The sequence below is a fragment of the Vanellus vanellus genome, assembly GCF_965231255.1.
Source record: "Vanellus vanellus genome assembly, chromosome: 6".
Lineage (NCBI taxonomy): Eukaryota > Metazoa > Chordata > Aves > Charadriiformes > Charadriidae > Vanellus > Vanellus vanellus.
The window spans coordinates 22,456,352-22,739,578 of record NC_138911.1 but is presented as its reverse complement, the minus strand read 5'-3'; the positions used below and the strand labels follow the sequence as shown (position 1 = coordinate 22,739,578).

The 283,227-nt window shown below is 42.9% G+C and overlaps 2 protein-coding genes across 3 annotated transcripts; one reads left to right on the top strand and one right to left on the bottom strand.

Annotated features, from left to right (window-relative positions):
• Positions 1-23,006: 23,006 nt before the first annotated feature.
• Positions 23,007-30,150, top strand: COMMD9 (COMM domain containing 9; the record flags this gene model as incomplete). Of its 2 annotated transcripts, XM_082485557.1 has the most annotated exons (6): positions 23,007-23,102; positions 23,204-23,329; positions 23,876-24,015; positions 24,782-24,816; positions 28,195-28,298; positions 29,137-30,150. In XM_082485557.1, 6 exons carry the CDS (start codon positions 23,052-23,054, stop codon positions 29,275-29,277), a joined length of 597 nt encoding a protein of 198 aa, XP_082341683.1. In that variant the 3' UTR covers positions 29,278-30,150. The 2 variants fall into 2 exon arrangements, with proteins under 2 accessions (XP_082341683.1, XP_082341684.1); XM_082485558.1 differs by lacking the exon at positions 23,204-23,329 and having other exon boundaries at positions 23,052-23,102.
• Positions 30,151-59,436: 29,286 nt separating this feature from the next.
• LDLRAD3 (low density lipoprotein receptor class A domain containing 3) lies at positions 59,437-190,763 on the bottom strand (the record flags this gene model as incomplete). The annotated part of the gene is made up of 6 exons (XM_082484970.1): positions 190,723-190,763; positions 146,528-146,674; positions 122,218-122,343; positions 119,315-119,449; positions 61,345-61,690; positions 59,437-59,698 (listed from the first exon to the last, which is right to left on the bottom strand). The coding sequence occupies exons 1-6, from the start codon at positions 190,754-190,756 to the stop codon at positions 59,437-59,439; spliced, it is 1,050 nt and encodes a 349-aa protein (XP_082341096.1). The 5' UTR covers positions 190,757-190,763.
• Positions 190,764-283,227: the final 92,464 nt, after the last annotated feature.

Genomic DNA, 283,227 nt, shown 5'->3' with positions numbered 1-283,227 from the left:
GCAACCTCCTATCTTAGCTCAGACAGAGCAAGAAGTCTGACAGTTCTCAGTGATACTGTGCAAATTATTTAACAATGTGGTTCACCTTTCTCTTGGGGCTGTAGTGAGAAAATTCCACGTATCAATGATGCTATGAAGCTTAAATGACTCCTGCAAAGAGAACAAAAAAAATATTTTCTTCTTTAGTTGTCTTTTAATATTAATTTTTATGGTCTCAAGCTTGGGGAGGGAAGGGGAAAGGAGGGAAATACCTTCAAGCTGTGGGGTTGAGGGTACTCTATTCTGTTAATTTTACAAGTCAAAGCTCTGGCACCAACGATATTCAGGAAACAAAATGTAATTCCACAGAGAAAAATGCAGCTATACTACATCTGGCAAAAAGTAATTCAAATCACAGCTATTCATTGGGAAGAAGGATTTTCAGAAGCTGTAATGCTGAAAGAGACCTAAGACCTAGTGAGAAAGCAAACAGTAAATTAGACATGCCTGTAATTTCAGATGACAGGAGGGGGGGAAACAGAAAGAAAAGAATGGGAAAGTAGAGTTCATAAACAGAAACTGTACCAAAGGTCTTTGTTAGTGGTATTGTAGTGTAAAACCCCTGGAATACTGCATTCAGTCCTGGAATTCTTAGCAAAGAGACATCAGCAAACACAAAGGAATTAATTTTTTAAAAAAGTACAAGTGATGAGGATTGATTTAGAGATGCTGTCATATGAGTTCAAAGAGGTAAATACAGCTGTGTACGGCACGTAGGACACAAAGCAACAAAAAGTAGGCACCATGGGTGAACAACTGTTCAAGTTTGCAGAAGTGAGAGCATTATTATTGTGAGAAAGGAGAAACTGGGATGAAACAAGGCAAAAAGATGAGGATGAGTACTGTTACTATGGTTTGGCTGTAAGATCCACTGCCTGGTGGAACATTGGCTCCGGGAGACTTCTTCTTGTGGTATTTTAAATAAGCATAACACTAGTGTTTATCCCTTGGCCTACCAAGTACAGTGGGCTAGTTGATCTTTTACAGAGTAATTTTCCATCTCTAATTTCTGTGTTTCTGAAGCTTCCTCCTCTGTAGAGCACTGTTCATCACGTCAGTGGCAAACCTCCGAGGAGACGACAAACAAACTAGCCCACAGGGAGAGAAGATCTAAATGAAGAAAAAAACTGAAGCATGTTTGTGTGTGATACTTTACAGTCACAACACAAATCATAGCCAGGCAAAGGCAGTGGCAACCTGTCTTCCTTATATTGACCTCTGCTAGAAATCGTAATATAAATTTCCAAAGGACACAAGCAAGCAGAACAGACCCTTCTTTCCATTCTTGTGCTTTAATTCTCCCCATCCCACTCCTGACTTCATTTGTGTCTCCAGTATCTCCATCCATTCCATCTACCTCTGGCCTTTCATCCCCAAGGTCAGTAAACTGAATATTTATATTCATTACTTGGAATCATATACATCCATCCTAAACCCTCTCCAATCTAGTTTCTATACCTTAGGCACCAGGGTGGTATGTCATATTTCCTAAATACCATGTTTCAGTCGATCCTCATAGCGGTTCCCATCTTCTCTGATGCATCAGGTATTTTTGAAACACATGGTTGTCCTTTTGCCTTTTGTTTTCCTTGCTGGTCCTCTTGTGGTTTCTTCTGCCTCCTTAATTGCTTCATCATTGTATCCTCCTTCAGCTTCCTAAAGTAGGGCTTTTTCTTTTGGTCACTTTTCTTCTCCTTCATCTAATCTCCAGGTAACTTCACATACACAAGAACAGTTTAACTACCAGTGCATGGTTGTACTCTCTACTCCAGTCCTATCTCTTTCTTTCACAGTTTACTATACTATACTATACAATATAATACATGCCCCTTCCCTTCACTCCAGCCTATACACATTTATTTGGGCATTGTTTTTAACTGAGACCTTTCTTTCTCTAGGTCTTCATGTTCAGGCAATGTCTAAATTTTGCAGATACTTTTTGTGTGTCTTCTTTCAAATAATGTCCTTACTTATCCACAGGGCAATATATTTCAGCCTGACTTCAGTCACTTCATATCCAAATTACTGTGATATCTTTTCCTCCAGCTTTCAAAAATATAAACTTCACTCATATCTATGCAGAACAGTGCTACAAATGTCATTGCCCTCGCCTCTCACATTGAAAGCAATGCCTTTTACTTTCCATCCCTCTCTTGGCCCATCCTTCTCTACTTATCACCACAGCTCTCAGCCTGTCTTCGTGTTACTACAGTTTCTCACATCATAGTTTCACCAAAATTAGCAGTGATTGCCACTGAAAAAGGCCATCTCACACTCACACTGTCTGTGGCCTTTAGCTCTGCCCAGCACTGTCCCTCCCTTGTGCCACCAAATATCTATGTGACTGCACAGCAAATTGCATCAAGACGATGAACTGGGTTACAAAAATTACACCACCTTCGCTCCCCATGGGGAGCTTGACCTGACTCTGTTCTATTGATGGCATTAGAAAAAGGCAATTGGACCCATTGTTGTATGAATCACACAGTGATACCAGCGTAAGAACTCCTAAGGAAAGCCCCAAAAAGCAGCACTGACCGCTTTTCTGCTGTGTGTGCTGCCTTGCTGTGAGCCTGCTCCATGGGGCCCACTTTCAGGTCATTCAGGATCTGTAGGCTGTGCCAATAAAGAGGTTACCACAGTAGGTAATTTTGGCAAGGTGACCAACGGCTCAGTTACCAGCTGCGGAGAGGTCTGATATTTCATGTATCAGCTGTCAGCTGGCAACAACTTTGGGTTATATTGTCTTTCAAAGCTGCACACCCAGAAGAGTATGCATGTGGTATAAAACATCTTTCTTATGGAAAAACAAGTGAGTCACTAGGTGTTAGATGACTCTTATTGATGAATGGATGCCAAATCACGCTGTTCTAACTACAGCAGGTTTCTAAGGTGCCTTCCTTTATTCATCCCTGACTCGCTGTGATTCATCTGTTGGTTTTCAGTCTGTCTTTTTTTCACTTCCTACACCTCACTTGCTGACCATGCTATGCTCTGCGGGACAGAAGCACTCTGATACAGTGAGAGCCACTACAGGGGGTAGAGCTCTCTTAGTGAGAAAAAACAGGTTTTCCTCCTTAAAACACCTAAATGCATTTAGCACCGTCACTTTGATGTAACCCTCAGAGCCAGCTGAAGTCAATGAATCTGTGTGGACACAGCAGAAGGACACATTGACCTCCTGACTGGCACAAGAAACAGTTTAGTCAGGGGCCAAGAAGAAATTGTGTCGCACCAGAAGTGATCACAGTGGCTCTGGCTATATTTATATTCAGAAAGAATGCAGGAGGGACTTGAACCCTCCCAGCCACCCACAGCTGGTGGGATGATGAGCAGACTTGCCTTTTCCTCTCAGAGCAGGTTTCTCATTTCTTTTTGTGTAGCATATGCTGGTGATTTGACGCAGTCACTGACAACTTAGCCTCACCTCCCCGGGGTGACCCTGACTTCCTTGATAAAGGGAGGAATGACAGAACCCAGCCCGGTGCCATTGTCTGAATTTATGGGTTTACAGCTTGGTGCTTATTTACTCATGTGCTCTTGATTCCCACTGTAAATGCCAGGTCATTCCTTCCAGATGTAGCAGTGCTGAGGTTGAGCCAAACTGGAAGATGCCTTTAGTAGTTAAAGGATCTTATTTTATCTGTCCAGGAATGGGGTTGTGCTGTGGAGGAGAAAGCTGGGGGGTGTCAGTGGGGAGAAGAAAATCCTCAGCCTTTCAGACTTTACACAGAGAAAGGGACTGGTAGAATTAGTGAGTTATAACTCTGTAACTATATCCTTCTTTATTGACCAGTTAAAACTCCTTGTCTGGCATAGGACTGTCAGTGACTTCTGGCATAGAAGTGATGCATATAGTGAGTCTATACTGTAGGATTAAACCAGAGAGGCTGAGAAGGTTTGGTGGACAAATGGGGGCATTTGAAAGGTGGACTGCATTTGAATATACAGAGTAAGATGCAAATGCCCAGAATATGCACGGCTTGTGGTAGTTATGTAGATGGTAAAGTGAAGGATAGCTTCACAGAGTATTCGTGCACATTATCAGATGCCTCTGATCCCAAATTATCGATTGCTATCAGACAGAGCCTTTGTATCACAAAGGCATCATAAAGCAAGAGGAAGGATATAAGATGCTAGAAGAGCTGCTTAAATGAAGGTGCAGACTGTGCATCAATCTTCTGCATAGGATGAGTCTTTGCAAGACAGTAGTGTCTATGCACTTGTGGAATTCAGCTTGTGATTGCCAGAATAAATGTATTTAACTAGAGAATCCCATATGCACACATTCATATTGCTTACAAGCAATACTGTATGGTGGCCAAATGGCTGCGTGTACAGACATGCTCTCCTCCAGAGAGCTAACATGGGTGCTTGAACATCAGCTGTGGAATCTGTGTCTCAGGCTCTGTGTTTGTGTGGAAGAAAGTCATATCCTAACTGTGCAAGTATGAAACTGGGTGAATTGGTTTGACACGTCTCAAGTTCTCAGAATTTTTCTCAGTCTCTCAGGTTTTTGATTTATTTTCAAAAACTCTGCATGAAGACTGTTCTTTATGTGGAACTTACCCTTCTGCCAGGCAAGACTGGAATTTCAGCCATTCATAAAGGAAATCTGAGATTTTGTGTGTGTGTGTGTAGTGCCAACTCACTAGAACAGACACAGGGCCAACTCTTGGGATTTGCAACCAAAAAAATTCAACAAATAAAACAGTCTGCCTCTTTTCCTTCCCTTCCTTTCTCCCTCCCTCCCTCCCTTCCCTGCCATATCCACACCTGGCTGAAACATGTGAAATCAAAACGGCAAAAACATTCCAAGTAAACAGTAATTTACTCTGGATTATTACTCACCGGATCCACGCGCACCATGCCTTGGGCAGGCGTCCTCTCTCACATCCTCCCTTTGCAACAGAAAGGGCATCTGCTAGGTCATGACTAAGAAAAGGCACCGACCTGAACAGTGGAAAAAAATAGCTTTAATGAGACCTCAGTAAAGCAATGCTTGGGCTAGCACTGCATTGCATCACGGGCCAGGAGGTCTACCACATGAGGCACATATGCAAAGAGCAACAGACTATGGTGTTCACCTGCAGCTGGGGAAGGTGCCTTATGAAGGGACTCAGTATTAGGCTGCACCTGGCACACGGGGTTGCTCAGTGAGAGGTGATGTTCAGGTCTAGGTAGGGGAATTTGGAAGTGAGAGGCAAAAGCAAGTGCAGCTACATGTTGTCTCACAGATCTATTTTCACCACGAATGATCAGCCTGTTTAAAAATGAATAGTTCCACCACTGAGAGACACTTGCTTAGTGTAATTGTACAATTGTTATAAGCAACTGCAAATAGGAAGCCTGTCTGATAGCATAAATCTCAGCTCAGGCAGGCCAACAGGGACCCCAGCCAGCTTGTGTTTGGTTACTAGATAATGTAACATATTAATGGCCAGAATGGACCCTGTTAGCTCAGTTTTCTGTCTCCAAGAGTAGCCAAAAGTAGACACCTTGGATGGACCATAGGAACACAGTGTATAGAAAGATAACTTCTCTCAGTCATCTCCGCCATTATTTTTACCTGTATTAGTTAAGGTAAAGCTAGCAAGAGGTGCTCCCTGCACTTCAATCACTCCTTCTCTACAATTGCAGATGTGTTTGAATCCATTTTCACATCTGTGTTTTCCACAGCCTGCAAAGGGCAGATGTCTTGCTGGGGAAGACTCCATGGCACAAGGATGGCATACATTCCTGGGAGGAGGCAAAGAGGGTTAACATAACAGGGTTAACATGAGTTAAGCTATGTTGCTGCCAAATATGTAGCCACAACCTGAACTGCAAAGTCAATGAAGTCAGTTCTAACTAGCCATAATCTGATTCCATATTGTCTCCTTCCCTATATGCAGTCGTCATGAAATTAACCAAAAAAAAATCTTCTGTTATAAATACTTAAGTTTAAGCAATGAAATCTTCTGTCACCTCCATTACCCTTGAAAAGGACATTTTTGCTGACATAAAGGCATTTTTTTTCATCTGATGAAAGTTGCAGTATGCAGCAGTGCTCAGGGGAATGATGGTCTGTATGCACAGGGTACAGACTGACTGCACCTACCTTCTTGCATGAGCCTGGCAGCAGGGAAAAGAGGGCAGAAAGAACCAAGATTAGCAACTGACCCAGGAAGATGTGGTTTCTTGTAGCTGCAATGCATTATTACCACTACAATGAGCTTCCAGTGTTTACTGTACACATACAGATTGGTATGCAAGGAGATGGTCTGTCTGAATAAATAAACAGAAAAGGCCAGGGTCCAAGTCTGACTGAACAATAGGCTAGGGAGAATGTGAGCCTCCTCTTTAGCTGGACTTCCCTCCAGGAAACCCAACTTGTAATAAAATCCTCCTGTATCCTGTGCCCTAGTCTGGGGGTGTTGACTCCGTTCCAGCTAATCATGTAGATCGTATTTGCAGAAGGAGGTGAGTGCAAGCTGCTGGATGCAACCAAGAAAGTGTTCTGGAAGAAACCTCCTTGCTCTAGATGGGAGGAGAGTTGGTCTCAGTATTTTGAGAGAGGTTCATCTGTTCAAGTCCCCCCAGACGTGACTGCTGCTTTAGTCAAGTCGCTGGCCACACATCAGACCTCAAAAATTCAGAATTCCTCTCCCGTCTCCTTGCCTTGAGAAATGGGAATGGTTGTCCAAACATAGTGATTCGCATGACTCCAGCAGAAGGAGATTTCTAGACTCTAGGCTCCCACTTCAAGATGCCTGGGGGTTTGAACTGTGCAGTATGTGAGGCTTATGTGTTCAGATTAGTGAGTCTTCCTTCTGAACATGAAGCTTTTCTTCAATGTATGAAAAACTAAGGCATCCATTTTTCAAATTGTGGCTTTAAGCTGATCAAGAGAAAGAGAGAGTTGGGAGAGGAAGTTTCTAACTGAGAATCAATATCAAAGCCCAAACCTGGGCCATAAGAAAAGTGGTTCTCAACCTTCTGTAATTAACCAGCCAAATAGTTTTCTGGGGAAAAAAAAGAAAGAAAAAACGGGGAGTCCCTGGAACGTTTTATATACTACTAGTGTTTGTCAGTTAGGAGCTCAATAAATAAAGCACCTAACATCTAGTTAATAAAATGTTGTGATTTTAGAAAAATTAAATTATATGTTATAATCACAGCCATTTTAACTGGAGATTTTAACTGGAATACTGATACTGCTCGCTGCCTCCCAACAGTCAGAAGTCAGCAAGTACTCTTACATTTTATGCCTGTACTCTTACATTTTATGGATTGATAGTGGTTCATAGTTCACAGATTGATTGAATTGACTGACATTGTTTTGGAGCTTATGATAGTGGTTTTGAAAATCAAGGTAGTTAGGATCTCTGCATGCTTTAATGTTTTCAATGTCACTTCAGAAAGAGCTTTTTTAATATGCTGCACATTCATGTCTGAAACTGGTTAGGTCATTAAACCTGCCTTTTCAAAACCAAGGTAGAGCCTTTTTTTGGCAAAGAAATGAGATATTTTCACCTCTTTTAGCAGGATTTCGAAGTAGACTTCCTATTTTTACATTTCCTGCTCCAGGAAGGAAAGAAGGTTTTTTAGCTTATTTTTTTTTTACTACAGACTTTTCTTTCCTAGTAGAATCAAATCCAACTTAGTGGTGATACTGAAAGAGTTATGCTTCCTGTTTGCTTCTGCTTAAGAAAAACACTTCTAGTATGAACTGTTGAAAATGCAGTATATTTTCCTGTAACTAATTAACATCCCACTTTCTTCAAATACTGTTTAACATTTACTTATCAATGTAAATACTTACTTTAACCAGTATCTCAAATGCCTTTCCTTTTCAAAATGCAGACAGGAAAAATATTAAGGATGTTATGAGTACTCTTTTTGCTCTACTGCAGATTTTCAGTAGGTCCTCTCAGCTCCTCTTAAAAATCAGGTAAGGTTACATTTGCGTGGTAAGGTCAAGTAGACCAAGAATCTGTAGAGCAGACGCTCTATATACGCAGTTGATGCTGAGGTTCTAACATGAACACTGCATATTTCATTTTTTTTCAGTTCAAACCATTTTCGTTTGGGTCCCCTGGCCTGAATGCCTGTTAAGGTCTGAGCATGTTAGGTGCGCTTCTGGAGAATATTTTCCGTTTTAATTTCACTACAAAATCAGTCCCTGATGCAAAATTAAATGCCGGCAATTGTGATGATCAGGAGATTTGCATCAAAAATACACTCGTGATCTGAACTAAAACACTAGTGGGGACACATTGTAAGCATTGCTGGCAGGACTGCTGTAATGGTTATACTCTGTCCTACATTTACCTCGCTTCACTACACATTACAACCAGAGTGCAGAGAAAAGTCATAACAGACTGACACATTGTTCTTCTGTTTCCAGATTGGTATATGAGGTCCTACATCTCCTGAGGCACATCTCCTGCACTATAAAGTAATTATACTTGTCTAAACTGTAAGAGTTTGTATCTGAAGATATAAGAATTCATTCTGCTTTATTTCCAGATGCTGGTTCAGAATAGTTGGTGACAAGAAGCCGCCTTACTACCAAAACCTTGTGTTTGTGTTGATTTAAGCATTATTTTTACTGGTGGGAACAAGGTGGGAACATTTTTTCTTGGAAGTAGCGCTTCAGCTCCACGGTATTTGTGTCACTGCATAATGTAGCTGCATAACGTTACATCACTGTAAGATCTCACAACAGGATTCAGGCAGCAATACTCCCATAAAGCATTGGCATGAAGAGTTACAGGCAAAAGCAGAGAATCCATTATGGCATTGTTTACACCACATTGCCTTTTGTAATCACAGGTTTGTACGGTGTGTGGATACACTGAAAATATAAAGTCAGCCACCAATGTCCAGCCTTTCTGTTGCATGCATAAATTCTCTTCCTGAGCTGACACAAATCCTCAGCAAACACGTTGCCTGAGGAACAATCTAACAATAAAACCATATCTGCAGTTGTCTTCCCTGAGCTCCTGTTCCCCAAGTAGTGGCTCTTCTGCTGATGCAATCTGTCACAGTGAGGAGGCACAGTCTGGGTAAAAGCAAACAAATACACCAGTGACAGGGCAACATCAGTAGCTATAGGCCAAGGAATGACTTCCTAGGGTTGATGTTAGACTCGCAGTCATTTGGTTTAGCTTTCAAATAAGGTAATTTTACAACCATGTCAGAAGAAGATGTTTTTAACAGAGAAATACTGGGGACCCTGGTTTAAACAACAGCGATCAAAACAAAACAAAAATTCTAGGTTCAGCCACATCATTTTTTAAGGCTGTGACACTCCCCAGTAGCCCTTCAATTCAGTCTCTGGTACCATGAGGCACCACACATCAGTTGATGCTGGTCTGTGGCATTGTACAATGCTGTCATTGTGCAGACAAGGAATGAAGTCAGATTGTTTGCCGGATGTACCAGTCAGCAGGAAACAAAACAACAAGCACACCAATGCTTAGGTGCTCTTCTCAGCATGGCAAAAGATTCGGATAACACATCAAACTAGATATCTTGGGTGACAGGATTACATACAGCATGTCCTAAGAGGCTGGGGTTTTTTCAAGCTCTGCTCTGCAGTTTACTGAGAGGAAAAGACCATAAATCACCACAGTATAAAATGTTCTGAATTAAAAAAAAAAAAAAAATTAATAAGAACCAATGGGGTACTTAGTATACAAACACAAGAACTTTATGTTTTCAGAAGCAACCTATGCAGAGTACAGTTTCCATCTCTGCCAGCTGCCTCTTCCCCCTTTGCCCAGCGCAGTGGCCCACCACCCCTTGCCCGTGGCACCCACTCCTGTTGTTACCCTGCCCTCCTCCAAACCAGACCTGCCAAACCTCACGTGCTGAGCATGAGAGTCACACCACTGACTCTTCCTGCCACGCCACGTCTTGGTTCATACCTCACATGCTCACAGTGTCACAGATGTTCTGCATCCCTTGCAGAAGCAGAGCTGCCGGGCACACACAGCATGGCTGTGTGGCCCAGGACAGTGCTGCCTGCAGCACCGCAAAAAGGACATAGGGAAAATGATTTTGTTTGTTATCAACTCCAAACAGCACCTCTCCATGGGACCTGATGAGATGCATCCGGAGGTCCTGAGGGAACTGGCAGAGGAGGTTGCTAAGCCACTATCCATCATATTTGAAAAGTCATGTCAGACTGGTGAAATTCCCACTGACTGGAAAAGGAGAAACATAATCCCCATTTTCAAAAAGAGAAAAAAGGAAGACCCAGGGAACTACAGGCCAGTCAGTCTCACCTCTGTGCGCAGCAAGGTCATGGAGCAGATCCTCCTGGAAACTATGCCAAGGCACATGGAAAATAAGGTGGTGATTGGTGACAGCTTCATCAAGGGCAAATTGTTCCTGAGAAATTTGGTGGCCTTCTACAACAGGGTTACAGCATTGGTGGATAGGGGAAGAGCAACTGATGTCATCTACCTGGACTTGTGCAAACCTTTTGATACTGTCCCACACAACATCCTTGTGTCTAAACTGGAAAGACACAGATTTGGCGGGTGGACCACTTGTTGCATAAGGAATTGGCTGGATGATTGCACTCAGATCTGAGGTCAACAGTTCGGTGTCTGGATGGAGACCAGTGATGAGTGGTGTCTCTCAGGGGTCTGTATTTGGACCAGTATCATTTAACATCTTTGCTGGGGACATGGACAGTGGGATTGAATGCACGCTCAGAAAGTTTGCTGATGACACCAAGTTGTGTGGTGCGGTCAACATGCTGGAGGGGAGGGATGCCATCCAGAGGGACCTTGATGGGCTTGAGAGGTGGAGCCCGTGCAAACTTCATGAAGTTCAACAATGCAAAGTGCAAGGTCCTGCACCAGGATCGAGGCAATCCCAAACATGGATACAGGCTGGGTAATGAGTGGATTGAGAGCAGCCCTGAGGAGAAGGACTTGGGAGTATTGGTGGATGAAAAACTGAATATGAGCCAGCAATGGGCATTCGCAGCCCAGAAAGCCAGTTGCATCCTGGGCTGCATCAAAAGAAGCGTGGCCAGCAGACTGAGGGATGCGATTCTGCCCCTCTACTCTGCTCTGGTGAGACCCCACCTGGAGTACTGCATCCAGGTATGGACCCTCCAGCATAAGAGATGCACAGACCTGCTTTACATGACACCGCTTGCTTCCAAATAATTTGAGAAAGGAATTTCCACAACAAAGCAGATCAGTTGCCTCACAGACCTCAGTCACTGATACCGGGTATTTTACAAAACTCTGCAGAAGATAGTAAAGTATAGGCTGCTGGCAGGAAGATTCTTTAAGAGGCTAGCTCATGTCCTGAAATTATAGATGCACAAACACAGCTGCATTTGTGCTATTACTAAAAGGCCAAAGGCAAAGCATCTAATATGCATTTATATAGATATGAAACACCCCGCTGGGGATTTACTACTTAAACCAGAGGAAGTGAACAGTGGTAACAGCAGATAAATAATGAAAAATCAATTATGTTATAAAGAGACCTTTAATTTTAATAGTCAGTGGTGATGTTATTAATACAGGGAAGAACATTTTTTAAGCACTGATCTTGACATTTACCCTTATGATGCATTGGTAATTTAAGCATGTGGTTCTGACGAGGTAGTTTTAGCAGAAGAAAGAGGGATATAATTTATATTCCAGTTTCTTATAATTCTGCTCTTCTGTTTTGAGGTATTACTAGGGGCTTTTCTGAGTGTATACCTCATCTTTTCTGAGTTTTAAGGCACCCAAAACAATCTGAGAAAGAAACTGCTTTTTGATTGTTTTCTGTTGCAATTATATGTGTGATCAAGGCATTATTGAAATAAATTGAGGCTTTATGATTTTATTACTATTTCTTAGCACTTAAACCTGGACGTCTTTGAACTAGCCAGGGTATTAACACAGAATGAAAACACAATCCTAGCTAGTAAGGCAGAAATAAGCCCTTCATAATTGTCATTTCAAACCAATAAAAGGCAGCAACTGTGACAAAAGGGACCTGAATGACTCCAACATTTGCTTGATAATGGAATACGAATCTTTTTGCTTACTGAGATGTAATGGTGGTTGTTCTCTCACCCATTCTCATACAAAATGAGCTGATGGGGTTATTGTTGCAGTTCTATGTCACAGTCGCAACTTTACAGTTGTCCTTACCTCCCAGCTCTGCAGGCAGTGTGAGCTCCAGCACCAGTGACTCGAGGTGAATGTCGACATTCAATTTCTTGAAGTATGTAAGCGCTTGAGGCCAGCTTGATCTGTCAGTGCCCAGGGTGCACTTAACAGCCCAACACATCTGCCCTTATCATGAATGCAAACTGAGCACACGAGCAGCTTGGGAAAGTGGTTGGACACTGGCCTCTTGGTGCATTTTGTGTAGTGCCCTGCAAATCTACAACCGATTCTCATTACAGTAGCCAGCATCTCTGCATGCTCTACACTTATGCTCTATGCCTTGCTTTGTAGAACATCATGCTGGTTTATTCACAAGCCTTTGCTCATCTGCAGGCAGCAGGAGGATGAGCCGGTACACGAGAGGCTTCCTGCTGGGGGGTTCCAGGCACCCAGTGATTAAAGCCAGGCAGGACAGAGGGCAGTCATCAAGTGGAGTTTAGACAGTGGAAAAGTGAAAGGGAAGCAAGAAACTTTGACAGAAAAAAAAATGGTTAAGCAAAGATTATAAGTTGTGTCACAGTGACCTTGGATTGTGCCTGCAGCTGAGTACAATGGGCTGTGGCGTAGCAAGACTTTGTAATGAATACAGACTATTAAACTGATGAAATGTTTCTACAGATGGTTTGTTGATACTGGCATCACTGCACTCTCAGAGTTGGTCCTTGATGTTTCACTCAGTTCTGAAGACTAAACCGGCCAGAGGTCACCAAGATGGCCTGCGTCCCTGTCGACGGGCAGAAACTGCTTTCCTGACAGTAATGGTTCCCAGTAATAGGTCTTACTAACTACTTGCTGCTGAAGGTAAGTTCCTCTGTTGGAAGAAAGAAACCACGCAACTGAAACGTGCATGCTTGAGGATTGCTCTTTTACATACCATGCCTTGAAGGAGCCTTTCCTGGCAGCTGTTGTCAACCACAGCTAACCAATGAACTTCAGCATGTTTGCACTTTCCCTTGCTGATGTTCCCTCCATGTTGTTGCTTGTACAGTGTGGCAGTCATCTTCAATGGCTGAAAGGGAGAGCTGGGAGCCCATGCTGGTGCTGGCCTTCGCTTCGTTGTCTAGCCTCAGCATGGCTAAGTCATGCTGAGAGACACTGACATTCAGAAGGAAAGCGGGGAGGAAGAAATGACCCCTTCGATGAGTTTTAAACTTTGTATTTATCCTTTGCCAACTCTGCGACTTGTTTACTTTTTTTCTTTTATAACAGAGATTAAATGTCTTGCTTTTGTCCCTGGTGGCTTGCTCCTTCTGTCTTGCCAGAACTAACTCTGCTATGGTGTCGGGGTTGCAAATACCTCAAGGAAAATGTTTCAAAGTATGCTTTAATTTGCTTTAAAAAAGTGGATGCAGTTCCATTGATTTGAGATATACTACACACAATTTTCTCCCAGGAGTTTTGTGAGCATCAATAAATGGTTGTTACATCTGGATGAGACCTTGGATGAAGAAAGTTGTAAAAGGTTAGTATTATGCTTAGGCCCAATGTTTTCTGATGGAAAATACTCAGCTTCTTTTTGTCCCGATGACACTGCAGTTTGAACACATTCATAATTTTGTGAACTGGCACAGTCTAACCTGTATATCAAATTTTATAGGGACCATCTTGCAGCAGGGGGGAAGAAAATTACCTTAGATGAACTGTGTCTTCTTCACAGTAGTGTTAGGCTGCTCACTTTCCAGCTTTAATACTGACAAGTGTCCACAAACTTACATAGCACACAGAGAGTATCTGTTAGCACAGAGCCTTACAGATCACATCTGTCAGCAGTGTCTCACCCTCTAATTTGCAGTCCCATTTGAAGAGTCTCAAGTATCAGCAATTCAAACTGAAAAGGCACTAGCTCCTTCAGCCGAGAGGCCAGGGAGGGAGGAATACTGTCATCTGAAAGATGATTGATAATTGACACTGAAGAGTGCAAATCCGAGTATTAATCACATGATTTTGCTCCATTCCTTAAAAAATCATAACAATAAAAACCAGTCAGGATGACAGCTGTTTAGTGAGTAGAGATGGGGCCAAAAGCCACATGAGTGCAAACAGGAAAGGTCTTGATTATACATCGCCTGCACTTTGCTTAGCCACTGCAACAGAAAACAGACTGGCAATGCACAGCGTGCACAACCATGCAGTCAGGCCAGCATTGCTAATCATGCCCATGACGTACCCCAAATGGTCCTCACTCTCATAAAATTAATAGGTTTCACCAACAGAAATAAATGTAGGAAATTTTAAGATTATGAGAGTGTAAAATAGGCAAGTCCTTAAGGACAGGATTACCTCTCAGGTCCAGTGATCAATATAGAAGCTTTCCCCAATCATGCAGACCAATCAGTTTGTCTGAATTGCGGTAAAAAGAAATAAGTGTCAAAATGCTAAATGCAAGAACCTTGTTTTCATGCCTGCAAAGGTGTCTAAATCAATGCACATTCAAAAGTTGCTGTCAAGTAGTTTCATTTGTATAGTTTTTCAATATTTTTAACTGCTTGGTGCTTTATTTCAAAAAGACAAACATACTTAGTGCTTGCCTAATACTTTCTGTCTGTAAAGCTCAAACTTCTTCACAAGAGTAGATAGAGGTAGTCTTGCCCATTTTTTACCTAGGAGAAATCTAAGGGCTTTGACGGGCAAGCTGTGGCCAATCTTCTTGTAGTGTCCAGAGAAATTATAACTCCAGTTCTCTCTCCCTCTACAGGATACAGCTGTCTCTGCAGCAGGATTGCCAGAAGGGAAGGTACGCCTGATGCTCTAACACACCAGTGCCGTGTCTCCTGCCTAACTGGCTGAAGACAAAGATGTTTTGAAGCTAATGCATCAGTCCTCACCGTAGTGGATGCTGCACAAGCAGGCTTTTCTCCTGCTGACTCTCCTGTGGAGTTGGGAAGTGCTGGTAGGCAGATAGGCAACCGTTTGGAAATCCTGTACACTGGAACTCTGCAGGGCTTACCCACAGACTGGCTGGGACACAGAGCTTTTTGATGGGTCATCAAATAGTCTACATCCAGTTGGATCAACATATACTTGATGTCATATCTCTACTACATTAATTTAGGAGCTAAGTCCTGCATCTCCTAGTTTGGAGCAACTTTATTACTAGGAAACTGCTTTTTCCTCTGAGCATTAGGATGCTGTTGACATCAGTTTCTCACCTTGCGACAGAAGTAAAGGAAAAGGTACAAGCAAAGCTCCCTGTTTATTTTTATTTTTTTTTAATGCAAGAAAAGGACAAATTATTATTTCTTTTTTTTGGAAAATGGAAAAAAATCTGCTTTGATATTAAGTATTTTCACTCACAATGCAGAGAAATTTTAGAGTTAATTTTAAAATGATGTTATTATTGTTGCATTATAGGATTTTAGAATTCTTCCTAGTAGCTATTTCAAATAAAGAAAACACATTGCAAAATTGCTGGTACTGAGCAATTACAGTTCTCACACAGTGGAGGCCAGATTTATTTCCGGTCTTTAATGCTATGGTGCATTTAATCACAGTGCAATGAAAATACATAGGAACATCATGGTTATTTTCCAATGAGTTCCTTCTCTAGCCGCATTATAACATCAGTTTTAACTTACATGTTATTTCTTGGCCTTATGGCTATGAATTTCCATTCTGTTTACAAGTCCACAATGTTAATGATTTCCACTGTGAAAGATATCCCTCCATTTTAGAGATATCAATAGGAAAAGGAGACAATAAATACCCCCATGGTAGTAGGATTCCATCTCTAGTAATAGGTATGTGAATAGCTACTTAGAAGTGAAGAATGGGTACTATGTTATGCCATAACAATTCTTAGCAGAAATCTCTGCATGCAAGCTATATTGGTAACAACGCATATCCTAAAGGAGTATAGTTTCATTCCTGTATCTATGTATTTAATACAGCTACTTCCAGAAGTTTTCTGGCAGAAAAAATAAAAAGGAAAAATAAAATAAAATAGAATAGTTTCCTCGCCTTTTTGTTTGCTTGTTTGTTTTCAGAATTGCCAGACATTTTCCATCTCTCTCCTCCCAGTGGTTTAACACCAAACATCATCACGGATGAGCTATTTTGGTATACAGCAGGAGAATTGGCACAGGGATTTCTGGTGCTGGATATGCAACACCATCTTACAAGTTTCGTATACACTTTCCTTACCTTACCTAGTAAGAAACGAGAAGAGAGAGAACACAAAGTTCCTAAATTTTAGCTGGTCATCTTTTATAAGCAAGTCTCAAAGTACACACATACACTACATACCGTTTAGGGGCTACAGACTAATATTTTTTTCCATTCTGTGTATGAACTGTGAAAACCTGGGCTGTACCCCTAACAAACAATGAGAACTGATGTATTATTTTATACTTAGGGTATTTTGGTTGTTTTGCCTTCACTAGCAACCTTAAAAATAATCACTACTACCTGGAAAACATGACAGCAATGTAGTGCGTTTTCCTTCAGTCAAGTTATTATAGCTGGACAAGATTCAGTCCCCACGAGCCCTTCTTCAGGGTCCACCCCTTGTGTCTATTTAGAGACCTGCTGGTTCCTAACCACAGCTACTTCATGTCTGGCACCTGCATTTAAAAAGCAAGAAAGGGCCAAACCAGACATCAGAAGCACCTGAAACAGCAATTTGAGATTGTGTTAGAGCAGCTACATTAGCACAAATGCTTTCTCACAGCATCTAGGGAGTTTTTCAGCTTCCATTAATCACTCAGGTTCCTGAGCATCTTAAGTAGCAAAATACTTTTCTTTTGATGCAGCTGGCTCTACTTCAAGTGTTTTGCCAGTAGAGCTAAACTGGTTAGAGGGCATGGTGTCTGCTTGTACAGCCAACATCTTTATGCTGGCAACGTTTCACATTTCAAGCCAGTTCAATCTTCCTGGTTGAGGAGGATATTACGGGTTCATCGCTATTTTTATGACTAATAAGTTATTAGGAATCTACATTTCTGATTGAAGTCAGAGGCTTTCTGCATCCCAATAAAAGATCAACTGGCAGTTTAAGCAGCCTGTGTTTTATTCATTGCTGTTTTTTTGCTCCATCCATCTTGCAAGCATTTTTCTCCCATTTTCACTTCTCTGAATGGGAAGTGAATCCATCTTATTTGCTGCTTAGTTTCTACATTGGTCATCAACTCAAGGCCAATCAGGACATGCTTGGTTCTCACTTTTTGAGTCAAGGTGCCAAGACACCTGCTATTGTCTTATGCTTCAGGGCAGTTTTTAATCATATTTAAAATAGAAGTCCGTTCCCTTACTAGATATGGGAAGTGTCAAAATTCTCTACGAAATTTTGCCAACACAGCAATGCTAGCTAGAAATATGAATAAAAAAAGAATCATAGCTGTGCTGGCAGCACCTCCAGCATGGATAAGAGTCTGCCCCCAGATAAGTGATGCAGGCAGCCTGCAAGCAGGTAACCCGTGGGCAGAAAAAACATCTCTCCCCTACAGACCTCTGCCAACATACTTAAAAGAACCCATGTTTTGTAGCCTGAGGATTAAAATTCTGGATTTTAGGCTTTTATGCCTGCTCATGAACTGCAGTCTCTCTCTGCCCTCAGGCACAAAAGCTGATGACTGTGGTAACCTCTGGTGACTGATGTTCATATAGTGGGTTAGGTGGAACAGAGAGACTACGTCTGCTGGAAAGCTCATTTTAACTGAAAAAAAAAAAAAGAGAAAAAGGAGTGAGGACAAGAATGCGAAAGTTAGTTGTGTGCTAGTAAATTAAACATGCTCTGAACTATTTTCTGGGCTAGAGACCAATGGGCATAGAATGGTTTGCAAGAGCTGTTTGGCTCTTGGCCTTTTGGACAGGGTGGCCACATGCACACTGCTCATTGGGGTTGCTTCATAGTCCATGCTGACTCCTGATCCATGCCCTGGAGCTGCTTCGAAGAGTGACAGTCAGTATGAGTGGAAACCATGCCAAGAACAGCACTAGCAATTTAACAGTAAAGGCTTCAGGAATGTTCTCTGCTACTGTTTAGTTTACTAGTGTTGATGCGACCAGACATCTAGGGGGAAATTTGCCCTCCTGGTAATATATCTAATCATGATTCCTAGTACCAACTACAAGAAGAAACTTCTGCCCTAGCCCTGGCATGGAAAAACTGATGGACCCATCAATATGTAAGATAGTATAAATGGGATTCAGAAAATTGGAGACATTTCAGGAAAGTCATGGTTGGAGAATATGACTCCAAGTAGGCAACTAGTACTAGTAAACCCAATCTTGCCTGCATGTTCTGTGAAGATTTCTTTCCTATTATTTGTTCTTTGTTGCTAACGTAACACCATCAAAAAACAAATAATGCAAAAGTAACTGAGGAAAATATGTCTCTTGCACTTTATCATGCTCCATCTCTAAACCAGAATCACCTAGTACGGAGCTCTTTTCTTCAGGGCAAGGGAACAGCTTCACTTTTCCTTGCAGAAGGGAAACTGCACACACCCAGCTGGGTGCGGTTAGAGTACAGCCCTGCCTTGCAGCAGAAAGCCCATAAGGAAGAGACCATTGTTCTGCAACAGATGCTCCAGTGAATACAGGCTACACTGCAGGGGAAAACCTAATATTCTTCCCATCAAATCCTTAATATCCCAAGGATTTCTCTCCCAGGGAGCCTTGAATGGCGAAAGTGATCTAGAACTGTGCACTTCTTTCCCTGCACTATAAAAGGTTACAGTTCTCCAGCCAAGAATTGTAGGGAAGCTAAATGTATTCCTTTCCTTTTTTACTTCTCAAGAGGGAAAAAAAAAGGACTGGCTGGAATGGGTTTTGTCAAGTTATTTGCTTGCTTTTTTATGCTTATTTTTTACCTTGAATATATTAGGAACAGCAAGACTGGCTTTTCCTCACAGCACAATCTCTCTCAGATATATTTATTTTGGACTCTCACTTTAGTTGATGGACTACAACAAATATGACGTTTTTGCAAGGTGTTTATCTGTCATTGGAGTTATATAGCTATGTATAAAAACACAGAGTGTATTTTACACTGACTTATTGAGATTCTTCCATTCGGCTTTCCATCACTTGATTTTTGCCTTGCGATATCACAGAATTTATTCTGTCATGATAGCTGACTTCTGTGGAAGATAAATACTTCATCCATGAAATGCAAACAATTCTTTCAATGCCTCATATATGAAATACACACAGTTCTTCCCCTTGCCTCTCTCTCCATTGGCAGTCCCTTTCCATTAAAAAAGGCAAAAGGCAGACAGGCAACTTCCCTCCTGATATTTTCTGGGTAGGGAAAACATTAAATCCCTGAAAGTCCAGCAGAAAGAGCTGTATATATACCTGACAGCAAGGGAATTCCCCCTGGCTATTCTTTGCCAAGTACAATAGATACAGAAAACTAGGACAGCTTGCTATTTTAAGTGAAAAGGCAAATGAAGAACTATTCTCCTACTGCAAGCCCCAGGAGGTCCCCGACTCCCACCAGAAACTTCCCACGTAGACCTCAGAAGTCATCCCTTCTTGCCTCACATCCCTTCTCATTCAAGTGATTCCCAGACAGGGTCCCTGATCCTCTCTGCCCACATGAAATACCAGTTCTGGAGGCTTTTTTACAAGGCTGGGAATAGAGGTCAGACAAGAACAGCAGACACCAGGTAAGTATACATACCCATACACCCACGTCCCCTTGTCCAGGACATCGTGAATTTAGGAAGTTATCAACTGTATTTAAGAGTCTCATAGTCCAAAGACTGTTCACGTACCCAGCCCCCTGCAGTCCTATTGCCCACGTGGTATCTGCACTACTTCAGGAAGGATGATTTGCAGATAGCCCAGGGTGGCTCAACCAAAAGAGAGAGCCAAATCAGTCAGTACTATAGCTGCACCCAGGCCTGGGTGCAGGCAAATTTGTCCAACTTGGAAGCAGAGTTTAATTTTCAGACTCAACAACTGGACTAACTAATAGCAGTTTAGTTCTTGAGATCCAAGCCTGCACACAGTGCTGTGCAGATGCACATGCAGGCTCAGAGCTCACAGCTGAGTCCCACTGGGTGATACAGGCATTTAATCACAGAAAAAAAAAAGGGCGGTGAGAAGACCTAAGCAGGTCACCTAATACATCTCATTCCCCTAAGTGGTTTGTGTTTTTTTTTTTTTTTCCAAACTCAGAGAGAATTACACAGCACGTAATTCAACTGCTGTTTCTCAAAACTTCCTGATAAGGACACTGATCACAGGGCCAGCCTTCCTTACACAATGCAGTCTCACACTTCACCCCTTATAATCTGACTTTGGAGGTCTGGACCTTGAAGGCAGCTACAGACAGTACCAAAGGGAGAAAAGAAAGAGAGAAGGAGAGAAAGAAAGACAAAAGAGAAGAGAAAGAGAAAGAGAAAGAGAAAGAGAAAGAGAAAGAGAAAGAGAAAGAGAAAGAGAAAGAGAAAGAGAAAGAGAAAGAGAAAAAGAAAGAAAGAAAGAAAGAAAGAAAGAAAGAAAGAAAGAAAGAAAGAAAGAAAGAAAGAAAGAAAGAAAGAAAAATAGATTTACTTGCTTTCAGATAAAGCATTTTACTAAGCACTTCTGTTGGCTTCTGACCATGAGCTACAAACATCATTTCAATTTTGATATTAAATTAAACCTGTAGTTATTTCCTCATAATTAGAAGGCTCCCAGAGAGAGGAAATGGCAACAATAGGAGGTGGACTGGACAGCGAATTCAGTAGATGCCAGTTGTGCTTACTGGCAGGTAGCACCTTTGTTCTGAGTATGTGACTCAGGTTCACTCACATTCTCACATACTCCTGTGATAGTTAGCAATGACAGTGATCTATTCCCCCGCCTCCCTTTACCTTCCCCCCACTTTGCATCTCTCCACCTACTTGTCTGACAAAGTTACTCTGTACAATCAAGTGCTTAACCTAGGCATGGATCAATTTGATTTTATGTGTTGTAAAGTCATTGCTTTAGAAAAGACCTGAAAAAAAAACCCAAACCACCAGTGACCCTGATTGGATACAGCATTTCAGAAGTTTTAATGCTTAGAAAAATTTTGCTTACGTCTGATTATAGAAAATGCTAATTTTATTGGTTCGGGAGCAAGACAGGCAGGAAGATTATAGGAGGTCAATGATGCAATTACAGTATTAAGTGATATCCTGTGAACAATCCCTATGTTTCCTTTAGGCTTACTTGCTCAGATTGTAACACTTGTTTTTTCATACTGCCTTCATTCTGTTTATCTTTTCACAACCTCTAAGCTTACTGCTAATGTTAATAAATGCCCACATTTATTAATGCAGGACTTTATGTTATATGGTTAGTTACATTACCTTCCTGTCACTCGTGTGACAAAAGGGACCTACCTTGATTCATCTGAAGACTGAAGCAGGCTCAAGAGAACATGATTCCAGTTTCCTAGCTCTTAAACCCTGACCTCTAATCACTACTCACATTTTTTTCCTTTGGGATGCTATTGTTTAGCCCACTAACTCTGCAAAACTTTAATTTTGGAAACAAAAATTAGAAATCCCACCGTCCTTCCCTTCACCTTCTGGTCTGTTCTAGTGTGGTTTACGGATACTGCCATATTTGTGTAGGTGGAAAATGATTGCTGTGGCATCAGTAGAAGAAAGACCATCACCAAATCTTTCAGATACTTCCTCTCAGTAAGGAATAGACAATGCCGTCTGTTTAGCTCGTTTTCCTTTTCTGATCAGGGTACTGAGTTGTACAGTACAGTCACCTGGGTAAGCAATTGCCATCCACAAGACCCACTACCCACTCGGTCCTGCCATCTAGACTCAGCAGCACACCAGCTCTCTCTCAGGAAAGCCCCTCCATGAAAATGACTCCCCAGGGCAGATTCGCAGCTTTACCTAACATACTGCTTGTACTGCGTGAGATTTGTTTGTGACACAGTGCTAGAAAAAGCAGCACAAATACATGGCAGCTCTCCAAACTGATCAATCATAATAATTAATTTCAAGAAGCCACAGATGGTAAACTCATGCCCCAAAATAGTTCCCCCTGAGCCTCATTTCCTGTTGCTCATGAAAAATGATGGAAAATAAAATCCTTTCCCTTTGGATTATTCTGCCCTTTAAGGCTTCCCAGCATGAGGGAAATCAATTCCTCTGCAAGAGGAAGCCCTTTTCCCTGCCAAGCTTGTGAAGCTCCATGCAAACGGCATTTACATATTTGCATTTCTTACCGTGTACTATTCCGCTTACAGAACAATGCCAGTGGAAATGCGGATGGGGGTGCTGTGACAGAAGTACTGAGCATAGATTACAGATGCCCTGGAACCAGATGTGCTGGGAATTACACAAGACAAAGAGAAGACTATTTCTCTCTCAGAAAGAGGACTTAAATTAGTCCTTTACAGAGTGAAAGACACACACAGTTTGCTGAGATAATGGTCCACATCACTGTAGCAGCGCCACGATAAATCTTTTGCCTTCAGTTCCCACTGGCTGAAAATCGAGCGTTTACAGCTTAATTCTGCATCCGACGAAGAGATTTGCACTGACAGTAAAATAACGAGTAGATCAGAGAGGGCGAGGCCAGATCGGATTTAGGGCTTGCCCTCGTCCCTGCTACCTCACCACCCATACCGGGCTCCTGCTACACCGCCGGGCTCGGGCCGCAGGCCCCGCTCGCACTCCCACAGCGGGCGCGGGCCGCTAAGGGTTCAACGTGGGGTCTGAGACCGCAATAACGCGAAGCGTCCCGGTCACCCCCTCCCTGTAAAGGCGGGACTACACCGCCCGGCCGCCCCGCCCTCGGCCCCGGCCCCCGCCCCGCCCGCCTCAGCTGACAGCGCCAAGATGGTGGCGGCGCGGTAGGGGGAGCTCGGCGCCCGCCTCGGCTGACAGCGCCAAGATGGCGGCGGTGCGGGATGGGGAGTTCGCCGCCCTGCAGAGCCTGCTGAAGGTGAGCGGGCCGCCCAGCTGCTGGGGGACGGGGCGCCCGGCCCGGCGGCGGCTGCCTCTGCCGGGCCGCGGCTGAACGTCCCCCGCTTTATTCTCCGCCAGGCGCCGTCGAGGGACGCCGTGCGGCAGCTGTGCCGGGAGTGCTTCTCCAGCCCGCCCGCCGGCCTCGGCCCGCTGGCGCAGCGCGCCTGCCCCGGCCTCGCCACCAGCCCCGAGGAAGCGGAACAGGTAGGGCCGTCCGGGAGAGCCGCCGGCGCGGCAGCGAGCGGGGTGCCTTCGGGAGTGCCCCCTCCTGCCGAGCGGAAACGGGGCGCGTAGAGAGGAGCGAGGGGACGGGACGTCCCCGTCTGGGCCTCCCCGTGCGGAGGGAGGGAGGGGAGGAGCCGCCCGCAGCGGCCCCCGCGGCGCGGGCACCAGCAGAGGGGTTGGCCCGGGCCCGCGGGAAGGTGTGCGGCGCCGCGGGGCTCTGAAAGGCCGCGGCCGCCTCTGTAAGGAAGGGTGCTCGGTAGAAGCGCTCCTCCCCCGGAGGCGCAGCCCGGCGGAGCCTTAGAGGGAGGCAAAAGGGAAGCGTGTGAGGCGTGCGTGCTGGAGGACAGCGAGAACCTCAGCCCCTTGCCTGTTAAGGCCGTCAGGTAGTACTTGGATGTCCAAGGCCGTCCTGGTGTTGGCCTCACTGCGGAAGCTGTCTCTCTCCTGGCTACTGAAGGCCCATCCCGTGCTGTATGTAATGCTTTTTAAGCCAGCAGAGCCCTTTCTCCTCTTCCTTTCCTACAGCTGGTATCTGCTTTGCACAATCTCACCAGGCACGTCGTGTACCACGGCTTGACGAGGGCAGAAGACATCCTCTCTCTCTTTCCAGAAAACTTCCACCAAAATCTGAAAAACCTTTTGACTAAGATAATCTTGGAGAATATGTGAGTGCTACCCACCTGCCATTTGCTTTCAGCTGGAAAGTTAAAGCCTATGTATCTGGTTTGATATATGGACAGTTGGCAGCATGCAAAGTCTTGTTTCTATTAATTTTGTGCATGGCTTGGGCATAATGACACAGGTTGGGATGAGCAGAGTTGAATGAAGTATGCCATCTGAGTGTACTGGCAAACAAAACACAGCCATGGGCACAGAGGGTTTTCCCAAGACTTTTGGAATGAGCGTGGGCCTCATTCACACACTAAAAGCCCCCTTTATCTTCACAACTCACCTGTGTGGTGGAAAAATGCTACAGATGACTATAAAATGAAGAAGGCTAGATTTCAGCACCACCGAATCTGATTGGGTAGCGCCTAGATGCCCATCCACTTACCACCTTGGCTTAGGTGCGGAGGCACTGCATGCGGTAGAGCATATGTGAGGTGGTGTCAGAGGATAGCAGTTCTGCATGCTTGTACATCTCACTGCTTGGTAGCCCATTGCTTTGATAAAACTGGGGAGAAAGGTACATGCCATAAGTGAATCACACTTACAGAAGAACCAGCTTGCCTACCGTTGCCCACCAGTGACAGCCTTTCCTCAGCTGGCATAGGTATTCTCTCTTCCCTGTTTACTGCTGCAGCCCTGGTGACCCTTATGTCAGGGATAAGTTTCTCTGAATGCTTTCCCTACTTTTTTCTTTTTTCTTTTTTTTTTTTTCTCCCAAAATACTGCTGATACTTTGTTTTTTTCTTCTCCACTTTTTCACAGCTCTGCTTGGAGGAATGAAGCACAAGCAAGTCAGAGTAAGTAGTAGTTCACATCTTGATGCAATTAATGGTTCCTGAGGTCATTGGAGCTTAGAATAGTGCATCACAACATGTTTTTGTAATGTAGCAGAGAGATACCCCCGTTTGCCTTAGATGAAGCTGTATGGTTGTGGCATCACAGAGTTTAGCAGAGGCCTACAAGCTTGTATTCAGGTTGGTGCTGCTGTGGTAAATTGTTTCCTTCCATTTAATGCTCAGTCTGTCGCTACCTTGCAGAGTGCAGTGTATTGCAAGTTTTTGCAAAACTTTTGAAAGGGAGGCATTCTGACCTCCCCATGCAAGTCATTCAGTGATGTCCATATTCAATAATTTTGTACTGTAAAGGATATGTATACGTTGGGGAATACCTTATCTTTGCACGTCTAGTCAATTCTGTGCATTCTTTCTCTTCCACGCATCAGAAAGTACACTGCATGTATTCATAACTCTGCTTTTCCTCACCTTTCTAAACAGTGATGTAATTAAGGAACACAAACTTTAACAATAGCATCATCGGCAATGAGTTACACCCCAGTTAAGTGTTTCATGCAGCTACAACACTTTGTTTTCCCCCCAAGAGTTTCTTTAAAACTGTAGCACTTAGAGGCTTACAAACGGGAGCTGATACATAACAGAGTATTTTGAGGTATGCTAGGATCCCCTTTACCGTTTTCTTTGCCTGCAGAGGAGATAATGTCCAACAGCTAAATAAGATGGCAAGACCTGGAAATACACTGCCCCTCAAAGTTTTAATAGGGAGAGGGGGGAAAAAAGTATTGTGTAATGCTAATACAGTAAATACAGCAGTTGCTTACACTAAACAATGTTCTAGTGTTACCAAGACACATAATACTTTTTCCTTCTTAACACTATCATATGCTAGCTAGGTCTTCACAACCCAGACGTGAGGCTGGGTGTGTAGCTCTTGGAGCACCACCCAGGAGCTCTGCTCTGACACTTAGGTCTTTGTATTCATGAATAATTAACCCTGTTGGAATGAGATTGTTTTCTAGGAAATGATGGATTATTTTAGTATCGTATTCATGAAATATCTGACATATATTACATAGGGACCAAGGCAGTGACTTAAAGAACAGACATTCCAACCAATTGATTTCTATTAACATAAAAGCGTTTCCTGCACCTCCCAAGCCACCAGCAATCAATCTTCGCAAATTAACATACAAGGCTAAACAGATGCATTTTATGTTGTTGCAAATGCTGCCAAGTGCTGGCCCTGGCAGCCTGTGAACTGGAATTTGTTCCAAAAGCAAGAGCAAGGCAGCCAGTTCTGCACTGCTCCCTGGAGTTCTGCTCAGGGGAGCAAGAGGAGAAGGGAGTCTTTTCCCAGACAGAAAGATGTATTTCTGTAAGCACTGTTAGGAAGCAACTTCAGCATCTGGAGTCAGTAGGAAGGCTAGCGATCAACCCTTGGGGAGGAAACTAGGCATCTTATGATAAGCAGGATGCAGACAGGCTGCGATTGCCTATTGAGACAGCTCTTAGCACTCTGAACAGAGGTTTAGTCTTTGCCTCTTCGTCCTCCTCTGGTGCCTTTAAATGGATGTCAAATAACTGCCGACAACCAGGTTTGATAAGGCTTTGCAAAGACAAACCTACCAAGCACCACAGCTGAGATTTTAAATTGATTTTGAGAATTAACGATCACCTCCCTACAGATCTTTTATGGGGTTGGTCCTACGTTTCATTCAGACTTCTTTGAAAATCCCTAGCTGGGATCAATGTTTCCCTAAATGGGAACAATGTTTCTTCAGGCACCCTGTAGCCATTTATTCTGACAGTTACAGCAGTGCTGAGCTGAGCTGCAAATGCCCTTTTCGAACCGAAAGGGCATGTCTTTGTTTCCATGTCTTTAGTGTGGACTTCCTTCTAGTGAGAATTTACTTGTTTTCTGGATGCTGCACTTTCAAACATAGGAAGTATAGTTCAGCTCGTGTCTGAAAATGGAGTAGAACAAGGTGCAAGAGGTGTTCCGAGTCTTGTAAATGTGACAGTACCAAAGCGTGAATGACTTTAAGTATGCTCTGTTAAACTGCACCTTACAACTTGTTTTCGTTACATATATTTTAAACAAGGAGTTTACCTTACGGACATTTTCCAGATTTCTGGATTTTGGTGGTAAATTGCGCTTTGCCACTGGACAGTCAAGGGTTCAAGCCTCATCTTTTAACACTTGCTGTTGTTATCTGATTAGATAAGTAATTATGCTTTCCTCTGGTTTGCAGTTTGTGTGAGAGAACACTTGTAAATCTGAGATGAAAATATCAATACTGTTTCTTTTTCTGGGTTAAAATGTGTGGGTTTTTTTAATGAAAGTAGGAAACTTTGTTTTGTTCAAAGAAGGGGGAAAGATATATGCTTGTCACCAATCTAAATGCCTGCCTCAGTTTCATGTGAATATGTTCTTCAAACGTTCCTTGTATTTATTGCTTCCTGCTGAAAGACACTGTTGATAAACATTAAGCTCCCACGAACTGACAAAAAGCACTTGCAGCCAGCCTGTGGGTGCCAGAGTTTTTCTGGGAGAACCTTAATCTCATTTTTTGTGCAAGTTTGCATGGTGCTTAGGGACTTTTGAGGGTTCATAGTGCAGTGAGCTCCATTAAGTACACACTATCATGAGAGAATATCCCCATCTCCTCTGTGCAGGAGATAGCTGCACAAATTTCTTGAAAGAGCAGCCAAGTCAGACCTATCCTTCTTCCCTCGGAAGGCTCATGGGGTCTCCAGCCCTGAACTGTTGATGTCAGTATTGCAGCAGACTGTTGTATGATTTCTGTTAGGCTACATCTAACTAGAATGATATCTTCAATATTTTTAACAAGTTGGGAGGACATGTGAAGATTGCAGTTTACCAATACATATGCTGTGCTGCAGGATGCTTTGGTTCATGGGTTGGGGAGCTTGAAATAACATATTTTATACTGCTGGATTTTAAGAACATTCCTGTGTGCATTCTTATTGGTTACAGAACAGAGGTATAAGGATGTAGGTATCAGAGCAACTCATGATGAAACACTAGTTGAGTGTTGCAGGCAGCAAGGCAGAGGGTGAAGAGATGAAGGCGACTTACTGTTCCCCTTCTCCCAGCTGCTTTGTGAATTTACCTCTGCTTCTCTTGCACTGTACCATCCTTGCATGTGATGATGGAAGAACCCTGTTTGTCCTTCCAGTGCCTGCAGAGACTGGCTTACTGCAGAGTGAAAATTATGCAAAACCATGTAGTAGCACTAAAGTTGTATGCTTCCCAGGGCCAGAAGTAGAGAAGTATGTACATGGTGGTAGTCACAGGTTCCAGGGTCTGGTATCGCCATGTGCTGCTAGGCCTAACAGACCCATTTTTTAATCCCTCAGTCTCCCTGCCTCGGCTGGTCGACATGGACTGGAGGGTGGACATCAAGACGTCTTCAGACAGCATCAGCAGAATGGCAGTTCCTACTTGCTTGCTTCAGTTAAAGGTAATGTCAGTGGTTGTAAAGGATACAGGATCAGAATAGTCAAGTCCAACACCTGACTGACTGGTGGTAGTCTGAACGGTTGTTCAGACAGGCATCTGGTGCTTGCCTGCTGGGCAATTAACAGACTTTCTCAGAGATGATCTTTGAAATACCACACAGCCTGGGAATGATGTCTCTGATTAAAGCCCTCTTTTTCTTGCAAGGGAGAGTTTTCTTTGCATATGGATGCAAGAAGGCAGCATATTTGTTCCTGGTCACCATTGTTTTCTACAGAAAGAAAGAAGATAAAGATATTAAGTTCTCGCCCTTTAATTCTAAGCCATTCATCAGCATGTTTAGCTGACTGCATTAGTTGGGAAAAGACTTTTGATTACTAATAGCTTCCTTCACTGGCCACATCTATCTTTTGGGGAGTAAAGCTAAACTTACTGCTTATATTCAACAGTGTTATGGATTCCACCAACCAGTAAAAATATCATGGGTGGGTTTCAGAGGAGGAAGAAAAAAAATCTAATTTCTGTGTGTGGGATGGGGTTAAGTATCCTATGTGGTATCTGCTAAGATGCTTTTGATGGGTGTGGCTTCCTTCCACAAGTCTCTTCAGAATTTTCCCATACTCATGGCAGTATATGCTTACTTGCACTCTCCCAATGGCAGCACACTTCGCTAGTGAGGCACGCAGCTTAGAAAATGTGCCGTGGTCCTTCAGGATGGAGCGAGATGCCAAACCTAAAGCATTTGTCTTAATCTGTCTATTAATCACTGACTTTTATAGTGGCACTGGAAAAACACATGAATGAATTTTTCATACAGCTAATGTCTGCATTCCTATTTTCAGATTCAGGAAGATGTCGCCTTATGTGGAAATAGTCCTGTTGTTTCTGCAGTGACTGTGGAACTGAGCAAAGAAACCCTGGACACTATGTTAGAAGGTCTAGGAAGGATCCGGGACCAACTTTCTGCTGTTGCAAACAAATGAATACTCAAGGGCATGGATTCCAGCAGCAAGGAAGGGAAGTATTCTCTACAGCTCTCATAACTTGCAGCCTAGAGTAACATGTTTTCTGTTTTAACAAAAAAAAATTAAAGAGATTTCTTTATTGAGTTAATAAGATAGCTTTTCAAAAGCTAACACTTAAACATCTCTTTGGTCTGATGCCAAAAAGTGTTTTCCTAATATGTTGTTGAACAAAAGCTGGTGTCTATTTCAGAAAAGGATTTGAAGGCTCAGAGCTTGGCTTAATCACAAGGGTCATAACTGGAAGTAGCAAATAGCTGCAGCCAATGAAGCAAGTGCTATCCCTCTGCCCTGAAATTAGGATCTAAAAGATTTAAGCTGGTTAATGGGCTGCCTTCCAGCATTAGCAGACAAGGAGGTGCTCCGCTCTGGAATGTGCCTCTATGTGCATGCTGGATGTGGCACTCTCCCTCTCAATGAAGCACAGCCATTCTGCAGATTGTTATTACAGGATAATGCTTTGAAATAGGGCAATTATGCTACAACACATTCCCTTTTGATGATCTTCATAGCATCATTTGCAAAATTACTAGTCTGAACATCTTTAGCAGCAAGTAATTTCCTCCTTCTGTTTCAAAAGAAAAAAAGGAGTTCAGATAATTCATGTTTGGGTTTATTGGACTCTGGGCATTGCCTCCACTGCACAAAAACCAGACTGAGAATGTAAGGAATCAAGGGCTGTTGTCTGTACTCTAGGAAACTGTTCTGTAGCAGTATGTGCCTCTACTTCCCCAAAGCGTTCTGCTGTTTATTTGTATATATGCTCATTTTAATTAAAAAATGAACTGCTAATTGATTTTTGTGAATCCTTTTCAGTCTAGAAGAGAAGTTGTCCTTGGTTACCTCAGCCTCTTTGTGATGGCATCTAGTTTCTAGGCCGGTTTAATGGTTGTTCATATTCATTGCTGAAGAGGGATCTTTTGTTTCCTGTTCAAATGGATTAATCTTTTAAACTGTCTTCTCTTCGTTATAATACAGTTTCATGGCACCTGTTTCCGTGGGCACCATTGTGTGCAGTATTACAGGTGATGACACTGACCTAAAACTTCATAGATATATGTATGTTGAAAGTGTGGAGGAGTAAGTGCAGGAAATGAACAAAATTCAGACTCTTCTTTCTGATGAAACTCCAAACTTGAAGACTGTATCCAAATACTTTGTTTATGGTAAAGTTGCACCTTTCATAAAACGTTTGGCTCTCCCTCAAGATACAAAACGCTGTCTCTTGCTTTTGGAAACATGAAATCTTTCAAGAAGACTGCATAAACTACAAAGATTTGTTAATTAATTTTATACATCCTCACAGAGTGCAGGCTAGTGTGTAAGTGTAAATGAAGCCTGTGTCTTTAAAAGATATTGGTGTAATACAGCTTATGCATCAAGATGAGATGTATGACAAGTCACTTGTTAAGGTCTACTTTGAGCAAAGATTGTGATGCTTAGTGCAGTATCAAGGTAAACTGGTAAATTTCATATATAATAGGGAAATCTGAAAGGAGAAGATGGATATTCAAGAATCTGTTCCCCAAGACTTAAGCTGTGAAAAACATCTGTAACAGACTTTTTCCATTTGAGGACGTTTTGTTACCTTTGCGGGCTAGCCTTACAAAAATCTCAAATAGTTTATGTTGTACTGTTTATTTTAGGAGGTAAGAATCACTGAGGAGGTAAATAGTGCATGATGAAGTACTTGTAGTGTTACAGGAGCTGAGGAAGTCAATACACAGAGGAAATCCTTGAGGTAAATACTGAAGTTATAGTGAAAATGTTGTGGGTCCTAACGAAATGAAGAATCGATAGCTGCACAGAGTTCTCATACAAAACCATTATATAACTATAGAACAGTTGTAAAGAAAAGAAAGACTTAAAACTGAAAAGGTTTTTCCAGTGTTAGAGAGGTGGTATCTGCAGGTGGGTAAAAGTTGCTCATGGAGATTTAATAAAGGGGGCTGTCCACTGGATCAGAGGCATGACAAATACCTGATGACTTCAAGGGGTATATCTCATGTAATTCTGCAAGAAGATACTGGTATTTTCTAGCCGAAGATTTAGGAGGCTATGAGAGCTTTCCTTCAAATCTTTGTCTAAAGTGTTAGGTATTTTCTTGTTGGCATTTATCACCTTTACCAGAAGAGCTGAGACTGCCCAGAAAAAGGTACAAAAACCAAGAGAGTCTGAGCTGAGTAGGACTGTCATTATCTGACCAGCAAGAGTACTTTACATTAAAGTCCTGCTTATGGAGACTGCTGCGCAGAGAGAGAATAATATGGCTGCTATTTCAGGCAATCATATGCGATCTTTTTCATAAAACGATTGCTCTCTTAAAATCAGTTAGACTTTTATCTCCGTCCACACATTGCTGCTATTTGGTAGGCTAGCCTAGATGTGTTCAGCACTACTTTATTATCAACTTGTTCCTGTTCCGACACTGTCCTCTTTAGCTCACTTTTCTCTTGCCTTTCCATTTTTCCCTCATACTTACGAAGCAGTGAAATCCACCTCCACTTTTGATGGTTAAGCTTGGTAAACTCTATATTCTGTGCCTTTCAGCATCGTAGTGGCCATTCATCACTTACAGTTTGCATCTCCCTTGAGTGGGGTCACCACAGTTGTTCATTTCTGGAGAAGAATAGTCCAAGGACGTTAGTAAAGAGTAGAGTTGTCATAGTATTTGAATCACCTGAATGAACTCCTCCTCCCAGGAACCCACAAGCTTTCACTGTGAAGTGGAGCTCAGAAACTCCATCTTCATTCCGCTATTTGAGGAACGGAAAAGCCACCTCGTACATATACACTGTTTATCAAGTGAAAACTCAATTACACTAAGCAAAACAGTGATAAATTTATTTGTAAAACACAAGTATGCAAGTTAAATTCAAATTGTAATTTCACAATTCAGACATTGTGTTGGATCTGACTGTGTCAAAGTGTTGAAAAAGCATTTAAAACATTAAATCCTAGTTTGTATTATTCAAAACAAAATTTTGCTTCATCTTACTGCAAGAAAATGTGCACTTTAGGATGTTCAGGCTAAAAGTTGTATAGATGATGTGATAGAGAGCAAGAAGAACTTAGGAAGAAAATGCCTTTATGATTCCTAGTGTCCACTTCAATTAATGGTCTTTAAACATTGATTCAAAACAGTAGAAAACTTTACAAGATTCATGATGGTTTGGTAAAGGTATAATAGTTACTCTGTGTTTAGGTTTTGGGTTTAATGTGTGAAATTTACTTATTCAAGCTCTGCCAAAACTATCACCTATACAAAGTTTCTGCTTTTTTTATAAATGAGGTGTTATTATTTCACTTCAAACAAGTTATTTTGTTACTACTAATCTGATTTAGAATTGACATTAGTATTTTTTACTTATTTCAATTTGTTTGGTGTCTAATTTTGACTGGAGATAGTAGAGTTTAAATTTAACAATATATATGGGACCCCCTGCCCAGGTTAGGACTCAAAGGCTTTTTTGGTAACAGATCTGTGATAGATCTCTTGTTCAGTGAACGATATCTCTCTTAAATATCACAGCAGCCCAGCTTAATCTCAGTTCTTGGTGCTAGGAACAACAAATCTAGCAGTGTAATTTCCTCAGCTGCTTTATTGAGTCATAATAACCCCTACAATAGTAACCAGTTTAATGAATTCACCAGTCTTTCTCGCATACCCCTTAAAAGATTAATCTTACTAAGCTTTAGAGAGGTAAAGTAGGTGCTTACATTTCCAATAAATTAGTGACAGCACTTGGATTTGAGGAATCCCATCTTCCCATACCCTTTTCTAACTTCTTGACCCTTTAGAAACTTTGTTCTGTGACACAGCAATTACACTGTCATATGTTTTTATCCCATCTACACAGATGTTGTGCAGGTAGTTGCTGATTTTTCACTCTGATTTAATGTAAGAGGTTAATAATACTTGGAACATTTGGGCCTTGGTTATTAAATAGCTGTTACTTCCAAGGTGTAACTTGATTAATGTTACATAATTTAGTCTCCAGTTGGTTTACTGCTTTCCAATAACTGCATTAGGAATATCACTGCACAAGTATAGCCCTGTAGCGTTACAGTGCAATATCTTGGCTTACCCACCATCAGTATTTGGGAATCTTGCCCAGCATTTTCAAACAACTCGCATGGTTTGCATTCATCTGGCCCCTGCTTGAAAGCACTACAGCTGTTATTACAAACAGTGGTGTATTAAACCTCGCAAACTACAGCAGGGGGACTTTTGTAGCAAGCCTTATGAGAGTTTGCAAAAGGTCCTGAATTTTTTTATTACACTCCAAAATCCATAGGTATCCTTAGAAGCCTCACTGTAGGCATCAGTTTTTAAGTGACATATAACTATCTGTGAAAACTAAGGTGTTATACTGTGACTAGTCAGTGACTAGATCATCTGCTATAGCTTTCATAATGTCCCTGTACTCCACAGGGCATATGTGGCAGTCGTTAAACAGTCCTTTCCATTTTAAGTATATAAGAACCTGACTGTTCCTGCATCTGCTCAACACTATAAATCTCTTTTCTGGGGTTATTAATGTTTACAAGTCTTGCCACTGACATTGCTGCTGCTGAAATACATATGAAATATATAACAAAAATACCAACAGTGTACCTACCCTTTGACATAAATTCACTATCTTATTTTACTGACTCACACAGGAAGAAGAGGGACCACAGTATGGTCAGAGCTGGCATTGCAAGCCGGCAAGCTCTACAACCTTGATCTTTCACAAAGAAAGACAAGTGAGAATGGAAGAAAGAAATGAAACAAAAGAAACTTTCCTGGAAGCCTAGATGCCTTTTCCCCAGGAGATGGCGAGCTTGGTCTCCCGTTTCTATTCTCTCACCAGTTCCTCGGCAGGAAGGAGCAGTCTGGGCTGTCCTTAGAATCACAGAATTAGAGAATTGCTGAGGTTGGAAGGGACCTTTGAGATCATCAAGTTCAACCGTTAACCTACCCTGACAAAATCACTTCTAAACCCTGTCCCCAAGTACCACATCTACCCTTTTTTTTTACCTCCCTGGGCAGTCTATTCCAATGTTTAATAACCCTTTCAGTGAAAAAAATTTCCTAATATCTAATCTAAACCTCGTCTGACATAACTTGAACCCATTTCCTCTCGTCCTGTCACTTGTCAGCAGGGAGAAGAGGTCAGCCCCCACCTCTCTACAACCTCCTTTCAGGTAGTTGTAGAGAGTGATAAGATCTCCCCTCAGCCTCCTCTTCTCCAGGCTAAACAACCCCAGTTCCCTCAGTCGTTCCTCATAAGACTTGTCCTCCAGACGCCTCTCAGAAGCTGGGAGCAATCGAGTGCCAGCAATAGCCCAAACAGAACCGTTCGCTTTAGCAGCACCACAGAAAGGGGGATATTATTCACTGGTTAGCAAAAGGTCTCTCATCTGCTAACACATTTGCGGGTTGAGGCACATTTTAGGGGAAGCTGGCAGAGATGGTAGTAGCAGACGGTTCTCTGCAGCGTGCCCATCATTTTAATCACAAAGAAATAGGAACCCTTCCTTTTTTTGCCAGGTTGGATGCAAATTCCTCTGGGGACACCTTTGGCACCCAAAAGGGAAAGACCAGCATTGTATTTAAAGGTATGCCAACAACTTGGAATGTTTCCAAACTGGCCCATCTGAGACAATGCAAATTTTGCAGAGATTAGCAGTGAGCAGGGCACTGTAAAAATCATCTCTGGAGAAGGAAGTAAGATGGAGGGAGGGAGAGTTCCTTCTCTCCCAAGCATGTTATAAACCAATTTTAAACAGTGCACTAATCACAATGGCATCCTATATATTTGATCTCTGTCCTCCATGTATATACAAATCCTCTTGTTGCTTTTTCGCTCACTTTTGCTGCTGCTGTTAATACAAGGTCTGGGATGAAAGCATCCCCTCTCCTTGCTGACCCTTCTGCACCCCCACCTCCCAGGAGTTATCATCTTGCCAGCGTGAGAGAAGAAGTGCTAATGCACACCACTGACACTGACACACCACAAAGTGCTGTCAAATATGCAAAGTAAACACACTGAACAGAGACAGTTAAATAGCATCCCGTTTGCATCTTTACTGTCTTCTAGTTACGCCTGTTGTAAAAGGCTGGTTTGGAACAATAGTCAGTATGGCTTCTCCTGCCCCTCCTCCCCCCCCCCCCCCCCAAGAAAGACACAATTTTTCAAGTTGACAGCATCCCTTTATGCTGATGAGATAGTGAAAGTTGAGTGCCAACTAGCAGCAGAAATATAATAGCATCCATTAGAGCTGTTAGCTAGAGTCTGCCAATGCTTCTGTTTGTAATTTAGAGGGTTATAACTCAGCCATGCAAACAAGATGCGGGAGAAACTACACTGAAAATCTGGACCTTGCAGTGGGCTTTTTAGTTGCTTACAAAAAAATAAATACCAAGTTTGCTTTGACACTCTGGACCATGCTGTAAGGAAGAGATAAGAAACCTAACTGAGAAGACTGCAGTATACCAATGCCTGGCCTTTGCACTGACGTGGAACTGGGCTAATTGGAAATGCTGACATCTTTACAATTGTATTAGTGCCTGTAGGTCCAGGGGTGTCCAAACCCCTGTTCTGTATCAGTGAGGCTTGAGGCAAACATCATCCCTTCCAAACAAAGCACCGTACAAGTCAGCAAGGCTCCCGGAGCTGTGTCTCTGCTCCATGTAGTGACAGGGCTCAGCTTGCATAAAGTTCACTGGAGGTTTATGACCAGAATCAGTAAGTTATGTGCTGTCTGAAATATTTTGGTTCCTTAGTGCTTTGTGGCATGCCTGTTTCTGCATTTATCTCATTTATATGCCCACATGACCCTTTTGATTATTTCTTTTTTAATCCACTAGTAACAGTCAGTATTATTCCATGCTCTACTAAACCAGAATGGCAGAAAGTAACAGATAATCTAGAAAGCTTGAACTGGATGTCGACAGACAGCTGATATGCTTTTGTAAAGATATGTGGTGACAAACAAATAATCAGGAGATCAGAATGAAATCAAAGAAACACAAAAGCGTGACTGAGTGTACTGCATAACCAAAAGGTCTGAGTGCATTTAGAGACAACTTTTTTTCCTCTCTGAAAAGGAGAGCATGAAAGTGTACTTGGCCATCTGTGTCTCAGGATGTTTTCCTTTTCCTGGGTACAGATGGTAAACTTCAAACATCACTATCACTCTCATCTACCACATAAGCCCTGTAAGCAATCTTATTTACAATATCTGCCCATTGCTTTCCAGTGACCTCATTTCTCCCTTTGGTACTATCTTAGAAGTTCTGGCTAATACTAAAGGCATTAAAATAGACATGTTCAAAGCTACCCTTGTGGGTGTGGTAACATAGTTCTCAATAAAGCAAAGACCCTTTAAATGAAATGAAAGCCAGACACATTTTTGCCTTGTCCTCAGGCAAGAAACAAATTAAAATCCTTTCCTATGTTTTCAAAAAAAAAAAAAAAAGCTAAGCAAGAGATTTAACCAACGTGCACCTGCCATTCCCTTTTCTGTCCTAGTTTTGCACCTCTCTAGACTACACGTTCTCTGAGGCGGAGACTTTGTCTTCATAGCCCCATGTAGGGGGTCTATGCTGCCACTGGTAGTCTCATCAATAACAATGGTCCTATCCCTTGACGGTAATGCATGACCACGATAGTTTAATTATTTCAGGATCAGCTTTTGGGACTTTCAGTTGCTTGACACAGTAGTAGTCGTGTCTTTTCCTAGAAAAGTAAGGCTGATCTATGCAGTTTAATGGGTGGATTGTGTCCCCAGTGACAGCTCACAGAGAAACGGCCCAGTTTTCAGAGGCATGGAGTACTTTCTTTGGAACTTCAGATACTTCTGATGTACTTCTGTTAACCCTCCCTCTGGACCCATCCAATCTGCAGTATCGGAAGGGATCCCAGTATAATTTTCCCCAAGAAAAGTAATTTTTGTGGCATTTTGGTTAAAATTTCTTCTTCCTCTACATTTCCTTTTTCTTAAATCATTCTGTATCATACACACTGTCATTCTCCACTCCAGAGCAGACTGCACTCTGGCAGTGAAAGAACACCATCCTATTTCAAGAATTTAGTAATAACAAATGAAAAGTACCAAAATTAAAAAAAAAATTACACAGACTATCTTAATGCCTCTGTGAAGCAATGAAGAGATCTATGAAATCTGCTACTAGCTGAAAATGAATTTGACTTTTAGGTGATGAAATTTAATTCATTGGTAATTCTCTAGAGAGGGCGAAGAAGCTTTGGGGATGATCACTGCGTACAAAATAAATATTCTGGTCACTACTGATATTTATGCTTAAGTACAGGCAGCTTCTTCTCATTAGCAGGGTACTGGGGAAGGAGTATCATCTCGCATAGGGCTGTTCTAATGGTGAGCACAGGTGCAACTATGGACCACAGCCTGATTTTGCTTAGACCTCTGCACGCCCTACCAGAAATCAAACCTCTCACAGCTCCTTGGATGAAGAAACAGAGGGCCCATGAGAGCAGCTGCAGCTCTCCAGGCTCATTGGCCAAGTCTGACCCTAGGCAGTGGGACTGAGTTTGGCCTTTATAGCAGAACTGTTATAAAGTTATAACTGACAGCAGAACTGTTATAAACTGGAAAAATTTCCCCTTTTCCAGTCAGTGGGAACTTCACCAGACTGCCACGACTTTTCCAATATAATGGAAAGCGGCTTAGCAAATTCATCCGCCTGTTCCCTTAGAAACTGTGGATGGATATCATCAGATCCCATGGACTTGTGTGCCTTCAGGTACCTCAGATGGTCTCGTACTTGATCTTCACCTACGGTGGGTGGTTCTTCATTCTCACAGTCCCTGCCTTTTCCTTCTGCGATTTGGGCGATGTGGTTAGAGCCCTTGCTGGTGAAGACTGAGGCAAAGAAGACACTGGGTACCTCAGCCTTCTCCATATCCCAGGTGACCAGGTCTCCTGTTTGATTTTTTTGACATAGAGGGCAACACCCCCTCCTCGTTTTATTATTTAGGGTAATTAACCGATCCACTTGGTATTAAGGCTCTTGAAGTGTGTAGGCAAAGGAATTTACAAGTATACTGAGCGTATTGGCAAGAAAAAGATGTCAATGCCAGAGTATTTATGTTCCTTATGACTATTGTGTCCCCAATGCCACAGTATTGTGGTCCCAGTGTATTGTGTTCCCTGTTTCAGCACAGGCTGAAATGATTTTCTGCTGCCTACAAAGAAAACCGTGGTTTGCAGAATTTATCACTCTCTCCAGTTCCTCAGGAGCACAGTACCATGTAGCTTTGAAAATACAACATGGTTCAACTCCTGAACTAAAACCTGAATCACTATTACAATGCTCTTCAAAGGAATAGCATCCTGCTGGGGTTTATAGCTGAGAGCAAGTCTTCACCTCTCCCTGACCCACTTTAAAAGTTTGTCCTTCTATCTCATTCATATGAAAGGCTTCAGAAGGAAACTGTGAATGGAGGCCACAATGAAAGAGCAGCTCATCTCTTTGTTTCAGAAGAAGCCCCTTTGCTTTGTCTCAATTTCAGACCTTCCATATGAACTGGCAACTATTAAGAAAATTCCCCTGGATATGGCTCCTTCCCTTCTCCCCCTCTCCAGCAGCATCTTGTCCCTTAGCTTTGCCTCTCCTTTCATATAGCTGTGACTGGGAAGATGAATTTGCTGCACACAGGAAAGAAATGTAATGCATTTAAATGCCCCGCTGTCTGTGTGATGCACATGCCTGTGTAGACCGAACATGGGATTGTGGCACTTCTGAATGAATCAAGCCTCGATAATTCTGATCGACTCACTGACATGAATTTAATTTTCACAGCTAGCCCCCTGTTGCTCAGGGTGTTTTGTTTTTGTCAGATTTGCCTGGTTTCCCGTCATTTGCTGTAGGATTTGCTACTGAATAAATATGTCCTGGAGGGCAGTATAGCCTCAGCAGGCCTTTATGAGGGTCTGCAGAGCTTGCAGATGCCAGTGAAGTCTCACGGGTGGTGTGATGTATCACTCAAATAAACCTGAGATGAAGCAGATGCAGAGGACAGGGAAGGGACCTAATAAGGCTTCAGCTGTCTTAAGTGAAGTATAAATGCAGATTATTTTTTTTCAGCTGAAATCAACCAGGGACTTTATCATTGCCATTTATTGCCTTATTAACCCACTTTTATTACAGCATTTATGATGTTTGGACATTCCACACCCAACAGAGAAATGCCTGCAATGAACTAGTTATGTTCAGGTGTTGTCTTTTATTAGGGCTGGCCCACAAAGAAGTTTATGGGTCCATTACTATCCCCTTGAGTTCTTCTGTACGTCGACTTACCCAGAAAATGTCACAAGCTCTTTTTTAATTATAAAACAGCCCCTCAGCCAGTGTTTCTGCCTCTCTTCCTCCACTCGTGCCCCTCAGGACCCTCCACCAGGAGCCCTCCGAATACCTCACCGAAAAGATCACTTTTCTCTAGAGTCCCTGTCATTACACGCAGCTATCACATTATCATGCAGTCCTACTGTGCTTTGGAAAATAAAAGTAAGCCTAAGCCATCTCCGCAGATTCCCCACTTTACCCCCCAGCTCTTTCTAATGCATTGTTAGCACCTTCATGTCCAGTTTGGAGCAGGGTTTGAAGGGCAGGTCTGCTGCTAGGACCCAGGGCTGGGGCGTTAATCCTCGCTTTGCATGGCTGTGACACAACTGCAGGCAGCACGGGGCTCTGTAACTGGCTGGGCGCTGTTAGGAAGGCAATGACAGCATCGATACTGCTCCAGTGACTACAGCTCGCCTTTTTTATCTGGCGCTAGGAGCATTACAGGAAAAAAAAAAAAAAAAAGAAAAAAAAAAAAGAAAAAGAGAGGGAATGGGGCAGGGAAGGAAAGGATCAGTTTTGCTATGCTCTTTGTGAGCAATAGGACTGAAAATGTCCACCAGCCAGCCTAGGGATGAGAAATGGCAGGCTGAGATTGACCTACACCATGGTCCTAATTTAACACACATTAACGGATTGCTAATTAACCTAACTAAGATTAGATTTAGCAAAACCTTTGATTTAGAAGTTCAATACTTATATTCACCTGAAAAAACCAGCTTATATTACAAATTTTTCTACTTATTCTGGCCTGACCCAGAAAGGCTAGATCCCCCCAGGCTTGCAATGTTTAGGGTACACAGCGGATGCACCTGGTGCTGCGGATTTCAGTGCTGAGTTCAGTCCATTGTTCAGTGAGCCGTGCTGGGTACAGCAGTAGGGAACCAGGTAGCAGGTCAGAGGGGAGATTTGAGAATAGACAGTTCTTTAAACAGACAATTGTCAGTCGGTATTTGCAATTTGGCAGGCAGCAAGCAGGAAGGCCTCCAAATAAAAGAATTAACCACTATGTAAGGGCTTTGTGCTCTAGCTACTAGCTGGCAACAAAATTTGTGCTGATTCTGATGCAACAAGCTTTAATCCTGCTATGTTATCGACACTGTATATTTCCATGTTTAAACACTCCCAGTAGATAAAATGTCCTTGAAAATGCACTGTCTCTTTAATTCCCAACACTTTACTTGAGAACATAATCCTAAATATCACATTAACCAATGGCCACAGCATCCTTCATCCTCTCTGGGACCCTTTTCTATTTGATATCTACCACATTATCACAATTCAGCCTCAGAAGTGCTGTTAAGATATCCAGTGCAACACTGCTGAAGTCAGATGGTGGATTGCCCTAAAACTACATATCCTGATATTCAAGGAGACAACTAAAGAATAAATATCTCAGGAAAGGCAAAGTCTTTCAGATGAGCAGAAAGATGGACAGGGCACAGTGAAGACATTGTCACATGCCTTTATCTGATCACAAATTGAGACTGTTTGTGAATGAATCCTTAGAGAGTAATTTTATTTTATGGTTTTAAGCTCATACAAACCTCAGGTTTCAGTCACACAATCAGCCTACCACCATTTAACAAGTTATCGCATGTCAGCTGAGCCACGCTAACTCATTAGTGCCTTCTGCTCCCAGCACCTAAAAGCAGACACAACTGCACTAACTTAAACTGCAGCAATAGACAGGTTAACACCTTTCACCTTACACTTACCTCTTTCAGACAGGACGTGGTCAGGTAGGAAATGCCAAGTTAAGGCCATACTATACGTCCTTCTGAATGGTTGGGGCTAATCCGTCTTATCATGTGCTAGGTTTAAATGTGTTTTGCTAGAAAAGGATTAACAGGAGATGAATCCACTCAAGCATCCATTCACCCTCTCTGCAGGTTTTCTGAACTCAGCCCCTAAACTAATTTGTGGCTAGTGTCTACTCCAACAGCCAACTTGGCGCAGAGCTATGCAGTGCTGAGAAGAGAAGAGATGGAGTGTAATTTTGCAACGTAAGCCACCTAGCCCCCTGTTGCAACAGAGACTCCTTGTCTTGAACAGACAAGCTCTTTGCTGCTGAGTCAGGGATGCAGCTCTCATGCCAACTTTTCCTCTTGCATGCTCTGAAGATTTGCAGATTTGCAAGTCTCAGCTACAGTTCTTGCCTTGTAGACAGGCAGCAACCTGGAACGATAACTGGGGATCATAACCTCAGTGAGCAGATCCCCATGGCTTTCATCTCTGGCTGTTGCACCTTCAGTGTTATCAGAAGGAGTCAGAGAAAATAAAACGCAATGGCATCAGCATTTAAGCCAGTGGGCAGGAAAGGGCAGGGAGTACAGAAAAGGCTTTAGGATTCTGGGATGGGGACATCGGTGTTTGGTATTTAAATAACGAGGCTACCAATTTCAGAATAAACTACCAATTTCAGAATAAACAAAGGCTACCAATTTCAGAATAAACAAATAATTTAATTCCCACACTCCTTTCTGTCTCATCAGCCTATTTTCTCATCTGCTCCTTGACCCAAACGTGGTACAGTCCCCGTTGCTTAGGAACCCTAGCAGGGAGGCTGGGGGAGGAAAGACTGTTCACCCTCACGCAACTTCTGCTGACAGGGATAGCATCCTACCTGAAGGGGAAGCAGGGCCTAGTTGTAAATAAGCATTCAAAACAAGCACTTCCAGCTTTGTATATAAATTATACATTACTGAACAAAGCTATTTACAGATCTTGAATTCACAGCCCCACAGAAGATGACTGACCACAGCCAACATCAGCAACAAAGCAGAAGAAACACCTGAGCCTATGAAGTGATCAGCAGGAGGGACCGATGCTGGGGTTTTCAGCTCTGCCTGCAGAGTCCCACCAGTCAGATGGACAAATAGGGCCCTGTGATCTGAGAGTCCACACAGCATGTCCTGTCAGGCTGAAAGGGGCCAACGTTTCCCTCCTTGTGCCATCTTGTTCTGAAATGATCGTTTGTATGTGCTTGGCACTGAAAGAGTTAACTTGGAGAGAGTCCCTTGATACCCTCTGCTGAAATGTGATGGAAATGCCAAGTGACCTCTCTAGTCCAGCATGTTCACTCAGACCAGAGGCTGCTTCCTCATTAGCAACAATAAATTCAAAGCAGATGGGAAAACTGCTCCATTCTCTGATCCAGCTTTCAAAGCCCTTTGATTTCAGATTCTGTCGGCTGCTCTTTGACTTTTCTGGCCTGTCAAATTCCCCGGCAAGATTGATAGGGTCTGGACAGGAGGACATCAGTGCAAATTCTGGTACCAGTCCTCTCCCCTGCTGAATTTCCCACATCTGACCATGTTAATTGCAGCTTCTCTCTCTGCCTGTGATGTAAAGACTCTTTAATTTTTTTTCCTATTTTTCCTCCATCACCAGTTTAGTACAACACTTTGCAAGGGTCAATGGCTAATTCCATACCATGTCTGCATTATTTCTCTCGTACACAAACTACTGCCTGCATGTCACCAGGCCAGGCTAGGAACCGCTCAATGCTACAGTAAGTTTCTTTAGAGATCATGCTCTGTTTTTTCCAGACCGCAAGCAGAAAGCCACGAAGTAAGGGGAAGTTTGGAAAGGACAGCAAGATAGCAACCTACATAGTAATGTCTGGAGAAAACTCCACAGCAAATGTAACACCAGGACAGGGTCAGTGAATGAGTGAGATGTCCCCATACCACGGCTTGCAGAAAGTCAGGCGGGCGGGTGCCACAGAGCAACTTGGGCAGGAGACGGGTGCGCCACTGCTTCTGGCAACTCTTTCCCTCAGCTGGCACGAGACACTTCCTGCAGCCCAACCTGTGCCTTGCTGCCTTTTTCACACAGACATTTTTCCCAGTCCCCAACAAGTTTCAGCTGACTGCTTCTCGTCCCACTCAGGCAATGGGAGACAGAGGCACGCTCTCCCCCCCTCCCCACCACCATTGAAGTCTCCTCTCACATCCCCTCTCGCAGCTCCTGAGGCTGCTTGAGAGGGCCCTGTGAAATGAGGAGGCACAGAGACAGGGTGTCACACTGGGGATCATCCCTCACCCTGAGGCCCTGACACCTCAACATCCTCAATGGTTCAGAGCTGCTCCCACAGGCAGAAACTGTGGGGAGCCCCCAAAATAGGTAGCAGTTCCTCCCTCCCTCCCTCAAAGCTCAGCTTGAACAGGGCAACACTGGCTGATGAGGGTCTGCAGATACTTCATCCACCATCCCAGTCCCTTTGCGGACTGAGACCAGTTAAGACAGCTGCTCTACTCCAATACATCAGCTCCACCTTTGGTAAGCAAACTCGTGTTTCCCCCCAGATCTGCGATCTTGGCAGCAGAGGTTTGTGGTCCCTGTTCCCTACTGTCCTCCTGGGCGCTGCAGACGTTGCTCCTTGCCTGCAACCCAGGACAGGGGGTCATATGCCATCAGAGGGCAAGAAGAAATAGTCCTGAAAACTGGGCAGGACTTAGCCATGTGGAGCTGTTCTGTCTGGCCCTGGCTCTGCAGGAAGACCACAGAAAAGTTTACCTAAGCAAGGCGAGCTGAAATGAGGTTAAGAAGCTGTTGCATTGCATACAAACCTCTAGGAAAACCTGAGTAATAAAACCAGCCTCAAATCACATCATCCTGAGGTTTTGACCTCTCCCAGAGCTGCTGACCCAAGTCTTCCAAAGTATGGTAAAACTCACATTTATACATCACTGTGATGACTCCCTACTCCTTGCAAAAATGTAGCAACACATATTTCTATAACTAATGAATGGCAACTGTGGTGCCTCAGCTGTCATGGCACATGGCAGGCTGTAAGAGTAAGATACAGAGACATTTGCTTCCCTAAAAGCAGCTCTTGAGTTACTGTCAGCAGGAGTGAGCTTATGATGAACAGGTCAGCAAAATAACGATTCCACGTAATGAACAAAACCATGTGTTAATCGGCTTTTTGACTAGACATCATTCACTTATGCCCTGTGCTTGATAATCCACCTTTTGGCCTCAAAACTATTGCGGGCAATGTATGTTTTTACACACTCCGTAGTAACGCAGAGCTGTGCCAGTGGCGTATTCAACATGCATGAGATGATGGTACATTTTGGAACGCATATTGCCCTTCCCTTGGATGCCTTCAAAGATATCCCCATCATCATCCCTTTTCGCTGAAGCCAGTGCACACAACTCAGTCGTTGGAAGAGCAAGGCAGGATCCAGGGATCCCATCCCGACTCACACAGCAAGCCTTGTACTTAGGCTGTTTCACCTCTCTCTGCTTGTGAGGTACACCAGGATAAAAGCTGGATCACAATTTATTCCTAGCTTACACACAGAAGCTTAAAAGCTTTAGCTCTCTGTAAGGGACTGCATAATAGCCTGTGTAAGGATTTCAAGCCAGGACTGGGTGATGATTGTTTCAGTTCTCTGCAGAGAGACAGCAGTGGGTGCAGGTACACAAAACTGATGTGTGTCTGCATGACAGGAATCTGCTCTTGCTTAAGTTACATATTTATTGTTCACTAAACCTAGTTAACCTGATTTCAGCTGGGACTAGAGTTAATTTTCTTCCTGGTAGCTGCTGTGTTTTGCATTTAGTATCAGAATAATGTTGATAACACATATTGTTTTAGCTATTGCTGAGTAACGCTTATATTAAGTGAAGGACTTTTCCAGCTTCCCACAGAAGCTGAGAGGGAACATAGACAGGACAAGCTGGCCAAAGGAATATTCCATACCACAGACGTCAACAGGGGTTGGCCAGGGGAAAGGAATCCATGATTGCTGTGTGGGACGGGATGGACAATCGATCATCAGGTGGTGAGCAATTGTATTGCATCACAAAGTTGTATATTTCTTTTACCATTATTGTTATTATTTTCTCTTCCATTACTGTTCAATTAAACTGTCTTTAACTCAATCCATGATTTTTTTTCCCCCTTTTCTCCCTATCCTACTATTGAAAGTAGGGGTGAGGGGGGAGTGAGTGAATGGCCGTGTGGTCCTAGTTGCCAGCTGGGGTTAAACCACAATGCTAGTAAAAGGCACAAAGAGACACCAAAGTTTCTCTCTGAGGCTGAGCAGCTGCCATGGTTGTTTTGGCACAAAACTGAGTAGCAGTGAGCTGGGCCATCAGGGTACCCACTGCTCCTGCTTGTTTCTGCTGTGGGAGATGTGATCGTAACAATTTTAACGATCAGAGAGGGAACCAGATCTTCTTTATGCAGATGCAGGAGGGAACCAGAGAACTTGGCATATAGCAAGGGGAGGTGCAAGATGATGCTCAAAGGCTGCAGAACTGCCATTTGATGATTATGAGAGACTGAAGGCTGCTTTGCCTTCCTCCTCCTTTCAGGGTGCAATTGCAGGCACAGCAGAAACAAGGAAGCATTTTGTTCACAGCAAACAAAAGCCAAGCAAACAAAACTGATTTCTAGTCCATCAAGTCAGAAGAGAGAAACATTTGGCTGTGTGTTAATGAGGCTGCTGTGGAGGCTTCAGCCAACAGAAGAACACAATTAATTTTTACTGGAAGTATCAGAATGTCAGACACTGAAATACTAAAGCTTTCAGAATGTGCATGTCTCGGATATTGATTTATTGTTACCTCCATGTAGTCAAGTGCAGGTGAGGGAGAGGGTTACTCTATAGCTAAGCGTACTTCTAAAACTCATTCCTTTCCTTCCAGCTTTGGTACCTGGGCCTGAAACAAAGGTATCACCTCCACTCTTCCCACCCTGAGGGACTTCATCTTAGTTTAAGTGAATAATTTGTAACTTCCCAAAGTGCTCAGCATCTGGGTAACCACTGGCAGTGTCATGGTAGGGGCCAGGAAAGCAGGCTGCAGCAAACTAGGACAGGGAAAGCAGAGACACCCCATTGCTCCGTCAGCAGAAGCCTTGAGAAGAGCAGCAATAAAATCAGTTCAGGGTTATTCCTCAGCCTGCAGTCTTGGGGCAGATTCCACTACCTATTTTTACTTTGGACTTGAAATAAGTAAATTATTCGGTTTTGTTATTCTCTGTCCTCACAGCAGCTTATAAAACTCGAGTCATAGTGTTTGTAAAGCAGTCTGAGATCCCCAGAGAGAAAGTACTTCTGAAGGGCCAACTAGCAGCATCAGCCAGCCTGCCGTCATGGAGCACAAGGCAGCCCGGAGACAGTGCAGAGGGAACAGAAAGCGAGGAGTGATGAGGCAGCCAGCCCTTGGGCCACCCTTCCCCAGCCCTTTTCCTAACTGAGGGAGAAGATGCTCAGCTTGCCACAATACAGTCTAATATTCAGAGGGTCACAGTTTTGACTTTTGCTTTAGGCCTTCCAGACTCTCTGTGGCACAGCATTTCAAATTGCATTAGTCTGGGTAGGAGGCAAACAAAAAAAGTTACATTTTTTTTTTTCCCAGGCATTGCTTAAAATAGAAAGCAAACAAATGTCATTGCTGACACAGACGGCCCCGGAGACTGCAGTGAGGTGCACAGACACAGACAGATGCATGTAACTGGCCCCTGTGCTTGATCAAGACTACATTTCCCTCTTTTCAGGATAGAATTTTATTTTTTTTTAAATAGCAGATTATGAAAGATAATTAAACACCTTTCCACTCCCATGCTGGGTCATTTGCTGAATAACATGAATACTGTGGTGGTTTGTTCTCAGTTTTCCATCACTTTCTTTTCCCTGGTCTCCTGTATAATTTGCTTTGTGCAGCTATTTCAAAGCACATCTTTATGATGTTCTTTTACTCTATTCAAATCACCATCTGCTTGTTTCATTAGCAGTCTCACTTGGGGGGCAGGGTGTATTTAGGAGGGCATTCGATATTCAAAAATTAGAAGCCTTGGAACTAACATTATTCAATTGGAAAAATGGCATTTTTCAGAAGTTTGTCTAAAAGTGCCAGTTTCTTGATACTTTCCCCTTCTCTTTCACCTTTAACTGAGAATCACTGGTTTACTTGCAGACTGAAAAGGACCAAATGCTTCATGCATTTCAAAGAGAGGTTGTTAAGTAATCAGGCTAATACTGAGTGGGTTCACTTATTTCTCTGAGTGCGTGGTGCTCAGCAAAGAAACGTGATGTTACTGGACACAACCCCAGCCCCCCCCAGAACCACCAGCCCCTTCTACCCTGCCTTCAACAGGGTCAAATCTAACAGAGATAGCTCTCAGCCTGCAGTTCATAGGCCAGCAACACATTTGATTAACAAGAGGGCTGCTACACAGCTTATCTAGAAAAATGCACAATGCCATAAAATAAGCAGGCAAAAAAAGGGGAGTGTTTGTCACCCACAGTGTCAGTGCCACAAAGAAGACAAAGGATCATTTTTCATGTCTCTACCAGGGAGTGCAAGGGTGTTGAGACATGATGGCAACTCATTGATCTAGGAAAAAAATCTGAGTAATTTCTTGTTGAACCAGAGGGGGAGTGATGAATTCAGCTTCATGTCTGCATGCCCTCCTTGTCTTGTAGCTCAGGATGAAAAATAAGACCAGCTGAAGAAGCAAAAGGAGACTATTGCATTGCATTTGATCATATTGCATCGCATATGATTTTTGGGTGATGAGGGTAGCTTGGCTGCAGGGAGAAGATGGAGATCAGGCAGACTAGAAGCATGAAGGGTCACACAGCGATCTCTTTCTTTACTGGGCCGTTAACTCAGCAGTAACCATCCCAGATGTTTTATTGGTTTAGATCCTGGATTTGAAAGTTTCTTCCTTAAGTTGTGACTCCTAGACTCACCAGACTACAGCTGAAGCTATAATTTCCAACTGTAAAAAAACAAGACACTTGAAAAACACAAACATATTGTAACTAATGCACTGCTAATCTGACTGAATCCAGGGTCCTGCTTACAGAGAAGCATGCTACCACTTCTATCTGCATGGGCTGCTGAGTGAAAATACAACTTCATCAGAAAAGGGTAAGCGGTGCTTCAGATGCCAGGGATGTCTGGTGTTACCAAACCATTGCTGGTGTACTGCTAGGGACAGTCTTCTCCAACCTACCGCCTCAGAAGAGGGATGCTTACTCACCCCTTCCTGCTGGCCGCATAAAGACAGTGTGTGGAGATCCAAGCAGTTGGTCAAGCCACCGTAGTGCAGCTGGACCTGCTCCATGCTGGCAAGCTTTGGGGCAAAACTGTCTGTGAAAATATCCCAGAAAAGTTCAGAGACGGCTTTTAATTGCTTGAATTACCTTCCATCAGCAGGGCACTGTAAAGCAGTCATGTAAGCTGAAGAGCAAGCAAGGGCAGAAGGCAGTCCTCAGAGTGAGCACACACAGAAGCACCACACCTTCACCAAAGGGACACATAACATGAAGCTGACAGAAGAGATCTAACCACAGGCACAAATAAAACAAGAAATTCTTCAGGGTATCTTAATAAACTCTCAAACTGAACAGAGATGAGGGCAGACAAACCCAGTGGCGTTTTCCTAGCAGCCGAGAGTGATGGGGGAAAGCCCCCTCCATGGCCTCAAGGATCCTTCATAGGTCCCTGCTTGGCTGACAGCGTGAAGTCAGACACAATCCATAGAGTGCAGCACAAGCTTGTTTCCAGATGACATTTCATGTTCTTATCCCTCCCTCGCCTTCATTTCCCCTGCTTTGCCTTTGGACCTGTCACAGTCCATTTGGTAAAGATGAACTGTGTTGCTTCTGTTTAAGGAGACGCTTGAATCCCACAATGTGGGTTAAGGGCTTTCAGACAGACTTACTCCTGGGGCTGCCGTGCAGGATCAGCTACCATCCTCAGTCACTGAAAGAGGGCTGAAGCCCAAAGCCCTCATCTCGAGCATATCTAGCAATCCAAGATCTCCACTGACATGGATCTAACCTCAGTGACTTGAAAAATAAAAGTCTTAGGACTGATTAATTCCTTAAAGGCTCTCTTACTTCAGAAGTAGGACAGCCACCACCAAAAGTCCACTCAGCACAGCTCAGCAGGACAAGAGATGAACCACTCACTACAGGTGATTGTAGAAGCTTAGACCAGACTCTGCTTCCACTGAAATAAGTGCCCGTTTCTTCAAAAGAATGTGAAACTCTCAGGTGTGCCTGTGCAGGCAAGTTCTGTGGCACTGAGAAATAACGGATAACCCCTGAAGCCGCTGGTGCTACCCAGCACGCCATGCAGCAGGATTAACCTCTGCATGGGGGTTATAAGCCTCATTACCCAGCAGCTTAATGGAGGCCCACCCTGACACAGCAGTATTGATTTCAGCTCTCACACTGGCTGGGATCTCACCACGCACGTGGTGTACGCACACCCCCAGGAAAAAAAAAAAACAACAAAGGTGAAAGCAATTTCTGCCTTGATGTAATTAGCAGGCAGCCATGCTGTTAGCTCTCTGCCTCCCTCCTCCTCCTCAGCCTGGGCCTCATCCTCCTGGGATTTTGCATTGGGTCCTCTGTCTTGGTGTCACATCACACCTTCCCTTTACCGCCCAAAGCACGTGCTCAAAGCCCACCTTGCTGTGCACAGTCAGGGCTTCTCTGCACTGCACCTAGTCTATGCTGGAAGCAGAGCTCCTCTGCTTAGTTGGTCAGATTAATACAAAAAATGCAATCAGCACAGTGGCAGGCTCTTAATAATGATTAATAGTTGCAACTTAGGTGTGATTAATGAAGGGAAGGGTTAATGTCAGTGTTTGTGTGACTGAGGCTGTCAATGGGGACTAGGAGAAATACCCATCACATACATCTCCAAGTTCTTGTCTGCTTCCACTTTCTTTTAAACAGAACATATTTTGGACAGTATTAAAGTAATTGGACTCAATAAATTTTTAATATTTTAATTTTTTTTTTGCAGATCATGGCTTTCTTTTTTTTCTTCCTCTGGTCATCATCACCATGGGAAATTAGCTCCTAAAGTCTTACTAGTTCTTTGCTGGCAGTCTTTAATGGCCTCGGATCTCACAAGGCATTTCATTCATCTGGCGACTGCCAGGCTGCAAGAGCACCAGGGTGCTCTCTCCCCCGCATCCCCTTCCTCAAAGCAGAGATAAGAGCGCAGCTATTTTAAAAGCAGGAGGTGAGATGAAAGCACCCATTTCAGATCAGATGCTGCTGCCATTCCACAATTAACTTCACCTAAATTTTCAAAGGAAGAAAAAAAAAAAAAAAATCATCCAAAAGTAATTTCAAACCACTCTCACCCCCACACGTTAGTCATCTCATTCTTGATACCAATATCAAGAAAAGAAAGTGGAGACAGGACTTTTTTTTTTTTTTTTTTTTTAATAATATTACCTTCAAAGCACTATCTTGAGCTCATTTTTCAAATGCCAGCATAAAAGGCAGCCAGGTCGCTCTCTTCTTTCTGTAGTTCCCTGTATCACTTTGGGCTACCTATACACTCAGGGTCAAAATGACATTTCTCCCTCCCACCTCCTCCCCCTCCTTTCCCAATTGCTTAAAGCAGAAAATGATGGTGCCAGCCATCTGACAAAGTGTTCCTACTGCTCCTGCAGGAACCTGTGCCCCTACCCTCCGCACACTGCAATTGCAGTTTGCATCTTTAAACCAGCATTACTTACAGCAAGCCACTTCCAATACACCTTAACTCCCCTTCTGGGAGACATTCACAGTCCACATATTTGTTAGCCTGTGGAAACCTACCGAAATATGTTGTCTAGGTTAAGCCCCAGCCCGGAAACTTATTCTAGAGCAGAATCCTTCTCCACGCAATGAGGTATACAGGATGTTTCAATAAGTCTGCAAATATAAATAAGGCAAACAAGTACCTAGAGTTTAGAAGGAAACACAGAATTCAAATATTTGTTTCTGGCTTTTGATCGCTGCCTAAATTTTTGCAAAAAGGAAGAGAACTTGAAACAGTTACCTGCAGGTCCAGGCTTACCTCTTCTTTGGTTTTGTTTTTTGTTTTGTTTTGTTTTTTTTTTTTTTCCTTAAATCTGCAAAAATCTTCTGTTAAATTGAATGGATTTAAAAGATTGCAAAGGGATCAATAAGACAGCACTACCCAGTGGTCAGGAGGCTAGATCATGGAAAATGCAAGTTCTGTTATTCCTGAAACTCAGCTTGATGTCTCTCCCTGTCTCAGCTGTCTCCACTTAAAAACCAGTGCAAATCTTCCTCCCATCCCTGCAATTGATAAAAAGGAAGAGAGAGAGTAACAAGCGATTAGTTGCTTGAGAAACACGACTTCAACAAAGCAGCCAGAGGATTTCTATCAAGCTTCCTGAAAGAAGGCGGCAATTGGTCTAGAATGATTTTCACATATTTCAGCTATCAGATACCAGACAGACCAACTCATGCTACCAAAACGGTAACAGCCACTGCTTTCAACTGAGTGCTGCATCAGCACCACCTCCCAGGCTCATGGCACAGGGATTTCTAACCTGCAGCCAGTGCCTAGAATGTAGCTTTGCTAACGAACATCTGCATCTCTCACACGCAGGATTGTTGTTTTTTTTTTCCTGTAGAAGCTCAGGTATGATTTTATCTTATGTAATCCATGTCTTAACTAGCATATCTAACACAACACCTTGAAAGCAGATATTTAAGCCAGCTCCATTATTTCTGAAGCAGAGCACTCTCCAAATCAACTGTGGATAATTTGTTGGTTCTGCTAACTCCTCTGTTCTGCACCGACTGCCAAGGGAGAACAATAAATAGAGCAACAGATGCATGAAGAATTTCTGCTCTTCACTTTGCATTGTATTTGATACACAGAAATTAGCAAACGAGCATCCTAATATCCTTATTATGTTATACATGATTCCTTAGTCTGCAAACGCACTTATTACTTCTTGTTCAGGTATAACAGCTGGAACACTTAAGAAACCTCCAATAAGTTATATCTGTATCAAGCAGCCAACCTCACTGTCCTCCCCTTAGCCTGCACCTCTGCAAGCTAGTGCTACTTTGGATGCAGTGTTGGACAAAGGGCATTTACTAAGATAACTCTGGCACAAACAAATGAGAAGAAAAATCTACTCTGTCAAATGAAACATCATACTTCTTCATCACTGTGCTGCAACATGACTTGCATTTGTCAAGGAAATAGCAGGTATTCCAAATAAATGCAATAGACCATTCATTCACTCAATCAAATTGATGCTGCCAGGGCGCTCCTCCAGAAGTGAGCTGGTTTGGGTCAAGCTGAGTTATTACTCCTATTCTTACACAGATGAAGGCTCTTGTACTTTTGTGCTGAGAAATGACCACGGTTTAAATTTCAAGGAGCTACAAGCTGTGGTATCAAGTAATGAGGTATGAAATTTTTTACCTCAGGGTAACTGATAGGAATTAACCTTTGGTGAGAGCTACTAAAAAGAAACAACCAAAAAACTACTTACCTGTACAGTGGCTGTTGGGAAGCATATAAGAAGTAATGGTGTCAAATCAGTTCTCAGTGAAAAGAGGCCTTCTGCACGGTATCCAGCACCAAAGAAATGGTACTATTGAACCACTTTGTGCCCGTTCTCACAAAAATGCTAAGGGCTGGGATCAGCCACAAAACTGTTCTACCTTTTCCTCTGCAGTGGTCCCCTCAGTAAGGCTGTAAGTAATACTGTTGGGATTTTGGGAAGCAGAGAATCATGTTTTGGTTTATCTATCCACAGTATGTTTGGCAAATAAACAGAAAAGTTAATTCCCTAGAGAGATCAATCCGGTACTTTTCCAGAGTGCTTTATGCAATATGCATACCCTCAACTTTGCTTTGGAAAGAAGAGCCGTGAATTTCCACATGAAGATGTCTTTGCTTCAATTAATAACAGCATATCATTTTGGACTACAGCTCCCCAAAAAGTGAAAAGCTGCTTAGTTCTCTCACCACTAGATAACTGAGGCTGAATGATTAGGACACTGCTTGCAAATCAGCAAGAAAAGATGCTGCACTCAGAAATCACTACTGAAATAAATGGCATATTTAATTTTTAAGGTGTAAAAATTAAAATCTTCAAACAAATCGAAGCAGAGAGAATAAAAATGATTAATCAGGGAGCGTAGCTGGAGAGTATGCTATTTATTTTCATAAGCGGCTGTCGTCTGAATCAACATTTCTGAAGGATAGCTCTATCTGGGACATGACTGAAGGCACCAGCTCCGAGACCCCAGCGTTCCCTCCCCTGCGGAGAGCCCATTCTGGCAACCTCAACAGCTCTGTCTCCCTTGTGCCGCTAGTGTGAATTCTGGATCCACAGCTATTTAATTTGGGACAGTTTGGCAGTGCCAAACAAAGATTACCATCTGAGAATTTCGGTGAGGGTATGTGACTTAATTAACCAGGACAATGATAAAACTGACATGCCTTTGTGAAGGTAGGAAGTGGAGATCAGTCACAGAAGGGAAACGTCATCCTCTATGTACTTATATAGACAGCAATATTTAGACATAACATTTGAACCCATTCTCCTTAGTCTGTGAAAATAACTTCATAATATAAGGGGTACTTCTTAAGGCTAGTCCTTTGAGTGACAGGACTGTCTCTAATTAAATACCTTGACAAGAAGAGTGGCTACGATCTAGACCTCAGGTGGGTCTGGACTTTGTGGTGCTGGATGGTTCCCATAATAGTGGTGGTGCCTGCATCAGGCATCTGCTGGGGAAACAGCCCTGACATGGGACTTTAGCCAAGACACACAGCCTCCACAGAGCATCTCAGCTTAAATCTGACTCACGTGTCTGGCACATGGATCATGGACCTGGAGATAAACAGGGACGTTGTGCTAGGAACATAAGTGGTGGGAACGCATCAAGCGGAAAGGGGGAGGTAGAAGCTAATGCTAAAGGTCCCATAGCTCTGCTACTAAATCCGTATGCAGCAACCAGCACAGAGCACTGATCTCTGCCGAAGCCTCTAGAGCTTTGCTACAAAGCAGACAACAACAAAACACGAACGCTTCAGATGCCTCATCTTTGATAGTACAAACAGAATGGCAAAATGAGAACGAGAAATTATGAACTTAGGCAATTTTCATTTGTATAAATATGGAGACACATGTACCAGTATATATTTATATACACATGTACATGTGGGTTTCCAATATTGCTTCCTTTTAAAAATGTTTAAAACCCACAAAAATTTAACAAAACTTAACATTGAAGTTGGAAGAAGCCTCATGTAGGAGTCTATAAAACTAAAACAACTGAGACTTCATGAGACAGGGGACATCCTCACTTGTGAACAGTATTAAAACATCAACTTTATTCAGGAATACAGAATACATTTTTGAAGAGTTCCAGTTTTGTACAAAAGTTTAAGACAAGGTTGGGTTTCAACATACAACCTCCCTTAAAGCTGTTATGTAACATCTCCATTTCAAGTTGACAAAACCTCTCAAATCAGAAAAAAAAAAAAAAGGATAAATGAAGGCCACAGTCCTGTACTGGGATACATTCAGGCATAATCCAGCACAGTAGTGAAATTCTTTCTGCAGTCATATATTTTAGTTCACAGGTGCAATATAGTCTCGCATTAATAAAAAATATTTCAGATCTAGTATGAACTGCAAGAAGAGCACTTGTCTTACCATTTTAGTTCCAGGCATCATATGCAAAGTAGCTTCCAATGAGCAACAGTTAAAAACAGTACTTCCCATCTGATTGCCACATTAAAAATACAGCAATAAATTCTTCCTTCATTTATACAATTTTAAATATTCATTAAAATTTAAATTCAGAATCAGTGTCCCTCTATCCTTTTCATCATTAATAGTTTTTCTTATCTACTAGAACCATTTGTCTTTTCTAAGATGTCTAAAAAGTAAAGCGCAGAAGATTAACAAGCTGCAGCATTAATTAAACTGAGAGTCATCATCTCTTTCCTCCACCCAGCTTCTAAATCTATCACAAGGGCCCTATTAGCTGTATCAAAGTGAAGTGGTGTAAATAAAACTGATTTGACTTAAAAGGAGAGGAAGAATGAATGTGGTTATTTAAAAATCGCAATGCAGTCAGTGTTGTCATGTATGTAGACAAGAGCTGAGAAAATTATTCACAGGCTCTCTTTTAAAAGCATTACTGCCAGTTTTGCATTAGCACAATATCAGAGAGGTAAATTGTAATTTGCCTTACAAGGAACTTCAGGTTATTATCAAGCAGATTCACTAATGGCCTAATTCTAAATAGACAGCACTCTGACTTCAGCAGAGGTTACAAACACTCAAAACTCCTGAAATTTATTTATTTGTTTATTTTTAAATAAGCCAAACCTTATTTCCAACAGGCTAATCTACATTCCTTCATTTACCTCAAGTAGTCTTTTCTTCAAATTGTTTTGTTGGAAACAAACATATTAATATTTGTGCTGAGGAGAACTACTCACAGTGGTCACCATTCAATACAGATGTGGAATCAGGATTTCAGGATTTGACTCTGAAAGAAAACTTTAATCAGTTTTACTTTTGTAGGAATAGGGCTTTGAAATAACATCCATTTGTTTAAATATTAAGTATGAAGGAAAGCTCCTGGAGGACTAACCTCAACATAAAAGCTTAAGAGCTATTGCAAACAATAGAATGATCAATTCCAATTTTACTGGGTATTGAAAAGAACTCCTACCACATCGTGTTTCATGAACAGCCTTACAAGCTGCAGGAGTTTCAATGAAATATTTAATTTCATCAGCACGGTTGTTGCTACCATGCTTTCTCAAAGACTCCACTGAATAATGCAGTATAATGCTGTATTAACACTACTAAAAGTGACACGTTATAAACAGCTTCTGTGTGATGCTACAGCAATTTCCAAAGAAACCAGCTAGCAAATCTGTTCTACAAACCAGAAAACTGGAATAAGATGAAACCCACCCTTAATGTTTTAGCATGGCTTTTTGGAACAAGATACTGAACTTCTGTACTCTTCAAAGTTCAGTGGTCCCCATAAGTAACTAAAAATAGGAAGACAAGACTTGTTTGTCTTTTTGGATCTCTAGACAATAATATGTAACAACACCCAGAAATGTAGCTAACAGCCTCACAAATCAACATTCAATCAGAAAGGCACAATCTCGTTTTGTAACTTATGTTCTCAGAAACTAAAAGATTCCTATACAAAGATAAATACACCCTTAGCTCGAAGGGAAAACATCACACCATTTAGAATGTTTTTTCCCTCTTTTTTTATAAAGTTCAAATGGATTATCTTAATGCAAAAGTTACATGAATACATACAACCTGAAAGAGTATCTTTTTATATATATATATATGTACATATATGACAGTGACTGACAGAGAAGGCAGAAGAAGCAGGCTATGTCCATTCTTTTCCTACTTCTTAACAATCCAAGGCATTTTTTCAGATGCCATAGGCAAACAATATTTGGTTTACACACACCCTGGTGTCTTAGAATATATGTGTTGAAATCCAGTCCCCCTTGCGTGGGGGGATATGTGCAACATAAATTACACCGGACACAATGATTTAGTTTCACTAATAAAGCTTAGGCAACTTTAAAATTAAAAAGATGTCTAATTCTAATGAAACTACTGCAAGCTCTTCAATAATATGCTTTAAAGTCCAATATAATGTTTTAAAAACTGCAACAGAAAAACATTAAGGCTAATTGTGATACAGCATTACATAGCTCTCTTACAAAGGCTGATCAGAACCTTAACGAAAGGCAAGAGGGACAGCAGGGCCCAGTGCTCAAAGGAGACATCCCTGCACCCACCTTTACTATTAACTCAGCTACGCACCTGAGTTTAACCTACCTGTAAGATAAAGAATAACTGTCTGCTATGTGACAATGACAACAGTGCCTATCAAGTCGGACGGAGTCGCTAATTAGCCAAGTCCCGTTTTGGGAAGGACAGCATAATTACATTGTTTGAGCTCTCAGCAAAGATGAAATCTGACCCAATCTCGTACATTGCTTTACAAGGACCTAGGATCATCTTCACCAACACACTTCAAGACAGGCTGCCTAAGCCTGTAATGAAAGGACACCATTACTCTGCTTCCAAAGTCAGCCAGGCCCATTGGCATTAGAATTCTCCAGTCCTCCCCACTGTGTCATCTCAGTCCGGGAATGACCTGTGCTTGTAAACTCATCCGGCCCCTGCCTCTTACATACCATGGTAGTTGACTCCAGAGCTGGAAATGAAAAAAAAAAACAAACCCAAAAACCTACAAAAAAAAATTCAGGTATATGTGTGGGAACTGAGATTGAACTCAAGTCATTCTATCTACACTCAAGCTCAAAAATTCTTGGGTTCTGAACATATAAGCTTTGGGCAAAAGAAGTTACCAGGAGGAACAAAGCAGAAGGTGTGGGTAGTCAGCTTCCTTCATTTCCATTTAACAGCAAAGTCTGTTTAATGACATTGTTCATTACATGGAAGAAGGAGTGGGAAACGTGTCTGATAGACAAATATAAATAATTTTTCAAGGCCAGTTTCCCTCTGGACAAGAGGAAGACACTGCATTGTTTTCGTTGTATACTCAGCACAAGCACAGCATTGCAGTGGCATTTAAATTCACAGCTTACCTTGCCTCTTGCCACTTTGAATACCTTTACATCTGAGATGCTTGCACATGGGTGATTCAACACTGTGCACCAAAACACACTTCATAGGAGACCATTCCAAGAGTTAGGACACAACAGATACAAATAATTCTGTTTTTCTGCAGAAAATAATGCCATAATGGGAAACTCCATAAAAAACAATGAGAATATTGTAAGCGAAACTTGGACATCTTAGAGTTGTTCTGGGGCAGTAGAACTAAACCTATGCAATACACTACTTACATACATACATATAGTATCAAACGTGTATCCATGCATGTACGTATACACGCTGTAGGCAGGGCTGACAAGCCCAACACCTCTCACTATATGACCTGCTTTCAGTTATTTTACAAATAAAACAATCTTTCTCTGATAGGTGTTTGCCTCGGGTTGGTTTTGGTGTTCAAGATTTAGCTGAAACTGTTTGGGTTTTTTTTTGGTTGGGGCTTTTTCATTTTATTGTTTGGTTGTGTTTCTTTTTTTAAGAAGGAACACATGGAGTAATGTTGTTTTGCCATGCTTGAAAAGAAGTCTTGCACTGGTTTGCTGAGAAGATTCAGTGCCTCCGTACTCAGCCTTGAAGTTTGACAGTTGTTCGTGATCACCTTTGTGATGTTCTTGAGAAAACCCATGCAAATTAGGCCTAGATATTAGCATCTGGGAAAAAACCCTCATTTGCTCAGTTAGGGAGTTGTTGCATCTTCACAAGCTTAAACTTTGAAAATTACATTCAAGTGAGAATGTTCCAGGCCATGAAGAGAAGGGTCAAGTAAGACATTTTCTGCAATTTGAGCACTACCAGTGGGCTAGCATTGGGCACCAGATCTCCAAGCAGAAAGACTGCCTCTCATATGCTTCAATGACCACCAGTTGGCACCAGGCAGTAAAGAAGAAACAGCTCACACATCAACAGGATGGTAGGCAGTCTGAAAACAAGAGTCCTTCTGGCATAGTTGTTGTGTGCAACATCTGTATATACATGCACATATATACATTCATATACAGTAAATAGTCCAAGAAATACATCACATCGGTTCTTTGACACAGCACTGATGTTTCTGCTACTAGTCTGAACCAGAACTTGCTTGCAGAAATATTGTGGAGAGCTGATATGACTGTCACAGCTATGTCTCTGATGAGCCCAAAATGCTGAATTCAAATATTAACTTACTGTGAATTCAAATCAAGTCATCATTCAGGCACATGTACCCCTGTAACCTATTAGCCACAGCAGATTAACCCATACAGACTTGAAAAAGTAAATGCCTTCCTGCTCATCCCAAATACTGGAGCAGTCACACTTCTCTTTCAGCAATGTGGTTAACCAGAGAATTGCTTTGATCTGCTGTCCTCTCGAGAAGAGTTCTGTGGCCATCCATGCTGTCATGGATGTCTCTTGTCCAACTGTCGTCTGTGCCCAGAGGGCTTCCTGCCATGGGGGTGTCTGAGCTCACCAGGCTTCCTGTCCGAGATCGGTAAGGAGGAAGATCTGGCTGATTAGGGGATTCAGATTCAGAACAGTAAGGCGGTGGAGGAAGGTCAAACCAAGGTGGTCTGCTGTAAGGTACACAACATAGTAAGAGGTTACTGAAAACGGTGGTACAGAAGAAAGTACATAGTTTTCCAATTATGAAAAAAACAAAGAGTATTTCTTAGCTTTTCCTTGATGACACCTATCAGGAGATCTCAAACAGATCTGACTACGTTATTCAGGTCATTCCAAAACATCCACACCACTGGTTTCTGGTCAAGATGCAACATAGCTAATTGCATCCTGCTTAACACTCCACACTCCGATTCTCATGGGTATGTGCTTCCAACAAATCTTGGCTAACCCTCAAAGACAGCTGCAAGAGGTAAGACTTTTTCTTGTATAACATTTAAACAACCTGAGAAAGTGCTTTAAAAGAAATAAGGTAAGTAGTGGATTAACACCTATACATAATGATGCGAATACTAGAAAGCTCTGAGGAAACCTCCATTACGTGACAGAGATTAGCGACTTACGGTTTACAAATAAAAACTGAACTGAATTCTCCACAACAAATAACTTTTGCTGTCATGATATCACTTGCAGAGCAACTGTTAAGTAGGTATAGACAAGATGAGTACTGGATTCAGAAAAACTGTTTTTTGGTTCTAATAGTAAACAAGTAAAGGAACTGAAGGGTTTAGCAGATTGATAACAGGTCCTGGGAGCAATTAGCTCTGAAAAATTGCTGATATTTTGTATCAGCCCAGGTGAGAAATTATTACAAGCTGGACAGCTGCTCATTTAGTTATCCTTACTGATGGAAAGATATCATTATTATCAATGTCAACATTAAGACAAGGGAGCTGCTGCCAAACGCAGCAGAGAATAGGAATGTAAATGATCATACTATCATTCTTAGATCCCAGAGTTCATACTAAAAAATACCAACAGGGTGTCAGTGAACAATCTGTATCATTAAAGTTCATACCATGCCCTTTTTATGTACAGAGGATGTCAGTCTAGGAGTTTTGTTTGGAAAGACTTTATAGACAGAGGTTAAAATGAAGGTTAATTATCTACAAATAAAACCAGTGTCATAACTGCAAAAACATCATAACCCAAACCACACCCACCCACAAACTTCAAAGCACTTTCAGCTACTTAAAATGAGAACAGCGCTTTCCTCTTCAAAGTCCTGTTCTTTTCTTCTATAGGTAAAGGGAAAGTAGTGCCGAGCACAGGGACTGAACAATTTCTTTATGTAAGAATTGAAGAGCTCTTACCTTTATATATGTATCACATACGAGAGTAATTTTTTTAAAATAGTATGACCTATAACCGAGTTGGGTTTTGGCAAAACTCCACATTCAATGCTCATGTTTTGATTCCAGACTGGCACAGGATATCACTGCTAGACAAGTGATACATTTCTTTGCATTCTCCTGCCATCCTCAAAATCTCTATTACCAATGACACGTGCTGAGACAGCATGACTTAAGTTTTCCTTAAATCCCTTTAATACCAGTAACAGTAAGAGGAACCTGAGGACCATGATTTTTTCACATGCAGGAGGAGCTCAAATTTGGCCCTATGCACGTGACAGAATTGCAATGCTCTACTTCTGTCAAAAGCAGTAGTAAGGATAAATGGGAAGCAGAAGCACAGATTAACAGAGCTGCAACCAGAAGCATGAAACTTTGGTGAGTACAGAATTAGGTCCTGTACATACCTTTGGTCGAGCACAGCCTCTGAATAGGATGGCGGAGAGTCCAGGTCCACTGGCCTGTGGTAGGCCTGGTTGGACATGTACTGGATCCCATTGTTGACGTTGTAGGTGACGCTGCAGTGGTGCGGGTGATCGAGGACCACCAGCCGGGACAGCAGGACAGGGTGCTGCAGTCGATGCACTGGCAGAGTCATGAGATTGTTGCGTTTTCGTTGGTGATGCAGGACTAAGGCAAGAAAGGCCACCACGAGTACGAAAATGACAGAGCTACCAATGATAGCATAGGTAATACTAGGGTAGTAAAGCAGCTGATTTTCTGAGGTCACGTAATCTTGGCCGCTGCCAGCTTCTGCAAGACAAAAGGAAAAGGAAGCCTGAGATTTGTTTCATTATAAAACTGCTCCTAACCTATGCTGTGTTTTCCATTCATGTACTGTGTGACAAAAGCAAGTTTTGCTATTTTCTTTGGATTGTGGAAAATAAGCTTATTAAAAGCATGTGCACGCAAATCAGAGATTGGCTGATTATCACTCAGTCCATCCTCACCCGCAATAAGTGCCAGCAGACAAACTACTAGGGAGAGACAAACTGAGAAAGAGGAAAATACACACTGTAGTAGGAAGCATGTGTACTATCATGGGATTATCTCTCCCATCCCTACCTATCAATCATAACTTTTTGTCTCCTGATGTGAGACACTCAGTTCCGAGGCATAAGCACAGTACCTCGGCTGTACCTGGCAAAGCACACTAGAATCAGAGATGTAAAAGGCCTAATCTTTACTTTCAATGATAACTTGCAGTGCGGTCAAAGTTTACATAGAGTTTATCAAAAAAGGCAGCAACTACATCCTGTGCTCCACAGTCAAAAATAAGTACGGGAGAAAATATAGACAGCTGCTCAGTAAATGGTGTTTATCTGGATGTTTGTGACCAGAAGACCTTCTGCTGGAAAAATTCAAAAGAAGAAAGGGTGTTGAAACAGCAAAAACAGTGATGTAAGCCTGGTAGATGTGATTCCAGTAAGAGATATGAAAGTCTAAAAGCAAAGAGTGAAGTGAAAGAAGTAAACGGTAAAAGCAAAACAAAACAAATGCCCCAAACCAAACAAAAAAACCCAGGTTTGGATAGAACAAGATGAGGAAAAGAAAAACATGAACTGGGCTGATGCCATGAAAGATCACACAAGTGAGCTTCAATTTGAGATGGAAATGCTGAAGGGAATGGTTGGAAATGGTAAGTGAGTTGCAGGGAGCAGGAGCAAAAGCATGACCTCAAGTAGCAGTATTAGAAGGATGATGAGAAGGGATAAGAAGACCAGATCAGAAGAGGTACTTCAGATAGCATATAGTATATGTTTTATTTGCAAGAGGCACTGAGGAATCAGCAAAGTTACCGAGAAATGGTAACGGAGATGTTGGGCAGAGAGAAACCTTCTGAAAATCAACAAGTGTAGGGTACTGCACGTGGGAAGGAATAACCCCATGCATCAGTACAGGTTGGGGGCTGACCTGCTGGAGAGCAGCTCTGTGGAAAGGGACCTAGGAGTTCTGGTGGACAACAGGATGACCATGAGCCAGCAATGTGCCCTGGTGGCCAAGAAGGAGAATGGCATCCTGGGGTGCATCAAGAAGAGTGTGGCCAGCAGGTCGAGGGAGGTCATCCTCCCCCTCTACTCTGCCCTGGTGAGGCCACATCTGGAGTACTGTGTCCAGTCCTGGGCTCCCCAGTTCAAGAAGGACAGGGAACTGCTGGAGACGGTCCAGCAAAGGGCTATGAAGATGATTAGGGGATTAGAACTTAGGGGATCAGTCTTATGAGGAAAGACTGAGGGACTTGGGTCTTTTTAGTCTAGAGAAAAGAAGATTGAGGGGGGATCTTATTAATGCTTACAAATACTTAAAGGGAGGGTGCCCCAGGGGGATGGAAACAGTCTTTTTTCAGCGGTGCCCAGTGACAGGACAAGAGGTAACAGGCACAAACCTGAATATAGGAAGTTCCATCTTAACATGAGGAGGAACTTCTTTCCTTTGCGGGTGGCAGAGCACTGGCGCAGGCTGCCCAGAGAGGTGGTGGAGTCTCCCGCTCTGGAGACATTCAAAACCCACCTGGACGCCGTCCTGTGCAACTTGCTGTAGGTGACCCTGCTCTGGCAGGGGGGTTGGACTAGATGATCTCCAGAGGTCTCTTCCAACCCTGACCATTCTGTGATTCTGTGATTCCGTAATTGTAAGAGAAGTTGCAGTTGGATTTGTTCAAAGTCATGATAAAGAAGAAGGAATCCCCACCTGGGCTCTGGACCCAGATAAGCAAAATGTTAATGGAATAATGACTTTGGACAACATCTGAAGGGATCTTGAACTGCATGCAAATCTTATGAGAAAACATAATAAAAGGCAACAAAATGCAAAGGAGGAAAGAGGCTCAGAGAAGCAAAATGGCATAAACATGCGGATGCAACTCTGCTGCTCTTGAGGCCAGTGCCAGCACCACAGAACCATGTTCCTCCAACTCCATTTCAGCCCCCTGTTCACAAGGTCATACAGCCTTTGAGTACAATTTTCTTTTTTGGGCGGAGAATTTCTATTTCTGCACAGGCTGTATCTCCTTATAGCCTCAAAAAGAAAAATACTATTCTGATACAAGACTTTCATCTACCTCAAGAAAAATGAGAGGCTGAGTAAAAAACAAACAAAACAAACCCAACCCCTTGACCTCCAAAATCCACACAATTACAAGAGGGCTATCCATCCAAATTCTTCATTTCCCACTGCAGAAGGCTGGGACAGTAAATCTTAACATACCATTTTCCTTTCTTTCACCTATCAACTAATATCGCTTTTTGGTCACTCAGAATTGTAACTGAGCCACTTACAAATTTCTCTAGCAACAACATAGTGAAATATATACTGACTGCGTCCAGCATAACAGAAGAGCTTTCCTCAAGCATCCATTGTTTGCATCAAGCTGTTTTGTGTATTTCTCTCAATACTTGATTTTGCTAGTTCACGTCCATGAAGTGAACCACATTTTCCAGCATCGCTAAAAATCACTTATTCATTAGTTAGGTAAGATTACACACCATAAAATGGCTAATCCTTTAAACATTTCCATTTTAAATCATAGATATTTTAGTAAGAAGGGATGAGATGGGAAAGAAAGACTGTACCAGAACTAAGAGAACAAGATTATTGGTCCTGCTACTGACTAAGAAAACTACCACCCTTAAACAGATCTGTTTTAGTGATGATGCCACTACAACCACAGATGAGAGCTTTGCAGGCCAGCTGCAAGCCACACAGTTTTCTTGACACCTAGTGTCACACCTCAGTGAGGATCCTTACTAAATTTATTCCCCCGTGCAACTGTGCTGGAGAGAAAGCAGAAATCATTGTTGCCAGTCAACACCAGGTCTCTGGCTCACTCAGCAAAGTGAACAAAGTCTGCATGAAGAATATAAATCAAAGCAGAGGGGAGGAAAGGAATTTACATGCATTAGTAATTTTAATTACAGCTCATGACATATTGCCATGGCTTCTTTAATACAGTCCCTAAATTCACCAGCTGAGAAATGAATTCATGTTACGTATCACGGACAAGGGCCAGCATAGGGAGTATAGTGACAAGCAGATCATTTTTATGCAAACATCAACAAGATTATTTGCAAGGAGTGATCCATGGATGAATATCACTACCTGCAATTCTTGAGTGCAAGGAAGGTAAATATATTATGACATCCCAGTAAAATACCAAAAGACTTTCATTCAACTTGGTTCACTGGTTACAGCACATTGGCATAAGACTGAGAGCTGCGTGCCTTTGCAGACCTGATGAGACCTAATTAGTTACCATGGGATCATTCTGCAGCAGCACAGTCCCTTCCTTTTATAATTTCCACCTTATTAAAAGAGAAGAAAAATGAGATAAGTGAATTATATGTCAACTTCTTTTCAAAATTTTTAAGGTTATCCATCTGTTTAGGATAGCATCTTCTAGGTCCTGCACAAAAAGCCTCCATAAATCAGAAGACACATGGGATCTGATGACCAGCTTTAGGACAGCCTGAACCAAAACCTGGTTTATCTGGTTTTATGATCCTTTTCATACAACAACAATCCACATATCTTGCAGAGATTTTGGGTAAATTTGCAGTTAGCACGCTGTTTTGGAGCTTTGGGATTACTGTGGCTAAAGAAACATCATTTGTTTACCAGTAACTTTCTATTCCTTCAGGTTGTTAGATTTGTTACTTGTATTACTACTGTATTGTTCACTGTATCTCTGAGAACAAGAGCAACCTAAGGGCATGCCTACACTGGGGACTACAGGTCTGCGTAGAGATTTCGGAACCAGAAGTACAGCCATGAAGGTGCTGTTTTGAATAGTGCTATCTAGTGCAGTCTTTGAACCGTCCAACACAGCAATATCGCTTTTGGGATCTGAATTAGCATCTCCATCAGTTCAGCTAGTTCTCACTTGCGTGTCTCTAACATGGAGCTGCACTGAGGATTACAGATATATCCTGTGAAGAGGAAAGAATCTGTTTTATCTGTAAAGTGCTCTTTCTTGTACCCTGGGCAGCGCTGAGTACTTTGCATGGAGACACTCTCTCTCCCCATGCAAAAATTCTACTCCCTAAACATGCACAGTCTTTATACCTTTACAGGAACAGACACAGAACGGGCCACATCTCTGAGACAGAGTTCTGCCTAGGAAGATTCAGCTGTCATCGAAACAGTCGTCTTCTTCCACCACCATAACAACCTTATTCTTGCCTTACAGGTGGGTTTTCTGGGCCAAGAAGACACAATCTTAAGGTCCCTTAGCAAAACACACTCACAAGTGAAATCCAGTGGTATTTCGCTTCTGCTATGGTGTAGTTTAAACCAAGAAAGACCAACCTGGATCCAACTTCCCTTTTCTAGCAAAGTCAGTAAATTCAAACCTGCATAAGGTGAAAGTAACATAAGTTACCTGAGCCTATCAGCACTGCTTGGCTTGTAGCCCTAGAGAGGGCGCTTCCCATTCAAGGAAAAGAAATGAACTGCCCTTAATGGTCTTCCAAAATAATGCTCTGGCAAGAAAACTGCTCTATAGCACAACTAAAACAAAAGTAGCAGAAATATGAGACAGTTTTGCATACAAGAGACTTTTATATCGTTTATTCTTTGACTTATTATATATCTGCTCATGTTGAAACGAGTAACTTTTTGGTAATTCCTTGGTAATGTTCTGGGTTTTTTTGTAAAGCCAGGTGAGTATACAGAGGTGTGGAAGGGAATGATGGGTATGTAGTTGAGACTGCCCAGTGAACTGCTATCCATTTTGTGCACACTGTAATAGGGAAAAGGCAAGATATAAGAACACCTGAAAAATCTTAGCTGGACATGCATGATTACTTTAGAAAGAAAAAGCCACAGCTCTTTAGTTCTGCTTTAGTAAATTTGAGCAAATGTTTACACATCACAGAAGTCACTGAACTGAATTTCTTGATAATTCAATCACCTTCTCCCAGGATAAGCGCATATTACCCAGGCAGGTTCAAAAAGTTCTGTCTGCTATTAAATGCAAATTCACAAAAAAGGTGAGTGGGCAAGCTAATTTATCTTAAATTCATGAAGTATTTATTCTTTTGTGCCTTTTTCCCCCCCCTTAAGAAGATCTATGTTTTCCAGTCACGCCACATATAAACAGTTTATCAATGCCACTTATGCCTATTAAACCTTATTACCTGGGAAATGCTGAATTCACAGATTAGAGATTTTTGGAATGTAAAAATCTTTGTGAATAATTTAGGAAAAGACTGATAAAGGAAACATAACGGGTTGTGCTCAGAGGGCTATCTTATTGACTGTGAACAAATTTGCTGTCTCAAAGTTTTTAAAAGGATCTGAGAGTAACTGCATTAAGTCTGCCAGACACAGGGATGAGTAGCTATTATTTTATCTTTTGCAATCCTCTGCTCAAGCCTGGCTTGAGTTCATCAGAGAAAAAGCTTTTGAAATACTTAATCTGAGCAGACATCTGTAGCCTTAATGAGCATGAGTCACGGTCTATCTCCAACAAAGACACTACTGTAACAACACATTTAAATTCCAACTGGTTAAAGAGCAGAGCTGCAGCTTGGAAGGTTAAAGACGACAAAAATGAAATACAGACAGGCAGAGCCTCTGCACTTTTTGTGCTAGGAGTTCATAAGGCATCCAGCTAAGTCTCCAAAAACTCTTGAATTTCTCATACTTGATGATTTTATGTCCCACTAAAACAAGTCTTATGTAGATTTTGTGCACTGGACTTTCAGAAAATTCTTTGCTCTAGTGATGTCCTTTCTAAACCAGGGGTCTTTTTTCCCTACTGCCCTTCTACAAGCCACAAACAAGATCTAGCCCAGACAGCACAGCACCTTGACTTCATGGGGTTTCGTGCTCAGTTACCATTTGTTTCCCTCCCCATGCAGCTTGATATTTCTCTTAGACAATTCAAGACAAGGATTTGTTTTCAACTGCATTCAAAGTGTGTTTTCTGCCCTGCTTTGGCTTTCTTCATTTAAGGCACAGAAGAGAGATTTGTTAATAGAGGTGTTACACATTCTAAACAGATGTTATCTATGGGAACTGGCCAAAGTAATACAGTATGATTATATCTTCGCTTACCAGGTACTTGGTAAATAGGTAAGACTTCAGGGAAGGCACCAGGATGAAATTCCAATCTCCATTCAGGAACATCTACAACAGCTATGGCTCCACATCCAGATAACACTGATCTGCACAGATGTCCTGGCTTGAAACGGCACCAGGTTATTCTGTGTTTCACCCTGTACTAATCACGTGTCCCTAATACCCGTGGACCAGAACCACAGCAGCCAGCATAGCCCTTGAGCTAATAAGTTGGAGCAGAGGGTGGCTCTATTCCCAGCTCTTGAAGCTGCCCATTGTGTCCTTTTCTCCACCTCTGCCTGGCTCCCTGCCCTGCTATCCCCACCTGAAAACTAGATAATGGTGTTCTTGGGCTCTCAGGATGTTCTCCCAAGCCCTTCTGTACTGCCAAGTACTACATTGTCCTCAAAAGCATAAATGTTTCAAGTATTAATAAGAAGTCTAAATACCACCGGGTGCTCTGTCTTTGCCTATTCTTTCAGATGACTGAAAAGACATTCACGACCTTGCCTGCATAAACAGAGGAGGTCATCTTGATACGGAGAATTTGTTCCCCATCCATCCATATTTCTTTTAATCATTACTGGTATTAGCGTAGCACCTTGGAGCTCTAGCAATGAAATAGTATTTTTCTGTATAATGTACTGTACAGGCTCCAAGCAAGGCGATGGCCATTGTTCCAAAGAATTTAAAGTTAGCATAAACTTGGAACTATATATAGTTATAAGCCTATACAACTAGCCAGCAAGACACAGATAAACCTCAAGACAGTATTAGTCAGCAGAATTAGCAGCAGTCTCAGCATGCCTCATTCAGTGAATAAGAATGAGTGTTATCCATGCCTTCCTCCTCAGACTTAAACCCCTCATCCTGACCACGTGTTATAAGAGCAGTGCTTTCAAGTCTTTGCACCTGCTGAAAGAGCAGCTGACTCATCAGACTGAAGATCAAGAGCCTCACCTCTCACATGCCCTCCTTTTTATCTTCTGCAAGGTAGGATAATTATTGCATGCACTTCACACATAGCAGTTTAAACATTAAAAAAAAAAAAAAAAAGGGTAAGCAGCAAACTGAGCAAACAAGTAGAAAACTAAGAAATACTTAGCAGTAGCCATGGCAACTAAAGATCTAAAATTAACTTGTCTGCAATGTAGAAAGCTGCAAAGCCAAAATCTGCCATGAAGCATGCAGACAATAGGTCCAAGCTTGGGAGTTGGATGGAGGCCAAGGAGGAAATTAAAGTGTTACTCAAATGCAATTCAGGATCACTCTGACATTGATCTAAGCAGCACTTCTTGGACATGTGATAGCCCAAAAGGCTAGTGGTGTAATTTGATTAATTCACAGCCAGTACAGAAACTATGGCCAAAAGTAGGGGCAGAACATAAAATGGATGAACTTTCTCCTAATAAAGCCCTCATTTCTAAATAGAGGGGTTCAGTCACTTCTGTTTGTCTCCTTTTTCTCCTTTGAAAATTGAGGGTCACCATCAAGGAGACTGCCAAGAAGTCAGTTACTATAAACCTCTCAATATTTTATGACAGGAAGATGCCACTCAACAAGAGCCTGATGCACTGAAAGCTCTAGGGACTTCTACTACTATTGTCCTCCTCCCAGTCACTAAATTAAACCTGTTCTGCAGAACAAAAATCTCAAATAGTAGCACCGCTAAAAGGCTCTTTGGTGGAACAAGCTTATACAATAAAGCAAGAACGTGCTTCAAAGAAAGAAAACTGTACTGTCTTCATAGCATAAATGTGCTCTTGGTGCTCTTGCCAAGACCTTTGACAACGAGCAGCATCCCAGGCTCTAGCCCCAATGCTTGCACTGATGCTAAATTGGAGATAACAGCAATTTATCTTTACCTCTATTCTCCACAGAGATATGCCAGTTTCACATTGTTTGATTCACAAACAATATTCTGCAATTGCACAAAAAGTCCAGATTTGGGGTTTTTCATTGCTCTGTAATCCATTGTGTACAATTAATGAGTAGTATGGCATAGTCTTGAAAGTTAGAACAAAAGAATGTTTTGATGTAAAGGTTAACAGAACTGTGAAATTCAACCAACAAGACCCAAGCGGACATACAGTCTCCAACATCAGCTTTATCTTCACTTCTTTAACTAATGGCATAACAAGTATATTTTCTACCAAAACCCTTGGGAACACTGGTAAATGTATATGCAAGTGCACCATCCTGCCTTCTGCAAAGATTAATTGGAATAACAGAGCTCTGAGGTAGGTAACAGCCTGGACGTTGTATCAGCTCCCTGCTGGCATAGAAGCACGCTCTACCTTGATTAATTTTGAAAGTCTTAAGAAGTTTCAAGTCAAAAGGAAGGAAAGTCAAAAGGAAGGAAAAGAGATTGGTCAAAGGCCATGGGTGGCTTTGCATTTCCTATTCCAGTCTGATCCTAAGAGTTTAGAATCCAAGTTTCCATGACATGCCCTTCTAACATTGCTTGCAATCATTTGAATATCTAGGAGGAAAAAAAAAAAACAACCTCAAAATGAAAGTAAGCTAATTACAATGAAAATCAGTGGATGAAATGTTTGGTTTTATCATCTATCAACTGTGAAACTAAATTACACCACATTGTAGAACTTACTGATTTATCTTGGGTGATCTACATACTTGCAAAAACGCATGTTATTTCAATAGAATGGCTGGAAAAAGCTGAACGTGGGATGCTGTACAGGACAGACAGATAAATTGCATTTTTACAGCGTTTATTCTGGAGGTTGGTAAGAAGAGACACATACTATTGAGCTAGAATGTGCACATATTAACCTTTTCCTAGATGTCACATTAGTGGTACGTACAGCTGGTGCATAAGAAGGATAATAAAAAGAAATGTGGTGCCGGGCTTACGGAGCCTGCAGAGTCAGCTATACTTGGCAAGGAATACTGCTTAAGTGTGATTTAGATATACTGTAAGGTAAGTTTTTAATCAGCTTTTAAATTTAGTCTCATCATGCAAGGACTGTATTTTAGTGGCTCTGCTTTTTGAAAAAGTGGTTAGTACAAAGTCTATGCCCTGTCTTATACATTACTATTATAAATTCTGTTTTTTTTTCTAAAATTGTGAAGAGGAAAGATATTGTCAGATACACAGTCTATATAGCTTCACTTGTTCAAGATGTCATCCTAACGATTTAGAAACCATTAGCAGGTTGTGATCCCGAGTATCATAATAAAATTAAAAAAATAATCAAAACAGAAAGCAGAGACCGGCAAGACCTGCTAGGTCACCTAATATCTTCTCTAGGGTCACAGTTCATATTATTCATTCATTCCTACCCAACATCCGTTCACTGACTGCTTCTAGGATGCAACAGAGGAAATGGGAGGCAAATCCATCCTAGCAAAAGACCTGCAGGCTGCCCTGTCTGCCTCAAGGAAACAAAAAGAGACTAGAGAGGAAAGCAAGACCACATCTGAGTGGATTTGGGGAGATGCGCAGTTCAAACCAAGATGGAGCTCAGTGCTTGGTTCCACCAGAGATAGCACCTGCGTGAAGTTACATCATGAGATGCTTTGCTTCTTAAAGTTATCCTGACTTTGCATTACAGTTGTTTGACATACTAACTAATGTTCCCTTCTAGCTACAAGCTCTGTAAACTCTGTAAACATCAAGAAAGTCTTGCCAAACAGTGGCCCCAGTACCTTCACTATGTTCAGGTTACACCTTCAGGAAGGTCTTAACAAACATACTTGGTTGCAAATCAAACTCTAAATCTTTCCTTTAATATTACAAAAAAAAAAAGAAATAAAGCATAAAACACTGCAGCAAAGATGACAACAATTGGTTGTGAAAGTAGCTATTGCATAGCTCTGTTCTGCCTTCACGATCACAAGACACAGACTATCAAATGCCAAAGAGAGAGAGGGGGAAGAAAAAAGACAAAAAGAGAAGCAACAAATTAAAAAAAGAGAGAAGCAAGTGAAGCAGAGAGGAAAAAAAGGAAAAAACCTGCATTTGAAAGCTAGTGGACACCAACGAGCATCTGGAAGGCAGTAACTCCTGGAAGAAGACAAACCTGTGCTTTTCGTCCTCTGCTAAAAATCTCACCTGATCAGAAGGTATGACACTGAAAATAGGGAGTGTGAGGGAACCATTCAAAGGCTGTGGCTGGCAGTGGTTCATTACAAAATGGAAAGCTTTTCAGAGGGGCCCAAAGGGCTCTGCTCTGAATCTGATACTATTCAAGAACTACCTGAATGACAAAGTAGAGAGAATATCCTTATTCAGCTTGCTCTTATCCAGCACAAGCACCCTGCTAGACAAGATTAAAATTCAAAATGATCAGAAGATAGCAGAGATGGTCAGGATCACATGTAGTCAGGTGTCAGCAGAGAATAGGGTGTTAACCGGCAGTGTAAAATGCAACCCAAATAGTACCCAGCCCTAACAAGGTGTCCGCTGCAGTATATATCCAGCCTAGGATATCACACTTAAAAAAACCCAAAGATGAATCGGAGCTTGGTGGAGAACAACATGAATTATCAGATGTCAGTAAGACACTAACTACCAAGAAAGGCTGTAACAATCAGGGTTGTTTAGGCTGAAGAAAAGATTGCAAGGAAGCTTTTAATATTTTCAAATACAGAAGTTTGAAATGAAAGTGAATCAAAACAATGCCAGCTCCGACTAACAATATAAACTCGGTGCTTTCAAAAGCTGCAGGAAGGTGTCCCAAATGACTAACACGAGAGATGACAGCTTTATTTCATAGACCTAATTGATTAGAGCTGCTATCTTTGCCTGTGAGTGAACAGTAGCAGCACCACGTGCCTCCGTGCCTTTAGACTTCCAGTTACCCTGACCACTCTGATGGTTTTATTGTAGGGACTGTCGTCCCTTTATGTCCTCAGGAGAGTTTCCCAAAGTTCTTCTGCAGAATATCAAAAATCCTACATATTTTAAGTAACTACAAGTCATCTTGAATCTGAACCATTTACCCTCAAAGGCAAAACACCATAACAACTTACTAGCAACTTCCTAAGCCACATGTGTAGCTCTGGCGTCATATGCAGTTTGCTAAGCGGCAAGGATAATGATGCACTGGAATAGATCGCCTCAAGCTAACAACAGTCCAGATGCCTCTTTGGAGGCACCTTGAGACCTCTGATCATCCTGAATGTATATGCTGGCTTATAGTCCAAAAAAAAACTAACAAAGCCTCCAGCCATGCCAATCAAATAACCCAAAACAGCCCATAAATCCCAAATTTGGGTTATTTCTCCAAGCAAGCTGACAAACCTGCATTAGTTTCACCAAGTCTGAGTTCAGACAAAGAGAAAAAATGAACGAAAACACCCTCTAACAATGAGGGTGTTTTCTCTTGCAAAGAATCTTATCCCACTTGTGTGATCCCATCCTACTGCCAAGTTCAGTAGAAGTTCATACTTCATTGACAAATCTATAAATTCTGCAAGCCTTAGAAGCTAACCATGCATTCACAAAGGAAGAAGGAGCTCATCTCCTCCTTTAATATGTAGAGGAAACTTGGATAGCTTTCTCTAGTGCATGAACTCAGCATAACATTTCAGACAGTAAATCAAGATATTATAGTACCTGGGACTTTATCCAGAACCTTCATTCCTCTTTTTGAAATATGCATTATAAAAATTTTGGTCTCACTTCAGCAAGTTTTCATATAAATAAATTAAGCAAAAAATATCTTTAATTACAGTACGAAGAAAATCGCTGCATTTGATGAAAGGTTGTTTATTCAGCACTGAAAAACGCAGCTTTATGAATGTGAGAGTGCCAGATTTTATTCTTGCTGAAGATGTAGTCTTCCTTTTTGTTTCCACAGAGACTGTGGAAACATTTATTTTCCCTTCGACCCTGGCTGACTGATTGAACTAGCCATACTGAATTGTGCAATTCTTGATATGAAAAGCATGTGTACAATGCAAGAAAGAAAAATGTATGTTAAAATTTGTATTAAGAGGCAAGAATCATAATTATTAATCACTGCGCCAAGATAATTACTGTATGTATGTAAGGACAAATGAAGAGATTTTTGGTAGCATACTTAGAGTTCACATTCTGCATGGAAAGACTGGAGGCAAATAATAATGATTAGTACAGCTAAACATAGTTTAAAAGGCACTGAATTAGCTAATATGTCACATGAAAATGAACCTTGATTGACAGAATCTTAGTCTAATTCATAGCAGTGGTAAAGAAGGTTAATAGAAAACTGGCTTATCACAACCAAAGGATATTAAACTTATTGTTGCACAATTCTACAAAAACCCCAATGAAACCATGTTTGAACACTGGCACCCTATTTTGGCCAGCTTAGTTGAAGACAGACAGAATTAGGTTGGTGAGTACAGCATGAGAAACAAAGATGACGAATGGGGAAATGGGGCTTAAATATCAAGAGAGAAAAAAGTAGGATTTATTTAGTCTTGAGAAAAGATGATTAAGGGGAGGCATGATTGAGGTATTTAGAGTAGCCATGGGTTATAAAAATTAAGGTCAGTGACTCATTTTTAGATTGTTGGGCAGACCAGAACTAAAGGCAACAAGGGTGAAAGGGAATAGATGCAGGACAAATTTAATGATACACGTCACAGAAAGAAGAAAAAATAGGTGAAATGATGTTTTGTGACTATATTTAAACCAAAGCTGAATGAATGTATAGAATATGTGCTGGGGAATAACCACATCATGTGGGAAAAGCTTCTAGGGAGCATCTTTTGTAATAGCTGAGACATGTTTCCATACACAAACACAGAAGAGAATCTGCAGCAATTTAAAAAATCATTGTTAAAACAAAAAAGGTTAAGAGTTTACCTAATTTCAAACGGAAGAAACAAAACCATTTACTACTACTCCTTTATAGTACAGATGCAAATAACTAACTATAACGAAATAACTATTTCTTTTATAGTATTCTGCCTTCAAGTATTTACAGACAAATCACAGGAATGTTAGAGTAATCTAACAAGATAGGTAAACATATTCCTCACCTAAAGGCTTAAATTAATAAAATGATTCACCTAATGCTGCAGACCTAAAAATTGTCAGCCAGGGTCAGAAATGGGAGTTCATCAGCCATACCCTGCTCTCCGCACATACACTTTCACGGATTATTTCGTTTTTCTTTACCATCATAAAGGAGGTAGCTTTATTGCTTTATTCTTATGGTGCACTTAATTATACTTAAGCAACTCAGTACTGTCCTCCCCAGCACTCTGTGGTATTTTAACAAGCCATCTACAGTGTCATATGTTCAAGATGGAGACTTATTTAACATGCTTATGTATCAGCTTAAAAACTTGACTAAACACAAATTAGGAAAGAAAACCAAAAAAACCCGAAGTCACACTGGATTATAGACTAAGTGGAACATAACAAATATCTGGAAAATATTGAATAAAAACCCCAAACAAATCACATACACTCTCTCCTCATGACTCCTTGCTCCCTTTACAAACCATTTTTCCTTAATTTTCAGCTAATTTCTGTTTCCATATATAGGGACCCCATAAAAAAGATCTCTGGAAGCTAAGGGCCTGACTCTGATCTTAGCATCACTCTGTACAGCAGTCACTCTTGGCTCATGCTGTTGAAGATCAAGATGGTTGCTCCACCTTATGCTCACCTGTGCAACTCTACATGTTTCTCTTTGAACATTTTAAATACACAAACAATAAAAGGTGCAATTTGCTTTGACAGGGCTTTTCAAGAGCTGGAAAGTTGGAACATAATGGTGACCTACAACTCAGGAAGTGACGGATGACCTGGGAGACATCTACATAGGAAAAACAGATCCTAAAAAGTCATTTTCACACTCTGGGGTGTAACTACCCTGCTTTGGGAGTTTCACAGCAGTTTTGAGGGGATTAAAACAAAGAACAGCCTTCATAACTAAGCCAGCTAAAAGTTTAATTAAATACAATTGCTTGCTGTGCTTCCCTTCCCCAAACAGCCTCATGCATATTCATCACTGTAATTACAGCAGAAAAAACTCCACAACTAATTATGCCACGCTTCTCATCTTCTATATGCCTGGAATTTTTTACATAATTACTACTGAAATTAATTGCAAGTTAGTTAATTTTGCACTTTGTCCTTTCAAGCTTAATTGAAAATTAAAATTTTTCAAACCAAGTCATTCTTGTAAGCATGGTGCTTTTACTTCAGATGGTGCCATACACCAAAATGTTCTTTTAATTGCTTTTAGTAATGTAGCATAGAGTACTAGTAATGTAGCACAGAGAAGCACTGTAAATTTTATAATTTAAAATAAGAGAGTGTTGCCCTAATACATATTTACTATATGCTTGTTAGTTGTATGCTCTTCAAAGAATATCCAACCTGCCTGCTGCCACTTGGCATCGCATGCAGCACATTAGCATGTCATCCCCCGAGACACAAGCTACTCCATCAGTGCCACAGTTACTTAGATCAAGCTCAAACCTGCAATTTTCTTTGAACTGTGGTTCAAACGTTATGCCTAATATTTCAAAGGTGAATAACCCATTTCGGATGTCCAGTTCTCTAATGGAATTTTCAAAAAGGAACAAACCTTTCTTCTCTTGAGAGGTGGGGGAAGAGGAAGAATCAAATAGGAAAGCCAAATTTTGACTTGGCCCAGAAACATAATTGCCCAGGAGTACATGCTGTGCATGGCAAACTTTTAAATCAGCAGGTCAAAAAGTCTTTTAAAACTGTAAGAAAGCCTTAAACAGAATCTCCTCATTTGCTAGGGTAATCCACTTCAACTGTACACATGGTGTTTTACTGCTTTGGGATATACCTTTTAAGAAGGACACTGTGCAATGTAAAATCTTGCCGTCGACTAAAAGGCATCTAAATTCCATGCTGTGACAGCAGACGCAAGATGCAGAAGCCCTGGATGGGGGCCCCAGCAATTTCCAGAACACAACTGGTACTCAAAGACGACCAGTAACATGTCTTGGCAAACCAGAGGACATTTCAGAGGCCCACACCACATAGCTCCGTGTAAATCGATCAACTATTAAGGTTACTTTCACTTAAACCCATGTCCTTAGTACCTTATGACATTTAAATATTAGCTTTTAGATATTAGATATTTAAATATTACCTTTTTGACCCATTAAAATAATTCCTTACTGTTTAAACCAAAACAACAACAACAAAGTAAACATCTGTATTTCAAACACCTTTTCTAACTTAATTCTGAAGCTTCAATCTTGCTGGGTTTAATTTAATTAAAGTTTTTTCATTTGTGAAGAAATCTTGCAAATGTCTAATCAACTAGTAAATTTTCAGAAGGACAAGAGAAGTTTGCAAACAGAACACTTGTTCTTTACTCTTCCACAGTGTCTATAAGCCACTTAACGTGACTCAATGGGTAAATTTCATCTTACGATTTTTCAAGGCTTCACTACAAGAACCAGAGAGAGTGAGCTGCAACAATGCAAGGTGGACAGTTTATAGGCTGACTCCTTCAGAAAGCAAGTTCTTCTCAAAAGCTTTTACCAACCACCCCATGAGCAAGACATCACTACATAAAGGGAATAAACCAAGTTTTTCAATTTTGCAATTCTGCAAAAATTCCCGTTGATCCAACAGGGCAAAAGATCTGTCCACAATAAATTTAACACAAAGATCCACAGCACAGGCTATCCTGCCAGGAAGGGAATGGTTGTTAGCTAGCTTTTCTTCTAGTTATCTAGAGTGAAGACTGGTGTTCTCAAAAAGCAAAAGGCTGAAGAGGAACACCTCAGATATGGTACAACATCAATAAATGAGAGCTTCCAAAAGACTGGTGAGAGCAACCCCATCTGGAATACGTCCAGAATGTTTCAAAATCTTGTTGCAACAAAAATCAGATCCCAGACACTTAATCCCATCACCTGTGCTGGAAACTGCTTATTAGAGCACATGACAATAGCGCCAAAGGTTTGAGCAATACAAAGGTGTACAACAGGGCACAGGGTTAAAGCTATCTTGGACCACACGTACAGAGACAGAAAGGGACTTACATCAAGTCAGGCGGAGGTGTACATCACAATGACCAGAGCAGCTGTTACAAGGAAGGTGGAAACTTAATAGACAAGAGGAATTCCTCATTTTTAAACTCCTCAGTGAAGAGCTAATAGTGAGTTCCCAGGGTGGATGGGGAGTAATTAAAAAGGTAATTAAAAAGAAAAAGCATTGAAAGTCAAGAGTCCAAGAATGCCAAAAAAGCACTTTCATTTAAGTGTCATAAAGACCTATGATTAGTGATCCCTTACCAGTAAAGCAAACGAATACAGTATTTGTTCTGTCTCAGTAGTCTAAGAGCTGTTGAACCTGTGAGCCACGTGTGTATTAACTAGGAGGTTCTAAACAAACTAGACTGGTACACTGTCAGAAAGCAATCATTTCTGTTTTATAGATAATTTGTAATTCAATGGGGAAAAATCCCTACTTGTTTACCATGTCCAATTTAAAAAGTGAAGCAAAACATAAATTCAGTTGCATACTTCATAGTTAATGACTATAGTTAAATACTTCTAATCACACAAAATTGCAAAGCTCTTTGTAAACAAGCCAAAAATTTTCTTAACCAAAGAAATTTTTTTCTTCATTCTGCTAATGGGTAGCAATAGCATTACACAGATATGTACACAAAAAATACAATAAGTGGTTTGGTATAAAACTCTTGAAGTTTTTATGTATTCTGCATCTTTCATCCAATGGAAGTCTTCTATGCTTTTATTCAAAACTTGGAAAATACCTGCTAGGAACATTCCAGGCCAGTGCATATTTCCTAAGGATTTCTCCATGCATACCTACATACTATACTAAGAAACATTTTTAAAACCTAAAAAGAAAAAAAGGAAAAAAAAAAAAAAAGAAGAAAAATCAGATCATGGCAGTGTTGCAAACGTTTACTGTCATTTATCTCAACAACCCCACCATAATACTTCTGCTTTAATTAAATATCAAACTGGCCAAATAGGCATGCAGATTTAATTACTGCTGCGGTTTAAAGTGAGCTTGTTTCCCCTTGAAACCAGTGAAGGTTAGCAGGATGATCTCAGTCTCACAGAAAATCCTCAGTCTGGCAAGATGCTGGACAGGAATTTGTCCCTTATGGCATAGTTTAAACACCATTCTCAGCAACACAATGCTCACAAAGAAGTACTGGCTTGACAAGTTTAACCCCAAAATACCTGAGGTCTCTGGCAGCTGAACATTTGATGGAAACAAATGAACTGGACTGTTATAGGGAAATGACGTATTCAACTTTAACTTTGTCAGCTCAATAAGAGTGGACCTGATGTCAGAAGTCCCTAAACATCTTCAGGTTTGATTGATATTTTTCTCCTCTGACTCAGCCAATTCTCACCAACCATTTGACTCAGCCAGGGGTCAGGTCACTTCAAGTGAAGTGGTCAGAGCTCTCATAGGGGACAACAGAGCTCTCATAGGGGACAACAGGGGGTACAGGAAAGGGGAAAGAAAAGAGGAAACCTAGGAAACAGCTTTGAGCCAGAAGTGAGAGTGAAGGTGACAGAGGGACAGAAGAGGCTTTTAGGCCATACAGCATCAGTACAAAGGGTTTCCCATCAAACACAGAATGAGGATTGTCACCTTGAGCAGAGCCTCTTCAGAGCTTTCTGTTCACATTACGTTTGGAAAAGATCAAGAACACACCCAACACGATGACGATAAGAAGTTCTGTTCTCTCCTGAGGTATGCCCTAAAAGGACTTCAGCAATTTGGATTTATTTAAAAAACATTAAGTGTTCAGTGAAAAGCAACTGGCAGCTAAGAAGGTACTTAGTAATACAGTCCTCTTGCATTCAAAAATTGCAGATGTTCCTGAGAATCTTTATAACCTTACTCTAATACTCTGTCTAGACAAAAAACTCATAGAACGTACAACATATAACACTTTCTACATCCTCTGTGGGGATTAACCAATAAATCAGGTTTGTAGACTCAGAAAAATTGCATCCTTTTGAAAGTGACTTCCCAGATTTCAGTAAAGGAAAGGTTTTCTGCCCTTGGGAATAAAACTATGATGCTTTAAGGATGAGTAGCAAGAGACCATACCCAGGAAAATAATTAAACCAGTATTGCAGTAACAGAATCTATAGAGATGAAGGAGAAAATGATGACAATTTCTGTGCTGCACACCCTCTTTTCAAAGCTGCATCTTACACAAAGGCTCCAAACTTGACGGTCATTGTACAGAACAAATATTATGCATAGTCTTCATTGCATGCTAATTGCATAACTGAACTGCAGCATTATGACATTTGACACAAAAGCAGTATTCTATTCTCCTCCTTCACTAGAATCTGATAGCAAAGGAAATCAGGGTTGTGTGATCTTACCTGGTCAAGTGAGTTCAAATGAATGTTCTTTTATCTCCGCAAAGTTACTGAACCTACCCAGGCTGTAGGTCATGGCCTAGCAATTAGAGTTCACCTGAGAAACAGGAGAAGGCAATTCTGATCTCTTGTCCAAGGATTTAGCTTTTCTATACAGTACAATATATAAATACACAAGCCATACTTAAGGAGGAGAATGGAATACAGAGCCGCCTCCCTTACTAGCCCAAGGACTCTCAAATTCTCTCCCACAAAGGAAAGAAACAGAAGGAAAAGAGCGTTTCCACCCAAATAGCCTGAAGCTGTACAGTTAAAGGCTCTCTCTTTAGGTATTTTGTTCTTTGGGGTGAGGGCAGCAAGGTGTTGCATACCCTTGGACAAAGTTTTAACTATGATAGTGAATGAAAGGGAAAAGCAGCTTATCCTAGGTCTTTCTGAGCTAAGTGGATGCAAATGCTACATTTCTGGTGGAACTCAATCCTGTTTGTGCATGTAAGTCCTCCAACTTGGGAGTCTTTGGTGAATGAACTCCTGCTTAGAGCATCCCAATCAGATACAGGCATGAAACCAAAGCCACACGGCTTTACCCTGCCCAAATGGAAGCAGAGACAGAACGCTCCGACTGCATTAATCTAGGTCTATTTTTTTGACCAAATACTTGCCACACCTCAATGACATCGATCTTTCAAACACGCACCCTTCTCATTCTGTTGTCTCTACCATTATCATCAGTGTAGTTCTAAATTATGTCGGACAGATTAGCAACAAATGTTCTTTCTGACTTTGTCTTTGGCATAGTTTCTTTGCTGAAACTCTAAATATAATTACTCATTTGCTTACTAGTTGCTTGCTGTTTCACTAACTGGATAGAAACCATTTCATTTAATGAACTGCACATCCTTATTTAATGATCCTTTATACTGCACTGCATTTTTAATAATGGGCTGAGTGAAAAAAAATATACTGCATTAAAACACCCAAGGCAAATACTTTCTCAAATAAGGGAAATTTCCCTTAATTTGAAGCTCAACGGACCAACTTCATCTGTTCTGTTTACTTATACTCCATGAATGCACACCACGAAGCATAACCATTTGCCATGGCAATACATTCAGAGCTAGGGCTTCTGGTGTGTGATAAACATTTTAAAAACTATATGCAAATTCTTTCTTTTCCAGCAGAGAAAAGCTCGTATTAATTCATCCATCCATTATATACTGTGCATTTTTAACAGTTCAGGGGGTCACTTCACTAAATCCTAACCCAAACTGAATTGTATAGAAATAGTCCAAGGCTCTGACTTTCTCCTGTAACTAATGACACTTTCTCCTAAAACACACAGTACATGTTCCTTACTATTGCTCTTGATATAACAAACCAGGTACCTTAGAATTCTCCTTTCACCCCTTCCTGCTTCACAGAGAAATCAATTAATTTCTTTGTAATGGATCCAAAGTTTTTCATGCTCTAAGTGTAATTCTGACAAACTCCTGATTATTAAAATGCCCTAAAATGATGCAAGCAAATGCTTTCACCTGTCTAAAAGAATATTCTGACCTAGGTTGAAAAGCAGGAACAGAAGATACAGACCTACACTTTTCAAGCCACAACTTGTCAATGGATGAAGCTTGCTGTTTATTACTGAAAGCATTTTGGCAGGAAGAAAACATGCCAGGCACCCTATACTCCAGTGACATACGCACATGTACACAGAAGAGAACATATCTGTCAAGACTGTATTAATTTTCACATTTGATTGCTCTGCTAAAACAACTAACCTGCTTTGCTGATTAAAAAAAAAAAGCAACTTTCTACCCCTTCTAGTTAATACGGACTCTTCTCTATCAACAAAAAAAATACATTCTTCTGCGGGATACCCAGAGTTGTGAGTCCAGGTTTGCTGGTCTGCCTCGGGGTTATACTGTGCATCTTAAATCATACAGAATTTAAGCTAAAATAATATTAAGTTTATGATCCTGTTGGCTTTTAAAAGCTAATGATATGTGCTACTTACAGCAAACTGCAAGCCCAGTGGGAGGCATATAATTAATACAGTTTGTTCAAAGAAAAACAAATGCAATTCCCCTTCATCTGTCAGCCAGCTGTACCGCAACCTGAATGCAAAGAACACAGAACAATAAAGCAAGCCTGTGAGAAAATCAGACAGAATTGGGACTTGACAAAGAACAGTAAGAATATAAGCCAATTCCACCAATATTAGGCAGGAAGATTTGAGTTTTGCAACATCTACTTCTTAATAAATATAAATTTTCACCATCTGCTCCGGTTTGCGGTTTATCTTTCCTAGCAGAGATTAGCAGGCAATTTTGAAATACCCTCCCCCGAGGAGATCTCTTCAATTGTACTATACACTGCTCTAGATTATGAGAGCTTGCAAATTCAGGCACGGAGGAAAAGCATGGTAGCAAATGTGGTAGAGAACAAAGAAAAGAGTATGCACAGAAGAACCGGCCATGGGAATTTCCCCCCAGCCCCTGAAGACATATCTACACCAACCAGAAGCCTACTGTCACACTGATCAGTACCTGGTAACAGTCTCAGGCTCCAATATTAGCATTGCACTTCAAGCATTGCTGAAGCTTGAAACGACAGAGACATTTCATTTTTCAGACTGATGCAAATGTAAGTTTATTAACATACCGCGCTGTTGAAATAAGACAGATTCCATCCGAAAGTGATACCAGTCATGTGGGCTACAGGTTAGCTGATAGTTTCCAGTTAGAACACGGGGATAAGAACTGATATCCTTTGGCAGAAATCAATCTAGATAATGGAAGGGAAGCTTTCTCTTACCCTCCTGCTGAGATCAAGTGATCCAAGAGCTGTCAACTGAATATTTCAGTTGAGGTCTATATACATATGGCTGAGTTTAACTTACCATGCCAGTAGCAACACGTTATTGGGCACGTCTTCACACACACAAGCCTGCACAGTTCCATTTTTCTTCACCCCGGGCTCCATTTTGCAATGCCCAATGCTTGTTTCTATCTTAAGTCGATCAGTGCTTTATTTCAGAAAAATAAGGAAAAGATTCATCCAGCTCTTCTCTACACTGTATATAAAATTAACCTGGCCCATGAGAGGAGTGATTGCAAGAGGGGCAACATCAGGATCTTTCCTCTTAGCACATTTTCCCTCAAAACACAAAGATTGCTACTGTACGTGTTTCCTCAAATTGGGTTAAAAGGAAATGAAAATTGGTGGGTAATGACATGCACTGCACATCTACTTACAAAGAAAATGACTCAAGATCTGGCATTCGTGAAATTTTAAAGAAATCGATTTTTTTTTTTTTTGCACTGTTTCTCCTCCTTCCCTAACCCCACACCTCTACAGACATGCAACAAACCTAATTTAGGCAAGTCCCAAAATTCCTCTTGGCACAAAGCTTTTTATAATACACTGTTTTTCAAGAAAAAGGACCATTCTAAGACCACATGACCCAGAGGAGCTCAGGATGGCATCCACCAGCACCCAACCAGGTAAGTGACCACCAGCATTGGATTTTCTCCTCGGAGCTGATTACTGTATTGCTCCAATTTTTGCTTAGTTTAGTATTACAGAGCTATGTATTGAAGCTCTGTGGTAAATCATATTAATTTGAAAGTATGTCCACCATGAGGAAAAGCAATAATAGATAATTGCTTTATTGTTCATTGACTACTATAAATTCTAATAATTGTTCCAGCCTCTATTCCTCTCACTTGGGCTTTTCTATTTAGAAAATCAGACTCTTCAAGGTAATGGTGTTTTCACCTCACACAATGTCCTGACCCCATTTGCTGGATTTTCAGCTTGACTGGTCTCTTCTTTGAACTGATGATTTAAAGTAGTAGAGACAGTATTTCCATCACATTTATCCATGAAAGAATTACTGATATATTTTTCATTCAGGTAACTTGTTGTGGGTTTGACAAACCCACAACAATTTTTTGTCATTTAGATCCCAATGACCCCTCCCCACCTGGGAAGGGGAATTGGGGAAAAAAATAAGGAAACCTGAGGGATGAAATATAAACAGATTTAATAGAATAAGACTAGATAATTAAGATTAATAACACTAAAGAACAAATATTGATCCCGATACCAATACAAAATATACGCGTTTTATACTCAGCCAATTCTATCAGCAGGGAGCTGTGCATTCCCAGCAGTGGACAGCAAATGTAAGACACTGTAAGTGCTACAGCTTCGGGAGGAGGGGAAGGCCTCAGGGGTCTGGCACTGGGGCAAGAAGTTCTCAGGATTGCAGCCATCATAGAAGAGAACTTTACAGCAAACTTTCTGATTTATATTGAATGTGATGCTCACGGCATGAAATAATCCTGTTGGCCAACTTGGGTCAAGTGCCCGGGTCTCGCTCCTCCTCATCCCTGCACCTGGCTACCTTGAAAACACTGAGACCTTGAAACCCACACACCATAGCTGGCTATGAAGTAAATACTTTCACAAATTCAGACACTAGAGCCTTCTAAAAGTACACTTTTCCCAAGCATTAGAAGAGAAATTAGTCCTGTGTCGCTCAAACCAGGACACTTGAGGACTGTTTCACTTAGTTATCCAAAGAAATAGAACTGAAGCAGCTTAACGAGCAGCAACGAATACAGAATTCACATCAATGAACTGTATATCCCACATGTTTTATATGATGTGTTTTTATATATATTAATTCTTTTCAGTATGTACAGAAACATAAAATTCAGAATTCTCTTCAGAACAGAAAATGGCTTTTAATTTTAATTGTTTAAAAGTATCCTTTCAGACTCAAACAACTTTTGGAGATGCCAAAATGAAACTCTATCTTCTCACATATAGATTAAAAACAATTAATGAACAAGAGCTGTTCTTTGTTGTGTTGAGGGGGAATGGGAGCATCTTTATATGTGTACAGGCTTCAGATCATCACAAAATCAAGAAGCAATGAGTCTCATCCCTAGTATCTCCACAGCATTTGCATCATCCCCCAAACTCCAAGGAGCTTGTATGTTGTAATTTTAGAGGAACAGAGATTGGCATGTACACAAACCGTGTGAACATGATCGTTATGAAGATGCTAACAAAGAAATTACTTTCCAAGTAAAAACCCTCTGTAGAACACCAGATGCTTCTTCCTGCTGTTAATTAATAACAGTGAAAAATCTTCCCCCACTCCTATAATAAAACAAAAGCCATTTTACCAAATGACTCAATGACTTCTCTGTGCTATGCCTCATGTGTATTTCATGTTTTGGCCCTCATCACTGATTTACACCTAAAATTCCTCTCTTTCTATATCATTAACTTCCAAGAAGAGCTGCCTTGAATGAGCATAAATTTAGCTCTTAAAGAAGAACATTGTGAAAACACTCTTAACTAATTGCATTGCTCTAGCTAACAGGTATTTTTCTCTTCCTGAGGAGCAGTGCATTTAATTAATAAAGGCAGTCTTTCAAAGAAGTAAAATTTGCCTTTCTAATACACACCCAGCTTAATTAAAAACAAAACAAAACAAACAAAAATAAACCCCCAAAACAAAAATAAAATCAGAAAGACTTCATTGGAAGCAGAGGATAACATACCTAGACTCATTAGAAGCATGTCCAAGACTAGGAAAAGGCTAGCTAAGCCCTTCATCCTCTCAAGAGACACAAATTGATACATTTCTTATCCATGTAAGCAAAAAAAAAATAAATACAAAGAATAAGAGACAACGGATAAACTTCCCTTCATCATTATCTACTTGCACAGTAGAAGCAAAAGAGTGACTTAATTATGTTCTGATATTCTGATACTTATATTTACCAACTGCTGGACTGATTTCAAATGAAAATTTATAAATATGAAAAGGGATAAGTGAGTGTATGTTCTCACATTTTGCTAGATAAGATAAAAAAAACATTTGATAGAGAGATTTAGAGGTCAAAGTGAGTATTCTGAGATTAGAATATAAATGCTTATTTTGCAAATATCCTCTTGTCCGCACATTATATTTCTTCATACAAATCTAAAGAGTTAGCTTCCAGGAATTCAGAGGTGAAATGGGTCTTCTGTATTAAACTGTCTTCTTGCTGCTCAAGAGGATTAACAAGGGATAAAAGAGTCATGCTAAAAAACAAAGATAAGAAGGCTAGAATCAGATTGTATTGATCAGAAAGGGAACTACATTTTTTTTGTTGTACTTCAAATTGCTGAGTGATACAAGCATTTTCCACACACAGAAAGATGCCCCTTTCACCCGTGCAAAGGTCAGACAGCAGTTCTGCTAGCATTTTGGGTAATGAAGTTTTGATTTCTTTTGGGAAACTTCACATACACAAGCTCCACGTTCCTAGTGAAATCATCTCATAGGAGAAGCACAATTTGAAAATCAAACCACAAAACACACAGCAGGATCCAATCAAGATCACACTATTCCAAAACACCTTGTTGTAGGTGCCCTGGCAAACTGCATGAATTAACTCTTAACCCTTCCAAGGGTACATCCAAAAGAGAAAAGAATTCCCAACTTCTTCCTGAACAGTGTTTTCAAGTGAACTTGTGACAGTATGTTTCTGCCATGCTGGATACTAAAAGACAAGACACTAATGCTCAGATAATCACTTCACTAAAATTTATCTGAAGGCTGTGTTTAAGAGCACTCGCACAAACCCATTCATATCTCAATACAAGGTATTACCCCATTCACTTGTAAAAAAAAAAATAAATTAAATGTATTTTTCCCATTTCCTAGAAGTCTTGTCTGTTAAGATAGTAATTTCATGCTTTGGAGCTTGTGTAGATAATACAAAACAGCCTGCTAAAAGCAGATAGAGATATAACCTTTCAGCAAGTAGGTAACCTCCTGCAAGTTCTGGATACCACATTAAGGTGCAAACAACACTACCCAGACACCATGACTTGGTGATTTTGCCTCTGTCAGCATACAATTGACTGAGTACTTACAATAGAGCTTTGGGGTTTTGTTGTGGATTTGTTTGTTGTTTTTTTTTTTTTTCTAATTGCCTGAAATTATAGCTACTCTGTCAAGTTTAAAATTACGTAACTGATTCCCCTCCTCCCTTAATACTTATAAGGGCCCTTAACGAGAGATGAACTTATTTTTATATATATGCTGTCAAATATAAATAAGCCATGATGGTAACGAGCATTAAGAGATATTCAGTATAAGAAAATCTCAGGATTGCAAAGACCAAAACTGTTTTCTACTAACATATCACTTTTTGACAATTAGAAATTATTTATGCAGCCTTCTGAAAACACTGTAAATCAAATAATGCATCTGCTAAATGCCCACGATCAGATGGTTATAGTGTGCGTTTATCACCTATCATCCTTCCCTGACAATTTGGAGAGTAGTGAAAATAGCTATGTTAAACCCCAAAACTCAGCCCCCTACTTCAGAACATGCAGATGTTACATACGTGTAAAACATCCACCATGGTCATAGCCTTCCAAAGATCGAGTGCAAATCTGCTGAAGACAGGAATTACATAAAATCTATCAACTTTGAGAGTGAAGCTCTCCTCCTAAAGAAAGAGAGATGAAACACCAGAATGCTGTCGTGGTAAGAACTGAGTTTCGCAGTGGTATAAAGCAGAAGTGCTTATCTTCCTGCAGCAGCACAACGGCTTCCCCAGCTGCGCAGGACTGAGCATTAGTACAGGTTGCAGTTTGTGTCATGGGACTTGCATGCTTCCCCACCTACCCGTTTAAGAGCCGTGAACGCACTTTCAGAAACACAGCTCTCCTTTGCATCTTCTCAAACTTTTCTTAGAAAAGGCGTTGGTGGGTTGGCAGGTCTGTGCTTCGCTTGTATCTGTCTGGTGGACAGGGCAAAGGCTGTCCTTTGCTTTTGCTGACTTCCACCTCTGGATAGATACTGAACAAGCACAGGGACTAAGAGACCATTAAATCTGGTGTATCGTCTAGAGTATCCTTCGTTCAAAAAACAGAGAAAAACACCAAGCAAGCATGAGTCAATCCCAGGACGTGCTCATTTCAGGGTCTTAGCATAATGTTAAAAATTAATTATGTTTTTTTTACTTTCGTGACTCTCATTACCTAAGATAGAGTCTTAAGTAAGCAATCAACAAATACTTTCTATAATCTCCAACTACATCCTTGGAAGATGAGGGAGCACTACTGCTATTTTATAAATTGGGGAAAAAAAAATACTGAGACTGAAACTTGCTGTAAGTCACATAGCAGGATCACAGATGATCAAGGAACTGCATTCAATTTCTCAATTCTCTGACTAGGATGGCCCAAGTGGCAAGGATGTTTTCTTTGATCTTTACTTTGATGATCTCTGGTGACAATTAGAGTGCCAGGAAGGCTGCAAACAGATCGTCCCTATTTTTATACTCTAGCTACAATAGCAGAAAAGTGCTTTTAAAAATAAAAACAACATCTTCTTTGACTTGCAAAATCAGTTGCCAGCAATGCAGATCCTCTTATTAGCAATGAGGAGTTCAGCAGCAAGGATTACCTCCACATATTCAGCAAGTAAGCACTCTGAGTCACACTGCCAAACGTGTGGCTAAGCGTCAAACACCCTCCAGCAGGCTCTCTTCCTTCTTTGGAGGATGCATTCATAAAGCTAAGCTCCACGGATGCTCCTAGCGAACGCTCATTCCCTAGGAAGAGGCTCTATTATAAAGGAATGATTAGAATCATTATAATATCAATACAACAGCAGATTAAGATCAAAAGACTTATCACCAATAACCTGCTCCCGAGTCTGTTAACACAAGCAATGGGCTACGCTAGCAGAAGCAGATGGGATGTTCTCATTTACTTTGCAATTGGCCTATACCACAAGCCACAATAAATTCTGAAGCCATAATGGACTGGAGAATTCGGGATAAAGAAATGATATGAAAACATCCTTCTTTACATCTCTGAAGATTAGATAGCTCCTGCTTTTAGGTGAGGTCTACTTCAGCTCAGGATAGTAGCACATGAAGCATGCAGTGAATATCTGCTCGCCTATGGGGCTTCAATGCCCTTCCTAGATTAGCAGCATTCTGTTGAGCCACTGCATTCCCAGCACAAGTCCTGGGGCCACAGACTGTAATCTGAAATCAAAAATACCTGGGCCACATTATGCAAAGTGCTAGTTTGGGATAAGAAATTTATTAAAAACAAGTAACTGACTGTATCTGAAGACTTTGTGCTGGATAGGTATCATCTGTCCTCCTTCAGCTGACCTAAACCCAGTGTTGTGGCTAACAACAAAAATATTGGTCAAATCTGTACCACTGGCTGATACAACAGCACACATCTCCAGAATTAATGATTCTGCAATCACAGTCTCAGACTGATCCTATACTCTAGCAAAAAGGCAGTTTGAAGGAAGACAGTATTGATCATCCATGCCTTATCCATGGTCATACAATTTAATTCTTTGGGACTGAAAAACAGGGGGGTTGTTTGTATGGGTGTTTTAGGTTTGTTTTTTGGTTGTTTTTTTTTTTTTCACAGCTACTGGCTACTTTTAGAAATTCTACTATAGTTCAGGTACAATATTATCTCCTTCCATCAGGGAACAAAAGAAACAGAGGGTACGGAAATAACCAGAGCCACAGTATTTGCATGGACAGTTATCCCAAAGTATGCAAAGAATTCATAGTGCCAAAGGATGCGGATACAACAAATTGAATGTTAACCTGATGTGATGCCAAAAAAAAGAAAAAAAGCTGAAAAGAAAATATTTGACAGTACATTCTTTGGATCACTAACAATGTCTAAAAATATCCTTGGTCAGCAGCTTTCCTTAACACAAGCAATCCATTCAGAAAAGCAAGTCAGCCTCCCACTAAATACTGCTCAATAAAAAAATCCACACGATACAGAAACTTCTTCTGGCAAGTTAAATAGGCATTGCTTTGACCATCTGACTAAGCATCATAGCAGGGGAACCAACAATTAAAGTAGCTGAAAGCTATGGAAGTACATGAGAGGGAAGTGCAGAAGACAGAAGTTTGAAAGACTAGCGTTCAGGCTGTGTATCACAGTGCCTCTCATAAGCACTCAATTTACATAGCTGGTCTGAAAACTCACATAAAATACGTATTTCCTTGGGAAAAAAGTATGTACTTGGCATGCAAGAATCAATCACATGATTACATGTTAATAGACAGAAGCAGAATGCTCTGAATGCATCTAATTATAGTAATGGGAACCAGAAGGGAACATCATTATCCTCTGGAGTGACAGAGGCGATGGCAAGTTATTCTGATAGGAAATCAAACATATTATTCCAGAGTTTTCTGTATGTGGTCCAGAGAAGAATGGTCTTCCCCTAGCTCTAATAATTTTAAACACAACCCAAACTCAGCATTAACATGATACTATTAATAGCAAAACAGAAACTACAAATATAACCAGCATAACCCTGGCATAGCACAAATATATGAAAGGCTGATAATTCCCTGCAGAGTGAACTGCAACACAACAGAAAAGCTCAGGCACAACATAACCCAGAGCTGATTTCTTTATCTGTACTATGGGAGCACAGAAGCTGTTGAAACAGGCACAAACTTACTCAGTAACAGCTCAAGACATCTCACTTTTCCGTGACGGAGGCCAAGTGGCTGTCATCATAGCAAATTATACACAACTCTGACATTCAAGTGTGAAGTTTCTAATTCTAAAGGTTCATCTTGAGAAAGATCTAGTTCAATTTTTATACAGGAAAGTGTCTGAAGTGGCCCATTTTCAAATTATAAAAATATGATGTAACAGGCATATCTGAAGCTCTGGGGCAAAATATGGGAAGTATTCCAAACATTAGTTCAGCTTTCAAAGCAATTTCTGTATTGGACCAGGAGGAAAAAAAATGTTTTGAATGTTAAAATCCACAGTGGTGAGTTGCATATGCATGAACCAGATAATGGAAAATGAAACCACCACCAGCAGAGATGCTCTGGATCTGCTGATCCCTGGAACACAAGGTCATGCTCATTGCAGAAGATGGGACACTCTGAACACTCAACGCTGTAGCTAGCAAGTCTCTCCTGATGTTGAGATAGCAGTTGGTGAGATGCCTGTGATGGCCATCAGTAAGTGGCTGCAAAGGCCAGGACAACAAAATACAACTCATTTACCTTGATGTTGTGAGGATGAAGGAAGGTGAAGCATTAGTGAAAGGATGAATAAGGAACTGGCTGGACGGTCACACTCAAAGAGCTGTGGTCAACGGCTCCATGTCCAAGTGGCAAGCAGCGATGACTGGTGTTCCTCAGGGGTTGGTACTGGGACCGGTGCTGTTTAACATCTTTGTTGGTGACATGGATGTTGGGATGGAGTGCACTCTCAGCAAATTTGCCGACGACACCAAGCTGTGTGGAGTAGTCGACAAGCTGGAGGGAAGGGATGCCATCCAGAGGGACCTGGACAGGCTGGAGAGGTGGGCCCATGCCAACCTCATGAAGTTCAACAAGGCCAAGTGCAAGGTCCTGCACGTGGGCTGGGGCAATCCCATGCACAAATACAGGCTGGGCAGAGAACGGATTGAGAGCAGTTCTGAGGAGAAGGACTTCAGGGTGTTGGTTGATGAGAATGAGCCGGCAATGTGTGCTCACAGCACAGAAGGCGAGTTGCATCTTGGGCTCCATCAAAAGAAGCGTGGCCAGCAGGCCAAGGGAGGTGATTCTGCCCCTCTACTATGCTCTTGTGAGAACCCACGTGGAGTACTGAGTCCAGCTTTGGAGTCTTCAGGAAAAGGACATGGACTTGTTGGAGCGGGTCCAGAGGAGGGCCACAAAGATCATCAGAGGACTGGAGCACCTCTCCAATAAAGACAGGCTGACAGAGTTGGGGTTGTTCAGCCTGGAGAAGAGAAGGCTCCAGGGTGACCTTCTAGTAGTCTTTCAGTATCTGAAGGAGGCTTACAAGAAGGCTGGAGAGGGACCTTTTACAAGGGCATGTAGTGATAGAATGAGGGGTAATGGCTTCAAACTGGAGGAGGGCAGATTTAGATTAGGTAGTAGGAAGAAATTTTTCACTATGAGGGTGTTGAGACACTGGAACAGGTTGCCCAAAGAAGTTGTTGAAGCCCCATCCCTGGAAGTGTTCAAGGTCAGGTTGGATGGGACTTTGAGCAACCTGGTCTCGTGGGAATTGTCCCTGCCCATGGCAGGGGGGTTGGAACTAGATGATTTTTAAGGTCCCTTCCAACCTAAACCGTTCCATGATTCCATTATTCTATGATCCACTATGTGATCGGGACTAACAGAGTAGTGCTGAAACCAGGCTGTGCCATAAAAACACTGCAGAGATTATACTGAGTAATCATCAAGTTACTGCATTTTACTCCAAGCTTAAAGCCACATGAAAGTGAACAGATTTTCACGTTTGAAAAATTGACACCTCTAGCTGCACGTGTTGCTTCTTAAATATTCTGCAACAATCAAACTACAAGTCTAGTAATGCTAAGAAGCCCCATTCTCCATGTCCTTGGTGTAACACAGACCTGCAGATGAAAGTTCTTTCCCAAGCATAAAATTCTCTATTTAACAGGTGAACCTCATCTCCCATCCTGAGTAACAATCCCACCTAAGGGTGTGTCATTTTGTTTTAAAATGGACAAGATTGGTAAAATAACACATCGCCCATTGCAAGCTTCAAAGTCATAGACGAACACTAACAACCTTTTAAAGTTGAAAATATGTTAACTAATGTGCCTTGAAGTGTGATCTTGAACCATCTGCCTATTCAATCCCTTTCCCCACCATGAAAAGCTAAAAGGAATTTATTTCCACAGAGGGATGAGACAAGATTGTGTACGTTATTTCGAAAAGCATTTGACAGCATTCACAAAACGTAATTTTGGCACCATGTACCATACATTGCAGTTTCACAGAAGTACATTGTCCTCCCAGTCCAAATAAATCATTCCATGCCCATCACCTGTCCCCACCAGTTCCTGCCTGTACACAACTACTTCTCACAAAGTAGACTTTAAGGAGTCTTCTCTTCCACTTATTTGGTAGGTGAACTACCTGAAGTGGGAAATCCCAGAGCTGCCCGCCAGCCAGGAGAGCTTCAGGCAGTAGGGTGCTCCACGGGATCTTCTTCTTCCCCTCTTCCTCTCACATTGGATCAGAAATGTAAGCAACAACAAATACATCAGGTCTCCAGAAGCAACAGGAATAATGCTTTGTCAAAGATCACCTCCCCCAACAAACACATCCTGATTTATGCTAGACAAAATTAGGGATCCGATCTTAATTTTTTTTTTTTTTTAGTTCTTATTTTTTTACCACATAGCCAGAAGTGCTTTTTCTTAAAGCATACTCCTTTCTACACATTTTCAACAGGAGCACAGCCTCACAAAACACACACCTTTTCTTTAGGAACGCCAGCAATTAGACAGCAGTAATCCACCAAGCCTCAGTGCGATGCATACAATGCAATGCGGGACACTTTGTCTCATCTGGCAAACACCACTGTCAGATAGTCAGATTTGTTTGTTTTATACTGTCAAGATGCTTTAAAGTCTTAAAGATTAATTATAAATCAAAGCAACACGACTCTCTCTCAACAGAACAGATAGTTCTGCCTAGCTTTTGCAGGATGCATCCCATGCAGTGCTCTAGACAGACACTTATTCTCATGGCAACTGCTCAAGTTAAAAAAAACCCCACATTTACATAATGAGATTGTGAGATAAACTCCTGGAAACCAGGAATTTCAAAGTTAACAGTCAGCTCTTTGTCAATGCTCATGATGTGCATACTTGCGTGCATGTGAGTGGGCAACAATCATCTGCAAAATGAAAAAACTGCATTAGCATTAAATTTTGAATTTTCTGTGTCTTGTTTGGGTTGGGTTAATTACTTTTTAGGACAGGCTTCTTGTCCATTTTCTGAAAAGGGAAAAAAATAGAGGGTTATGAAAATTGAAACGTATCCACAGAACTTTATTGCCTTAGCCAAGTAATTATTTTTAAGCCGTTTCAATGTTTTGAAAGCTTTGTCTCAAGTAATCAAACACCACTTTAAGGAACTTGTTCATGATATTTATGAATGCAACTGCTACAGCAATTTATTCTCAAGCTATTAGCTCATTGGGTTTCATGAGTCAAACACCGGATTAGGGTAAATGAGTTTCCTGAGATGCCTGTGAGACTGTGAAGAGAAGAAGAAAGGGAAGAAAAAAGCTACTGCAAACAGTTGAAATAGGAATTCAGCAACTTAAGTGCCAACTTTTATTAGGAACACTGCTGCACCACCATGCTAGAAGATTGCACAATATTCAAGGCTTCATCTCAGATGAAAACACGAGGTCCCAACTGAAATACAGTCCTGTATTTCAAGTTTCAATATCTGATTTGCAGTTTATTGGCATTTTTCACAGGACTTAAATTACAACTTACCTTAGTCTGTGCCCCACTGCCCTCAGTGCAATTCCTGTGGAAAGGTACCTAAAACCAGAACTACCACCACCACATCACAGTGTGTCTATGGAGAGCAAAGCAGTTTCTCTGTGTGAGCTCTCAGGACTCCCACTTTGGCTTCTGGACTTCTCTGAACGTGTCTCTTCTGAGCAAACTGTTGTAATTAATTTGGCTTTCGCTAATTTGCGAGGAAAAGCTGAAGGTAGGATGCAGCTACAGAACATAGACTGAATGACCTGAGCTCTGGAAGCCTACATGAAGCATTTATAAAATGTATGCTTATACGCAAGATGGCAAAAGTGATAGGTTGTATGAACTGATGGTGAGTCTGTAGAATGGGAAGTTCCCTCTGTCCTGTAGGAACAAGCGCTGCATTGACACTAAGGACTCAGCCGGAGAGGAACACAGCAGCGGCAAGGCTAAGTGCTGCGGCTGGGGGCTAGATGGATGTGGACAGGGGGTTCCCAGAGCCAGGGAAATCCAAGGAAGACCAGAGAGCCCCACCAGGAGCCAGCAGCTCTCCCAAGGCTGAAGTGGCGATGTGGGTGCCTCTGGGAGCAACTGCGGGAGATTTATATGGCCCTAGGGAGCGTGAGCCACCAGGGCATGGTGCGTCAGTCCGGGTGCCACAGTTCACAGGCAAGGGCATGCAGGAAGGGCCCTGCACACTGCATCTCAGTCCACAGCCCAGGAAAGTGCTCGAGGTCTCTGCCAAAATGGTGGGCACTCACCTCAGAGCTAAAACCAGTGCTCCTCCAAAGAAAGCTCCTCAGATGCATCCACCCAGATAGAACCGGTAAGGAGGGAGACTTCAGTACAGCTGGTAGGTTGCAGTGAATGCCCAGACCCTTCTCCTTCTCCTGGAAGAAAGGTAAGTTCCTGCACACAGTGTGCACAGGTCTATGATCCGTTGCATCAGGTGGCCGAGTTGCAAGAAATGGTTATAAGGTTGCGTAGTATCAGAGGAGCCAAGACAGAGACAGGTGGTTTCATAACCATGTTCCTGTAGTGGATACCACTGAGAATGAGGCACCTTGGACCCTGGTGACCCACAGAAGCAGGACTCTGCTTCAGCCCCCACCCTCTGGCATCACAACAAAAAACAGGTATGAAGCTTTCACAGCTATAGATGCCCAGGAGCAAGGTCTTCCAGGTGGGTGTGCACCAGCAGCACACAGTAGGTATCGTAAAAACCAGCGATGAGTGCTAGTAGTGGGTGACTGTCTGTCAAAGGGCAGTGAGGCACCCATCTGCCATCCTGACAAGGAGTCACGTGAGGTACACTGCCTCCCTGGAGCTAAGGTTCGAGATGTTGTGGAGAGGGTGCTACAACTTGTTGAGAGCACAGACTACTACCCACTGTTACTCATTCATGTGGGCACAAATAACACCACAAGCCAGAACCTGGGCAGAATTAAGGATTAAGTCCTGGGGGTGCAAGAGGAAAAAATAAAAATTGGTGCCCAAGTTATCTTTTCCTCCATGTTACCAGTCAGAGGAAAGGGAGCAGACAGTAATGGACAGATAATGCATATCAACTCCTGGCTACATGGCTGGTGCTGTCATAAGGGTTTTGACAAAAAAATATTCTTTGATGAATATGGCCTGTTAGAGTGGGATGGAATCCACCTGTCTAGAAGTAGCAAGGGAATCTTTGGCAGCAGGCTGGCCGACTTGGTGAGACGGGCTTTAAACTGAAGGATTTGGGGGGTGTGGTCCAAGGTGGCAACGCTCATGCCATCTTATCCAACGGGGAAATAAGGCAGGCCAATCAGAGCAGCAACAAATGTTCCTTAGCTGACTCCCAAGAGGAGATCCAGAAGGCCAACCACCTCAAAGGTGTGTATGGCTGCGGTGGATCCTCAGTCCCCTCCAGGGAAACCTGCATTCTTGATTACCTCTCCGAAATGCCTGTACACCAACACACGCAGCATGGGGAATAAGCAGGAAGAACTAGAGAGCTGTGTGCAGTCGCAAGGCCATGATCTCATTGCAATTAAAGAGACATGGTGGGATAGCTTGCATGACTGGACTGCTGTCATGGATGGCTATGTACTTTTTAAGAACGACAGGACAGTGGGGTGAGGTGGTGGAGTTACTCTTTATGTGAGAGGGCAGCTGGAATGTATCAAGCTCTGCCTGGTGGATGAAGAATGTATTGAGAGTTTATGGGTAAGAATTAAGGGGCAGACTAATATGGGAGACACTGTTGCAGGTGTTTACGACAGATCACCAGTTCAGGTAAAGGAAATTGATGAGGCCTTCTACAGACAGCTGGAAATAGCCTCACGGTCACAGGCCCTGGTTCTCACGGGGGACTTCAACCACCCTGATATTTGCTAGAAAGGCAACACAGCCAGGCACACACAGTCCAGGAGGTTTCTACAGAGCATTGATGATGATAACTTTTTAACACAGGTGATAGAAGAACCAATGAGGAGAGGTGTGCTGCTGGACCTTGTGCTGACAAACAAAGAAGGATCAGCTGGGGATGTGAAGGCTGGGGGTAGTCTTGGCTGCAGTGATCATGAGATGGTAGAGTTCAGGATCCTGTGAGGAATAAATAGGGTAAAAAGTAGAATTACATCCCTGGACTTCAGGAGAGCTACCTTTGGCCTCTTCAAAGACCTACGTGGAGGGATCCCAAGGGCTAAGGCTCTAGAAGAAAGGGGGTGCAAGAGAGCTGGTTAATATTCAAACACCACTTCCTCCAAGCTCAAGGTCAGTGCATACCTAAGAGTAAGAAATCAGGCAAAGGAGGCACGAAACCTGCATGGATGAGCAAGGAACTTCTGGAAAAACTCAAATGGAAGAAGGAAGTTTACAGAAGGTGGAAAAAGGGATTGGCCACATGGGAGGAATACAGGAATGTTGGCAGAGTATGCAGGGATGCAATGAGGAAGGCTAAGGCCCGCTTGGAATTAAACCTAGCAAGGGATGTCAAGGACAATAAGAAGGGCTTCTTCAAGTACATCTGGAGCAAAAGGAAGACGAGGGAAATATGGGCCTGCTGCTGAATGAATTAAGTACTCTGGTGATGGAGAATGCAGAGAAGGTGGAGTTACTGAATGCCGCCTTTGCTTCAGTCTTTACTGCTAAGGCTGGCCCTCAGGAATCACAGACCCTGGAGGTAAGAGAGGGAGCCTGGAGAAAGGAAGACTCTCCCTTGATCGAGGAGGAGGATCAAGTTAGATATCATTTAGGCAAACTCAATACCCACAAATACATGGGCCCTGATGGGATGCACCCACAAGTGCTGAGGGAGCTGGAAGATGTTATTGCGAAGCCACTCTCCATCATCTTTGGAAGGTCATGGAGAACAGGAGAGGTGCTTGGGAGGAAAGCCAATGTCAGGCCAGTCCTCAAAAAGGGCCAGAAGGAGGACCCAGGAAACTACAGGCCAGTCAGCCTCATCTCCATCCCTGAAAAGGTTATGGAAAAGTTCATTCTGGATGTCATCTCTAAGCATACAGAGGAAAAGAAGGTTATTGGGAGTGGTCAACATGGATTCACCAAGGGGAAATCATGCTTAACCAATCTGATAGCCTTCTATGATGGCATGACTGTCTGGGTAGGTGAGGTGAGAGCAGTGGACATTGTCTACCTCAACTTCAGCAAGGCTTTTGACACTGTCTCCCATAACTTCCTCATAGGTAAGCTTAGGAAGTGTGGGTTAGATGAGTAGACAGTAAGGTGGATTGTTAGCTGGCTGAATGGCAGAGCTCAGAGGGTTGTGATCACCAGCTCAGTCTAATTGGAGGCCTGTAATTAGCAGTGTTCCCCAGGGTTCAGTACTGGGTCCAGTCTTGTTCAACGTATTCATCAATGACCTGGATGAGAGGACAGAGCAAGCTTGATGACACACCCTGATGACACAACACTGGGAGGAGTGGCTGACACACCAGAAGGCTGTGCCGCCATTAAGTGAGACCTATACAGGCTGGAGTGTTGGGTGGAGAGGAACCTAATGAACTTCAACAAGGGCAAATGTAGGGTCCCACACCTAGGGAGGAATAGCCCCATGCTACGGCACAGGTTAGGGGTTGGACTGCTGGAAAGCAGCTCTGCAGAGAGAGACCTGGGAGTCCTGGTGGACAACAAGTTGACCATGATCCAGCAATGTGCCCTTGTGGCCAAGAAGCCTGGGGTGCATTAAAAAGAGCGTGGCCAACAGGTCAAGGGAGGTCATCCTCCCCCTCTACTCTGCCCTGGTGAGGCTGCATCTGGTGTACTGTGTCCAGTTCTGAGCTCCCCAGTTCAAGACAAGGAACTACTGGAGAGAGTGCAGTGGAGGGCTACAAAGATGATCAGGGGACTGAAGCACCTCTCTTATGAGGAAAGGCTGAGAGACCTGTGTCTATTTAGCCTGGAGAAGACAAGACTGAGAGGGGATCTCATCAAAGCTTATAAATGTCTAAAGGGTGTGTGTCAAGAGGATGGGGCCAGACTCTTTTCAGTGGTGCCCAGAGACAGGACAAGAGGCAATGGGCACAAACTGGAACACTGGAAATTCCGTCTGAACGTAAGGAAAACCATCTTTCCTTTGAGGGTGACAGAGCACTGGAACAGGCTGCCCAGAGAGGTTGTGGAGTCTCCTTCTCTGGAGGTATTCAAAACCCACCTGGATGTGCTCCTGTCCAACCTGCTGCAGGTGACCCTGCTTTGACAGGGAGGTTGGACTAGATGATCTCTGAAGGTCCCTTCTAGCCCCTACCGTTCTGCGATTCTGTGAGTCCTGCTGCAGTGATAGCTCTTCCTCAATGAACCAAACCCATGCTTCGTTTAAAGAACACTTGCTCTGAGCAGAGGTGGCATCTTAATTCGTAACAGAAAATATTTTTAAATGACAAGAGACAGGAGTTTCATCCTTGAGAGGAATGAACATTCACAACCTTAGCTAAGCACATGAAACAAGAAGAGGCAGCAGCTTTGTCCAGGGCTGACAGAACATATGGCGAAGAGGCAGCATGAAATCATGAGGGAAAAGACTGGTCAACACTCTCTTCTGAAAATACGTTCACTCACAGCTCGCAGACGTTCCTCACTCGCACTTTCCTGTCACAGAACAGCTCTCTCCCCTCCCTTAGTCTGCATGGTGGTAAAGGGCCACATCTCCCACATACGTCTACCGTTCCACTTTTCCCACTACTGCTTCTCCAACAACAGAACCAAAACCACATCAGCCAAACAGTGGTTTTACCCACAGGTCATTTACCACCAGAGGCATAAAACCGCCTTGGGAAAGGGTCACATGAAATCATCAATCTTGCAGGGCCCAGCAGAAAAGCCCAGAGCTTCTCCAGTCACTGAGACATGCTGTTCAACAGGCAGCATCCCTTTCAGATGCACCAGAAACTGCCAAATGAGCTGGTGTGAGGACACCCGAGAATTTTCCTCAATTAAAGAGAGAATAGACTGCCTTCAGAATTCCCAATACAAGCAATAACCTCGCCTTTTTGTGCTGTACAATAGCTAACATACTCCCTTATTTCATCAGATCACCCCCAACTCAGCAAACAAAGGCCAATGAACAACTGCCTGCACTTCAAGGCACTCTGCTTGAAGGGCAGAGGAAAGGCTTTTCACCAACAGTGGTGAGACAGGGGAGTGATGTGGAGCGGTCAGTGAATGAATGTGAGATGGAGCAATGAACAACAGAATGAAAATACCTTTTAACAAGCAGCAGCAACAATTGGAAGTTTTAAGAGATATTGGGGTGGGAGTAGAAAGAAAAAGTGGGACTCTCACAGACTTCACTATTTTGGCCAACAGGTTCCCCCTTTCCACCTTGCTGAACTTTCTCTGACAGCTTCTGATGTCTACACATTTACAGATGCAGAATTTTCTGCCTGATGTTCCAGCAGATTTCTTCCAGCAATGGATTTTAATGAAGAGAAACATGCCAGCTGCTTAGAGATGAAACAAAATGATGCAGAAAACTGAGGGCTGAAGGGGGCTGGCACATCACCCCCGGCTGAGGTCTGGATGAGGCTTGTACTGCCTCTGCCCACCTCAGACTCTGGGCAGGTTATGTTTGTGGGCCACGTACAAGGGGGACATACGCAGCACGTCAACGTGTTCCACACCAGTAAAGCATATACGCCTTCCCTCAAGCCTTCTCCCTTCCTCCCTCCTCCTATGAATGGCCTGGCAATGTGGCACCAACTCTTCTTGACATTTTCAAACCTGGCTTGTGGGCCTGTCTGCAAAAACCTCATCTCATCTGATGAGATGTCCTGAAAGCAAAAAAACGTCAGCAGGTAGCTTAGACAGTTCTGGAGAATATGACAGCCCACTTGAACAGTCAAAGGACTTGTAGAAACTTCACTTTGAAGTCTCACCTTGGAAAAAAACTTTAAATTATATTAAAGCACAAAAAAGCCCAGAACATTTTCCAAGCTGATTAAGATACTTAACATTGTTTTTAAGCAGGATAAATACTTTGAAGCTGCACATAAACTGCTCTGCAAAAGGAACTGCCAGAAAAAAAGTATATGTAATGCTCTGAAGAAAAAGATCCCTCAAGTTGTATTACCCTTTTTCTATACGCTCACGTTTATAAAATTACGTTAATTATATCCAGGTTGGAAATGGAAACAAACTAGTCCATAAGCAGGCAGACTTAAGTATGTGGTAAGCTGTGAGAGGTGCTGTTTCAAAGCAGTAAAAAATACACAACTGTTATCTTCCTCTTCTCCTTCTACCCTCCCAAGGAAAGTGTTCTCCTAACCAGATCTGCTTCACGCAACACTTGGCAAGTAAAACATGTTTCTGCTTCCTGAAATCATTTTCATGCAGCTTGAACGAGCCTAAGAAAACAGATGCTGTTGAGCACTTGCTGAGGCTGAAGCAGAGCCACCTTTCTTTGACCCGCAGCAGCTGACACCAGGCACACCCCCCCCCGCCCCGTAGAGGGGCCTGGTTGCTCCCTGGGCCAGGCTGGGGACAAGGGCCTGCACCCTGCTCCCCTCCCTGCTCCTCAGGGCATCTCCATGCTGGACACCAGGAACTGGATCCTGCCCAAGGGACAAGCAAAATGGCAAGGGGGGGAGGGTGGGGTGGGTGTCCTCCAGCTTTTCCCCCCAGGCCCACAAGCTACACTGTCAGCCTGAAACACTAAATGTAAACTACGTAGGGCAGAAGAAGGGTTTAGAAATTGAGATCCAGCAAAACCAGTAATAGGTAATAAATTCAGCTGGACTGAGGATGGATTCATCTGATTTACCAGTCACTGACTCTGTGAAAACTAACCTCAGTCACTTCCATCCATGGAGAGAAAAACAAGCCCCAAGAAAAATGAAAGAGAATCCTTATTTGATCGTTGTTTTGAGTTCCAGAGATCAAAAAAGCCCAAACAGCATAATAAATAAATGAAGTCATAACATCTGCATCCCTCCTGTACTCCTCTGAAATGAAGCACCTATGCAAACACTTGAGACTCATAAAACGCAGAGGACAGAAGGAGATCTGGGCAGGTTGAACCACACACAAAATCTTAACAGAAAGATTGATGTTTAAAGATGAAGCTGTAGAGCAGTAGTTTAATAAGCTCCTAATGACAGAATGTGCCTGAATTCAGCTTGTGCTAACCACTGGAAAAGTAACAAGCCAGAAGACAAGCTGAGCAGTACATGATCCTACCTCAGGACAAGCAGAATCTTCTTGCAAGAGATTTATTTAGCAAGACCAGCAACAACTGGTCCACGAGACCTTCATAAAAAATGCAGATGGGATGAAGTGTTCATTAAATGCAGGACGCACATTCACTGTATGGTTCACAGAAAGAGCGGAAGCAGCCCAGAGTAGGGCAGAGCTCTCTAATCTCAGCATCAGTCTGCACCCACAACAGCTGAGATAAATCCACTCCCCTATTTGGGAAATCAAAGAACTAGACAGTTTGTTCTGCATGGAAAACGGAAAGGAAAGGTAAAGGTTGGAGTCATTCCATACCCACAACAAGTGACTTGCACTATAGGCTTGTAGAGGCCCAGAAACCAGGCAGGGAATGTAATATGTGAAGAGTTTTACTTGGCTTTAGTAAGAACAGGAAAGCTTGTTGTGAGAACTGCAAGTACAATGATCACCCAGGAACAATAAAGAAATCCTCACGACCCGAGGCCTTGCAAATTACACTGAATAAAGCACGACAGAGTGGTGCTGACAGAGTGGTGCTGCACGGGGCAAACTGAATTGTCAGTCAGTGGAGATTCTCTTTGAAGCCTCTAACAAATAGAGAAGTGAAAATAAAGTCTGTGTGATAACTGCTCAAGTCAGTGTTCTTTCAAGCAGGGAGAAGTTTTGCTTGCATTAAGTTTTCTTTGATGCTTCACTATTTAACACCTTTAAAAAAAAATACTGACTTTATATAAAAAAGGTGACCTTTTCAAATATGCCTAAGAGCACAGAACCTACTAAATGTTGACCTTACTTGTGCATCTAAACAGACACTTTGGGAAAAAATCCACCATCATAGTTTTTGGCTTTCTTGTTGGGACATAGCCATAGCATACACAAGAGAGACACATTCCTTTCTCAATGTTAAAAGGGCAGAGGCACGCAGCACCCTCTTCATTTCCCTGGCGCTCTCACTGCACAGTAAAAGTAGAAGGAAAAAGGGTCTGGAAAAGAAAAGACAGAAAAAGGAAAAAGCTAAAGAAGCCCCTTCTAATTACCAGGAGAAGAGACAGAATATGTTGTGATAGCAATTCCAGAGGCAACTGCTGTAACAATAATATAACAGTTTTGAAGAGGCAGTCCTGTAGCCCCTGGAAAGGAAGGAATTGAAGAAGTCTTATTATTTTTTCCCCTCCCCTCTTCTCCTCAATCAGCTCCCACAACTGAAAAGCCTGGGGAAGAGTGATGCAGAGAACTCCACTCTGTTGCAAATGACAGACTTGTGGTTGAAAAGCATTGAAAACCCAGGGGAGATTTTTCTCCAAAGCACCATTCACAGTTCTATGATTCTACGATTCACAGATTTCACAGCAGTGAGGAATGCTTTGAGACAACTGCTGGCAGCAGCCTGCCCTCAACCCAACTGCAAAGGCTTCCTCTTTAATATATGAGTGGGCAACTTTAACTACTGCAATTCCTACTCTGCTGCACACCAACTGCTGCAATGCTTCGTTTGCCGCCATGTGCTGCGTGTGGCAGGGGGCCGGCCAAATGATCATTCCCAGCTTACACTCCAGAAGTGGACTATTAACCCAGTTCCTGTGGAAACTTCCTCCTCTAGCAGATGTTTAACGCAGTAACTTCTTTCAAGACCCCCCCTTCCACTGCAAGCACTTAGCTCTGGTGTCCAACAGGAATGCGCTGCAGCCAACGCACACACCTCATGTCAAAAGCATCAGGAGACTGCTCCCGTCTAGCAAACCACAGGCAAAGAGCTGCTAGCAGTGTCAGAGAAACTTGTGACATACACTATAAATTAAGGCCAGACAATATAAGCAGTGCAAATCATGTGGTAAAGTAGGTGGAAAGGAAATTCCTGCTCTAACAGCTTTAGCACAACCGGAGCAGAAACTGACTCATTTTCTCACCTGATTGTGACTTGTAGACACCATTAAACTTGTAATATTAAATCTCCACTGAAATTAGAATCAAGAAACACACATTCGCTATGAGTACTGCCAACTGGCAACGTTCTCGTAGAGGGCCACTGTCTGGCACTCGTATCGGAGAGATGTGGGCCACCTCAGACAGCTGGATGGAACAGAAAGGAATGTCCACCCAGTCTTCTCCTGCATGTGCATTTTTTTTGTATCTGTGTGTTTTTCACCTAGACAACTCCCTGACCCTCCAGGGTGACACTAAAATATGAGAACAATGACTGAGTAGGAAAGATTTACCTGAAAAGGGCAATAAAACTTTGTAGTATTTTAACTGTAGGTAGTGGATTGAAGTCTGAATATGGCTTGTTTGACACCTCCAGAAAAGCCAAAAAACACGTGAAGAGCGAGCATAATACAAAAACTGAAGAGAGAAAGAAACCAGAAAGCAAACACACAACAGGAACAAGCGAGGAAAAGCTCCTGATGGCTCACAGGAAAGAAGGCAATAAAAAACCAAAAACGGGGGAAGCACAAATTTGGTTTAATTTCTTTACAAAAAAAACCAAACCAAACCAAAACAAAAAACCTGCTTGAAGTGTTCTTCCAAGAGAAAGTAGAGAATACAGTGAGGGTGAAATGATGAATGAAAAATAATGGGAACAGGTTCAGTATGTTTTCTCTACTCTGTATTTACACTAGGCTTTCTGAAAAGACTGACCATATTACTGATGTACAGATAAGAAAGGCAGAGACCAGAAGCATTCCTGTACCTTCCTGGGAAATTCATTATTCGAAGGTTAACTCATTTCACAGTGTTTTTCCACGTTGCTTGGTTTCCACCTCAGACGGGCCGTATAGCTTGCAAAGGCATCGTGCTGCGATCTCTCTCCGACACACAAGCTCATGATACCACTTCTGAATGTTTCCTCAGGCACCTCCAGCCAGGGCTCCTTCACGTTCGGAGTCTTGAATTACATCCAGCTTGGCCAGAAAGGTACTCTCTGGATATTTTCTTGCAATTATCAGTCATGACTAGAATCTGATCTCATATGGCTGCCTACTAATCATCAACTCTCTGGGATTTGTATATCAAGAGGTGGTGGAAAAGGCAGTCCAGCAGTGGCTTCTGCAAACACTCAGTGATTCAATCACAATTGTGTTGCAAGCTCAATGGAAAAAGCAAGAATTTGGGCTCAGGAATGTAAACCTGATTCATCACAAAACTGACCATGTGTGCGCAAAAGCAGAAGGCTATGACCATCTCAGTCTTAATTATATGAGCTGGCTCCCACACAACAGCAAAATGACAAGACTATGGCCAAGTGATCCTTTCATAAAGCAAAATTTAAAAAAAAATTAAGTAGGAGCATGTCTTAATCCCCTACCTATGATCTCCACCCCCTATTTGCAAGCGAGGCTCTGCTCACTGCCACCACATCTCATTTTTATCACAACAGCTGTTTCAGTGCTCTCATACCTGCTGCAGCCACCCTGCTGTCTGAGCCCATCTCTGAAGAACCTCTCTATCTAACCAATCACCAACATACCCTTTCCAACTGGGTCAGACAAATTTGGTCTTAATAGCGAGAAAAAACAACACAAAAAATCAGCCTGGAATTTGTTAGCTTTTGAACAGAACATATAGTCTTCTCATCTACCTTTTCCTGGTTGATCACAGTTATTAAACAAGGATCTAACTTCCTCCACAGCATTACTTTCCTGAAGTCACGTGCTTATTGTTTTCTGCTTCTACAGTGTGAAAAGAGAAAATTAAATTTGACAGCAAGTTAGTCACTTACCTTAAGTATTCTATTTCCCATTCAGTATTCCTACAGCTATGGGTTCTTACAAGGATCAGTGCCAAATACCTTGCAGAGCTTCCATGTAATTGCACATAACAATCCTTTTCCCTCAAGCCAAATCCAAACCACCTCCTTGCAAACCAGTCAGCAAGGCTCCAGCCACTATGGACTTCGAAGTTAGCTGACACTATAATTCAAGTTTTCGTTCAGAAAACCTTTCTTGAAGAAAACTCTCAGCTCTAGAACTTGTTCTGTAGAAGAACAGTCCTAAGTTTTCTCCTGTAGAGGGTAAATGATCAGCCCCATTTGCCATGGAAAAACCTGTCTCAAAAAGTCTAAAGGCTTTTTCGTGGACAGACATCACTAAAACGATGTTGGTGTTTGCTAGCTATTCAGCATCTAGAAGGCAAAGGGAAATGACAATCTAGGAATAAACAGTCGAACAAATGGAACAAAATAGTTTTTAATTCCCACAGGGTTTAGTGCAGTGTAACACATTTCCTAACCTCTTAACAAAAACACCAGATCCTTAAAATTACTTCCACTTAAGAACTAGTTGGTAATCACTGCATTTACTGTGGTTCAATAATACTATTAGAATAAACGAAGCCTTGAAAGTTTCTGCTTTGAAGCCTTGGAGGATGTAATTCAGCACCAATGCCCAGAACCCACAGGGACTGGTTGGTGCACTTCAGGTGACAGATAATATTCAGAAATGATTCATGATATTTATTTTCTTCAAATGACTTTATAATCTTTCATAAAGCTTTCAAAAGTTAGAAGTGTGGTATTCTTTATCTGTAAAATAGAGATCAGGCATACGACAGACATTAATCCAAAATGCCCAAGGTCACTTACCATGCCAACAGCAGGAAGCATCAGGCAGCTCCTGCTACTGTCACGTCCGTGCTCAGGACACATGAACGGGCACCCCCATTGTCCCAACCTTTAGCCATGCTAGTGGAAACACTACTTAACTAACAGGGCATAGGTACGAACAGGACTTCTGTGCCCAATAGCTTCCCACTCAGTAGGTTGCTACCTCCCTTAACAGCCAATACTAACTTTGATATCTGAAGTGAATTTGAATAGAGATACTAAAAGCACTTTAAAGCACTGTACCCTCCACGCTTCTCCTGCTGCTTGTTCTCCAGGTTTTACTGTTTGCATAGACTCTATATTACAAATAAACAGCAAATTAATTATTCAGCTTTTAATTCCCATTGCATGTTGATGTTTATGTAATTGAAAACCATATAATTGCTTTATGTTTTTAACATCCCTCATAAATATGGATTTTTAACACAATCCTTTATAGCCAATTAGCACAGAATATCTGGTAATGTGAGATGGGAGTATGAATTTGTTTGGCAAGCTCAGGGAACAGCACACAGACCAAAGACTGGCATAATGTCTCTTACTACTTCACAATTGTTAGCAGGCAGAAAAAAATCCGCTGCGATGCCCAGATTTCCAAGGAAGCTTGATTATACTCTGGGACACAAGTTTTAACGCAAGAGCAGCAAAGAAGGGAAAGCTAGATTTCAACAGCCTCGTCCTTCACAGATTTACAGGTACTGAAATGCTTGGCCAAGAATGATTCTCAGCTTAATCCAAAGCCTGGAAAGAAACTTTATTTTTTGTGGTAATCCATTTGCTTATCAAGTTTCATTTGCTAGTTTTAGATCAGGCAGTATGAAATACCTTTCTCTGGAACCCTGGCTGGCAACCTGCTTGGGTTTTAAAAAGCACCCTGAAGCTATTGAGTCACAGTGAATACAGACAGCACACTGGTATGGCAACTTAAGCGTGACCTGCAATAAGGAAATAAATGCCATTTGCTTCAGCTGCAGAAAGTTAACAGTCCCGCTGATGTGGCTGGGACCAACATTTGGAAGGAGTGGGCATGAAGACATAGTGATGTCTGGCAGACACACTTTGATGTTAAAACCATCTCAGTTGTGAGGTATCGACCCCCAAATTCAGTTTTCCATACCCTTATTTCTCCTGTAAGCTAATATAAAAACATTTTTTCTGTGAGGCAGAGTAAAATTGTAGTTATACCAGGACAGTAAAACCACTTATAGAAAAAACAGAATTACTCTAAGCAAGGATTTCTCAAAATAAGAGACAAACACTGTCGCACACACATAGGGTCACCTACATTTCTGAGGGCAATTCTGAATTTCTAGCTGCTCTCCTTCCTACCGGTCAAGTGCATTGCACCAGTTTCTAGCTACAGAGACATCTGGCTGACCTGCATTTATTCTTGTTGAGCAGATGTCAGTAAAACTTTTCAACAGACGTTGGTAACCCTGCTCCAGGGGACTGTCTACACTGAAAACATGCTGCTTTAGGTCAATTACATAATTAATTATATATTAAACTACTACAACATCTGAATAGAGACACTTTTACACTTGGTCATGTTGGCTTTGCTTGTGGCTTTACATTTGAGTAAGAACACATACCCAAGCTTTGACAGAGCTCACATGTCACAAATTATTCCCAAATATAATTGAAGTTGTGAAAAGATACACATTTTAACCACATGCAAAACTAGTTTCAGCTGGGGACAGAGTTGTGACCTGACATTTTAGGAGCCACATCTTCCAACTTTACTGATGGCAGCTGCAGGGGAAAAAAACCACAACAAAACAAACCCTACCCCAAAGTCTGACACACAGGGTGCTGGGATCTGTTTCTCCCAGTCACACCGGTCTGAGCAGCAAAACTGGTCTTTTATTCAATTCCACTGGTGCATGAAAAGAACAGCCCAACTCCTAAAGAGCAAGAAAGGAAAACTCTTGCGCTCTCTGCCCAAGCCCCTGTGCAAACTGCTGAATATAGTGAATTTCCTCAACAGCTCACCTTGGGAAATCGTTTCTAACTAGTGGTTACACACATGACAATGCCAGACCAAGATTTGTGAAGGCAATGAAGCATAAATTAACCTCAGACTTTTTGCTGCCCTAGTTAATGCAGGCAGGTGTCAAAGATAAATTTAGGCTGAAGCATAATCACTTAGCTAAGACTAATGTTAATAGTTAGGCTAAAGAAGAAGGTTTGCCATTTGACTGAAACTCCAGGGCTGACAGAGAGACCCTGGGAGAGACACAGAGACCAGCCCCCAGCTGGACTTAATAGCTTAGAGAATTACAGGTTGGGACAGACTGTGCTGGTGAATGAGGGTTAGGCCTAGAAACAGAAGAGATGGCCAAGCTAACTCCTGCTCTCCTAGTGAGAGCTTATCTTCAGTACTTAAGCCAGGAAACCTTTGCTGTGGCTCCTCGCGGACACGCACTTGCTATGACAACTAACATGATCCAACAAAAAACAGGGTGTCATAGAATCGTAGAATGGTTTAGGTTGGAAAGGACCTTGAAGATCATCGAGTTCCAACCCCCCTGCCATAGGCAGGGACAACTCCCATGAGACCAGGTTGCTCAAGGCCATGTCCAGCCTGGCCTTGAACACCTCCAGGGATGGGGCCTCAACAACCTCTCTGGGCAACCTGTTCCAGTGCCTTACCACCCTCAAAGAGAAAAACTTCTTCCTTAATGTTTAATCTAAACCTGCCCTCATCCAGTTTAAAGCCATTTCCCCTCGTCCTATCACTACATGCCCTAGTAAAAAGTCCTTCCCAGGCTCTCCTGTAGACCCCCTTTAGGTACTGGAAGGCCGCAGTAAGATCTCCCCGGAGCCTTCTCTTCTCCTGGATGAACAGCCCCAGCTCTTTCAGCCTCTCCTCATAGGAGAGGTGCTCCAGCCCTCGGATCATCCTCGTGGCTCTCCTCTGGACCCGCTCCAGCATGTCCATGTCCTTCGTATGTTGGGGACTCCAGAGCTGGATGCAGTACTGCAGGTGGGGTCTCACGAGAGTGGAGTAGAGGGGCAGAATCACCACCTTTGACCTGCTGGCCACACTTCTTTTGATGCAGCCCAGGATATGGTTGGCCTCCTGGGCTGCGATTGCACACTGCTGGCTCATGTTGAGCTTCTCGTCAGTTATCACCCCCAGGTCCTTCTCCTCAGGGCTGCTCTCCAGCCATTCCCTGCCCAGCCTGTATTTGTGCTTGGGATTGCCCCAACCCAGATGTAGGACCTTGCACTTGGCCTTGTTGAACTGCATGAGGTTGGCTCGGGCCCACCTCTCCAGCCTGGCCAGGTCCCTCTGGATGGCATCCCTCCCCTCCAGCTAGTCTACCTCGCCAAACAGCTTGGTGTCATCGGCGAAGTTGCTGAGGGTGCACTCAACCACACAGTCCGTGTCGCTGACAAACACGTTAAACAGTACAGGCCCCAGTATTGACCCCTGAGGAATGCCACTCATCACTGCTCTCTACTTGGACATCGTGCTGTTGACTGCAACTCTTTGAGTGCAACCGTCCAGCCAGTTCTTTATCCACCGAGTGGTACATTTGTCAAATACATGTCTCTTCAATTTAGAGACCAGGATATCGTGTGGGACAGTGTCAAACGCTTTGCACCAATCCAAATAGATGACATCAGCTGGTCTTCCCTTGTCCACTGCCACTGTAACACCTTCATAGAAGGCCACCAAATTTGTTAGGCATGACTTGCCCTTGGTGAAGCCATGCTGGCTGTCACCAATCACCTCCTTGTTTTCTATGTGCCTCAGCAGAGTTTCCAGGAGGATCTGCTCCATGATCTTGCCTGGCACAGAGGTGAGACTGACTGGCCTGTAGTTCCCTGGGTCTTCCTTGTTTCCCTTTTTGAAAATAGGAGTTATGTTTCCCCTTTTCCAGTCAGCAGGAACCTCACCAGACCACCACGACTTCTCAAATGTGATGGCTAGTGGCTTAGCGACCTCATCTGCCTGTTCCCTCAGGACCTGCAGATGTATTTCATCAGGTCCCATGGACTTGTGCACCTTCAGGTTCCTCAGGTGGTCTCGCACTTGATCTTCACCTACAGTGGGCGGTTCCCCATTTTCCTAATCCTTGTCTTTGCATTCTGTGTCATGGGCAGTGTGGCTGCGGTCCTTGCCAGTGAAGACTGAGGCAAAAAAGTCATTGAGTACCTCGGCTCTGTCTCTGTCCTGGGTAACCAGTTCTTGCATTTCCTTCCAGAGAGGGCGCACATTTTCCCTAGTCTTTCTTTTCTCGCTGACATATGTAAAGAAGGATTATTTTGTTTGTCTTAATGTCCCTGGCCAGATTTAGCTCTATCTGGGCTTTAGCTTGTCTAACCTGATCCCTGGCTGCTCGAATGATTCCTCTGTTTTCCTCCCTGGCTACTCGCCCCTGTTTCCACTCCCTATAGGCCTCCTTTTTCCTTTTGGTCATGTCCAGGAGCTCCTTGTTCATCCATGCAGGCCTCCTGGCTTTTCTGCCTGCCCTCTTATTTGTAGGGATGCATCGCTCCTGAGTTTGGAGGAGGTGGTCCTTGAATATCAACCAACTTTCTTGGACCCCTCTTCCCTCCAGCGCTTCATCCCATGGCACCATATCAAGTAAGTTCTTCAAGAGGCCAAAGTCATCTCTCCCAAAGTCAAGGGTGGTCAGCCGGCTGCACACCTTCCTCGCTGCCTCAAGGATCTCAAACTCGACCATTTCATGGTCACTACAATGCACGCTACCCTTGAGTTTGACACTGGCTACCAGCCCCTCCTTGTTGGTAAGAACAAGATCCAGCATAGCTCCTCTCCTCTTTGGCTCCTCAGCCACTTGGAGAAGAAAGTTGTTGTCAATGCAAACCAAGAACCTCCTGGATTGCCTGTGCCTGGCTGTGTTACCCTTCCAACAGATGCTGGGGTGGTTGAAGTCACCCATGAGAACCAGGGTCTGTGAACCTGTTGCTGCCCCTACCTGTCTATAGAGGCCTTCATCCACTCAGTCTTCCTGGTCGGGTGGCCTGTAGCAGACCCCCACTGTAATGTCCCCTGCTCCCGATTTTGCTTTAATCCTGACCCATAGGCTCTCAGTTGGCTCTTTATCCATCCCTAGGCTGAGCTCCACGCATTCCAGCTGCTCCGTGACACATAAGGCAACACTGCCTCCTCGTTTCCCTTGCCTGTCTCTCCTGAAGAGCCTGTAGCCTTCCATGACAATGCTCCAGTCATAAGAGTCATCCCACCAAGTTTCTACGATGCCAATGAGATCATAGACTTGGAGGTGTTGTCCTAGTACTGAAATTGTACTAACAAAAATTAAAGTTTCATTTTAAATACAAATGCTACAATCCTTTTCTACAACAACTGTAGGAAAAGCACTTGGTCACCTTACCTGGAATTGATTTTGTTTTACAGCAAGTCAAAGATTAACATCTGTGCCTTTTATTTGGATTCGCTCCATTGACAGCAAAAAGACTGGGGGCTGGCACCTACAGTCCAGCAACAGAAGCTTTCTGCACAATTAAATGACACTGACATCTATGAAAAGTTAATGCAATTCAGCAGCCAGGACATGGCGTGACATATCAATACATACGGTACATTTCAAACACATACAAGCTGTTAAAAACTTGTGGAAAACATATTTGAAAGGAATTGATTTTTACTAATGAGAGGTCAAAAAAGAATTTAATTAGCCTCAAGAACAATGGGGAAAGAGAATATCCTTTATTTTAAGCTTATCTTCCTCTAGCATATTTTATCATCACCTGTCTTTGAAGTTTTGAAGCACAGGCAAAGAAACTGGATATTCATGTCATCACCTTTTTCTGGAACTGTTAATTAGGTATAAATGCCACAAAGTAAAGGCAAAAGCATCTGGACACAGTTGTTAAGAGCTCATATTTCATTTCTGCACAGGTAAGAAAAAACCATGTAATTTACAGTCTCAATTCCCAGCTCCCCTCAGCAGCCGCTGGCTGAAAGGAAAGTAGGTGATACATGGTTAGTACCTGACCCTACTGTTTTTGTAACTAGCTTGAGAACTGTAATCAGCCCCAGCAACCAAAAAAAAAAAAAAAAAATCATTGGATTACAACAAGGGTCCAACAAGGCACTCCCATAAGAACAGCAATTCCATCATGGGAGTAAGCTGTGTCCTGAGGGAAGGCTACCATCAGCATCCTGAAATACCTCTGTCTACAGAACAGGCATAACACGAGCTGGAAACACACAGTCAGTTCCCTGTCCTTACTATCTTCAGTGAATTGCTTTCAGGGCAAGGTGATTATTGCCAGATCCTCTTTTTCTTCCTTTTTTCCCTTACTAGAGCTGTTGACAAACATGGCGAGCCCCCAGTGACACACCACCTTGTGTAAGATTTGACCTAAGTCATAAAACTGATTTTCACACTAGCCAAGCCATCATCTGCTGACAATTGCTTTGAGCTTGGAGTCATGAAAGGTTGGCTGAATAGCAGATCAGGTGAAGAGGCTGGACACCTTCCAGCTCTACAAACACTCTTTTAAGTCAGTTTGTTGCCCATTTGAAGACCTGAAGTCATTGTTTGTCTATTGCAACATTGTAGTTGCTTGTAATACAGTAGCTGCTCACCAAGTGGTAGCTTAACATTTTGGCAGCATGTCTATTATTATTCCTCCAAAATGCTAGGCCAATGTACCTGCAGAAGCAACGTGCCAATCCACAAGACTGTCCCTCAGGTAGATATGCCTGTTCTGCAACAAAACCCTGGCATCTTCACAAGCTGAGGGAGCTGCGAAATGTAGCCACTCAAATCCATTTGGACCAGCTTCCTGGACCTCCCCCTGAGACCCCCACATCTATTTTGCACTAATTGCAAAGCCTCCATGCACAGTGAAGTAAGAATTCCTCTCTCAGTCCCATGCTTCTGAATGAGTCTGTGACCATCTACAATAATGTCTGTGTTATTATCTGCTGTTCAAACGAAGTGATCAATAATCAATTTGATGAACAACAGACTGGCCTGGGAGGCAGCAGGGGCCGTGGTGTCTGTGTGCTGTTGAAACAAACGCACAGATGAATTTACCGGTCATCTGAAACATCTGCCTACTGAAGCTCACCTTACCTTTTAAGTCCCCATGCAGATGGAACTATTTTTTTCTTGACAAGAACCCTCTCAAATAAATAATCTCATGAGGAGAGAAAAAGGGAAAGAAGAAGCAGCCTGGACTTAATCAGGGAATGGAGGAACAGAGGAAAGAAGAAATTCACAGCTGACAAAAACATTTCCATCTAGCGTGTGTTATAATGGGATATTACAGAGCTAAATATGCTCAGGCAACGTCTTCATTTAACAAAACACTCAGTGACATTTTATTTGTATCCTTCCTTAAGTTTCTACTTCTATTTAGTCTCCCTCTGAATATTAAATTCCTGCTGTAGGCTGAATCTGGGCTAAGCTGATGCACAGTAATTGCAAGTTGAGCTTCAGTTTAAAGACTGAGTCAATAATGAATCAGAGGGACATAATAAAAGGAAATATACGCAGCCAGGATCAGACTACAAAGTTTTGCGAGGTCTAAGTGATACCACAGCATTTGGGAATTTCAGAATTTCTATTTGCCACGTGTAAAGGGCTGGTTGCAAGCTCCACGTGGAGTGGGATGTTCTGGGAGCTATCTGTGTTTCATAAATCAGGTTTTGTAGTATTTCATTGAAATTTTGAGTATGTCTGCTCCACTTGGCTGTCAGTTCTAAAACCCACTTTGTATTTCAACTCAATCGCGCAAACACCAGCAATGGGGCATAGAGTTTACCATTACAGCCAGTCCCCTTCCAGCTTCATCTCACCTATTCCTAAGTGTACAGAAATTATCATTACAGAATTTATATTATAATTTAAAAATTAATTTTAATAAGTTGACCTTTTGAACTGTTTTCCACTTGTTTGACCCAGGGTTGGATTTTTCATTTTTTAATATACTGCCAATTTTTATACAAGCAATTTATACCTGCCACAGAGGAAAGAACAGAGACTTCTGACAACTGTGTAGGCTTCCAAATCTGTTTTAGTGTAGTGGGGTATATCAAAATCCTAACACAAATTCAATGAAAAAGTATGCAAAAATAATAAAAAAAGGAGGTATCCACATGTGCAACAGTGGACATTACCAAATACACTGTAGAAACGCAGGGCAGGAATCAACTTCAGGACACTTGCAAAATATTTGGTTTGTAACTTGACCACAATGGTACTGTTTGCCAACAACTGCAGAGGTAGAATTGCAGGAACATTACTGAAGCCAAGAGCCTCTCCACAGCACCAGCCAGAGTGAATATAGACTCGCAGCAATAAAACCCCCTTTCCTAGGCAACAGGGTTAAAGCTAATACAGCTATTTAGCAAACTTAGAAGGAAAGAAAAGAAAGGCCATGAAAGGAAAAGGAGTTTGAATTAAAATATCTAGCATGCTTTTGTTGGTGTTAAAGCTTTCTAGACTAAAAGTACAAAATGGAGGAGAAACTAAAGGAAGAAGCACTGGGAAGACACATTTAAATAAAAAGCAATTAAGAGAATAAATTATGCAGTCGTAGAGCTGAACAAGTTTACATGGTTTTTGAAAAATATTAAGAAGGAGCAACTCCCTTCGAATTGAGTGGATGCCTGTTGCAGAGCAGGAAATCCCCCCGGTGACAGGCGGGCCCAAGGGGTAAACCCAAAGCAGCTGCTGTGAATGATTACCACTGTCAGCTAATTCAAGGTATAGGGAGAGATCTTAATAAGAGAAAAAACTGCAGAGGGGAGAGGAACTTTCCTGGATTAAGATTCCTTAAGTATAGAACAGGAGTGGAAACTTCCAGTTGCTGCAAGTGTTGTTAAAACTGGAATAACGCCCTAGAAAGAGCGATTCATATAGGCAACTCGTGTGGGTAATCCAAGCAATTATATCCTCCATCCAATCCCAAACTCAGGCACATACTTTGATGAATACACCACATTCAAGACTAAGGGAAGTCTGGCTGTATTACTTCAATGCTGGAAACCAGAGATGACCAAAGTATAGCTGGGGTGGGATTAAAGGAACAGCTCTGAAGTTTACCATGGCAGCTACAAGAGCCACAAATAATTACTGTCAGGAATTAGAGCAGAATTATTTGACTTGCTGCTAAATTGTCACAGTTTAAGTTTTTAAACTGGCACTTTCCCCGTGACATACAAACCTTTGTAAGATGTGCAACACTCAGTTACAAATGGTAAGGAGAAAACAGGGCGGGAACTTGTTCTCAAAAATTTGACCTTTCTCCCATTTTCACAACTAAGTCCTGGGGTCTCTGTCTTCCTCACTTCTAATGAATCTGCCTCTACTTATGACTAAAATTAATCTTTATAAACCCATGGCTTCAGGCTCATCTCAAATGGCAGCATGCTAGCAAAGCTATTATTCACCAAGGATGGCACATTTTGAAGGGTTCCATGTCAAAGCTGGGTGAACATGCTTTTCAGTAGGCAGTCACATTCCTGTTTTCCTAGCCTGCAGAGTGACCCTTCTTAATTGAAAGGATCTTTATGCATGGAGGAGTATCTGACACAAACCAACCTGACATGCTACTGGAGCTTTCCAGTAATGACAGCAAGATAAAGGAGGCCTTTGAAGTTCATTGGGGAGCAGGTATAGGTGTTAATTTAAAAAGCTTGTCAGTATACCCAAGAGCAGAAGGAGAGCAAAGTACCAATTAATAATTCACATTTCTATTCCACGTGTTATCATAGTATCTCAAAACAGTTTGCAAACATTGTTTAAGTCTCACAACATCCCCCTGAAGCAGACAAGCATGGATGAAGTTCCACTCCTACCAGCCAGGATGTCACTCTGGGTGCATTTCATTTAGCCGATCTATGCCCCCTCCTCCCCATCTGTTAAATGGCAATAATGACTCTATCATACAGCTGCTCAGAAGCTTAGTGATTTCTAAATCAACACATTTTTAGGTAGAAAAATAGCACACAAGGGCAATCTTGTATGTCAGACCAGTCAATTATACTGAACTAAAGCTACCACATGTGACGTGGTAACATAGCTAGTGGGAAGAAAACCCTCTATCTTGATTTTATAATACCCTACAGAATTGCTTTGCTCTGTCCCTAAGTACCCAGAGCACTTGAGTTCTAGTTAATAAGCAGGATTCTTTGGTACTGTGTTAATACAAACCCCATTGTAATTACAGTAATTAGATCTGCTGTAGAAAGAATTGGGAGAAATGAAAGACTGTCCACAGTAGCCTCTAATTCTCAATTATCACAAAGTAGTTGGTGTGTTTGGAAGCCAGGACAGACATACCCATAGCTGCAAACTCCAGAGGGAATCGTCATTTACATTCAGATGGGAAGTTGAGCACATTATACTGTTTAATCCTTGCTTTGAAAGACAGGTACATGAGCTTTGCCCACTTACAGATGGCAAAACGGCAATTTAAGAAGGCTCTGAGCTGCCAAAGAGCAAAGGCAATCACACACGCTCCCCATAACCAGCATTTCACTTTGGGAACTCCTCATTCCCAACCCTATACTCGGACTCTTCTTTTTTTTTTTTTTAACAAAAGAGTGCACAAACCATCGCTGCCCTGGTCCTAATAAGAGAGAATTCCTTCTTCCTTGTTTGGGGATCTTTCATGCATAGAATCAGACCGAATTACTTAGCTTAACCCTCTTACTAATCTGACTTTTCCAGAAGTACCAAAAAGATAAAGACAAAAGTAACGGCTTCATGAAATACAGCTCTTTTCTTCTTCTGAGCCTGACAGTCACTTCCAAGAGCAGATTGTCATGACAACAAACAACCTGGAGGCAATCCAGCCCATTAATCTGCAGAGGAAGCAGTCCTCCCAGCCCTGGAAAAGAACACTGCTGCTTTAAGCTTCAGAAGGAAAACAAAAAAGCCGCAACAACAACAACAACAACAAAATCCAAGAAACCTTACCACCCGCATTAATCTTATTAAGCCGCCTCAAGCCTGTAGCGGAAACCACCTCAGCCCTCAGCACAGGGGCAGCAGCATTGCTGCAGCAGCAATACACACACGAGCTAGTCCCTCACCAGCCCTTTTCTCCCCCTCCAGAGCGACAGCAGGGGCAGGCCAGGCTCCGCTCCGAGGCTCTGAGCTGAGCAGAGCTATGTTCCAGGCTGTGATGCAGCCCTGCGAGCAGGCCAGTTACCAGGATGACCCCTTCAGCCCTAACACATGGAGCCGAAGGAAAGAGCTCATAGGTTAGGCAGAGGAATGGCACAGAAGAGGTTGTCACATACCATTGGTACATACCGTTTTGTTGGCATTGCTCTTGCGTGTTTTCCCTCCTCCCCTGTGAGCTGTCAATAATATTTATCACCACGTGAAGCTCAGAAGTATTGTCTTTTCCACAAAGGACTAAACACAGTGCAGCTAGACATTAAAGTCATTCACCTTCAAATTCCCTAATTTGTTCTTCCTTCACTCCCCGCTCTCTCTCTCTTCTTGTGTCCTACTTTTTATAGGCCTAAGCACATCACATCTCCCCTGCAAATACCCACCATCTCCCATTTTTCACTTGCTCTGATCTCTCAGTAGTAACGCAGACATGAAAATAGCAGCTGATGCCCAATACACATCATTTGTTAACCTCAAGTCATTCATAAATACTTCACATTTTATGGAATACTGTGGTGGTATTAACTTACAGAAAACAAAACTGAGGAGCACTAGATGTAGACTTCTAAGTTAAAAAGAAAAAAAAATGTCAGAGTTTGTGTTCTGAGGTTTTCACAAGACTCAATCCACAACAATTTTCAAACACAAATTTTCTTCTCTGTCCTCATCCTCTTCTCTAAATACAGAAACAAGGAAAGGTGGGAATAAATTTTCACTGAAGACTTGTCCTGTAGTGAAACATCCCTTTCAGAAAGTAACTGAGCAATGAGGATCTAAAGCTTTAAGCCTACACAGATTTTCTCATCTGGTAAATAGACAGACTGCTGAGTTACTTCAAACTGAAGTTTTGTTATTGACCCCTCTTGGTCCAATCCATCTCTCACAGAAGTCACTAAATGGATTCCCAGCAACTTCAGTCAGCACTGGATCACAGATTATAAGAGCTTCCTGCAAAAGTGCATTTTTACTCATCTGAAAAAGATTTAAAGAATCTAAAAAGATTCTGAGCACTGAGAATAAAACGTATGTACTCACGCATATACACTCTCTACTCGTTTCACTCTCATTATTTGCAGAATTAGGAAACCACAGCTCTAGCCAACAGAGAGCAAGCCAACAGAATCACATTTCCTACTGAGCCTGTTCCGTGTTAATTGGAGTTGGTATAATATTGCAGAATAGAATAAAAACCCTGTGCCTACCTTGAGGGCTTTCGCAGCTTTCTTCATCACTGTTGTCTTGACAGTTATTTTGACTGTCGCACACAAAGCTTTTATCAATGCAAAGGCCATTTTTACAGTGGAATCGGGCAGTAGAGCAAAGCAAGGGATTTGCTGCTGTGAAAAGAGAAAGTGAGACCTTTCATTAGAGATTCTCTTACCCAGGCAGTGAAATAGCTGTTAAGCAATCAACTACAACAGGTCACAACTCAACAGTTGGTCAATTCACTGAATACGTGGGAGTAACTTGGCAATCAAACCAACCTTCTCTCTCTAAACAGAGAGAGCTGAAATCTCTAATTCATGCAAGGTTCATTACAATTAGCAGAGATTAAGTCCACCCACAGTTGTGATAAGCCTTCTGTTCACTTTCATGAGAGCCCCTATCATGATCACTGTTTGGTGCTCAGCATTTGCTCACACTGAAGACATATGGAGGGTAGCACTGCCTACCATAAACACTGCCTGTTGCTTCCCATTACAACAAACTCAGTTTAGCTCAATTTTCATATTATAAGCCAACAACCCTGGCTGAGAACTGCCAGGGAGTGGTTTATTTACCTCTGCTTCTGTCTTTTTCCACCTTCCTCATTTCCTCACTATTTTCAAATGATACGATGGCAATTTTGATGTTTCTCAACTTCTCAGTGTTTGAATTTCAACTCCTTTTTAAGGGTAACATGCACATTACAGTAGCACCCAGAAAATCCTTTCACATAAGGCCCGGTGTTGCACAGAACAAAAACAGAATAGTATTTAAGGAGATTCCTCACCCACACCAAACCCAGCAGTAAATATGCTGTAAGATGCTATGTCTAGTTTCATTTAAACCTTCAAGCAGTAGTTTTCCCCACTTCTCCTAGCAGATCACATCACAGCTTGAATGCATCTTACTGTCAAGGAGGTTTCCTTGATATTCATCTTAGTTTTCTCTTTTCTAATTTCATCCCGCTGCTCTTAGCTACAGCCCAGCATACATAACTACATAATCCTCCCTTGAACAGTGCCTGGACCCTTCCTATACAGCATATACAGCCTTATCTTCTAACATAGCCATCACTTTGCTAAGATATGTATAATCTAGCATTTTTTAATATCTCCTCATAAATCAGTCTCTCTGTCCCTTAATAATTTTTGGCACTATTCTCTGAACTCCCACCAGTTTTTGGTAATGAGGTGACTGAAATGGAATGCAACTTTCCAACTGAAAACCTAAAAAAGCTGTTTAGATGCCTTGTCTGCTTCAAAGTGCTTCTCTGCCACAATAACAAAGGGGATTACAGTTCCCAAATACTAACCAGCTTCCTATTTTTTATTCTTTGAAGTAAGAGCTGTCTTTAAAGAGTCTTTAAAAAAAAAAAAACACACCATAAAACTTTAAAGTCTGCCATGCATATAACCTGCAGTATATATAAGAAACACTCCCAATTCCTCCAGCTCCCCAGAAGCACGTTTATCACAAATGTGCTCAATTTCCTTTGGTCTGAAACTGCAGCACACTTGCATAGCACGTTGATTTTCCAGGTCATTTTAGGGACTATAGTGTTGTTCCTCTATATAAGGAAAGCAGTGACTAGATACTTACATATGCAACAAAAAATACCAAGTCCATGCTTAAATGGCATAGAGAAACGGGGAGATCAGCAGCATGTTATCATTAGCTGTAAGGTCCCATTGGAGCTATACACTAGGAGCTCATGGGAAATTATGTCATTCATAACCGACTCCATGTGTTGGTGTATTTTCAGCTGAAACATGCCACTTGTCATTCCATCACCTCAAGAATATTCAAAGCACTTCTGTCAAACCTTCTTTCTAATCCACTTGTTTAAGCATAACCCAAAGTCATTTCCTTAGCCTTCAATCTTCTTTCTCTAGCTTCACTTGCTCCGCAGAGGTGCTACCTCCCTGCCGCAGTCCTCCCAGGGCCCAAACCAGACTCTCTAGGCCAACAACAGATGGCACCTTAAGAGATGTTCATGCTGTGGGGGGAAGGCACACAAACAAGAAAGGCAAGTTCTCCGAGAAGCAGACAGTGATAGATCACTGTAAAGATTGCCCCTTTTGTTATCTTTGAAAGCTGGTGTCTGTTGTCCTCCTCCTGACCTTTAAATGTCATTAAAAGCAAAAATCCAGCGTGCTCCAACAAGAGAACAGCAAGTATTTGCTGCAAGCTTCTGCCTACAGACCCATGCTTTTACCAGCTCCTGATAATAGCAACAGAGCTGCTGGATCGAACATAGCTTTTCCTTTCTGGTGATATATCCCTGCTAGACTTACAGATACAAATGGATCTATGCAGCCACACGCAGGGGGTTTAGCCCAAGTCAGGAAGTACTTCAGATGATCTGAACAGCAGCTCAAGCTAGTGCATTGGCAGGCATGTCTGACTTCGAGAACCTCCTTCTCCTTCCAAGAACTTGTTTCACTAAATAACCCTTTATTTGCCTTTTTATTGTTTGAGAACATCTATAAACAGAGAAACCCAAATGTGTTGATGAACAAATAAGTCATATTCTTCAATGACAAGAAACAGGCAAATAAAAATTAAAGTTTTAAGTCATATTTAACATTTGCCCAATTTGAGTCACATTTGAGTACAGAGAACCTGTTCAAAGCAAACATGGAACTTAAATCTTATTTCAAAGTTACAAAGGGGCTTGAAGTATCATACAGGCATTATATACAAAACAAGACTGAGCTGGACCTTAAAAAAAAAAAAAAAAGAGAGCCTGTCATTTAAAATGTGAAAAGCACGAGGATCACCTGGGTCATAAATGACAGGAAGAATATTTGGATCAGAAACTAAAGGCTAATGAATGCTTCCTTTCTAAGTAGTATTAATTAGTTGAAATAAAAAGAAGCGCAAGCAGGCTGGCACTTACTGCAGTTTTCCTCATCACTGCCGTCAGGACAGTCCTCGAAGCCATTGCACCGGAAGCGGCCAATGATGCAGTGGATCCCACTAGCGCAGGGGAAGAATGTGGCACCGCATTTGGATTTAGCTTTTGCTGGGAAAAGATACAGACAGAAAAGGGCAAACATGATGGAAACAATTTACAAAGGTTATAGATACTTTTGTAGCAGTACAGGTTAGGGTACTCTAGGCAGCACTGGTGACATCAATGGTGCCTTCTAGGCTTCCTAAGGCCTGCTTTCAACCGCTTTAAGTTTTTTGTGAGATTTCACTTGCTTGGGCTGATTTTTTTCCAATTTGTACAATTTCCAGAATGATTCAAACATCCAATCTTAAAACAAGTCACACGACCCCTCAAAACAAATTTAAATTGCTCAACGCTTCGGAGCACAAGCTTGTATATTTGGCAAGCAGGTACTCCTAACTGTCCCTTAAAGACTCATGTGAATTTGACCAACTTGGAAGCATTGCAGGAAAAATATTAAAATAGAGAGACATACTTCACAGAAAACAAGAGCAACTATCTCCTCTTTTCATGGAAGTCTGTTGTAAATGTCAGTGCCCTAGGCTAGGAATAAGTCCAGGAGACAGACATCTAAGCAGGTCCTCAGGTGGCTTACAACCATCGGAGGCAAAGGTCTAGCTGGACTAGTCGTAGCCCCCCCCCTCCCCACCCTGTCATGCTGAGTCCACAAACACTAAATAGCAGCAAAAGTCTAGATTTTGAACACCAAGCTTCTCTTGCTTGGCCAGAGAAGCCAGACAGTGAAGAGCCCAAGGTAGACAGAGATAATGAACAGGCAACCAGTTCAGAGAATTTGGGATCTGGAGGCAAACTTGGGCAAAGACAGGTATACAAAGAGTAAGGAAACGTCTGGAGAAGGAAAGGAGGAATACAGAGACATCAAGTGAATTAGTTTCTTTCTGAGAATAAGAAACACAAGAGACCTTCATTAAAGTATTTTTCAGGCTGCAAAAATCAAACTCAAAAAAGAAAATGCTATAATTAACACTGCCTTTATTCAGCACAATTTATATAAAATTGGGTCCAAAAGGAACATGATTCATTCAAGTTGCATCTCTTGCTGCACTTCTCTCCATCATACATTATACAGCTCTTCAGGACTGAAACTACATCTATTTTATAGTACCAGCACAGCTATTCATATAACCCTAAATACTAACAGTAGCATCAGAATGTGTTTAACAAATGATTACAGAATCTCATTATGATCTCAAGTACTTCACATTTTTTAACTTCACTGCACAGGAACTCTACATGGCAAGAAGAGAATACTGCCCTCAGCTAGAGTGATGCAGATGCTTCCACCACGATGCTCAAGGCAAGCACCAGTTAAGTCTTGTGGTTATCACCAGCCTAGAACAAAGCAATTCCCAAAGTAAAAATCAATTTAACAAGTCATGTGGTTAGATTTTTTTCCCTCCCTTTTGCTTTTTCAAATTAGCACATGACACAATGGACCACATCACAGGAAGCTTAACTCTTCAGAAAGTCCACTCTAAAGCAAAGCCAGTCACTGTGGGAAGAACATGCTGGTAACCGCAGGAAGGTATGTATGGTAGAACGCAAACACACAGTAATACCTTGCACAGACCACTGATGGGACAACAACAGAAAAGAAGCCAGCTCCATAACTTGCAGGCCTTTTGAGTAAATGTGTCCTACTCCTACACCAAATCTACAAGATGCACTTACAGCTCCCAGGTTTTGAGATGTGACAGATCTGGTGATCACAGCAGTCGTTTTATGTAGCCATACGGCACATCAATATGCCAACCTGCACAGTTTTATAAAGCCAGGACAAGATCAGGAACAACTGGAGTACAGACAAAAAAAAGTGTATCCAATAGGGACAAAACAGCTTCAGCATTAATTTGGAAGGAATCCTCTCTCCCAAGGTTAAAATCTAAGTGCAGCTGCAGCAAAGCCTTCTTCCATCACTCAGCAGAGTGTATATAAACTGTTTTACACCACAGCTACAGTAACTCTTGCTTGATTTAGTGTCCTCCAAAAGCAAATTCCTGCAGTTCCTCTCTTACATGTTTTTCTTTATTATAGCAGTAGTTTTCAGTGAGGATTATGAAGTGTAAAATAGGATGTATCACTGAATTTCACATATTCAACTACCACATTTTCTGAAGAGTATCCAAGGTCCACTTGGGGAAAAAAAATAGTGAACTGTTACTTTGTAGAAAAACAGGTGATAAATTACCCTGAAATAGCTGCTGTGCTTAACACCACCAGCAGTGGAAAACCCTCAGCCAAGACATCCGAGCCCCTGCAATTCTTCACACAGCTTCAAAGAGCAACTTCTGTGTTTGAGTTTTGAGCCAGACTGATCTCAGCTAAATAATTCAGTAACCACAAGGTTTGAAGCAGTACCATACCTTCAGTCTCTACATAAAAGCAGCAAAACGAACACCTCAGCAACAGATTCCCAGACTGTCATCGAAGCAAGCAGTCTTTATTAGCATTTGGCCAATATTCAGCACGCTAACCACCCAGCCAAGCTGCTGCTTGGGAGCATGTGGTAGTAACACATGTATGTTAAGAGGTGCCCAAAGCTTCACAAGTTATGCTTTTGTTGTTCTTTTTCTTTTTCTAAAAGCTAACGTCTTTTCAAAACCATCCAGTGCATTTACATTCCCCAGACCAAATGACTGCCTCTGGACAGCTTCCTTTTTTAGAGATGTATTTTGAGCCAGAACAATTAGAAGAAGAGGAGAGGGAGAAGAAATAAGAAAAGGGGAAAGCAACTGTGGGTTTGCCCCTATTAACATCTACTGAATCTCACTTCTTCAAGCAGGTTTACTTCAGTCATTTGGGGTCTGCATTCAGAGGGTATCAACTTTCTGGCAAATTGTATTCAGACATGCAAGGAAATGCAAGAACTGGTTACCCAGGACAGAGACAGAGCTGAGGTACTCAATGACTTTTCTGCCTCAGTCTTCACTGGCAAGGACCGCAGCCACACTGCCCATGACACAGAATGCAAAGACAAGGATTGGGAAAATGGGGAACCGCCCACTGTAGGTGAAGATCAAGTGCGAGACCACCCGAGGAACCTGAAGGTGCACAAGTCCATGGGAACTGATGAAATACATCTGCGGGTCCTGAGGGAACAGGCAGATGAAGTCGCTAAGCCACTAGCCATCACATTTGAGAAGTCGTGGCAGTCTGGCGAGGTTCCTGCTGACTGGAAAAGGGGAAACATAACTCTGATTTTCAAAAAGGGAAACAAGGAAGACCCAGGGAACTACAGGCCAGTCAGTCTCACCTCTGTGCCAGGCAAGATCATGGAGCAGATCCTCCTGGAAACTCTGCTGAGGCACATAGAAAACAAGGAGGTGATTGGTGACAGCCAGCATGGCTTCACCAAGGCCAAGTCATGCCTGACAAATTTGGTGGCCTTCTACGAAGGTGTTACAGTGGCAGTGGACAAGGGAAGACCAGCTGATGTCATCTATTTGGACTTGTGCAAAGCGTTTGACACTGTCCCACACGATATCCTGGTCTCTAAATTGAAGAGAGATGGATTCAACAAATGGACAACTCGGTGGATAAACAACTGGCTGGACGGTCACACTCAAAGAGTTGCGGTCAACAGCTCGATGTCCAAGTGGAGAGCAGTGACGAGTGGCATTCCTCAGGGGTCGGTACTGGGGCCCGTACTGTTCAATGTGTTTGTCAATGACACGGACAGTGTGGTTGAGTGCACCCTCAGCAACTTTGCTGATGATACCAAGCTGTTTGGCGAGGTAGACACGCTGGAGGTGAGGGATGCCATCCAGAGGGACCTGGCCAGGCTGGAGAGGTGGGCCCGAGCCAACCTCATGCAGTTCAACAAGGCCAAGTGCAAGGTCCTACATCTGGGTTGGGGCAATCCCAAGCACAAATACAGGCTGGGCGGGGAATGGCTGGAGAGCAGCCCTGAGGAGAAGGACCTGGGGGTGATAACTGATGAGAAGCTCAACATGAGCCAGCAGTGTGCGATTGCAGCCCAGAAGGCCAACCATATCCTGGGCTACATCAGAAGAAGTGTGGCCAGCAAGTCAAAGGTGGTGATTCTGCCCCTCTACTCCACTCTCGTGAGACCCCACCTGGAGTACTGCATCCAGCTCTGGAGTCTCCAGCATAAGAAGGACATGGACATGCAGCGGGTCCAGAGGAGAGCCACGAGGATGATCCGAGGGCTGGAGCACCTCTCCTATGAGGAAAGGCTGAAAGAGCTGGGGCTGTTCAACCTGGAGAAGAGAAGGCTCCGGGGAGACCTTATTGCAGCCTTCCAGTACCTTAAGGGGGTCTACATGAGAGCCTGGGAAGGACTTTTTACTAGGGCATGTAGTGATAGGATGAAGGGGAATGGCTTTAAACTGGATGAAGGCAGGTTTAGATTAAACATGAGGAAGAAGTTTTTCTCTTTGAGGGTGGTAAGGCACTGGAACAGGTTGCCCAGAGAGGTTGTTGAGGCCCCATCCCTGGAGGTGTTCAAGGCCAGTCTGGATGTGGCCTTAAGCAACCTGGTCTTGTGGGAGGTGTACCTGCCTATGGCAGGGGGGTTGGAACTCGATGATCTTCAAGGTCCTTTCCAACCTAAACCATTATATGATTCTATGATTCTATGCCCTTTGCCATGTCTGAAAATACGGCAAAATTAAGGCTTCAAAATATTTTACTTCAAAATTACTAATATTGACCATCTCTTACTCTTACAGCCTTACTCTTCCAGACAGACTTCAAACTGAGAATTCTCAAAACCTGAACCTCTGGCCCTCTGAAGAACAGAAATTGTGTGCCTGCCCTTTCCTGACCAGAGCTACAAGCTGTTGCAAATGTTACAGGAGGTCCATTTCAGGTATGACACACATCACAGCAACCTCAGCTGTCCTGGCCCCTTACACATGAAGGTCCAAAGCACATTCGTGCATTACCTTGCGGTATTGCAGTAAAACCATAAGCAATATTTAATGTTCAAGCACACCTGGAGGAAAAAGGTGCTGGAATAAGCAGGAACAAAGTGTAGTTTCTGGAAAATGCACTTTTTCTTCTGTTCAAAGCATTCTGATATCCCATCAAAAAGAGGGAGAAACTATTCAGGACAATGATTTAATGGAAGTATTACTTAGATAGCTATATAATATTTAGTTCAACATTTTCTCCCCAGACCTTTTTCTGTCTCCTCCTCCTCTTGAAACAGCAGACAGAGAACAAGAAGATTCTGTTTTAGAATAACTTTATTGAAAGAGCACATACTAGTAACCACAACCAAAAGCAAACAAGAAACTAAACACCTTCAAATTACCTCTAAGTTTCCCTTTTACATAGTCCACTGATTTATTTTTTTTTTTAACTGGAGGGAAGGAAAAAACAACAAACAAAATGCAAATACAATTCTCCATATTTGCAACAGGCATGATATATACACAAACCAAACACATTTACATTAGACACCCTGAAAAGACAAAAGAGCATTTCAAACACCATAGTGATTCCCCAGCCACACAGCTAGCAGTTTACTAGACACCAGTCTCACTCCCAAACAGAACTCAGTTTTCCAAGTTCCAATTCCAGACACAAAATGCATTTCTCATATGCTGTGTCTAAACGCAGGAAAAATGAGAAACCAGTAATGGCTTGGACCACAAGCCATGTCCCCTGACTATGGAGAACTCCACTGGGCAATTTCTGCTTTATTTTCAATTTGATATCCTTCTTGTCCTCTGGCACACCGTTCCCGAGGTTTTCAAGCAAGTGTTGTTTGGTCATTGCTCATGACACTCCTACGGAAAGCACCTCCTGAGCAGACACGCACCTTCCCATTCTGCAATGATCTCTGGAGATACCCTTAAGATGAAAGGGCTATCCATTCTCTTCAGGTCTTCAGCACCCTCACAAGTAACAGATATGTATACCAGGATCATGACTGCCTGTCGCAGACTCAAGTTGGTATTCAAAGACCACTTCCTCCGAGCTCAGGATCAGTGCATCCCGAAGAGCAAGAAATCGGCCAAGGGACGCAGGAGGCCTGCCTGGTTGAGCAGCGAGCTTCTGAACAAGCTCAAGTGGAAGAAGGAAGTTTACACTCAGTGGAAGAATGGCCTAACCCCTTGGGAAGATTACAAGAATGCTGCCAGAGTGTGCAGGGATGAAACAAGGAAAGCCAAGGCCGCCTTGGAACTAAACCTGGCAAGGGATGTCAAGCTCAACAGGAAGGGCTTCTTCGAGTATATTGGAGGCAAAAGGAAGACCAGAGAAGCTGTGGGCCCACTGCTGAATGAGACAGGAGCCATGGTGACAGAGGATGCGGAGAAGGTGGAGTTACTGAATGCCTTCTTTGCGTCGGTCTTTACTACCCGGCTGAGCCCTCAGGAGTCCCAGGCCTTGGAGAAAGTAACGGGGAAAGAGGAAGACTTCCCTGGGTTGAGGAGGATCAAGTGAGGGACCAGTTAGGTCAATCAGATATTCACAAGTCCATGGGCCCTGATGGGATGCACCCAAGAGTGCTGAGGGAGCTGGCAGAGGTCATTGCTGGGCCACTCTCCACCATCTTTGAAAGGTCCTGGAGAACAGGCGAGGTGCCTGAGGACTGGAGGAAAGCCAATGTCACTCCGGTCTTCAAAAAGGGCAAGAAGGAGGACCCGGGGAACTACAGGCCGGTCAGCCTCACCTCCATCCCTGGAAAGATGATGGAACAGCTTGTTTTGGGCGTCATCTCAAGGCATGTGGAGGAAAAGAAGGCTGTCAGAAGTACTCAGCATGGATTCACCAAGGGGAAATCATGCCTGACTAATCTGATAGCCTTCTATGATGGTGTGACTGGATGGATAGATGAGGGAAGAGCGGTAGATGTGGTCTACCTTGACTTCAGCAAGGCGTTCGACACGGTCTCCCACAGCATCCTCATAGGGAAGCTTAGGAAGAGTGGGTTAGATGAATGGACAGTAAGGTGGATAGAAAACTGGTTGCAAGACAGAGCTCAGAGGGTTGTGGTTAGGGGCGCAGAGTCTAGTTGGAGGTCAGTGACGAGTGGTGTTCCCCAGGGTTCAGTACTGGGTCCAGTCCTGTTCAATATATTCATCAACGACTTGGATGAGGGGATAGAGTCCACCCTCAGCAAGTTTGCTGACGATACAAAGCTGGGAGGGGTGGCTGACACACGAGAAGGCTGTGCCGCCATACAGAGAGACCTGGAGAGGCTGGAGAGTTGGGCAGAGAGGAATCTTATGAATTCAATAAGGGCAAGTGTAGGGTGCTGCACCTGGGGAGGAATAACCCCATGCAGCAGTACAGGTTGGGGGCTGACCTGCTGGAGAGCAGCTCTGTAGAAAGAGACCTGGGAGGCCTGGTGGACAACAGGATGACCACGAGCCAGCAATGTGCCCTGGTGGCCAACAAGGCCAATGGCATCCTGGGGTGCATCAAGAAGAGTGTGGCCAGCAGGTTGAGGGAGGTCATCCTCCCCCTCTACTCTGTCTTGGTGAGGCCGCACCTGGAGTACTGTGTCCAGTTCTGGGCTCCCCAGCTCAAGAAGGACAGGAAACTGCTGGAGACGGTGCAGCATAGGGTTACCAAGATGATTAGGCGACTGGAACACCTCTCTTATGAAGAAAGACTGAGGGAATTGGGTCTCTTTAGTCTGGAAAAAAGACGGTTGAGGGGGGACCTGATCCATGCTTATAAATACTTAAAGGTTGGGTGTCAGGAGGATGGGGCCAGGCTCTTTTCGGTGGTGCCCAGTGACAGGACAAGAGGTAACGGGCACAAACTTGAGTATAGGAAGTTCCACCTAAACATGAGGAGGAACTTCTTTACCTTGAGGGCGGCAGAGCACTGGAACAGGCTGCCCAGGGAGGTGGTGGAGTCTCCATCTCTGGAGACATTCAAAACCCTCCTGGACACGTTCCTGTGCAACCTGCTCTAAGGTGGCCCTGCTCTGGCAGGGGGGTTGGACTAGATGATCTCCAGAGGTCCCTTCCAACCCTATGATTCTATGATTCTAAGTCACGTGCTGCACTACTCACAGCATTCCTCTGCAATTCCTACTCCCATTACACGACTGTTACAAAAATGTTTTCGTCTCCTTTGTTCATCATTGTACCTTCTACTGCACAGATCTGAAGTTTTTAGGCAGATTTGTATATGAAAAACTTTACATTTATTTAACAGCAGCTACCTATTTGGCTCCTTCAGTGACTTCAGCTTTGATAAGCTTTCAAGGACAGCATTATCTTTGCAATCTATATTCTTCTGTTACACTTGGCTGAAATGGGCTCAGGGTAATCAGAAATTACCAGGATATCAGGAAACAACAAAAGAGAAGTGAAAAAGGACACAGATGCATGTGGATCATCTGACCTTTTTTAGCCTTGGTGTTATAACCAGCTAAAGGAAAGGGAAGGGAGAAGTTGGTTGTTTTTAAAGGTCCTCCTGAGCTCAGGTCTCCAGAACCTAAGAAACTGAGACACCACACATTGGAGGGGGAGGAGGGGGACTGACAGACACACTTGAAATACAGCAAGAAATCACACAGCAACTTACAAAACTGTGTCTAAAGAAAGGCTACACAAATAGCAGATCCAGTCTGAATCCAATTGCAGTAATATAGCAAGTATAAAAACCACCCCAAATAAACTGACATTCAACCAATTTGTGAACCTATGGCAGAAAAGGATTGATTCACTCCAGTTCCACTCATCATTTGTTACCTAGTCATGGCAGAAGCAACCCAGGACTGAAGCATTAACACGAATCTGTATTTACATTACACAAAAGGGAATTGCCATTGTATTTAGAAAGAGGTGTCAGTGAACCACCATGCACTGGAGGAGCCTCCTCTGACTCCATTAGCCTTGGGAAGAAACTGCTCTTCACTAAAATATTCTTCTCATCTCTTAACATTCAAATGTGAAGCAAGTGGTGAAGACAGTGGCAGAGAACTGCTGGCCACAGTATAAGCTTGCCAAACACGCCCCCCAGGTTGGTTTGCTTAAGTTCAAGGAAACTATTTTGGCAGTTGTATGTGTGAGTGTGTGAAGTCGCTCCTTATGCTATGCAGAAATCAATGCTCCCACCCCCTTCTTTTAAGGCTCTAAAAAAATAGTAACTTCCCATCAGGACCAGTTGTACATACCACTGAAGATGTGACAGTTTGCAAGCATGGCTCTACAGCATTAACAGAAAAACATTTTGCTATCTTTAGGGTATGAAGTGTGAAACAGCACTATTTTTTAAAAAGTGTAATCCATTTTATTATTTCTCAGCAGGGCTGAACAACAGCAGGGGAAAAAAAAACAGATTTGGCATATATTGTGTAAAATCTTATACTGTATATAGGTACACATCCTTGTATAAAAGCAATTCTGATGCTCTTGACTTGGCTACAAGGACTTAAAATCTTACTGGAAGGTTACAACAGATCTTCTGTCATGGGCAGGTGATTTTTCTTTCCATAGATAGAGCAGCAAAAAAATTGAAATGTCTTCTATAATTATCAGCAAGTAAAGTGCAGTTGTAGGCTATAGATTTGAGGAATATAGCCAGGACATGGTGGCATGGCCCAACTTCTTGGAAAAAAAATGTCATATGTAACCACAAGTAGATACTAATCTACTCTTTAGATATCAGAGTAAAATTTTAGATCTGTGCCCCACTACAGAAGACATTATACATTTATAACAGGTTGAGTTTCTCTTACAGAAACCAGTACACAGTCTTGCTAATGAAACTTTAGGGAAGACACTTTCTGACTGAATCCTTACTTATGAGCCAGCTAGTCCACACCTCCAGCATTTCACACCTAGTTCCAGTGAGCTAGGCACTGCTTATTGCATGCAACAGATGCAAAGATAGCACATAACAGGCACCCCACTTGATAGGGCCACCAGAACAAGCACAGTGCCTTCTTTAACTCTACAAACATTTTCATTTTGAAATATTTCTCAGTTATTTTTCAATCTGGAGTGAGGAAAACAGACTGTAGCAGATCCAACAGCAGACATTTTGTGACAACCTGCAGTTAGAAGTAAACTGCACAGTATTTCAGCATCAGCATCTCTGAACTCAAATTTTTGCCTTAGAACCCCTCCAGGTAGCAATCACATAAAATAACTTTATGCTGCTTCACACCCACACGTCCCAATCCAACAACAGATGATGATTTATTCAGCTAATCAAAACCTGATTACTTGCATGTGACAAGAGCAATTCTCCAAACAGAAACTACTGTGCGCAGATGCCGCATTATTGCAGAGCCACAGCTATCTTCCTGACTTTGATAATGAACCACGTTAAACTTCTCTGCTGTTGTTAATTTATGTTGAGAGATGCCACAGCCACATCAGATAACACTGTAAATCCAGCCACTCTTGATGAATGCATGGTGAGGCACAGCATTTCAATAAAGACTCTATATGAATGAGTTAAAGGTAGCCATCTTTTCAATTTGTCCCTGATGTTTGTAAAACAGGATTTAACTTCAATTTACAAAGAAGAGTAGGACTGATTTTACAATGCTACTTAACACAAGCAGGATGGCACCAGGATACAATCCCTTTAACCCCAAAAACTTATATAAACCCTAGTATTAGGGTTATTTTGGGTTAGTTAATTGCTGTTTGGACCCTACAGTATTTTCAGTTCAGTTCCCAGTGGGAAAGCCACCGCTACCTGCAGTCATTTAGCTGCCTCAGCACAAAAGGCAAATGCATTGTTTGTTGGCTCACAGAGCTCTTCAACAGGGCTGTCTTGCAGAATGACATGGAGAAGTTTCACATCTTCTTCTTGCTTTTTCCTACCTGGAAAAAAGCTAGCACTTGAGTACTATTCCCAGCATAAAATCCACCCAACAGTCTACTATGCCAGAAGTTCTCCAATTCAAGACAAAACAACTATTTAATTTAATGAGTTTTGATCCAAAACACAGCCAACTGCAGAGCATTCATCGCACCTACAAAAAGCTCTTAGGTCACTCTTACCTTTGTTCCCTGTTTAACCACTCAGGCGAAGAGAGTTGGTAGTCATGAACTGCTACTGTAAACTCAGAGAAAGTGGGCCTAAAACATACTTCATTAAAAAGAAAAAAAAGTCCCGTCTCTAAATTAGCCCCATAGGAAACATCAGAGGTTGCCTCCAACACAGTAAACTATCATCCACTTACATAGGCAATATTTACACCGAAATTTCATAGAATCATAGAATGGTTAGAAATGGAAGAGACTTTAAAGATCATCAAGTTCCAACGCCTCTGCCATGGGCAGGGACACCTCCCACGAGACCAGATTGCTCAAAGTCCTATCCAACCTGACCTTGAACACTTCCAGGGATGGGGCTTCAACAACTTCTCTGGGCAACCTGTTCCAGCGCGTCACCACCCTCAGAGTGAAAAATTTATTCCTGATATCTAATCTAAATCTACCTTCTCCCACTTTGAAGCCATTACCCCTCATCCTATTAGTACATGCCCTTGTAAAAAGTCCCTCTCCAGCCTTCTTGTAGGCCCCCTTCAGATACAGGAAAGCTGCAATAAGTTCTCCCCAGAGCCTTCTCTTCTCCAGGCTGAACAACCCCCACTCTCTCAGCCTGTCTTCATTGGAGAGGTGCTCCAGTCCTCTGATGATCTTTGTGGCCCTCCTCTGGACTCGCTCCAACAAGTCCATGTCTTCCTTCTGTTGGGGGCCCCAAAGCTGGACGCAGTACTCCAGGTGTGGTCTCATGAGAATTGAGTAGAGGGGTAGAATCACCACACTTCTTTTGATGCAGCCCAGGTTGGCTTTTGGGGTGCAAGTGCACATTGCCGGCTCATGTTGAGCTTCTCATCAACCAACACCCCCAGGGCTGCTCTCAATCCATTCCCCACCCAGCCTGTATTTGTGCTTGTGATTACCCTGGCCCATGTGCAGGACCTGCACTTGGCCTTGTTGAACTTCATGAGGTTCACACAGGCCCACCTCTCAAGTATGTCCAGGTCCCTCTGTATGGCATCCCCCCTTCCAGTGTGTCGACCGCTCCACACAGCTTGGTGTCATCGGCAAATTTGCTGAGGGTGCACTCAATCCCACTGTCCCACTGTCCATAACACCTTTAACAAGGATGTTAAACAGCACCGGTCCCAGTACCAGTAAGTTTATAGTATGAGAGAAGGGACAATGCTAAAGTAAAAAAGCCAATGGAGTCTGCTGTTGTGAACTGCTTCCTTTGAAAAGGGGAAAAAGAGAAAGCACTTCAAAGTTGGACTACTATGGCTCAGTGGTCTTTACTTTTTGCCAGGCAGTAAGGCCTTAAAGTCATCTTTCATGGTCTAGAAGTCTGTTTCAGTCCTTCAAAAACATCACAAGGCAGATGAGATGTCAGAAAAGAGCACAGACAAAAAGCATGTTTTTCAGACATTCAGTAAAGCGATTTCTCCCTAAAAGGAGTATTTTAGAAGTTACTACTCATTAAACAACCTGAACAATAATATCATACAAAAGGACAAATTCTAAATTAGCTGTTACGCCATACAAATTAAGTACAACATCAACGTTGTTAAGTTACTCAGGATACATACACGCAAGACAGAACGCAGCCCTTAAGGGACTTCAGTAGCAGGGGCAACCCTCCTCCAACTCAGGACATGAGTGTGCCTGATGGCCTATAATCCCTCATCCCATCCTGGGCTACTAGCTACCTGATCTTTTTATTTCAGTTGTGCCACTGATTCCATCCAACTGTTAAACCTGTCTCGATTCCAGGCTCTCCAATCAGGCTATTTACTGACCCCCATCTAGAGGAGACCATCAAGAGGATTAAGTAATTAGCACCACAAACCTGCTTGATCTCCCTGCATAAAAAGCTATAAAATGTAAGAAGCTATTTCACTTGCTCTTACTCATTTGTAAATTTCTGTAATTGAGCTTCATATGAAACATTCACCATGGTGATTTCATTATAAACCTTATAATAACTACTAAGTATTTGGTTGCTTAATCATGAGTGAAAACAAGAGTTAATTCCAGTTTGATATTCCAAGCTCGAGGGCCATCTGAGTAAGTGACAAAAAGATCAGCAGCTGGCTTACACCATCTTCCCAATTAATGCAGGTGCTCATTGCATGCATTGTTTAATATTCAGCTTTGCTTACGAATTCTGATGTTTGTCACCTACCTGCAACAAATATTCCAGGTCAACCAGGAGATAACAGGAAGCAGTGAGAAAAACAGAAGGAGACTTAAAAGCACTCAGTGATCATAAATTGTGAATAGAAGTCCAGAGGTCTTCCATGGGTATACGTACAACTACTACAATACATACAACTTACTTTTATAGAGGAATTCCTAGCTTTCTGCTATACATTCTAGTTATTTAGAAAAAATAAACATGTTTTAATTTCATTAGCCTTTTACAGAAATTATTACTGGATTATAAATAAGAATGGGACCACTAAAAATTATGTTTGCACAGTTTTGTAAGATTGTTGTTTGTACAACACCTGGGAGCCTGGAATCCTAGCACATGACAATCCTTACTCCATTAACATAAATACACAAAATCTATGTTGACTGCAGCTCTTCATGGCTCATTTCCCTCTTCCTTAGTTCTGGCCCTGCTGTTAGATTTTCTCCTTCCATATATTAATCCCCCCTGACATAAGGAGTCAATAAAAAAAAAATTACCTACTTAGAGGTTTCCTTACAGACTTGTGCTTTCTCCACAGACATTTAAAATGCATTAGATGGAGATGTAGTGTAAGGTAGGGCACCACAAAGGTAGTCCTGTTTATAGGAAGAGTTAAATTCCCAGGTCATACTCTCAAAAAACCCCACAAGCTCCACATTTCTGCCATTTCACATAGATTTTAGCAGGAATGCAGAGTTTTAAAGTATTCGAGTTGCTGTAATTATACTAGTTATTTTACTGCTTTTATATTTATCTCTATGCCTTTATCTTGTTTCTTGTGCCTGTATCATCCTCCTTCATGCTCATGGGGGATCAGAGAGCACATTAAATCAGTATTCGATGGCTAGCTCGGTTATGTGTATCAACCATTCAGCTGTCTTTAGACACATCCATTTGCAGCAGCGGCTTGTCATCATCTCCAAAACTGCACACAGGCAATGACCAAAGTTCACAGCTACCTAAGCCTCTGGTAAGCACCATGAGCCGTGTCACAACCACTCCACACTTTCCAAAGTAGCGGATATAGATTTGATGAACTAAAGAGTACAAGCACAGCTCTAATACTCTTGAATGGTGTTAGAATCACAGAAGTCCTCACCTATTTGCAAGTATTCATTACTTGCTTATCTTTTCCAAAATGTGGTGAGCTTTGATACAACACACACTTCACAGCTATTTAGCTCACACTACTATAAGCTGTTAGCTAGCAAAAGAGAATCCAAACGTATCAGAAACCAGCACTGGAAACTTCTCAAAGCTAAAAGTGCACCTGGCTAGCAGCAACAGACTGCAGCAGATGAGATAACTTCACCTTTACATGTGATGGGGCAGTCCAAAAAATTGTTGCAGGTATGCAACGCTGGATCTTAACCCCAGGAATCTGAATGCACCTCTTGAAAATATCACCCTGACCCTCATTTTCTTTAGCATTAGCCTTAGTTAACACCAGGCTTTAACTCATGCTTTAAGAATCATTTTTTGGGGCCACTGATATATTAGACAATTCAAAGGTCTTGGCCTGCTGCTGTATTTCTAGGAGATCTCAGCTGGTTTAGACAATCCCTAGAGCTTACTGATGTTACTTCTGAATTGGGCAGACATTTCTTATTAACAAAATGCTGCATCTCATTCTTCAGTGTGCTGAGCTCTGTTTGTTAAGCCTAAAGCCTAGTATTTAAAAGGATAGCAGCCAGAGTTATTTTGTGCCCTTTGTTCCTGTACATGAAAGCCATTCATTAGACTGACTCTGCTGAGTGGCTAAACCCAAACAAAATATCTTCAGCTGAAATAACTCTACTATCATAATAAGCAGTCATTAAATAGCTTATAGAGATTGCAGAACTCATTGTCTCTACAAGACCTTTTTTCTGTGTCTTTTAAAGCGGCTGCTAGATCTGGTTACTTATTCTTAGCAGTGTGGAAGTCATGAATTTGACCGCTCTCACAGCAAAGCGTAAGGAAAGGCGAGGACAAACATCCACGTTCAGACTGTCATCAGAACGATTTGAGTTGACAGTAATGACCATTTATTAGTAAATTTTGTCTGTGCCTTCATTATGGGTACATAATGTGCCTTAATATAATTCCAGCTTGTGATCTTCCTGTAAAGCAGACTTGAAGAATACTCCTGATCGAGGGCAAACTCCAAAATTTTTTTTTTTTTTAAAGCACTGAACAGCAACAAATCTAAAAGTCATCTTCTGAAAGCTACCTCACATCAAAGAGGGCAGTACAAGGCAGTCTGACAATCCTCATCTGAGGCTTCCAAAGCATATGACATGGGCTTGAAGCTGGTGCAGTCCCTACTCAACCCTCCTTCCTACTGCAGGCTGCAACGGGCTTCTGCACACAAGAGCTTCTCCAACAACAGAGCAACTTCCTCAGCCATGACTTTGGTTTCAGTGGGCTTTTTTCTTTTCTAAATAATTTCCACCCCTCCGATGCTGTGAAGCTTTTAATACATACAGATCTTCAAAAACTACCTCTTTTGTAGAAACTGCATGTAATTAAGTCAGTCAAAATGCATCTGAAGTACTGGTCTGAAGATGAAAACCTAACCGACCTGCCTTTGTTCTGTGAGAGTTTCAGTTTCCCAGCTGAAAAGGTTTAGAACACAGGAAAAGATTCTTCATGTAATCTAGGAAACCCAGGCTACTAAGTGCAGAGTGTGGGTTTCATTTAGCATTCGTGTGAAAAGAGTCTTTATATCTCATCCAGGACTGTGTGTAATTGTTTGTTATGAATACTTTCCCACAGATTCTCTAATACTGAACATGTAGAGCAGTAAAACCTGTTGCAAATGAACACCAGAGGGAGCAGTAAACACTTGTCTGGGAGGCAGTTTTTAAATTGGAACAATAAGGTACAGGAAACTTGGGAGAAACTTAGAAATGGTTATCGTGGGCTGTATTTTCAAACTACAATATATTGCTAATCCAGTCTAATTCTCCACCAGTGCAGGGTCAACGAAGAGTAAGAGCAAGTGTGCAGATAAAAACATTTTGAATGATGCAAGCTTAGTTGTGCCACATCTCCCACCACCCCACACTCCACTTCCTGATGACACCAGAAGATTTATAAAGTATTCAGAGACTATAAAGCATTTACACAAAACACTGTGTGCATTTAGATGGATTACATAGAACTGAAAATATACCCAACTGTCATGGTTTCGGCAGGGATGGGGTTCACCTTCTTGCTAGCAGCTGGTGTAGTGCTATGTTTTGGATTTGAGATGAGAATAGCGTTGGTAGCGCACTAATGATTTTAGTTGTTGCTACGCAGTCAAGGCCTTTTCTGTTCTTCACACCGCCACACCAGTGAGTAGGCTGGGAGTGCACAAGAAGTTGGGAGAAGATACACCCAGGACAGCTGAGCCCAAATGACCATTGCCAGTCATCATGCTCAGTCTATAAAGCTGAGGGAAGAAGAAGGGAAGACCATAACTCCAAACATCCCCCTCTTCCAAGTAACCACTATGCATGATGGAGCCCTGCTTTCCTAGGGATGGATGAACACCTGCCTGCTGATGGGAAGTAGTGAATGAATTCCTTGTTTTGCTTTGCTTGTATGGGCGGCTTTTGCTCTACCCATTAAACTATCTTTATCTCAAGCCATGGGTTTTTTTCTAACTTTTACTCCAAACTGGGGGGAGTGAGTGAGCGGCTGTGTGGTCCTAGTTGCTCTCTGGGGTTAAAACCACGATACCAACATAGAAAAGAAACACAGAAAGGAATGTGAAAACAAATAGGGCATTTTTATTATATATAAACACATAGTTCAATCTCTACAGGGTAAAACCAAGAACATGGGTAAGAGACACTAGAGGAGATAAAATCAAGGATTAATATGCCAAAATATCAGCAATGAACAAGTAATTACAACACCATGTCAAATATTATTCTACTAATCTGCTAAAGACAGTTAAAAATGCTTTCAGAAACAACAGAAGCATGGTTACAGCCATAAAAAACACAGATTAGAAATCACTCCCATCACACATTAATAAAAGCCCCCCAAAACACTTTAAGGAAATAAACATAAGGAAATTTACGTTTTCTCAGGCCTTCATCTTTGCACTACAGCATGCAGCATACCGTACCTAGGAGTTCCTAGAGTATTTGTCACCAGGACCCTGGCTTCAGCTTGGGTCCCAAAGGCTTCAATTCCTTGATATAGAAACAGAAAGGTTCTTACCAGATCTGCTAGACACGGATTAAATTGGTTTCTCAGATTGCCCAACTATGAGTTGCAGCCTTCAGGGCTCTGAGATTTAGCCTGCTGGTGTGGGACTCCAGAAAAGCTTGGCTGACTACACCATGCTGATTTGCAACCCAGGACTGCAGACATTATAAATCCTTCAGTTCTGACTGCAAGGGGTCCCTTGCAAGCACGTGTCTCAGGTAAGAGACAAAGCTGACCTTTAGTGGAAGCCTGCTTACCAGGTGGCTTCAATACCTACCTGGGGAATGCTAGTTAAAATTGACCATTCTCATGCAGCATTTCATTGAATGAATACATTCTCCCCCGTGGAGAAGACTTGCTCATAAAGACTGTCTGAAAGACAATTGGAGCAAGGTCTGATGATGATAGATTGTTGGTGATGAAACGAGGTTTTTACTACCACAGTTCCAGATGTTCCTACAGAGGCCAGCTCTTGCTAGCCGGTACAGAAGTGTGTTGGCAGCACATTCTTACAAGCATGGATGATGCCCTGTTGCTCAGACATCTATATAATCCCATCACTGAGCCTTTAGCATTGACTCAAAAATCTGCTTTACCTTTATGTTTGTGTTGAATGAGCAACAGTGGCAACTAGAAACAGAAACATGTGAGAGACAGAAGTTCCTAACGCTAGAACACATTGCCCCAAGGCTATCCTTGCAAAAGATTTTTTTCTAGCCCACAGCCTACACTCTTTAGCCCTTGGATTATCACAGCTAGTCACTATATTCACTCTGTGCCACTATTTGCTCATAACTGAACACACAAACTTGGCACATAAGAAAAGGCTCTCAGAAGAGCAATGAAGGAAAATCTAGACTTCTGGGTATTTGATATGTCTCTAATTCTGGCTGCTGTCATGCCAGGCACTTAGCACGGATGATGTGCCATGCTCTGAATCTGCACCATCTGCTGCTCGTTAGCTGACAAAGGCAGCAACATGCCATCTCTCCACTAGTTGTTGCTCATTAGCTGACAAAAGCCGATTTCAGTGTTCATATTGTTCTTTCTGTAATAATCTAATACAAAGATTTACAAAGAGTGAAGAAGAGGAAACAGATGACAGAGTAAATTATGAGCATAACTAAGAACGTTAGTGCAGTCCTAAATCTCAAGCAGAGAATCCTTCCAACAGCAGGATGCAGGTCTTGGCACTAAAGGAATGTGTCAGTAGGTAGGTATAAAGGTCAGCACTAAAGATAATCCATTTACCTCAAAATGTTTTGAAACATGCAAGCACACACTTCTAGGCTCTTTTCATTCAAGTTCTCTATTTTGTGCCATTTGGGATTTTCTGTATCTGATAACAGACAGAGAAGAGAGTGGCTGAGAACATACAGCTCCCGCCTTGACCAGTGCAAGCACTAACCCCAGGTATATATATGCCTGGTATGCAACCAGAGCAGGATTTAGGTGCTATGCAATCAACATCTATAAGCCCCACAGGAAAGTCTTGTAGGTAAAGATTCTGCATTTGTCAAGAGGAGCCTCAGCTTCCAATATAAATCATCTCCACAGCTAAAAAGCAGTAGTAACAGTTAAAAGCCCACTAACATTTAAAAGAAACCTGCATGACAGATATTGGACTACACAGGCTGATAAGCAATCCAGTAAGAACTAGCAGAGCTGGGGGAATGAACTACAAAAGGGTCTTCCATTTTGCGAGATGCATTGATGATAGCAGATTACTCAAACTATAGAGAACTCACAAAACATTTACACTGCTATGGTCAATTAATTCTTTTTCAAGCTCAATTAGTGGCTTGGAGGAAAAGCCAGAGATACTCTGCTTCAAGAAGAAGCAGTTCTTATTTACAACAATGAGAAGTCACTGTCTCAGTTTATTCCCTCCCCTCTTATGCCTTTTCTCAACGCTCCTCCACAGATGAAACCAGATAAAATTTTTCTGTCAACACATCACCATGACAGAAGGCAAGAGTACAAGAAATATTCTGTGCACTAAACAGCATACAGACAGCTGGCACGGGAAGTGTTAAACCTATCACAGGTCAGGGCACAGAGAAAGCAAGGACGATGACAGATGGTGTGGGTTCTGGTGAGTGTGGGAGATGAAGAAAAAGCCCACATGGTTAACAGAGATGGCCTGCAAAGCAGGTGACAGAAAAGGGACAAAAGCAAGAGAGGGAAGAGATAAGACATGCATGGACAAGCTGCAGGTAATTCTGCTTTGCATCTTATTTCCTCCTCACACCCAGACCAGCACTTTTCACTTGCTGGCCACAAAAAAAGAGAACCAGACCGGTGAGTTTTAAGTTTTCCTGTCTGAAGAGGAGAGACAGGATTAGATGCTACAGCAACAGAATTGATAAAATATTGCTGGACATCCACGTTCAACCATAAGGCAATCCAAAACAGAGAGAAAGACTTTGCACATAACCACACACATGCAGGCATGAAACTTCCTCAGTGGGCACACCTAAATACAGCGTACTTGTCTTCACAGAAATACCAGCCCACAATACTAAATGAATCCTGTAACCAAACGCCTATTCACAAACACTTTAAAGCAAGGTTAAAGCCTTTCAATGTGAACTAGCTAGTCGGTGAGGAATCACAGACAAAGCAGCTTAAAGCACATCTCAGTAGTAACACACTGGGAACTCAGCCATCTCATGCTGCTAACACAACTACTATGGCTTTGTCTTCACTATCAACAGCTCAGGTAATGCAGAGCAACATCACAGCAGAAAACAAAGAGCTCCAATTTTGCTGCAAGCGAAGTTTATGTAAGCAAGCCCTATTCTGATAGGAGGAAGGTAACAAAGCCTAACATAAAGCAATTAAAAAAATAAAGAAGTTTTATACCTATATCTAAACACCCACATGCTCCAACCCTTGCAATGCTAGCATGACACTTTCAAGCATGGCTGTTCTCCCTGGAATTGCCTAACACAATTAACACAACACACATGGATACGATGACACAACCAGATGCAACGCACACACACATGTTGAATGACAACTGTTCCTACTTTTCAGCTGCTGTTTCTGCAGTCAAGAATAACAATTCCTGGGCTCCCACATTCCCCTCTCCCACTCACTAAGGCCAGAGGATCTGAATGTTAATTGTGTTGCACTTCTTTAAAAAAATATTTGAATCAGTTTCTATCTCATCACTAGAAACTGATCATGTCTAGGAAAAAAAAATTTCCTAGTGGGCATATTCAAACCCTGGAACAGGTGCCGAGTGGGGCTGGGGACTCTCCATCCTTGGAAATGTGCAAAACCTGACCAGACAAGACCCTGAATAACCCTGACCAAAGTTAGTTCTGCTCTGAGCAGACAGCTGGACTAAATGACCTCCAGAGTCCTTTCCAGCCTAAAGTCATCTAGGAGCCTATCTTTACAGATTGACACAAACTGGAGGGGCGAGAAGAGACAAGTGATTTTTTTTTTTCTTCCTTTGTCCTTCTCAGACAAGATGCTAGGGCTGCCTTTCAGTGCATTAACTCTGAGCTAGGAACTCCTCTAACACCAGATTCAGGCTGTATAAGCCCATCCAAACTTTGATTATTTTCTGGTGTAAGAGACTGTTGGTAACACTATAGCTACACTATAAGAATTGGACCATTTTCAAAATTCATCAAAACTGCAAAAAAAAACATTTTTAGCTACACATATTGTATATATATACCCACATACATAAGTGGCTGAACTGTCCCTCTGAAGCTATTAGCAAGGCTAGGTGCTTAGCAGGATTCAAAAGGGGATATTTGCTGGCTTAGAAGGATCATCCATCCTTGAGACATTAAGCCAACTTCCTCAATTCAGACATAAGCGAACAACTAACAACCTTCCCAGCCTCCTTACTAATGCTGTAATTCTTTCTCTCAGTGACTCCTTTCACACCCCATGTCTCTGACATGGTGCACAGACTGTAGCTACACAGGTATATTCAGCATCCCACACACACAGTGGCTCATTAGACGTGCTTCTCATGGCAGCATACACAGAGTTAAAAGCTGCCTAGAAAAATGAAGGGGATGGAGATACAGAACAGGCAGCTTGAAGCTCTCTGGATGCATTACAGGAACTTGTTTGCATGAATATTAATTTTTTGTTTGGAGATTAAAATGAGCACTATCTCCATTCTGTTTTGGCTTACCTGACCTGTTAACAGCAGGCCAGCACAGGATATGAATCCCTTGCTCTCCCTGTTGTCTCTTTCCATGCTAATTTTACATTTATGAAAGTGCTCAGATAGCAGATAGATGTAATGGAAGAGGAAAGAACAGTCTAATTGTCTCTGTTAATTTGGCCAGGATGCTTATCCAGAAAACTGTTAGCCAATCAAGTGGGCCAGTAGTATTTAAATAAAAAACCCCAAAGGACAATTCTGCAGAAACTTAAATTCATAGCTGCAACATAACCTAGATCAGTGTGGTTCATTCGAGTCTTTTGTGACAAGAACAACTTTTACGAACTGTCATTTTGCAGCTATTTATATTTTATTGTCAGTTACTATGCTCATTAGTGCCTGCAATTCACTAGATCCAACTGATTTTGGTAAGGAAATTTTTGAACAGAGAGTCACAAGTGTTCCTGTTACTGATTCATGGGTAAATACCCAACCCAGCCTTCACTAAGAAAATCTTCATTAAGCTTAATGAAAATCTTCATTAAGATTTTCTAATTGTACCAGGTGGAACAAAATTCATGCAAGGCAGAGGATGATAACATTCTTAGAGACAGAAAACCTCCTGGTTTGTAACCTATAAATACAGAGAAGTGCCATCATTCAGCTTGTTTCAAGAAGTAGAAACAGCACACCAAAAGTCATGCTAGCAGCATATTTAGAAGCCAGGTAATGAGGAACCTGAGAGTCACACAGCTGTCGTCATCAGGAACATCTCACTGAAAGGTACCAGTTGAACTTCAGACATTTTTCACTCTTGCCAAAGCTCCCACTACTATAAATTCTGCTAGGGTTTAACAGATATGCATAACAATGATCCAGGTCCATCCTTTCCTAAGATGTTAAAATCTAAGTAAGAAAAAAAAAATATTAACCTGTCTTCAATGTTGTAACACAAGCCTGATGCTTTATAAAGACTGCAAAGCATCAGTTATTTTATACAGATACTTTTAATCCCTTAGAAAGGGAGAAAAGCTCACTGATTAAAGCAGAACTATCTATGGAGACTTCCACAGCACAGTTATTAAAGCCCCCTTAATTTAAAAGAGATGTAAAACTGGGGTTAAAGCAGCAGCACCACATTATAAAAGCAAGAGCATTTAACAAAACATGGTATTTCACAGAATCATGGTTTAGGTTGGAAGGGACCTTGAAGATCATCGAGTTCCAACCCCTCCCTGCCATAGGCAGTGACACCTCCCACTAGACCAGGTTGCCCAAGGCCACGTCCAGCCTGGCCTTGAACACCTCCAGGGATGGGGCAACCTGTTCCAGTGTTCTGGGCAACCTGTTCCAGTGCTTTACCACCCTCAAAGTGAAAAACTTCTTCCTAATGTTTAATCTAAACCTGCCCTCATCCAGTTTGAAGCCATTCCCCCTCGTCCTATCACTACATGCCCTAGTAAAATGTCCTTCCCAGGCTCTCATGTAGACCCCCTTTAGGTACTGGAAGGCCACAATAAGGTCTCCCCGGAGCCTTCTCTTCTCCAGGCTGAATAACCTCAAATCTCTCAGCCTTTCCTCAAAGGAGAGGTGCTCCAGCCCTCGGATCATCCTCGTGGCTCTCCTCTGGACCCGCTCCAGCATGTCCATGTCCTTCTTATGTTGGAGACTCCAGAGCTGGATGCAGTACTCCAGGTGGGGTCTCATGAGAGTGGAGTAGAGGGGCAGAATCACCACCTTTGACCTGCTGGCCACACTTCTTCTGATGCAGCCCAGGATACGGTTGGCCTTCTGGGCTGCGATCGCACATTTCTAGTCAGTTAATTTGGAAGAAGCTGTTTTTTCTCCATAAGCAAAGCTAATGATGTCTTAGAAGTGTCCTGGGAAAGGTAAGCTTCCTATAATTTGCTTTAAGTTTAATGAAAACCTCCATAAAGTATAAATGTAAAGGAGCAACATTTGTTAGACAAAAAGCAGTAACTTACTTCTTGTAAATTTCTCAGTTGCTCTAGAATCACATAAAATTTGAGTTATTTTTTTCACTCCCAACTGGGTTTCAAATCACTGTGTTATGCTGCAGCATAATCTTGCTGTCTGGGTAAAACATGTAGGCTAGAAAGTTTCATGCCAACTAATGGCTGAATAACATTAACTAAAGATTAATCAATGCTAAGAAAAAGATGAAATCACAGAGGAGAACCAGATCAGACATTTTTTAGCTCTCTAGAACTGGGAGTTCTGTAGGGAGGATTAAAACATGTAAACGTTATCAGGCAATTAATTTGGTGTATTTTCCAGAAAGTTAGTATTAAGTTTCAAAGGGTTAAGAATTATTACATTTTGACAGAAGAGAACAAAAATAACAGGATGCAGTCAACAATTTTGAAATTAAAGGAACTAATGTTGATGGTATTGGAGGTCAACTGTGTGCTGTAGCACTAGGCCAGTGTGCTGAAGCAGTATACACAGGACCCCTAAAAACCACAGAGCATCCCTCTTCCACTGGAAGAATCGTAAGTCAAGTCTGTCTCAATTTATCCATCTGTGAATAGGGGTTTAGGTACCTGCTACCAAGTGCTGTATTAAAATTGGACAATTTGAAGAACCTTAAAGACCTCAAATAATAAGAAAGGCTATAATTTTTTTCTAACAATAGCTAAATTAAGAAACTGGCAGTAGCTTTGTTACTTACCTAAAATACACTACAGAACACACCCGTAACACTACCTAGCCAAGCCTTGTGATATTAAGCATGTTAAGGTCATTGCAATGGTCACTTACGACATTCCTTCTCATCACTGTCATCAAAGCAGTCCGGCAGCCCATCACACTGCCAGGCCCCTGGGATACAGCGCCCATTACTGCACATGAAGTTTCCAGGAATGTTGCATTCATTTGTAAAGTTATTCCCAGGCAACAGCTGGCTCTCTGCAATGAACAAAAAAGAGGAAAGTTTACAGGTGATTTTAAAAAAGGCAGCAAAAACAGTCACTGTTTATCAGTGGTTGAATGAACATGAGACAAATGGATCTTGACCCTCGTTATTTTGTCATTATTCTAACAGTATCCTGAGTATTGCACTTTCTTTTTTCTAAATTATCATTTTACCCGTTCTTCGTTCACACTCCCCATTTTACAGAATTCTTTCATGCTATTTTCTTTCTAGGAACATACAGCAGCCTTCTATGTATCTGCAGGTCAAAGCAAAGTTTGTTAAAAAAAAAAAAATAATAAAAAATCTCTCTTTCACAGGGTCAGTCTAACCACAACTAAAACAGATGAGGCTACAAGAACTCAGCTCCATACTCCCATGTTTTTGTCAGATTAGTACTCAGCTTGCAGAGTATTTTTTTGTTGCTGTTGTTACCCACGCGCTAGGAACTAGGTAACCCATTGACTAATTCATACAAGGTTTTCAATTTCAATTAAGTTTTAAACATAGTGCTGCTGATCAAAGTTAGAATTGAGCTTCTTGGTTTTAAGATAGTTCCCTGGCATACATCTGTCCACAGGCTAGTAAGGCAGTTGGCACACCTTAGTCTGCCAAGTTGAGGGGGGTTAGTAGCAGGATGAGGGAGATCAAGAGAACAGTGCGGGAGGCAACCCTAGGGGTTTGCCCTCAAGGTTAAACACAGCTCTAGTCACTAATTTTAATCTACTGTTTCCCACTTTGTGCATCGCTTTTGGAATGCAGTTATCACAGAAACACAAACTTCAGGGAAGGAAGATAATGACACTCAATGGTTTTAATAAGCACCAAAACGGCATATCGTCAAGCTGGGGGGAAGCTGCAAGCAAGGCAGAAGATGAGGGAAAGCATATCCTTCCCCTCCTCTCCCTCTGGCATGTTCACATGCACTTGACCAGGCAAAAACCAGAAATACAAACCTTCCCACCTAAGGGTGGAGGCGTCACAAAAATATGCCCCACCTGCCTGCCCACATATCTTCATGGTTCAAAGACAGGAAGAAAAAACTAAGCTGACGCACAGCTTAATAATTTATCTATCATTTCCCTATTTTGAGGATAATTGCATGATTTTTGGAACCCTGAGGGAGTGGCAGAGCTGCAGTCTGTTCCCTCCATTGCCCACCCTACAGCAGCTTGCTTCCTGCTCCTGCTGGAGTCCAACTCCTTCCTCTCCCAGGGAAGGCCTGAGCTCCAGGCGTGAGGAGAAGCACAATAAAACACAGCATGGTGAGTGCCCCACTATTGCATGCTGCACAGGACAGAGCAAGGTAACAGCTGCCAGGATCGGCAGTTTCAGGGAAGACCCTTTCCCAGCTCATTACTGCTGTCCCGGGGAGGAACCTGGTCTTTACAGGCAACTTTGGAGAACTCAGCTGCCAAAAAGACAGGTCTAAGCATGAGGCTTTCCAGAAGCACCTGAATCAGCCAAACGCAGATGGTTCCCTCCCTCACAATGTAGCAAAATGCTCCATCCCTGACACAGGCAAAACTGCTAAGTTTTAGATCATTGTCTCAAAAGACACATGATAGGAATGCTTCAGGGAAGTATTTTTTCATGCCTGTGTCTGCTGCAAACAATGTATTTCCTCTCAAATGTTATTTCTTGCAAATGGCCGACTCTCCTGGGGATGCTTTAAGAATCTGCCAGCACAAAGCAGGTAACTTAATGGAAATTTGCCCTGAGCTGTCAAAAGACAAGGTAGTTCAGAAAAAGGTAGAAATAAGGTCTTCTGAGGCAGATGGGGCAGTCTCAGCCACTGGCCACGCACCCAGAGCCACCTGTAACTCTCCCACTGCAGCACCTTAAAGAAAGAAAGTGACAAGCAGAAAAAAAGCAAGTCCAGGCTATGCAGCTGGCAATTTGATGTCTTTTTGCTTTTAGCAGTTTCATTCAAACCTCAGTTTCATCCCCTGCATCACTGCTCTTCTGATCAAGAAAGAACGGCTTTGCTTTCTGCACTGAGAGGGGAATAGGCTAAAACCTAGAGCAGCACGCTAGAAGCTGCTTGGCTCCAGCCCACTCAGGCAGGGCCTTCACTGCGCCCACGGAAATGCTGTACCCAACTCTACTTCATGCCTGAGTCCCTATATCTAAATCCGCAATGGGAATGGTTTGTCCTTGGCTAGTCCTGCCATGAAACACTGAACAGATACAGCGCTGTCAATAACCACCCCTGGGGCTAATGCAGCCTTACAGCATCACAACCAAGTTCTGCAGTTCTATGTTCAACCGGCAAGGGTGGGTTTTTTCTAAGTTGCTTTTTTCCTTAAACCAGTGATTGAACACATTCAGATCAGTCTTCGTATCATTGACCTGTACCTGGTAAGTAATCACCAAACTAAGCTACAGAGGGTGAAACTGTCAGCATTACACAACCTCCTATTAGCAAATAACTCCCAATGCACTAATAACCCCTCTGCCTCCAACTGGAGAAAACCTACCGCAGTATTCCAAATTATGGCATGCCATCACCAGATCAAGGTATGAATGAGCTGAGATTTTTTTTTGCAATGTAAAGGCACAGCCAATACGCCACGTTCTCAAGTTTGTTATAAAGCATCCAAGAGCTTGAACAGCAGAGCCTACCTCCTTTCTCCACACACCCCCCAACAAATAGCTTGCAGGTCAGTACGGTACCACTGGAAGACTTTTCTGGTAGTTGTCCTTTATTAGAGAGGATTTACGGGTTTTCAAATATTACAAAACTGAAATGTCCTGGCTAAGCATAAATCTCTGATGTAAAATGGAGTCATTTCAAGCTTGACAAGAGAACCAGGAATTACCGAGGCTGTTGCTCTCAGAACCTAAGCACCTAGGCAGTACGTTTAGGCAGAAACATCAATCAGGTGTCATTCTCATGGCACCTCTCTGTTGCTCTGTGCTAACTTCTTGTCTAACCTCACACCTATGTCTCACATCCAAGCTGCTCTGCTTCCACATGGAAGCTGCACTGATTCAAAATGAAAAATCCTGCTGTCAACACTTAGTGAGACCTTTTCTAGACTTGGGCAAGTTGCTAGCTAAGAACCAGCATCAGGTCTCAGAACTACCTGCCCTAACTGCAGAACTGTTTTCTCCCCGCTAACCATCACATTGTTCCTGAGAAAACATGGTAACATTTCATGCACTGTAACACCTCCTGTAGAGATAACCAGAGTTCAGCTCCTGTCAAATCTACTGCTGTTATTTTGCCTGAAAAGCTTTAGCCATGATCTCCACATTCCTTTAATGAAAAAATTTAGACCAAGCCAAATAATTTAAGAAATTTTTAGAGTTTCAAAAAGAAAAAAAAAAAAAACCACAAACCAAGAAATAAACCCTCAAAAAAACTATTGAGTCCCTGTTACTTTTAACAACTCCTTTAAATAAATGCTATACTTCTACCCTACTAAATTGATGCAACATTCCAGGAACAGATACCAAGTTTTGTTACCCAGTACATTGTTTGTTTATAGGATTTCCTTTGTCATACAATAAATTAATCCTCAATGTTCTTTTAAAGCAAGGATGTATTACTAACCTTTTCGCCAAACAGGAAACAAAAGATACTGGCAGATCAAGTTACTTGCCGACAGCCCTATGCAGGCTGTCCTGCAGAATGGGAACATGGAACTCTGACTCAATCTGATTTCAAAGCAACAGCTATTTCTCTTAAAATGTGACCTTCATCAGCTGCTGGAAGAGAGTTGCAGGTTACAGACAGCAATTTGAGAGTCATAGTCAACGCGTCTAGAAACTTGTTATGTGCATTACTGCATCTCCAAAAAATCCATTGGTGGATAAAGAACTGTCAAAACAATTACACATGTGGAACCATTTTAAATCATATTGCTCTTTTTGCTTCCTTCACCTTGCAAATCTCCTCTATCAGATGTTAAAACCGTTAAAGAAATCCTCAGTGCGGTCATCACCTCCCAGCCCTCAGGAATGTGATGTTCCTGCCTGCTCAGTGCACAGCCTGCTGCTCAGGGGGGCTCTGTGCACGCGCATGAAGAGGAGCCTTGTTACAGACACACACAAGGCAGACGTGGAAAGGACTGAACTAGATCATCTTGTCCATTTTTTCTAATAAGGTCCATACAGACATCAGGTTTTGTGCAGCCAACCTGCTACACCGCCTGTTGGCAGAGCAGAAATTCCTTCAGTCTGGCAGAGCTGGCTTTCCAATAGTCGACGTATTTACCCTGCAGCATCTTTGACTAATTTTGAATTCAACCCAAATATGAGCTACACGGATGTGTTCAGTTAAGTAAAGGAGGAATGGAAGAAAGGGAAAGAAGTAGTCCATTTTTACTGCAACACATTGCTCACTTTAAGAATCATACCATCTGGGCTGAATAAAAAAAGGGACTCATGTTTCACTTTGAAGGGGATTGAATAAGGAAAGTCAATCTGCTTCAGCAGCCACTTCCAAAAATTTTAGCATCTAAATATTTAATACTCACTGAAAAAGAATCTGGGAAAAATAAATAAAAGGACAAGTCATACCAAGCACTTCACACTGTACTAAGAAAACAGGTCAAGGATATCTTTCACAAAAAAACATTTACCTGAAAGCATTCCAGAGAACTGTGCACATTACAGAACAGATCACTACTGATAACACTGCTGCCTCTGCATCAGAAAGTGTATCAGTAGGAGCAGCGAGTCACACTGGCCAAGGAGGTTTTGGGAAAGAAACACCTAATGTGTTCAACACCCTCATGAACAATGTCAGTAACTTCAGCATCATTGCAAAGAGGATCCATTGCCAAGGATGAAGCATGAACTCTTCACTGCCGAGCTTTTGGCATGTATTTTGTGGGAATCCTGTGATTTTCACTGGATACTTTCAATGGATCACTGCTTAAAGTTTTTCAAATGTGAAGAGAATTATTTTGATCCAGGCTGGCATGTAGCTGTGAGGCCAATGGGGAACTCATGATACTTTCCTATCACAGGATGCACACTGTATGCTCCATACTTGAATGAATTCATTCGTTCTTCCTGCTTATCCCCTTGCTGGGTGTAAATCCACACCAGGTTTGATTTTGGCACATCAGAAATCTGTGCTCACTCTACTAAATCTGCAGCGTGTTGTGAAAACAAAAGAGAGAGACTAGAACAAGTCAGTAGCTGGAATCTGCAGTAAGATGGCATCAAAAAGACATACCTTCAATACCTGCCAGTATTTGCTCACCAGCAAAACACATCACAACTAAAGAAAAGTGGTAATGGCAGACTTGAGCAAACACTTTTTGATCTTCCTCCAGCATCTTAAGAGATAACAAATAAGTGGTGCTAAGTGCTCAGTAGGATATTACAATATATGATGCCTCAGAGACTGCAAATCTATTTACAAATGCTTACATTGAGGTCCAGCTGCTTCTGTAAATTTAGCCACTAAGGACAGATGTATCTTATACTTCTTTATGTTGACATGAAGCATCTGACTCACTCCACATCTATTTTACAGGTAGCTACTAATGCAGATGATGCAAGATGAGGAATTCAAAAGCTGACCATGAAGAAACTCCAAATGTGCTTTGCCTATAAACTTCAGTTTAACATGTGCATGCATAAACTTCACTGGCAATAGAAGTATGTTGTCAGCAAGACACCACCAGTAGAATCAAGGTAGACCTGGCTTAACACTCACTGCACTGAAACAGAAGGCAGATCCCATTTGAGCTTATGAGAGAACATCAAAGTCAGGACTCCTGCAGCCACTCAAAGAGTCTGTGGTGACAAACTTATTTAATGTCTTTACTACACTTTACCCATTGTTAAAATGAAAACAGGGCACTAGTTTTTAAGAGGAAGGTCCCATACTGAATTCAAGTATGTAGGGCATAAAAAGATAGCCCATTAACAACACCAAACAAGTAAGGAAAGTATGCTAATGAGGACTAAGTTTACTTTCCATCTTGTAAACAAACACCTTTGATATCAGGCAAAAAGTTGTTTGCAGCTGCATCTTCATAAGCATATCTCATAAATCCCCAAAAATTCTAGTCTTCAGCTTGATTTGCTTTCCTATGCACTACTGCAAAGGTGCCTTGCCAGAACAGAAGAAAAGCATCCCAGTGCACATTCCGGCTGGCTTTGGGAAGCAAAGAATAAGGCAAGCTCTCTTTTGCTCTGCTGTGAAGCCTCTGACAACACCTAAGCCATCTGTCGCAAGTAAAGGACACCTGCCAGCGATTATCTGACAACTTAAATCCCCTTGAACAGTTTTAATCCCTATCCTCCCCTATCCTCATTTAAACTGCCTGATGATTATATTGCTTATGCAACATTAGAAGTTATGAGGTTTCTTTGTAAAGGTAGATTGACAGCCCCACTGCAATGCAAGTGCTCAAAAATGTTTCTTCACTGAAGCAGTGGGTAAATTATTGATTATTCAAGGAACTGCTCACTTTTCAGGTTTGACTTCCCCTCCTTCAGTTTTCCAACTGTGATCCATGAGATGTGATATATTCGATATCTAGCATTTTCAAGATTTAAAATGGATCAGGCCTAGTCAAAAGAGCAGAAACTCCTATGGTTACTTCCAATTTAACACTAAATATTACAGAGACAAGCCAAAGTCAATGGGAAACCCCTTTTTATAGCGCTAAAAAAGAGCACTTTCAATTTAGACAGAAAAACTACAGTGGTGGGGAACAGAGACTACTATCAGATGCTCATCCTTCACCCATTAATTCCTCACAGCAAAAGCTGCCTTTATTGAACTGGACAGCAAATAACACATCATGATCTCCACCATAAATAATATGATATGCATAGAACAGAATATCTTTTTCTAAATATCTTATAGTGTTAGTTTAAGCAATTGGCACATTCCTTATAGTAGGTGGCTGCATTTCAGCACTTAGCCATGCAAGCGCCTGAATTAAATATAGTCTTCTAAATCATTCCTTAATAAACAACCATTTGCCTTTTCCTTGCAATACCATGTGCAGGAAGTGAGCCGAGGTGAACAGACTTACTTTAATCCTATAGCCTTCATGGCTGCATTCTATATTTGGGGGACTGGGCATTTAGCTAGAGCCCCCTCATTTCCTTGTCTCCAGTGCAGCTGCTTGAGTACATACCAAAAATTCATCCATCTCCAAGGTCCGTGGGCTCTCAGCACAGTTAGCGTGGTGGAAGAAAAACAGGCTATGGGCCGTTAACAGTACAGAGTGAACACAGCTCCAAACTAGTACAAGTTTAAACAGAAAAAGGAGGAGGAGAGGAAGAAGAAATACTTATTTAGATTACTAAACTGGGTGCACCTTGAAAGAGAAGCAGTCCCCAGCAAGAAGGTCAAATGGAGATTATACACTGTTCTTATCCAAACTAAAGCTACCCAACCAGATTGCTTCCTTACAGAAGCAGCAGAGGTAATGTACCTTATTCTTAATACCTTTGAGGGATGTATTGCTATAACACCACCCTGAGGATAACATTATTTTTGTATTCACAAAAAGAAAAGACTAAAGGATTTATGCATAATACTGCAGAAGACCTACAACGGATGTTGGGACAGAATTTAGATAATGATCCCCAGTCTCTGCTTTAGCAATATACTTGTAATTACTTGCCAACAGGAGTCAAATAGGAATGTTTGTATCAAACAGCTGTACCTCAGAGAAATTAAATGGGGGTTAGGGGTGAAGGAGGAGATAACAAGCTCTTGTGTCCCATCACACTACTCCGGCCTCTTGACAACCAGGCCAAGCTGACATTTTCCCTGGAAAATATGGAGGTTATACCTGAACTGTGACAGCAGCAGGACTGAGTCTGATTCATTCACTTATGGATTTAAGCATTTAACTCCAAGAAGTGCATATGCTGCTCCAGACAAGAACAAAGAAATAATGCAGTTGAGCCCTTTTTATGCGCTGGTGAATAACATTTATGATTCTCTGCAAGGCAATGGAGTCATCACATGGCTACCTTTCTCCCTAATTCTGGTTAGTGGAGCTGGGTATTCATAGTAAAAGGGGGCAGTACACGACCCCCAACTTCTTCCTTTGGACTATAATGGCCATGTGAGGAAATGGTTATCTTTACTGAACAGTTTTCCCCATCCCGCTTGCCCTCAATCCACCAAGATAACTTACAGCTGAAGACCAACTCAGATTGACTCAACTACCCAACCCCTAATGCAAGATGAATACTCAAAATTTAGGGCTGTTGTGTTTATCCCAGACTCTTCTCCAATTCCTCCCCACCTCCCCAGTGTTTAGGCAAACTATGAAAACCATTACTGTGCAATGAATTAGAGCATGAACTTACACAGAACCCTCTACTAATTAACATCCTCTGGAATGGAAACATTTTCCCTAATTTTGTGTTCCTCATATTCTCAGAAGAGCTTAGACATTATCTCTGGGCACTTAAAGAGAAAGTTAACACAGTCCAGAATAAAAATCTGAAATACAAAGAACATATTCCACCAATTGTCATCTTCAGATTATCGGAACAGTGACTCTCTTCTAATTGATTCATCTTACCCACAGGTTATTACTATCTTTCTGATCTTCCAAAAGAGCAGAAGACGCTGTTACAAAAAAAATATTCTACAGCAGTCCAACTGAACAAAAGCAGGCAGCCCCCACCACCACACTGATCCCCTGGAAACACCGAGCCTAGAGGGAACCTACTCTCTGATAGAGAGGAAAGCTGACCTGTTACTGTCTCCATGTCAGATCCACAGTCAGGTTGTTAATCCCTAACTTCCATGCAGCTTAAAGCCAGGTATACATTCATACATCTTGGTAAGCAGAGTGAGGAGAGAAACAGAAGGGGTTAGTGCATAGTTACTAGATAAGCCTACAGAATCTTCAATTTATAGAAGTAGTGTGCATAGTTAGCAATGAAAAGTGAAAAGGTAAGACCAGCAGACTTTGGGGGATTCTTCCACTTTCTACTGCACCAGGAGAAGCTCATGTTTCAGATTTCAGTATGGCAGTGAGCACAGTTATTTATAGACCATTAAGGACTTCAAACAGCAGTCAGTGATGACCACTGACTTGCAGCTTTCAGTCTTCAGAAGATGCCTTCTTTAGCACAGTGCTTTGAGTCACGGGGCAGTGGCGTTCCTTGCTTGAAATCACTCCTAGCAATTTAGCAGCTCTGCTCCAAACATCATCATGTTAACAGGACCACTTGCCTTTCCACTTCTTAGTATAAGGCACTTCTTCTAAAGTCCTGCATTCAGACAGATTATTTGGAAGTTCAGATTCAGCACCAGAAAACAATAGCCATCTTCACAGGCTGGGTGACAGACTTGCCTGTTTCTAAACAGCTCTTGCTCCCCTGTCCCAAGTAGTGCCAACAGTTTGGCTTAGACACTTATAGAGTAACACAGTGCTGTTTGCCAGAAGAGAGACTTTTGCATGAAACTTTGCTTTGACTGCAACCAGGTTAGTGTCTGATGTATAGTCCTTTTCCAGATGTTCTCTGGCTAGAAATGCATACTTTTTGAATTTAACTTCAAGCTTTAATTTGATGGAAGAACACAAGAGTACTGGTGGCAAAAAGACAAGAAATATAAATACATATCAAAAAATGCACCTGAGCACCTCGATGAGGATAACAGCAAAAACAGCAAGAAAGAGTAAAAAATTCAAAATGTCATTTCTAGAGTCAAACATGCTAAAAGCAAAGCTAATTCTGTTGATTTTATAGCCTCCATACTCAGTAACTTTCAACACACTTCTTAATAAAAGACAGAACCTTTGCATATAGAGAAGAATCCAACTTCTTCATAAGCCATGTATGCAATACATTAATCACTATATACCAGCTACCCTACAACAAAGGGCAACAGAAAGTCACCTCACAGATCACATTACAAACCACAGACACCTACAGAGGGCAGAACAGAAAATTCTTTTTAGTATCTCAGAAGAGAGTATTTTTATCTTGTTTTGCTCAGCCTCCCTACATTTGAGGAAAGATTTCTCTGCAGCACCCTTATGATACAGTTAAGTGTATTATCCTCCTCTTGGACAGATTTAGACCATGCTTTGAAGAGATATTAAATCAAGTTATAATGTAACTAGTGTCAGATGAATAAAAGTACAAGTACCTGACACAGTGAAGAACCTCAGATTAGTCTGCCAGTTATGCCTTAAAAGCCTGGATTTTTAAAAAAGGGAAGGAGGCCTAACTATTGATCATAAAGTTCACCAAGGCAAAGAGTATCATCTGTCCTCCCACAGACAACACTGCTGCATCTCACCAAACTGAACAGATGCACTGTCTGCATCAAGCCTCCACTATCTGGTAATTTGGCATTAGCCACCCTGAAAACACAGCCTAAATTATTCTCAACAGGGCATGGACGTAAAGAGAGTAAATAGAGAGTAAGTAATCTTAGTCTTGTTTCTCATGTCTCAAAACTACCATCAATATCAAATCCTTATATCAAACTCCCCTCACGTGTATAATTGCAGAAAATCTTGGATTTGTAGACCTCATGCTCAAATTACTACCCACCATCATTTTGGATGATAAAATCCACTTAATTTTCACAGTTTTAAAATGTCAGCTTACTTAGAACAGAGATATCTGAAATACTTTCTAAAGAAGCAGGACTGTTGTGGGTTACAACATCAGCTCTGGCTGCTGGTCTGACCCACCACAGGAACCAAATCCATCTTTCATCAGGGCTGGCAGGGGAAGCTGGCTGGAAAGCTAAATGACACCAATCACAGCCAGGGCAATGTTTACGTTCCTCCGTCTACAGCTCTTAATGCTGAAACCATTCCTCCACCAGTCTCATCTCACTGCTTACTCTGCTGATAAGATAGGGTAAGAGAAATGTACTCATGGACAACATCCACCTAATGATAAGACTTCCAAGCTGAATCTTATCTTCTTCCTTCAACAGGAGGAAGTCCGAGCACTAATCTCCAATGGCTTATTGATACGGAGGAAAGAAAATAAATAGTCTCATATCAACAGATAAACACCTTGAAGGTGGGGGGAATACTACTAGTAAGTTTTAGTTTATTCAAGGATCTTTCCTAGGGATTCAATACAAATTTGCCTTTATTTCACAAGCTGCTGAGACAATTACATTCTGCCTGCAAAACACAACAGAACATGAAATTTTAAAATGCTCTCGCAATACAGGGTCTAATCAGCCACCCATAAATCCGGCCTTTAAATATTCATGTGAGATGAAACCAAACTGCTACACACAGATCTGTCTATGGTTACTTTCTGCTGTTTGATTTTAGCTACTTGTTCCCTCAGCAAACACAGCCCTCTTTGTCTAACATTTTCCTTGGCAACAGGATACTTCCGACAGCATCACCCAGTATAAATCATAAGCTTGTGTAAACCGGTAAGCACAGATGGCAGAACTGGACAGTAAATCTTGTACAAAGTGAATGCCAAGATTAAAGAAGAACGTATCACTCAAATTATAGGAAAGGTAAGAAAAGGAACAAAGAACAACAAAGCTTGAACTGAAGTTATATTTGGAATTTTGTGGCATAGCTGCAGAACCATTAGAAATCCCATCAGTTCAGTTCAGGTACACCCTGTGAGCTGGTAAAGAAACATTTGTCCCACCAATACCTAGCAAGCCGCAGGTCTATAACAAAAGGGAATTCAATGTCCAAAATTATTCCAATTTAAAGGAATAACCTATAACAACAGAAATGATGAACAGAAATTCCATTTAACAATGAGCACTTCGGGGGTTCTTTTGTTTTTCTAACAACTGGAAGGGGCTAGGTTTAAACTTCCTCACACTATACTCTATGTCATTAAAAACCTGCCTAGTACAATTAAGTTTCCCAATCACAGAATCTGAACATTTATTTTCAAGGATCAAAGGTTTTTAATTACTTTTTGAGACTTGTTTCTGCAAGAACTTTTTTTGCACTATGCAGATGCAAGAGGTCGTAAAAGGCTGCTGTTAACCACATTTTCTTGCTTAAAAACATGTGTTGAATTACCTGTACTTAGGGGCCTTCAGAGATCACGGTTAGCTGTGTAAACTCTGGATGTTCAGCCTTACTAGCTGGGCAGATTCTTTTAGGTCTTACACTCAGTGTAAGAAAAATCCCACAGTTGTTCTGTCTGGAGAAAACAACTGAATTCACTATTAGTTGTTTTCCCCACATGCAAGTGCTACTTCAAGCTGTTCTGTTGTGCGATACGATGATGACTTAAATGAGAGGTAATCACAAGGAGTGGCAGCAGTTAACTGTGAGGCTGTAAACATCAGTGTTTTTTGCAAAAAACCAAAAACCTTAAAATTCTATAATGTCAGTTGCTCTGGAAGCATTTCACTATGGCAGTGGTTAAAGTATGCCATAACTTATCACCATAAAAAGCACTGAAGTCCTTTGGAGTTGGTACCCGATACTGGACACACTATCCCCCTCTACATCCCAGCATACAAAACCAACAATGTTCAAATACGTAGAAATACAAAAACAAGGAAGGGGAGAAGCAGAAGGGAAAAGCTGTAACTATGAAGGAGAATACCAATCTCGTCCCTCAGCAAGATGCTAAGGAGGTATCATCTTGCCCTTTCTCCAATGAGCAGTCACTTAGCACTTATAAGAATATTTAGTATTTCTGTAGTCTTCTGTCCAGATCATACACAGAATCCACAGCTGCAAATGAATGCAATTTAAGCAAGAGCTACTTATTGCAGGAAAAAAAAACAAACAAAAAAACAAACAGAAATTGTTAAATGGTAGGCAGAAGAATGTTTCACCCAGTGAGGAAAAAAAACCACAACACCAAAAAAACAACCTCTGCACCTCCAGAGACCTTAAGAGTCCAAATACATAAGATGACAATGCAGAATGATATTGTCAGTGGCAGAAGCACTACATCAAACTAACCATAGATGCTTTTTGTACGTAGCTGTGATTAGCTAAAGGTGCAACTCCCCAACAGTTTAAGCTGATCTAAATCAGAACTAATAGCCCCATCTTTCTCCAACCCTGCTATAAATTCCTCTCTTCTCTGTTACTATCCAGTTGTATAAACTCCACTCCACTTGTCGGTGGGCAACAAGCTTTAAAAAAGTTAACCTAGAAGCCTTTAGTTCTCAGCGCTGCCTGAATCGACCCACCACCAAGTTTCAAGAGCATCTGCCATCACAGAAGAGAGGGAGATGAACATGCATGCCCCGGAAGGAGGGACAGCCCAAACACCTTATACTGCTGTGGAAATGCACCCCTAGGTTAAGAGCAAGACAAGGACTGTAGCCTTTTCTCAGGCTAAACCAGATAACAAAACCAAAACACTCCTGCCATTTTCAACTCCAACAGACATCACTTAGCCTAATAAAGTTGCTTGTCCTTAACAATTATGCCACAATTCCTTCTTTAAGCAGTGAAGGAAAGTTTTCAAGAGCAGTAACTGTCTTTGCAGTTGCATATTAAAGTCCTCCCCAGTAAGGAAAGCTGCATGTCAGAAGGAGACATGCCATGCTATGTCCCAGCAAGCGTGTAGGTGGTGAAGGCTGGTAGGCCACGCTGACATCTCTCTGGTGAATGACCATTTGACAAGTGTGCCAGAGACAGAACGCACAGGGCTCTGAAAGTGAACTCACTGTGTAAGCATGGTGGAGAAAGCAAAACAAGATGAAGTTATGATAATGATAGCCTCCTGATAATATCAGGAGAGTAATTTACGCATTTAGGATCTGACTGCATGTCTGTACAGCACATCAGGAGGGGAAAGTAAGCTGCGGTATCAGTAAGATGGGGAGAACTCGGGCTGTGCGACTACAAGAGAAGGCCACACCTCGGAAAAAGCCTGCAAGACACAGCTGGGATGTGAGGCTCTGCAGAGCAGCCAAGTCCAAGAAAGGCCAGGATGCAGGCCAGAGTAACAAAACAAAACATCAACAATGTCCTTAACAGTAAAGAAATAACTCATAACCTCTCACTCAACAACACTGAGCTAATTTCCAAGTGTGAGGAGATTGATGACAGATAACCACGATTTTAATCTAGACACAGAGAGACAGACCTGCAGACTTCTCTACCCTGGGAAGGCAACTCAGCTCCTGCTTTGAAGTCTCGCCCTAAGAACAGAAAACAAGGAGACCAGAAACCTCTCGCCTGAGGCTCCTAAAAAAAAAAATCTGGAAGAGGAACAAGAATAGTTTTCCAAACAATACATTGAAGCAACAGTTAAATTTAGGAGAAGAATTAGCAGAAGACAATCAGAGTCAAGGAAAGGCAACAGTTTAAGAAGAGAATGACTGTACTAGTGACAGCAGACAGCCGGCGAAGACAGGGTACTGTTCCTGAGCAGAAGCATTACCTGGAAATAGATGATAACCTCTTCAAATAGGAATGCAAATACAACAAAGAGATAAGAGTTAGACTGAAAAAAGTGCATACATGAAGACCACATGAGTTCAGTGACAAAACATGGTGCAAAGTGAACTTAAAACACCCCTAAATCTTCCAGGGGAAAGGAAACTCATTCCTCTCCAGCTGCAATGATAATGCAGAAGTGGACACGTACATCTTTAGAAAAAGCAATTTCAATATAACAAGCCAAACTAGAGCCTTGATTTCAGAGTATCACCAGGTTGTGTTATAATCAGCCAATTTTCATCCACCCTATATTGAAAACATGACAAGCCATGGCACAGCCACAGTGACACCCTTTAGACAGTGCAGGACCTCAGACCAAGCTCACAATATTTTGGAGACTACTGCTAATATACTGGTCTAATTCAACAGTGACCAAGCCTCTTCAAATGTCACGCTCTATACCTATTTGAAGAGATTTTGCCATTACTTTAGACTGGAGAGGTTTCTTTTATAAAAGATAGCGAGCATTTGCCCTTTTCCCGTAGCTCTGGTCACACGTCCTCCACTAGGCAAGCCTCAAAGAGAGGGGGCAGAAAATGGGACTCAGGAATGACAGATGCATACGACAACTGGTTATTTATCTCAAGTTGGGAATTTCCCATAATCACTACCAGAGACCTAGAAAATAATCACTTCAAGTGAAAAATAACAGCTTTTATAACCACCTACCTAAAGCATGATTTTCTCCCATTCAAACTGAGCTCTTTGATGTGCTTTATACAGTAATAATAAAAATTTATACAGAAGATAAAGTGACTCAGTATTTGCTGCACAGATTAGGTTTCTGCTGCTTTCTGTAAGCAAATCAATAACAGAAAAATAAATAGCATTTGCATTTTGTCAATGGGAAACACACTGTTAGGAAGATACATGGCAGAGTTTATATTGAAGTGAGGGACTCATTCTTTTCACAGGAATTTAGTTTCACCTTATCTATTTCACTTATTCCTTGTAGCTAGCTGAGAGCAATGATGTTTTTCCATTGTTGAGGAACGTATACAGTGCCCCCACACAAACAGGACGTTAATGCAGGGTGTGTAGTGTGGCACTGCAATCTTTCTGCAAGGCACTGGTGATCAATTCTTTCCAGCAAATACTGCCCCAGCAAGACACCATCTATGCACACCATATATTACAAACTGCTTTTGAGGTAGCCATAAAATCAGGGGTTTGTTTGCAATATAGGCAATCTTGGATTTTAGCTCTTTCAACAGTTGTGTTTAACAGCACAGTGAAGAGTAAAGAATACTGGAATGAAGACAGACAAAGACTTAGCAAAAAAGCAGAAAAACCTTTGATGCATACATGAGAAAAATGAACGGAGGCAACTGTGGTCAACATCTCTGGAAAGGGCCACACAAGAAAGTCTGTGATTTAGTCTATGTGATATATCAGCTTTCTTCCTTTCCCCTTTTTTTGCTGGTTGATTCCTGCCAAGTCTGTTTCCTTTATTTCCTAAAGTCCCCTGAACAGTTTCTAATAAAGAAAAGTAGCATTTGCTTTTTAGAAGCCTATCCTGACCTCGCATGAAAAAAAAATGTTATGCCACTCTATTCAAAGTGCCCATTAGACAAAAAGTCTTGAACAGAAGCCTCCCAGCACATTCTAGTTAAGAAAGAATAAGCATTTATATACTTCAGCCCCTAATCCAAATATTTTGGGTGTCTCACTTGAGCCACTTGCAGCTTTCAAACCCAGATGTGTTTTACTCAGATGGGTCAATCCCTGGAAAAACTCTGAGTTCACAAAAATTAGTAAGTTTCTGGTTAACTACAAAACCATTCTTGGCTTTTAAGGCTTCATTCGACATTTTTTACATCAGGTATTCTTCCACTCAGCCAAATAAAAACTCAGGAGATCTCTAAAACCTTGCTATAACCCCCATGCATCATCTTGCTGGTCAAACAAACTATGAAAGCTCCGCATTCCTCCTGACGTTCATCATATTTATGCATGCTACAAAGTGCACTTTCTGAAGAAGCTAAGGCTAAGACATGTCCCAACAGGGAGCACCAAACTGGAAGGGCTGCAGAGCAACCCAATGAGCTGGGGAATCACCTACAGAGTTACACGGATAGAGACCAGAAGAAACAGACCTCAGGAATTTCATGAAAATTTTCAACAAAAATGGAAGTCCATAATATCTTAGTAACCCAGAGAACTCAAGATGCCCAGCCAAAAGACATGGCTTCTACAAATTCAATAATAAAGTCTTCATCGTGAAAATGCATATCTACTTGGTGCCAAGGCAGGAAACATTTGTTTTCACACAAACCCCAAACTTAGGATTTTTCAAGGTTTTGGGGAAGCAAGCATTATAACTTGCAGTAGCACCTGAGACTGTCCACAACAGTGGTTCTCAAGAGCCTTGATGAATACACTAATGAAACAGCAGTTTCAGCATGTTGCCATTAAGGGTTAATTTTAATCTTGAGTCTCATTAGCCTAGTTGGCCATTCCCATAAATACCAACCCAGCAGATATAATTGCAAAGCAGGTGTATTTGGCTCCAGTCACTCTGCCAATCTAGCGGCAACTAATGTCTGAAAATTGCAGGGTGTAAATTTAGCATAGTGGGTCTCACACGTTGTGCTTTTTTACTGGTAGAGACTGTATTTGATTAATCAAAATTAAAGGAAGGATATCACACTTTATGAAAGCTTGTCTATCTTTTCCCCTAATCTCTGGAAAGAAAGAAGTAAGAAAAAAAACCAGACTGTATTGACTGGATAATGACAAAGGCAGCACAGCTCAAAACTGTGCATTTCTGAGTTTTAACAGTCATTTCTTTCAGATCAATGAGCAGAGAATTGCTAGTGCCAAGCAAATCCAAGACTTCTGCAAAGCAGCTATCAAATCTGCATAAGGTAAGGAAAGCAGGAAGAGATGTCTTTGGAATACAAGGACAGCCTGAACTTATTTTCTCTATATCAACCGTATTCAAATTTCTTTTACAGCCCCAAGAAATCAGCAACTGGCTAGTTCCAACTGTGACTCTACCCTACCACTCACATATACATTTGCACCTTCCTTCACTTCCTTCACATTCCCACACTCTACAAGAAGTTCAGAAGACAATGAAAACTGTACATAATAGATATTAATAGATTGCTGATGATACCAAACTGGGTGGGGTGGCTGACACCCGAGAGGGCCGTGCTACCATCCAGCGTGACCTGGACAGGCTGGAAAGCTGGGCAGAGAAGAACCTAATGAGGTTCAACAAAAGCAAGTGCAAGGTCCTGCACCTGGGGAGCAAGAATGCAAAGCACCAGTATAGGTTAGGGGCAGACCTGCTGGGAAGTAGCTCGGAGGAGAAGGATCTGGGGGTCCTAGTAGACAGTAAATTATCCATGGCCCAGCAATGTGCCCTTGTCGCCAAAAAAGCCAATGGAATCCTGGGCTGCATAGGGAAGAGTGTGTCCAGTAGGTCGAGGGAGGTCATTCTCCCCCTCTACTCTGCACTGGTGAGGCAACAACTGGAATACTGTGTCCAGTTTTGGGCTCCCCAGTTCAAGAGGGACAGGGAACTGCTGGAGCGAGTCCAGCGAAGGGCAACTAAGATGATTAAGGGCTTGGAGCATCTCCCTTATGAGGAAAGGCTGAGAGAGCTGGGGCTCTTTAGCCTGGAGAAGAGAAGGCTGAGGGGAGACCTGATTATGGCATACAAGTATCTAAAGGGTGGGTTGAAGGAGGATGGAGCCAGGCTCTTTTCAATGGTTCCCAGTAACAGGACGAAGGGTAATGGGCACAAGTTAGAACACAGGAAGTTCCGTTCAAATACACGGAAACAGTTCTTTACGGTGAGGGTGACAGAGCACTGGCACAGGCTGCCCAGGGAGGTTGTGGAGTCCCCCTCTCTGGAGATTTTCAAGACCCGCCTGGATGCAGTCCTGAGTAATGTGCTCTAGCAGGGGAGTTGGACTAGATGATCTCTAGAGGTCCCTTCCAACTCTGAAATTCCGTGATATTTATAAGGACACTCTGGTAGGTAATACATAGGGTCAGACTGACAGCCATTGCCATCAAAACAGACCACTAGTGTAACACACACAGGCACTAGCCAAGGTTTCTCCTACTCCACTTAACACAAATGTGCAACATTAGCAACCAAGCAAAGCAGTCTCCAGCCTTAACATTTCCATGACCTATTGTGTCTGTGCATCATTGCTGTTATGATAACTCTAGTTCTTACTTGACAGAACAATGTCTCAACCCACTTGCAGCCCATACTGGCTGCTACTCACTTGGGTTTAGATATTCTAACAAAGTACCTAAGCAGACTTATTCCAGACTTACCAAGATTTTCAGTCTCTCAGCACTGGAGCCACTGCCACACATACCTTCGCTTTAAACACGCAGACCCTTATTTAAGAGAACGCGAATCTGGCTGAACATTCAAAACTCATTTTTCTCCTGGGGAAACCTGAATTGAAAATACTTGGGAGCAATAAAGATCCTTAAAAAGGCACCCAAGATTCTTCATAGACTCATTTCTTTGATTCTCAGCTACTGCAGTAATTTCTACTTTTCTTAAAAGACAAGCTGACACATTCTGTTCAGATCTTCTGTCAAAGAGCTGCAGAGCTACAGCTCCCACCTTCCCAGTTGGAAAGCCTGGCAAACTGCAATCATCCATACGCTGAGGTTTTCTCTCTTCTCTGAATCCACTTCATTAGGATCAGAGAAAAAGGCCTCACAGGTGAGGTACAAAGCTCTTTGAGGTAACAGACCATGCTATAACTTTGGAAAATTAAACGCTTCAGAAAGAGATCACATACTTTAAACAAGATGCAAAGCAAATGGAGAGGGAAAAAAAAAAAAAAAAAAAAAAAAAAAAAGCAAAGACTTTCCTCCTACAAAAGAAATGGGAGGGGGTTTTCATTTAACACAATAATTTTCCCTAAATTTTCCCTTCACTTATACTTCCCAATACTGGCAAGTTACTGAAGTATATAGAGATTGGTACATTAGCACAAAAATCAGTCTTACAAAGGCAAAAATATTTGGCCAAGAAGATGAATCTTGCACTTAGATCAAACAGACCATGAATTCAGGACCTTTTTTAATATTGTTGTTATTATGAACAAAAAATATCGCTATCCTTCAAGATGCTTCCAAAAAAGGGCACTTTCCTCTTTATAAACACTAATGCTTAGTGATACCCTGTCTCAGCAATTTAACAGGACAGCTATACTGTCCTGTTAGCAGGAGACATTACACATTGGCAGAAGACAATAAGTAATACTGTCTCGGACACAGGACATGCACCACCATGAGAGACAGGTGATGTCACTGGATAACTTGAGACCTCATGTATTACACAATACACCAATCTGTTCTGTTTTCAGAGAGACCCAGTGCAAGTGCCTCCCAGACTGATTCATTCCAAACAGGCCTTCGTTTGCCAGTACGTAAAAGGATGCTCGTCATTCATTGTAACATAAAAGTAAATTTCTTGCATTCAAGAACTAGAGTTTTGTGAGAGACATCAACAACTCAGCCATGTTCTCCACTTCAAGTCTGGAAGAAAGCTTGTCTGCATTCCACACTGCTTCATGAAACTCCTGTGACCCTGGTGATTAGCACAGAGGAAAGAGGATAGCCGACAGTCAGGAGTGGCTTCCTTCAGCAATACTTCATTAATAATTTAACTGTTAATGGCCATGTAACTGGAGTGGTTGCAGAAGAAATGAACTGTGTAGCTGTCCATTATATTGAAAGCACTTCCCTTCAATTGTCTTTGGTTTCTACTTAAGCAATGGGGCTTCTCCTTTGTTCAAGGGTTCGTCCCTTTTAAAAAGGAAAAAGATGTGAAGCTCAATTAATAAATAGAATTCATTTAACTTATTTGTTTTAATCACTCAAAAATGGCTGAATGTGATTACTACAGGTCTTTTCCATTTTCCTAACCTCCTGTGCAATTAATTTTCACATATTCAAACACAATAGTCTATAACATAGAAATGAAACTTATGCATGGATATTTCTGATTCAGGAAGTTAACGCAAAAATATTACTTTTGATCATGTACACTGACCGTATTCTGTGAACTAGCTGAAAGTACAAAGGGAAAACTAAGATTCAGAAACTACAATGCAATGCTGAAACTTGCTCAGTATTCTAGTACCAAACAATTTTGTTCTTTGTACACACAACACAGGCTCTACGTGTCCTACACCACATTCATGTGTTTCATACACAAAGCAGATGATGTGGCTCAGCCAGCAGCACTTAAATTATCCACTAGCTCTTTGCACTGTGGCTGTGTTTTCTGCAGATTTCCAAAGAAGTAAATTCAAAAGGAGTACTCTCAGTATTGACTACATTACAGCTGATGACAGCACAAACTCTTACCACCACTAAATAACACAAGTTCATAGCATGTGCAAAATCAAAGGACACCTGAACGTGTCTATGATACACGTTATATCCCAAACCCAGATGTCCTTAAGCTGATGGTTAAAGTTTTTGCTTCCTTTCCACTTACATGGTCACTAAGATTACTCATATGATCAGCATCTAATCTATAACATGCCATATGCTGACTCAAAAGAGAAGGAGGGGGCAACACACAAGGAACAAGTAGCAGTGACAACATTGAGTCCTCTCAGCTAGCTGGAGGCTGTAAAGAAGATACAATCAGAAATCCAGTGCTAAAGAAATGAGAAAATTAGTTTCTTGCTTCCTCTAACAAAAATCTACAGAGTATCCTCCAGCAGTCAGGAAGGTTCATCCCAAAGGCAGGAAGACTTTCTCACAGAGACTGCTATCAGCAAGGTAACTTTGCAGCTTCATTACTGTCACTATTTGAATGCCCATTAAAAAATTTGCAGTGTATTTCAGATAACCCTGTAAACAACATGTTTCAGGAAGGGCTAGATGATACACAACAGGCTTGGATATCTGCATGACATTTCTCATCAGGCTCAGACAGAGCAGATTGTCATGTCATTCACAGCAACTCCCAGAGACAGGTGACACCACAACTTTTCCAGTAGGTTAACATACCTTCTGTCTTTCAGAAGCACCTTGTCAGCAAGAAGCACATGCTAACAGAGATGCTTTGTGATCAAAAACTTATTTAACATAAAACATTTTGCATGGCAAGATGAAAAACACAGTAAAACTTTAAATGTATACACAGAATAAGCTTCCTTCCCCCTGTGTATCACCCAACCAGAGCACAAAACTCAGTGGGCCACTGGAAAACAAAACCAAATTATTCCTCCCCCATAGACCATCCCAAGTCTCAATTCCTCCTTCTGTTGCACCGCTTTTACATTGGAGTTGCTCCTCTGAAGCTGTTAGAATCTCACTTGGTGAAAAGGAGCATAGAATCAAGCATTTTGTGTATGGAAAGTGAAGGTTTAAGCCACTCTACTCAGATCTTAAAATTACTATTTTCCCCTTCTCAATTTGCTGCCTAGAAAAGTCTGCAATAAATTTTTCTGTGAGACATTAAAGAACAGATTTAGGAATATACTGTGCAGGTACATTACCGCTCAAGATATCCTAGCCGCAACGAATTCAAGTCAAAACTTTCAGTTTTAACAACTCCTCCACGGAAAACTCTTCACTCAAAGTAACAGCATCTTTTGTGTCCAGTTATTTTCCTCCTCTTCCTCCGAGGAGAGGTAAGAGTGGCACTGTGAACAGAACAAAGTGCAGCTGACTGAAAAGATTAACTTCTTTCAGTTTTAATGAAATTTCATCATTTGAAATTTCATCATTTGACATTTCATTGTGAAACCAACACTTTTTAAAGGAAGTATGCTAACTGAAAATTGAAATAAGAATGAAGTAGTCTTTAGGGAATCTCACAAAGCAGCTTAGTGACACTGACATTCTTTCCAGGCTTGTCATTTCAATTAAATTTAAAAACATCAGAACACCTCAAAACAAAAGGACTTACTTCTGAGAACTGGGTTGTCAATATATTTTTATATGCATAGCAGTTTAAAATGGAGAGCTAATACAGTGAAACGTATCCATGTAAGTTCACTTAAAAAGGAGAAGAATCTGGACACACAGCCTCAAAAATGTATAAAAATAGTAACAAAACAATTCTTGATATGTGTTCAAGATAGACCTGAATCCATTTGGAAACTATGTATGTTTATACAAAAAAAACCCAACCCACAAACACACAAAAAAAACCCCAACACATTCCCTTCTAATGCCTCCTTGGCAGACCAGACTTAGATGAAGGACATGCTCCAACAGACTGTGTGCTGTCTTTTAGGATGTAGCATAGATTTTGAGAATGTTTTGCAATGCTGAACCCTGCACAGCTGTTAAACGGTTCAGATTCTGCAAGGTAAAAACAATGTCCCAAACTATAAGAAAGTGGTCAGAAGATACTATGATTAAAGTCCTGTTGTAGTTACTTACCTTTGGCCCTTCATCCAACAAAGTAGATGAAAGATGCCTCCAGCAGCCCTAGGGGATAAACTATATAACTAAACCAGTAGTCCTTCCCCACCTCTCATTTCTAGGTATGCAAGACTGATACTGCACTGCTTCCTCATTTGTATTTTACTCCATATCTTACACAGAACAGAGACTCTCCTATGCTAATGAAAACAAGCACCACGTATTTTCCATGATCACACATCACCTTCATTTGTGTCCCACTGTACCCATGTGTAAAATACTCCCACTTCAGAGAGGCACAGTGAGTGCTTCATGTACAAAAGTCAATAACTTCAGTAACCACATCTGAAAAGCGGGAAGAAGGGGAGAAGGGAAGAGGGGGTGGTGGTGGTGAAGAAAGGCTGTGTTCAAAGTAAAGGGTAGCAAAATGGGAGCCAGAGAAAAACCACTTTAAAATGTGGTCATTAAAATGTCACTCAAACTAACATTTACTACAGCATTTCAATAACATTTTTTTTCCCAAAACAATAAGCCAACACAGTCCTTCCAAACTGAAGTAAACAACACAGGAGTATTTACTAAATCTATGCCAAGTTAGTTTTCTTATACCAATGCACAAGGTAGCTTGGAAGGCTCATGTTTGCAAACACTCAACTCATCCCACCTTCAAGGGCTGGACTGGCAAAGGTGGAAAGAGCATCCTATTTCCCACAAGTTACTGCCCCTTTCAGATATCCCATATCAGACATGCTTCCCATCCAAAACAGAGATAACCATGAGGTATTTTAGAAGTTTAAGTCACGTGCATTTAATTTTAACAGGATCTGACAGGCCTTATACAGGTCTCTTCAATACAGGCCCAAAGGAAGTTACACTGATTGCTTCTTAAATGGGAAAGTCTGTTCACAAAAGTGGGCTGCCTAATTTTGCAACTGTTGATGAGCAAACAAATGAAGCACCAACACTGCAGGGAAAAATTAGCTAAGCCATGCTTTACAGGCTGAACAGTTTCCCCATGAGACTACTTACGAGGAGCAGTGGCAGTCAGCAGGCCAGCAACTCTGGATTCAACCTCAGTTAGGACAAATATATCCTGCCAGTGATCAGAACTGGTTTTTGTATTTTCAGATTTCAGTTGACTCTGCTAATTGGCCATTAAGCTCCAATAAGGTGGACATTTATCTACAGATAACAAATGGAAATTGTAAGGTAAGCAGCCTGAGGCTAACCCTGAAGACTGTTAACCAAACAGCAAGGCAGAGCTCCATTAAAACAATTCATCAGAAAACCTATGTAGTCCCTTGGCAAATTTTCAAGGATCCCATTAGAAATTTTAAGGATATCCAATCTGATTAGACACCGAAGTCTAACTCATGCAGAAGCCATTAATAAGTAGAGAGCCTTTAACTTTGAAAGCCTGAAAGTTATCAAAGCTGCTGCAGGAAGAGACACTGGGCATTTCTGCTGTGAATAATATGCATAGCTTTGCATAAGAACGGCAAAAGCTTTCTATACTATATTAAAAAAGTGAGACTGGTGAAATGGTATAGCTGTGCAAACCAATGTCATCAAGCACCCACCACATTTGGGTGGACTCTGTTAATGTGACTAAGAGCCAAACACTTTTATACGTTACCTCAAAAGAGCCTAGGTCCAGGAACTCTGAATCAGGAGTTCTCCGTGCAACATCTACTAATATTTCAGTTGTTGAAAAGGACAGGCATTTCAAAAAGAAAATCACTTGAAGTTGCAGTGCAAATAGGAAATTATACTGTAAAACATTTTGTTTCTACATTTTATGAAAACTGGAAGGAGGAAGAAAAATGGCTATTGCGCTCTCACCCTTAATGGACATATAATTCATACGAAATAAGGTCACTGAAACTATTCTGGACTCTTTTTTGGAAGAGAAAGGCTGCAATGAAAAAATTTTTCAAAAACTGTGATGCTGTCACCAATCCTGATAGGAACAAAAAGCTGACAACATCACTCTACCTCAATCTTGCAATTTAGAAGCTAACAATCCTCAGGAAAGATTTTTAAGGTACAAGTGGTACTGCCAATTTGTATTGTTTATACTTTTAGGAACTCTACTATCAAAATTTTTATCTTCCACGTATGCTGTTAACGTACTAGTCAGATCAATTTGATCTTTGGTCAGAAGTACATTCCCAATTTGTTCATTGCATATGGTGGCTCCTTTTTCAGAGGAGCGAAAAAGAATTGGTTCCTGAAACTCACATACTGCTTGCAGATCTGAGAGGAAGCCCTCCATCTGACTGTAAAAGCACAAATCCTTGTGGTTTGTTCCAGAGCTCACAGGCTGAAATATAACAGGGCTTCACTTTTCTCTTACCTTCATACTTGCTGATATTCAAAGCCAGTATATTCACAAGACTGAAATGCCTAACAAGTGGAGGTAGATCTTTCCTTTTAAGAAAGGGCTAGCAAACAAAAATTTCTTAGAGAATGTAAATCAGAATTCCAACAGGACTTGATTTTATAAAGTTTTAAAGTTTAATATGTAAAACCTCAGTTACATGGTAAAGCGAATGATCTGTTCATTTAAAAGTTCACAATGGTGGTGTTTGGGTTGGGTGGGTTTTTTTTGTTTTTTTTTTTTACAATTCTACCGATGACTCATCCAGGCTTTTACTTTGCTCACAATAAGGTATCTGCCAGCACTTTATTAAGAGATATGACTACCATCAGCCACAGGGATGTTTTTTGTCCCTCTCCATCTTCTTTCCACCTTTTAAAAGCCTGTCTTAAAAAAAAAAAAAACAACCAAACCTTTTTTGAGTTTGAATAGACAGCAATCACCACAAACACACTGTTGTTGCTCGTTAGCTAATTTTGAATTATGCCTAATTAGTTTATTGACAATCTTTTAAAACTCATTGAGCGGTAAGTACAGTTCTTCCAGACTCCAGGATTTCACAAGTGCAGGCTGCATTCTGCCAGCCCGAGCAGATCTTGATCTGAGCATCTGTATTGTGTCTTTCCAGTTACCCGAAAAAGAAAAGTGGTAGACTGTTTTACAGAATGCCAAGTCCTTGGTAAGACATGTTTCTAATTGTTGTTCAGATGACAGAAGATTTAGTCCCCCATCCTCAAGATCACATATCCAAGATCAGCATCACAGCCCCAAACTCTTCTGCTAGATAGACATTCTACTCAAGTCAAAATACATGCACTTGCAAGAGACAGAGGCATGAGAATGACAATTCCTAGCTGCAGGTTTGACCTACAGAAGCATACAATCCTAGCATGTACGTAGAAGTATAATAAGCATGCAGACTTCTTTCTTTCATAAGTACAGAGTCAAAGGCGTGATGAGGAAATGGTACCGAGATGCAAGGAGGAGAAAGGTAAGAAATCAGGTATGGAAAGAAGCAAGTGAAGACTAAGTAATCAACATGCAGCTTCAGAAGAAGAGAACAAGGATACAGGCAAAGAAAGAAAGGGAGAGAAGTTTGATTTTGACAAGAAAGGGATTCACACTCTGAGAGATAATGGCTATTTTTAGCTGCAGAATTTTAGCTTAGCTTATAGAAAGACCAGCAGAATCATTTAATAGCCCGTAACATAACTTATTCTTGCATCAGAACAGCAGCAGAATACCAGTCCCAAGACTACAGCCTCCAAACACAAAACCACAAGCTGAATCATAGAATTCTAGAATCGCTTAGGTTGGAAGGGACCTTTAAGATCATCAAGTCCAACCATAAACCTAAGACTACCAAGTCCACCACTAAACCATGTCCCTAAGCACCACATCTACACATCTTTTAAATACCTCCAGGGATGGTGACTCAACCAATTCCCCGAGCAGCATATTCCAATGCTTGGCAACACTTTTGGTGAAGAAATTTTTCCTAATATGCAATCTAAACCTACCCTGGTGTAACTTGAGGCCATTTCCTCTTGTCCTTTCACTTGTTATGTGGGAGAAGAGACCTACACACACCTTGCTAAAGCCTCCCTTCAGGCAGTTGTAGAGAGCGATAAGGTCTCCCCTCAGCCTCCTTTTTTCCAGACTAAACAACTCCAGTTCCCTCAGCCACTCCTCGAAAGCCTTGTGCTGTAGACCACTCACCAGCTTTACTGCTCTTCTTTGGACACATTCGAGCACTTCGTTGTCTTTCTTGTAGTGAGGAGCCCAAAACTGAACACACTATTTGAGGTAGGGCCTCACCAGTGCCGAGTACAGGGGAACAATTGCTTCCCTAGTCCTGCTCGCCCCACTATTCCTGATACAAGCCAAGATGTTACTGGCCACCTGGGCCCACTGCCAGTTCATATTCAGCCAGCTGTCAACCAATACCCCCAGGTCCTTTCCTGCCACGCCCACAGTCTACAGGTTGAAGATATCAATCTGAAGGAAGCTGCTGGGTGCCAGTTCTGGTCTCATCACCACTGTACTTTACTGAGTTTCATCAAAGTTCAGCAGCCATTAGTTTGGGTGATTCTTACTATAGTACCATTGATATGGCATATACCAAACATAGTGGTGATCACATACAATGGCAGGGTGATTCGGCAGTTAACTTCGTACAATTTGATTTATTGGTTATTCTCACCCAAAATTAGATCCCCATGAAATACACATCGGACCTCCCCACCCTGCTGCATGACTCACCAAGTGCACTCAGGACCTTGAGCATAAGCAATCCCACAGATGGGTTTGCCTTTGCCTGAGGCAGGACTAACCCAGACTGTCTTTCCTAACATATTCTTCATGTGCACTACAGGGACTTTGTCCCCTCCTACAGTATGTGGAAGTTTTGACTGGGCAGGGCCAGGTCAAGTGGAAGATCCCCTGGTGTTAACTAATCATGTAGCTTTTGCTCAATGTGTGTCCCAACGTTTTAAGTTCCCACCCCTCATTGCTCTCAGCGTAGTTTTTAGCAGTCCATTTTATCATTTGATCTTCCTGGAGGTTGTGAATGACAGGGGATGTGATATACCCACTCAATGCCATGCTCTTTGGCCCAGGTGTCTATGAGGCTGTTTCTGAAATGAGTCCAATTGTCTGACTCAATTCTCTGTGGGGTGCCATGTCGCCATAAGACTTGCTTTTCAAGGCCCAGGACAGTGTTCTGGGTAGTGGCATGGGGCACAGGGTATGTTTCCAGCCACCCAGTGGTTGTTTCCACCATTGTGAGGACATGGCACTTCCCTCAGCAGATTTGTGGGAGTGTGATATAATCAATCTGCCAGACCTCCCCATATTTATATTTTAGCCATCGTCCTCCACACCAAAGAGGCTTTAACCGCTTGGCTTGCTTGACTGCAGTGCATGTTTGACATTCGTGGATAACCTGTGCAATAGGGTCCATAGTCAAGTCCACCCGTCAGTCACAAGCCCACAAGCCCATCTATATGTTGCATCTCTTCCTTGATAGCCTGAGGCATCATGGCCCCACCGAGCTATGAATAGTTCACCCTTATGTTGCCAGTCCAGATCCACCTAAGCCACTTCAATTTTGGCAGCCCAGTCCACCTGCTGGTTGTTTTGATGTTTCTCAGTGACCCAACCCTTGGGTACACGGGCATCTACGTGACATACTTTTACAATGAGATTCTCTATCTGAGCAGCAATATCTTGCCACAATCCAGCAGCCCAGATGATAGGTTTGCCTCTGAGCTGCAAGTTGCTCTGCTTCCACTGCTGTAATCACCCCCACAGAGCATCTGCCACCATCCATGAGTCACTGTAAAGATAAAGTACTGGCCATTTTTCTGGTTCAGAAATGTCTAAAGCCAGCTGGATGGCTTTCACCTCTGCAAACTGGCTCGACTCACCTTGTCCTTCAGCAGCTCCTGCAACTCATCATGTAGGACTCCACACAGCAGCCTTCCACTTTTGATGCTTTTCTACAATATGGCAGGACCCATCAGTGAACAGGGCATGTTTCTTCTCATTTTCTGGTAGTTTATGGGGTGATATTCTGAAATCTTTGCCTTCTGGCCAGTCCACAATCACTTCCAGGATTACTGGGCAACTGGGGTTTCCTATTCGAGCTCATTGTGTGATCAGTGCAACCCACTTACTCCACTAACATCAGTTGCGTGATGTGTGGCAGGCACCCTCTCTTTGAACATCCAGCCCAGCAGAAGCAGTGAGGTGCTAAGAGGAGCTGTGCTTCTGTACCAACCACTGCCAAAGCAGCTTGAACCCCTTCATATGCTGCCAATATCTCTTTTTCAGATGGAGTATAGCGGGCTTTGGATCCTCTGTATACTGACTCCAAAACCCTGGGGGTTGACCTTGAGTCTCCCCTGGTGCTTTCTGCCAGAGGCTCCAGGTAGTGCCATTCTCCCTGGCTGTGGTGTAGGGCACATTTTTAACATCTTGTCCCACCCAGACTGGCCCAGGGGCTACTGCATGAACTATTTCCTGTTTAATTTCTTCAAAGGCTTGTTGTCGCTTGGGGCCCCATTTAAAATTGTTCTTTTTCCCTCACTTGATAGAGAGGGCTTACAATCAGACTGTAATCTGGGATATGCATCATCCAAAAACCCACAACACCTAAGAAAGCTTGTGTTTCCTTTTTGCCAGTCAGTGGAGACATAGCTGCTATTTTCTAGACCACATCCTTTGGAATATGACAGTGGCCATCTTGCCATTTTATTCCTAAAAACTGCATCTCCTGTGCAGCTGCCTTGACCTTACTTTGTTTTATGGCAAAGCCAGTCCTCAGAAGGATTTGGATTATTTTCTTCCCTTTCTCAAAAACTTCTGCTGTATTGCCCCACATAATGACATCATTAATGTATTGGCAAGCGTTCTGGAGCTTCACCCTGCTCCAGTGCAGTCTGGATCAGTGCACAGCAAATGACAGGGCTGTGTTTCCACCCCTGGGGCAGTCGATTCTAAGTTTACTGGATGCCCCTCCAAGTGAAAGCAAACTGCAGCCTGCAATCTGCCTCCAAAGCAATTGAGAAGAATGCATTAGTGATATCAGTTTTGGCATACCTCTTGGTTGCCTTTGGCTCCAGTTCATATTGAAGTTCTAGAATGTTCAGCACAGCAGCACTCAGCTCTTTGTGGTGTGACTACATTCAGGCCATGATAGTCCACTGTTAGCCTCCACTCTCCATTAGATTTTTGCATGGGCCATATGGGGCTATTAAAGGGTGAGTGAGTCGTGCTGATCACTCCTTGGGTCTCCAGCCAATGAATTACGCTATGGATGGGAATCAGAGTCTCGGTGCAATATTTTCGCCAATGCACCACTGTGGTAGTGACTGGCACCTGTTCTTCAACCACAGGCCCTGATTCTCATGGGGAACTTAAACCTCCCTGATAGCTGCTGGAAAGGCAACACAGCCAGGCACACACAGTCCAGGAGGTTTCTGCAGAGCATTGAAGGCAACTTTTTGACACAGGTGGTGGAGGACCCAACAAAGATCTAATAAAAAAAGGAGGACCAAAGTACAATTACAACCCTGAACTTCAGGAGAGCTACCTTTGGCCTCTTCAAAGACCTATGTGGAGGGATCCCATGGTAGGGGGGTCCAAGAGAGCTGGTAAATATTCAAACACCACTTCCTCCAAGCTCAAGGTCAACGCATACCCAGGAGCAAGAAATCAGGCAAAGGAGGCACGAAACCTGCATGGATGAGCAAGGAACTTCTGGAAAAACTCAAATGGAAGAAGGAAGTTTACAGAAGGTGGAAAGAGGGACTGGCCACATGGGAGGAATACAGGAATGTTGGCAGAGTATGCAGGGATGCAACAAGGAAGGCCCACTTGGAATTAAACCTAGCAAGGGATGTCAAGGACAATAAGAAGGGCTTCTTCAAGTACATCCAGAGCAAAAGGAAGACGAGGGAAATATGGGTCTGCTGCTAAATGAATTGAGTGCCCTGGTGATGGAGGATGCAGAGAAGGTGGAGTTACTGAATGCCGCCTTTGCTTCAGTCTTTACTGCTAAGGCTGGCCCTCAGGAATCACAGACCCTGAAGGTAAGAGAGGGAGCCTGGAGAAAGGAAGACTTTTCCTTGGTCAAGGACAATTGGGTTAGATATCATTTAGGCAAACTCAACACTCACAAATACATGGGCCTTCATGGAATGCACCCACGAGTGCTGAGGGAGCTGGAAGATGTTATTGTGAAGCCACTCTCCATCATCTTTGGAAGGTCATGGAGAATTGAAGAGGTGACTGAGGCGTGGAGGAAAGCCAATGTCAGGCCAGTCCTCAAAAAGGGCAAGAAGGAGGACCCAGGAAACTACAGGCCAGTCAGCCTTATCTCCATCCCTGGAAAGGTAATGGAAAAGCTCATTCCAGATGTCATCTCTAAGCATGTAGAGGAAATGAAGGTTATTGTGAGTGGTCAACATGGATTCACCAAGGGGAAATCACACTTGACCAATCTGATAGCCTTCTATGACGGCATGACTGGCTGGGTAGGTGAGGGGAGAGCAGCAGACATTTTCAACCTCAACTTCAGCAAGGCTTTTGACACTGTCTCCCATAACTTCCTCATAGGTAAGCTTAGGAAGTGTGGGTTAGATGAGTGGGCAGTGAGGTGGATTGTTAACTGGCTGAATGGCAGAGCTCAGAGGGTTGTGATCACAGCACTGTTGTGCTTTAGGCCAAATCAGCTACTGGGGATGTGGGGGACCCCAGACAGGACTGACAGATGCTCCCCTCTACCCCTCTTCAAAGAGAGAGGCAGAGGAGGGAAAAAGAGACTTGTAGTTTAGTTCCTTCTAAACTCATTTTAATGAAATCTTAATAATAAAATAAAAGGAAATAATGAAATGTATACAAAACGTATACAGAACTGTATCAAGCTCTCAGGATGACAATCTCGACACCGGCTAGCACTGTCATGCTGAGCATGAGCAGATGGGATGCAATACCCTGTTGGTCAGTTTTGGGTCACCTGTCCTGTCTGCTCCTCCCTACACTTTTCCTCTTCCAACCCTCCAACAGGGCAAGTAACAAAGTTAGCTGGCCTTGGTTGTTATCTCAATAAGTATAAGCCAGAGGCTCTCTGCATACCATGCCTTGGCATCAGCTATAAACATAGGTCTTATCAGTCAGACAGCAAACATTGTCTGCACAGTATGCTGTTAATTTCAGTAGTTAGAAGAGGCCCAGCTAAGAAGCAAAGTTATTGAACAAAATTGGTCCTGTTTTACCTCAAAACAGGACAAGTGCAGAGTCTAGTCAGGGGCCTGTAACTAGCGGTGTTCCCCAGGGGTCAGTACTGGGTCCAGTCTTGTGCAACATATTCATCAATGACCTGGATGAGGGGACAGAGTGTATCCTCAGCAAGCTTGCTGATGACACAAAACTGGGAGGAGTGGCTGACACACCAGAAGGCTGTGCCACCATTCAGCAAGACCTGGATAGGCTGGAGAGTTGGGCAGAGAGGAACCTAATGAACTTCAACAAGGGCAAGTGTAGGGTCCCGCACCTAGGGAGGAATAGCCCCATGCTATGGCACAGGTTAGGGGTTGGCCTGCTGGAAAGCAGCTCTACAGAGAGGGACCTGGGAGTCCTGGTGGACAACAAGTTGACCATGGGCCAGCAATGTGCCCTTGTGGCCAAGAAGGCCAATGGTATCCTGGGGTGCATTAAAAAGAGCGTGACCAACAGGTCAAGGGAGGTCATCCTCCCCCTCTACTCTGCCCTGGTGAGGCCGCATCTGGTGTACTGTGTCCAGTTCTGAGCTCCTCAGTTCAACAAAGACAAGGAACTGCTGGAGAGGGTCTGGCAAAGGGCTACAAAGATGATCAGGGGACTGAAGTATCTCTCTTATGAAGAAAGGCTGAGAGACCTGGTTCTCAGGTCTCAAGAAGAGACTGAGAGGGGATCTCATCAAAGCTTATAAATTTCTAAAGGGTGTGTGTCAAGAGGATGGGGCCAGACTCTTTTCAGTGGTGCCCAGAGACAGGACAAGAGGCAATGAGCACAAACTGGAACACTGGAAATTCCATCTGAACGTAAGGAAAACCATCTTTCCTTTGAGGGTCACAGAGCACTGGAACAGGCTGCCCAGAGAGGTTGTGGAGTCTCCTTCTCTGGAGGTATTCAAAACCCACCTGGATGTGCTCCTATCCAATCTGCTGTAGGTGAATCTGCTTTGGCAAGGTGGCTGGACTAGATGATCTCTGAAGATCCCTTCCAACCCCTACCATTCTGTGATCCTGTGATTCAACCCTCAGCAACCACACAGCAGAATGGTCCTCTGAGAGACCAGGCAAGGTAGACAGCTGTTTAATTTCCTCCATCTCCAATGCAGTTATGCCAAAAGCCCATTGGTATGGAGCCTCTGCGTCAGTCACAATGGGGTGCTTTTGCCACTCATTCCCAGTTAGGTTCACTTCAGCCTCCAATACAGTCAACTATTGGGAACCCCCTGTCACTCCAGAAATACAAATGGGTTCTGCCCATTTATAGGTTCATGGTATTAGGGTACACTGTGCACCGGTGTCCACTAGAGCCTTATACTTCTGTGGGTCTGATGTGCCAGGTGATCAAATCCACACAGTCCAACAAAACCTGCTCATCCCTTTCCCCCACCTGGCTGGAGGCAGGACCCCTCTAATCCTGGTCATAGTATCCATTAGACATTTCTTGCAAAAATAACTTAGAGTCCTTTCAGGAAGATCAGAAGTAAGATCAGGCCTTCTAGTCTGTCTGGGGAACTGCCCACTGGAAATCAGAGCAATACTTTTCCTGGAGGGATCCCCTTTTGTGATTGTTCTTCCTTGCAACTCATGTACGTGTGCCTGTAGGGTTGGGGTAGGTTGTCCATCCCACTTCCTCACATCCTCTCCATGGTCATGCAGGTAGAAACACAGGATGCCTTGTGTTGTGTACCCTCTATATCCTCTCTCTTGAGCAGAGAAACATTTACTCCTAATAGCCGAGAGACTGGCCTGTACAGGTAGAGAGCAGGACATATTCTTTTAGAGGTGCTGGACCTTACGAGACAGTTTCTCCAGAGCTGAAACGAGGGAGGGAGAGAGACTTTTTTTGTATTGCCAAAGTCAGCCAGCCACCTCATCCACTGTTAGCCCCTGTTCGCCCTTCCATTCCATCACCACCAATGAGCTGGCATACAACGATTGTGCACTCCTTAAAACTTCTGCTACATGGGCAGTCTGCATTGAACTTCATCAGGATCTGTAGGTAACTGTGCATTGTCCAGGTCATAATAAACCACCTTCCACACAGCTAATTTACTCAGGTACTGCATACTCCATGGTGGTCCGCTTGCTTGGATGACATACAGCATCTTCACTGGAGGGGTATCTTTCCCTCACGTCTGACAGGAGTTGCCTCCAGAGGCTGAGGGCTTGTGTCTTTTTCCTAATCGCCTTGTCAATGCACCCTAGATTCCTAAACAGGGATCCCAGCTGCTTGGCTTTCCTGCCCTCTAATTCCAAGCTACTGGCCCCATTATCCCAGCATTGGAGCAGCCAGGTGATAATGTGCTCACCTGGATGGCAGCTGAAATCTTTTCGCATATCTCACAGCTCACTCAGGGATAGGGATTGAGTGATTATCTCCAATTCTGTCTCTTCTTCCTGTGTTCGTGATGGCCCTGGTTCGTTATCATCCCTTCCTAAGCAAACTGATTCCTTCTTCTCTATAGGGGTGACTGATACCACCATGGGTTGATTTTCTGGTTCAGCTGCAGCGCTTGTTACCAGGGTTTGAGTAGCCACAGTACCTGTTGCAGGGACTGGAGTAGCAGCAGTGCCTGTCACAGGAGTTGGAATAGCTTCGGTGCCCATCAGTCTGTTTTCCCTCTTTCCCCTGAGGGTATTGCATAAAATCGAGCAGTGTTGGGCAGATACTGGCCAGGGCCCAGCACAGTATGGTAAGTCGTGCCTCTCTGGAATAGCCACAGCATTTTCCTTTCAAATATTCTATCACTTTATCAGGGTCCTGTAGTTGTTCAGGGGTGAAGTTCCAAACCATTGGAGGTGAGAAGTTCTCTCAATACCTGCCCATTTTCTCCCATATCCCATGCCACCCATGATGATCCAGCCTCAGGGCAAATCTCTGGGTGGTATTCTTAATTACTTCTTCAACCCTAGACAAGAACCTGAAACACATTCAGGAGACATACCAATAGGACAACGCTGGTTTGAACATCCCAAGGATATTCAAAATTCTCAAAAGCTGTCGTACTTGGCCTGAAGGAGAAAAGGGAGGCAAAAGAGCTGGAGAAAGTATTCCCCTGTTTCCCCCACAGACTGGATGCAATTATTAATAAATTCCAAGAGATGGCACCCAAGGTACAGGCAGGACAGCAATGCCGCATAAATGTACCAACATAACTGCATGAACAGTGATGTTATCATAAGTTGATATTACACAGGACAGCAAAATGATAATCCTGATCCCTCTCCCAGAGGTGATAAACATCATCACAGGGAATACATAGGGCATATAAGAATTTACATAAAACAGTCATGAGAACAAACACAGTAACATTGTGACCTGTGACTGTTTGACTAATAAAATAAATGCATACAACAATTTCATTTTAACACAATCTGGTCAGATCTGTTGTTATCTCAACCCTTAGTGCCCCATGTTGGGCACCAAAAAGGACTGCCACGGTTTAGCCCCAGCAGGCAACAAAGAACCACACAGTTGCTTGCTCGGTCTCCACCCTCCCAGCAGTCGGATGGTGGCAGAATCAGAAGAAAAAGGCAAAACTCGTGGTCTGACATAAAGGCAGTTAAACAGAACAGCAAAGCAAAGGGGAAAACAACAACAACAATACTCAAAGAAATACATAAAACACGATTAACGTACAACTGCTCACTGATCAGAACCTGGAAATCTCAGGCTGCTTCCAAGTGGCGATTCCTGCCCCTACCCATCTCCCCCAGCTATGTACTGAGCAGGACATATGGTATCAAATACCTCTTTGGCTTGTTTGGGTCAGCCATCCCAGCTGTGTCCTGTCTCAGTTTCTCATGAAAATTAATGCTATCCCCACCAGAATTGGGACAGAGCCACATGATGGCACTCAAGATGATCTGCTCCATAACCTTCCCCGGCACCGAGGTCAGACTGACAGGCCTGTAGTTCCCCAGATACTCCTTCCAACCCTTCTTGTAGATAGGCATCACATTTGCTAACTTCCAGTCAACCAGGACCTGCCTGGTTAGCCAGGACTGCTGATAAATGATGCAAAGTGGCTTGGTAAGCACTTCCACAGCTCCTTCAGTACCCTTGTATGGATCTCATCCGGCTGCATAGACTTGTGTGTATCTAAGTGGTGCAGTAGGTTGCTAACCTTTTCACCTTGGATTATGTGGGCTTCATTCTTCTCCCTGTGTTCCAGCTCAGGGTGCCGGGTAGTCAAAGAACAACAGGTCTTACTATTAAACTCTGTGGCAAAGAAGGCATTAAGTACCTCAGCCTTATCCTCATCCTTTGTCACTATATTTCTCCTCAGCATCCATTGTCTTCTGTAGCCATGTGTGGGCAATGACCACATTCCCTGTGAAGCAGCTAGCAGGTTCAATACAGTACTGCACAACAGGTTACCTGTGAAGAGCATCCTGGACAAGCAACAGTACAAGTTGCCAACTTTTGCCCTGCTTTACAAAAGGGGGGGGGAAGTACAACTTGCCGTTACATGGATTTTCATAATTATATCAATTTGTGTGTCTACATCATGTTTCACATTTTTCTAAACTTAAAACTCCTCTGTTTGAAGAATACTAATGACTTTAACAACAACAAAGAGAAAGGAAAAATAGGAATACTTGAGAAAAAATTCATCATATCAAGAAAAAACTACTTACCTTGCATCCAACCCCTACCAGTAAGAGAACATTTCATCAAGCCAAAGAGCTATTTTGAACTGTAGAAAGATATGCCTGTTGTTATTCATAGCATACAGCTTGACTAAAGTTAGGGTAGCAGTAATAGCATGAAAGAAAGATGCTAAGAAAGACAGTTGGTGTCCAAAGAAAAAACAAACCTGATTAAACAGGTAAAAGGTAAGCGAGAACAGCAAGGAAAGAAAAAGATCTTTACCAAAGTCATACTGCTGATCAGTAATATAACCTGGAGTAGGTCCTGCAGCACTAAAACCATGAACAGCTTTGCCCAGCAGAGTACAAGTCTTCCTTTGACACAGATATGGCTGGCAACTGTGTTCTGCCTGGCGATGTGTCATCTGACTCATTAACAACTAAAGTGATAAATTGGTGCAAAATACATAAAGAGAAAGGACTGCAAGGAATGAAGGGGTCTGAGCACAAAGTGATACTTTAGTAGCCAGAATTCACATCTTAATGTTTAATGGGACCACAACCTACTTGCTGCAGTAACATTACTGCATTTTATAAATATCAGATAAAACTCCACAGGAAAATGTTACTTAAAATTGAACTTTTCATCCAACAGATCCAGCTGTTTCAAAATAGACTGACATAGGGTACCTAATCTGATGTAATTGGTTTCCACCTAAAATCTTCAATAGAAGAACCCCAAACCAGGAATCTTCTCTATCACGTTGTCCAGAAGCCATCTGGAATAACAATCTAAGCAGATGAAAGGTAACATCCCGACACCAGAGACTCACAGCAAGGTGTTGCATTTGTTTTTTTTTTCCTTCTAAATTACAGGAAAATCCCCACCACAAACAAATCAGGATCCCTACTAAAGAAAAAAAAAAAAAAAAAAGACCAATGCAAAATATAGCACTAAAACCTGAAAAATTGGTCCTACTGAAACAAACTATTTCATAACACAACAGCGCGCTTCAAACATATCCAACTTATACACTTCCTAAACTTTAATAAATTAAGCCTCAAAGGCTGTCTGAGAGATACTAAATCCATTTTAAAACTGAAACCTCCTGGCTAAGACGACATAATATCAGGTGATATGAGTTCATCAGCTCCTAATCCTAAATGATCCGACACAGTGGGTTAAAAGCTCATTCTTACACTACAGAGATCATTTTAGCCAAGTTTCACAGCCACATCACCTTCCACTCATTAGCTCAGCCCCCTGTTCACTGTGACATGTCATACACTGTGACAGAGCAACTTACACAACCGTTTTCTCATACACAAAAAGCAGCTTTGCTTGACAATGTTTTAATATTGCCCAAGTTCACAGCTGTCCAGGCCATGGCAGGAAGAAGGCTTTCTTCACAGAGAAGAAAGGTCTCACTAGCCACCCTCCCACAAATTGTTTCCATTTTGATTTTGTTCTTCTGGGCCCTTTTGATTATCCACCCACATGATTCCCCAGTCCTTCAACACATTTCTCACACTAACAGGAACTACCTATTATTTCTCTCAACCTTTCAAAGAGGACATATTTCTACAAGCTGAAGCTAAATTAGGTATCTGATTCCAAAAGCTCCTTTGCAATCAAGATGTGGGTATTTGTGCAAGCAGCCAAGCATACGAATGAGCAGAAAGACCAATGGCTCCATTTAGAAATCTCCTCACTGCCTCAGCATTTCCCATGTGCAAATTAAAACACAAACACGCACCAAAACCAATTAGCATTACACCATCTTCTCCCTTAGAAGGGCTTTTCTGTCCTGATAGCCAACACTGCATGCATAAGGTTGGTTTAAACTACCTTTTAATCTGACAGTTTTGCTAGCACAAGAGGCAGCATGAAAAAAAAAACTCAAACACGTGATCAAGTTACTGCAGCTTAACAAGTTTCTACATGTCAAATAAGCAAGTATCTGGATACACACTCAGCCCACAGCAAACGCAAACCTCCATTGATCATATAAGTTAGAAGTTTCATTATCAGATATTCTAATTTAGTTAAATGCTTTCTGCAGGGGTGTTTGCCAAGTTTTTTGGTTTGTTTTTCTTAAGCTATTTTTAAAAAATTTTCATCTTTCTTGTTGTTTTGGGTTTTTTTTAAACACATATGAGCTCCTCAAAAATTCTTCAGCAGTCAGTAAATGCATGATAAACTCATTATACTAATGGCTGACTATACAATTACTTCCAGCCATGATCTACTTACATTTCAGGCAAAGGACAGTCTGTCATTCAATGTTTCACTTTAGAGATACCTTAAAATACATCATTAAAACTGGTTTCACTTGAAATATTCCATTCTGCATCTTAGCATATCCTGTTATGAGATCTTGCCAGAGCAGAAGAGTTTTGCTTTAATACTTGAAAAGACAAAAACACCCAAAGCCGAGAACAGCTATTGAGACGTGAGATTGTTCTCCCTCCTCATCTTTAAAACTTACCTGCTGATAATGAAACTGTTTACAAGTTCAAACCCTGAAAATGCCAGTTTAAATACTTATCACAGAGTACTTTCTACCAAAGGCAGGACATCCATAGTTTCAGTCCGCAGCAGGTAGGACAACTGAACAGTGACAGCCTACAAGGCTTCCTACCAATTCATAAAACTCATCATTAGCTTCCACAACAGACAAGATACTGAAATGGAAAGCACTGCTATCATCACAGCAGATCTCACAGTACAGATTTTTCAGACCTGCTCTATAACTGCATTTCTGCTTACACAGACAGAGCAGTCACAGGATAGGACATATCACAGAAACTATTCTGGTAAGATTTACCAGTTTGGAGAAAATGAAAAAAATAAAATCAAACTAAAGACAAACACAAAACAAAGTCTGTCCCCAGGTGATAAATTAATTTTGTATTAGGCCTTCCTACATTACTGCCCCAAATCAGAGATGCTGAAACCTCAGTTCATTTAATCATTGCTACCTAACAAACCATCATCTCCCTGTTACAGTCTACCACATTTACAGCAAAGGGAGCCGTTTTACTCCTCACCTGGTAGATAATCAGCAGACAAATGGAAGTAGGATGCAGGTTACTGCACAGGTTATTGTTACAATAAACATTATATCGCCAGGAAATTTTTTCATCCAAAGAAGTATGGCGCTTGCTAGTCTCCCAGTGTATCAGGCACTGCAGACTGACTGTAAGCGTATAAAATTTTATTTCACATTTGTAGAAAAGGTGGATTTTTATTACCTATTGTATTGTCAACAATCTCCACTTCCTATCACAACATGTGACTGCAACATTGCAATCATGCTTTTGCTCTCACAGCCCCTGGCAACTTGCAGGCTACTGTTGCAGCAGTTATCCCGAGTGGGATGTGATGGCTCCTGGGCCCTGCAACTCCCCACACCCAGGGAGCAGCAGGAACCTACAGAAGTCTAGACAAGGACACATCCCTTTCCCTGACATTATTTAAAATCCATGAAGTTTACATGAAACCCACAAAATCATCACCTGCTTACTTCAGTCCCTGCATCAAAAAAGCACTTGCAAGAGTAAAGTCTGACTACAGCCTCAAACATCCGATAACCAGAAATTGGTCTGAGAGAACCTGTCTGTGGGCACTTGGCTCCTGCAAGAAATCCCAAACATACTTCCCAACACGAATGTGGAGCTTTGCACTAAGGTTAGTACTTCCTGGTTGCTCCCATCACAACCGCTGGCAGACTTATGTCTTCAGCAAATATCGAATCTTTGTTGTGTATCACCTATTTCTCCCATCAGTTTGCCCAGTTGGAAGTTTCTTGACTTGCCAAAGCTACTACAAGAATCATTGTCCATCTCTAACACACTGACGTGCTACACAAACCCACAACTGGCTTGTATACTGAGAGAGACAAACACTGGTTATGGAGCACAAGACCGAGTTAAGAGTTAAGAGGTTTGCATCATAAACATGAAATAGATGTACTGTATACACAGGACAGACACAAGTCTCCCAGTAGAGTGGTTTTCTTGCTGTCTCTACTTACATAGCAGTAGTATTCAGCAGTGCTTGTCCCATGCAGTACAGAGGTTTTCAGCAAAAGCATTCTACCAAAAGCAATACCTCTGAATGTCAGTACACATGAAAACCCATGTAAGCAAATACTAGGTATTTCCTTAGTAGCGTGTGGAAGTTTTAAGCCAGCGGACATTACACAATGCAGATTACTGTAGTAAAATTACTCTTCAGGCAGCTCCTACCCCTGCTTGATTTTGAGGGATGTTCTGTTTTTTTCCAGGCTTTTGAGATGCAGTTGCAAATTGTGATAAAAGCACACGTATGGCCCTGCATGTCTATGCTGTCTGTGGAACCAGTCCCGATTCTAACAGTATTAGACCAAAAGACTAGAGGGAACACGACACAAAAGACTCCCCTTAACACAGAGCAAGTTGAGTACATTTTAAGAGATACGGTATCTGCATTATATATTTGGCATACACATCAGAAAGGTCCTTACACTGAACTGTGACATCTTAGGGACCATACTCAGGAATTCCAGCTGTGCGCTGAATTCTGACTCTCTAGCCAGTTGAAGAATGAGTTGTAGTTGTCAGAAAAAAAAAAAAAGTGGTCTTCCTTTTCCACTCACTTTGTAATCACACTTTTTAAAAACAGTTTATTTATCTAAATATTTGTGACTCCTGCCATCATTTCTCTCCTTAATGGACAATACAGGTTGAAAAAAAATTACATAAATCTACATAATGCATTCAGTAGGCTTAGCTTTCTTTGAATGAAAAAAAAAAAGTCTTAAAGATACAGCCCAGTGGTAGTCAGGATTACAGAGACTTCATTTTTCTTTTAGGGACTGTTTACATTTTATTGGTTTATTCAGCTATAATGTACTTGCAATTGCCTGAAACAATCCTTTCCTAAACTCACTGTAACTCAGTGAGTTACAGTGCTCAGCTTGTATTACTTAAGTAATACAAACTGTGGAAGAAGATAAACATAGATGTCTGTTTTCTAACTAACAAATATTCTTCTGCATTAACTTAACCCGACAATGTTGTTCCAGTCTAAGCTGGTAACTGGAATCCTTGCAGGACCTAACCTACATCCAGGAACTCCCGGGCTGAGGCTGAGCCAAAGTAAAGTGCTGGGAACCGTGTCAGACCATGGCACATACAGGGAAGCAGGAGGGGATCAGAGCTGAGCACGACCTGCTTATACTGGCAAGAGTAGGGAGAGATGAAAGAGGCAGGGTGTGCATGAGTTTGCATGCACCCGAGAGCTTGATGAGACTTGAAATGAGGCGGGGACTGGAAAAGTAAAGCAAGGGAATTGGGGAGCTCCTGTACGGGGAACAGAGGTTAAAGCTTCAGACCAATAGCCTTTCTGATCAATTATCAGTTCCAATTACAAACTGAAATTAAACCAGCCTGGTGTAAGTGCACACTATATGTCATAACAAGATAAAGCCTTTCCCATGCAGATAAGGTCTTTCAGGATCAAAAGCACTATTTGGTCCAACTATAATATTAAGAATAAAGATGCAAATAAGAGATCAAACTTTCACTGGCACACTCCAAGTCAACAGTTACTTCTGCATGCCAAGAGAACAATTATTTAGACAGAGACGCTATACACTGTCTATTTTCTGCTAACTGGAATTGATCCCCGGGGTTTCAAGGTTTCCCATATGAACCCCAAAAGACTCAATAGGAAAAGAAACATTTTCAGGAGTTATGAGAACTAAAATTCAAAACAGAGTGAAGGCCAGGCAGAAACAAACTAATTCTCCCTGTTTGAAGCTTGTAGGGGTGCCAAAATATACAGAGGAAGCAACATTTAAAAAACAAATCCCCAAAGATCCCGTACTTTACTCTTCAAAAGAAAAATAAAACACAAAAAAAAACGTTTCAGAAAGCTGTTTCAGTCTGCCCCATAGTAAACCAGAGCCTCTGGTTAAATAACTGCAGGGTAACTGTTGTGCAAAGCTGGTAGTTTGCAGTTGAAAAGCTGAAGTACTAACTTCCATATGAGAAACAGGTCTTCTTGGGCACTACCCCCAGGCCAAGGTGTAGCAGGAACATGGGGTGTGGATGGCTGGGAAATCTTCATATGTAAAGATCAGTATCTTGTAGAATGGAACCCTCTGTTTTAATCTAAGGGTGATATTACAAGCAAATATATTCAACACATGGAAACATACACCTTGCTATGAATAATTAGGTGAAATTTGGCAACATTACTATAGTAAAATGGAAATTAATAAGAAGGCAACACAATCTAGATAAACAAACCTGAGCTCTGCCTGAAGCTTTCCAAAAAAGGAACTACTGAAATAGTTTTGCAAAGACACCCAAACCTACACAAGACTTATGAATGTCGCAGCTGAAGTTTGCAGTTATGTAATTTCAAAACAGCGCAAGTCCTATTACGCTTCTCCTCCTTCCTACCCATCCACACCAAACTCTAAACAAACTTCTATCATGGAAGCTGGGAAACTTGTCAGTTCTTCATGACAACAAATACTCTTTAAAAAAGAGAAAAAAAGAAATTGAACTTGATAATCTAAGTTTTACCCACTGTGTGTCATCACTTCATTGCCAAGGCGCGATTCGGAAACAGACACAGCAGCATGCAGGCAGGCTACTTACACTGTCTGGAAAAGCGCCTGCTAAAATCATGTTGCAGAAATCATTCACACCTGCAGCAAAGCTGCACAAAACATCATCAACTCGTCGACTTTGACAGACATATGCCGACCGTGGAGGGGAAAAGGAGTTTCTACAAAGATGAATAGGAATAAAAAGTAGGCAATTGCCCTTCAACACACCAAGTGAAACCAGGCAGGACCCCAGCTCTTCACTTGGGTGCGCGGACCCCGGCGCTGCGCCGGCCACAGGCCACCGCGGCCCCACCAGCCCAGCCCAGCCCGCCTGCCCACCCTCCGAGGGGCCGCTGCGCCCGCGACGGCCTCCTCCGCCCCAGGAAGGCCTCGGAAGGGAGAAGGGGCGCGGGCAGGGCCGGGCCGGGCTGCACCAGCGGCACCACGGCCCCTTCGGCCCAGCGGCGGCTTCGACGCCTGCCTCGGCCCAGGGGCTCCCGACCCCAAGGGCCGCCCCAGAACCATCCCGCCTGCCCGCCCGCCCCGGCCCCGCTAACCCCTCCGGGCGCCCGGCCTCACGCCGGCCCCACACACCCCCGGCGGGGGCGCTGGGACCACTGCGAGCACGCCCTGAGGGGAAGCAGGGAGGGGGCGGGGAGGCGCGCACGCCCCGCCGCGAGCATCCCCGCTCGGCCCGGCCCGGCCCACCCAACGAGCCGCGGGGGCAGGCGGTGCCCCGCGCCCGGCCCGCCAGGGGGAGGGGAAAGGAGCCGAGGGGAGGGGAGGCCCGCAGCGACCCCGGCCCGGCCCGCAGCGAGCCGCCGAGGGGAGGCGGGGGGAGACAGGGAGGCCCCACCGCCCTCCTCCGCCGAGCGGAGCACGCCCCCTCGCTCCCGGGCAGCGCCCCGGGACGCCGCCACCGCCCGCACTCACCCGCCGAGCCCAGCAGCAGCCACAGCAGCCACATGGCCTCGGCGCCGGCCGCTCCGCAAACTTCAGGGCTGCTCCGCCAGTCCGGCCCCGACGGAGCCTGCGGCCGGGGGCGGGGGGGCGGAGGGAGGGCGGAGGGAGGGCCCGGGGGCGGTGCCCGCCACCGCCCCGCCCCGCCCCGTCCCGCCCCGTCCCGCCGGACGGTCGTGCCTACCCGCTGCCACCGCCCCGGCCCGCCCGGCGGCCCGCCGGCGGCTCACCACACCCCCGCCCGGGCAGGGCCTGCGCCCGGAGCACCGCCGAAGGACCGGCGCGGGGCCGCGCCCCGGGCTCGGGAACCGGCCGGCAAGGCTGGCGGCGGCCGCAGGCCGGCGGGCCTCGTTGCCCACCCTCGCAGCCGGAAAAGTCCAGCCGGGACCCGCGGTGAATGGGGCGTCGCCGGCAGCCCGCCCCTCACAGTCATCCCGGTCTCCTGCTCGGGAGAGCGGGCAGCGCGGTTCGGGTTGTGGCCCAGCACGACAGCCCTTGAAGGTCGTGCCGGTCACCCGGCCTCTTGCTGCCTGCCCGGCTGTGGTCTGCCGCGCAGGCGGATCGCACGGCTCTGATTCAGCCTGGCTGATGGCACCGGGAAGCTCTTGCGACCACCGGCGCGTCGCCCGCGGCGCATGGCGGCGGCCCGCCTGACCGCTGAGAGCCGCCTCATCTTTCCCTGGTCTGTTGCCCATCGGACACCTACAGCCGGTTTTCAGAACCGTGGAGGGTTGCGGTGCCACAAGTGTGTCACACAGCAAACCCTCCGCTTGCCGAGCAGCAGCCGGTAGGAGCCCATTAGCGATGCCTGGAAGAGTTTGGGTCAGAGCTGCACCCGGACAGGCTGTACCTTCATGACGGACATAACGCTCGCTTTGCCCTTTCTGCAAATAAGGAAGGGGTATGTTGCTCTCAAAAAGCCTCCCTTTCCATTTTCTGATGCATGCTCCTCTCATCTTCATTCCCTAACTGGAAGACAAGAAGACATTTTTATTATAGCCAGTCAATCAGAGCTAGCCTGTAAGATTTAATATTCTTGTAAAGCTCCAAAACGCAGCATTTAACAAACTTAAATTGTATTTTTAGTCTAAGGGCCCAATCCTGATCCCACTTGACTTCAATGGGAGGAGGAGTGGGCCTTGTTTTAAGGAACATTATTTTTAAGTATATAACGACAGGAGTGAAGATACGTACGTTAGCATGTGAGCCATTCTGCTTTTATGGGAAAATCACTGCCTGTTCATTAAGTGGTACCTTTTGGTTGTAAAGTATTCCCCTGTGTGTGTGTCAAGTACATAAGTAGATCATGTGTGTAGAATAAAGTTTAAGTCTCTAAAAAGCTTGCAGCATTTATTTAATAGCTGAGGAAGAAGGCTTAGTGCAGAAGGTATTTTAGCTATGAATTAAAGCCAGTTTAAAAGTTGCCAAATTATTTCTAAAACTGTGCTCAGCTAATCTGCACAAAAATACTGTTTCAAGCAGGATTCTTACAATTCATGTCTAATATAGTCAGAGGAGCTTGAGGAGATTTACTGATAAGGATTTCAGATCATTTGAAAGGATGAATTTATTTTTTTATTTAAAATAAAACTTTTGTTTGAATATCTAGATTTAGCTTCTGTTAGGTCTTTAATAGTATTTTAACCCCTGATAGCTGGAAATAAGTTAGGGAACTAGTTTCCAGAAGGGGGTTTGAGATGGAGGGGTGGTTTCTGACCCCTGAGGGATGTGGCTGTAGGAATTTCCTCTGCCTGCAAGGACATGATCCCCAGCTGCTGCCCTTCCTGCCTGGGCTCCCAGTTTGATGACCCAGAGTGCCCCATCTCACGACTCAGCGGGCTCCAGCCAACTGGCTCTGCTCGCTACATGCAGCAATAGGAGTTAAGAGGCGAAGCGAGGCAGATGGGTGCCTCCTTGGCAGTTGCCAAAACGCAAGATAGTCTAGTTTGCTAAGAGATTAAGTGGGAAGCTCTCAGGTTGTAAAATCACTTTATTCACCTCAGTTTCTTAGTCAGCACAGGATAAAGGGTCCAGTATGATTCCTCATTACCTTGTGGGTGTAGGGTTACGTGATTAAAAGTGTAATCCCTGTAAACACAAAGATGCAGGGAGAACAAAGACAGGGAGGGAAACCTCAGCAAGCTCATCAGGGAAAATGGAGCACACAACATTGGCTGCTCGCAAGCACATCAGAGAAGACTGATTAGACCTGCCAAGATAAGTCAGCCAAGAAACTGTCTCCCAGGTGCCTTGCAAACTAAAAGTGGTTATTGCCTATTGTATAGGACATATTAAGGGATGCAATGGGAACATCATTTTGGGAACGTGCAAGACTTACTATACAATGTTTAGGGCAAAGACCAAGGCAGGGGAGAGGGAAGGTTTAAGATGGATCGAGGAGGAAAAAACCTGGAAATAAAAGGGAAAAGGGGATGAAAGGGGCTGGCCAAGTGTAGCTGAACCCTGTGTTTGATCACCACAGCCTATCCTATACTCTAATTAAATCCTGTTTCTAGCTATCTTACATGTACGTGAACTGTCAATTCTTAGTGGGTATCTGTGAACACTAGCAAACTTGAAACTAGATTGGCCAGCAAACATGAGGTCTGAGTATCTGTAATTTAGTGGACCACAGACCTTATGTCAACCATACACGCTCTGATTCACTTTACCCTCATAGGAGCTGCCTTCATTTCACTGGGGTGGATTTCTGGTTTTGTACCGGGATGCAAGATGTGATCCCAGCTCTGTTGCAGACTTTGTGTGGCTTTGAGTGAGTCACTCTTGTCAACCTATGCTTTGAGTCTTGATGAAACTGCAAGCCATCTACACCACAAAGGTATTGCAAGGATAAATAAATAATTTCAGGTTGCTCAGAATGTGGCTAGATTCTGAATACCTACCGGTAATGCAGGGTACCAGGCGATGTTCAGAACAAACAAGGAATATACTCTGAAACGATTATTTTCTTGCTTTTATTAACTTATGTAAATTATGCTGAAGTAATGAAGAGCTGTGCTTGGCCTGTGGTCTTGGCAGGATCCATTATGAGAAAACCACTTATTGTAGCTTTGTGCACGGCGGCTAAGAGCTAGAAAGGGAAATTTTCTTCAGAGCCAAGCTTGTCAGAGAAGGGTCATTTATATTAGCACAGTTGCTACTAGCCAAAGTTTCTGGCGCTTCCTTCTCTACTCTAAAAATGTGGAATTTTGCTGCTGGATTTTAATTTCAAAACACAGATTCACCTTCTGCCCTATCTTGAAAGGAAATCATCAGTCCTCTGATTTATAGACAACCCAATCTCCTGACATCAAACAGCATTTAATAAAACTGCATGTGACAACAATGTCCACATGGCTCGCATATTTGCAGTCTTCCACAGGAACGTTGCAGGTGGCTTCACGAAAGCTGAAGGAGGGACAGATGTAATGAAAACTGGTGACAGATGATGCAGAGAAGGTGGAGTTGCTGAATGCCTTCTTTGTTTCTGTCTTCACTGCTTGGGCCAGCCAAGTCTGGAGTGCCAGACTTTGTGGATAACAGAGAAAGTCTGGAGGAAGGAAGACCTTCCCTTGGTTGAACAAGAACAAGTTAGAGAACAATTAAGTAAACTGGATACCCACAGGTCCATGGGGCCTGATGGCATGCACCCGCAAGTGCTGAGGGAGCTGGCAGAAGTCATTGCTGGGCCACTCTCTATCCTCTTTTGATAGGTCCTGGAGAACAAGTGAGGTGCCTGAGGACTGGAGGAAAGCCAATGTCACTCTAGTCTTCAAAAAGGGAAAGAAGGATGACCTGGGAAACTACAGGCCAGTCAGCCTCATCTCCATCCCTGGAAAGACAATGGAACAGCTCATTCTGGGCATCATCTCTAAGCATATGGAGGAGGAAAAGAAGGTTATCAGAAGTAGTCAACATGGATTCACAAAGGGAAAGTCATGTCTGACTAATCTGATAGCCTTCTACAACAGCGTGACTAGATGGGTGGATGAGGGGAGGACAGTGGATCTTGTCTACCTTGACTTTAGCAAGGCTTTCAACACCGTCTCCCACATCATCCTCACAGGCAAGCTTAGGAAGTGTGGGTTAGATGAATGGACAGTGCGGTGGATTGAGAGCTGGCTGACAGATAGAGCTCAGAGGGTTGTGGTTAGTGGTGCAGAGTCTAGTTGGAGGTCAGTAACAAGTGGTGTTCCTCAGGGGTCAGTACAGGGTCCAGTCCTGTTCAATGTATTCATCAATGACCTGGATGAAGGGATAGAGTGTACCATCAGCAAGTTTGCTGATGATACAAAATTGGGAGGGGTGGCTGACACACCAGAAGGCTGTGCAGCTATACAGCATGACCAGGACAGGCTAGAGAGCTGGGTGGAGAGGAACTTTATGAAATTCAACAAGGCAAGTGTAGGGTGCTGCACCTGGGGAGGAATAACCCCATGCATCAGTACAGGTTGGGGGCTGACCTGCTGGAGGGCAGCTCTGTAGAAAGGGACCTAGGAGTCCTGGTGGACAACAGGATCACCATGAGCCAGCCTGGTGGCCAAGAAGGCCAATGGCATCCTGGGGTCCATCAAGAAGAGTGTGGCCAGCAGGTCAAGGGAGGTCATCCTCCCCCTCTACTCTGCCCTGGTGAGGCCGCATCTGGAGTATTGTGTCCAGGTCTGGGCTCCCCAGTTCAAGAAAGACAGGGAACTGCTGGATAGGGTTCAGCAAAGGGCTACCAAGATGATTAGGGGATTGGAGCATCTTTCTTATGAGGAAAGGCTGAGGGACTTCAGTCTTTTCAGTCTAGAAAAAATAAGAATGAGGGGAGATCCTATCAATGCTTATAAATACTTAAAGGGAGGGTGCCAGGTTGATGGGACCAGTTTTTTTTTCAGTGGTGCCCAGTGATAGAAAAAGAGGTAACAGGCACAAACCTGATCATAGGAAGTTCCATCTTAAAATGAGGAGGAACTTCTTTCCTTTGATGGTGGTAGAGCACTGGGACAGGCTGCCCAGAGAGGTTGTAGAGTCTCCCACTCTGGAGATATTCCAAACCTGCCTAGATGCCATCCTGTGCGACTTGCTGTAGGTGACCCTGCTCTGGCGGGGGGGTTGGACTAGATGATCTCCAGAGGTCTCTTCCAACCCTGACCATTCTGTGTTTCTGTGAAATACTAAGGAGACTGGGGATGCCCTGTGTGAATACTGTCTTGTGTGGGTGCTGAAATAGGTGTAAGAGATGCACAATCTTTGTCTCCATCCACATCATAGCTGTATTCTATCCTGCTTAGAAATTTCTTTGTGGCAAATCTGAATAAATCGGGTGCTCTTTCAGTATACTGTGTGTCAAAGTCTGGGTGTCTGATGACAGTAGAATAGGTGTGAGGATATCTGGCTTTGGCATAAAGTTACTGTTATTGTCCATGTTACTGTGCTGCCAAAGGGCAGGTATTTAATCTTTGTAATGCAAACCTGCCACCAGGGTTGTGGGATTTAACCCCTTTTTGGTTACATACTCTTTTGAGATGTCCAGATGAAAGATAACCAATAACATAAAGGGTTTCCTATGAAAAAAAAATTATCGAGATGTTTATTGAAACCAATCTCTTCCAATTATTAACCTAAAGAGTGCTCTTTATAGGTTATTGTAGACGATGGAGTGTCTTCAACTCATATTGGCGGACCTGCCGGTTCTTACACTGGGAGACGAAGGATTGTTCCTAAGTACATTGCAAGGATCAGCATCTCCAAGAGAATCTGACCTTTCCAGGAAGTATCACTGCTCAGCGTGTTGCAAGCTGAAGCTCAGATTTTTCGTTTCTCATTTCTAACCACTCAGTATACAACTCATATTTAATTTCACAATCATTCTTATAAGCCAGAAGTTGTTTTTTTAGGAAATTCACACTGGTTTGAGGCAAAAGAGCAAAATGCAATAATGTTTCTAGATGAAATCTAAATTTGCTGGCTTCCATCTGGAAATAGTGCTCTGAAAAAAATTAATTCTAGTCATTTCTATGTGTCATGCCCAGTGACAGGATTCATGATGATGAAAAGTCAGGACTGTGTTAATTAAGGATAAAAATTTGTAATAATATATTGCAATATTTTGTATATGACTGAACTGCCACTTAGGAAGCCAGGGAGTTTAGAGCTGTGCTTAGCAACAGTTTTTGATGGATTCAAAATAATAATAATCCCATTTTTAATATATTGCAGCAAAATGATAAATGTAGATCCAAACACATTTACAAACTTCTTATCATCATTAACATCTATCAAGTTGAACAGGTATATTAGCATATCAGCCTTTATCCATCTATCCATTAGAATTCATCTCCATTATGGCTTTGCAATGTTTTGATCTTTAGCTCTGCATCAAGCTTGAAGCTTTCCTGACTGTTGCGATATTATTCTCTCTAGAAAACAGAGTTGGAGATCAGTTTTCAAAGGAGGAGTCATAATAGGCATTCAGATTCCCTCATATCACTTGTATGCTTCTCATAACATCTTAACATGTAAAGGTTAGTAGTAAGTGTGTGCATTGATGTGGTCCTCATCACTGTGTCAGTTCGAAACATATGGATCAAATCAAAATTAAGGAACAGTTCTCAGACGTGCAATTACATTGGCAGACTTCTCAAAAAAACCAAATTGAATTACAATGGAGCTCAAAGAGCAAATGAGACAAGACTCCCTTGTCCCCTGCATACCATGGGCTCCAGATCTTGCAGCAACAGGAGGCACCTGGGCAAACTAACATACCTTTCCTTGAGCTCCAGAAGTGCCAGGCTTGGATTTAGGCATCTGCTCAGCTGCCATGGCCTGCCTCTGTGCTCCCAGGAGCTCACTCCTCACAGCTGCCTGAGGCACGCGAACAGTTAATACTAGGACTGGTCTCTGCAGATTCAAGCTACTCTATATTATGCATGCTAAAAAGATTTAATGAGCATCCAGAAAGAGTATGCTATGACAGACCCAATCCGGGATGTTCTGCTTGTACAAATTAATCTAGCTAAAGTGTTAAATCTTCTTCTTCCTCTCCTGCCAGGCTGTGGGCTCAGCACATTAGAAGATGCTGCAAAATCCTTGCTCTACAAGAGCCGTTGGCTTTTCTGTCCTAGTGATATGGAAAGGGAAGGCCCTGAAGCTCTCGTCCATTCATTTTCATGTTCTTCACACAATCTACATAAAGCTCCCTGCTGCACAGCTCCCATTTGGCCTGAGCTGCAGCTGTAATAGCATTCTCTGTTTGGGACTGGAGATGGAAAAGTCTTGTCAGATCAATTTGTCCGTACCCTGGGCAACTTGGGACTCTTCTCCATTGCACAACAAATCTTTATGTCCCCTGCCTAGCTCCCTCTTACCGACCCACAGTGAAGGGGCTGCCATACTGTGCTCCAGGAGACTACCCCACACTCTGAGAGTGTGTTTAGATCCTCGTCCACTCTTTCTGGCTCATCACTGCTTGACTTCCTCCATCTACCTCTTATCTACCCTTCGCTTGTGATTTTGGGGCTGGGGGGAAAGTGGGGGGCAAAAATCCTTCACCTCTTTTTTGTGCCACAGCATAACCTTGGGCTTCACAGTTTCAGTCCTGTCCTGCCCTTCCTTAGCACAAACTGCATCAGTGGTGGTGCATGGTTGCTCCACCGTTAGCGCAACAGAATGCACTTGGTTTGGAGCTCTCCCCTACTGCCAAAGCCATGGTAGGAGGCTGTAATGCCATGGCAGTAGCACCATGTCCTAGGGCACAGCCCAACAGCAGGGCTAGAGGCTTAGCTCATCACTCTGCCCACCATGATGGCAACTTGTGAATATGACCAGGTAGCATCTACGTTTTCCCCGATAACACAAAAGATGCAGAATCCCACCCCTGAGTTTTATCACTGTGGTGGCACATAGCTGTTTTTCTTTCTCCCCGTTTTACTCTGAGCTATGTTAAATTTCAGCTGGAGCATTTTCAGAGCAGTTTTCCCCCTCCCAGCCCTCCTCCCCCCCAACGTATGTGGTTGCCCCAGTCTATCTAGACAATTCTACATCCCCACATCCCTTGCTCAAGCCAAGCAAATTCCCAATTCCAGCTATTTTGTTACAAAGGACAAAGTTCGAAATCAGAAATGCTGATGTAAAGCTCTGAAGCCTGTTTTACCTTTTAATCCTACTCTGTGGAGTGGCAGGGGGCTACACTAGCAGATTCAATTGCAAAATAAAAGCACTTTCAAATAAAATGCATCCTTTCCATTTCACATATTTATAAATGTACATATAAATTAAGCAGTTTTATAGTTGCAGTTCTCTAGCTACAAAGCTAGACAAGGTTCATGTTTGCAAGCTCCTCACCCCCCACCCCTCACCCACTCAGGTCACAGTTTTATTATATTTGACCTTCTGAGTACTTGTGTTTTCTGGAGGGACTCATTAGAAATCCGTTGCATTTGCAGGTGTGGGTTTTTTTTTTTAATTCAAAATGTAATTTTGTTTCTTTGATGTCAGTTTTATTCATTACCTAACATGTCAATATTTTCAGCTAATGATTTCAAAATAAGTAATCATAGATAGCATGTAGAACAGCAAGATGATTATATTGTCCCCAGGTCTTCCAATCACCTCCTGGACAATTAGCATATCAATACTTTCCATTAATGTAATGGGCAGTGTGTGAAATTTCCAGGCTGCTTACAGAATCTAAAGTAGATGAAGACAAGCAAACAGAGAGGATTATTTGGCAGTAAAGTAGATAATCAATAAATGAGTGCCCAGATCAATACATATCCCTTAGCTGGACCACATCAGTTTACCTCCAGCTGTGCCTTAAAAAGGTTCTAACAAATAATAACAAAAGTCAAATTGATATGTCTTGATGATGAACATTTGCTGTAATTTGCAGGAAAATGCCATAAAACTACATTATGCGTGTAAATCCCCAGCTAGTAAAATGTTACACCACCTATGGTCATGAAGGTCTGAAAGTTAAATTCATGCCTCTGATTTAATATCTATTTTAAAAGTGGAGTGCCTCTCTTTTGCTCCAGGTCATGAAAAAACACATAATGAGAGCCTCCTTTTGTGTGCATATGTGGACATTTTTTTTTTTATATTTTCACAAAATATTTGGTGCTATCTCACACTGATGCCTTTGTATATAAGGTAGAGGAAATGTAACAAGAAGCAGGCAAGTCGTTAAAAATACAAGGTGGGAGGGAATGGAGTAGCCAGGATCCCAAAACCTTCATAGGAAAATAATACCTAAGCTAAAACTGAATTTTCGGAGTGCCAGACCTTAAATTAATTCTTTTGGAATTGAACCCTGAGGTCCTTAATCGGACAACATTAAAAATGGTCTTGACCACAGAATGACTCTGTGATTAGGTAAGAGGTGAAGAAAGGAACCCATCTTGTCCCTTCTAAGCCCTCCTGAAATTCAAAGCAACAAGATGTCAGGTGAAGATAATCTATATAGAGTTTGCAGTTCCTAACTGGGAACCCGGCTGGTATTTGAAAAACTGTGAATTAAGTCATTTTGTGTTTTCTAACAAGGGTACACTAAATGTTTACTTACATTAAAATGTTTGTTTAAAATGTTATATTTTTAAATGGTACTCTGGAATTTGGAGTTTATCCAAAATTCAGTCTTTTCAAAGACTAATGTTCCTCAAGCTGTTCAAGGATAAAGTCCTCCTAGAAAGCACTTCTAGGATTCATCTGACTTTTTAAATGTCTGTTGCAGGATGATCTAAATCCCCAGAAATGCCTGTTTCTCAAATGCGAAAGAAGCCCACAATGTCTGACTCCAGTGGAAACAACTGCACTGGAAATGTCTGGAGCTAAGAGGAGATTAATCCCCCCCATCCCCACCCCCACCCATGCAGTGTGACAGCTCATACATTTACAGTCAGACATCAGACTGGCTGTGCCTGAAGTGAAGCACATCCTCTTTACGGATCCAGAGCCAGCACCCTGTGAGCTGCAGCCTTCCTGAGGCAAGATGGGTTGCTCAACCTGGTGCTCAGATCACTTCTGCCCCTGAGGTGCAACCATCAGTAGTGAGTACAGCAAGTTTGCACCCTGGGAAGCACAGGAGGCTCAGTAGAAAAATATGCCCCCCACAGTACTTGTCTAGGTTTCTCTAGTTTTCCTAAGTGTGAAGAACTCACTGGTTATTGCAAGGTCCCCTTAATGACACGTCATTTTGGGTGCATGGGGAAAAGGGAAAACTTTGGTGTTTGCAGCACTGTTAGTGCGGTGGATGTGGCAGCCCTGATTTGAGAAAAGTTCATCTCCCTTTTCCTTGCCACAACTTCTGAACACTTTGAGGCTTCCTAACTGAGAAACATGCTGGCTAAACCATGTTTAATATATAAGATCACAGCACAAGCTTGTGTGACCAGAGGTCTGATGCAGGGGCCAGAAATACTGCATCTCTATTTCCTAATGCCTAACAGAAGAAGAGGAGCAACAGCTGAATAAACCTGACCCACCAGCTCAGTTGTCTCAGCCGGACTGCACACAGTATAGATATAGATATAGTCTGGATTTAGATAAGGTATATACTTCACATATCTTTTTAGTATTTGCTGTTTGTTTGTGATCAATGCAGGGAGTTGGAAGGGAGTAAGACCCCAAGCTCTAACACAGAGTTGTTCTTATTTTACACTAGAGAGCAATGGCATATTGAAACACTCACTTTGATGGTTTCCCTGGTCTGCAGGGAGTGCTCAGTAAAAGCTTTCTGCTATGTCTGGATCGACATAACTGGGATTGTTGGTCCCACATGAATTGAGCCAGGAAGTGCTGCAGTACAGAGATGGTCCAGATAGGAAAGCAAATGTCACTGACAGGCAAGATCTAATTTCGGTGTTAAGCTAATGATGTGACTGATGCTGAGCCAGTAGGAAATTATTATGGCCTAGATTAGATTACACACGCAATGTCAGAAGAGCCCTTCTCCACCCCTATGTACATCCCTGCCCCTCCCTACAACACTCCAGAGAGCAGCAGCCCCCTTGCCTCTCTTCCATCACGTTTTTTTAAATACAGGTAGGTTAGAAAGCTGTATAAGCAATTACAAGCTCCATAATAATGTTCTATCAGCCACCTTCCCTCACCTTCTCCTGAAATCTCATTAAAGAAAAAAAAAAGGAAAACCTGTCTGTATGGAAATCCAAAGTGACCTCTCTTATACATGCAATGGTATTTGTTTCACTTGTCAGAAGCACAAAGGGCTTTTCGGGCCCGGAGGCTGATGGGAGCATCAGCAGGGCCAACAGCAAAATTAATGACTGTCCCACAAACTAGAATGGGAATTTGAACCCCAGCACCTCCAGTCACACCTGAAACTCTCCACCAGCAGATCCCTCTGGCCCAGCATTGGCTGGCATGCCTCCCTCAGCAAAAATCTCTCTTTTTCTTTCCCTGTCCAGCAAAAGTAGCAGGTTTGGGTTACATTACAGGACAAATGTTTGTGAAATGTTCTTTCCTGTCTCACTGACTAGGAGAGAAGCCATCTTTGCTCATAGTCCATCCAGAGTTAACAGAGCACTGTGCAAAGCCGTGTATCCACACATGGTGGGACACCAAAATGAAGCTCATGTTACACAAAGGGATGGCAAGGTATCAGGTAAAGGACTATCCAGCTGACTTCAAGAGAAAAAGTACAGCCTTCATGACTGTAGGAAAACGACACAGAATCACTGCTAGAGAAGCTATTTCTATCATGTAGGCTTAAAATCAAACCTCAGCACAAGCTAAGTCCAGATGAAAGGTGCCGGTTCAACAGTAGGTATAGGAGCAGATATAAAAGAAAGCAGCAAGGATGCCCGTTTCTTTGCAGGTGGCTGCATAACAACAGTGGTTATGCAGAAAATGAAGATCCTGCATGAGGGAAGGTCTGGGTTTCCACTCAGCAGTGTGTACTCAGACCCCTGAGAACCACCTTGCTTGAACTCAGGTGGATCTGAATCAGCCCTGGTGACACCAATGTCTCACAAGTGTGAGCCAGGGTTGAACTGAAAACAAAAGATAGTTCTCACTGGCTTGGAATTTCATACAAAACCAGTAAAAAATTGGATCTGAAAACAAAATGATCCCAAAGTCCAATGGGTTCATTTTTTAGAAGCTGGTGCTAATTCCCATTAAATAGTTTCATTACTGTTTGTATTACACTTACAGTTTTGCATGAGATGCTTCACAAATGCTTAACATGGGCTTGTCCTGCACTTACATGGCCACCAGGTTGATTGATTTGGGTTATTTGGTAAGGGCTGAGTGTTTATTTATTCAGTGTATTGTTAGAAGCCTCTTAAGGTTGACTAGAGCACTGTGTAGGCATTCCTTTGAGTTAGCTTGTAAAAATTTAGTGATATAAACAGGGAGTGCTCCCCTGAGCTCGCAGATGTTAGCAGAAGTCAGGCCCTAAGCGGAGCTGTTTGAAATGCTGGTGATTGGATTTGATGGTATGGCATGAAAATGGAATTTATTTTTATTAACCCTCTTTTTGTGGCTTTATTTTTGAGTCAGTCAATTCTTTCCAAGTTTGACCTTATTAATGGCTAAACTGTAGCTGACATTGAGATGTAGCAAGTCAGATTAAGCTGACCTGAAACCAGCTGAGAGGTGTCATTTAAAAGATAGCTGTCCTTACTCTAATTTCTCTGAGAGACAAAAGCTCCACCTTAGGAACACATTTAAGTTTCTGTCCTATACAGTCAGTCAAGATTGTGAAGTGTAGAAAACGGATGAGTAAAGAAAAATAGAATTGGGAAAATCTTACAGCAAGCAGAGTTGGAGACTCTAAAAGAGTAAAACAAGTTGTAAAACAATTTTTTTTCAAGAGTGAGAGGGATCCTAGCAATAGCATTAGTTCATCATGACAAATTTTCTGTCTCCATCACTAAGGCAGGAAGACACAATATTTTTCTGTTCTGTACAGAGGAAGGAGTTGATGAATTGATACCACCTCAGGTCTGTTAAGACACTTTAAAGCAAATGGTAAGTAAGCAGGAAGTTAGGCAACAGGAATGCTAAGAAGCAGATATTAACATCAGCCAATCTAAAATCACCACATCAAGACAATTTCTGTCCAGCATTTTATTACAGGCTGTTACCTTGCATCAGTCCTGTCCCAAATAAAAGATAGAGTTAAACCAATGCTTAGTGTCTGCCCTTCTGTTCTGAAGCAGGAACTAGAGTTTCCAAATCATCTGTACTAGAGATATATGGCCTAAATGCAAAGACTTACCAAAGGCGCTTAAGAGCTTCCAAGAAATCCTCCCAGGAGAGGGATACTCTCAAAAGATTGCAACACTACATTAACAAAATTATTTCCTGCAGCCTGTGGGACTGAACAACCTTCTTCTGCTATGATACTGCTTTTCACCCTTAACTCTTACCTCCTCCACCTCCCTTTTGGTATTGATATCAGGGAATTCTTCATGGCTTCTATGATTCATATTTAACAGCCTGTCTTCATGAGTGTCATAGGGAATCACTGAGGACTGTCCCTACAGGAAACACCAGAGAATTGCAAAAGCAAGCACCTGGAAAAAAACCACAAGGTTCTATTAAAAATAGAGAAGACATCTTCAAATTTAACCTGCATCCAGAAGAGAGAATGGGGACTTACACCAGGAACGGGAAAATAATTTCACACTGTAGGACTAGCCCAGAAAGTCTTTGCCTTGGCAGAGTACAGGTGTGCTGGCATCCATTCCCAGCATGAGTTATATTAGTTGACCAAGAGGATATCCTATTCCATTAATTTTCCCTTTTATGAGCCAGCAGCTAATCCTAGCATTTGTTTGCAGTCGTTTCCCTTCTATTCTTCACCTGTTTGGATGATAGTTTCCCAATGTGATAGCCCTGTGCTCAGCCTGAGGAAGACCTCACCCACAACTGTGACCTCTGCACAGTGCTGCTATCACAAATGTGTTTGTGAGTGCAGTGCAGTGTCTGGCTATTCGCCTTAGGTGATGAGATGACCTCTCTGCTTTTGGGAAGACAGACAGCTGCCTTCCTGCTGCAGCCGGATGATATTCAATGTGAGGTCTCAGATGGCCAAAGCCTACAAACATGACAGATAACCGTCCCTCCCTGGGGAAGGAAAGGGACCACTGGGCACAGGCTCTGGGAAGCCCCCAGGGTCTAGTTTTGCTAAACCACGCTAAGTACCTGTTTCTGGTACCCATTCAGGGCTTCCTCCCCTAGAGCTGGACAACCAAAGGGGTTTCCAGCAGAGAAACCTGGGCTGGTACCTAGTGGTAGCTTGCCGAGGCTCCATCAGATCGAACTTGTCCTGCTTTCACATGGATTTCACAGATGCAAGGCTCCATCCCAGTCCCCCAGGCTGCCCTATCCACGTTGCAGTTGGCGGTGCTGAGCAGCCTGGCACCTGTCAGCTGGATGCTGTACTGTGCTTATACATTAAAAATGCCATAGGGGATGGCTTCTGAGCAAAACAGCCTCGTGGCCTGCTGCTTGCTCCCAGCACTGCCAGCACCCACTAACAATGTGTCATGGGAGCGATGGAGTGCTCCCATCCACGCCTGGGCCATCTGAGGATTCATCGTCTGAGGTGGCGTACCCTGGGGAGAGAGGAAGGGCGGATGGAGGAGAAGCGGGCCCTGGGGTGGCCCCCGAGGTCAGGCTGGGCCCCGTGGCAGCATTGTCCTAGGCAGCAGGCAGGGAGGAGAAGCCGGCAGCAGGCACCAGACTTGCCTGCACTTCGTCTCACAGGACTTAATACCCTTCTCAACTTGACGTGTCTACATACAAAGCACTGCCAGTCCTCCCGTAACAGGCATTATAAGCATTTATCTAAGGCACCCAGGACCTAGGCACTGTAATTAGAGAACAGTTAAGGTCAGACAAGTGATTAGTTAACAGCAGTTCTCTGACTCGGCTTACGTGCCTTGTTCATCTTCATTCAAAACGATTTAGTTTGCTGACAGTCATATAATTTTCTGCTATGCAATCCTGAACTTGTGAGTGTTTGGCCATGAAATCTCTCCCAAAATTACCAGAAGCTGAAGGATGAGTTACTGTCTTCCAGGAGAGCATTTCCCCAGGCCTGCCACCACCGTGCTCAGTTTCTCAGTCTTCTCCTATGCCATCCTGTGCCTGCACACACACACAGCCTTTTGTGTAGCTCCTAAAGCTCTACTAATTAATCTAGCCAATGAGAAGAACTTACATTATACTGCTAATTTCAGGTATTTTTATTCTACATGCATTTTGCTTTGACTCACAGATGCGTGTTTATTTGACAGGCCTCATCCTTGAGTGGGAATTTAGGGTTCATTTATGTGGACTGAAATGAGCAGAGTTATATATCCCAGCCTTCTGCACAAGCATCAGTCATTTTCAGTGTCAGACTGAGGATTTTACATTTGTTTTGACTAGGTTAGGAGAACAATGTCTTCTTATCCCAGTACTCTACTAGTAAATATAAATGTCCATAGTAGGGAGGAAAAATATTGTCCTTGATTTCATATCTCCTCCAAGGTAATTATTTTCATTTCATCTTAATGCTCTTGTTTCTTTGTATCTCCTTCCATTTTTCCTAGTAGCCTCTTCCAGTAAACAATAGAGGGCTTGCAAGGTTAGCAGAGATTTCTTTTTTTTTACTTTATGAAGGACATATCAGCACATTAACTTACCAGACATGCACATATCTGTAGCTGCTCAGAACAACACACCAACAGCACCAACAGCCATCCACCCAGCATGCTCCCTGGCAAAGGCACTGCCCTCCAGCACTCAGGGGAAATGCTCTAAAATGTTATGCAGAAGATCCAGATGATTGTAACAGTCTTTCTGGCCTTAAAATACACAAAGCTTCAAGTAAGGGAAAAGATCCTTTTGCAGCAGAAAGGCTATTATAACCTACCACAACTCACTCCATTAGAAAGCAACTTAACACAGAGTACTTAGATTATTACATGACTAATACTTCCACTTTTTAAAAATCTGCCCCAAAACTACACCCAAAACCATGTTAAAATATAGTTAGAATACAAAATGCGTTTATAGAGCTGTGTTGGCCTTTTGTCTCTCATCACACTGTCCCACTTTTCTCTCATGTGGTGAGTTTATCATCTGCTGGTTGCATCAGGTGTGTATGAAACCCCAGCTCTGTGGATGTACTTCTGGGGCACAAGCTGGGGCCCTGCAGGAATCTACAGCAGACCACCACAAAAGTCCTTGCATACACACCGAACTACATGTGTTTGGAGAGGACAGTCCAGCTAGAGGAAAGCAATCATAACAGCTAAATTATGGGCCTTCAAAGCTTTAACTGCATTGTAAATCCTGAGCACAGCAGCTGCTGGGTATTGTCCTGGTGAGCAAAACTGATCAGTCTCATTTAATCACGTCACACTTCATTTGTGCCACAAGTGTCAGGAAGCTGGTCAAAACAAGGTTAACGGGCTACAGTGCGTCACAGGCGGATAATCAGATTAAGTGGGCAGTTGCCCAGTTACTGGCCATGATTATATTCACTCTACGATATTCCTTTTAACTATTTGAGACTGTGTTGCCAAGCTGGCATTAAAGGCAGGAATGACAAGGCTAAGAACCCAGGGAAAATTAGGTATTGCTAAAAGTTAAATGGGATTCCCTCAAGGTGCAAAATAAAAACTGACAAAAAAAGATATAGAGGTATTTGCATTTTCACATACTCTGTTTTTTAATATTGTGAGGGGCCATTAGTATGGGCACAATCATTTTAAACTCTTTATACACACATATATTTACCTCAGCAGCAACCTATTAAGTAATTTATTAAAAATAAAACTGGGGAAAATGAATGGGGCCTTTTCCTAGTATTTTATAGGTCATAATAAAACAGGACCTTTCCTTTGACACTTTCTTGATTATTCAACTTGAAATGCATTTTTCACGGCTCTCAGATTTCATTGCTTCATCACCAGCTCAGTGGGGACAAAGCATAAACTGTATGGTCTCGGTGCAGCTCCAGGTCAGGTTACAAGTCTGTGGGGTCCTACAGACTCAGTATGCAAAGAGAGTGACGTCATTTGAAAAGAGAGAGGTCAGTGTGCGCGAATGTCCCCAGCTGCCAGGCGTCAGCCTTACACTAGGACTTGATGTAGAGTTGCCACGGGAAATAGCAATGTAGGAAATACAAAGATTAAAAAAACCTCAGTGTTTTAAAACCTGTGTGATAAATAAAGACACAAATTCTCCTCTTCACCCTCCCTTCAGTTTTTGGGGGGAAAGCCTGTGAGGAGTCACAAGACTTTGCTGAAGACAGTGGGGTGAGTGTGGCAGGAGGTACCATGGCGGTACCCCTCTCACAGCCTGCCTCCTGGCAGCAGTTGGAGCAACCTCTGTGCTCCTCCCTTGCTAGTTCTTATGTGGATGAAACAGCGAGGTGCGAGAATCAGAGCTGGCCACCCACCTTACATCACGAAGTACTTCCCTTTTGCCAAAATATTAATTCAAAGGAGGCTAAAAGTGGTCCCAAGTTTCCACAGAAATGCATAATTAATGAAAACTTGTCAGATAATAAAATTGTTTTATTATTTTGGGAGCCTGACCTTTTCGACACTGAGGTTCACGTTCTCTGGCTTGGCGTGTGTTCCTGTGTAGAGTTAGACACCCAATTCCCTTCTGTGACTCAGTTTGACTGTCTGTAAAGCATATCTGATCCTATTATGATATGAAGCCTCACTAGGCAAACAATCAAAGCAACTCTGAGATAACCAAACAAAGCCCTGATTTTCCGTCAAGTGCAGCTTTCCCAACAGGTAGAGATCCTCCAGTTCAGGTCTTCTGCCTCATGAAATTAAAGCATTTAACATAAATAGGAAGAAGTATTCCTCTGTGCACTTTGTTCAGCTGGTGGAACACAGACCCAGAACAAAGGACAGAGCCAAGCTGAGCACAATGCTGAAATGCTTGGAGATATCAGCAGTGTCGGCTTTGTAGCCCGCATCCTGGCCACTGAGTGGCAGGTTTGCTCTCAGCCTTGTCCAAGGTGGGGACTATTAAACCGGTGAGGTAAAAAACACCGACAGAAATTATCGCAGAAGAATCGAGGAACCTCCTGAACCCAGGCGTATTTGAAACAGCCACAGCTGCTGGAGCATATGCTCCTGGGTGAAGTCAGGCCATAGGCACTTTGCATTTTGAGGCTGTCAGCACATCCTTTGCTGTCACATCCCCTCAGCTCTCCATCTGGCATACACCTGTGTCTTGCTCCTGGCTCTTGGCAGCGCAGATGTCTGAATATAGAAGAAGCCTTTCCTTCAGTGGGTTCAGAGAGGATGAAAAATTGATTTCTCCCTGACTTCCCAGTTAGAGCACCCCTTAATCCACTTCAGGCAAAATGACCTGGATTCATTTAAACAATGTAAGTAGATGCTGTGAGTTATTCTAGTTGGTTTTGCCTGGAGCAGGACCGGGAGTGCTCACGTGAACCAGTTTGCCAGGAGAGCTGATGAATGGTGGTGGCTATAGCTGGAGGAGGAGGCACCACCTCTGGCTGGCACAGCTGGATCAGGGATTGGACTTGTGGCCATGACCCTCTGCCTGGCAGGAGAAAACTTCTTTCTTTTTCCTTTCTAATACAGAAGAAAGGTTTTATCCCTAGAGGTGTGTGAGAGAGGCCCTGTAAATCTGCACAGTGAAGCACAGTCTCAGTGCAATGGTTGCTTTAGTGGGAAGTTGGAGCAAAAGGAAATACAGCTGAATGAGAGTCACTCCCTGAGATTCTGTGTTAGGAGGGAGGTACAGGCCTGTGGGGATTGTCTAGGGAGAAAGCCAGTGATGGGAAAGTTTGCAAGATCCAAACTTAATCTCTTGCGCTGCAAAGAACTAATCCTCACGCTTGACATTAATCTTTTCAACAGAGATATAATGCCCCTATCTTCCATGTTGCTCATTGAACCAGAAAGTAGGGCCTATGGTCTTTATAGGCTGGATATGGAGCTGCAGAAATCCTTGCACTGACATTGTTTTCCCACTGGCTGTTCTTAAGATTTCAGTATGGACTGGGCTCCCTTTGATGACACCCTGCCTTCGCTCTTGTTTAAGAAACATTGCCAAATGTAGCCCTGAAACAGCTCCTTCTCTTGAAATAAGAAATCTCTCTCAGCCCAGCAAGGAAGAAGCTATTGGCAAGTAAGACTGTAACAACATGTTACCCATAGCACCCCACTGGAAGATCTCCAGACTTAGAGCTGGCTGGCAGCGAGTATGGCTCTGGTCTCTTCCATGGTCTTGTATGCCGCATCATCTGGAGGGCCTTCATAGTTTGAGTTTGCTGCCACAAAATTGGTACTTGTGTTGCAAATGATGGCAGCCCAGTTAGCTTGGAGACAAAAGCCTTGTTTTCCTCATTGGAGCAGAGGCCATACAGCTTGCCCTACATGCAGCGCTCGAGCCAAAGCCCACTGAATTTTCCAGTCTTCTGGACCAGGCCTACAACTTCACCAGCCTCTACCTCTTTCTGACTCACAGGCCTTTCTGGAGACTTTTGATGTCTCCCCCCCCCCCACTTCTGTTTTTGTTTTTCTTGCTTTTATTCCTTTAAAGAGAGAAGCTCTAAGTGCATACAACAAATTGCACAAGCCCTTGCACTAACTGGGGCCTTGATGCAGGGATATTTAGATGCTCATCCAGCATCTCCATAAGCTGCAAGACAACATATTAGCTTCTGTGGAATCAGGAAATGTTAAACTTTACTGTTTGAGATAAAACTCAAAGGATATAATCCTTCATTCATCAGCAGCCATGCTGTAGCAGAGCAGCCCAGCCTGTCCAGAGTCTAAAAGCAAACCATGAAACAAATCTGTATGTGTATGTCTTAATACACATTAATTGCAACTTGAATTAGATGTCCTTGGACTGCCAAAACTATAAACACAGTCAAAATCTTCAGGGTTTCCAGATAACTCTAGGATTTGTCAATAACAAAGAAACAGGTAGTAGCAAGCTCCTATATATATATCACATTGATTAAAACACAGGGACTGCCCTTCAAGGAGGAACTTTGGATCAGGAGGGAGATATATTGGCTGCTCTCGTAAGCTGCTTCCAGCTCTGCCAGCAGTGATTCAGGACGTACAACTATGTTGCCATAGATAAAGACAAATCTATGTTTTCAGCCTCTTTACAGTAAAGAAGTAGCCCAGGAAGGATACATGCCTTAATTAACCCCTCAGGAACAGAAGACAAAAGCAAATAACAAACAGAATACTGCACAGATGGAAAACATTTTGACAATGAATCCTTTGAAGTTAGATGATTTTTTGTTTGTTTGTTTTCATACAAAAGAAAAATTCACCTCTGTCTGGCAGCCTAGCAAAAGGTCACACAACACTGGAGTCCTGTAAGAGTCCAATTTCAAAGACCCAAATGAGGCACTTCACCTACTGTCTGTTGTTCCTCTGTTCGCAGGAATTCCAGCTGTGCGTGGGTTGCCGCTTCGCTACACAGGATGCAGGAGTGAAGTATGACAAGTTGACACCACTATTTCCCTTGAGCAACAGATGCCCACATTTGACATTGCTTGGATCTCTCACTTAAACAGTGAGAGCAAATGGGCCTGTTTAAAGGTTGTTCAAGCAGGTGCATGTTGCCCTTCAGCTATACACAAAGCACAATTAAAGTAAGAAGAAAGCAAAATGTTTTTTTCCTTTGTAGCCCAAGGACAGGACACCTGTGCAGTGGGGTGAAGAGCCCAGGGAGAGGAATAAAGGACAGTTTGCATGGGCCAACACAGATGGGAGATGCTCTGCTTTTTCCTAAGACACGTCTCACCAGTGTAAGAACCTGGAGCCTGAGCAGATCCTAGCAGACTCCAAAATGGCAAAAGTTTGCCCCACGTATTTAATGGAAACAGACCTTTCTTCCAAAATAATGTCTAGCTAGTTACTATAGAAAAGAAAGAAAAGCCCTTTTCTTGGTGAGGGTATTACTTGGGCTCACAAGAGCTCATCTGTTGGCAGTGCGGCTCAGCTCACACCACATCAGCGTCTTATCCATTGATACCCAGGTAGCACTCAGGGGCCAAGCGAGCTGCCAGAGACACACAGGAAGACTGCGGCCAAGTCAGAAAGGTGATTTTGCTCAAATAAATCCCAGCCAGGTGGCTGCTCCAGCTGTTTTCTTCCCCCACCACAGGAACAGCAACAGCACCTGCACAGGGAGGCCACCACAGTGGATTTTCCCCACAGTTAGATGGAGTTGAGTGCATATTGTACTCAGTAATGCAACTGTGCCTTTGTTACTGCCTTAAACACATGTTGGAAATAATCCCTGGGAAGGTGAAAGAGTTACCCTCCTGGTGCCAGCCACCTGTCCATTGGGCTGAGGACCTTCCTCACCCCACTGTTCTCTCTGCCCCTGCAGATGGCCAGAGCCTGGGTAAGCTCTGCCCGGCATGCAGCATACCTACTGCTGGAAAAAGCCGGCTGTCTTCTTGCAGCAAAGGAGACACCCTGTACCCACTTCAGAGAGGCAGGCGTTGTCAGCTTATAAACGTGTTCTGAAATTGGTTGTTTCTTCAGGCAAGAAATGTAAACGCAATGGTCATACACGGGTAGAGAATGATGCTGGATCAGCCCCGACGCCTGATGTCGTGGCTTAACGCCGGCCGGCAACAAAGAACCACGCGGTCTTTTCGCTCACTCCCCCCAGCGGCGGGATAGGGGGAGAATCGGCAAAAAAAAGGCAAAACTCGTGGGTTGAGTTAAAGGCAGTTCAACAGAACAGCGAAGCAAAGAGGCAGAAAACAACAATAACACTCATAGAGGAATGTACAAAAGCCAGTTAATGTACCACCGCTCACCAACCTGACAAGGGAAGCCCCCAGCCCGCTCCCAAGCGGCGATTCCTGCCCACTCCCACGACCAGCTCTCGGCTATAGACTGGGCATGGCTCACACGGTACGGAATATCCCTTTGGCTAGTCTGGGTCAGCCGACCCACACCCCACACACCCCCACTCCCGGCTGTGTCCCGTCCCAGCGCCTTGTGAAAATTAACCTCATCCCCACCAGAACCAGGGCACCTGATTACAAGAAGCAGCACTCAAATATTGTTTCTTCCCCTCTGTTACCCTTTTATTCCCTCTTTGATCTAAGCATGATCCCTCAGCCACACTAATTACCCAAATCGCATTCACACATTTGCTCCTCACAAGCAGAGCCTCTTTTTTGGGTGGAAAAAGACACCAAGAAAAATGACATTACTTTAGGCAGTTGGGCAAAGGTTGGCAATTGGGCAGGGATACAAGATGCACCCAAACCAAATCTTTAACTTCATTTTTGAAGTTTCTTTGGCTGGAGATGTTCCTTGTCTCCAGCAAGTTTCTCCCAGAACCACTGCCCCTGCCTCGAGGATGCAGCATGCACTAGGCGTGCAGTCACTGAGGACAGGAGCAGCTGGGGACATGCCGATCCCTTGTTGCATAGTGCATCTTCAGCAGACGCTGGGTAGGCACACTGATGTGGCTGCACTTTCTGGGCCAGCACAACCTTTAAAATTTCAAGTCCCACTACTTTCTACCTCATGTTCTTGACCAGTTAGCCTGTAGACGTGAAGGCACATTTTGCAAATCCTTACGACCACCTTTGACCAACCCGCTTTGGCCTAAGTGTACTAAGTGACATTTTATGGGAGATTTATCTAACAGCTGATCATCTTTCAAATGCTGATAGTGGCAATGGCTCCTCTGGGGATCTTTTCTAACACATCATCACCTTACTCTTTTAAATGGGACTACCTCCAAAGGCTGTGGTGCTCTGGCTATGTGCCCTCTGCAAAAACGGTAAGCAGAAATTTATGATCCTCCTATCTGGAAGCAAAGATGTCAAAACAGAATAAAAATCTAGAGCCATATTGTGATTTTAGTGAGACAAATGGAAACCCTGAGGTACTCCTATAAGGAAAAAGAAACTGCTACCATGTCACTAGAGATAAGAATCCAGCCCAAAGATCAGAAAGATGTGGCCAGATAGCATGCCACACCTGTTTGCTAGCTTGCACCACAGCTTCTGTACCTTCTGCAAGCCTCAGGGGACACATGGAGTTGCGAACTTCACCATATGAGCCCAGCAGATTTCAGCATGACCTTTGTTTAAATCACCTTCAGGTGTTAATTTTGAGAGGTGCTGAACACCCAGAACTCAATTTAAAGCCAATGAGCACCCTGGATATGATGCATCTAGGGACACTGGGGCCCCTAAAGCCTCATGGAAAAGGGTCACCCATGGAAAGCCTCAGACATGCCCCGGAGCAGCCACAGTTGGGGAGATGGCAGCACTCACCAACTGTGCTGAAAAGTTATTGTCCTTGACCTGGGAACAATCGGTGGCAAGGGGGACCTAAACAATGGGAATGAGGGTTATAACCAATTTACTGTCTATAACAAGCTGTTGTCCGGTAGCAATGACTTTGGATCACTACTAGTTTTCAGTTGTCTTTGAGACAGTGACCTAAGAGATGAAGTCTCCAGCATGTTCTCAAATTCCTTCAAAACAGCAATTTCCTGAAAATGTCTTGCCTCCAGTGCAGTATTACTTTTTTTTTTTTATTTGTTGTATTTAGTTTTGTTGATATGCCTTTGACCCTCAAGTTTTCTGCCCTGCCTGCGGTCAGCTGGGCTTAGCTTTTTCATGTTTTCAAAGCACAGTGACTTGGGAATGACAAACACTGGAAATAAATGATGGATCAACCCACCCTTTCACTGCACAGGAACTGAACTTTGGAGAGCCCCAGGAGAGTGCTGGCAGCCGGGGCAGCACTCGGCAGCACTGTGGGGCATGAGGGGGACATAGAGCAGCACCCAGAAAAGTGCTCAGGATCCCTGCAAAGCAGCACCACATTGGTTGTGTGTTTGGCCAGCTGTGTCCTGCATTGTGTTAACAAAACCAGTATTGCCAAGAAGCAGCAGCAAGGAGGCAGAGGTAAGGTTCTCTCCACAAAAGCCACCCCATTCATGCCAGACTCAAGAAGCTCCATGCTTGCACACTAAGTCCTTCCTGCCTACCCCTGGTGCATCCATCTTTCCCCAGCTCAAGTTCCTATGCTCCCAGGGATTTACACACACACACATACACATGCACATCCACAGAGGTGGGTTTTGAGATGCCTGATGGCAGCCCAAACCACATACACTGCAATAGCGAGTGGTGGGAGCCGCATAAGCACATCAGGGAGGAGGTGTGCTTACTTTGGTTGTCTGTTGAGCTGACAGGCTTACCACCAAAACATCTTTTCAGCTCAAGTGCTGGTTGATTCTGCGTACAAATTGCCTGAAACACTGGACCATGCAGCTGTACTCTGTTTATTGGTGACACTTGGGCTGAGAGGCTTCCCATCTCACCTGGTCAAGGTCACCTGGTCACTAATGAGTCCATTGGGGCTGCAGCTGTTGGGGAGTGCCTGTCAAGGGATCTCACTGGGGACGTGCTGACACCAAGAGTTTTCCCTGTCACCAGCCTCTCTAGGAGTGGGCTGGTGTAAGGTGGCAGGATGCGGGTTGACATGCAAATGTCTCACAATGCACTGGACAGAGCACAGCTGAAGCAGAACAGCCTGGGAGCTCAGGATGAGAACACGCATGTTGTACACAATTTACTTTCCAGCCTGCTGTGCTGATTTACTTTCTCCACTGCAGTTTTCATTCAGACAGCAGAAATATAAAGAGGAATAAGGTCAGCTCACACTTGAAAATAAAAGTGATTCCGAGAAGCTGACCTAGAATAGATCTGAATGGACTGATTATTAAGGAGCCAAGATGCAGCCCAGCCTCAGGGGCTGAATGGTGTGTATGCACATACACACAGGTATGGACCACCTCCTCCTTTTCCCTTTCCTCCTCCACTTTGTGGAGTTTTCTCCAGAGCCTCCCTTGCCAAAGCTGCTGATTGAGCATTGCCTTTCTTCTGCTTTACCATAGTTTCAGGGTCACTATTTGCCATAAGAGTAGCTATTTCCCAAGTGAGGTGTAAAACAGAGGACCACCACTGATCATTAAAGTTCCCAGGACACATTTCCACTGGGGGCATTTTTAATTTCTGCTTCTGGACCAAAATTTTCTCCATTATATTGCTGCTGCATACTTTCTTGGTAAGATCCCTTTTTGTCCTGAAGCTCCATCTCCTCCGTATGCCATATAACTGCCAATATACATATTGAGGAATCTTGTACCTGTTGGAAAGGAATCAAACCTCTTTTGAATCAGGCAATAGAAAATAAGGTTTTCTGGAAAGGAAAATTCTCATTCACACAACTAGGAAGTAAATTGCAGCTCCACATTAGTTATCTTGAACTCCATGGACAGTGTGCCAGGGTCATCTCAGGAAACAGTGTTAGGAGCCTGGGATGGAGCGGCCTTGAAGTAGGTGGCCAACTGCCCTTGGGCATGCTGGTGTCTCTGCAGGCTGAAGACTCTGCTGCCACTTAGTTCCTGGCTTCTTCGCATCACTGAAGCTAATTAACAGGAAGCGCAGTGGTAAAATGTTTTCTGCATTGACATATGGTCACCATAAGCAAGCCAGAGCTGTGAGCTCACTGTGCGCTGCTGGCGGAGCAGTGAGCTAACAGTAAGAGCTTTCACTGACGCCAGTCCTAGCCTGGCTCAATGTAGCAATGCTGCTTCCCCACGAAGCTCCCATGAGCTGTCTTCTCATCTGACTTTCATTCCTTTATCCTATCCTGTTGCTGAACGAGGCACTTGAAGCCGACGAAGTCTCAGTATTTGGGCAATCTTCTACTACTACCTCTTTTGGTAAAGTGCCATCAACCCAGCTCTTCAGCAAGCAATACTGGCGGGTGTGTTGTTAGCCTATCTGCAGAGGATGCAAAATTGCACCTAACGTCTCTCCCTCACACCAGAACAAGCCTGGAGGAATATCCTGTGCCATCTGACTTGCCTTCATTAAGTTTTCTCTCCTGCTTTGTACTGCATGGTCTGATTGACCGTGCAAGACTGAAACTAGTAATAAATATGTCACATTGAACAAATAGGACATGCAAATTGGAAGGAGTAAGAAACCTCTGTGGCACTAGGACTGATGAGGGGCCTTTGCAAGGCTGTTCTTCATTGTGACAGCAAGACCCTGCAAACTACGCAGGTTACAAAGGTGGATAGCTAGCATCTAAAATGTTATGTTTCTGAATTTCCCCATGAATCTTAAATCCTTGAGCTCTCTCTCACATACACAGAGGCCAGTTCTGGTCATCTGAATGACAGAAAAAACATTATGCATAGACAGATAACATAATTTTCAGTGGAAAATCTAGATATTATGATAGCAGGCTGCTGTTTAGGCCAATAAGAATTTGAGATTGACTGAGGACATATTGCATAGATGTTGTATTCATCCTGCTCTTCTCTACCTCTAGACACACACCTACTCTCTTTAGCTTAATAACTATAAGATGTTTTGTTATATTCCCACACTGAACACCTCAAGTCAAACTGCAGCATGCATGGCAATCATAATTCAGGGCTTCGGCCCCCCTTTTCCACACTCTTTTTTGGGTTTAAGTTTGCCTTGTGGTGCTTCTCCTTCACCATCTAACACAGCTCACATAGCCCTGGCTGCATCAGAGCAGCTCAGGGGCTGCACCTAGGCTAAAGCAAAAGTTGTAACAGTTGGTAGTAGTAAGGAGCTACTCTAAGCTCTCAAGAAAAGGAGACGGAGCGTTTTCCTTGATTTCCTTTCCTGCTTCTCCAAACAACTCTGACCTTCTGTCTTGTGAAGTAGTCTTGTCTAATAAAGCTATCACGTTATATATAATAAGAAGAATAAAGCCCAACCCTTCTCATTTTGCAAGCTTTAGTATTTCCTCCACTGGTTTCACACCAAACAGATCCACCATCAACAGATGATCTTTAGTGGATCAGAATAAACAAAGTTGCCTTTGCTTCTCCAGTTTCTCCTAGGAAAAAAAAAAAAAAACAAAGATTTTAAGGAAGGCAAAGAGAAAGAAAGTATGTGTGGACAAGTGACAACTGTAACTGGAGTAAGGAGGAGCAGTGCTCATTGTTTCATAAAATTCACCATATGTTGTGTGGCTTCATTATTCAAATCTTGTATGTGCTTGTTTGATGATTTGATCAGCTGTTGACTTCATTTCGTACTGCTGCCAATTCATGACTTGGCTGATTTGATATGAGTTGCATCCCTAACTCAAGGACTGCATTTTGCTCATTTTCAGTCATTGCAGTTATTAAGAACAAGAAAAAGAACGTAGTCTGCTTTAGATGTATTTTTAATGATTTCTGTGTATGTGGTTATTTTTGCAGTAAATCCTAACAGGAAAACATTGCCTGGAACCTTACTGTTAAGTCATCAGAAGAGCCACCCACCCACAGGTTACATGCATTGGAAACCATAATGTTCTCCTCCATCTTTCACAAGCTGCTGGGACATTTACCGGCTACAAGGCAATTATTTTGAAGATTACTAAGAGTACAAAGAAGGGACTTGATGGACCACCAAGGCCAGTTTCCTGCGGCTACAGATAAGTGTATTTTATAATCCTCCTTCCATGCACTTCCCATGTAAACTTACTAACATGTAGCTTTCAAAAGCAAGAGTATTCTCTCTTGGAGGTTATGTACTGTTACCTATAAACCATACGGTAAGGTGCTTGTTTTCCTGTAAGCATTTTAGAAAACTTGTGTGAATAGATGGCAACTCAAGCTATTGCTTAAATCTAGGCATTTTTCTTCAACAGCTTCAATGTCAGACAGAAACTAACAGAGCTATGTATCTTCAGTTCCACTTTTTCCCTTGCTACCCATGAGAGCCCGCGCCTGGTAGACAGACATACATGGTCCAAGCGATGCTCTCCATGTAAGCATGGCTGGGGCTGCGTTTGACAGAGGGACTGAAAGAAGTACATATTGGACTGCAATGCACAAGTCCATATGGTTTAGTGCGACATGTGGACTTGATCCTGGAACGTGGTGAAAACACTAATGCATCCTCGTGAACCCGGGCCATCCAACATTTGTGTGGTTCAGACCATGACTCTGAAGAAGAAGCCTCTTCTGTTTCCCAGGCAGTGAAGCAGGCCAGGATGGTTATGGGGAAATTCTGTTTTTCTTCTCCATGCTGAAGTCTTGAGTGTTTTTCTCTGCCATGCTACAGATATTACCAATGTCAAAAAACATTAGATGTTAATGAATAACAGTAGCTCCATCCCTAACACGGTAACATTTTGCAAGGGCAAAGAGCAGTGCAGTAGCAATATAAGATGGCAGTGCAAAGGGACAGGGAAAAGCTGGTGAATAAAAGCTGTATCTAGACAAGCTACAATATACACCAAGGGAGCATTTGCTCTTGAGATATTTTTTTTTCTGGATTTCAGATGAAGATGCAGAAAATGCATTAAACACGACAGTCTTTCATTTGAGTGTGTGTATCTGTGCACACATAGCATGCCTGGAAGCAGTGAACATGGAAATAAGAAATCATCCCATGATACACAGAAAAGCAGTCAGGAAACTGAGATGCAGCCACAGCGGCCCAGTGTGTGCTGTTGTGCTCTTTGCTTCTTACCAGCTGCTTTTGAGCAAATGCAGGAGGCTATAAGGGCTACATACCAAATAGACCACACACGGCTCAGGGAATAGTGTGCTGAGCAGAGAGTGAGCCATGGCTGTGGTTACTCGTGGTTACTTAGCAGTGGAGAGAAAAAAGTCAGGGGAGAGTCCTCTGTCTGGGAGGTGTTGACAGGCAAAGGAAAAGATGAAGGAACCAAGCAATGCAGAAAGAGCTGATGATTATATACATGCAGATATAGAAAGAACAAGAGGAAGAAAAGAGAGAAAAAGAAAGAGATGAATATGGATATAAAATGTCAAGAAAATATCCATCCAGGTTCACAAACTGAAAACCAATCTCATTTCACTTGCCCTCTTCCCTCTTCTCATTTATTGACAGGACTGTGCTTTAGCAGTAGTAGTCGCGTGGATCTAATGCAATCACATAACCATCTGGCTAGAAATACCACTAGCCACCACAGGAGCTGCAGCAGTGCTGAGCTTAATGATGCTCATGACTCTTGCAAAGTGAATCCCAAAAATGGATTATTTTTTCCCTCAAGACAGCAGGGATATGGTCTGCTCCAGATTTCTGATCTGAAGTACACCTGAAGTACAAAATGATCTGAGCAACAAAGCCTAAAACTATATTAATGACAATTAATTTCCAGACTCCAGAAACAAGAGAAGGCAGAGTTCTAATTTAAAAGTTTGAACATGACACAGGTAGAGGAAAAGAGATTTATGACCTGGTTTCTGTTTTCCAGAGGAACCGAGCATCTGTAGCACCTGCTAAAGCTAGTGGGATTCATGGATGCCCAACACCTGTGAAAACTAAGCCATATTTGTCTTGTCTGCTCTGCAGATGGGGAAGAAGCCATGAAAATATACTTCTTACTTGGAAATCTATTTATTGTCTTTTTTGTGGGAGCTGTCAGTTGCCTTATGTATTATTTGTCTCTCTACTGATATTCCCACAAGATCCAGAACAGAGGCATGGGAAGGGTTTACTCTGCATCCTTTAGTATTGCCAATGACTTCTCCTACCCTCTGACAGCTGCCTGTATGATGGGTTGTACTGCACAGCCCTTTTGCCTGCAGGAGGCAAGGGTTAGCTTGGCAGGACCCTCCTTTCACCCATGCTTCACTCCCACCCAGCAAGGATGTGTTTTTTCTGTACGTATGCCTTGGTAGTTCCTTGGTATCCTCGTAACTCCCCATTTCTCACCCTGGTCTTGCAGAACTACAGGATCTCCTTAAGCTGTGAGCAGCACCATGGCTCTCCCACCCCAGGGGCAGCATAGGTCTGCAGGCAGTATTACCTCAGGATGTGCTTAACCCCACTTCCCCAGAAATGCTGGGAAAGCCACCAGAGCAGTACAAAGGTTAGACAGGAGATGGGAGTCAATGTTACCAATGTCAAAAATCTCAGTGGATTAAATATGTTAGTGGGAAGTCCAAATGCAGGTGTGGGCCTAACCCATGATGACACTCTGGGTGCTCTGGGTCCCTGCTATCACTCCAGCAACGCCCCTGGCTTGACAACCAGCATCCTCCATGTTTCAGGGAGGATGGTAAGTTGCCACTGATTTCAACTATCCAAAAATGCTGTTTATTTCTGAATAAAAGCTTTTCCATGGAGCTCAAGTGATTTGCCAGTGGCTGTGACCTGTCCCTATGTCTACAAGGAACCAGCTAGGGGTGAACCCAGATGCTGGAAGCCTGCTGGCATGAAGCAGCTCCCTAAATGAATATATTTTCTTGGGTAGCATGAGGGCTTTTGCTTACGGTGTATTTAATATACCTACTGCTGACAAGTGTATAAAAAAAAAAAAAAAAAAGAAAGGAAAGGAAAGGAAATTAATCTCATAATTTACTCTATCTCCAAAAAGACTAAGAGGCCACTTACTACTGGTATCCCTGTTAGGAGAAGGGAGCACAATATTTACAGAGTGCAGTGCTGATCAACAGGCTATTCTTGACCACAAAAGAAGTCACACATTTTTCTTTTGGGCTCTGGCATGTGATAAATGCAGCCATCATACCCCTGCCAGAGTAGCCAAGAAAGGCACCCTGGACCTGACAGACAATGGCCAGGAGCTGCCTGCCAGGTCCCCTTTTCCCCATGCTCTCAGCCACCCGCCAACAGGATTTATGGCTTTGGGATTTCATCCCTCTGGCCCCGTGACACTACCGACAACAAACTAGAGTGACACTGCAATTCCTGCCAGGAAAAAGCATCTGTGCCGCCTCTTTTCCTGCCTCACCACTTCTTAAAGTGGGAGAGAAATTAACAGGAGAATGGGAACACAAGAAACGGGCAGACTCGTGACGCTGATGCCTGATTATCTCACCGCACTGGGCTGGGCCCCTTGCCCCATGCCATGGCTCCTGGCCAAGATGGCTGTGGCCCTCATTATACTTCAGAGTACTTGGAGGTTTAATGAACACTGGTTGGTGGCTTGCTGGTTCTCATCCACTCCCTTTCATTTGGGTTCACACTTCATTAACTGAAAAATGTTTTTCCTTGGGGGATCATACTTCTTCCTTATTTGACCCCGGTTCTTGACTCATTTCCAGTCTACTGCTTGCCTGGCCCTGGGAAAAAACAAAGTGATTATGGCGTGGATCAGTGGCCAGGGCAGGAAATTGGTATCGGAGATGAGATACCCTCAGGTCTGGTGACTAATGACTGCAACTTTAGAAATGAAAGGAGTCCCACCGTAACAGAGGGAGCTGGTATCTGTCACAGCAGCACCCTCCGAGTGCAAGCTACCCTTGCCTGACCCTGCTGGTCCTACCTCACTGCTCTCCCAGTGCTTTTTTTTGCTTCCCTGCTTTTAGCTGAGCAGGCTCCTTGCCAGGAAGGGCCTCTCTACTTTTCCTGCCTCCCACTAAAGATCCATCAGGACACATTAGCATACCTCCCACTTTGGTTTTTAGTTCAGCCCTGGAGGGGTCCAAAGGATTGTTTGGTATTTTATTGGAGAGGGTAAGAGCTCAGCTACACTTTCTGCCTTGCCCTTTTCTCAGGGTCTGGCCAATGAGACTGTTGGAGGTGATGCGGGTGTGATAGCAGGGAGAAATGTGCTGAAGTTCTGTGGTTGACTCTCAAAGCTCAAGCATGAAGTCTCGGCTCCCTCGCCACCTCCCTGCACACAGTGGGGACCCAGCCTCTCCACAGTTACCAGTGAAGAGATGGCAGTGGACTTGGGGAAACCACTGGGGCCAAATCCAGGCCTGAGGCACAAGGACTAAGCCCAAACACTTCCCAGCTGCTGTATGCCCAAACCAACTGCAGCAAGACCCAGGCACAGGGCAATGGTGCTGCTGCTTCCCCACAGCCTACCTCCACTCATGGCTGCACTCCCTGTCTCCTCCTGACTATTGTGTGGAATATTTCTGTGGACGCAGAGGGTTTATTTCTGACATTTTTGCAGTAGCTGCTGCTTCATGCCTCAGTTTCCCTACTTAGAAATACAGAGGAGTATTTTGCCTCCTCTGGGATGTTTTGCCTCTTTGCTGCATGCCTCTCTGGGACAGGAACCATCTGCTGGCACGCCTCTCTAGGGCCACACACAGTGGTGCCCCGCAGGACCCAGCTGTTAACATTAAACAGGGCTTTGGAGCTGGTTCAGGCTACAAATTCACATTAGCACCAGGGCAAGACTGCGCACGGCAGATAGAGCTGCAGTGGCACTGGGTGTTCACCCTTGCCCTCCCAGCTGCAGCAATCCTTGGGAGTGCGAGCAGGCAGCTCTGGCAGCCCCCCAGCCCTGCCTGAACCACAGCAGCATCCCCCGCCTCTCCCTCCACAATGTAGAGGGGGGCAGGCTGGGCCCGCCCCCCCCAGCCAGTCTGCTTCACTTTCACCCCCTTGTTCCTTGCCCCTCTGCCACGAGGAGCTGGACCAGCTCTAAAGAAAGATACTGCCTTTTCTAAAGCTGGAAGACAAAACCTTTATTTGCAATATACCGCAACAGGGAGGAATTCATCATTTTCAATTTATTTGTATTTGCACATCAGGGAGCTTTGTTGGGTTTTTTTCCCCTCAAACACATCGTGGGTGGCTTTTCTGCAACAAGCCAGGGGGAGAAAAAAGGCCCTTATTTATTTACTTCCCTATGGAAAGATCTCAGCTGGTATTAGTTAACAATGCAGTTTTGCGGCAGGGAGATAATATTCAGAGGGGAGACTCTCTCAATGGCCTGAGCTGGGGCAACTGCGCACGGAGGGAGTTTACCCTCCCCAGAGCTGCCGAATAGAGAAGCAGCAAGGAGAAGCCATGACTCCTCACGGCCTTTTCATGTACTGTACAGAGATAAATATTTTTGCCTGCGGTTCTGACATTTGGCTGTACAGAAAAGACAAAGCCACCCACTGCATACAAGGTCTGCTCAGTACCACTGCTCTTTTAAACCTAATTATTTTTTGTTTAAGCTCACTCAGACCACTGGAGCACCATCAGGGGCTTGAAGAACAACATTCAAATTTGGACTTTCCCAAAGTATAAGGGAAGGGCTTGAAGAACAACATTTGAATTGGACTTTCCTAGAGTATAAGGAAATTTAAAGTTTTAAAGCACAATATTTGCATTTAAACCCTGCTGGGTCCGTGATGAAAAGGCTGATATCTCTTTTGCTGTGGTCTGTAGAGCCTCCCAGCACACTTCTGGGAGTCCCCCAATGCTGCAGAAGAAAAAGGTGACCACAGCCAGGCGCTTTTAACCACTCATTGCAACATGGTAATGATCAAATAGCAGGGTGAGATACATCCTTATAAAGCCATGCAGTCTAATCCTAAATCCAGCAAGACATATTTTTATGTTTCTTTGATCTTGATTTTATTTCTGTTGTACCCTTTCAGGAGCATTTCACATTCAGAGGACGTTGAACACAATCTTTTCAAGTCTCAGCCCACAGAGGATTAAATAATTGGCAACTCTGGGAACAGCAGGATCTAGGCATGCATGTGATCCCAGGCAGGATCCCAACTTTGGTCTCCCTGCAGCTTCAGAGGGTTTTTTTAGCCTGGTTCAGGCACTCAGCCAGCTGCTAAGACCCCAAATTTCTGTCCTGGAGCCAAAACACATTGTCCTATCCACCTGGGCTTCCTCTGTGAAATCAGGGTCTCTTTCTCTGTGGGTCCTTTGGAGATAACCATTCATGGGTAGACAACTTTGCAGGGAAAAAACGAACAAAGAAACAAAACCAACCCCGAAACCACATTTTGGACTACAACCACAAAAAGAATAAGGGTAGCAGCTCTGGACATAGCATCTGTGTACCTCCAGAAATGCATGGCCTGACCAAAAACAGAGAGCCAAAAGCAGAGCCCAAAGCTTTGGTAACTGCACTGAAATGCCTGAGTTTGCTGCTTGCAGCATTCATCTTACAGGTGGGCAGGTCAGATCCTCTGAAGTGGTGGAGGAGCTCATCTCAATTCAGCCCTGCCCCAGGAAATGGACTATAACAGAAGCTTTAGACAGAAAAGAGAAGCGGCACCACCAGCACATGCTCCTCTGTTGTGCAGACAGCCCCGCTGCGTAGGTTTTCACTGCAGGTCCTGCAGACCTACCCATGCACCATGGGGGTCACACAAGAGCTCAGCTCACAGCAGCTCAGGACTTTACTGTTTTGGGTACATCCATCTGCAAATAACTAGCTGCTTAGAAATCCTCCCAGCTGAAATGTAAAAGCCTGTGATAGGTAACCCAGGAGCACGGCAGCCACTGAGTGCTGATGTTAAAGACCAAAGGTTTTCCTTCAGACACCTCTGGCATCACCACGTCTTTTTCGTTGTGGGTCCAAATCTCATTGCAACTTTCCAAGAGTAGGACCTGCTATTTAATATTGCCTTAACCTGCTCCCCTCTTAGCCCCTCCTCTTTCTCAGCTTTGCAGAAGCTTTTCTTTAGTCTTGGGAAAGCTGAAACACTGTGAATTCATTCACCAAGGAGATGTGTCTGCTGTGCACCCTGGCTTTTGCTGAATTGAAGCTGCAGCACAGGCTGCTGCCTGCCTTTGGAGAGCTTCCAGAGGTGCTTGGCATCCTTTGGGTGCAGTCTGAATGCGCCCTGGAAAGCAGATACCAAGCAATAGGAGGAGCCCAGTCAGGCTCCACCTCTTTCTCAACCACTGGTTGTACAGTCACTAGGCTATATTACAGTTTAACACTTCTGACAGCAGGTAAAGTTACATTTAATCAAGATTTTGAGAGCAGAGCTCATTTTGTTGTGATGAGAAGCTGCTCTAACACAGGCACAATGCTACAGATGCAAGGGAGTGTTATATTCAAAAATAAACACCGGTAGCACAGAAGTGCTTATGCATTAGGTGACTGGGCACCGAAAGGACAGGTGAAGAGGTGCATCCCCTTCCCTTGGCTACAAATTCAGGCAGAAGACCACAAGCCTGGAGGACTAATTAAGATGCTTGTGAGCCAGCTATTAAAGGCAGGTGTTTATACTAGTTTTCTTGCTGTTGGCTTGTAGAAATATGGCTGTTAGGAGACAAGTGGTCAGCTTTCTCTATTATTCTTTTACTTCTCTATTACTTTTTACTTCTTTCCCTGATGGGCAGTTAAGGCTATAGAAAGCAAAAATTTCTTCTGAGAAGGTGTATTTGTTTATACTACTTCTATATTTATCCTTCAGAGCAATGGATAATCCCCACTTTTATCTTTTACATTTTTCTTTTATCTTTGACAGTTTTGCAATCTGTAGAAATACATGATCCACCAGCCATTAGAAAACCCTGTCCAGGGCTTGGTTTACAGATCTCTCCAGGAGAAATAATCACATACCCGTAATGGGTATAGTCTGGTAAAGCATGTTCCTTTCATTTTCTTCATCATTTTCATCAGGTCTGGCCTGCTTCTTGCCAGGATCAGGCTAAAGGTTTATTTTAAATTGAGAAGGCTCTAAAGAGAAATAAAAACTCTGGATTTTTTTTTTTTTTTTAATAAGACTTTAAAGAGAAATAAAGGACCTGAAAAATCATAGCCTAAGAAAAACTTTCCCCAGCTGGGCTCTAACTCACTCTCTCTCTTTAAGAAAGCTTTGCTTAATGGAACTGGCTGCCTCAGGTACATAAAGGTTGCTCCCAGACTCTCCTGCTTGCCTGATGGAGGGAGAGCACTATGTGGGGTGCGAGCTGTGTGAGAAGGGACATGTCTGTGAGATGTTCTGTGGGGGTTGGTTTTTTTCCTTTGAAAACATGTATTCTGTTGGCTCTGATCTTGAGTCAGCTTCCATTTAATTCCTCTCATGTGAAAGCAAACCACAGAACAACTGATGCAAAGTTGCCACACAGGGTTATCTTCACATGCTTGTGTCCTGGCCCACTAGAGGCAGTGCACAGCATTCGCAGATGTTGTCCTGTGATGGTTTTGTGGTCCTCTGTGGTTTCTTTTTTCTTTGGCTGCCTGAGGGGAAGGAGCATGTTTCTCTTCCTTCTTGGATGTAACAGAAGTGGAGGCAAGCATAACTCCTCTGCCTGGCGTTGTTCTCCCCCGCAGCCTCCTGTGATCAGCTCTCTGCCTGTCTCGCAAACAGCAGATGTGAGGAGATCTACTGCCAGGCTGCATGAGATGCACTGGAGGCACTAGAGACACAGGTTGAGTATTGCTGTAGCAGATGATTTCTGTGACCTGTGAGAGCCATCGGCTATTAGGGAGGTAAAACATGCAAGCAAATTTTAAACAAAGATCCAGCATCTAAGTGATTCAGAACAGTATCTGCAGATCTGCCAGCTGAGATAAAATTACAAGGTTCATCAGCTCTCAGGCTTCAGGGCTTCAAGCTGACAACAAGCCAGAGGCAGGAAAAATGTGCCCTTGAGGAAGCTGCAACTTCCTTCAAAGCAGCTGGATCTGCAGGTCCTGCTGGCAGCATGCTGCCCCAGCTGAACTGTTGGCCTGCCTGGGACAGAAGTTGTTGGGCTGTGATGAGCTGGGAAGCAATACCATCTCTGCCTCCTGCTACACAGCAGGGGTTGATGTCAGAGGAAGATGAGTCCCTGGGAAGCCTGTGATCTCCCCATACCACTCTCTGTGGCAGTCTGGGCACTATGGGAAGGTGTCTGCTGAACTGGTGCCTGACCCTCATCTCCTATCTCCTCTCCCTCTCTGGTACACCAGGGTACAAACAGGGCTCAGCTGTGCTGCTGCTTTTGGGTAAAGAATTGTCTTGGTTGCTTTCAGCATCTTTTCACAGCACTGCATTTCTTCATCAGCCCATGTTCACCCCTCTCAGTGCAAAGTATTTCACAGCCTTAGGAACCCAATTATCTTCATGGTCACTGAAAATGTGCAGAAAGTCACCAGAAATTTCAACCACACAGAGGAAGGAGCAACAGTAGCCTTTATCCGTGCCACCCTCCTTCCAGCTCGCTTTACAGGAACTGGTGTGTGAAACACCACCATATTGCAGTTCTCGCTGATTAGCAGTGGCAAATGGGATACTACACCTGCATGGATCTGCTCAATTATTTCCCTTCTTTCAGTCTGACTTTATATATAAAGGCTAGAGAGGTATCAAGTGATAAGTAGCACCTTATATTTGTATAACTAAATCAACTTCCACAGGAAGTTGCCTGATGAAACGCCTTCTAAGGGAAGAGGAAATAAGGAATGCTGTACATCCATAAACTGCTTTGGTTTGCTGGAATAATTCATTATTTAAGGCTTAGTAAAAGAAAGGGGTGAAGGCTGTCAGCCAGGGGATCCTTCTCAGCCAGCATTTGACTTGCAGTGCCTTAAAGAGATTTGATGTGGCCATCGGGAGTGTCAGTTACCATTGCGTTTATACCCGAAGCCTGGCAAGGAGGGGAGGGGAGACAGACGAGCAGCTGGGAGCACAAGTACAAGCTCGAGTGAGTGCTGCAGTGCTACAAGTTCAGGATCCAGAGCTTCACCCAAGGACACTGAGCTTGTGGCGAACTCTTCTCATGCTATGAACACCAGTGAGGTTGCTCCAGGTGCACTGGTGCTAAAGAGATCCCCTCTTTCTCTGCTATAGAAAAGACAATATAAAGTCAAGGTATAATATGCTGCTTTTTTGTGTGCCAATAAAATAGATGATTAAGGAGCATCAGGTTGAGATGGACCTCTTGCTCTTGCAGAGGCCCGTGTCTATGCTCAGACTGCAAGAGCAAAAGCCAAATGACACTGGCTGTGGTGGTGTCACGTGGTGGTATGGGACACTGGCAGCAATGTTTAAGCTACACTGAAAGCTTGTGAATATGTCTATTAAAGCAGTATTTCTCCCTCTTTCTACCTCTGTCATTAAGATTGACTGCTGCCGTGCTTCATTCATTGCCTTCCTCTACAGATGAGTCTTTGACTTTGCACTAGTGTCAGAGAAAGTGCCTGGTGAGTTCAGGAAGTGAAGCAAGCTGAAAACTGGCACCTCTGGATGACCAGCCTTCAGCCACCAGCAGCACCCAGATTCTCAACACAGAGGCAGGAAACAGACAAAAAAAAAGCCCCAGGATTCACAGTTTTTTGAAATAATTTCTATGAAAAGGCTTGTTTTACCCTCAAGAGTCTGTAAGTCCACTAAAAATTATGCTGATTTTGCTAATACCTCAGTCTGATGGGCCTTTACTTCCTTTTGAAAACTCGGTCTAACCAAAGCAGCATAGTACCATTCATCATCTGGGACATGCAGGTCATCCTATGCTTTGTAAAATCTATATTATGAATTAAATGCAAACAAAGCCAAAATGGTATCATCAGGGTTGAGGTGGTGGTGGTGGTAGCAGTGTTTGTTTGTTTGTTTGTTTGTTTTTAAAGAGAAACAAGGTTATCTTTACTTTCCAAGCCAGAGGAATGGCTAATATTAAAAACACATTGTTTTTCAAGATACCAAAAGCACCTAAATGCGCACACAGGAATACCTGCACAGTCAGGCAGAATTACCTTACTGGTATTGGTTAGTTAGAAACTCAGGCACAGGTTAAGAAAAAAGAAATAAAGAAAAAAAAGGAAAGAAGAATTACAGCCCTCTCTCAGAAAAGAAATTAAATATCCTTGTCTCCATCTACTTAAGATTCCTGGAAATCTTCCTGGTCTTTCTTTGGGAAATGCCCCGTGATACCTTTAACTGAGAAAGGACTAAATAAAATGAGGTGGGATATCAGAATCTGGCCTTTCATCCTGCAACAATCACATCTACTGCCTTTTTGTCCCATGTGTAACACTCTTGGCACCAAGAGAGATCTGTTTAAGGGCAGCCGTCTGTCTGCTCCAGCTAACTATAGCGCAGGAACTACCATTATCAACATTTGCATTCCCCAAATTCCTTTGCTGATCTCTAGTGGGATAATATTACAGTTATTCTTTGTTTGCAAATATAGATATTTTACCAGACTAATTAACTGGGGACTAGATTTAAACTGAAGATACATGACATAATTTGAGGGTTTTTTTAAACAGTCCTGTTATGAAAAAGTGACCTTCACTCTGTAAGCCTTGGGCACGAATCATTTGTGTTCAACAGATGTAAGGATGGAAAAAGGTTAAATGCGAAATCAACCCAAAAGCTTACAGAGACTAATATAGGTTGCCATGAAACCGCTTTCCTAAAAAGCCTGTTACGCTTTTGGTTCCATTGTACAGATGGAGACATGGGGGCTCACAGAAATCAATGCTGGAATGAACTCCAATTAGCTGGAATTAACTTCATAGTTACTAAGGCCAGCCCTCATTCTAAAAAGTCGAAAAAATATTTTAAAACCTTATACAAATAACATACTACATTCTTCATGTGTTAATTTTCTAGCAGCCCAGATGCTGCTTTGATGTGATTGCTGTCCCGTGCAATTTATGTGATTAAGAACTGAGTAAGGATGAGGTTTATTGGGGTAATTTTTAATAAAGCCCTGAAGTATCTGACGAATTTTGAATTCAGTGGGACTTAAGCTCATGGTTTAGTCTAAGTAACTGCTTAAGCATATGGCTGAAGTAGGGCTTAGCCAAGACTGATTGATCCTGGGCATACCAAGGAAGGTACAGACTGCACAGGGCATCTCCATCTGGTCATGGTGAAATTAGAGATATGCCACAAAACTGTGAAAGAACAACCTACGACTAATAATTGACATTTGCTTGAAAGGGTGTTTTCATCTTACCCAAGAGCTGCCACATTGCATTTCTGTTTCTGAGACTGACAGGCTGCCAGGGGAAGAAGCCCTCAGTAGCTCAGGAACAATTAATTGGTGACACTGGCAATTATGTCTGGATTGATCACCTTGCTTTTCAGGTTCATTCAGAGGTAAGCAATAATGATATCGCACCATGTTCTCTAGTTATGACAGGACTTGATTTGTGGTCTGCACAGAAATTAATTAGAGTTCAAATCAACAGTCTCAGAAGCTAAATGAGCAGAGAGGCTCATAATAGCTGCACAGAGGTAGTGAAAATCTCCATTGCAGCATTTCTGTTGAAGGTGTTTTTAGCAGCGATATTTAGGAGAAATGCTGGTTTTTGGCAGAGAGACAAAAATATATGTAACTATGTGGAAGACTGCGATGGTATAATGGGATGGTTAATATCTGTATGCCTAAACAAAGTTGTATGGTATCATCTATGGGCTAGAAGTACTGCACACGAAGAGTGGCCAAGCTCGCTATTGCCAAGTGTGAATCAGAGGGTATAGACAGTTTCATTTAAAAAGTGGCACCGCTATTTTTCTTTCAGACTGCCCTCTCTGGTGTTTTCTATGCTGTGAGCCTAACTCAGCAGCAAAGGTGGCTGTAGAGGAGTTCAGTGGCTGCTCTGCTGAGAGCACCATTGCACAAAGCTCAGGCTGAGGACTCCTAGGGGCAGCGGTCAGCTCTGACCCGTGCTTGCATAGCTCCAGCACACCGGCAGTGGGGTCAATGAGCAGGTTTCCATGCTCCTGTGATAAAAGAACAATAAAACCTAGTTGTTGATCCTGACAACAGGAGACCGGGCCACCTGAAACTGTTACCTGCCTCCCTGATAAAGACTTATTCAGTAATTAGGCAATCAGTGCAATGCAGGCCAGGTCAAATCAAAACATAATTCAGCCCAAATCTGAATAATGCACCAGCACCTAAACAGCACGATCTAGGAACAAAATGGAAACAGGGCTAGGATGGCACTGTGTAGCCTATGAGTACCTGCTGTAGCAATCAGGGGAAATATCATGGGATTTAAACTGATAAAATGAGTGAACCAGAAACCCTAGCCTGTTCTTTGTCAGGCATTGCACTGTATTTAGTAACGGCTGCTTCCAGTTTATCAGGTGTCCTCAACAGTATTAAACTGTAAAAAAGATTGGAAACTCACTCTAAGAATACTGTGGTGCCTCTTTATTAATTACTGATTTTTATAGAGAGTTTCTAGATTGTAGTCTTTAGTGTTAGGCAAATTTTGATTTAGAGGAAGCTGAGGTGTTTGATCCTGAATTGAAAACATAATTTGCTTTCCATTTTATCATGATATCACAAAGCTAAAGCTAGTGAGGAAAAAAAAATAATCACCATTAGGCAGATGATTAAAAAACAACCAGACCCACCAAATGCTACAATACACCCAACAGCTTGTGACTGAATCTGGCACTGCAAGGAGAGAGGGGAAGATTCTCCCTAAAAGATTCAGGACCCAGTGTTCCTCCCTCCTGCCCATCACTGGTTTCATTGATTTTACTACCTGAGTAGCTATAACTATCTCCCATCAAGGTTCCCATATAATTTCAGGTTATCCTAGAAACTGAAATGAGAAACAGAAGTATAGAAAGTTGTTAAACTGTACATTATATGCAAACAAATTGACCACTTGTATAGGATCACTCCATGACTTCAAAGGGTGGCCAGAGAGCCTGGCTCCACTCATCCATCACTGTCAACAGAAAGTTAGGTGTATAAGCAAGGTTTACATTGAACCTTGCAAAGCAAATGGGAGAAGCCCTGAATAATTTCCGTATGTATAATCATCACTGCAAAGCCAAGGCAGTACATTTCACACAACACATGCATTCCAGCTGTAATGTACATCTGCAGTGTAACTCACCCACCTAACATATAGACAGGAAATAAGGTTTTTCCAGTTTCTGAGTGTAACAAGATAAAGCAGCTGAGTTTAACCCTGTCGACACCAGCACTAGAGCAGGAAGAAGCCCAGAGGCACCTTAAGGCATCTTGCTGGGTCAGGATCTGAACAGAATCTAGCTGATGGACCTTTACACCTTTTGGCAGGGGAGTGAAATGGCTGGCCCAGGGCCAGCTTCTGATCATGGCGTGGTTGTTATATTCAGAGTCTCTTCACACAGGATGACAACCTCATTGTTATCAGGGAAGGCAGCTCTTGTGGGGAGACATGAACATGGAAGCAGAGAGTACCTCAGGACCAGTCCACACAGCGGTGAGCAGGCCTACAGCCTGCTTGGGGTGTGGAGGAGCTGTCTGGGCCCCTCAGTTCTGCTGCTGCATGCCACATGCAGCTCTTTCAGGACTACTCTAGTTAGAAGTAGCAAAAAATTGAGCCCAGAGGGTAAAAACACAAGAACCCTCAGGATTGTGCCTGAGAGGACTCGCTGACATGTTTTGGCCACATAGAGGGAGGCAGCTCAGACCATATGGGTACCTAATCAGCCAAGAGCCAGAAACCACAGCCTGATTTCACATACACCCAGACAAATCTCTCTACAGAAGGACACTAAAGCAATGCCACAGGCCTTACATCTGGCAGCATGACACACCACGCTCCTTGAGGCCATGAAAAAAAAACAGTTGATGGAAATTTCCCAAGTTCTTGTTCCTTAGCAAGTGCCTTGGATATCCAGTTTGCTTTATAACACTGAATGAGCACATTCTTGCAAGGGAGCAGGGTAGTATCGTCTTTTCCATTTTCAGAGGACAACACCAAAGCAGAGCTATTCTGTAGCCAAATGGAAGATTATAAACCTGACCCCTAGCCACAGCTCTGTGCTGCTTGGTTGTATACCTTAAATGAAGATATCATGTATTAGGTTTAGTCTTTTCATAATAAAGAGAAAAATTATCATCAAATGTATCCGTGATGCTTAAAGGAACACCCAACAAACTGTCCTGACAAGTGGCTCTGTTGGCTGCACAGAGCTAATCCTTTCAAATAGTTTTACTGAGCCAAGGAAAATAAACAGATGACACTCACAGCTTCCATACCAGATAAGTTCCTGTGTGAGCAGGACATGATGAGAAATAAGGGGTGGTCCAACCTGAAAATGTTCTCTGGCACCGCACTTGCAAAGACAGCAAGATCATGAACCTCCGTGGGACTACATGTAGGAAGATGCCTGTTTAGAGTGTTTACAAGTAAGATTTGCAGGACTGGACTGTAATGATACATGTAGCCCTTTAATTTCAAAGCTGTTCTAATGCCCTAAACTCTGTTCAATATGGGGAGAAGCTGTTCTGGAACCTCCTGAAGCTTTTGGGAGATGAAGCAAGAAGATAAAAGTGATCATGACCACTGCAGTTGCCCAGAGCTTTGCACCTGGGGATAGCTCCCTCTAGCAACCCTCTGCTGTGGGAAACAGTAGGTGGAACAGCCGGCCTGCCATACTTCACCCATACATCGATGATTTCCTCCCCCACTCTCTGTACCAACTTACCCTTGAGAAACAAGGAGAGGATTTCCTTCTGGCCCACCCTGGAGGGCTTGTGTCATCAACAGGGACTTCATCATGGGCCCTCATGGTCTGGCAGGTCCTCCCTACAGCCTGCTGTGCCTCCACTCTGCTGCAACCTGTGCGGAAACTGATAGTAGCCAAGTGACTCCCTGCAGACTATGGCAAGAACAAGTGCTAGGGCTGGGATTTTCAGGCTTTTTGGCTTGTTCTCAGATAGATCCCCTCCTTTGCATAATCCTCAATCAGGATGCATGTTCCTCCTTTCACAAAACAAGCTCAGAAATTGTAGGAATCTGCTGAGTTATTACACAGTAATCCCAGCAGCAGCTTTAAGGATATATTAAATTAAATTGTTAACTATACCCCTGAAATCCTTCTTCTTGAAAGACCATTTCTACCTCATACCATTTATTAAACTCAGCTGCACTGAATTATTAAACCGAAATCCTCAATTACTCCCATCACTAAAAATATCAGTGTGGCTTTTAGACCCATATTTCTACATTTTACTGTAATGCATTCTTCATTTTAATTACTGGCACCATATTTTCAAAGGCCAGTGCCTTATCTTTGCAGGATATTTGTCAACCTAAAAAAGGTTGATGAATGAATAAATTAATAGGTCTGACAAGCAGTGAATTCTTGAAGAAGTATGTAGAAAAAAAATCACATTATCTAGGTGAACCAAAGACATGTCAAAGTGAAGTAACAGGAGGAAACATCAGCTGCTTCTCCTGCTGCAGGTGTGCATGGCTCAAGACACTTTTCTGGTGTTCATTACCAGCAGGAGACTGAGTAGAAATGTTTCTGTGAAGGGAAAAGAAATCTTTTGTAAGGAAGGGTAAATTTGTGGACTAAAAGCATAACAAGGGCTCCCCAGGTAAAATTCCTAAATGAAAAAATCAAGATCGCTTCTAATCAAAACTGCAAAAGACACCCAAACAACAACTCCAGCCCAAAGCGAGCCTCATCTGGCCAGTGGCTCCTAACAATGAACCACTGCCATCCTCTGATTGCCATTACCTTTTCTGATTCAAAGAGCAGATGATTTCTCATGAAAATCCCATCCTCAAGGTCTGTCAATGGTCTAGCCAGTAGAGGCCCATGTGTTTGACCCAACCCATTTCTGAGCATCCCACTGACCTGCCAGCCAGCCAGCCAACGTAACTAGAAAGGTCTGCTTAGGAAAGCAAAGGGTTGGTTGTGACATGGAGTGGCCAGCTGTGTTAGCTTTTCTCTAACTAGAAGACATACTTTAAAAAAAGACAGCACACACTGATGTAGGGTTCAGCAAAACACTGATGTGTGGAAACCGATATCCTTACCTTGGTTGATAGCCCATGCTGATGCCTCTCATGCTATATTTTAATTTTTCCTACCTAGGCTACCTGTGTCAAAGTCACTCCTCTGTCTTGTTGTGTGGACATATCTGCATGCCAGCTGTGACACCTCATAGGTTCATGGTATGGGCGCTGCCTTGCAGGAAAGCTGGCTTTAGGTTCTTTAATGTAGTTCCTGACAGCTGATGATCATGAATAGTTATCCCCAGCATTCAGATTGGAGCACATTTGAGGAGACAGTAAACTGCACAGCACTACACCCTCAGTATCCTAAAGTCAAATGCAGTAATGGGCTTTCTTCCTCAGGGAGCAGCAATGTATCCAGCCATCCTCTTTTTAAATACACCTCCACCTAGTACAACAAGAGTCATTCTTTTTCTGTCTAGTTTCTTTCTTATTTGTGTGCTTTCAGTTTCACTACTTGTAAAAATCCTGGGACCAACAATGACTTCAGCAAATAGAGATAAAGTAGAAAATGCAGGTAAGACTCTAGAGACCACGCTAGATTTTTCTTCCTTACAAGACAAATAATACATTACATCATACCTCTCATTCCCCTTCTAACCTTTTTAATAAGAAGAGACAAACACAAGCCCAGCTGCACAGAGCCAACATCTGACAGCGTCAAAAACTTTTAACCCACAGCATATGCGGTTGTACTAAAGGCGCTATGAAAAGTAGTTTTCTGGGACCTCTACCACCAGAAGGATTCTGTGGGGATGATTTATATGAAGGTCCTGTTAATTTTTCGAGCTAATCTAGTGCCAGCTGAAAATGCACAAGTAACCACCCCTGAGGCTGAACCACTGCTACAATCTGCAGAGCAAGAGTAGTACAGGGTGGGAAATAAAACATTCTCTTGTGCCACTCCCTGTCAGTCAGCTTCAGTTTTGATCTAGCAGCCACCTCCTGAAGTCATGAGAAGGGATCTTAAACCTTCGCCTCTCTCGAATTACTGGACCTCCTTAGCCATCTGTGCCCTTCAAGGTTAGGGCTGGAAGATTCATTAACTCATGTTACCTCTTGCCTTGTTTATTTAGCATCAGGCAGAGAAACTGAATTTTGATAAACAGACATGTTTCCTTAAAGTGTCCCAGAGTAATTCTAGAGTAATTCCAGTTAAGAGGGAAAAAAGGTAAATTCTTGAACCCTGCCTCTGGCTCATCTCTTCTAGGGGAAAAAACAAGGACAAAAGAAATAGACCTTGTCCCACATACTTGGAGAGTTCCCTCCGCCCACCAATACAATGGGGCACTACACTGAACGACTGTCCTCCAGCTAACTGCTTTCAATCTATGGCATGAGGGTTAGCATCAGGGTCACACTGAGGAACCAGCTACCAGAACTGCTTGGAACACTATCAGAAACACCTTCTTTACTGAGGTGGATGTGCCTCTTACTTGCCTGGTACCCTTGGTATGCTGACAAGCCTTGTGTTTTTCTACTTTTGTCCAGTTTCTGGATTTCTACATAGTTCCGGTGAAAGCTTCTGTTCGCTTCTCATTTTAAATGGTGACAAGGAAAACAAAAGCACAGCATGCATACGAACAAGAAAAATATCTGTGAAGACACAAAGTAGGGCTGAATTTTCAAGGACCACCAGTTGATGATTCAATATAGAAAGATCCTTCTTTGCAATTCTTAATGCTACTGAAGAAGGTGAATTACATTTTTATTAATGAAATGGTTCTTAATGTTTATATATGCATTAACTATCCCACCTGTTTTTAATAGTCACTATTGCACCATAGGAGAACAAGGATTACATCGTCTTCCAGACCTTGCTTCTGGGGCAACAAAACTATCTGGGCCCTTTAATGTAATCTGGTTGGTCAACTATTTTCTCTTTTTAATTGATATCCCACTGCTTTCTAAAGCCCCATCTTTCATTCTGTGCTGCTGGTGTTCGAGCCCAACTGCAGTCCTTAGAAGTGGCTCCTGCTATTCAGTGCAGTTGGCTTTTGAATGAAACATGAGGTTCTTTAGCACCTCAGGAGGCTGAGCATGCTTTAGCAGCCCAGCCCCAGCCTCAGCACAAGGACTGCCCTTTAATTCCACTTAAATATATTCAGAGTTGTTGGTTTTGCCCCTGCTCAGAAAGGAGCTTAGTGGGAAAGTCAAAACAGATCTCAGCCAAAGGGAAAAAAATAATAAAGCAAGCCCATAAATTAAGTCAAGCAAGTGTATCCTAGGAACAAGAAAGAGCTCATGCAGACGAGGCAAACCATGCCATGCATAGAAAGCAAATCCCCGCTGCTGGTCCTCCCTCATGCCATTCCAAAGAAGCAAATCTCTATGCGAAGCATTTGTGAGCATGCTGGAAACAGAGGGGCCCTGGAAAAATAATTAAGAAATAAATTCCACTATTTGGTGGCATTTGTTCCAAAGGAGACAAAGTGTCTTTTGTGAAACATTCCCACCAGAAGCCTTGCAGAGTTTGAACTGCATCCACAGCCTCCACTGGTATTAAACCTGAAGTAAGATCTTATTGTTTGCCTTTCCTTTCACTACTGAAAATCCAAACAGATTTAAAAATATCTGACTAATCAACTAGGTCTGAGCTGCACTTTTCCCAGGATGTGAATCAACTTTATTATAATTTTAAAAAAATCTATTAGCATTATTATGGCAAGAAGAGTACCACAGAAAGTAAGAGGGGGTGTAAGGTGCTTAAACACAGGGAGGAGATAATCCCTAGACTCTAACAATAAGCCCCTGCTCATTCATCATATGAAGTCATATCAAGTCTTCAGTATTGTTTGCTAACTAGCATGTATTAGGTAAGGATGAAATTTTTAGAGGGAATTAAGCCCCTTCCAAAAACCCCTGCCAGCTCAAGAGGATTTCAAAACCCAGCTAAATGTAACACATTACAAACCTTCATGTTTACTTTCTTTGCTCTGAAACTCTGAGAATTCAACATAGACCAACGACACTGCCTTATGCTTTGTGGGATATGCTGTGGGGTCGCAGGTTTAAAACCAAACCCAGGCTGATTTACAGATATTGCTAGGGCAGGAAGAGCTTCAGCAAAGGTCCCAGGAAAAAGGTCAAATCACTGGAAGTGTGTCGTCCTTCTTTTCTTTTTTTTCACTGAGAAAGGTTGGTAAGTGACATGCAAGATTCCTGTAAAGTCTCCCTTGCAGCCAAAATCACTGTCTCAACAGGGTCCATTAGCAGAGGATGCATCATCATCATCGTCTTGCCTTTCCCCTGGGAAAGAGAATTGGGAGGGAAAGGATGAGCTCTGTACGCAAAACAAAGTAGAGAATGGGAAAGAGCTGAGAGACCAATTAAGCCCTGCACACATGTAAGCTCTCTGCATGGCAGCTGACCTACAAAGGATATTTAGTGTAGACAAAGGGCTGTACGTTGAACTGATAAATTAACAGATGCAAAAGCTATGCAGTATCAGGCTGTGTTGAGGGGAGTAGATTATTCTCACATTAACTCTATTATAAAGAGATGATCAATGCCACATAAATCGAAGCAGATATATTGGCATAAACACCCGTATTCAGCTCCACTGCCTTGCATATTCTTGGTAATAGAGTTTTCAACACTTTAAATGCAAAAGGAGAAGGCAGTTTCCAGAAAATGTCTTTCATTGTATTTCCAGTTATGCAGCTGGGTGAAGCTGGAAGAAAGCTCTCTGGAAAATCCAGTTCACCTGCCACCCCACAAGAAGGCAGAGCTTAAGTAGCCCACCATCTCTTTGCAAGTACTGGGAGATGAGCCTGCTTTAGTCCTTCTCCTACAAACGTCCCTGCTTTTTCCTGCTGGGAAGAAGGCTGTGAGTGACAGCTGGGAAGGGGTAAAAGAGACAAATGGGGGCGTGAAAATTTGCAATTTGCAAGCGAGCACTGAGCCGTGTCCCTAGACAGACACATCATGGTGAGTGAAAGGAGCTCTTTTAAGCATAATAATCTTTTAAAGTCTATCATTTGAGATGTAGTCTGAGTTCAGATGAATGATTTTTCAACCTATTACATTGGCAATAACATACTTTCCAATCTCGCCCTCCTCCCATTATTAAGGAACGCTTCCACTCCTGCTTCCTCTATTGGATATTGGAACAATGCACCCTCCGAGACTGTTAAATTCCATGGAGATATTTAATAAAAATGCAATGACTAGAAACTGTGAAGATAGAGCGGTCTGAGGAACAGGAAATTTAAAGACACAAATATACAAAACTCCTCAAGATGCTGCCAAGGCAGCATTTTCCGAAGGAAAACAATGCTGAGTAACATAATTTGCCCCAGTAGCTGCAAGTCATTCAGCAACCTTGAATTAAGCTCATACCTCTGCTGTCTCTGCACAGCCTCACGAGAGAGGAATGAAATCCTTTATCAGCAGTACCAAAAAACCCTCCAAACAGCGTAAATATTAGAAGGCCCCAGTTAAAGTCAGGGAGCTGGCAGCTGCCCCATGATGATTAATGGGTTCACACATCTCCCTGTGCCCTGGTTCTGCCATGCTGAGCTAATGTTTGAGAATTTCATAACCTGAGCAGCCCCTTTGCTTTCAAAGGCACAGCCTGGGCTGTCCAGTGATTTGTCCAAGAGACAGGTAAAATGAGAGTTTGGTTTCCTTTTTCTCTCCCCTCTTTCTTGAAAACTTCCTTAAGACTGGGGCATTGAATAGGGACTACCAAATCACTGTAGTGAGTAACACATTGTACAATGAAATAACGAACAACTGAACCTTCGTAGTAAGGAGGAGATTAGACAGAGAAACCTGTTTTCATAAACAAGCAGGACTAGCAACACAAGTGAGTGGTGGCCTGATGATAAAGAATACTGCATTACTGCTAGGAAAAAATCAGCAGTAAAAAAAAGGAGAAAAGTAGGCACACACAAGCACTCTGTACATCAATAGAAAACCCCTGTAGTGCACGCCCTGGCTTCAGCAGCCTGCGTGAACCCGTGTACCATCCTGGTTCCTGTTCAGCTGCAAACACACAAGCACATCTTAATGCCTAATTAAGATATGCAGGGGAAAGAAAATGGAAACTAACAGAACTAAGAAAGGTGCTGGTAAGGACAGAGCCCCAATTAACAACTGAAGAGAGAGCTGGCCCATGCCTTCCATGCTATGAATCTAGTTGCAATTTGTACCCTTGAAATCAATTTCTAATTTGCAATGACAAATTCATTTGTTTCTTTTGATGCCTGACTTCAGAGTCACTGAAACATGCTGCTGACACAGCCCTGGAGGCTAATGCCCTGTTAAGCCTCAAAACAGGCACTACCTTCCACCCTGCAGAAAGTCATAGAATCATAGAATCGTTATGGCTGGAAAAGACCTTCAAGATCACCAAATCCAACCGTTATCTACCTCTACCAGGCCCACTTCTAAACCATGTCCTTGAGCACCATATCTAGACAGCTTTTAAATACATCCAAGGATGGCGATTCAATCACTTCCCTGGGCAGCCTGTTTCAGCCTTTGATAACCCTTTCCATGTAGAAGTTTTTCCTAATCTCTAATCTAAACCTCCCCATGCGCAATTTAACACCATTTCCTCTTGTCCCATTGGTTGTAACTTGGGAGAAGAGACCAATGCCCACCTCTCTACAACTTCCTTTCAGGTAGTTGTAAAGAGCAATAAGGTCTCCCCTCAGCTTCCTTCTCTTCAGACTAAACAACCCCAGGTGCCTCAGCCACTCTTCATAAGACTTATTCTCAAGACCCTTCACCAGCTTTGTTGCCCTTCTCTGGACCCTGTCCAGCACCTCAATGTCCTTCTTATACTGCGGCACTCAAAATTGAACACAGTACTCAAGGTGTGGCCTCACCAGTGCCAAGTACAGTGGGACAATCGCTGCTCTGGTCCTGCTGGCTACACTATTCCTGATACAGGCCAGGATGCCGTTGGCCTTCTTGGCCACCTGGGCACACTGCTGGCTCATGTTTAGCAGGCTGTCAATCAACACTCCCAGGTCTTTTTCTGCTGGGCAGCTTTCCAGCCACTCTTCCCCAAGCCTGTAGTGTTGCATGGGGTTGTTGTGACCCAAGCGCAGGACCTGGCACTTGGCCTTGTTGAAGCTCATGCTATTGGCCTCGGCCCATCGATCCAGCCTATCCAGGACCCTCTGAAGAGCCCTCCTACCCTCAAGCAGATCAACACTCCTACCTAACTTGGTGTCATCTGCAAACTTGCCAAGGGTGTTCTCAATCTCCTCATTGAGATCATTAATAAAGATACTAAAGAGAACTGGCCCCAATACTGAGCCCTGTGGAACACCACTTGTGACAGACCACCAACTGGATTTAACTCCATTCACCACCACTCTCTGGGCCTGGCCATCCAGCCAGTGTTTGATCCAGCAGAGTGTACGCCTGTCCAAGCCTTGGGTAGCCAGTTTTTTCATGAGAATGCTGTGGGGAACAGTATTGAAGTCTTTACTGAAGTCCAGGTAAATAACATCCACAGCCTTTCCCTTGTCCACTAAGCGGGTCACCTTGTCATTGAAGATCAGGTTTGTTAAGCAGGACCTGCCCTTCATGAACTTATGTTGACTGGGCCTGATTGTCTGGTTGTCCTGTGAATAGTACGTAATGGCACTCAAGATGATCTGCTCCATAAGCTTCCCAGGCACCAAGGTCATACTGACAGGTCTGTAGTTTCCTGGATCCTCCTTCCAGCCCTTCTTGTAGGTGCGTGTCACATCTGCTAATCTCCAGTCCATTGGGTCCTCCCTGGTTAGCCAGGACTGCTGATATAGATTATGAAGAGTGGTCTGGTGACCACATCTACCAGCTCCTTCAGCACTCTTGGGTGTAACCCATCTGGCCTCATAGACTTGTGTATGCCACCTCCACTGAGATAGAATCATAGAATCATAGAATCAGTGAGGTTGGAAGGGACCTTTAAGATCATCAAGTCCAACCATTAACCTACCCTGATAAAAACACCACCACTCCTAAACCATGTCCCTAAGCAGCTCATCTACCCTTTTCTTAAACACCTCCAGGGATGGTGAATCCACCACCTCTCTGGGCAGCTTATTCCAATGTTTAATAACCCTTTCAGTGAAAAAATGCTTCCTAACATCTAATCTAAACCTGCCCTGACATAACTTGAACCCGTTTCCTCTTGTCCTATCACTTGTCGCCAGGGAGAAGAGGTCAGCTCCCATCTCTCTAAAACCTCCTTTCAGGTAGTTGTAGAGGGTGATAAGGTCTCCCCTCAGCCTCCTCTTCTCCAGGCTAAACAACCCCAGATCCCTCAGTCGTTCCTCATAAGGTTTGTCCTCCAGACCCTTCACCAGCTTTGTAGCCCTTCTCTGGACACGCTCCAACACCTCAATGTCCTTCTTGTAGTGAGGGGCCCAAAACTGAACACAGTACTCGAGGTGAGGCCTCACCAGTGCCGAGTACAGGGGGATGATTACTTCCCTAGTCCGGCTCACCACACTATTCCTGATGCAGGCCAGGATGGTGTTGGCCTTCTTGGCTGCCTGGGCACACTGCTGGCTCATGCTCAGCCGGTTGTCCACCAACACCCCCAGGTCCTTTTCTGCCAGGCAGCTTTCGAGCCACTCCGTCCCCAGTCTGTAGCGCTGCATGGGGTTGTTGTGACCCAAGTGCAGGACCCGACACTTGGCCTTGTTGAACCTCATACCATTGGCCTCAGCCCATCTGTCCAGCCTGTCCAGATCCCTCTGCAGAGCCAATCTACCCTCAAGCAGATCAACACGCCCCCCCAGTTTAGTGTCGTCTGCGAACTTACTGAGGGAGCACTCGATCCCCTCATCCAGATCGTTGATAAAGATATTAAAGAGAACGGGCCCCAGCACCGATCCCTGGGGGACACCACTCGTCACTGGACACCAACTGGATTTAACTCCATTTACCACCACTCTCTGGACACGGCCATCCAGCCAGTTTTTTACCCAACGAAGAGTATACCTGTCCAGGCCATGAGCAGCCAGTTTCTCCAGGAGAATGCTATGGGAAACGGTGTCAAAAGCCTTGCAAAAATCCAGGTAGACAACATCCACAGCTTTTCCCTTGTCCAGCAAGTGGGTCACCTTGTCATAGAAGGAGATCAGGTTTGATAGGCATGACCTGCCTTTCACAAAGCCATGCTGACTGGGCCTGATCACCCTGTTCTCTTGCATGTGCCGTGTGATGGCACTGAGGATGATCTGCTCCATGACCTTCCCAGGCACCGATGTCAGACTGACTGGCCTGTAGTTCCCTGGATCCTCCTTCCGGCCCTTCTTATGGATGGGCGTCACATTTGCCAACCTCCAGTCAGCTGGGACCTCCCCAGTTATCCAGGACTGTTCATAAATGATGCACAGTGGGCCGGTGAGCACTTCCGCCAGCTCTCTCAGCACCCTTGGATGGATCCCATCCGGCCCCATAGATTTGTGCACCTCCAGGTGCTGAAGCAGGTCCCTCACCATTTCCCTTTGGACTACAGGGGCTTCACTCTGCTCCCCATCCCTGTATTCTAGCTCAGGGGTCGGAGAATTCAAGGAACAACTGGTCCTACTGCTGAAGACTGAGGCAAAGACGGCATTAAGTACCTCAGCCTTTTCCTCATCCTTGGTTACTATGTTACCAGCCCCATCTACTAGAGGACAGATATTATCCTTGGTCCTCTTTTTATCGCTAATATATTTATAGAAACTTTTTTTGTTGTCCTTGACAACAGAAGCTAGGTTTAGCTCTAGCTGAGCTTTGGCCCTTCTGATTTTTTCCCTACATCGCTTTACTACCTCTTTGTAATCCTCCTGGGTGGCCTGCCCTTCCTTCCAAAGGCCGTATATCCTTTTTTTTTCCCTAAGCTGCAACACTAGCTCCCTGCTTAGCCAGGCCGGTCTTTTTCCCCGACGGCTTGTCTTATGGCACACGGGGACAGCCTGCTCCTGCGCCTTTAGGACTTCCGTCTTGAAAGACATCCAGGCTTCCTGGGCTCCTTTGCCGTGGAGGACTGCCTCCCAGGGGACTTTGTCAACCAGGCTCCTGAAGAGCCCAAAGTCCGCTTTCCGGAAGTCCAAGGTGGCAGTTCTGCTGACCCCCTTCCTTGCTTCTCCCAGAATTGAGAACTCTATCATTTCATGGTCACTGTTGCCAAGACGGCCTCCAACCATCACATCCCCCACAAGACCTTCCCTGTTTACAAACAACAGATCCAGCAGGGCACCTTCCCTAGTTGGTTCTTTCACTAGTTGTGTCAAGAAGTTATCCCCAGTACCTTCCAGGAACTTTCTAGACTGTTCCCTTCCTGCTGTATTGTATTCCCAGCAGATGTCCAGCAAATTGAAGTCTCCCACGAGGACTAGAGCTCGCGATCTTGAGACTTCTCCCAGCCGTTTATAGAATATTTCATCTGCCTCCTCATCCTGGTTGGGCGGTCTATAACAGACTCCTACTACAATATCTGCCTTGTTAGCCCTCCCTCTGATCCTTACCCATAAACACTCAATCCCATTATCACCATCATTTAGTTCAAGACATTCATAACACTCCCTAACATACAGGGCCACCCCCCCGCCTCTCCTTGCTTGCCTATCCTTCCTGAAGAGTCTATAGCCATCCATGGCAGCACTATAGCTATGTGAGTCATCCCACCATGTTTCTGTGATGGCAACTACATCGTAATTACCCTGGTGTACAATGGCTTCCAGCTCCTCCTGTTTGTTGCCCATGCTACGTGCATTAGTGTATAAGCACTTCAGCTGGGCTATTGGTCCTTTCTTCTTTTTACTGGAGGGAGCTGAAGTTCTGCCATCCCCAGACATCTTCCTAAGGAGCCCGGTTACGCCCCCTGTCTTTTCCAAGTCTAGTGCCAGCACCCCACTTTCAGGCTTTTTGCTAGCAACCTTGGATCTATCCCCATCCCCCTTCAAACCTAGTTTAAAGCCCAACAGATGGCCAACAGTAAGACCTTACTACCACACTGTCCCACAGGTACTGGCATGCCACTCGCAGGCTCCTTGCTGGCAACCCCAGTTTTATCCCCATCCCCCTTTGAGTCTAGTTTAAAGACCTTTCAATGATCCCAGCTAGCTCTTCCCCCAGGATTCTTTTCCCCAGTTGAGATAGGCATTCCTTATCTGTTGCGAGCAGGCAGGCCTGGTGTCTTGTAAAGCAGTCTGTGGTCAAAGAACCCGAAGTCCTGCCAATGACACCAGTCTTTTGATCTGCTGGCTTTTCCTGTTTATCCCTTCATCAATTCTTGCAACTGGTGGGATAGAACCAAACACTACTTGTGCTCCCTAACCAGCCGTCCCAGGCCCTCAAGTCTCCCTCTTCATTGCCCTCAAGCTTCTTGTTGCAATTTCATCATTGCCTACCTGAAAAATCATTAACAGGTAATAGTCTGAGGGTTGAACTAGGGTAGGGAGTTTTCTCTGTATGTCCTTAACCCTGGCCCCAGAGAGGCAGCAGACTTCCCTAAGGAGTGGGTCTAGTCTGCATATAGGACCTTCTGCTCCCTTCAGAATTGAGTTCCCTACTACAAGGACCCATCTTTCTTTCTTTACTGAAGATGTTATGATGCGAGGCGTAGTCCGTCTTGGCCTCAGTGACAACTCCAAGCTAGGCGAGCTGTCATCTTTGTCATTATTTGGTTCCCATTGCAGAACATCATACCTCTTTTGCAAGGGCACCTGGGAGGGTGGGGAGATTGCTGGGGAGACACACCTGCTGCTCCTGCTATGTCAGGCAGGAACTTGTTGCCATTGCCCCTATTCCTCTAAATCACCACATTCAGCCATGCTGATAGAGGATGGGGAGTCCTCTTTATCTGGAGCTCTGGCTGCCTGAAGGTTTTGTTTCAGGGAGGGCAGGGTGCAACTCTAATGATCTATCTTTCTCACACCCCTGATACTTCTCAACCTGCTTACCTCCTCCCAGAGCTCCATCACTAGGTGGAGGAGCTCCTCTACCTGGGCACACCTCCCACAGGCGTGCTCACTGCTGCCACCCAACACTGGCATAAGAGCAGGGCACACTCTGCAGCCTGACACCTGGGTGGCAGAGTGCTCCCATGAGAGCTCTGTCTGGGAAGCTGCATCAGAACTGGTGGGTGCAAAGCTCAGGGATGACATGGTCTTCTGCTGAGTTGTTACCATTGCTTTCTGGCTGAGTTGGCAGGCTTTCAGTGCTCTCATGTGTGATCTGCCATGCAAACTGCTGTGCCCTGTTTGCCTGCTTTGCCCATCCTGTTGGTGAGAGCAGGGTCCGGTGTCCAGGACCTTTCAATCCTTAGTCTGTCCTGGGGCAGCTACCAAGAGCTGATGAAGGTTGCCCAGAGTGCTGGTACGATGGCTATGTGCCTAATAATCCACCAGGATTTACTTTGACAGGAAAAATCAAAAATTACGCAAAACAGATCTTATGTTGTCCATCTTTTAGTTCCTTCCAATCATGCAGTTATGGGTAAAATGTCCCTGTGCAATGATTAAACCCTTCAAAGAGGTTTCTCTTACTGGTCTTGCCAAGCAAGCCTGTTCAGACCTCTACAAACAACATCAGATGAGATATTGAGGCATCCAGCTATCCTGCCCTCCAAGTTTCCACAACCTGTCCTGTCTGCTCTATCCCCAGGGTGTCTGGGGACATGGAAGCCAGTGAGCTCTGCCTTTGCAGTTTTGCCGGGCCTTTCAGCAGAAGATTTGTAAGTACGTTAGCAAAGTTCCACCACAGCACTACAGACAGGGCAAGCACCCTCATTTTGCACTGTGAAGCAAAAGGGATCAAAATGGCAGGAGATCAACTGACCTCCTAAGGCCACAAACCACTTTAGTGGCACAGCTCAGGCTCTGCGATCCTGGCGAGCAGTTCACCCCTCCTCAGTAAGCCACAGAGATGGGAAAAGCTCAACACCCAAGAGATGTCTTAGTCCACTGTGGGTGAATGTGTGGGGTTACACCACACTAGGTTCTGGGTAAGGGACAATAAGAAAATATTGATTGCATGCATGTATGTACACTCAGACAAGTATCTCTGAGTAGCATGCTTCTGCTGAAAAAAACTGGCTGTTGTATTCAGTACCATTGTATACCTATTGAATGTGTGCACAGAAAGGGTGTTAATTGGTTGAACAGTTATAGTCGCTACTGCTGTAGAAAGTACATTCAACATGAAGCAAATTCATGTTTAGAAAACAGAGCTGCTTCCAGAAACCACCTGCATTTTAATTACCATCTGGATATACATGGGATCCTCTGTTTTATAATAAGGCTACCTTTTCAGTTGCCTTTCTCCTACTCCTTTAATATGGAGATTTTTATTGTCGGCCATATCTTTCAACAGGGGTGGCAGTCCTGCAAACAGGGCACTCAGGTGCTTCACACAATGACTGTAGGCACGACAGCAGCAATAACAAGTGTCAAGACAGCATGTGAATGGAAAGAGGGCCATGGGAAGTCATGGGGGAAAGCTTGAGGCCTGTCCTGAGCGGTAGTGGTGAGTGGCAGCAGAGCCACTGCTCTTCTGGGTAATCTCAGCAAGTCATCTCCACTTTGTGGCGTATGCTGAAATTTCCCCAGCGTATTTATCTTCCGCAGTGTCTGTCTTGCAGCCCATCCATCATCTGAAAGGCAAGAGTGGGTGGGGAGCAGGAAAACAAACACAAACACGCGACCCATATTTTATGCATTGTACAAGGGTGTGAGGGCAGGGGATGTGACAGCAGAGCTGCAGGGAGCTTCCCTGGCAGACAGAGGCGGGGGAAAAGGGAGAAGGGAATAGGGCAGTGCTGATGCAGCTGGGGAGTAAGGAGGCCAGTCTGGTCATTTGTGAATGAATCCTTTGTTTTATGAGTGTGAGTCTGAGTCTCAGGGGCCATCACCTCCAAGGCAGCTGGGGTGGAAATTCCCCCCATTTGTTTGGGGGCAAGCATTATTTCAATCAGCTTGTGTGCAATCTTAATTGACGGGCAAGCCTGAAGCAGAAGTAATGGACATAGTACCAAAATCTCCTGCGCCAGCCACACACTTCCAAAGCTCACATGACAGCTTCACATTGGAGACTATGCTTAATAAATCTACCCACTGCTTTGTGCTAAATCTCATCCAGGACTAATCTTTTAACTTCTGTCAGGTACGCTGCCCTTTCTCAGATGGATGTGTGCATAGCAGCAAGGGAGAAGCTTGAGCAATTTCTTCCAACAGTACAAACTTTTGCTTTACATCTGGCAGTCCAAGAAAAGATTACCTCTGATCTGCTGGAGTGAGTCCAGCGAAGGGCAACTAAGATGATTAAGGGCTTGGAGCATCTCCCTTATGAGGAAAGGCTGAGAGAGCTGGGACTCTTTAGCCTGGAGAAGAGAAGGCTGAGGGGAGACCTTATTATGGCATACAAGTATCTAAAGGGTGGGTTGAAGGAGGATGGAGCCAGGCTCTTCTCAATGGTTCCCAGTGACAGGACGAGGGGTAATGGGCACAAGTTAGAACACAGGAAGTTCCATTCAAATACATGGAAAAACTTCTTTATGGTGAGGCTGACAGAGCACTGGCACAGGCTGCCCAGGGAGGTTGTGGAGTCCCCTTCTCTGGAGATTTTCAAGACGCGCCTGGATGCAGTCCTGAGTAATGTGCTCTAGGCAATCCTGCTTTAGCAGGGGAGTTGGACTAGATGATCTCTAGAGGTCCCTTCCAGCTCTGAAAACTTTGTGATTCCATGATTCCGTCTCCCTCTCACCCGTTCAGATAAAAACCTTTGACTGGATACATAAGGGTTAACAGAAGTTTGCCCCATGTGTTGGTTCAGCTTTATACTTACATAGAACACAGTTTCCTAGGTTTGGCTTGAATACCATGATGTTTGGAACAGTATGATTACAGACCAAAAAAATAGCAAAAAGAAGAGGCAAAATATTCAAAGAAGAGAATATATTATTTATCTTGCAGAGAAACCAAGCAGCACCAATGGTCCTGTAGGAAAGAGACGTCCGAGGTTCAGTAGTTCTGTTTCTATTAAATAATCTGGGACATTTTCAGTGTGATCCTGTTGGAGGCAGCAAAAACACAGATGTCTGAAAGCAGGCCAGGAGCAGTTCAAGCGGGGTGTTCACACTTCAAAGGTCTCTCAAAACTGTCCTACACCTTGCACGCAAGTGGGAAAGTGGCTGGAATGATAACACGTGCCACTTGTCGGGCTGTCGCTGGGAGAGGTATCTTCCAGGACAAGGCAATAACAAAATCACTCTCTTCCGCTCCCAGAATTGTTACTGTTATCTGCTTCCTCGTTTGCCAGGTGTTTCACGCTTGCTTGGGAAAATTCAGATTCTGTCATCTTCTCTGATCACAACATCAGGTATGATTTACCAAGGAAGCCAGATGAATTTCTTCTGTGTTCCTTCTTACTTTAGTGTCCAACCAGTATAAGGAAAAAAAAAACCCAAACCTAAATAGCTAAGTTGCTTCTCACTTCATGGATGAAATGCAATCTTGGTTTCATGTATAACTTACACACCTTTGTGTAAATATGTATAATACACACATGAGCATGCTGCCTGGAAACAAATGGTCACTGTACATAAAAGTACAGAAATGCTATTTTTTCACCCAAGAGCATGCTGCAAGTACTTTTAAATAGGACAGCTGGTTCAACAGTTGTGCTGAAGGGCCCTTATGGAGATCTGGGCTCTGCTGTGTTAAAGCACTGTACACAACAGTCCCTCACTCAGAGATCTGACTCCTAGCAAACAGCCTGGAGAAGTAGCCCGAAAGGGGGATAAACAAAAGGGGAGTTTCCATTTCACAGCATTTGTGGCCAAAGCCAGAGCTGCCTTTTGGGTGAAGCAGTTTTTACTTTCAGCAGTTCATCTTGCCCTCTCTGAGGCTTTGCTGCCGGCAGAGATGGCTGAGAGGGACATATATATACTGCTCGGCTACTGCAGCTTATTTTTGGCTTGTGCAGTTTCCTTTCTATCTGTGTTGAAACAGAGGGCCATGGACTAGAAAAGTGTCCCATTCAGCAGTTGTTTTAGCATGATGCTCTGGCAGGAGGAGGGCTAAGGCAGTGGCATTTCAGCCTCCACAGCTAAAACAGACTGCAATTGTTAACTGAGGTCCAAAGGGGGGGACTCCTAGTCCAAAGCCCCAGTCGCTGAACTTCCCTCCTTAGCTTTTTCTGTTGTCATTGGCTATTCAACAGTGCAAATGATCACAGGCAACCTGACTTTCAGAGCTTCTTTTCATTTAGAGGGACAATCTCAAGTGGGGAATAGTCCTATGCCAGGTTTTGTTAACATTCACTTGCTTTCAGAGGTGAGAGCCTGCCCAGAGACAGCAGCAGAAATAGTGAGTGCCTACCAAAACCACCTATATTAGACTAAACTAGCAACTTATTTCATTGCGTTTTCCCCTCTTTTAATCCAAAAAATCACTACAAAAATGTATGCTTCAACACAAAAACAGCTGCATACAAAACACTGCAGAAAGAGTAAGATAAAATATGAAAAACATATTGAATTCACTTGGAACAACAGCTACAGCATTGTAGCTTCTTATTATTTAGGAAAGAGGAATAAGGTACACTATGCAAACATACCTATTCTTTACATCAATGTGTCTGCTCAAGTAAGACCTTGAATTGTCAGATTAATGAACTCTGAGTTTTTGGTTTATAAATATCTCTCATCTCTTTTCTTCCCAGCTCTTCTGCTCCAGGCCTCTGAAAAGTATAGGACCAAACACAATTTCCTCTCCTGGTTTTGATTCATTCCTGAGAATTAGAAGCAGGAAGCCAGGGAGACCTTGGGATTATTTTAATTGACTGCGTTTTCTTTCAGAAAAGAGGGTAGATATGCAAGATCCTCTATGAAAGACAGATGGATGACTAAGGTCTACCTCACTACAAGCTGCCGCAGCACAAACATGGCATGTGGCAACACTCATTTGAGCACATGCACATAATCTTACCATCTCCTTACAAAGACAGACAATGTTAGAGGCTCTCTACAGCTGGACAGCAAGTTCTTGGGATGAGACTATGATGTGCATGCAGATACCATGAAATGAGTTAGGACTGGACAATGAGAAAGGAGGGGAGGAAAAAGGGCAAAGTCCCCAAATGATTCCTTTCACAGGTTCAGCAACCATGCTTGCACTCCCCAATAGTGCACCTCCAACTTGATTGGGAGGAGTTTTTCCTGTGATGCAGAGCATCTACCCTTTGCCTCATGCTGCGTCTGCTAGAACTGCTTTCTTCATATCATCTAGATTTGCACCTCACGGGCAACAAGAAGGATGCCACAGACTCGTTCATACAAATCACAGGAAGAAATCATAGCTAACAGGCTCTCTCCCAGAGGCAACCCTTGTCTCTCATTTTAAGTTGACGTCGTTTTATGCAACCAACCTGTTGTTCCTTGCCCTAAGATTTACAAAGATCTATAAAGCCCCACTTCTTTAGGGTCTGGTTAACCCCTTGCATTGTTTGCATTACACTGATTGTTTACTGGCGCCTGGGTTTCGTTGGTTTGTTCTTTCTTTTGTGTGCTGCTGAGGAAGAGGAGCTGCCCTGTGAAGAAGGACAAAGAGGAAGCCAGAGTTGCTAAGACCACAGTTTGACAGGTTGGCCCATACACTGTTCAAGAGCAGCGGCTATTCTCTACCAAAACTATCACTGCTGCTACCACATAAAACATTTCCTTTGAGGGAAGTCTTAGGTAAAAAAGCAAAGTAAAACAAAAAGTGATCAATACCTTTGTGACACCATGACTTCTTAAATTCAATTAGGCCCTTGACTGAAGTGCTGGTGGTTCAGTAGACATGCAAACAGCAAGTACGCTGTGGTGCTGACTAAACTGAGGATACTGCTTCTCCTTTGGATGCTACTTCACCACAAACATGAGGACATGAGGTCAATTGACTGATTCTTCTTGCGGAAAAGAAACTACTCATCATTTGATTTATAATTAAAAACATTTTATAAATTCATGAAAGAGCAAACGGTTTCACTGTTCTAAGAATAAGTAGTTATAAAGGGTCATGTTTAAGTTTTTAAAGAAAGGAGGATACCATCAAAGATATTTGACAGCTCCAAAAGGGAAACACAAAGAGTAAATTATATATGGACACTAATGGATTTACAGGAGGCATTTCAGCCTCATGAAGTCTTTGCAATTCTTTAATGAAATTTCTGGTCTCCTCCCGGTGGAGTTAGCATTGAGAACATATCCAAGTGGTGCTTCATCACAGCAAGCAGCAGAGATAGGAGGCACACGGCAATAGACTAAACGAGAGACAAAATCGTTTTGCTCAGAAAGAGGACAAAAGTGCTACTAAAAAATAATATTCAAACTACTTACAGGAAAAAAACGTAGACATCCACAGGAAGCATTTTTTATCCTATTTTGCTGCTTTTAATACAACTTGAACATAAAAGCCGGAGTACTACACCTTCCAAAACTGGGCTTGGGCAGGAAAGCTATGCTCTATAGTTTGATTAATACACAGCCAGAAAGCAGCAAGCTGGATGTTTGCTTTTATAAACTTGTTAAGTCAGCTCTAACTTCCGTAGTTTCAGTACACCTCTAGCACTGCTGGATCATCCGATGTCATGATGAGCAATTCTTAAGAGCCAGGACCTTAGAACTCGGACCCTGGTCCACAGCAGGTGGACATGGACACGTCACTGCCTGAGAACTGTAGCCAGGGACACTGAAAGAACTGGACACTACCCCAGCACGCAAGGTCGCCAGCACAACTTTGCACTCTCCTGTGCACTGTGATCCAAGCTACGGAAACCAGCTCCAACTTTGATGGGCAATGCATCAATAGCATGCATCATTAATAACAGTTAATAATATGAAGAAGACACGGTCTCCTAAGCATTACAAAGTCCTAAACTAAGGCTGGACCAGGAGAAATCAGGAGGCACAATTCATTTGCCCAGGGAACACGGGAACAAGCTTATGAAAAACCTCTAGACATCACAAGACTGAGAATCTCGACTTCCCAACAGCACTATGGAGCATCATTACATGATGAAGCATCGAAATACTGACAGTAGGAACATGATGTTAACTGTTCTGTACACAGAAAGAAGCCTTAAGTGCACTTGCTAAGGAGCCGTAGAAGTTTTTGGAAGACACATTACAGGGGAATATGAAAGTATGCTGGAATAGACTCCCTGGACTTGTGCTGCTGGTATTCATTGTTCAGGGGATCAGAGGGGACAAAAGTACTTAAAAGCCCACATTTCTGTTTTTAATACCGAAACTTTTTTTTTTAATTGTTTCTGCAATTTAAATAGATATTCCAGGTAAAGCTTTGCGGACAACATGGGTGCTAGAGCCTTTTGTATGGAGGTTGGCTACCATTTTCTCAAAGTACTTACAAAATATCATTAAAAAGTCAGACCTTTTGCCTCTTCCTATTTGTGTTCTGTGAACCACTACATGCATTGTAATGCAAACCGTACAAAATAACATATCTATTCTACCTGTATTCTTTCAATATTGTCACAGCATCTCACAAGAAACACGATTTCAGAGCCAGTGAATGCCATCATTCTGCCTTGTGTAACCTGAGCAGGAGCATTTTTAGCCATTTGCATCAGAGCTGCAGTAGGACAAGGACAGCCACCACATTTAACAATGTGAAACATATTTTGTGCCATTCACAATGGCAAAATGTTCTTGTAAGGGCAGCTTCCTTTAAACCAAGCCAACTTCCAGCACAAGCTTGAAAGCCTTTAGTCCGTATCACAGGTGCATGTGAAAACACAAAAGAAGAAACTGGAACAGTCACAACCGTCTGCAATAGTGGTATATTAAGGAGAGAAGCAAGGAGACATGCAGGGTGGTGAAGGTCCCGGATGCCCACAAGGTCCCCAGCTGCACCACCACCCCACACATTCTCCCAGTGGCACTTCCTGCCTCACAGCACCGCAATAGCATTTCACCATGTCAAGCCAGTTGGAATTCATTCTTGCTGCCTAACCAAAGTGACCTGTGAGAAGCAGTTGACAAGCAGTCATTTCATTGCTTCATGAAAGACCTATTCTGTGCCATTCAAGCTTGATTTTTCACAAGAACAAGAATGTGCTGTTCCAAACATTGCACTCAGCATCTTGGAATGATGCCTCTGATCAGGGGTGTCAGGGCTGGCAGAAAAATGAATTATTACATAAAGATGGTGTCTTTGTCCATTTCTACAGTTTAAAGGAAAGATGCAGGCACACAACCAACTGACTGCTTGATACTGTTGTTTCTGTAATATTCAGGACCCTGCTAGGTTTCCAGCACATAAACATGACCAAACTGTGCTTCTGAATCAAACGTCAGCCTACTTGATTCCTCAAAATGGTGGAATTGACAGTATATGAGAGGATGCTGTGCTTGCAGTGGGTTAGAAATCACTTTGTGGTAGACAAAGACACACTAAAGTGAGGTTTTTCCCAAAACCAGCAACAAAATCATGATATGTGATCATTATTTCTATAGGTTGTTCATTTTTATCTCAAAATTATTCATGATTAAATGGGAAATCTTTTTTTAATTGCTTTGCCTGAAAAATAAATTGTTTGCTAAATCATAAATAGTTGGTCTTCTTCACAGGAACCTGACTCCCTAGATCAGAAAGGTACTTAGGGTGACCATGCTTAGGTGCCTCATTTAATAAAACTGAACACCTATAGATTGTATTATAGTAATTATAAATATACCCATTAACAAATGGGGAGCTGTGAAATTTCATTATATGATCTGAAAACTAGACAGGAAACTACAGAAAGAGGGACAAGAAAGATAAAAAAAAATCCCCATCATTAAGAGAGCAAGGTCTTAAGAACCCCCCAAGCACACCTAGCGATCCCTCTCCAGAAACACACCATGCACCATGATGCACTGGCTCATCATAGGGACGTTTCTCTAGAGAGAACTGAGGTGCAATTTATCATGCATTCATGTTCTTCCACAAGGTCTCAAAGGATGCTCTCATTTAAAAGATTGATGGAAATCCTGTCTCTTCATTGCTGCCAGGTAGATTCCTACCTGCTGGCACACTCTCATGTGCTTAACCAAACACCTTTCCTGGCTAAGTACAGTCAAGTACTCTTTAGCACAAATGTGGACTGATGCCTACTTTATATATATAGAAATTGGATCTCCAGGCACACAGGATAACTTCATTCACTCTTCACTTATCCTGGGATAAAATAAAGAACCCAGGATGCAAAGACTCCCCCTGAACTGCCCAAGCCCTGTTTCCTTCTACCAATGCTAAATACATCCTGTCCAGACTGGGTTCCATCTCGAACTAGTCATATTTTTCCTCTGTTTTTTGACAGGAACAAAATTGTGCTGTTCCAAATTCCATAAGCAGAAGTCTGCTTCACTTTTCCTACAGTGGAAGAGCCTCACTTTTCCTACAGTTAAAAAGTTTCTTCTCATTTTTAGCCTAAATGTATTCATCACCAGTCTATGCCCCGCTGTTCTTGTGTCAAGACTGTCTGTTAGCTTAAATTGTTCCTTCCAACACACAGGACAAACCCCTGTTGGTTTTACAGACTGCAATCATATTGCCTCTTTGCTGTCATTTTACTATGTGACACAAATCTTCTTCTCCCTTTGTATTAGGGCAAACCAACACTGAACATACTTCTAAGTTCTTCCTTCTTGAATGAGTGACCAGAACTTCACTCTTGATTCCAAATACGTAACAGCTTTAATGCCCCTCTCTATAAACTCTACAGACAGGATTGCATTTGCCTTTTCCCCAGCTGCATCACATTGGCATCTCATGTTGCCAAACACAGTACAGGTTTTCAAAAAACATGTTGCACAAGATTAGCCTAATCCTTTTTTTTTTTTTTTTTTTTCAATAAAAAAACTGAATTTGTAGACAAGGCAAATGCACTAAGTTTTATCTGGACCAAGCCACTAGCATCTTTCTCTGCCTTACTCCTCTCTAAGTTATGAGCCCAGTTTACAGCAGAGAGGATTATGTTTAATCCTTAGGTGAATAACATTGTACTTGGTACCATTCCATTTTATAAAATTTCTACTGCTTAATCTTCAAGGTCATCCAATTCTTCTTGCACAATATCTTGATCTTCCTTTTATTGATGTGTCTGAGAACTTTGTGTCAGTAACAGAAAGCTATCTCATTAACTCTCTCCACTTTCTGAGCCAAAGTCACTAATAAAAATATTAAGCAAGGTTGGTCCCAAGACTGCTCCTTGATAAAGGCTCAATAACCTCCCTCCAACCTTTACGGTATCTCTTCCTGCCATCTCCCTGTTACCCAAGTGCTTGTACTACTTTCTAATCCCTGTCTTCTCTAGTTTATCTAACTCCCTGTGAATCATGGCATCAAATAATTTCTGTTTCTTGCATTTCTTTGCCAAGGATATCAGTTATTTCATTACTCAAAGTTATCATATAAATTTGGCACAATCTCTGAAACCCCTATATTGCATTTTTTTTCTTGCTTCGCATTTATTCTTGCTCATTCTCTACTTCCCAAATTGGTCTATAGTCCTGCATACCTACTGAGGTTAGATTAACATGTCTACCTGTCCCTGAGATTTCTTGTTCTTTAGTTGTAAACTCAGACTTCAGGGATTTCTTTTAAAAAAATAATAAATACCCTTATTTCCACACTAGGACTTCATGTACAAATTGTAGCAGAATTCTGTGAAAGACATAACCAACCCCTCAGGCTTGTCTACTAAATTCTCAAAGTTTCTACCTACCTTGAATGTGGTATTTGCTTCACCTTCATGCCTCAGAGCCACTAGTCACCTTCCCTTTGTTTACCACAGGTACTGAACAAGGGTGGGAAGGTATTATCTTGTGCAGGTCCAAATAGATCATCTTTCCCGAAGAGAAGGGCAAAGCACTTTCTTAGTTTTGGGGCTTCACCTATGTTAAATTCAACTGTAACCCCTCCTTAATGCATTGTGCATCTCCTCCCATACCCTCACTGTTTCCTCGCTTTGTAATTATTTGGTTGCACGATCTTTTTTTCTATTTGCTTTACTTCCCTTTGCTTTAAGTCTAGCTCAAGCTGTTTTTTTCACAGTTCTTACTTTCTATCTAGGGAGCCATGTGATATTTTTTCCTCTTAGTTTTAAACTTTTGTGCTAATTTAAGCTACCCCATTAATGTAGACCTGGGGCCTAAAAATTCTATTTCTGCTTTTTGGAACTTTTTAATATCAAAAGTGGGAATCACCCTCTGGGATAAAAGAAATGTTACGGTTGAGATTCTTTGATGGTCACGTTCACTACAGTTTAAACATCTATCCTGAATAAGACTTTGCCAACTTAATTGCCCCAAAGACTGAGAAGAACAGGCAAAGCTCTCAGAACAAAACCCATTCGTGTTGCTTCATTCCTCGTTAAATGTCCCATTCTGATAGTGTTTCAGTCTTAGAAGTTGAACAGTTGATTGTCTCCATAAGTAACTCTCTCACTTTCTCTCAGTGGCCGAGGGTGAGCTCCATGACTATCTAGTAACTTAGTATATTGGCTCACATTAAAGACAGGAATGCCTCCCAGGGATCCCACATAACAAACAACAATAAAAAAAGATGGCAAGGGCCAGAAAATTTTTTGCTACTAAATACATATTGGAAGAGATGGGAAAAATAGAAGACAAAAGGTTACATCTATTGCTTGCTCATTAGCTCTGCTTAAATGTTTGGGAGCTCACACCCATTACCATGACTCATTAGCAATTTCCTTTCTAGATACACTGGACGAAATGGACAAAGAGGTATTTATGTCAAAATGAATTCTCTGTCCTCAGAGGGCTTCTAACACCACATTGCACTGGAGCGGTGAGGCCTCCATTTAGCCAGGGAGCTTGGGCCAAACTCTATGCCAGCTGTCTGCTAGGTGGTCCCACAGAAACCTGAGCTCTGGCAGCTCTCCATCACTTCTAATGGGCAACAACTCCAAGGTCAGAGTTAAACTGCCTCTCACCCTGTGGTGCCTCATGCTCTCAGCCTGCTCTTCTTCAGGCTCCTCTGGAGCAGTGAATTCAGTGGAGATTATTTTGCAACATCAAATGTCTCCTCTGACAACTCACATCAAATAGTAAGCAGGGCAGAATAATTGAACAGTACTTTTTTCCACTATTAAGTATCCAAGAAATGTATTTAAGAAATGTGGCAAGTGTGTAGCATTTATATCTAAATGCAGGATATAGAGTTCCCTCTGTTGTACACCCTCAGAAGAGTAGGGAAAATGTGCTGCAGAGAAATCTGGAGGGATATCAGGACTTGAGTGCTTTCCACCTGGGACCATAAATAAAAAAGCAGCACTGCAAAAAGTTTCGATTTCTAGACCAGACAACAAAATTACCTACCCCAGAGCCATTAGATGGAGAATGGAAAAAGGTATCTGACAAAAATAGCCAACTATTTACATCTTCATTTTTAATAATTATTGATCAAAAATGAGCTGCACTTTATGTGAGAGTAGCTAGGACAGAATTGGTAGTGCATGCCTGCAGATCAGCCAAAATGAAGAATGGTCTACTACAACTACAAATGGCAAATCCAACATGAAGTACTGACACATTTGCAGGCACAAAATTGAGATGCAGCACGTTAGCCCAGGCCTGATCCTGCTGCCCATGTGTCCACCAGAGTCCTGCCCCTGAGTGCTTCATGAGACAGCTCGTTAGCATGATTGCTTGCATGAGACAGCTATGCTGCTCAAAAGACATATGCACCCCAATATAGCTGGAAAAAAACAGCTGACAGAGAAACTCTGGCAAAAGCCTACTGTTATACTGGCCAAATCCTGACATTTTCTCAAAAACTCAAACAAAGCAAACCAAAATTCCCACTGTGGTCAAGTGGACTCTGGTACAAATATGGTTAACCAAGGTCTTTCAGACAGTGATTATCCTCCTCTTAGACCTCTGACTCATTTCTGCAAGCACTTCTATAATTAATACTAATGGGTTAGAATTAATACTCCTACTAAGACTGATGTTTTGGAAGCTTCCTGAGCAATACAGATGCCCATTCCCCTCCATTTTTGATGGGAATTGGTCATTCAAATGCCTTAAAACCTTTCTGTGTTCCCACATAGCACGTAGAATCATAGAACGGTTAGAGATGGACGGAACCTTAAAGATCACCTAGTTCCAACCCCCCCTGCCATGTGCAAGGACACCTCCCACTAGACCAGGTTGGTCAGAGCCCCATCCAACCTGGCCTTGAACACTTCCAGGAATGGGGCATCCACAACTTCCCTGGGCAAGCTGTTCCAGTGTCTCACCGCCCTCACAGGAAAGAATTTCTTCCTAATATCTAATCTAAATGTATCCTCTTCCAGTTTAAAACTTTTACCCCTTGTCCTATCAATACACTACCTGTAGGCCACCTTTAGGTACTGGAAGGCCACTATAAGGTCTTCCCTGATCATTCTCTTCTCCATATAAAATCCCTTCCTTGATAATATGCCCTAACTGCTCGGCACAGTCCTGGCACAAGGACAAAGCAGGGTGGTGACTTTCCTCTGAAGCAAAAAGATTTATCCAAGTCTGCTCCAGGCAGAGAGGTCTGGAGCAGGAACTGCCGCTCCCAAGAAGCCAGAGCAGAACAACGTTCTTGAGCACTGACAGGGGCGCGTACCCTTGCCTGCCTAAATACATGCACTCAGGCTGGAGAACTGTGCCAGTTAGTGCAAAGGTTTTATAGCAAATAAAACAAGGGGTAAATGCAGCTTTAAAATGGAAAAGATACTCTCCTATACAAACATGCATAATTTTACTACAGAGGGTGATTTACATTTATTGCATGCAGAATGAGGACTACAGATATTTGCAAAATACACATTTTTAAAAAGTGAGAAACATTTAGAAATTGTTTAGAAAAACACCTCCCTTGAAACTATGTAGGGTATTTCAGGGTAATCCCATCTTCATTGTTTGTTTCTCATCTTCAGGGTAGACTGGCCAGCTCAGAATTGTCATACCCCACTCCTCCTGTGGAACTGTCAATCAGACCATACCCACCTCCAGTGGTGAAACATCAAGTCCCCAGGGATCTTGCAGTGCAATTTCCTTACTCTAGTTTGGCTCATCTGAACACAGCCAGAGTGGGAATTAAAACAAAGATCCTGCAAAGTGACTAGAGCAGGACCACAATCCAACATAAGATTTCAGTTCTTGTTTTTCATTCCCTTCTGATCCACTTCTGATTACAACTGGACAAACAACATACTACAGTCCACTGTCTCAGTGGCCTGGGGACAGAGTGGATGAATTACTATTAAATGTTCCTCTAAACAGACAGTGCCATCAGGTCACTGAGGTAGTTTGCAAGGCTTGAGCACCATAAAGAGTTTTGACTCTAAGGCAACACGTGGCTCCTGGCAGAAGCAACACCAATGCTTGCACTGCTGTCACTGCACTGATGAGATTGTCCTTCATCCATGGAGCATTGGCCTTGCCTCAAGAGGGGATGTAATTTCCCATCTGTAATCTCCAGAATTATTTGCAAGTGGCACTTGGGTGCCATGTCTGTAAGTGCTGACACCAAAGAACAACTTAAATTAAGAGATAATGGGGTAACTATTGGCCTATGTATTGTATTCTTTTTTTTCCCCTGGCAGAGTTGCACTGCACACAAAAGGAGTTCTGCACCACAAGTAAATCATCAGCAGAGAGAACCACAGTCACACTCTTACTCACAGGAATCTCCCAAAGTTCAGTGTGCTATCACTGCTACACAACTGCCTGGAAGGTGGGAAATTCAAAAGTATCCTTTCACAACAAACTGCTTCCCATTCTAACGTCACATATGTTTGCACTGCTTGCCTCTGCTCCTAAATTTAATTTGGAGTTGATTGTTGGGCACTTCACAAAAAAAAAAAACCCTATAAAAACTATTCATGAAAAAAATCACCAAGGTTTATACAATCTCCACCTGAAGGTGCAATTTACCTGAACTTCATCTGAAGTAATTACTGAAACATAAGATAGGAAAGACACTAGACCTTCAGTGCTGGAAATATTTGGCATATTTTAGGAAAGGTTCAAAAATGAGACGGGACTGAAAGCTACAGCAGCTTGTGTGATCAAGCTCCACATCTCTCCCACTTTACACAACACTATTATAAAGGGGAAGGTGTGGGGGGTCATGCCAAAAGAACCAGATTAAATCTGTTCCCTTCACTTCTACTAAACCAAAGAAAAAAATGCCCCAAAATCACAACTCTTAGTTTCAGCTATGAAATAAGGTGCATGGGAGTCTTTGCACCAGGAATTGATTTGGCTTAATATGTTAAGACTACGTAAACAAGTGGCCATGACAGCTGGGCAGTTTATTGCCCCCCACAACTTCTCCCAGCATAGACATGAAGCAGTGGATATTAACCATTATAAATTTCCACATAAAAAAGCAATAAAGGGTAGTAGTACCTCAAAGAGCTTATCCATATGGGAATATTCCAAAACTATTTCAAAATCAACTAAGAATCTGTATCTGAGGCACAACAGCTATTTTGCTTTCACTCCCCATCTGCACACTCCCCTTTCACATTAAGGATTCTTCTTTGCAGTTTAGCGTCTCAAGTGATTATGCCTAAAACACATGACAGCTTTCTCAGTGTGGAAAAAGACCATCGAATGCAGTGGGGGTAGAATAGCTGTTTCAAAACTGTGATTCCCAGCTAGCTGTCTGAACCAATAAACCTGAGGAGAAGCCTTTCTCCTGCATCAAAAATGTAAGCAGCAATGGACCTACTGGGTACCCCCTAGAAATTGCTGTCATGTACATGCATATAAACACAGGGGTCAAATTATCTCTTTCAAGGTGATGCAGAGATTTCATTACTTTGAAAACAATAGAATCCAGTGGAGGTGAGTCCTTATTAGATGGAGTGGTCAAGTGAAACATATTGTTTTATTCATGATGAGATCGTGACTGTATTATCAAAAAAGCCTACAGGTCTCAACTCAGCATTCCCTAATTTTGATGCTCTGGTTCAAAATGGGTCTCTTGTTCTTTTTTTTTCCAGCCTTTCAGCCTTTCGCTCTCCTAACCTCTGAAAACAAAGCCCACCAGTCCAAGACCTGAATGCTCAGTTTGGTGACCCAGTGCTCAGGTCACTGACCTGAACTGTACATTCATGGTGTGAAGTCACAGGTATTTTGGGGCCAGCTGGATCTGATATTTTAAAATGACACCGAGGACTCCTGCCTTCAGATTCATCTACCAAGACGCGGGGAAAGAACAGAGAAGACTGAAAAGGGCTAAGAAATCTGGGAATTGGGGCTTTTACGTTCCAGTCCTTCCTACAGTTTACCTCATCGACAACCCTCAGCTGATCATTTAGTTCCTCAGTGCCACTGTTTTCTCAGCTGATTCACAAGAACATTAGGAAACTTGAGCACCTTACAGGCTCAGTGATACACAAAATAGCTCTGGTGGGTTTCCAGAGCCACCAGGAACACTCAGATCTTCAAAAGACTTGGAAAGCATCAAGAAACAATGTGAGTGCACAGTATATAAATTTACATGTTTTTCTTTGGTGGTGTGACAGACCCAGTAGGGCTTGGGTCAAGTAGGAGAGCTGTGGAGACATTTAAATGCCTCCCTTCGGCACTTTTCGCTCTGCACTTAGGTCTGCGCAAGCTCTCTGGTCTCCCTGTGCTTCTCCCCTTCTGTAACCTCCCCACACACTCTACAATTCACATCCGTGCTTGTTTGGTGCTATTTGAACTCCACACATCTGCCACTAAATTATTTCTCTCTCCTGGTTCACTGAGCAGAGATTCTGCATCACTGAACTAGAGGTTATCCACTGACAACAGGCTTATTACAGAAGTGCCAAAATTTCACAGCTAAAGTGTGCTTATGTGAAGGGAAGCACCCAAAGCACTCTGAAAAAAAAAAAAAAAAAAAAAGGTGGATGGTTCCTCTGCTAAACACAGAGAGCTCCTTCCCTTGCCCAGCTCAAAAAATCCCCTCAAAGCAGGTATCTGATACAGCAAGCGGTCCATTAAATTGAGTCAGCCGCTACATGACAGCAGAACGCCTACGGCCTGAACAGATGTGCCTGTTGTGTATGCAACAAATTGATTAAGGTCCATGCTGTCACAAGGAACAGTCAATCAATCAAGAAGAGCTGGTTGCTAATTTCTAGCCAGGAGGAAGCTTCCCCTCTACGTGTGAGATTAAGCAAGCCTGAATCTACAGGCACACTTTTCCCTTGCTCCCTTGGTAGAAAAATAGATATATGGATAATGCTTTTAAGTGTCCATTTACTGATTTGAATTAGAAAAAAAAAAATAAACCAATGTGCTCATGACATCTACCTGAATGCAAAATTAATTCATCATGATTGGCACTATTACAATGAACAGCAAATGTATTCATAATGGCAGGACATTTAATAAGTAATGTGTTGCTGGTCTATAAAAGTGATAACAAGGAAGTGGGTGTGTCACATAAATTTAAGAGGAACCCAGGCACTGGCAAGCTGCTACTTCAAAGGCTCAAAAGAGAAATACAAGTGCATGTGGTTTTTAGCACCTCAGCTGCAAAATTATTGTTGCTCTGTACTGTAGTGAATCTTTATCCATCTCTGAATCTGAGCCATCTAGACCACTTTCCAGTGCAGAAATGTTCTCTATATGATACTTGCTACTACTTAATCCAATCTAATTTTCAGACATTTGAAAAGAGAGGCTTTCAACCATTCCCCTGGAAAATTTTATACCATCTCCGAAAGGGTAAGGATTGGAAGAAGCGCCTGTAACTGAACCCAAATTTCTTCTCTTAATTTGTTCATCTACAGTCAGGATTAGATCTGGAAGACATCTAAGGCACACCAGTTTCATTTCCACTGTTACATCAAATCAGCCAGCAAAAAGCAAAGTCATCTCACTGAAGGCAAAGCACTGGTTACTATCAAGATCACCTAAGTGCAAAAAAATGTGAGGGAAGTGTATGAGCGTGCAGGTACAAACTAGTAAGGCCAGAGACATTCCCTGGGACAGATGTCCAAAACCTCCCCTGTAAATGCCGTATCTGGGGCAGTCTCAGCTTCACACCCTGAAACCCTTAAACTCTGTTATCAAAAGCCGGCCTTAGTAGGTATCTCTCCAGGAAGGGTACCCCAGCAGGGCACGGAGCACGCAGCACTCATTTCAGCAGCACACAATTGCCTTCTGAACAAAAGACAGGGAAGGTAAATATTTTCTGCATCTTCCTGTCTCCTCTTTTTCTCCTCTTCACATGTGGGAGAAGCGCATGGCTCTCATGGGCACTCAGATAGCCCAAGGCACAGCCTCACCTTTTTAGGCTTTCCACCAAGAAAAAAAAAAAAAAAGAAAGCCTGGGAAAAACTGGCCATCCTGCATTGCCTTTACGTCTGTGCCAACAGGCCGGCACTCATGCTGAGGGCAGAGCAGGGTGTACAGCCCTCAAGCACAGAAAGGAAATGGGGACAAGTACTTGGTGGCAAAGCTTTCAGGAGCAGCCATAACAAAATCTCACCACCAGCAGAAGTTGTGCTGGCATTTGGCAATTCCTTTTTCCTCATCCCTGTAATCAAAGACTAAAAGCATCTCAGGTAGCTAGTTATTCATCACAACAACTTGGGGAAAAAATACCCGACAGGAAGCAAGGCACAGGGAATTACTGAAGTAAATGAATGTAGCACTGCTGAAAACTGGGTGGTTGCATTGCTCTATACAACCGGTGTTGATTTTTGCTCAGTGCCTTCATCACATTATAGAAATTGGAAACACTCTGTCCCTCCCCACAGAGGACATGAAGTCAGATCTCCTGTGAGCTTCCTCAGGTTTGTGAGATAGTCACAATCCACAATAAAATGGCTCTTTTTCCTACTCCTCTGATGTTGTCCCTAACCTCCTCCCTGTGATGAAAAACTCCATTTTTAACATGGACAGGCCACAGCAGGGTGATGGAGCTAAACTTTGTTTGTCTTATAAACTGAAAAAGAGCTAGAAACTCTTTACTTCTTTGTTATTGAAAAGGGAAGAACTATTTGCTGGTGCTGTCTTAAGATGATGTTCCTGAGAATGCTTTGATGGTAAAAACATTTAAAACCTTGGAAATTTTATTTAAAAAAATGAAAAGCTAAGAACAAATAGGTTTGAGCTCTCATACACAAAAGCAATCTCTATGTACAAGTCTCATAAAACTTCTATGAAAGTTAATGGTCTTTATGTTTTAAGCTGCTTTTGGAAATAGGTCACTAGGAAGAAGTTGCTACTATGTGCTTTTAAAACGTGACTCCATCTACAACCAATTTCACAAGAAATTAGTAAACTAACTTGAAAACATCTCCTTCTCATATTTGAGACTCTCATTCTGCAGTTCTGTGTCTGTGCTTTCACTTTGCTTCAACATCAACGTTTTTGTAGAAAAATGTCACACTATGCCCAAGTTATGCATCGGGCCCAAAGAGACACTGTTGTGTTTCTGAAAAGGGAACCAGAACGTAACCAAGAAATTCACTTGAAAGCTGCAGAATAGATGCTATTGCTCAATAATATACAAAATTACCGCTACAGTGAATTTATAAGAAGAAGGGTATCCTGCTTTGTGATTTTTTGCTAGCTTCCAAACCCTGTATAAGAGAAAATGTGTCACACAGTTCTCATGTTTTCAAATACAGCCACGAGGCTGCCCTGCTCCGTTTCTGAACACCCTAGTGAGCAAGCAGAACCTGAGCCGGGCTTTCTGTTCCACACAGGCAGAGGCTGACAGCAACCTTTCTGAGAAAGTGCCTGAGCGCCCAGCTAAGCCCAAACTGTGGGACTTCCACATTAAAATTTATTTATCCTGTTGTCTGTGCCTGGCTTTTGGATGCAGAGGGAGAATCTTAAAATTCTTGTTCTTTGGAGACAGACCACATTTTCAGGACACAATTTTCCCTCCTTCAGAGATGAGCTCCACTACTGAGGCAAATGAAGTGCAGGCAAGAGAGGCTCTAAAAAAAATGCACAGTGCTAGACTTCAGCACAGGCAGGCACCAAGGGTAGCCTATCACAATAAAACTGCAGATATTGAAGATATTGTCAAACTGCTAAAAAAAAAATAATCGGAAGCTTTTAGAAAGAAAAAGAAAAGTCAATTTGGAAATCCTGCCATCTACGCAAGCTTGTTGTCAAATTACAATCTGCTGAAAATTTCTGTCTTTCAAATACAAGAATCTTCTGCAGTCTTATTACAACCCAACTGCAATAGTGGCTAAGCATACATTTTTCACATTCCGCTCCCCCATATCTGTCTCGCTGTGACAGTAAAAAAAAAAACAAGTGAAAAAAAAAGAAATCTAAACACTAAGCATCCATCCTTCCTGTAACAACTTTCCCTCTGCTTTATTGTGTACGTGCAGACAGTAAAACACTGATAGGAGAACACCCAACAACACATGAGACACAGATAAAAAATTAATGTCTCCAAAGACATCGACAGGCAAAAAAGTGATACCGTGAAAGCCAGAGAAAGGGTTAAACCCAAAAGGAATCAGGCTGGTTTGACTGCCAGTTTAACACACAGAGAGCAGAAAGGAGCAGAAAGCAGGCAGGGAGTTTGGTACCCCACTTGTCTTATGAGAGAGTTTACTACCTCCTATCCTGTATTACCAACCAGTCACCCTCGTGTAACAGGTTCTGGTCTCGACTAGCCTAGAATGAATTTGAACAGGTATCTCAAACCCCTGTGCCCCACACAGAGATCTTGCTGGATAGATACGCTTTGGCTGAGCACAAGTTATGGGCCCAATGCAGCAGCACCAGATGAAATTCCCAACCTTGACTTCTGGGGATGCCAGGAGGGATGATCTGATACTCCCCTCCAGCCTTAACATGTGGTAACTCACTGAAATCATGCTTTTCCCCTTAGTGACTTCTTATGACTGCAATCCAGTGGAGCCTTTACACTTACTTTACTCTGAAGAAATATTGCCTAGCAAACAGCAGCAGAGTTAATTGGCCTTAGCATTGAAATCATAGGTTAAGCCATAAATAACACTCCGGTCTTCAAGCAGATGATGAAGCAATGTTTACAGCTTTCAAACTAAGGAAACATGTTCAATGTTTTTGTTTACTTACTAAAGTGGAGTGCTATCTCTGCTGACACAGACAGACCTGGTTTATCTCCATTGAAAACGCATTACTTACTCTTTGGCAAGAGAGACTTTTTTAAAATCAGACATAATAGCAATGCTTTAGGGGAATGAGACTGAGAACCTCTGAAATATGGAATTGAGGTTTTGGATCAGTGAAAAACTATACTGGCTATCAATTCTGTTCACACTCACCATGGAAACCCCTAACATTGGTCTTTCATATTTTTGTTTTAACAAAGAGAGGATGAGCACAGCATAACTGGGATTCCAGTATGCTTGCAACTGGCTGAAAGAAAGAAATCAAATATTGTGAGTCCAAAATAGCTCTTTCCATAATTTCCCTTTCCAGAAGTATGAAAATCCTATTTGCAACTCAACAGAGACACAGCAGTATATTAAAAAACTTAAAAAAAAGAAATAATTTACTTTTTCAGCTACACAACTGCTCATGGCCTTTAAGAAAGGTATTTTGGGGAAAAAGAGAAACTATTACTCTCCCTTGCCCAAGAAATGTGACTGTGGCATTAACAGGATGACTGCAAGTCCTCCTGTGCTCACCTCAGAGCTCTTTTGCCCTGTTATTAAAGTGCTTATCTGTTTAGACTGTTTAGATCTGTTATCTAAGTTATATAAGATATGCTTCAAAAACAGTTCTTGGCCATAGGGACAATCTTGTGCTCTAAGTTTTCATGAAGTCCACCAAAGTGATGTTCTCAGGCATGCTATTCTTCCCCTGGCTCAAACCATAAATTAACAACATTAAACACACAATATTTTGCACAAATACCTCAGTACGTTACTAGCATAAGCAGCAGAAGTGAAAGCGTCATGATTCTGCAATTTATTTCACCACTTCTGTTTATGGATGCATAAGAATAATAAACATAACATTACAACTTGGCACTTCTAGCTTATAAGCAAATTGTATCAAAATGTACTTCCGAACTGCAGCTCATTACCACTCTACTGAAAAAACTCTTAACCTACAGAAATTTGAAGTAGTGTTTCCCTACTCCTATTTTTGCACATTGTCTGAATGGTAAATGAGATTTTATGAAATCAAGAGGATAAGCAATGCTTTATTTATTTATTTTAATGCTAAAGCAGTTAAACACACAGCTTGTATGCAAAAGAGGTTCTGAATTCCCTTGGTAAAATATCAAGGAGTTTTACACCACTGCACTCTATTACAATAAATCAGTGCCTTTCAGGTAAAAATCAATAGTGACATTCAATACTCTACCATCTGACACATCCCCCTTTTTGGGGTAGAGTTGACTTGTGGCTTTAACTTTAAAATAATTTCTAGACAGTGATAGAGCTTGCTATGGAAGGGATAGCATAGGATACTACCGGACTGGACGCTGTTGTTGTTTGCACATTTAGCTCAATGACAGGCATTCTTGATCCATAACTGAGATGCCTCTGCAGGCCAGCAGTGCCAGTAATAAATATCAGCTGGTTTTCCTCTTTGGCATTGGTCAGAGTCTCTCACATCGTATGCGGTAGCAGGAGACTGCTGCTCACAGCCCATGCTGGAAGTGGGGAGCTCCCAAGCTTTCCGTGCCCTGGATGTTTCAAGAGGATGTTTACAAGTAGCACAGCAGAGGCAAAATCAAAACAGATGGTAGACAGATGTGAGTGGAGTCAGGAAGGGGAAAGCTGCCTGGAAATGTTTTTAACAGTGTCACTCTCTGGCTTACTCGAAAACACCCCACAGGCATCAGCAGGGAGTGGAGAAACTCTTGCACAACTAGAAAAAGCATCTGCATGGTGACCCAGGAAGGCCTGAATTTTCACACATTGATCAAACTACAACCAAACAGACAGCAACTCTTTCCATTCCTCTGTATTACCACTTCCTCCCCTTCAGAGTGCAACAGGCCATAGACGGTGGTGCAGACCTTGCTTCAAAGGAGCCGGAGCACTGCAAAACCAGCCATTAACGTTAGTTGAGCTCTGGACAATTATTATCCACATGTTATAGATAGACAAAGAGAAGCAGACAGTAGAGGGTCATGGTAACACTCATACAGAAGATAATTCGCTGATCTCAGGAGGGATGCCAGGGGATCTACCTGCCTGCCTGTCCTCAGCTGCTCTGCTCCAGGCTCCCTCCCGAATCCTGGGGTTTCACTGTTCATGTACAGCATCTGGACAAAGGAAGATGGGCGCAGGATATCCACTATTTATCAGGAAATGAGTAAATGTCAAGTCTCCATCTTTTTAAATGAAATCTACTCCTGTATGCCCTTACCAGACAGCAGAAGATAATTTATTTCTTTAGAATAAATCTTGATCACCCTAGCAGCCTTCTGCATTATGACCCCCACACTAATCTTATTAAGAGAGAGGTTACTGGGCTCTTTGTTGGTGAACAGCACATTAATGAGATCTTCCTGAAATAATCCCATCTGTAATATGCAAGGAAAATTACATTTTCCAGCATAATTACTATGTCAGTCAAAAACCCCAACTCCACCATTAATTGCTTTTCTCCAGATTCCAACAGCTTCTTGTCAAGCAGTAAAACTCCAGGAAGAGGAGGGGGGAAGAAACCCAGGCAGTTCATCTTATTGAGTAAAATCAACAGTGGCTCTGGGAGGCTTTGCCTGGCTGGTCTGTTGTTTTAACAGTGGGAGCTGCAGACATCCTGGCAGGTTGGTCAGAAGCAGGTCACTTGGTTAGGACGCTTTGTTAGGGCACATCCTGCTGCCATATCTCCTCACTGTAACATCTTCTGCCCAGACCATCTCAGCCACAGCCCTTAGGGTACCACAGTGGCACGTAGAAGAGCTCATCCTCAGCAGCAGCAGGTGAAGCCATATCGCTCTCCCTGTGAGCCATCAAGTCTCATAGATGTGACAGGGTCAAGACCAGTAGCATCTTGAGAGGGCTGGCTGAGAGACACTAGTGCCACAAAGAAGAGCGTGGTGAGTTGGAAGGTGACATGCATGTTCTCCTGCTCAGCGCTAAGCCAAGGACCAGGGAAACAAGGAGGGAGTTACATGCTGTTTTCTTTTAGATAAGACACATGACCAAGAGAAGCTGCTTCCTACAGAGCTTAATACCCCCTCGTGGCAGGGCAGCAGGGAGGGCAAGGAGGAATGCTGCTGGGCAGAGGTGGGAGGCGAGGTGTCACAAGGAGAGCAAGACCTACTGCGGCAAGAGGATTTGTGCCCCAAGGACAGCAGGGTGACCTGGCACCTGCAGCCCTGCCACCAACCTTTTGTGCTCAGTAAGGGCATTCAGCTCCCTTCTTAAATTTGAGGCATTTCCAGTTTGTCTTAAATATATTAATAAAATTCAAAGGTCGTGGGCTCCTGCCTTTCCATCTGGTAAAAAAAGGGAGCTGAAGATGGATAAACATGGATAAGCGTGAACGAGGAAACTACACCTGACATCTTGCTTGTCAAAAATACAGTCATAACTTCTCCATACTTTCATCTGCAATAAAAGTATAACATTGAGAATTAAAACACTGTAAAACAATATAATATTGGTCTTCCACAGCCTCTATCAGAAAACGGGGCTTACACCAGAAGATTTTATGCAAACATGCAAGTCAGAGTTTGGGCCCTAGTAAAATATTAACAGCTTTGGGTCAGTAATAATTTGTCAGGTGCTTCGTGCAGGAAAAACAGGTGTTTATTACTGTTGTTTTGATGCCAAACTGCAGAGAAGTTCTTCTTTCCCCCCACCCCAGGAGTCTTTAGGATAACTGACAGAGCATCACTTTTAGTTCAGGAGAAGCTCTAGCTGACACACACCAACTTCCCAGACTGGGTAACTGCAGAAATAGTTCTGACACTACATACACACCTAGTGCCTTACAACGAGGTCCCTCCCACCACCATAAAGAAAGAACATGTTTCTAATGAGCACTTAGTTGCTAAAGGACAAGCAAAGGCAGGAACAGAAAAAGTAAGATTCCTGTGTGAAAAAAAAAACACATATATCTGAGAAAGAAGCTATTTGAAGGAAGGAAATAAGAAACCGAATTATGCCTTTTTAATAACTTTTCACTGAGGGTGAAACAGTTGCAAAATGCTGACAAACAGAAAACTTACAAACAACAACAAGGCAACAAAAAGCTTGCCTGCAGGGAAGTCTGTGGAGTAAGGGCCCTGAAACAGCCACCCGAGAGGAAAGGAATAAAGGGACCCCTAACCACCAAGACACTTGAAAAGGGACAAGCAGAAAAAAAAAATAAAAAGAAAGAGAAACCACACAAAAAGGAACAGCTTTATTCTGAATGGGGACAAAAAAGCCGGCTAAGAGGTTTCCAGTCTGCTAGACTAATTGTTGAGGTTCTGTTCTGCCAAAAGCAGAGGTGGTGTTCTTCATTAAAGTTTACCCCATGAAAACTCTCCATAAAAACTCAGAATTGCCACCCACAGTACCGGTCCCACACAGCTACAGCACACGCACAGGTGGAATCACTCCTCTCCCTGCAATTAGACCTCCTGGGATTCCTATGTGGCTTTAAAGCAGCCACACAGAAGAGAGGTGTACTCAGACCTCCTCTTTGTCTGTGCTGTGTGGTCTTTGCCAACAACCTCAAGAAAGTTTGCAATGTAAGAAGAACAACTGAAGAAGGAAAAGAAGCAGCCTTGGCTGCATTGTGAGCTCTATGTGAGATCATCAAAACAGACCGACCAACCAACCTGATAGCTCGTGCTTACAGCTGAGCAGCAGGCAGCCTTCCTGATGTCTGCCTTGTTACCCCACAAGATCCTGGTGCATCTTATATGCAAATAAGCTACTTCAATAAGATACATAACACTGCATCAATTGCAGTTTACTAAATTTTTCTACTTTAATAATTTTTAGTAAAGAAGTTGCAGAGACAGAAGACACACAAGTCCCTCTTGGGGGACACACCACCAGGTCTATTTTTTCCCATCTCTGTCATCTTATAGTCCCTTTTCCCAGGTCCTGATTGCATTGCTAGCGGGGGTACACCTGAGTGAGAGTTGAGAGGATTCTCAGCAGCAGCCTTTAATTAAAAAAGCCTTCTCGCTGAGAGGGCCTGACCCACCCATTAACTTCTCCCGCAATGTCCCATTTTACTATGCTACACATGAAACACAACTTCTGGGGAGGGAAGAGGAGAAGAAAACTCTGCACCAACAGGGTGACAAATGACCTTTCCTTTGTTCCTGGCTGCTCCGCCGCTGGGAGGCAGCTGAAAACAGAAACTCTGCTAGGAGGACAGGAACAAATCCTCTGTTTGCTGAGTAAGTGTGGCAGCAGGCAGCTTCTTGTGGCCATGGGAAACTGCTCATGATCCAATGAGGCAGGATAGGGCCAAGGGACTCAGAGAGCTTTCGGCAGTGACCTATGCCACCTCCTCCCCAGATGCTGCACAGATTTGGCTCTTCCTGCCGCCAGGGACAATGGGTCAGTCTGTGCAGTTTTGGGAGATGGCAACCTTCCTTCCCTCTGCTATTTGATGTTTAGCTGTCAGCAGCATCTTTGAGCCTGTCATCCTGATAAGCTGTGCGTGTGCTCCGAGGGCTGCTGCACAAGTCATGGCTGGGATTTTAAGAGACTTTCCCAAGCCCAGAGAGACTCAGTAGCAGAGAAAAGAGCACCCAGTTCTCAAAAAAAGTGTCAGCAACATTAACTGCTACTTAGTCATTATTTATTTTTCAAATAGCTGAATCGATTTTTTTAAAGAAAAAAAGATACTGCAGGTGTAATTCTCACATGGCCAGAGACCCCAGTTCAGCCAACACAAGGTCTGGTGCAGGATTTGAAAACAGGAGCAAAGCCGGATGCAGGTCACCATTATTTTTTTTTCAGCAGCATTTTGATTAGATAGGAGAAACAACAGCCTTCCTTAAAGAGCCCTTCAACTCTTTGCATCTGTGAGTACAGACCCTTTGTTTGGGAAATCAAATTCCCCCAATTCAGGGGGACTTGGTGCGGGGCAGGGGGGCACTCACAGAAGCCTTGAATCACCATGGCTGAATAAAAGTACTTTGAGTGTGCCTTTTTTCCTGTGCATCTGACTCATTAACTGCTTACTTAGAGATAAAACTGTGGGGTTTGGGTTTTTTTTTTTGTTTGTTTTTAAATGCCATATTGTATTAGATGGGAAAACTCAGTGTTTCCGAAGGATGAGATTACTTTAAGTTAGTGAGGAAAAATTATTGCATTTAAGACCTCACTCAGGCCTGCACCTTCTGCAACACGGAATGACAGGACTTTGACAAAGATGCCACAATGTAAGTTCCCAGATAAACTTAAGTGATTTTATCTGCTTTTTCATTTTTTTTGCTTGGCACAAAGTCCAGCTGGGCTGGATCACTAAATGAATATGAAATTTTATTATGAACCATATGATACCAGCAAGAGCAGAGAAAGTTGAAAACTGCATGAATATTTAATATTGGGCACTAAAGAAAAACATTTTCCCCTTCTCTTTTATTTATTTTCTTGGGGGTTTCTAAAGCTGAGATCTGTCTCGGCCTACCCAGTCTGAAAATCACTTCAATGGTGCTCTATTAACAGGAACAGCCTCACAACCAAACCCACTCAAATCAAAAAGGTCCACTGGCCAATAATTAAAATTAGCCAAACCCTTATTATAGATTTCTGCCCCATCCATACTGACTGGTCACCCACTGAAAGAGCCCTTGTACAATGCTCTTCATTAATTACGTGCAAAGTGGGTCGAGCAACATTTGAAGACTAAAAATAACGTGGTCATGAAACAATTGCTTGAGCATTTGAAGAGTCAATCACATCTCTGTCAAAAATAAAATTAACAATAAAAACATGACCCCATCCAAGGACTTTGATTTATCTGCATGAACTTGTGGGCTTTGAGTTCCCAGTTGATGTATTGACCATTGTCGGATGAAATGCCTGACCATTTATTGCTAAAACTCTACTCAACTGTTAAAATGAAAATATATCAAAGAAAAAGGTAGGTCAGAGCAAAGCACTTCAGTCAGCTAACCATCTGTTAGGTGAGAAAGGAGCACCGCATTATAACTCCTCAATAAAATCATACCTTTCAATCAGGCTGAGAAAGTAGCTCACTGATTCCTGCTGCTTCCCTATGGTGAAACAACAGACGCTAATGTCAACAGTAGTGAAAGGCTCTACAAGCAGTTCTGAAAGGGATGGTAGGACAGTTGATAATGGTATTGAGTTCAGTGACTGTAGAAGGGTATTGTGTCAGAATACTGAGCCATTCTTACTAATAAGTAATTCCCAGATTTCATATGCTTTCTGCCTTAAGTCAAGCCCCTGGAGAAATCACTGTACATACTCAGGAACAGATGTTTGCCATGAGATTTTTCTTCCCATGCCCCATCTCTTCTCCCTCCAGCCACCACTGATGACTCCTCAGCCTCATCCCCAGCAAGCGCTGGAAACCCCATACGAGGGAGAGATGCTCCAGCAGCCCCTCCAGAGCTTCCACACAACAGGATCTTCCAGACTGCCCAGAGCAGTGCTTAGGCACCCCAAAACCCCAACTTTTACACACAAACCTTTGCAGCACAGCCAAGCAGAGGCCTCTGAACAAGAACCCTACCCCATATTTACCTGCTCTGTCATGTCCCAGTGACTCACCCCACAGCCTTGAGTAAGGCTCACTGCCTCATCGGTGCTTTCCATGGGCAGGAGGGAACAAGCCCAGGAGCTGAACCCCTACACTAGCTCTCTTCTGCTCTCCCAAGGTCTGTGTGCACCTATGTCTAGGAGCTCACATGGGCCAGAGAAACCAGTAGCTCTCTATATAGGCTTGGTTCACCTGAACACCTCTGCAGAGCACAGATAGCTGTTTCCAAAGACTTTAGGACCAGAACATACTGATTTCTGTCTTGCAGACCCCTTCCATCACCTCAGCGCTATCTGACTAAGGGCCAAAATACCCTGAAGTCTCATGTGTTGTTTCTACAAAGATCACAGAACTACTGCTATGGCTGCCTGGAAAGAAAAAAAAAATATCTATCCCCACTTGCATAAACTGTGGGCAAAGAAACGGTCATTGTCACTGTTGCTCAAAGAAAAGCACTTGCCTCAAAAGACTAATATAGAGGGACTGGAGGGAGAGGAGTCTGTCTTGTTGCTCAGCCTGGCTTACTCTGAAAGGTGACACTCAAGCAGGCAATGTTGCCACTACTAAGATGATAACAGCACCTAGTGCTGCTTGAAAATTCCTCAAGCAGCAGCACCAGCACCACCCCTCTGCCAATGGCTTTTGGCTCTTCATGGTGGTCAGTCTTCCTTAAGAAGGATACCCCCACCCTGTCCCTTTGATGTGTGCTTGTAGTGCCTGTAAGCACGGCATTGTGTCTGCTCCTGGGGTATGTGCCACTCTGGGACAACCCACCCTTTTCTCAGCAGTGTTTTGAATATGTTCATGAGCCTGTTTCATGCCATTCAGAGCTGTGTGGGAGCTCGGCACCAGGCTGGTCAGGGGTCCTGGCAAAGCAGTCATTATCTGGTTGGCAATACCAAAGAGACCTTGGTGAAGATCAGAACAGGAACAGCACAAGGTTTCATTCTGTTTTCAGCTACAGACCTGTTTTTTGTCCTCAGGACACTGTGGAACTGGACCATTGGCACCATTGCACAGGTTATCCATGAATGCAAAACATGCACCACAATCAAATAGCCAAGTGACTAAAGCCTCTCTGGTATATAGGATGGTGGCTGAAATTTCAATATGGGGATTGATTGTATTATATCACACTACCTCAAACCCACCATGGCTCCCCTGTGAGGAGCAGGGAGTTGGACTCAATGATTGATCCTTATGGGTCCCTTCCAACTCAAGATATTCAAAACCTGCCTGGACATGATCTTGTGCAACCTGCTCTAGGTGAACCTGCGTTAGCAGGGGAGCTGGACTAGATGATCTCTAAACGTCACTTCCAACCCCTACCATTTTATGATTCTGTGATAGTCTATGTTTCTATGGGCAGACACAGAAGGCCTGGCACAGTTGCACCAGCAATGTGTGAGGTGCATCTACAGAGCATGAATGTTCCTGGAGTGAGGTGATCCAGACCACACCAGAGAATACTACACAGGGATGGATTGAGCACTCCTGAGGTTTGCCCATGGTGCTCTCAGGATGTTGAAGAACTTGCTTCAAACCAACATAACCAAGAACAAACAGGAGTAAGAAAAGGGCTATGGGCCTGAGAAATTGGCAAAGAAACTCTCAAATCTTACTTTGGCTTCTACCACTGTTACCTCTAGAAATTTAGGAAAACTTCCTATTTTCCATTTCTCTATAAGTCAAATGGATGAAATTTGACTTCTGGGAAGTGCCTCAAGTCATACGCACAGCACAGAGCAAAGTATTGTTACTTGGGTTTTTATTGCTGCCTGTTCTGAATTCTGATCTTCTTTCCCTTTTTTTAATGTGCAAAAAGTGTACTTAAAAGGTACGTGGCATGTAGTCCAGTCCACTGAAGATGCTAGTAGTGAAATGAAAGCATGAGAATTTATGGAGAAGACTGCTGTTAAATACAAATGATCATAAATTAAGATGGCCTCATTAAATCAATACAATAAGCAATTATTAACAGACCACTTACACGTTCTGTTTTGGAGGAGAGTCTGTCAGAAGCATGCTGAACCCTACAGAGTGAGAGCCATGGTTACTGAGCTGTTTATTCTGAAAATGAATTACTAATTTTTTTTTATTAGAAAATAAACCAAAAATGCCTAAGTTTATACAAAACACTTTCATCTTACACCAGAGGACAAGAGGAAAAGGACTCAGCTTATCTGCTCTGTGAGATGACTTCATGCACCAGTCCTACATGAATGCCTCTACATCTCTTTGAATGATGAACGGCTATATGCTCCCACATCCCATGTTTCCCTAGCCTCATGCCTCATACCTGTGTTTCTTCACAACTGCACTGAAACTAAGATAATGCAACAACAGAGTGATGGATCAGTAATTGAAAAAAAGGAAGGAAGTGGCTGAAGTAATGCTCTTGCTCTTTGCACTGCAAAGTGGCTGCAGAAGCACTTTATGTGTCCAACATACAGCAGTGGGCAAAAGATTAATGAAACAGATGCTTCAAAGCAGAAGATGTTGCTCAGGTCACCAGTATGGGTGCTTAACTCAGTACCAACTATCTCAAATAAAAATGCTAATGTTAATGTGAAAACAGAAGCCAGACTCTCCTGTTATGTATACCTAGGGAAACTGGGAACTATTTTGATTAATTTTTGAATTATGCTGTTCTCAACTTAGCATAAGAGGAATCACGCCTCTGTTCCCAGTAGGGGAAAGCTGATCAGTTCTACAAGAGCAGAGCGGTATTTTTAAAGCTAGAGTATCCCTCCATGATGTGTTCTGGCATAGGAAATACTGAAGGTCTGTGATCTAGCAACTGCAAACAGCAAATATGTTATCGCTTAGGTTTCCAATTATTTCAGGCCTTTTTTTTTTTTGTATACAACTTACTACTAAAGCGAAGTATGGCTTATATTGGGGACAGGAAGTGACATGAACATCATCTGCAGCCTGTAAGCTGTAATATGCTTTTTGATATACAGAAGATAGGGTAAATGCTTGCCTGTCAAATTAAGCAAACCACTTGCTTTTTCATCATCTCAGGAAGATTTTGTGCTTGGGTTCCTACGCTTTTCCACGACATTTGCCATAGTTTAACATTTTCCCTCCAGATTAAGCAGGGGGAGGGTAAAGCCAAGCTGAACAGAAAGAAAACTCGAGAAGAGCAGAAAGAGAATAGAAAAATGTTTCTTCAAAAGAGGTATCTTTATGTTTAAACATCCATTCTTCAAACCTATTCTTTGCAAAACCCCTCTATAAATGACTAAGCATTAGTTAAGTCTCCATTTCCAGCCACATTAATATGGCCCCACTCAAGCCATTTCTAATCAAGCTGAGACAGAAGAAGGGCAGATGGAAAGACAATGGACAACTACTCCCCAGTGGCAAAGCTAAGCTATTAGCTCAGTATTGGTCTGTGCAAGGTGAGCAGATTGTTCTGGTTCATAATTTATTCTTCTGCTGGGATCCTTTTAACATCTCTTCACTGTGATGGCAACAGCTTTAGCTCGGCTTCGATTCCCCAAAGGCAATCTGGGGTTGAACGGGTGCCCACAGTCTCTTTTGGAAGTTATTTTAACAAAAGAGATTGTCCTTGACACATAAAATTGAAGGTTTTTTGTAAGTGAGGCTGCAAAGGCAACCAGTGGCCATAAAAAACAGAATTAGAGTCCAATATCACCAAAATTCAGAGAACCCCATGAAGGCTCCATATACCATGTGCTCTACCAGAGTCTTCAAAGCTCTTTTTGTCCTTGTCAATTTTAGACTGGTCTCTTCAGCTTTCTTAGGGATGTAAGTGATGCTTAGAATAACTACTAACTGGACCTGGGCAAATAAGCAATATGGAAAGAAAGTATAGTTTCTGGCATACTGCAGTATATTAGCATTGCCAACACAGAAGTGGCTGAAGGAAACAACACTATGAGCCATTTGTTATGTTGCAGAGAGGATTGAAGATAAATGGCAAAAGCAAAAAGTCATTCTGAGTTAGCCATTAAGGCAGAAAAATTGTCTTTTTTCCAGAGGAGCTTTCTTCATGCTACAAAACAGCAGTAAAACACAAAATACACGCAGAAGGCAATTTTATAAGATGCAGAGAAGGGGAAAGACCAAGAACATAAAGGGAAAGACCATCTCATGAAGGGCACACATTAACATCCATACAAACTTCTGACTTCAAAGGTTTTAACTATATGATAGGTACTTTTACACAGAGTAGATCATGTAAACTGGAAGGGTGGTGCCTTCTAGTTGGTGCCTCCTCCTACTAGAAGGAATCAAATGCCCTAGCTCTTGGGACAGCACTTCCCACTTTCACGTAGGTTTCAGTCTCTATAGACAACACACTGTGTCTATGGAGAAGGTGCAGGATGAGTTATGGTGGCAGGGGAAGACTTTCCAGAATTCTTTGCTGGGATGGAATAACACAGGTCCCCCCACCAAATGCTGTTTCATTGGTCCCTGGAGAGTCAGACTGACTTTTGCAATTACTCTTTTCTCTGCTGCAGCAGACAGCCTCACTGACAGGTGCCACAGGCCAAGTAAAAAGGTCTCATATACTCAGTTACAAATTTCTATAACCTGTTGCAAGGTCCCTGGGTGCTGCAGTGTCTGATACAAATTTTGCAGTAGTTTTAGGTATATTTTATTTGCAAAGCTTGTGTTTAACTAATAGAGTAGCTCCTGATTTTTTATTTTTTAAAGCTAAATATATATATAGACTACATAGAAAGACAGAGACTATATCTGCATATAGTGTGTTTATACATAAATATATACACAGCATATATATAATTCCTAAGCTTGTCATTCTAACAATTGTATCCTTTCATGTTACTACATAGGATGAAGAGGCAGAGAGAGAAGGAATAAACACTGCCTATAATTGCCTGTACCAGATAGAGTATCACGCACCCTGGGGCTCAAACTATTCAGACTGGTAGACAAACTGCAGCTGCAATTCATAGTGTTATTTTTAAGTCAGTTCTCCCACTCAGGCTGTCTTGTCACCTCTCTCCATCTCTGAGACACACACACTAAACCGCAGTGCAATAGTGTTATCAGCACCTTTGTCAACAAAATATATTTGTCTCCCCAGGATGGTGAAATGTGTGTCGCAAATGAATGAGATTTCTGGAGTTCAGCAGCAATCTGCGGGGAAGTGCTAATTAGAAAAGACTGAATCACAAGGAAGCTCAACAGACACAAACTAATTAGCACCAACAAGTATAGCAGGGCAGCTCTGCAGAGGCAGCACTCCATCACCAGCTTCTAAGAATTTATCACTCTTTCTGATTTCCTGGCTTTAGTCTCAAAATGACATTAAAACATATGCCACTCAACTAAGAGCCCCACAACCACACAGAGGGAAGATCTGCTTTTTCTCCATCACCCAGTTACTTTCATCAACTCAGCCTCACTACAGCAATCAACTCAGTCTATCCACAAAGTCAAAGACCTTCAATATTTCACCCACGTAGGAGAGGGTGGGTCCTCAGAAAATTATACACGCTTCCTGAGTCTTGGCTGGACTGACAGTCTATAAATGCTACCAGTTTCCTCGGTGAATCTAAGAACATCAGATGTCAGTGCAGAATTAAGCTGGGCAGCCTCAGTGCAGAGCAGCAAGGGGTTCTAAAAGTGCAGCAGGAATCTGGGAAAAGAAGAACTAGAAAGAACCATTCAGCATGTCAGCTTACGAGCTTACAGCTTAAATATTGCTGACTAGCTGACATGGGTCAAGAAAGAAAATGCGTGTTGCATCAGATGTTCTCCAGATGAATCCCCATTTTTTTCCCAGATGCAACCTAGCAGATGGGCTTGTGCACAAGTAATTCTGTAAGCAGATAAATAAGAGGCTGGATATGCTAAAAAATTAAGATAAAAAAAATAGAAAGTAGTATGAAGCATCATATTCAATGCTTGGTTCTCACATTACTGTGCTCATTAATTTCCTCATTTTTAAGGAAAAGATTTCAGACTGAATACAGGTTATACATAATGCTAGTAACCAATAGGTCACCATCCACAGTTTCCCCAGCTTCTGGCTTATAGCTATAAAATTGAAAGTAATACTGTAAGCTGAAGAACCCATACCCACAAACACCTAAGTCTTCCATAACCTTATTCACTAAATTTTGCCTTTGTACCATGGCTATTTAAAACACTATGTGTCCACCAGTTCATATTTCCCTCTGCCAGTAGCCCAAGCTCTTTCTTGATTCAACCGTGTAATTGCTTTAATAAACGCAACAATGTTAGAATTCTTTAGTATCTTGTCCTATTACTTCTTTTGGCCAAGAACTTACCTCATCTGATGATTAACAGCTTTCCTCTCCACTCCAGTCTAAATGTGCTTGGCAAGCATAAAAGAATGTAGTGTTAAAACTCATTGCTAAATAAACAAGAGTCGAAGTACAGGTCCAGCCAAAGCTAATGGGAGCTGCGGAGGAGGAACGCATGAGAAGAACAAACCATTTCAGCAAGCTTTTAGATACATGCGATTGAGCATTTTAACAACAAGCACCTTTTGGCACAAATTGGATTAGAAGGAGGTTTTTCAACATTAATGCTGTGACCAGTCCCTACTGGCATATACAAATTTATAAAAGCATCCATTCTCAAAACCGAATTTCAGATGTCAAATAAGGCAGGATTGGAAAAGCAGAGGCAATAAGAACAAACTGCAGTCAAGCCAACAAAAACAGTAGTGTAAAACAAGTATCAGAAGAAAATCACTGTTCTTCCAAGCCATACACGTTACAGAAGACATCAAGATTACTTATATCAGGTGATCGTAACTGCATCAATCACACAAGTTCTGTGCAGACTGAAGTTTTTGCAATGGGCACACACAAAAAAAACCTTTTCCCCTGCTCTCCACTCCTTTCACCCAGAGAAAAGCATAAGGGCAGACCTGTACTAAGCAAGCCTTGATTTCTAATTGCTTGGACAATCTGGAAAGGAATTGTGTTACATGAACCAAAGCAGTCATGCAATTGACGTGCTTTGCATCACAAAGCGACTAAACATCTACAGCATACCTCAGCACACCTCAGACCACTTGCATTTGCCTTGTAGTTAACTGAAGCCTTGTGGACAGCAGTTTGAAAGACATTACATTAGGACACCTTTGCTTAGAGGTAATTTTCTTATTGTTATTTAGGCATTGACGCGAACTATGCAATGTAGATTGCTTTCTCCTCTTTCTGCTAATTCCTCACCATCCATCAAGGCAAGGACAGAAATCTCACTGAATATATTCACACACCCTACTATTTTTCACCCTTGTCTATCACCCTTGCGGTCAACAATGAGAGATAGGCTTGCAAAAGACCGGAGATACAGAGTAAAACACAAAGTGAAGAACCAGTTAGGGTCTTAGAAAGCAAATCCAAGACTATTCACCAGACTGCTGGCTATGAGGCAGATTTCTAAAAACATGGTTTTCTTTTCATTATTATGCTGTCTCTTTCTTATTTTCCCTTCTCCCAGGAGAAATGGGTAAGAGAAACACTGTTACTTTTGTTTACAGTTCATTTTAATTCTGAACTCAGAGCAGAGCGCAAGTGAGATCCAGGCTTGCAATCCATTTCATTGTTTTGCCTTTGCTAACACAGAGACATTCAAGCCTGCATCTCAAACATCATTGTGAGCATCACATAGGTGGACTTATTTGAACAAAGAGGAGAAAAATAAAAAAAATTTGCTTCTTCTACCTCTCCTCCAAATACTCGCACCATTCTAAAAATAACATTCCTTTCCCCTCGGGCAATAAACAGAGTAATCCTGTGCATCATCAATTGCACACTCAAGAAAGGATGCATCAGATACAAATTTGTTTAGTTCCTGATTAAAGCCTATGTGTAGCATAAGGGAATCCAAACTCCTAACATATCTGGGGACAGATAGTGAGACAATGGTATAACTACTCTGAAGTGCCTAGGTCTAAAGCATATACTGATTTGCTCCTTTGGTTTTGGAAAGAGCAAGCCAGCTCCTGTATAAGCATACCGACCTGTTTTGTCAGATACCTGCACTAGGTCTGTCTGACTTGATGCTTTAAGCTCTCACAGTTGCGCAAACTGATTGTTAAATGAAAGGTGATGATGAAATGTACTAATTATCAGACTCCTAGATCAGAATGGTGGCTTTTTTATCCAATTTTACTCATCTGAAGTGTAAAAAATTGCTTAAACTGTCTTTTGAACTTACTGTGTAACACTGCTGCTATGGTTCCCTGCAGCCATATCGGTAACTGGGAGAACTTGTGTAGCACACAGTTACTCTGATTTGCTCCTTTCTTCATACACACTGGGAAGAAGAGCAGAATTAAGGATCAACTTTTCCTCATTGTTTCAGTCAGATCAGGAAACT